Source organism: Pseudorasbora parva, chromosome 18 (assembly GCF_024679245.1).
Source record: "Pseudorasbora parva isolate DD20220531a chromosome 18, ASM2467924v1, whole genome shotgun sequence".
Lineage (NCBI taxonomy): Eukaryota > Metazoa > Chordata > Actinopteri > Cypriniformes > Gobionidae > Pseudorasbora > Pseudorasbora parva.
This window is the reverse complement of record NC_090189.1, coordinates 5,852,514-6,057,513: the sequence shown is the minus strand read 5'-3', so window position 1 is coordinate 6,057,513 and position 205,000 is coordinate 5,852,514. Positions and strand designations below refer to the sequence as shown.

Genomic DNA, 205,000 nt, shown 5'->3' with positions numbered 1-205,000 from the left:
TGAAGTAAATCGGGTGAAAATAAGATGGGGATTTAAAGCAGTTTTGAAAGTGACACACTTCCTGCTGCCAGTTGGTGGCGCTATAACTTTGACTCACAAAAGTCATATCCATGTGATCGTCCTCTTACAACGAACACACAGCTGAAGTTTCATCAAAATGAATTAATGTATGCAGAAGTTATAATACACTTCCTGTTTGCCTTTTCTCGCCATAAATTTGTCTCTTCGCCACGGCCAAACCGTTTGAGATATCAAAAATTCGCTTGCAATTTAGCATCCTCAGTGTCTTGACTTCATGCTGACCGAGTTTGGTGCTGATCGGGTGAATCGTCTAGGAGGAGTATCGCAAATTCCACAGCATGCGTTCCACAACATGCGTTCAACAACCCCTAATAGCTCACTTCCTGTTGGGCTGACGCATAACTTAGAGCACGAAAGTTGTTCGGCCCGATGAGCTCTATATGTGTACCGAGTTTCATATATGTACGTGCAAGTCGGTTTGATTTATAGACCCCGTTTTCAGAGCCCACTTTAGGGGGCGCTGTCGAGCCCCCCTGCCACGCCCGGGTCCCAGCCTCAGCCCGGCCCTGATGGCCGCACATTCTGATGCGTGTGCAAAGTTTCAAGAGTTTTCGAGCACGGGAAGGGCCCCAAAAATGCCCAAATAGTCGCGTAAAAAAATAATAATAAATAATAATAATAACAAATAATCCTTAGAAGAACAATAGGGCTCTTCGCCCTTTCAGGGCTTGGGCCCTAATAATCCTTAGAAGAACAATAGGGCTCTGCGCCCTTTCAGGGCTTGGGCCCTAATAATCCTTAGAAGAACAATAGGGCTCTGCGCCCTTTCAGGGCTTGGGCCCTAATAATCCTTAGAAGAACAATAGGGCTCTTCGCCCTTTCAGGGCTTGGGCCCTAATAATAATCCTTAGAAGAACAATAGGGCTCTTCGCCCTTTCAGGGCTTGGGCCCTAATAAATAATAATAATAACAAATAATCCTTAGAAGAACAATAGGGCTCTGCGCCCTTTCAGGGCTTGGGCCCTAATAAAGCGACCAAAACTGCCAACTGACAGACGAACTGACAATGGCTTTCTTATTTAGGTTTAAAAAGCCTAAAAGGTAATGTGGTGGATAAACATTAATAAACCGTTTTCTCATAACATTTTAAAGCCGCGATCGAAATACAGAACATCACACAAATATATAAAAGAACATTTTGATAAATAAACCTAAAAATATACCTGCCTAGAGAGGAAAAGAACACTTTGAGTGCGTTTACATGCACGTTCTGAAGCCGATTGTGCCTAAAGCGGGTGAAGACGTACGCAAAGCTCAGCCCCGCGCGCCTCAGGATCTCACTCACACCGCCACCTGACGCGCACATTATATACATGCGAGCTCAATTTTGAATTGACTAACAGATGAGCTGCACGAAAGCGCTCTGTGGTGCAGCAGGATTTTAAACAACTTCCTGAGTGGCCGTGGACAGGCGCTAAATGATGCCGCCGGTGTGTGTACACTCATTGAACGTGTTCTAATTTTAAAGGCGCGGTGCGAAGCTCAGCGCCCTTAAAGGGGTCGCACACCGATGCTCAGCGCCGCGACACGTCTTTAAAATATTGAGCACCCCCATATTGCCAAAATGGTATGATCCTCGTTTCATAACACCCGCGAAGATTCGACCGTGAGATCGGTGGTCGAATCAGGCTCCGCATATCGATGCATCAAATCTTCGACTATTCGGGGGCACCCCTAATTATTATTATTACATAGAGATGCTAAATCTACTGTACAACAGTAGCCTAATGTATTCTGTCAATTTCTTCACTTTACACCAAACTTTTATTTTGACGGGTTGCCGTGAAGACCTCTAGTGTCTGTTCATATGAGTATTGTACATCATACTAGTGTCTCCTGTAGCTCAACCAGGAGAGTGTGGCGTTAGCAACGCCAAGGTCATGGGTTCGATTCCCAGGGAAAGCAAGAACTGACAATGATGTAAAAATGTGTACATTGAATGCAATGTAAGTGGCTTTGGATAAAAGCGTCTGCCAAATGCATAAATGTAAATGTAAATGTCATATGACACGTAGTGACACACGGCAGTTGGAGACTAAAAAGACGTGTGCGTGCCCGTCACATTTTTTTAATTTCAGTACCGACTTGGTACCGAAGTACCAGTAGTTGTGACATACCTAATGAAATCTAAACCTGGTTCAGTTTAGCACATAACGGAAATCAGACCTGTCTTGAAGGGGTCCTATAATGCCCCTTTTTACAAGACTTTACAAAAGATTTTTACAAAATAAGTCTCTGATGTCCGCAGAGTGTGTATGTGGAGTTTTAACTCAAAACACCCTACAGATCTTTTTATAGCTTGTTAAAATCACTTTTTGAGGGTGACCAAAAATGCACCGTTTTTGTGTGTGTCCCTTTAAATGCAAATGAGCTGGCTTCAAGAGCTTTTGTTAGCAGCTCCGATTACCTCATGCAGACACACACTGAAAATATCAGAACCTGTTCAGCCTTTTTTGTGCAAACCGGAGTTGGCCAATGATGGAGAGACTCAAGAAGTGACAACATGTAGAATGAGACAGGAGGTTTCTGATTGGTTAGTTAACTATCAAGTCGTTGATAAGCATATTCTGCCATGATAATTATCTATAAATCGCTCGTGTGGGAACTGTTTTAAGATGGACAGAGCCAGAGAATATCTGCTGCATCTAGGGGTGTGTGATATTGACAAAAAATTATAGCTTGATATTTTCTGGGATTTGCTTGATAACTATAATTAGACAACATTTTGCTGAGTGTGTTATTGTGCTAGTGATCAGCTGACTCTTAAAGTTTTTGATATTCTTTATATTCTGTGTGGTGGTCAGCTCACAGCAGTGACATAAATTCATTATATATATATATATATATATATATATATATATATATATATATATATATATATATATATATATATATATATATAATGAGTCACTGAATCATTGATTCATCTGATTTGTTCAAAAAGCTGATTCAGTAAGGAAAAACCGTGTGTTGCTCAGAGATGCGATTACAGTGCCGCAATTGAAGATGTTTTTTTAAATGTTCTTCAGAAAAAATGCATCCATTCACTGAAAGGTTCTTTGAGGAACACAGGCACGCACACAGGCACACGCATCACAGTCTCTAGATGTATTAAAATCATACATCACTGAAATGTTGTGATATGATCATCTGGTCCTCGGCCTGCCTGACAATAACTGAAATGCAATATTATACGGCAGAACTGCAGCATTCATCATGAATATTGCATGCAGCTCTGTAGGTTTTTGTGGGCTGTTTGATTGCAGCTGACTGATTAAAACAATAAAAACAGCAGCTTCGGCGGTGTCAGAGATCCTAGACACATCTCAGACGCACCACCACAGTCTCAGACGTGTGTGTGTGTGTGTGCAGGGAATGCGTAAAACCTGCAGAAAGCAGCTAGCTTTAGTGTGTTGAACGTGAAGTAGCCCCTGCTGTACGTCTGTTTGGACTCTTGATCACATTACCGTGTTCTGTTGCTCTTGATGAATATTAATCTGCAGAGATGAGCTGTGGTTATCTGATGCAGTGTGTGTGATGGTCGACCATCTGCGGCTCTGTTGGGATTGTTGGGGGCTGCTAATGAATCTACATGTTGTGGGGGTTTCCTATTGCACAACAATAAAGGTCTGTCACTCGAGCTAAAGGAAAGATTGATGTGGGGGTGTGTGTGTGTCTGCTGCAGTCAGTTCAAAGGTAAATGTATCACTCAATGAATGAAAATTTTCACTTTTGCTGCGATTTTTGTCTGACAGAAACGACCCAAACGTTCAGATGATTTGCTCTTGATAGCAGAGGATCTCTGGATCATCTCATGCTCTGACAGGCTCAACGTTATTGTGCTCTATTCAGAAGAGCATGTGTTTAAACCTGACTGGATCTCCTGAAACTCACGTCTGCACCTCTGAACAATAAGACCAAGGGTGTGTGTGTGTCAAACATACTGAAGCCTGTAGTTTCCCCCACATGTCTTTGATCGTTTGTTGCTACCATGCAGCGTTAATACAGGCTTGACATTTTCCCCAGGTCAATTAGAGATAATTAGTCTGAGAACTCATGAACGAACACACATACACATACACACACACACTGTCTGAGCTGATGTCGTTAGTTTTTTGTGTGTTTGAGGACAGGGAAGATTAGCTGGAGACTAACAACATTTAACATCTGATTGGTCGACGCTAGGGAGGCTCGAGTGGTTTAACGTCCACTGAGTGTGTAACATTAAGATGCATGACAGACGCTACGTCAGCTAATCAAGCATCGTGTAAAACGAATGTGGTACAAAAATGGTCAGACAGACTGTCTGAGCCCTCATTAACTAATTCCTAGGAATTATTACGGTTTCCCTCCGTTTATAATCAAACACACACTTCTCATTATTTAAAATAACACTGAAACGCTATTTAAATTTATCAAATGATGACTGAAACAAGATCGACTTACATTGACAAAGTTCAAATGAGCACTATGTTAGACATATGTTAACAACATGCTAAATCACGCTAGAAATGTTTTTGCTGGGGGGTATACAGGTTCATACTGAATACCGAAATTAATTTAGATGATACCGCAATACCGGTATATGTCACTAAACAACGTTTGCAACGTGGTGCAGTGCAACACTTTATAGAGGGGTTCCTTTGCAATGTTTAGTTGACACTAGAGGTCGACCGATAGTGGATTTTACCGATAGCTAGGTTGGACCTCGCTTGCCGATAACCGATGAATCAACCGATCGTTTTTTTTAAAAGATACTAGATTAGAATATAATAATAATAATACATAAAATAACAGGTAAAAAAGCAGTGCTTAACTTTATTACAAGAAATTTAAAAATGTACTGAACCATGAAAATTTGTTAAATTTTATATGTAAATATGAAAATATTAAAATGAGTTCTAACAGAAAAAAAATTCTACAGAAAATAAAACATTAAAATATTACAAATAAATGTTTCTTTAGCTATAACCTAGAAACATGTATGTAAATGTCAGGTAGCAGACTGCAAATCCCATTTGTTAACAATGTATTTATTTAGCTAGCTTACATGAACTAAATGCATTATGTAATGCACATTTTACAGCATGTATTAATATTCGATCAATACAATTCTACCTTAATCATTCATGTTAGTTCATAGTGCATAAAAAAAGGTTAACAGATAAAACTAACAATGAATAACACTTCTACAGCATTTATTAACCTTACTTAATGTTACAAATAGAATATTATTGTATTATATGTAAGGGATAATGTACACCCAGCCGGTTGTTATCGCAGAATAAACCCAGACAGAGTGATCAGGACCCCGACGCGAAGTGGAGGGGTCTTGCATCACTCTGAAGGGGTCTATTCTGCGATAACAACCGGCTGGGTGTACATTATCCCGCTTATTACACGGTTACTAGTCTCAAATAATTATTAGACACAAAATATTGTCTCGAGATTAAATATTTTATTAGCTCTTCCGCGAAGGAAAACAGTTCCAAACTGCTTTAAGCCTTTATCTATTGCTGAAGATTTGCCATATGCCCTTGCTAAATGTTAAAATGAATGCTGAAAGGGTTAGTTCACCCAAAAATGAAACCAAGCCTATGATTTACTCACCCTCAAGTTATCGTAGGTGTATATGACATTCTTCTTTCAGACAAATACAATCTGAGTTATGTTTAAAAAGTCCAGGCTAACGTTAATCCAAGCAGTTGTTGTAGTGGTGTTTGAAGTCCATAAAAAATGCAGCTGTCCATCAAATAACGTGCTCCACACGACTCCGATGGGTTAATAGAGCCTTCTGATTCGAATCGATGCGTTTGTGTAAGAAAAAGATCTATATTAAAAACGTTATAAAGGAAACCTGCCTTGAAGTCTTCCATTGTAACCCACGGCTGCTTAAGCCACAAGATGGCGCCAGCGTTAAGCATAGAAGTAGTACCGGTCAAGATAATTCGTAGTACCCGTAGGAGCGGGTGTTATCTGGAAATAACGTACCGCTGGAATGCGCGATTGACCAATCAGAATCAAGTATTTCACAGAGCCGTGTAATAATAAGTGTTATCATTTCATATAAATCCAAACAGTTCGCTTTTTTAGAACACAACGGTGTTCTTTTCAAAATAACAACATATGTATTGACGTCTAATGCGTTTTTATTTCTGTTGGATGCATGATACAGTTTCTCACATCAAAAAAAGTTTCTCAGTTACATCGTTTTAATTCCTGAGGTAACTGTTGCTGCTAACATTAGCGTCCTGTCAGCCTCGACGACAAAGTACATATACTGCTGTTCTTCCCCTGCTAAAGCATCTAGTCAACAAATCAATTACTTTATAGTGATTTGGCAACATGTACTGAAGTGTTCTGTATTCATACCGTTTCTCTGTTGGTGTTTTAAACGCATCAGATTAGTCAGTGCGCTCTGTGCAGCGTGTGCTGTGAAGCGCGCAGCCTCACGTGTCCTCTCCTCACGTGTTAATGTAAACAATCAGTGATAGTTTTTCATTTGCTCTCGCGCTATATAATGCCAGCAGACCCTTCTCAGAGGTCTCGTAGGCTACTGTGTAATGACAGCAGCCTTCTCAGCCGCTCCCTCAACGGACGCAAACCGGAAAAACTATTGGTATTGATTTTTCCCTATAACCGATTGTTCCACCAATCAGCTATCGGTGCCGATTAATCGGCAAATCCGATGAATCGGTCGACCTCTAGATGGCACAGCTGAGACCGCATCGCAAGGCTGAATCTGAAATCACCCACTGAAGCATTAACTGTCCCCTACGTTATCCACTTATATTGTTCACTTGAAGCAGTGAATGAAAAATGAGTGTGTGAAGTCGGACAGCCATTGTGTGTACATCAGCTGTACTCTTGTTATTGCGGTGCAATGTGAGATTGAATGAGTGCACTCAGTAACGTCCACTATGGTTTCGGACACCACTACAAATGGCTGTCCCCTCAAATAATGGGCAATTTCGGATCCAGCCCTTGATTACAATGGAGAATTCGAATTTCGCACGGCGTGCACATGAGATTATATGAGAGCGGTTTCAGCGCGGAGAGCCGTGATGAGATTAGCCACGTCAGTAACGCTTCTGGTGTACAAAGGCATAAAAACACCACGCAGCCGCCCCACGGCTGACACGCAACAGAAACGCTGCTGTCTCCAGCCTCTACAACATTCACTAATGACAGTAAAATAGGGCATTCTAGTCAATCTACTGCAGTGTATGGTTAGTGTGGTCAACACCTGGTCATGCATAGGGAAAAAAATGATGTCATAAACAGTGAAACCGATATAATTTAGAAAAATACTGTGATATAAATGTTTGGTCATGCACCCAGCATTAATGGAAACCCATTCCATGAAGTGCTCTACACATTGTTATTGAGCTCATATGAAGGCCACACAAAGTTTGGAGGTAGAAAGCAAGTAGTTGGCGACTTCAGAAAGTTGCAGAAAGTTGGCGACTTTTGCTCACTGTGCACCTCTGCATGTGCTGACCCCACTTTACGATTATGTGACCTATAACTTTGTGGCTGAGTTGCTGTTGTTCCGAATTGCTTCCACTTTGTTATAATCAGAGGTGTCAAGTAACGAAGTACAAATACTTCGTTACCTTACTTAAGTAGAAATTTTGGGTATCTATACTTTACTGGAGTAATTATCTGCCGACTTTTTACTTCTACTCCTTACATTTTCACGCAATTATCTGTACTTTCTACTCCTTACTTTTTAAAAATAGCCTCGTTACTCCTCTTTTATTTCATCTTGTTTAAAAAAAACTATGCAGATAAATCGCGTCATCCGGATAGTGTGAATTTGATTGTGGTTGGATGAGAAGTGTAAACATATACCATTCCAACACCCTATTGGTTACTATGCGATCCATCGAGCCTGCACATGACTCAAAGCACAAATCACACACAGTGTTGCCAGATTGGGCGGGTTCCAGCGGACGAGCACGCACTTTCAGCCAATCAGCGATCAGCAGGCAGACGCGGTCATTCATGACAGCCAGGTTTTTAGCGCGATAACTCGTCGTAGATTTATTCAAGTGATCGCTATGCTAAAGTGGCATACATACAGTATATATATAAAAGCCGTTTCTACAGAAAACGTGGATTACACCTGTGACTCGAAGACTCTTTATAAATATAATCATGATTCCTGTCCATCATAATATACACACTCAGGACATCTGCAACTAGCAACCCCAACAGCTGCTGAAAGAGGTTTGAATCAATGATGAATCAGTTTTGACTGGGCTAAGTGCATGTTCTATGAACTTCTCAAGGGTAGGCTACTGTAGTTTTGTCAGAGCAAAAGCCCATTGTTGTTATTTTTTTGTCGGCGGATTATTGTACAGTATCAATGAATTACGCATTTTGGCAGTGGCATGGGCGTAGATTACGGGGGGAACGTGTCCCCCTCACTTTTAATAAAATGTATTTTCGTCCCCCGCACTTTTATTGGGTCTCACCGATTCAAGTCGACCCGCTCCGAGCGGGATTCGAACCAGCGTTACCCTGCGCGGCGACGGCCAAATTAACAGGGACGCTAAAGACAGCCTTCTCTAATCTCGGTTGATAGAGCGCTTTTTGAGGTCAGGGGCAAGTGTATTTACATAGAAACCAATGTGAATACATTAAGATTTAAAATCAGAGACAAAAAATAATCTATGCATGACCTGCTGTCATTTTATTCGCATCTAAATATGAGGAGGGCGCTCTCACAAAGTCCAAATTCCAAAAGTGGATTCGTAGAGGTAATACCCCGTCACGCTGCAGCTGAAGGAAAACAATCATTATGAGTGATGAAACGTGACGAAGACAATCAGACGAGTGTGACAATATATGCTTTATGTGTGTTTTTCAAGCCATCTCAATGTAGCCTATTTATTGACAATAAAATAGCCTATCATATGAATAATGGAGTTTTTTAATGTTTAGTATCTTCTGCTCACCAAGGCTGCATTTATTTAATCAAAAATAGTTAAAACAGTAATATTGTGAAATATTATTATAAATTAAAACAGCTTTTTTCCTATGTGAATATATAGTAATTTATTCCTGTGATCAAAGCTGAATTATCATTACTCCAGTCTTCAGTGTCACATGATCCTTCACTAATCACTCATATGATGATTTTATAATCAACAAACATGTATGATTATTATCAGTGTTGAAAACACTGGTTTCTTTGAATAGAAAGTTCAATGGACAGCATTTATTTGCATTTATTAAATAAATTATTATCTTTTGTAATATTAACAATATCACTTGTGATCAATTAAATGCATGTCTGATCAATAAAAGTATTAATTTCTCTCTTTTTTTTAATTTTACCACAAATGTTTTGATGGTTTCCACAAAATTTAAGCATCACCATGAGCAGCACAACTGATAGGCTAATAATCATAAATGTGTGTTGATAATCAGATCCTCATATGAGAATGATTAGTGAAGGATCATAGGACACTGAAGACTGGAGTAATGATGATAAATTCAGCTTTGATCACAGGAATAAATTGCATTTTACTATATATTCACAGAGGAGGAAAGTGGGCTGGTTTTGTTGAGCTTTGAGCCCTGCACAATCCTATGACACACTCCTGCAGTCATTAAAATAGTTCAGCTTTGTTTGTAATGTCCAAGTAGTTATATTTCGTTTAGTTTCTTTATTAAAGTTAATTTAGAAAAATGTTTGGATAATTTGTTTGTTTGTTAATTTTTTTAAAGTGACAACCAAGCAGTCGGCGGCCGACAGTGGGTATGAGGTTAGGGGTGTAAAAGTCAGGGCCCATAGGGCTCTAAAGCGTCGACTCAATCTGGCAACACTGATCACACATGTAGCCTACATTTACATTCTGATAAAGGTTATTGATAACATTACTTATAGGCAACTAGTCATCATATCCTCCGCTTCAGGAAACACATGTTAATGCTCAGCAGTACACATATGGTATATGTCCATTGTACTAAAATGCATTCATTTTCAATGGGTATATATGTGGCTGAAACAGGTAGCCAGTGCCTCCCAAATTTTTCAACATTAACATTTTAATATCACATTATAGTCATTATGGCCTTTAGAAAAATGTTTCTTGAGGAGGTGTGGTAGTGCTCTATATGCCCCTGTGGTGTGGCCTAAGCTTTTGTCTTTAATGGCATTTTTTTCCTTACATTACTTTTACTTTTATACTTTAAGTAGTTTTGAAACAAGTACTTTTACTTAAGTAAAAAGCTTGAGTTGATACTTCTACTTCTACAGAAGTATTTTTAAACCCTAGTATCTATACTTCCACTTGAGTAATGAATGCGAGTACTTTTGACACCTCTGGTTATAATCCCACTAACAGTTGAGGGTGGAACATTTTGTATTGAGGAAATTTCACGAATGGACTTAATGCATTGGTGTTCTATCACGGTACCACGCTTGAGTTCACTGAACCCCTGAGAGCGACCTATTATTTCTTTCACACTTTTGTAGAATCGTCTGCATGACTAGTGCTTGATTTGATACACTTGTGACCATGGAAGTGATTGGAACAACTGAATTAAATGATTTGGAGGGGTGCCCCAATACTTTTGTCAATATAATGTATTTTAGCAACATGTTAAATCATGTTAGAAAACATGATAATGTGTTAAATCATGCTAACATGTTAAAACACGTTAAACGAGCAAATAAATACTATATCCGTTATATACAGTTATGAATAACACTAAAATAAGACTGCAGAGAATTTTACTGAGCAAGTAAAATGTGTTTTAATAAAACTCTACCACCACAAATACTGAGATTGTTAGAAATAAAATTACGTATTCACCCTTCACTGGGAGTTTGATTGACAGGCAATCTGACCAATCATAATCCGCCATCTGCCATTTTGTCCATAGATTAACGTCGGTGGACTTGGAACTTGAAAAACGGTGAAACAACATTCCTTCAAGTTCATTCATGTTTATTTAAAACTATAAATGAACTAGAAGTAAGAGATGATTGGTTCACGAGACGGCGATCTGTCCCCACACATTAAAGAGCCACAAATAGGTATTTATTGTTTACATTTCTAAAGTTGAGACTTTCATATTAAAAGAAACCTGTCCTGTCGGTCAGCGCATTGTCAGTGTCCTCTTTGCTCTGCGAAGTTTTTCACTGCGTGAGAACATGAACGTGTGGTGTGAGCGCACCATGGTTTCTAGGACGTAGCAACAGTAAAAGGACCCGCCCCGGGTCTTTGCGAACGATCAATTACATCGGGAGGCGTGTGCTTTTATACAGGTCTGAGTGCTGATGGGGGACGGGAGGCATGCTGGGAAATGTAGTTTCTGACTAAGATAACTGGACTGTTGGGCGCATTCGTAAAAGCAATGTGTTGATGAATCATTTGCATGTTTTGTGTACTGGTGTAGCGCATATTTCTGCACCGCTTTCTGACACTTTTTGCCATTTTATTTATTTTAATTAAGAGAACTGGTTACAAATTTGTATTACATTTATTACTATTGTTCAGAAATTGGCTTTATTATATGTAATGTGGCCCTCACAGATATAGCAAAACAACCACTAAGGTTACTTAAAGGGACAGTTCTCCGCAAAATTTAGATTTGGTCATTTTTTTACTCACCTTCCTGTTTTTCCAAACCTATATGATGTTTAAAGACATTTTGAAGAACTGTTTATGTCTATATAATGAAAGTCAATGGGGTCCAAAAACATTTTTGGGTAAACTTTGTTGGACCATTTTCACATTTTTACATCAGCCAGGTAATTTTAAATGTAGTTAATTTTTGTAATTTAGTTTTGTTTTTGTAGTTTTTCTTTAATAATTAGTTTTTTAGTTATTCCAGTACTTAAACATACTAAAGATGAGAACTAGTTGCAATCAAATAAGTTTACTTTCATTTCAGTGAATGTTTATATTTTATAAAAATCTTTTAATTATAATTAATGACATTTTAATGGGTTTAGTTTTAGTTAATGATAATTACACTGTTTCACAGAATAAAGAAGGTTACACAGGTTTGGAACAACATGATGATTGAGTAAATTGACAAAACATAAATCTTTTGGGTGAACTATCTCTTTAAATATGCCCATGATGTCAGTGAAGCTCTTGGTTCATTCAATACATAATCCATCTACAGTCATACACTAAAACCCTTTAATATTGCGTGTAAACGTGACTGCGCATATCGGTTTAATTACCTTTAATTATAACTTTAAAACAGCATTACAGGCATTTACATGATGCTTTATACGATTACAGTCATGCAAGCATCCAGGACAGTGACTCTGAATAGGTGAATGAATGTGGGTGTGTGTCAGATGGTACCTTTGGACGTGTGTGTGCCTGTACTGTCCTCAAACGAAGGGCATTTCCCACAGATTGTGTGTGTGTTTGTTTATGTGTGTGTGGCCACAGAGGTTGACTAAAAAGTTGGAATCTCCTGTGGTCAAAGCTGTCAAACATACACACACACACGTGACAGGACGAGACTCAAGTGGACGCATGGAGACAATAAGATTTGATGTTACACTCTAGAAAAAAGTGGTTCTTTGCAGTAACAGTACAATGTAAAAAATTATTTAGAAAAAGGTACCTGGTTGTCTTAAAATTGAGTTCATTGAAATTAAAATTGAGTTTATACAATGAACATTTTTTTGAGATTCGACAACCTTTGTTAAAATATTATTAAAAGATTTTCTACACTGTAAAAATTTTTGGTTGGTTTTTGTTGGTTTAACTTAAAAAAGTAAGTAACCTGGTTGCCTTAAAATTGTGAGTTTATTGAAATAAGATTTTTTAGTTGATACAATGAAGAAAATTTGTTTAATAAATAGAAACTAAAAATATTATTGTATCTGAACCACATAAAAAATGAGATAAATCATGAAAATAGCACTATTTGGCATGTTTCACTGCGTCATCAGAAATAAAACACACACAATTACCCAATATGCTTACAGAATCTTTGAATAATATTTTAATAAAGGTTGTCGAATCTCAAAAAAAAATTCATTGTATTAACTCAAGTTTAATTTCAATGAACTCAAAATTATAAGGCAACCAGGTCACTTTTTTTTCTAAATAATTTTTTACAGTGTAAGCATATTGGGTAATTGTGTGTGTTTTATTTCTGATGACGCAGTGAAACATGCCAAATAGTGCTATTTTCATGATTTATTAATTTTTTATGTGGTTCAGATACAGTAATATTTTGAGTTTCTATTTATTAAACAAATGTCCTGCATTGTATCAACTCAAATTCAATAAAATCAAAATTAAGGCAACCAGGTTACTTACTTTTTTAAGTTAAACCAACAAAAAAAATTTTTTTTTTTACAGTGCACTATTTAGGATTACACCCATACCATCATGATGTGCTAATCTGTAACTGTCAAAAATCCCATCAAAGCACCTTATTGAGGTTCTGGTGCTCACATATCAAACCACACAGGGTATCAACACAGGTGGTTTACCTCCAATATTTTTTTCTTCTTTTTACAAAAGGAAAACCCTAACAAGGTCAAAACATTTTGTAGGCATAAAAAGACCTTTTAGGGGTAAAAAGCACAGTATTAATAAATATTATATATATAAAAAAATAAAATTCATACAAATAAATGATTATTAAATAGGTTCTTGGGTTATACACAGCATTTTCACAGCATTGCTCTTTATGGAACCTTATAAAATGGGTTCTATTTAGAACTTTAGCTCTTTTTCTTCTGCTACACTTTTAAAGATAAATGTTCCAAAAAGTGATTGCACAGAACTCTAAAAATGGCGGCTTTAAAAGCAACCCATTTGACAACCCTGCAAGTTGGATTACACATTTTACCCTAAATTCTGCTCATATTGACTAAATGTTGGGCTAATTTTAACTCCTTAATGGTTATTTCCATTTCCTTGCAGCAAATGCGATTTATATATTTAATTTAGGCTATATGAATAATTTAATTATATACACTAATCAGGCATATTATTATGACCTAATATCCTAATATTGTGTTGGTGCCGCTTTTACTGTCAAAACAGCCCTGACCCATCGAGCCATGACTCTACTATTAGACCCCTAAAGCCTAGTTCAGACTGCCCCATTTTTGCCCCGATTGAGTCGCAGTCTGAACTAGGCTTAAAGGGTGTGCAGTGGTATCTGGCACCAAGATTAGCATAAGATCCTTTATGATCTCTTAGTTGCAAGGTGGGGCCTCCATGCATTTCTGTCCTAGAGTTCTCACACTGTAAGTACAGCAGCGGTAGCTGATTTTATTATTTGAATTATTTCATACACAAGTTTATACAAATTTTAAAGTTATTCAGGACAGTCACCTCAGGAGGACAGAAGACAAAAGGACCGTTACCGAATATTCCAGTTTGGCAAACCAACAGTTGGTTACTATAACCCAGCAGGCTCGGTTGATTATGAGGGGTGCATCTTTACTACTGTCAGTGAAATTGAACCCAGCAGTGGGTTTTACACACAAAATAACCCAACAAAAAGACCCAACAAGCAGAACCAAGCCGTCTGGGTAAAAAAAAAAAATAACCCAGCTAAAGTCATATGAAGGACTTTTCATTGACCAGTTCTTAAAAGAAGAATTTGTATTCTAAGTGTGAAGTACATTTGAATAATCTGAATAACCTTTTCCATTATGAAGAACATTTTGTGGAATACAAAAATGTTAAAGTTTCTTATCATTACAAGCCAAGTTTTGAACCATTTTCCCTAAGAGTGTAGTGTATAGCAGACATTTTGAGTTTGAGTTCAGAGGGCTCTGTTGATTATGGTGTCATGTTGTTTTATGTTCACGCTTGCAGTGTAGACAGACAATATCACTGATTACAATGGGAGTGTTTTAATTTTTTTGTCACGCTTGTTACAGTGTAGACGTAGTATACACACAGTCTGAATGTGCTTGTGTGTGTGTTCAGCTGAAGGTTTGCTATGTTGCTAAACTGCTGGCAATAATTTGACATGCCAGACGGCATTTAGCAGAAAGAAACGCAAGGCAAATGCGGAGTGTGTGAAAGGGGAATGGATGGAGAACAGGATGAAGAGAGGGAGAGAGAGATCAGGAAAGGAAAGGAATGGATGGATGAAAAGAAATGCCAGAGAGATGAAAAGAGCAGAGAAATGAGTGAGGCGGGTCAGACGAATAATGAAGCTCTAATCAAAGCTCTCTCTGGTCTAGAGTAATTGTTTATATACTGTCATTTCTCAGTGGTTTTCTTTACCCTTTATGGGGCCGCTAATGTTATGCAGTACTCCAAGTGTTTCTTAACTGTTTTCTAATATTGTAATATAAATATATAATCTAGAAATATAACATTTATAATATAATTGCTAGCAGCAGTTAACGGTGTTCAAGTGCTTTTAAGATCTTTAAGCACATGCATAAAAAGGTATCATTAGGTTTATTTAGCAAGCCTGTAACCATTTAGATGAACATTTTTATTTAAAGCCAATACAGGTAATTTTAACGGAAAATAAATATAATAGAAAAATATAACATAAAATGTATATATTTTAAAGCTGTATAACCGTGATAGTGCAACCTGTCCTTCTTTATAGTCATATGCGGCTTGTATGTTACATAATGTTGCAAAGTTCTGAGTTTTTGTTTAGGAATGATTAGGGCTGGGCGATATGGCCAAAAAAAAATCCCCCTTTTTTTTTTTTTTTTTTTTGGCAAAAAAAAATCGATTTACGATTTTAATCGTTTTTTTTTTTTTCTCTTTTTCTTTTTTTCCTCCTACTTAAAATCAATCTGCATGACAATGAAATTGTTCAAAACAAGTTTTAACTTTATTTTGTTTAGGTAAAATATTTGCGCCTTGGTAGAGCGCCTACGTCCTCTTGGTAGAGCGAACGTCCGTCCTTCGGATGAGACGTTAAACCGAGGTCCTGACTCTCTGTGGTCATTAAAAATCCCATGGCACTTCTCGTAAAAGAGTAGGGGTGTAACCCCGGTGTCCTGGCCAGATTCCCTTGATTGGCCCTTACCAATCATGGCCTCCTAATAATCCCCATCCACTGAATTGGCTCTATCACCCTCTCTCCTCTCCACCTTTCGCTGGTGTGTGGTGAGCGCACTGGCGCCGTTGTACTGTGGCTGCCGTCGCATCATCCAAGTGGATGCTGCACACTGGTGGTGGTTGAGGAGAGACCCCTGACATGAGTGTGAAGCGCTTTGGGTGTACAGTTGTACATTTGGAAGCGCTATATAAATGCCTCATTCATTCATTTATTCATTCATACCTGGGGTGCAAAACTTTCAGCATGTGAATAACCCCGACTATTCCGCAGTATAAATGGGCACCATATCTTTTGAATAAATACAGTATACATATCAAAGGTTTATTAATTGATATGCAGATCAAATTAACTTTTATTAACAACAGTAATGTGGGAAAAAAGTATAGGGAAAATTTAAATGTTATGCTATTTAATAATATGCTAATGATATTACTAAATATAGATTACCATGGTAGGGCCCTATAATTTCCGCGATCACGGAATCGCGGAATCTGCATATAAACGCGGAATCTGGTGTTAACTCAGATTTCCCCGGAATTTTACATATTTGTAATGAAATTCTGTGTCGTGTGGGTTAAGAACGTATGTCTGAGGAAAGTGCAGACCAGGGGAAGCAAATCTTCACGACACAACCCCTCCCGTCATTTCAGCTCGCCCTTCAAAACAATGAAAGTACGGCGAAGTTGGTCTCCACGGCTCTGCTTTCGGCAGCGAAAAGTTAAGAAACTCGACGCTAACGGCGGTTTCACACTGCACGCGCAGGCAGCGCAGAAGCTTTGCGTATGGAGAGCGGGAGCCGCGCGCTTGTTGTGCGCAGGCGGCATTGGTCGCGCGCGCAGCTGAACCGCGGCTCGTGTATTGCACAGACAGACAAATATTGTCCATTCTGTCAGATTTTCCGGTGTTCTACTCGACCCCTGTCATCTCGTGCTTTGATTTATAATGGGCACATTAGGCAGCAATGCATATCTGCTGCAAATGCGACCGTTTTCTCCTCTGTTCCAAACATGCATTTAACATGCTGTAGCCTATGGGTAGTTTACATGATAAGTAACCTTAAAGTTAAAATTAAGCATCTAGTTTTAATAATTTAAAGGGGCCTTTGAAGTTGGGGGAAAAAACTTCAGGCAGTGTTGTGTTTTCGTGTATTTTTATTTTTCACAGCTCTGGATATCATAATGCGATTGTTAAACACACAGAACAATTCACTACATGATTTCATGGTGAAATGTGTTATTTTTTCATGTTAATTTTCAGATTTAAATGTTTTACTTAATAGTACTGTATGTAAAAGATGATTTTTATGATTTTTTTTTTTAGTTCTTTTAAAAAAAAGCTAATGGAGCACTTTCATTTTAACTTATATAAACTACCATAATTTATTTTACCGGAAAGTTTAAAGCTAATAACCATTAATATTTGAAGTACTTGAAGTGCAGTGTTATGCCAAATATTGTGTTATGTCATATTTGTCCTAAAAAGTAAATGTGATTGTTACCTCAATACATTTAAGGTCATTCCTATTTTTTGTTTTATGTTCTATTATATTAACATTAAAAGCACACTCTTTTTTCACCAAAATAACAGTAAAGGGTAAAAAAAACTGAATTGCCAAACATTTTTACGGAAAAAAAGGAATTTGCAAAAATTAAAACGGAAAAAACGGAATTTGCAAAAATTTAAACGGAAAAAACGGAATTTGGGAAAAATTAAAACTAATTTTATAGGGCCCTACCATTGTTCTTCGAATATTCTCATACTGAACTGACCGACAGCTTCAGTTATTATAAAATTAGCTCTTTACTTGCTTTCTGTGTAATTTGGTTTTTCATGAGACTTGGTGACTTCGTACTTTTCTCCATATATTAGGGAGCGGAAATGGCTAATAAATCAATACGTGCTCTTCTGCTGGTTATAGTGGTGGGCACTGCATATCTTTTTTTAAATAAAAAATGCTTGTTTGCCACAAAATGGATTAAACATTTAAAAAAATGAACTAAAAGACTATTTCTTTCACAAGACCCCTTTAAACTTTTAGTTTTACAAACCATCACATTAAAAATAGCATATTTTGGATATTTAGAGCTTTGAAGTGCTGGAAATAAGTGCAGTAAGTGTACAAATAAGTGTACGAAGCCATTGGAAAGCGCTTGAATTTCAATCTCAAAAGGTTGTACGAATCCTGAGATAAATAATGACAACAAAATTGAATCCACGTGGTTTTACTACAGTAAATCATGGTGAATGTTGGTGATTTGTGACTGAAACCCCTGACCTTCGCTCATGTTGTCTCCACGTCAGCTCTGTTTGATCCGATATCTGTGGTTCATAACCGAATTCTGCGCCGAATGCCTTCACTAGATCACAGTAGCGATGTTATTAATTCTGTGGTGAATTTAAACTCTCTCTCACTGGATCTCCAGCGCTGTGTGTCGTGTCTGTCACGAGATCGGCCCGTGTATGAGCTCGCGGTGCATTCGTTGCCCGCGCAGCTCCCTTCATACTTCAAACACTTTGCAGCGGGGTATTGCAAATTGTTCTGTGAAAAACTGAACCAATGACACTGCATGTTGTTAGACGCTATCCTTGTTGTTTGTGTATCTCTGGGACTGGCAAACGCACGGGGGAGGGCTGAGCCATTAAGGGAGGAGCCCAGAGGGAGCGTCGGCGGATTTTAAAGAGAAAACCGATTTTCATTCACAAAAATCGGCATGAAACTACAAACTCGAATTAATCGACAAAATCGATTTATCGGTCAGCCCTAGGAATGAAAGGCTTGTTGTAGGCTTGACCCTGTTATAGCTATCCAAATGCCAAAGTTTAACATTTAAAATGATATATTATTGACCTAGAAAGTCTAGAGAATTGTGCTGCATTGATTTTATCGAGGTTGAGCGAAAACCTGAGACTAGTTTACTTTACGAAAGTACTTTTTTCATATAATCAAATATTGGCACAAAAAAATCAATGCATCACTCAATCCTGAGATTTTATAAATGCATCGCGATTCTCTCTCAAATCGATTCTGAGATTAGTTTTTATCTAAGTAAAAGTTTCTTTGCTACTTTGCTCCAAGAGTAAGACGTCTTATTAAAAGGGGTCATGCCCACTTTTTATTACTGACAGTCATGCTCCAGAGAACTTTGCTGAGCTGGGTTGGTTCTGCTTGGACGATTAACCTAGGGCTAGTTTGCAAAAGTAGGTTTAAAAAAAAAAAAAAAAAAAACTAATTATCTGTGAATTTCACCAGGGCGACAATTGAATCTGAGATGTGTATTTTGTTAGTACTGAGCCAAGGATGACAATGGCTCTGCAACAAAAGTAGCCCAAAAATAGCCCAATGCGATTTTCTCCATCGGATGTCCGAATTATCCACTGAAATTGTATCTATAGGTGTGTTTTGGGGAGTGACTAAATCATACTTATGGGGATGGAAATCAACCTGCAGAATATTTTTTTTCCCGCGTAGAAACCAGTGTAAAATTAGCCTAATTCCGCTAGAGAACCAGACTTGGCAACACTGCTCTGGGACTTATGGTTTGGTCTGCACGATCACGTTTAGTGCAGAATGTTGATCTTTAGTGCTATGAGCTTGAACCCCGAATATAACCAAATGCTTTAGTGAAATAACTTCTTGTTGGGGTAAGATTATTCACCATCCACCAGGAAATTACATTGTTTTGGAGGAAAAATGGCAGCAAAAACATCAGTAAGCATTAGGTAATTGCGTTTTTTGTGTTTTTTTACATTATAATAAGTGAAACTTTCTGTTATAAAGTACAGTTATATTCATATATTTATAAGTGTGATTGAAGTTTTTCGGCGCGCTGCAGCTCACTGGCGCTCCTGGTTTGATGAATATCATGCTGTCATGGTGACAGCCAACATAACATTAGCTACTGATGCTTCACAGTTAGAAACACTCCACGGCTGCGGTGTTGTGTGTGTGTGTGTGTGTGTGTGAGAAATTGGAACAGAAGGAAATGAGGAATGAGACCACAGACCCCCTCAAACCAGGCAGTGGGGTGGTCTGTCTGGAATCTCTCTCTCACTCTCACACACATACACACACCTCTGACTGCACTCTTAGACAAACTGGGTAATTTAAGTCTTTTACTAATGAAATCTTAAATCAGAGTGGAAGACAGAGGGAAACCACACACACACACACCTTTTGGGGGGGGGGGGGGGGGGGGGGGGGGGTTGAAATGCTGTTTCATGCATACTGAGCTTTTTACACTGTTAAAGACTTGGATCCCCAACATAGACAAAGTTTCAAACACCAATGTTGGACGTTTGATGGGGTATTTCTGTGTCAAAAATACTCCTTCCGGTTTCTCACAAGTTTCGGAGAGTTTTTTTCGAGTATGGGTCGGCTCGACGTCAACCAGGCGGAAGGTCCTTGTATGGGCCGTACGGGCTCTTCTCCCGGAAGGGTGCGCGCGCGTGACTAGAGCGAGAGAGGAAATGCACGTCCCATAAACACTGCTCTCACTGCTGTTACAGGACTTCACCAAATCAAAACAATGTTACCAAAGAAGTGTGTTTTTGACGGAGCGGTCCCAACGAATAAAGGTTCACAGTCCTGCTTTGGAAGCAGGCGGTGAGTAAAACTGCTTCAAATGTCTGTTGTTGGCTATCTTGGCGTGAGTAAACATCAGTAAACAACACAATCGTGGATAGTTAATTTATCAATGGAGCATGCGATCTATGGTGTGTGTTTTGCAATATTTGTTTAGCTGAGCAATATAGGTGTCAGTTTGTTTATTGTAAAACCACCCAAACATAAACCTAGGGGACGTTCACACGAAGCGTGCTTCGTCATTCAAATTCTGCACCAGTCTGACATGCAAAACTGTTTTGCTTGCTACTGCTAAGGTTTAGCCGCATACAATAGTCCATAAACCGAATCATGTCCTCATAAACTGCGAGTAAACACACACAAATGTTGACAGGCCACTAAATACAGTCCATACCACAGAGACGGATGTCCTGCTGTTGCTGTTTCTCCTGTTCAATTTATTTCAGCCTCCGGATCTGATTCTGGATCATTTATGTATTAGTTGAATCTGATTGATAGCTATTTATTAGGGTAACGTTTTCTTCTCCATGCTTGAGGATGTCACAGCTTTTAGACGCTCTGAATGCTCTATTTAGAAGCTCTGCGCGCTCGTGATTCTTAAGCTCCGCCCACTCTATGCCTCCAGCTGCTCGTTTTTTTCCTAGAAAGACTCTGTACAGCCCATATTTCTTTTATAAATATAATAAAACTAAATACTTTTCGGAGATATGAAGGATGCAATACTACTCTATAGGCAGTGTTTCACTGATGTGTAGAGTGTTTCACCCCCCCTTTAATGTGTTTGCTGTAAAGTTGAAGTGTCTAAACTTTTGCATCACTTGTCACCATTTACGTTTTTTCAAAATGAAAATGTTCCATTCGTTGAGTCGGTGTTGCTTTGGCGGCTCATTGGGATTCTGAAGCAAACAGATCAGTGACAGGGTGTTATGTTTTTCTGCATATTAAGCTTGAAATAATTTAAACATCTAAAACAGGGATCTCCAATCGGTCCTGGAGGGCCGCTGTCCTGCAGAGTTTAGCTCCAGCCCCAAATAAACACACCTAAAACAGCTAATTAGTGTTACAACAAGGCCCTAGTAAGACACTGATTAGCGTGTTTAGGTGTGTTTAATTGGGGTTGGAGCTAAACTCTGCAGGACAGTGGCCCTCCAGGACTGAGATTGGAGAGCCCTGATCTAAAAGATCCCACACTTAAAGCTAACTAAAGCCCTATTTGGACGGGATTAGTTTAACATGGGGACGTAGGGGTAGTCATTTTACCTCAGGACGTCTGTAATATTAATGGCCAATTCGCACGGGGTAAGACATCTCAGTAAAACTAGCAGAAGTGGGAAGAGTAACTCGCTTTACGCACAATGGTATCCTCCGTGTCGTCATGTGTGTATGACGCTGCTGTTATCACGTGAGCAAACACAACATGAGCGCCAGTCTGAACTCCGTCTCAGGCTATATATGTGTGTTTTAATAAACAGTTAGGTCCAGTCTAACGATTCTGATTGGACTGTGTTGGTAATAGACACTTTCCTAGAGCTAAAATAAGTGTTGTGCCTCTGCTTTTGATCTTCTTTTTGCTTTAAATGATATGTGGAAAATACTGGACGTTTGACACAGAGTTGTCCCAACACCTATAACGCAACCGAATGCTTCAAGCGCCGTTTTAAAAAAACTTTTAAACCGGAAATGACGGAATTTTACCTCACATTTTTACAGCAGGTCTATTCGAACAGGATTAGTATTACCCAAGGTAATTTTTCCGGACCTTTTTACAGAAGGTAAAAGTCTTGGTAATCTTCACTGACATTGTCCGTAATGATTACCGAGATGGCACATTCGGACGGGACTAAAATCACAGAGAACCTCTGGTAATAATGACTTTACCCCCACGTCCCCATGTTAATCTAATCCAGTCCGAATAGGGCTTAAGAATGTTCTCAGAACTTTAGTTAAAAGTTTAGTTGTGGCAACTGGCAAGGTTCTCGCAAAGTTAACAGTAACGTTAATAATACCTTTGTTCAGAATGTTCTGGTATTAAATAATGATCTCAAAACATTAGCAATAAAGGGATTCCAGTAGTTTTTTGCTATTTTTTTGCATCATTCACAGAATGTTTTATTCCTTAAATGTTTTAGTTGGACAGTTATCTTACATTTCTTTAAATTTTACTATATCAGAGAACATTCAAAAAAGAAGTGTTCCCATATTTGTTGCAAAATAATAAAATAGAATTTTCCCTTAACATTCACACTGGGAAAGTTTAGAATGTTCAGAGAACATTCTGAGAATTATTTTTTTTATTTTTTATAACTTAATGGGAACATTAGAAAAAAATTTCTTAGAGCATATTTTTGTTAGCTGGGATGTTTATAAATGGTCACACTCATTATTAAAAATAAACATTCAATTTAGAATCAAAAAGCCTTTTAAAGTTAAATGTCACAAGAACCTTTCAAGTTCCACAAAGAACATTCTATCCTGTAGTTCTTTAGAAAACCATCTATGTACTGGTTAAATGGGTCATATCTCACACATTTTATAATATAATTTTTTCTTTGAGGTTGTTTTTCAGGACCTCTTTGATCTTTAGAACAATATTTTTGCTGCTGTGCCTTTAAGAGCTCTATCTAAACAGCTTTACAGCGAGACCTTTTGACCCTAGTGTGCTACTTCTGTATTTGGGTCAGTATTTAGTGGTTATTTCAGGTCATTTCAATGCAAACTTGCACTTGAGTGTATGTGTGCTTCAGACATCAGTTCTAATACTGCTACACTGTGTATTCAAGATTTCACACCTTCTTATTTAGTTTGGCCTTCACAAGCCATTCAACAGGCGAGAAGCAAATAAATTCAATCTGGTGAACTGCACAGCGGTTCATATATGCACTGCGCAAGGTGAGAAAATCAAAAACTCCTTTTGTGAATCTCTGATGTGAGGTGTGATTTAAAAAAAAAAATTGTATAGGACCTGACTTATGCAAACATTCAAATGAGTTTAGTAAGAATATAACAGACTAGAAACCACATTTCACACATTAATTTAAAGCATTTATGTCACTCTAAAGAGATGAAAATGCAGTCATTTACTCACCCTCATGCCACTCCAAACCCATTTTCTTTGTTCTCTGGAACACAAAAGGTGTTTATCAAAATGTTCATGCTCCACTTTTTAATAAAGGGACAGTGAATGAGGACAGATTTGGTCTCAAGCAACACAAAGCAGAAGTCTGGCAGTGCACATCCTATATTAACCGTCATGAACTATATTAGTATACATATATTTTTTTTTGTGGATAAACGCTGCTACAAATTTAAGATAGGGTTTAAAAGACAATTAATATTGCTTTTTAAATATAATATTAAGAAACATTTATTGTTTTAAATAAAAAGCAGAAGTCCTATATTTATAGTGTGTGTATATATATATATATATATATATATATATATATATATATATATATATATATATATATATATATATATATATATATATATATATATATATATATTTATATATATAAAAGAATAAAATATTATATTTTTAATTTAATATTAAAGTGTACATAACTCACACCATTTCTGCCAGTCTAATGTTAATCTTGAGTACCTTTAGAGCAGTATTGCATTATATCTCTGAAGAGTCTTTAGGTTTATCCTATTTATAAAAGACAGATACGCTATACCCATTCTTTCCTGAAAACAGCCAAACTCGTGGAGGAGTGCAGTGGGTGGAGCTAAAGACAGACAGACACACACACACACACACACACACACACACACACACACACACACACACACACACACACACACACACACACACACACACACAAACACACAAACACACAAACCATGGCATTAACCCTGAAAAACTTTCGATTCACTAAACTTTCGTGTTCACATTATATGGACTTGCGTGCAGATTTTCTGCAAAACACAGCTCGCGTTGATGTGTGTGTGCATGCGCTCCTCCAGGAGAAGTGCCAATACAAGCAATTCTGCCCTTTATGATGTCATACAGGGCCATTCTCTGAAAAAAAAAAACGTTCAGAGACTTGTTTGAATCCTGAAGTAGTGTATTTGGCACAGAAATACTCAAACATCCAACTCCTTTTTTTTTTTTTTTTGGCCATGTTTAGCATGAGAATCAACTCTTAAACAGTGTAAACAAGTCCTATTGTCCGATGAAATAGCATTAGACCCCCCTTAAGAAATATAATTGTTTTGACTACACTGACACTTGGTTGTGAACAAAACTTGAACTGAATTGAGCGGAATAATGTCAATATTGCCTTCTTTGGAGCTGCTTTATAGCTGAAGTTGCTCCAACATTAACACTGTTATTTTCCTGCTTATTACTATAAAACCTGTATTATATAAAGCGCTATATATACAGAAAATTATTGGACAAATTCAATCATTTTGGGCCACAATAATCAGAATACATTGTTCAAGTTTATACTGGCAGAGGCTACTGAAAACATTCAACCAATCTAAGGAATTTGTGGGAATTTTAGGAACACACACACACACACTCACTGTAGGGGACTGAATAGATTGTTCTGCCAGAGATGAGAGTGGAAGACTTCGCCCCTGCCAACAATGTCAGCCAGAATATCAGAGAGAGAGAGAGCGAGCGAGCAGGATCTAAAGACTGTATAAACGAGAATGAGGATGTGCATGTCAAAAGAGGAGAGCGAGAGATTAGGTGGGTGTGTGCGTGTCAGGGTGTTGTGATGAATGCGTCTTTGTCTGGCTCCCGTGGTGGGGCAGATTCGCTCGACCCGGGTGACCCCCGACCCACAGCAGTGAAGAAGAGAACACTTGACCGCAGGATACAATGCAGATGAGCTGCGTTTAGCAGATGGAGATGGAGAGAAAGTGAGAGGGAGATTAATTAAAATATAAATTACACCTAACATTATATCAATGACACACCACTGTCAGTCAAACACAGTCTAATAAGTTTCAGAATTGTGCAAAACGCATCAGTTAATCAACACTGTCATAATCATCTAATCCATTAGCCTGACATGATACTCAATTCTAGTCAGAAGCCCCTTTTCCACCAAAATTACCCAGAACAATTTGTACCAGGAACTTTTTTACAGGAACTTTTCTCCCCCCAGACCTGCATCTGTCTGCGTTTCCACAGCGATCTAAAGCTCCGTGAAGATTAGGCAAATTAGTCAGATGATGTAGGACTGCGCGCGACTGCTCCTCCAAGTCACTGACGGACAGTAATCATTTTTGTGTGTACCGATTGAAAGATTTAGTGGACTGTTTGCATGAGACGTTATCTAAACCGATCGTGTTTACATGTGATGACTTTCAATCGCAATCATTTTGTGACATGCAGTTTGTCTGCCACATTGTCTGCCGTTTTCTCCAGCAGCTGGAATGTTTACTGTAGCCATAGCAACTCTTAACGGCCACCAGGACTAATACAGTATTATATCCACAACTTTCCTGCAACTCTTAGTGGGCGTCGCCATGACACTCGATACTTCCGGTTGACGGTATCTCAGTTCCGGTTTAGCACACAGAACAGTTATGCTGCGTTCACACCAGACGCGAGTGACGCGAATAAATAGCGCTATTTGCGCGAATATGGACGTGTGAACATTTTGACTCCATTCGCTTCATTCACTACACAACAGACGCAAATTTGCGTCATGGGAGGCGCTTCTGCCAGGCAGCGGCAGTCGTTAGAAGGACAAGCCGAGTTAAGGCTGCTCTCGCTGGGGTTAATGACCGCTGAGCGCCTGGGTCTCTCACCTTAGAAACCTACTTGCTTCCATAAACCATGCAACATAAACGGACCCGTTTCGTTGACGGGTTGCTAGCACCCTTCGCACTCCATTCAATGCCCAACGAGCTTAAAATAAACTCAAGAATTGTGATGTAGAAGTAATATTTATATTTTAATATTTGTAATTGTTGAAATCATGTCAGACATTGTCAGTAGACTATTTTTTTAATCGACATGAAAATAGATGCATGCACTTCAATTAATTTAAGTGCATTGTAAAAAAAATTAACATTTCATTGCTGTAAATTTAATTATTGAGTTTATATAATATATTAGTTTAACCTAGCCTGTTTAAAATACTGCAGTACAACTGTATAATTTTTTGCAAAGGGTATGTTTATTGTTTTCAATAATTTACAGATGTATTGTGTAGCAAGACCGCTCTAACAACTGACCCAGCACAACCGAGTGCGGCGCGGGATCATATTTGATGTGGATGCGGGTGGCAAGATATTATTGTGTACGTGTCGCGGGAAAATAAAATTATTTTGCGGGACTCCCGTTAAGTGGAAATATCTAACAGAATAAATAACTAGAAATAAATAAACCTTTATTTATAATAAAATAAAATCGATTTAGAGGCGCATGGACGGAATGGTAAATCTTGCATGGTTCATAGGAACAGCCCCACAGTGGCAAAATGTGTACACCGCATAACTCGGGTGAATCGCTTAGTGCTACAGATATTAGTAAGTTCTTGTAAGATAGTCAGATCCATGCGACCATCTGGGACATGTGATCATTTTGCCTGAAGCGTTGTTGTAAAAGTCTACTCCTGAATCCTCATAATACAACCAAGCGTTTAGCTGATAACAGTACAGACTGACGTAAACCGGAAGTTTGTTACCAGCGTGTTCTATGTTGCCATAGCGATCATGGGAAAGGTCAGAGTTCGGGAAAGTTGTGGATAATAAGCTATTTATTTGTTGTAAAGTGTAATAATCATCTCAGAAAATTATTCTGTCAGGCGCAGTTAAAGTAAAAACTGCCTGGGGCAATATATGCTGTGTCATTACTCCAACATTATCTTCATAACTTACGATATAAAAGTTTACCCCTCCGAAAAATTAACTTTCCTCTCTTGTCAACATGAGCGTGGCGCTGTCACGTCATGTAAGGACACACACTTAAAAGTAATCGGTCAGGTCGTTTACATGCTGAAAAAAAAAGAATAACGAGTATGGAAGAGATTCAAGCTGTGCAGCTTTTGCTGGTTATGTATAGGTTTACTAAGGTAATTAACAACAACAGAAAAGAGCACTATATGCAGATTCAGCAGCATATTCAGAAAGCTTGTAAAACTAGATTTAAAATGACAATGTATATTATTATCAGCTATTACGGACATTGCACGTGAGATGGCTGAGACGACCGAGCGCCACCAGACAGAGAGCAAGACTGATATTTACTGAACGTAGACCGAACCTCGCAAGACTTTTAAAAATGCCGGTTGAAATAAAATGCTGCGTGAGCTAAACCAATCAGCATGTTCAGTGCCCAAGTCCCGCCCTCGAAAGTTCCTGAACTTTGAAAAAGTACTACCTCGCGAGCCGGGCCGATTGGAGGGGGAAATATTTACCCGGAACTTCATTTAGACCCTGGTTCCTGCGGTCTAAACACACCGAGTACCATCCCAAAGTTCCTGGTTCCTGGGTAAAGTTCCTGTGGTGGAAACGCTGCTTAAATCGAACAAATTATATTATGATTATTATTTAACCCTTTTGGCATTATTTTGTTCACTATCTGAATGTCAAGGTTTGTTGCTTGTTTGGAAATGTTTGAACACAGTGCTTCTTGTTGCAGAATGCAGTGAAATGTCATCTATATATATGTCATCATACTTCTAAAGTAAAGTCACAAACCCCTTTTGTCCTCCTGTCATACTCTGTACTCCACTAGTAGCCACTGATACCATGTGGGTAGTGTTTATTTCTTTTGCTTTTAAGCTATTCACCACAGCCTCGCCGATGTCCTGTGTTTGGCCTTTTAACGGTACCAGCTCAATGATTCCTTCCTGCGGCCCAGCAGAGTTCCCATATCTGCAGAACAATGCAATTTGCTCAATATCGTTCACATCTTTTGACGCACCACAGGCGATTGAGTACGCTGGAGCTGAATTAATGTCCCTGATTTGCTGACTGGTGATGTTTACTGCCATCTTTATGGTTCTGTCCTTGACAGTTTTTGCTGAGAAAGGCATATCTTTAATTTCTGAACAATTTAATGTTTGTTTTCGAAGTCAGTGAATAGATGTTGTGATACTTTAATCAAGCCACCTTTATTTATATAGCACTTTTTACAATGCCAATTGTTTCAAAGCAGCTTCACAGTGTTAACAGGAAATTAATGCAAAAGAACTTTGATTCGGCTCTACAGCTGCTCTGGAAAAACAGGTGATGTTATCCAGCTCATTTCAATTATCATTGTGTCAATGTGGGCAGATCAGTAATATAGATGAAATTTCAGTGTCCCCAACTGAGCAAGCCAAAGGCAACGGTGGCAAGGAACTAAAGCTCCTTCAGGGCCAGAATGGAGAAAAAAAACCTTGGGAGAAACCAGGCTCAGTCGGGGTGCCAGTTCTCTTCTGGCCGATGAACAAACTTTGTATGATTATGATTCTGGCAACATAACACTTTAATGAATGATTCTTTGAAATATTCTCCGTTTGTAAATGGCTTTCCATGCCTGACTATCTCCTGAGCAGCCACAAAACTAGCAGCAGTAGTTGAGTTTTTAACTTGATCCACTTCTTGAAAGTATGTTTGCTCTGCTCAGCAGTTCCAAACTTGCCCTTTTTCTTGTCCATGAAGCGGTAAAAGCTCTTCAGTAATAAGGGTGATCAATAATAGGGGTGAAGCCTTGACCCCTATTATTGATGCTGCTGTAGGTTATTTATTGATGCTGCTGTAGGTTATTGATGCTGCTGCTGTTATTGATGCTGCTGTAGGTTATTGATGCTGCTGTAGGTTATTGATGCTGCTGTAGGTTATTGATGCTGCTGTAGGGTTATTGATGCTGCTGTAGGTTATTGATGCTGCTGTAGGTTATTGATGCTGCTGTAGGTTATTGATGCTGCTGTAGGTTATTGATGCTGCTGTAGGGTTATTGATGCTGCTGTAGGTTATTGATGCTGCTGTAGGTTATTGATGCTGCTGTAGGTTATTGATGCTGCTGCTGTTATTGATGCTGCTGTAGGGTTATTGATGCTGCTGTAGGTTATTGATGCTGCTGTAGGGTTATTGATGCTGCTGTAGGTTATTGATGCTGCTGCTGTTATTGATGCTGCTGTAGGTTATTGATGCTGCTGTAGGTTATTGATGCTGCTGTAGGGTTATTGATGCTGCTGTAGGTTATTGATGCTGCTGCTGTTATTGATGCTGTTGTAGGTTATTGATGCTGCTGTAGGTTATTGATGCTGCTGCTGTTATTGATGCTGTTGTAGGTTATTGATGCTGCTGTAGGGTTATTGATGCTGCTGTAGGTTATTGATGCTGCTGCTGTTATTGATGCTGCTGTAGGTTATTGATGCTGCTGTAGGTTATTGATGCTGCTGTTGGTTATTTATTGATGCTGTAGGTTATTGATGCTGCTGTAGGTTATTGATGCTGCTGTAGGTTATTGATGCTGCTGCTGTTATTGATGCTGCTGTAGGTTATTGATGCTGCTGCTGTTATTGATGCTGCTGTTGGTTATTGATGCTGCTGCTGTTATTGATGCTGCTGTAGGTTATTGATGCTGCTGTAGGGTTATTGATGCTGCTGTAGGTTATTGATGCTGCTGTAGGGTTATTGATGCTGCTGTAGGGTTATTGATGCTGCTGTAGGTTATTGATGCTGCTGTAGGTTATTGATGCTGCTGTAGGTTATTGATGCTGCTGCTGTTATTGATGCTGCTGTAGGGTTATTGATGCTGCTGTAGGTTATTGATGCTGCTGTAGGGTTATTGATGCTGCTGTAGGTTATTGATGCTGCTGCTGTTATTGATGCTGCTGTAGGTTATTGATGCTGCTGTAGGTTATTGATGCTGCTGTAGGGTTATTGATGCTGCTGTAGGTTATTGATGCTGCTGCTGTTATTGATGCTGTTGTAGGTTATTGATGCTGCTGTAGGTTATTGATGCTGCTGCTGTTATTGATGCTGTTGTAGGTTATTGATGCTGCTGTAGGGTTATTGATGCTGCTGTAGGTTATTGATGCTGCTGCTGTTATTGATGCTGCTGTAGGTTATTGATGCTGCTGTAGGTTATTGATGCTGCTGTTGGTTATTTATTGATGCTGTAGGTTATTGATGCTGCTGTAGGTTATTGATGCTGCTGTAGGTTATTGATGCTGCTGCTGTTATTGATGCTGCTGTAGGTTATTGATGCTGCTGCTGTTATTGATGCTGCTGTTGGTTATTGATGCTGCTGCTGTTATTGATGCTGCTGTAGGTTATTGATGCTGCTGTTGGTTATTGATGCTGCTGTAGGTTATTGATGCTGCTGCAGGTTATTGATGCTGCTGCTGTTATTGATGCTGCTGTAGGTTATTGATGCTGCTGTTGGTTATTGATGCTGCTATTGGTTATTGCTCCTGCTGTAGGTTATTGATGCTGCTGCTAGTTATTTATTGATGCTGCTGCTGGTTATTTATTGATGCTGCTGCTGGTTATTTATTGATGCTGCTGTAGGGTTATTGATGCTGCTGTAGGTTATTGATGCTGCTGTAGGTTATTGATGCTGCTGTAGGTTATTGATGCTGCTGCTGTTATTGATGCTGCTGTAGGGTTATTGATGCTGCTGTAGGTTATTGATGCTGCTGTAGGGTTATTGATGCTGCTGTAGGTTATTGATGCTGCTGCTGTTATTGATGCTGCTGTAGGTTATTGATGCTGCTGTAGGTTATTGATGCTGCTGTAGGGTTATTGATGCTGCTGTAGGTTATTGATGCTGCTGCTGTTATTGATGCTGTTGTAGGTTATTGATGCTGCTGTAGGTTATTGATGCTGCTGTAGGTTATTGATGCTGCTGTAGGTTATTGATGCTGCTGCTGTTATTGATGCTGCTGTTGGTTATTTATTGATGCTGTAGGTTATTGATGCTGCTGTAGGTTATTGATGCTGCTGTAGGTTATTGATGCTGCTGTTATTGATGCTGCTGTAGGTTATTGATGCTGCTGCTGTTATTGATGCTGCTGTTGGTTATTGATGCTGCTGCTGTTATTGATGCTGCTGTAGGTTATTGATGCTGCTGTTGGTTATTGATGCTGCTGTAGGTTATTGATGCTGCTGCAGGTTATTGATGCTGCTGCTGTTATTGATGCTACTGTAGGTTATTGATGCTGCTGTTGGTTATTGATGCTGCTATTGGTTATTGCTCCTGCTGTAGGTTATTGATGCTGCTGTTGGTTATTGATGCTGCTGCTAGTTATTTATTGATGCTGCTGCTGGTTATTTATTGATGCTGCTGCTGGTTATTTATTGATGCTGCTGCTGGTTATTTATTGATGCTGCTGCTGTTATTGATGCTGCTGCTGGTTATTGATGCTGCTGTTTGTTATTGATGCTGCTGTTTGTTATTGATGCTGCTGTAGGTTATTTATTGATGCTGCTGTAGGTTATTTATTGATGCTGCTGTAGGTTATTTATTGATGCTGCTGTAGGTTATTTATTGATGCTGCTGTAGGTTATTGATGCTGCTGTAGGTTATTGATGCTGCTGTTGGTTATTTATTGATGCTGCTGTTGGTTATTTATTGATGCTGCTGGTGGTTATTTAGTGATGCTGCTGCTGGTTATTTATTGATGCTGCTGTTGGTTATTTATGGATGCTGCTGTTGGTTATTGATGCTGCTGTTGGTTATTTATTGATGCTGCTGCTGTTATTGATGCTGCTGTTGGTTATTTATTGATGCTGCTGTAGGTTATTGATGCTGCTGCTGGTTATTTATTGCATATACTGTCAATTAGACATTTTTTATATAATAATTTTTTTTGTCTGTCTTTTGAAAGTCTAGGCAATCAAAGTTTTTAAGCTTTTTCTCATATATAAACATTGATCAATTACTATTAAAATTCTCTCACAAATATTTGTTCACTCAATGTATTTTTTACAACGGGGTAATTGTGTTGCAATAGCTTACACACAGCACAAGTAAGCTTGATTTCGAATGGTAAATTGAATTTAAAGGGGGGGTGAAACACTCAGTTTCAGTCAGTGTCATGTCAATCTTGAGTACCTATAGAGTAGCATTGCATCCTGCATATCTCCGAAAAGTCTTTATTTTTTTTATAATTATATAAGAAAGATGCGCTGTTCCGAGTCTTTCCGAAAAAAGCCGAGCGGATGGGGGCGTATCGTGTGAGCGGAGCTAAATAATGACGTGTGCTCGCTGCTGCTATTGTGTTTGAGTCGAGTGCGTCGTAAAGCTGTGTCTTCCCTAACAGCGGGAAAAAAACTTTATTCAAAATAAAAATATGGCTTTTAATCAGATACAGCCATACATCTATGATCCGGAATCAGACCCAGAGGCTGCAGTTGAACAGGAGCAGCAGCAAAAACGACTAGAGCAGGACGTCTGTATGTGGTACAAGTTATACACTAACTATATAATATGCTTAGCGGCTTGTGTTATTTACATATTTATACTTGAATTATATCGTCGTATTTTTGTCTTTGAAGGTGTACATGTGGGAAGTGCAGTTGTGCACGTGTGTGTGTGTGTTTACGCGTGGTTTGTGTAGACAGTAAGCGGACTGGTTTTGCACCAGGCTAGTTAGTGTTTACATAGAAAGACACGGAATAGTAGCGCATTTGAATGAAGAAGCGCGCTTATTTAGTTCAACATATTTCCCCCCTCTTTGTGTATTGTTGTTTGGAGTGCTTTTACAATACACAAACATAAAGTTACACATATAGTGGCCAGCTAAACAAATGTACACGCACTACACATCGCATGCTCCATTGATCAATTAACTATACGTGATCATGTTTGGGCTACTTGATGAGCATAGACACAGACATTTGAAGCAGTCTCACTCACCGCCTGCGGTTCTAACGTTGGGACTGCTCCATCCTTCAGCATTAGGCGATCGGGAAAATCCTGTGTCGAGCTGGGCCTTGTTTATGAAACAGTCGGCACCGAAATGCAGCGAACAGATATAAACATTCGCGCAACTCAGTTGCTGATCCGGAAAAGCAAATTACATCCACTGTTGCCTTACCGCGGGGTTTTGGGGGAATCTGTGCAGGACTGTCTTGGTCTGGCAACCAAAAACGCACTTTTTTGGTGACATTATGTGCACATCACCTGTCCAGCATCCTACAAGCCAGCGCTTTAATGGGGGTAGGCTGTTGCTTTCGCTCTCTCCCTCTCTCTCTCTCACGCGCTTCCGGTAGAATTGTCCGTAAGGCCCATACAAGGAAATTCCGCCCCCACTAACGTCAATGGGGACGCATGATCGCAAAAAAACTTGCCGAAACTTATGACTAACTGGAAGTAGTATTTTTGACAAAGAAATACTCCCATCAAACGTCCACCTTAACTTTTGAAACTTTGTCTATGTTTAGTATGGGATTCCAAGTCTTTAACAGTGTAAAAAGATCAGTATGCATGAAACAGCATTTCACCCCCCCTTTAAAAAGACGACTAAACAGTAATTAAGAACAAATAAATATATTACAAAAAATATCACAAATACATAAATTAGAATAAAATATATAAATAAAATAGACTGCTTTATTGTTTCCGGTAGGTCTAACATTCAGGTAAGAAACTGAATTAAAAAATGCAAAGTGGCTAATTAAATTTAAAATAACATTGGATAATGTTTTTTGCAAAAAAAATTAATAGTTACATATAAAACCATTAAAGTTACACAAGTTGATCAGTCAAGAGCAGTGTGATTTTTTTTGTTTTTTTTTTGTAGTTTGACTTTGAATAACAAATGACTGCTGTCCCTTTAAGAACTGCCGCACTCATGGATCCTGAACACTGTTCCTGTTACTCATTCTTCATTTCTTCCTGAATTGTTTACGACTGTGATTTACATTAATACTCTTCAAAATGTGCACTGAGAATTTGGCTGAGTGTATTTGACCAATAATAAGCTGGAAAAAGAAGCAAATATTTGCACTTGTATGTCAGAGGGGGCTTTATTACGGTATGTGTGTGTGCGCTTCAGATGTGAGTTTGAAATCTGAGGGATTCGTAGAATTATGTGCAATCCCGCGCGAAATTCAGACCGATCACTAACACTAACACTAACACGCTGTCGTAAGGAAAAGTCCAGCAGAACGCGCGTTCGCCGTGTTCAGAGGGTTAACCGGGCTGAGTGAGAATATGCGGCTGCGTGTCAACTCGCTGTCGGTCAGAGAAGGAGAGGAGAGGACAGCGGGGCTGGGATTGATTCTGTAGAAACTGAGCAGGCTATCATCTTTTCAGATATTTCAGTATCGATATTTTTGACAACACTAGTTGCACTGCTCCGACCCAGCCTTTTTAAAAGTGAAATAAATCCACACTTCAGAGCGCCGTTTACCGGGCGCAAGCACCGGAAATCAGGTGGCCATGGTAACCAAAACTTGCGCGTTTGGAACCGATGATCGGAACCGAAAACAAATTTTCTAAATGGTACCAAGTTGGAACCGGTTCTCGATGCCCAACATACATACACCACATGTTGTGATTAACCAATCATATTCCAGACAGGCAGTTAATTAAAATAATTCAGAAGGTTATTTCTGTCTGTCAGAGGATTGACATTTTACACATTCACACCATCAGACACAAAAGTACAGAAATAGAGGGTTGATATGACCAGAAGGGATCTTGAAGAAATAAAACAATGTCTGAGAGAGGGAGATGATGATAGTGACAAAACAAAGGAATGCTGTGGGTGAGCGGACAGAGAAATGAAATATCTGCTCATGTAAACGGTTGTTTTCTATGTCTGACTGTCTGTCTGTTCCAGTGAGGACGGCGTCAGTCCTGAGCCTGTTTGTGTCTGTCATTCTCAATAGTGTATTGTGGTGAGAGAGAGACAGACGCTCGTCCTTGGTGCCCAGGCTCCGGCACTGGTGGGTGGGAGAGACAGAGAGGAGGTTCTGGCTCCAGCCAGCCTTCATTCACAATTAAACACACACACACACACACACACACACACACACACACACGCACACACGCACACACGCGCACACACACACCCAACAATCTGCTGTGGCCCAGAAACATACTTCACAAAATATGTAGACGGATCCAAATTCCTCTTATCCAATCAGATTTCAGGGCAGGAAATGTTTGTTTTATGAGGAATGTTTTGAAACACAGGCTGTGTCCCACAATGAGATCAAATCAACCTCTCATTTCCGCTTGATGCAAGAGCTAGTATTTCTGATTGAACTTCAGACATTTTACTCACAATTTTATTTAAAAAATATCATGTAATAAGGAACATTTCATAGAGATTAATTTAATTTAAAAAAAAAACGAATAAACACACTGCATAATTAATCATTTGTTTTAATATAAAATAAAATAGCAATACATATTGAAGTATATTATTATTATTAAATACAATATTTTTATTTTATTTTCATTTTTAGTTATTTTAATCTAAAAAAATAAAAATTATTTTTATTTAATAATACAAAATATAAAATTTAAATCATTATTAACTTAAACTCATAGTATAAACACACAGCCTAATTAAAATTTATTTTAATATGAAATAAAATTATACATGTGTATTAAAAATACCTTTAATCAAAAATAATTTTAAAATCATTTATTGAATTATAAAATAAACAATAATAAAACTTTAAATATTTTAATATTTTAATCTGAGTAAATAACTTGAAGCTACTTGCTGATTTGAACATGAATCGTGATGAGGTCCTTTGTCAACTTTACAGCAAACTATGGTATGAAAACCTTAAGGAAATATTTGTAAGAAAAAAGTAGTTGGTAGTGTATACTATATGTATATATAGTATATACTGTATATAGTGTGTGTGTGTATATATATATATATATATATATATATATATATATATATATATATATATATATATATATATATATATATATATATATATATATATATATATATATATATATATGTGTATATATGTATGTATGTTATATACTATATAACACTATATTGTGACGTACACTATTCCAAACACTGGCTGTAAATAGGTGATTAGCAGCGTTTTGAAAGGATAAAAAAAACTTTGAGACAGTTTAAGTTTGTGATGTTGAAGGCTGATGCCGTTTCCTCATCTTAGTCTGTCAGACAGAACACACACACACACACACACACACACACACACACACACACACAGGGAAATGTTAACAGCGGTATGCTGACAGCGCTCACCGCCACGCTGTTTCTAGGAGACAGGAAGCTGTTATTCACAGCATGTCAATTCATGCGGTCGCGCTCCTGCCCGCATCGCATTCACACGGCGTGAGTGTGTGTGTGAAGGAGCCAGACAGAAGTGATGAAATGATTATTTCTACCATAGATTTTTTTCTACCAATTATCATATCATCTATAACTGACAGTTTAATTAAAAAAGTTAAGTTGAGAAGAAACTATTATTAATTGTCATCATTTACTCACCCTCACTTCTTTCTAGAACAAAAACAGATGTTTAGCAGGATTGTCACAGCTCACAATGAAAGCATGTATTGACAATAGTCTGCCAAATTCCCCTAAAAAAAGCAACACCTTAAACTTCAGAAACAGAATCTAATGTAGGCTATTATTTGTTGAAAATCTCAAAGGAAAAGCAGCAAAACAACATATATGTATTAAATATGTATTTCTCTATGCATAAAAATAACATTAAATTAAGATGATTATGAATAATTTTTAGTTTTTTGTTACTAGGTTCATTGAGATGAACAATTCGATTCATAAAAAATTACACACACTTCTTTTTTGAGTAGCTATTTTTTTAACACCTGGATTGCATCGGTCCATTTCTCTTTTCAATACCATCTCTAAGTTATTGTTAAGTGAAACTAAAACTATATAAAAAAAATCATTTTTTAAATAATGTTGAGGAAAAAAAAATCTTTCTACAGGAAGTAGGGCTGTCAAAATTGCTCAAAAAAGACGTTTGAATATTCCCTCTAAAACAAACACGAATATTCGAACTATTTGAACATCTGGGCGCGCCTTTTTGTCAACGACGTGTGGTCATTGCCACGTTGGAAGCGAGTTTGTTGGAGGCGTTCCCAGCTGCTTTCAATAACGATACTCAAGTGAGTATAAATAGCGTGATAGTCCGCGGCAGCGGAAGCGGCAGTGTGAAGCCCTCCTTGTGTGAAGACCGACGAGTGTAAAGACTTCAACTCCTCCCGAGCAAGGACCCCGGCAAGGCACTTGAGTATCATCTTCCTTTTCATTATTTGTGTTCGGCTCTAATTCCTATCTGGCCTTTTCACCATGTGCTTTCAAATCTCAACTATAACTACTAGCACTCGTAAATCACGCTCCGTACGCACGAGACGCCGTAATCCTAATAATTTGCGCTATATCCTAACATCCTCTGCTACTTTACTCTTTATTCCAATTGGTCTCTGGAATTGCCAGTCGGCTGTAAACAAAGCAGACTTTATTTCATCTATTGGGACTCATTCTCAGCTTAGCCTCATGGCCCTAACTGAGACCTGGATCAAACCAGAGGACACTGCCACTCCTGCAGCACTCTCAAGCAATTATACTTTTTCACACACTCCTCGGCCTATTGGGAGGGGTGGGGGTACTGGTTTGCTTATCTCAAATGATTGGAAATTTGATCCATTACCGTCTCTACCGGCCAATTCATTTGAATCGCACTCAATCACTATTACTCAACCTGTTAAAATCCATGTGGTAGTGGTCTATCGTCCTCCAGGTCACCTCGGTAACTTTGTGGAGGAGTTGGATGTGTTACTTTCTAGCTTCCCTGAGGATGGCACTCCCCTGATTCTGCTTGGCGACTTCAACATCCATCTTGATAAACACCTAGCTGCACACTTCAGCACTCTACTGACTTCATTTGACCTTAAGTTAGTATCTACTACGGCTACTCACAGATCAGGTAACCAATTAGACCTGGTCTACACACGCAACTGCTCCACAGACAACACTTTAGTTACTCCATTACACACCTCAGACCACTTTCTCATCACTCTAAACCTCATACTGACTCCTGATACAAAACGTACTCCTACACAGATTACCTTTCGGCGTAATCTACGCTCACTCTCTCCCTCTCGCCTATCCACTATGGTTTCATCTTCACTCCCTCCACCTGCTCAGTTCTCAGCACTGGACACTAACAGTGCTACTGACACTCTTTGCTCCACTCTAACATCCTCCTTAGACAGTTTTTGCCCCCTTTCATCCAGACCAGCCCGCCCCACCCCATCTGCCCCCTGGCTGTCTGAAGTTCTCCGTGAACATCGCTCTGGACTCAGGGCGGCAGAGAGGAAATGGCATAAATCTAAAAACAATACTGACCTTGCCTTTTATCAGTCTCTTCTCTCTTCTTTCTCTACAAATGTCTCCACTGCTAAAACAACATACTACCACAACAAAATCAACAATTGCTCTGACTCTCGCCAACTCTTTAAAACATTCTCCTCTCTCCTTTGTCCACCTCCTCCCCCTCCTTCATCAACTCTTACAGCTGATGATTTGCATCATTTTTCACCAACAAAACAGCTCTCATTAGCAAACAGTTCTCCTCATCACTAACTGACACGCACATCTCAACAACTAACACGAACACGCTTCCATCCTTCTCTCCACTCTCCGAGGCAGATATTTCTAAACTCATCCTTTCCAATCACCCTACTACCTGTCCACTTGATCCTATTCCCACTCACCTCCTTCAGGCTATTTCTTCTTCAATCACTCCTGCACTCACTCACATTGTCAACACTTCTCTTCACACGGGAACCTTTCCCACAGCATTTAAGCAGGCTCGGGTAACCCCACTGCTTAAGAAACCCTAACCCTAACCCTAACCCTAACCCTAACCCTAACCCTAACCTCGCATCAAATTCAAGGCACTAGTTATCGCCTACAAAACAACCTCTGGCTCGGCACCAATATACCTAAATTCACTTGCTCAGACTTACACACCCTCCAGAAGCTTGCGTTCTGCGAACGAGCGGCGCCTCGTGGTTCCATCCCAAAGAGGCATGAAATCGCTCTCACGGACATTTTCCTGGACCGTTCCTACCTGGTGGAATGACCTGCCGATCTCAATTCGTGCTGCCGAGTCTGTAGCCATTCTTAAAAAACATCTTAAGACACATCTTTTCCAATTGCACCTGACCAATACAGAATAGCACTTACTGATCACCACAGCAACGACCAAAAGCGTACACTCCGGGATCATATCTACGTCTCTCATCCGGATTTGTGCCTTCAGGCGGGTGTGTTACATAGTAATCATAACTATCAGAATCCAGTGTTCTGTATATTGCGTACGTGAGTTTTTGTTGTAGATGGCTATTGCTGCGCGTTTAGCTAGAATACAAAACCAACCCATTGGGCCACTGAATCTGCATTAACGACAACAGCTGGGGCAACAGCCTTAGTCCTAATGGGTTGTAGCTATCTTAGCTATCAAAATCCAGTGTTCGGCACTGTGCGGACGTGAGTTTTTGTTGTAGATGTCTGTCTTTTAAAAAAAAAAAAAAAAAAAAAAATTGTGTATTGTGCTAATTAATTGAGATTTCTTACAGCTCTTACAGGTTTTTGGCCTTGTCTGTTCCGTTGCTTCTATTACTCTCCCCTTCTTTGTAAGTCGCTTTGGATAAAAGCGTCTGCTAAATGATTAAATGTAAATGTAAATGTAAATGTGTGCATTACGTCAACAACAGGACAAATCAATTATTATTAAGAGACATAACTACTTAATGTTATAGTTTGTCTATTTAAGTTTACACATATTTGACAACGTATTACTTACACAAAAACAAGTAGATTGTTATTATGAATTATATAATTATTATATATAAATTAACTAATGGCCAAGACCGCAGAGCGCAGACCTCTCTCTCTGTCTCGCCCTCACTGTGGATAACGGTTTAAATGAACACACTTTGAGTGCTGATCAAGAGTTTTGTGACAGCAAGAGTAAGGCCAGGCCAGGACTCTTATCAAACATGAAGTTTGGGGCAGATCGGACATGTGTATGCTTGAGTTACAATAACTTCCTGTGTCATGGCGAAACATCAAATTTTGTCAGACCGCCTCAGATGGTCTGACTTCAGTGGAAACTCAAGATCTTCACAATTTAATGTCGGAAAGTTTGATATAGGAGTTTGTTAAAGTAAAACAGAAATGTCAAAAACTTTCCTGTTGGGTTTTCAGATTTTGCTCCCAGGGACTTTTAATAAAAAGTTATTGTAATTTTTTGTAGGTGGAGCTATCGGACCATTTTGCCATGCCTAATTCTGAAACCCATATCAAATGTAAATTTTCACTACTTTTGACACGTGTGCAAAGTTTCATGAGTTTTCGAGCATGTTTAGGCCCTCAAAATGCTCATTATTTCGGATAAGTGGTAATATATATAGACCAAGCAATTCCAATAGGGTCCTCAGACCACCGGTGCCTAACAACTAGGGATGGGACGATACACTTAAACTCACGATACGATGCACCTCGATATGCCAGGGATACGATACGATACGTCACGATACGATATCAAAAAAAAAAAGTCTTTCCAAATCTGTGTTTTTTTTTTTTTTTTTTTTTTTTTTTTTTACCACCAAAGTAATGTACTAAAACGAAAGGTAGGATTTTTCTCTTTTTTTGCATTTTGGTTCTATGTTGTTTAAAAAAAAAGGAGAATTTTTAGAAGTCCGCGACCACATCTTAAACAGGGGTGCCAATAATTGTGGAGGGCACTGTAGGGCTGTCAATCGATTAAAATATTGAATAGCGATTAACTGCATGATTGTCATGAGTTAACTCACGATTAATCACACCTTTTTAGCAATTGTAAATGTATCTTAAATTAAGTTTAAATTAAGTTTTTAATATTCTAATCAACATAGGTATGGACAAATATGCATGCTTTATGCAAATGTACATTTATTATTAGTGAAACCATACTTATTCAATAATAATCAATATAGCATGAAGACTAGACATATCAAAGGTCATAGATATGTTTATCTAAGAAATTGTTCATGTCTCTTAAGCCTAAATTTAAAAATAATGAGTAAGTAGTGATTTCTTTCATTTTAACAATATAAAGGGAGTTTTTACACTGGCAGTTTAATTCAGAACAGGGAAAAGTTTGTATGAAAAATTGTTAATGTGTACCAGTGAGCAAACCAGAACCACACCATGCCTGGAGGAGGTCCATATTACACGAGGAGGAATATAGTGCGAATATAGTGCGGCCCCTTTAAGAGATCCGCATTCCCTATTGAACTGCCGGTATTTTGCGTGTGCGTGCCGAACTGGGCCGTGATTAACGTGGACAGTGTGAAGAACACGGACGACTCGGAAGCGCGCTTCAGAGTCCTGCACGGGTCCATTTTTGGAGACCCGCCCCCGCCCGTACCCGCAAGGTTTAGCACCAGATCCGACCCGTGACCCGTGAAAATTTCAAAATTAAATCCGTACCCGCCCAGACCCGTTAATATTTGGCCCGTTACCCGACCCGTGCCCGCGATAAATCACACACGCTAAAACATTCAAATTAAAATGCTTTATTTTTTTATCCTACACCTCTCTCAACATCAACAGCGTCATGAATGGGCTAATGAAACAGGCAAAAGTGCCTTTAAAGACTCATTGTCAACAATTTCATATAGCTACTCCACTCACCAGCTTTACTTTTACTTCATCCATTGCTACTCCTGCAACGCTCGCTCCTTCTGCGCTACGAGAGGCATCAACTAAAGTTTCAATGTCGCAGTGGTGGTGACGTGATGGGTCAAATGGTATATCATTGTTGCGTGTATGTGTAATGGTAATTTGGACATAGAAATTGTATTAGCCTACAATATGTTGGATGGGGGAAGAAGGAGGCGGGAACCAGCGAACATTTAAAAGACTTTAACCAAACAAAACGAAAGTAACGTGAGTAGCCCTTCATGGACATCTCCCATGCGCACACGCATAATAAAACATAAACACAACTCAATGTCAAATCCAGGTCTGGTGATCTCTCGTCCTTATATGCTTCCGAGCTCCCTCAGAGGACTCGAGACCGGTGTGGCTCGCAGGTGACGCTCATTCACAATCACGCCCTGGTCTCTCTCTCTCTCTCGCTCTCGCGTTCACTTTGTCACAGAAATATTGCACATATTTTTCATCCGCCCATCCGCGCTACTACCCGCCCGCACAGAGTTAATTATCCGCCCGCATCCCCGCCCGTGAATTTTATAAATGTCATAATCCACCCGTTTTAGCCACTTTTATGCGGGTACCCGCGGATACCCGCGGGTACCCGACCCGTTGCAGGACTCTGGCGCGCTTGTTCAGGAAAGTAACCTGTGCATTAGTTTTAGCCGATTGTAATGTATTTAGCTCAATAAAACACGTGTTCTGAAAGGGGTTATGGTGTTAATGATTTACCTCAGACATGAGCGAGAGTGAGCTGCAGTGCATCGCGCTCAGACTGCAGAGAATGTGCTCAGTGAAAAAACACACTTTTCTTTCTGAAGTCTAATAAAAGTTAAACAGAAAATATGGTAGCTTATGTAGGCAATAACTGCATTTTTTGTTTAGAATATTAATGCTAATGTCAACCCTTTTCTTTCCCTATTAATGTTTGCTGTTGCATCCTTTGTGTCTGACTGCTCTCACTTTTTCTATGTCTCAGATCAAACAGAAAATGCGCGCTGCGTTTTGTTATGCCTGCCCCATACACACACACACACACACACACACACACACACACACACACACACACACACACACACACACACATAATACACTAAATTATTTATATACTACGCAAATCATGCAGCAGTGCCATCTATCTTTATTTCGCGATCGATTTTTTTCGACCTCGATGCGTTTCGTCACGTTTTGTATCGCGAAATTTTGTCAAACGATATTTCGTCCCATCCCTACTAACAACGCTGTGAAAGCAAACTAGCTAGTTGATGAGTCATGTCATTCAGTGTGATTATGTTTAACCCTTTTTTCTGCCATTGAAGGAATTTTCCAGCTTTTGTGTTTTCGCTGTTATACGGTAGAAGGGGCGCTATCAAACATCTAAAAGAGCACAGTCTCTCCGTATCAAAACACAGGAAACAAAGAAGCAGAAACAACCATTAAAAGCTTTGCTTATGCAGGCTGTGGTCTTTGTAAAAGACAAAATATATATATTTTTTAAATGAAACCCCCATTCAAGTGTTGATTAAAAAAAAGAAAGCATGAAGATAAAATACGTTTTTTTTTTTTTTTTGCTCTGTTCTTTTTTCATGTTGTATGTTCAGATGTTCACACAACAAAATATTCTAGGGCCAATGAAAGTTTTGTAAAATAGATCAAAAATGCTGGCTGTGGCTGGCAACCACTGGCGGGGAAAGAGTTAATGTCTGCTGTAGTCCCATTTAGCCACTTGTTTGCAACCGCCTTTTTAAAGACGCGTACAAGCTTTAAATAATCATGAGTGAGTGAGGCATTACTGTTGTAGGGAAGAAAAACTTGAAAATATATTGAGTTTGTGTTCACCACAGACTTTATTTCAGGCTTTGGACCAAAACCCATTTTTAAAAACCACTGACTTTGGAACAGTGGAACCAAAAGTGTAAATGCAAACTCAATTTCGAGTTTTGGCCTACAAAACTATGCGATCCCTACATCTATCTATACACTAGACAAGATAAATGTAGAGTATTTTGTAATATTCACAGTCTCTCTGCGGGTGTCGGTCTCTTTTTCTCTCCTGACGAATGTGCGAGACAGAAAAAAAACATATTTTAACAGTCTGTTAGTGAGAGACACCAGAGGTGTGAAAAACTCTGATGAAGCAGTGTGTGAAACCTGAAATAAAAGGGGAAGAAAAACTTGCACTTTATTATCAGCAGCACCATCTGAGTTAGATCCATCCTGATAACAATCGAATATTTCCCTACTAATGTGTGAAAAAACAGCACACAAACAGAGTAGCATGTCTGGATATATAGTTTTGAAAAACATTAGGTGAAAAGTCCCCAGATTACCTACATCTTCCGCTGAGATTCCCATGAGGCCATGGGAGATAATTAATGAACATTAAAATGATGCGACAACTGATGCAATGTCTGAATTTCATTTATACTACCCATATTCAAAATATATTTTAACCAAGTCAAAATTAAAATGTAGTACCTACTCTATGGTTCTGTGTATTGCAATGCAGTTGCTAGTATTTCAACGTCTGGATTTCTGTTTTTAAATTTCTAGGTGGCTCAGGTCAATCCTTCATTGTGCGCACTGGAAAAAATAGTTTTCCATTACAAATATCTAAATATTCACAAGTCAAGATGCATTTGAGATAAGTCTTGTTTTTGAAAAGTGTAAAATTAAAGGAGACCTACCTGTACTATGCCACGTTTTACAATATATAATCTAAGTCTCTGGCATACCCAGAATGTGTCTCAGCTCAAAGTTTCAGCTCAAATAACCCCCCAGATAATTTTATACTAGGGCTGTCAAAATTGCTCTCAAATGACGTTCGATATTCCCTCTAAAACAAACACGAATATTCGAACTATTCGAACATCTGGGTGCGCATTTTGTCAATGAAGCGCATTACGTCAATAACAGGACAATTCTCTCTCTCTCTCTCTCTCTCTCTCTCTCTCTCTCTCTCTCACTCACTCACTCACTCACTCACTCACTCACTCACTCACTGCGGATAACGGTTTAAATTAACAAACTTTCAGTGCTGATCAAGAGTTTTTTTGCAAGTAATTTAAGGTTGCGAGACTCGCGACTCTTGTCCCAAATATAGCAGGCTTCATTCAGTTATTGAAACAAATATTATTAATATTAATTGAAGTTTTACAGCATATTGAGCGCTCCGAGCTGTGCTGTGCTAAACATGGAGCTTTTCCTTGACATGGTAAATAATCACACCAGTGAAAGCATCAGAGGCACGAGCTGTAAAGGCTCCGCCCTCTTCTGGAAAGGGGGCGGGAGCAGCAGCTCATTTGCATTTAAATATACATGCACAAAAACAGCATGTTTTTCCTTAAACTCAAAAATGGGGATTTACAACATGGTATAAAAATGCAAACTAGTACTAAAAATAAATAAATACATTTTGTCATTTTAAATTGAAAACATCACATTCAGTTATTAAATGACATCTTTTAAATAATTGCATGAGACAAAAAGTTTTTTAAGTTTTTGACATAAACATACTTTTGCTATTACAAACGGTACGATATGGACATTTATTAAGTGAATGTGTGCATAATTTTAAATAAAATATTATTTGCCAAGAGTTTAAATGGATTACAATAGGGCTGGTCGATATGGCCCATAACAATTATCACAATATCCTTTTCCATATCGGTCGATATCGATAAATATCACAATAAATGTACATTTTTTATTTCTTTAAAGTTTAAAGGCATAATTTTGCTCCTGAGTGAGAGATGTAGAAAAAAGACAGTTAACTGTGGTTTTAAACTATCCTTTACTGTCAAAACATGACAAACACTTCCCAAACAGGTGAACAATTTATTAAAACTAAGGTAGATTTATTTATTACTAATAAAAGCAATATTAATGGAGTAGAATATTAATATAAATAGAATATATAAAATAAATATCCATAGTAATAATCTAAATAAAACTGGAATTATATAACATTTGACTGCAAAGTCAAAGTGTTTTAAAGATAATGTTTGTCAATAAACAAAAATATAATAAAATCTTTCTGGTCAGCATGCCAAAACATAAATAACTGACATATTGATATATAAATAAAAGAAATAAATAAAAGGAAAATGTACTTAATTGTGGTCAGCATTTTTTTACTCTACACTCTATATCAATAATATCCTTATATATACTTAATTGTGTAAGTAGTAGGGATGCCACAATTCTCAATATAATATTGAACCATTTGGTACGATATAAAACAACCAGAAAATCACTCGCTGCTCTTGACTGAATAACTTTAGTTACTTTAATAAGAACACATTTCTTTCTTGAATGCTGCGGTTAAACGCTCTGGCGAGGAGATAAACATGGCGGACTGCGTACAGCTCACTGAGGGGGCGGAGTCTTTGCTAATAGGGCAGTCTGTCAGCAGTCGTGGGCGGGGCCTAAGCATTTGTGTTGTCTCATTGCATAGAGACTGCATAGAAATGGCAGCGAGACACTGCTTATGATTTATGTTTTTTTTTTTTTAAATGTGTGGGGGGATTTGTACTATTATAGGGTGGTTGTGTACACACACTACTAACACATTTGTTCAAACACCATGTAAAAGTGAATTTTGCATAATGGGCGCCCTTTAAGAAAAAATATCTGCCACTGGGGTCAGAAAAACTAACTTTAGATTATTTTTTTTTAACCTGTTTATGGTCCAGATGGTAAAAATCGTGCATCTGATCAGTCAGTAAAGTAACAGCACAAAAGGACGCACACACTGAACGTTAGAAATATGAGGAATAGTGGTTCTCAAACATCTTTAATTACTGTCATGGCGGCAGATCTCCACTTATGATTTGTAAGCTAATAATGTCACTTATTTTGTACAAAATCCTGATAAAATCCACCATCAAAGACTCAGAACTCCGACAGAAACCACAGTGATGGCGAAGGCAAATAATTCTGCCGTTCACACAAACACACACCTGTGTGTGTGATAACTGACAGCCGGCCAAATCAAACCTGCTCTCGAACAAGGGGGTTCGTTGTAGAACTGATCATGTGACCGCGGTGTTAGGTTCAAACTTTCATGTGGAGCTGCTTTAAACATGCGCGCGCACACACACGCAAACACACGCTCACTCATCGAGACGTATGCCACCTCGCAAATCAATGACCTGTGTGTGTGTGTAGCTGGAGATGTTTTGAGAACCTCCTGACCGGGCATGAAAACCTGCATGCTCGGCCGAAGGGACGCGGCTGCCATTTCATCAGCGAGCATGTGCAAATGAGAGCTCGGGTCAGCCAACAGAGGACTTAAAGAAATATTCTGGGTTACTTTCAGTCTAATTTCTGTGCACTGCTTCTGTGGCATACTGTCAATTACCAAAAATCGTATTTTACATACATTTATGTATGTGGCAGATGCTTTTATTTGCAGTGCATTCAGTTTAAATTTTATCAGTTCATGCATTCCCTGAGAATTTAACCCATAACCTTCTGCTCAGAGCCGTGTTTCCAGAAAATAACGACATGCTGCTTCTGTCAAAGCAGGGGTCAAACCCTTAGCCTGTCAACAGAGTTCATGTTGCTTAGCAACAGGGGCACACTCCCAGGATAGTTTCCGCGGTGACAGTTGCTAGACAGGAGCATGAGCTTAGCAACAAAGACATCAGGTGCTACTGCCTGCTGCTCATGAGCTGACACCTAAACCACATGCTGAGGCTCTCTGTTGAGTGGGAGTGTGTGTAACTAACACAACACTGAAGAGAAAAACTAATTCTATTGCAGAGAAATGGGCCGCTCTCAGGAGCTCTGTGATACCGTGATAGGTTGCCACCTGTGCACCTGGTCAACTGTTAGTGGTATTATAACAAAGCGGAAGCATTTGGGAACAACAGCAACTAAGTCATGAAGTAGTAGGCCACGCAAAATCACAGAGTGGGGTCAGCACATGCTGAGGTGCACAGTGTGTAGAAGTCAGCAACTTTCTGCAGAGTCCATAGCTACAGACGTCCAAACTTCATGTGGCCTTCAGATTAGCTGAAGAACAGTGCGTCGAGAGCTTCATGGAATTGTTTTCCATGGCCGACCAGCTGAAACAAGCCTTACATCACCAAGTGCAATGCAAAGCGTCACATGCAGTGGAGTAAAACATGCTGCCGCTGGACTCTAGCGCAGTGGAGACGTGTTCTCTGGACTGACCAATCACGCTTCTTTGTCTGGCTATCCGATGGATGAGTCTGGGTTTGGTGGTTGCCAGGAGAACGGTTCTTGCCTGACTGCATTGTGCCAAGTTTGATGGAGGGGGGATTATGGTGCAGGGTTGTTTTTCAGTAGATGGGCTTGGCCTCTTATTTCCAGTGAAAGGAACTCTTAATGCTTCAGCATACCAAGACATTTTTGACAATTTCATGCTCCCAACTTGGAAGGGCCCCTTCCTGCTCCAACATGACTGCACACCAGTGCACAAAGCAACGTCGGTTGGGGAGTTTGACATGGATGAGGGAGTTTGGTGTGAGGAACTTGACTGGTTTTAGAAGAATGTTCAAAAATTCCCATAAACACACTCCTAAACCTTGTGGAAAGCCTTCCCAGAAGAGTTGAAGCTGTTAGAGCTGCAAAGGGTGAGCCAACTCCATATTAAACCCTACGGATTAAGAACGGGATGTCATTAAAGTTCATGTGCAGGTAAAGGCAGGCGTCCCAAAACTTTTGGCAATATAGTGTATAAAGATAGACAGACAAATAGATGATGTAATTTATATTGCAAGTTTGTATATGCACAACTCGGAAGACAGTAAAGCACACAAGTCCATACAGAAGGTGTTTTTATTTCTTTCTGAAGCTTTACAGATCACTACATGCTTTAATTTAGTGGAAAAGAGCAGTGTGAACATATTTTGTATTCTACAAAAAACAGTGTCAAATTTGGAACAACATGCGTGTGTGTGAGTAAATTATTTTTTGGGAGAACTACAAACATTTTCTCACTCTATCCAGATATCCGAGCGCTCGGATTAACCTATATAGCAATCGCTCTTATGCGAGTCTTCCCTCTGCAGGCTAGAGAAAAACCCCTTTGAGTTAGTTCTTCCCTGGTGAAAATCGTTCCACCGCCTCCTTTAGGCTCCGAGCGGCCGAGCTGTTGCTGTTGGCAGGCAGGCCAGGGAGGATTTGGAAGCGGATCAGGCTTGGCTGGAAATGAAGAGAGGTTTGGGTTTTCAACAAGAAGCCATAGCGAAGACGAGGGGCGGGGGGGCTCAAAAGACAAGATGAAAGCGGGAAAAACGGAGCAGAAGAGAGAGAGAGGGATTGAATAAGAGAGAATTCCAGGCTCCAACAGCAATATGCTATGTGGCAGAAAAACAGAACCATTAAAGAGTTCATTCAGGAAGTGAACAGGTCATGACATCATTTCCTCGCTGGCAGGGGCAGGATGTGGGCCGATGGTTGTACAGTTCCTCCAGAGAGAGAGAGAAAGAAAGAAATATTATCCACAAACAGAACATATTTGAGTTGCATATTTGAACATTAAGTATTAAAGCGGAGTTTGTGCAGGCATGAATGATTTCTCAAATCACGCGTTGAGCTGAGGTGTGCTGGTACTTAGTGATCAGATGCTGCTTTTAAACTGCTGGACCACAAAGAAATCCCACAGTCGCGGGTGCAATGAAGGATTCATGTCTAAAGATATGAGATTTTATTCACACCACACAGGACGAAAACACCTAAAAACCACATAGTGATGCATCCAAAACAATTTAGCAATAGCAACACAATGTAAACACCCAGAACACCTTTGCAACTGCATCGCAACACCCAGCCATCACCACTCAAAAAGCTAGCAGTGTGGTGGCTTAACTTTAAACTGATTAAATATCACACTTCATGTGTGCAAAAAAAACAAGATAAATATAACAGTAATAAGCATTTATTTATTTATTATTATTTTTAATTATTCTTGTCTTCAAAATGATGTATGGTTTGTTCGGATTAAAAATGGCTGAGCTACTACACCTGTTTGAAGTCGATCAAGTCAGTTGAGAAAAATCGAGTTTTCTGAAGGTTACAAAACAAAATCACCTAGCAACCATAACTTACATTTCCTCAAATTTGGCACACACCAAGTCAAAACCAAATATCTATAGGAAAAAAATATATATATTTTCCTCCATGATACCATAGTTGTTTTAATTAACATTAATGTAACAGACAGCCTGTATATTATGACCTTCTGTACCGCACAGATCTAAATTAATGTTACATCAGTTTTTTTCACAACAGTTGACCAAACGTTCACATAAGACCACAGATAATGTTTGTGTTAATACTCAGATATTTTGATTTTCTGTAGGGCTGTCATTTTTTATTCGATATTCGATATGCACTCGAACGTGACGTGAAATATCCGTAATCGAACTATAAATAAACTATCCGGTTTTTAAAGTGCCATGTAGACTCTCGTAAATAACTAATTAAATGCAAAACTGAAAATTCTCAAGCGTGTATTAAACTGTGAATGCCGTACCGAACGGTTCAATATTATATCGAGTATTGTGGCATCCCTAACCTAAAAACTTTGCAGGGATTACTCTGTAAATGAAACTGATACTATAACTAATGCTTATATGCCATTTTAGTCTTTGCCAGAGCCGAGACGTATTACGGCCCTTTCACACTGGACGCGATTTTGACGTGCGAATAATTCGTGCAATGTTTTTTTTCTTTGATCAGCTGTTTGTGTAATGAGCGCTTCCACACTGAACGCGAATGTGCTGAGGCGAAAAAACGACATTTATTTTTTTTCGTTTCGATGTCGATTTTTTTTTTACACTAGCGGCGACAAAAACGGCTTCAACCAATCACATAAAAGGAAACAAAGGTGACGAAATGTCCAGTTGATGTCACAAGCTATTCAATCAACTTTAACCTTTGCCAGGCATGGCATTTCTCATGAGATTACAACTGTAAGATGTACAGCTGCAGCTGTGTTTGCCCACTGTATGATACAGACAGCAATAACTTAACTTATAAGTTAGTATAATAACTTATAAGTTATTACCTTTTATAAATAGTTGATTTTTTTCTAAACATTGTGTCCGCGATTATGGAAAGTGAACGTGTTGCCATCAGTAGGCTACGTCTGTGGTACTGAAATGTTTACATTGTGACTCGACTGGACACATCTGCTCGGATCGATTGGTCCCTGAAGTGCGCGGTTGGTCTCGTCATATGCGCTGCCGTCTCTGGAGGAGATCCTCAAATTGTCCCACAGACTTTAGAAAGTAAATGCTGAACCGGCCATGATAAAGTTTTACCTCTTGTTCAAGATTAGCATCCTCCCCTTCAGACTCTCTGTTCTTTAAGACTGGCTGCACCCAAAACCTTCCTCTCGGTCCTTTAAATAAAATGAAAAGCTCGTCTTCACTGAATGATGAAGTGCCCGTTTTCTCAGCTGTCACTGCGAATGTTTTGGAATGTTGGAGCTCTGAAGCGTTGCAAATTCGTGTCGCGGCTGATGTGAATGGTTTTGACGCAAAATATTCGCATGCGAAATATTCGCTTATTCGTTACGCTTTTTCGTTACGCGTCCGGTGTGAAAGGACCTTAAGTCTGTGAAAATACAGTTTTAGTCAGGCTACACAAATCTTGATCTTGACATTGCTAGCCTCTTGTTTTTTTTTACGTCTTACATGTAATATTTTAAGTTAAATGTAAAATTTTGTACAAGAAAACAGCATAAACTAAAAAAATTAATTATTAAAATATTGTAAAGTGGTAATGTGAATTACATGAATGTACGTTTGAAAAACAATATGCAAAATCACAATTTAACAGCTCCATAACGGATGGTGAAATGTGCTCGCAACCTATTGGAGAGCGCGGATGAGTATTAGTTGGGTTAGAAAAATAATCAAAATTATAGTTAAGTATAAAAAAAAAATCAGAGTTATTAGTTCAGTTAGTGAAATAACAAAATTATAGTTTAGTAGAAAATATTTATGTAAAGATAAGAAGTGCTTAAAAGTTCACCACTCTTCTAAAGTGGAAGAAAGTTACTCGTTTCCCCTTACGTACAACCTATATAGAAATTATTGTTTTTAAAGGGTTAGTTCACCCCAAAAATGAAAATGATTTCATTAATTACCGACCCTCATATCGTTCGACACCCGTAAGACCTTCGTTCATCTTCGAAACACACATGAAGAAAGCTGATGGCTGAGAGAGGCTTCAGAGAGGCCTCCATTAACATTCAGTACATTTACATTCTCAAGACCCATAAAGGCACTAAAGACGACATTACAAAGTCCATCTCACTACAGTGGCTCTACAGTAATTTTACGAAGTGATGAGAATAGTTTTTGTGTGCAAAAAAATCTAAATAATGACTTTACCTTCCAAGTTATTGTCTTCCGTGTAGGTCTCTGATGTGAACTCGCGTGATAGCAGCTCCTCTTCCGGGTCATGTATTGAACGGTGGATCTGCGTCATATTCTCACGCATGCATCAAGTTCACGTTAATAACTTGGTGGATAAAGTCGTTATTTAGATTTTTGTGCGCACAATAACTATTTTCGTCGCATTGTAAAATTACTATAGAGCCACTGTAGTGAGATGGACTTTGTAACGACGTCTTTAGTGCCTTTATGGGTCTTGCGAATGTAAATTTATGAATGTCAATGCTCTCTGAAGCCTTTCTCAGCCATCAGCTTTCAACTAAAATATCTTCATTTGTGTTCTAAAGATGAACAAAGGTCTTACGGGTGTCCAACGACATGAGGGTGAGTAATTAATGAAATAATTTTCCTTTTTGGGCGATAATATTCATGTAAAGAGTTGTAGTAAAACACCGCTCCCCACCAACAATATCATCGTCCATTGCAATGTTTAACTGCCAATTTAGGGGACATCGCCCAACACTACTAGCTATGAAATCAGCCTTGTGAGATGTGGGAAATGACACTTGTTGGTGTTGGAAGAGAGTGTAGCTTGGTTTTCCAAATCGGAGGTGAACTGTCCCTTTAAGAGTCTGAAGTCATACACTGGCAGGCAGCTCCACATCATGCAAACAATGAGTTTGACTGTCAGTCACACACACTTTCTCTCTGCAGGTAGCTGATGTCTGCCGTCCTGCACAGCTGTCAGATTGCAGCGTTTGAATCCATGTGGCAGCTGCAGCAAGCGCCCAGCTGTGTGTGTGTGGAGCCAAATGCTCCTTTGTCATCTCTAAACAATAGAAACAATCGGGCAACACACTCACCCCGGACATGGCAATTAATCACACAAACAGAGCAGGGGGTGTAATGGAGATGATGATGATGAAGGGGGTGTAGAAGAAAACAAAAGCGCTGGCAGGACGTTAATAAAGACAGCATGTTACAGTCAGGATCTGTTTTTTGATAATATTTATTAATGTTTTAAATTAGCTTTTATTTTTCAGGTTTTAGTTTAGTCATGTTCACAGTCAGCTGCTCTATACATGTTGACACGCATGTGAAGGAGGTGTTGGCTTCCTCCTTCCTTATATCCATACTAAATGATGTGCGATGCAAATAGTGCGCAAGAGGTGTCTGGATGGTGCACCAATTCTAGCCGATTTTCTACACTATAAACTGCATACTGAACTGGCCATTCAACATCAGAGTCTGAGCCCCTCCCCTTCACTATGTAATTAAAGTGGCGACTGTTGATTGATTTAAAGTGTCTGGCATTCCACACAATGGCTGTGTCCAAAATAATCTCTAGAGTAGGTGCTTACTAGTAGCCTAGAAATCTAGACGCACCCTAGCGGCAGAAAATCTAATCTGCTGCGAGTGTTATCTAGCAACTCTCAATACCCTTCTGAGCTGTAAAAACCTAACTCTTTTTGGGCCAATCACATCGTGTATAGAGTCGGTGGGCGAGGCTTAAAGGGGGGGTGAAACACTCAGTTTCAGTCAGTGTCATGTCAATCTTGAGTACCTATAGAGTAGCATTGCATCCTGCATATCTCCGAAAAGTCTTTATTTTTTTAATAATTATATAAGAAAGATGCGCTGTTCCGAGTCTTTCCGAAAAAAGCAGAGCGTGTGGGGGCGTGTCGTGTGAGCGGAGCTAAATAATGACGTGTGCTCGCTGCTGCTATTGTGTTGAGTCGAGTGCGTCGTAAAGCTGTGTCATCCCTGACAGCGGGAAAAAAACTTTATTCAAAATAAAAATATGGCTTTTAATCAGATACAGCCATACATCTATGATCCGGAATCAGACCCAGAGGCTGCAGTTGAACAGGAGCAGCAGCAAACACGACTAGAGCAGGACGTCTCTATGTGGTACAAGTTATACACTAACTATATAATATGCTTAGCGGCTTGTGTTATTTACATATTTATACTTGAATTATATCGTCGTATTTTTGTCTTTGAAGGTGTGCATGTGGGAAGTGCAGTTGTGCACGTGTGTTTGTGTGTTTACGCGTGGTTTGTGTAGACAGTAAGCGGACTGGTTTTGCACGGCAGGTTAAGTTAGTGTTTACATAGAAAGACACGGAATAGTAGCGCATTTGAATGAAGAAGCGCGCTTATTTAGTTCAACATATTTCCCCCCTCTTTGTGTATTGTTGTTTGGAGTGCTTTTACAATACACAAACATAAAGTTACACATATAGTGGCCAGCTAAACAAATGTACACGCACTACACATCGCATGCTCCATTGATCAATTAACTATACGTGATCATGTTTGGGCTACTTGATGAGCATTGGCAAAAACACAGACATTTGAAGCAGTCTAACTCACCGCCCGCGGTACTAACGTTGGGACTGCTCCATCATTCAGCATAAGGCGATCGGGAAAATCCGGCGTCAAGCTGGACCTTGTTTATGAAACAGTCGGCACCGAAATGCAGCGAACAGATATAAACATTCGCGCAACTCAGTTGCTGATCCGGAAAAGCAAATTCCATCCACTGTTGCCTTAACGCAGGGTTTTTGGGGAATCTGTGCAGGACTGTCTTGGTCTGGCAACCAAAAACGCACTTTTTTGGTGACATTGTTATGTGCACATCACCTGTCCAGCATCCTACAAGCCAGCGCTTTGATGGGCGTAGCCTGTTGCTTTCGCTCTCTCCCTCTCTCTCTCTCACGGGCTTCCGGTAGAATTGTCCGTAACGCCCATACAAGGAAATTCCGCCCCCATTAACGTCAAAGGGGACGCATGATCTCAAAAAACTTGCCGAAACTTATGACTAACCGGAAGTAGTATTTTTGACAAAGAAATACTCCCATCAAACGTCCACCTTAACTTTTGAAACTTTGTCTATGTTTAGTATGGGATTCCAAGTCTTTAACAGTGTAAAAAGATCAGTATGCATGAAACAGCATTTTACCCCCCCTTTAACAAAGTGACGGCAGAGCTGTGCTTGCGTGCTTCTAGTAAACACAGAAGCTTGCGAACGGCGGTCTTTTGAATCCGCTTTGAACGCGACTCTGGAAGACTTGGAGTTAAAGGGTTAGTTCACCCAAATTTCTTTCATTAATGACTCCCCCTAATGTCGTTCCACACCTGTAAGACCTCCGTTCATCTTCAGAACAGTTTAAGATATTTTAGATTTAGTCCGAGAGCTTTCTGTCCTTTGAATGTAAGTGTATGCCCACTGCTGTCCACGTCCAGAAGGTGATGAAAACATCATCAGAGTAGTCCATATGTGACATCAGTTGGTCAGTTAGACTTTTTTCAAGCGTCGACAATAAATTTTGGTCCAAAAATAAAAATACGAATTTATTCAGCATTGTCTTCTCTTCTGCGTTCCTCAAATAAAGAATCAAACGGTCATGATTCAAGATTCGGATCACTTGTCAAACTGGCAAACTGCTGAAATCTCGTGAAATTGGTGATCTGAATCACGAATCAATCTGCTGATTCACGACCGTTTGAATCTTTGAGGTTTGAAAACAAGCACGGAAGATTAGACAATGCTGAATAAAGTCATAGTTTTTGTTATTTTTAGACCAAAATGTATCGTGTGTATATATGTGTGTGTATATATATATATATATATATATATACAGTCTTGTTCAAAATAATAGCAGTACAATGTGACTAAGCAGATTAATCAAGGTTTTTAGTATATTTTTTATTGCTACGTGGCAAACAAGTTACCAGTAGGTTCAGTAGATTCTCAGAAAATAAATGAGACCCAGCATTCATGATATGCACGCTCTTAAGGCTGTGCAATTGGGCAATTAGTTGAAAGGGGTGTGTTCAAAAAAATAGCAGTGTCTACCTTTGACTGTACAAACTCAAAACTATTTTGTACAAACTTTTTTTCTTCTTCTGGGATTTAGCAATCCTGTGAATCACTAAACTAATATTTAGTTGTATGACCACAGTTTTTTAAAACTGCTTGACATCTGTGTGGCATGGAGTCAACCAACTTGTGGCACCTCTCAGCTGTTATTCCACTCCATGATTCTTTAACAACATTCCACAATTCATTCACATTTCTTGGTTTTGCTTCAGAAACAGCATTTTTGATATCACCCCACAAGTTCTCAATTGGATTAAGGTCTGGAGATTGGGCTGGCCACTCCATAACATTAATTTTGTTGGTTTGGAACCAAGACTTTGCCCGTTTACTAGTGTGTTTTGGGTCATTGTCTTGTTGAAACAACCGTTTCAAGGGCATGTCCTCTTCAGCATAGGGCAACATGACCTCTTCAAGTATTTTAACATATGCAAACTGATCCATGATCCCTGGTATGCGATAAATAGGCCCAACACCATAGTAGGAGAAACATGCCCATATCATGATGCTTGCACCTCCATGCTTCACTGTCTTCACTGTGTACTGTGGCTTGAATTCAGAGTTTGGGGGTCGTCTCACAAACTGCCTGTGGCCCTTGGACCCAAAAAGAACAATTTTACTCTCATCAGTCCACAAAATGTTCCTCCATTTCTCTTTAGGCCAGTTGGTGTGTTCTTTGGCAAATTGTAACCTCTTCTGCACATGCCTTTTTTTTAACAGAGGGACTTTGCGGGGGATTCTTGAAAATAGATTAGCTTCACACAGACGTCTTCTAACTGTCACAGTACTTACAGGTAACTCCAGACTGTCTTTGATCATCCTGGAGGTGATCATTGGCTGAGCCTTTGCCATTCTGGTTATTCTTCTATCCATTTTGATGGTTGTCTTCCGTTTTCTTCCACGTCTCTCTGGTTTTGCTCTCCATTTTAAGGCATTGGAGATCATTTTAGCTGAACAGCCTATCATTTTTTGCACCTCTTTATAGGTTTTCCCCTCTCTAATCAACTTTTTAATCAAAGTACGCTGTTCTTCTGAACAATGTCTTGAACGACCCATTTTCCTCAGCTTTCAAATGCATGTTCAACAAGTGTTGGCTTCATCCTTAAATAGGGGCCACCTGATTCACACCTGTTTCTTCACAAAATTGATGACCTCAGTGATTGAATGCCACACTGCTATTTTTTGAACACACCCCTTTCAACTAATTCAACTAATTGCCCAATTGCACAGCCTTAAGAGCGTGCATATCATGAATGCTGGGTCTCATTTGTTTTCTGAGAATCTACTGAACCTACTGGTAACTTGTTTTAGTATATAAAAAATATACTAAAAACCTTGATTATTCTGGTTAGTCACATTGTACTGCTATTATTTTGAACAAGACTGTATATATATATTTATACTGTATATATATATATATATATATATATATATATATATATATATATTTTTTTTTTTTTTTTTACTATAATAAAACGCTTTTGGCAGTTGACCGGGGTCAGCATGGGTACCCTGACTAGTCTGCGTCTATGACACCGCTCCATCAGAACCAGCTTTAAAGGGATAGTTCACCCAAAAATGAAATTGATGTAATTAACTCCTCCCCCTAATGTCGTTCCACACCCGTAAGACCTCCGTTCATCTTCAGAACACAGTTTAAGATATTTTATATTTAGTCCGAGAGCGTATCTAAGTGTATGCACACTATACTGTCCATGTCCAGAAAGGGAATAAAAACATCATCACAGTAGTCCATATGTGACATCAGTTAGTTAATCAGAATCTCTTGAAGCGTCGAAAATACATTTTGGTCCAAAAATATGACTTTATTCAGCATTGTCTTCTCTTCCGCGTTTGTTTTTAATCCTCAAATAAAGATTCAAACGGTCATGCATCTGCAGATTGATTCATGATTCGGATCACCAATGTCACGTGATTGCAGCAGTTTGACACGCGATCCAAATCATCAACTTAATCTTAGTTTAACAGTTATTAACATAAAAGTGAGTGCAACTTTGCACAGTAGGTGGCCCTTTAGGGTTATACTTGCATGAAGAAGCCTAGGCATTTCAATGCTCCCAAAAACAATATGAAAAAAAACAACAATAACATTAGTACATTTGTTATTTGGACAAGACATTACATGTACAAAGCAGTTTTATTATTCTAAATCAAAACAAAGATGGTGCATTCATATCATTATGAATGTGAGAAATACAATAAGCAATATGGCAGAATAAGCCCTGCCTTCACCTTAAAACGGCCAATCGGTGAAGTCACTGCAGCTGCCGTTAGAAGCTCCGGTTGCAATAGAAAGTTTTCGAATTTAAAATATAAATACATTTAGTACAAAATTAAAAGGATAAGTAAAATGGGCCGTGTGCATAATGACCATAAAAAAGGACAAACACTCCATTTTACACCCCTTCTCAGTTTATTTTCAGTTGCATAAAAAAAAAACACAATCGATGACATCTTTGAGTGAACCCAGATCTACAGTTCGGTCAGGTGACAAGGTTGCCACATCTGCTTTGCATGTCAATAAGATGCAAATGAAGATGATCTGCATTCAATAGTCTGGTGGGTTGCAACACTGAAGAAGTCAAAGGTCACCTGCTGCTTGAATGGGGCGGAGCCTAATGCAAAACCCTGACAATGCACGACTGCAGAGAGCTGCAACTAGGAGCAAATCAAATGAAACTCTAAATACAAAAACAATTAAAATCATGTTAGAAAGACAAGCACACACTCGCAGAGATGGTTTCATGAGCATCACATGCTTGTGTGTGTGCATAAAATCACTCTGAGGGGGGAATCTCACAAAATCTGACATGCCACCGAAAGAAACTAAATCAGAAGAAAAAATAACGAGTCATATTTTGCATGAAGAAAACTTTCCCTTTTTTTCGTGCAAAATATTTCTATATAGTTTACCTGTAAAATCTACGATATGAGCCAGACATATCTTCATGAGATTCAACCCTCACGTGTGCGCTTGTCTTTTCATTTGAATTCTTGATGCAAGACAGAAAATACACAAACCCCAAACCTGCCGGCAAACCATGAGGTTCTGCGCGTTTCCTCCCAAAAAAAAAGCGAGAGGCCACCGACTATTCACGAGAAATAGTTCAAAAACACTTCCTATGCTCCCTCTCGTCCACTAAAATTCATAATCATATGCCGTTCACAAGATTACATGTAGCTTATTCATAACTAGATGACTGGCTTGCGTTAAATCAATATCAATGCACACAGTCGTCAAAGCCAGAGAAATTGACATGTAATAGCTAGATATACCATTAAAAGATTTGACCGCCATCTTCGGCAAACAAATTTGTTAAAAGTAAATAGTGTTAAATAGAACGACTTGCAAAAAACGACCACGGCAAAACGGCCTATATACTTGATAGCCATTGTTGCGTAATTTCATTTTGACTCATGCTTGATTTTTTTTTTTTGTGTTACTTTTCAACATCTCACATTGTCTAGTTAGGAAGCTGAACGTTGAAGGCAATATTAAAAGTCCTCTTCGCTGCACAGGCCTTTCTATCAGCAGCTCACCAACTAAAGATTAGTCGTAAAACTCGCAGGGGTTTCGAAGGCCACTATTTTCTCCCAAAACCTGATACTACGTTTCATTTCTAGTAAAAAGTGTTCGGCTAACATTCGAAATCCTCCACAACCCACTTTTTACATACATGTTAATCTTTTTCTTTTCTTATCTTTTATTTTGAAAGCAATCGCCTTAAAACAGTGCAAAACGAAAGTAATCCTGTGCAACAGATCTACTTCTAAAAAACAAAACCGCATTCATGAATCATTCACAAAACATCCTTACGTTAATACAGAATCGAACGCAAGATTAGTTTTGTAGCACTTTACTTAAAGCCTTTATATATTATAATTAATGAATTGTGTGATATTATGTAATATAGTTATAATACATTATAATACAAATGTATATCTGCAAATATAATGCATTTTAACTTTGGTTACAATGATCTATAATGCATCATAGATGAAGGCTATAAGTGAAGTGTTACTGTTTGTTTCTGAATGATTTGCATTCTGCTTGCGTTTCACAAACAAAGCCTATTACACGTACATTTATTTGTTGTAAAAAAAAAAAAAAAAGAAACGCGACTTCAAGAAAAATAATAATAATAACAATGCATAATATTAAGGACACTATAACACATTATAAACAGGGACACGGCCCGAGACGGAACAGAAAGGGGAAACTCAAGAAATCCGACTTGTGTTCATGAAGAACCTGACCACTTTATGTTGACTGTGTCCTCACACACACACACACACACGAGGTGTGTGTCCGTGTGTCTGAACCCAGCCGCAGCCATCTGCTGTGTGTGTGTATGACAAAAGAAAGCCTTGCTCCTTTGGAGTCAGCGTGACCCCAGCTGGACGCCCCTGTCGGTCGACGGCGCGTTCCTGACGCCCGGGGGGCCGAAGCGGGACGGATGGATGAAGCACAGGCTCCGTGCCAAAGAAAACACACTCTGGGGTTCACAAGTCATCTCGTGAACACGTCCAGGGAATATTTGATGACAAAATCAAAAGAAAGAAATAAGGATTTTGCTTTAGAGAAAATGAAGCCTATTTTTAGCACCATTACGTCTGTGCACTTTGGCATCATTTTCATGAATACTAAGCACATTTATACTTACATTACCCCCAACCATACCCCAAATTAAAATTCTTTAAAAAAACAATAATCCATTAGTTAAATTCATGACAGTTAATTTTTAATGCATGTGACATTTTCAGTGATTAACTATCTTGAAAACAATTTTAGAACTTGTTTTAAGAAATATTTGATTATTAGGAACAATAAGATTTTTCTGAACTGTGATATCATTGCATTTGTAATTCGCTTCTTAAGAGAAAATTAAATATCTCTATATTATCATCACACTAATGCAAAAACTAACGATGCAAAATATTTTTTTGGGGGGGGGGGTGCGCTTAACTGTGACAAATAATGACAATCCAAATAAAAAATAAATGAATTAAAAACAATTTACAGAAATGATCTAATTCTCTAAATTATCATCGCTTTAATGCAAAAAAATAAATCATTAAATAAATTATAAAGTATTTCAGAAAAGGCTTAAAAATAGGCTTCATTTCTTTATGCAAAATATATATATTTTTTTAGATGTCTCCCTGTTGACATTTTGTCTAGAAAGAATGACAGCGCGTGTGCGTCTAATGACTGTCTGGTTTTGTGTCTACGTCTGGGTCAGCTCATGAATATGCAGATGTGAAGTGCGAATACATACATATTCATTTCAATCTGCATATTTTACACTCTGACCTCTGACCCTCATCCCACGATGGTCTCCTCCATCCACGCCGATTCTACTTTCCTAGTACAGAATGCTTGAGTGTGTGTAGTGTGTCCGTGGCCTCTAGTGGTTAGTTTGACGAGTTTCTGGATGTTTGTGTGTCGTGCTCAGTGGTCAGGCCTCCGGGGATCCGTCACGCGGTGAGTTTCTGGATGGTTCTGTTGTAGTAGGCGGTAGTCAGCGCCTCCAGCGGGCTCCAGTGGTGAGCGTGGAGCTCGATGACCTCCATCAGGAGCGAGCGGGTCAGCTGGGACTCAGACGGACACAACATTTTATCCCGCACGGCGGCCAGGAGCTCAGTCATCATTTCGGGAAGCTGCTCCTCCAACAACCGGCCAGTGCTCTGGAGCTGCAAGAAGAACCAGAGGAAAATCGGCAATGAGACAAACAGACAGATACATTTTTCTCTCAACTTTCCACGTTTTCTTATGAAATGATCATCTCGGAAAAAGTGTGAAACTGTGACTCTGTGGCACCAAAGATCAACATTTACTTGAATTTTTTTTCCCCCTGTGATATTCCTTTAAAGAGGGATGGAGAAAGAGAAACAAAGAGGGGGCAGGAATCACAGAGCGGTTTTTAAGAGGAAATAAGATGTTCAAAGGGAGCCGGACACACTCAGGCTCAAGGAAGGGTCAGAGGTCAGCTCCACAGGGGGTACTGAGAAACAGATGCTCGTCTGAACGAGAGAGAGAAAGACTGGACAGAAGCAGGCGGATGTCCAGACAAACTGTCTCCTGATGATCCGGTTTGTGGGCATCATCTATCCTCTGGACAGAGCCACACTGAACATCCAATTATATATATATATATATTGAGGGCTGCGCAATATATCGAAATGATCAGAATATCGCAAATGTACATATCACAACATGCATATCGCAACAACAAGCAATATCTGAATGACTTTAATAGGCTACTTCAATATTGGATAAGTGTACATTTTAGGTTGATGCATATAGCAGAGAATAGACTGGGCTCACGACTGTTACTTATGGGACTTGCTTGACGTTAAAAACAGTTATTAAATGAAAAAACACTGCTGGTCACTTTCAGAAGTTGTAGCGACGCTTTCTTTTCCCAAAAAAAATGAAACAAATGATGTCATTCTCACTTTTTTTATATATATATATAAAAAAGAAGTAATTCATTTTTTAATTTAAATAGATTTTACACACTAATAGCAATATCGTATCGAATATCGCATTATTAAAGAAGATATTGCATATCGCATTTTTGTTCAATATCGCACAGCCCTATATATATATATATATATATATATATACATACATACACACACACACACACACACACACACACACACACACACACACACACACACACATACACGTGTGTATATGTGCATGTATGCCTTTGTTTTTGAAATACCTAATTATTCTATAAGGACGCACACTCCAAAGTTATCCGGTTTAGGTCGTTCACACAGGTTTATCCCACCCCTCTCAAACCGATTACAATTTCTTTCGGTTTGGGCATTTTTTTTCCGATTAAGGTGTTAATATGGAGCATTTTGATTTTGATTGGACTTTTAAACAGATTACAGGTCTCCATGTAAACGCACCTATAGACTGAAAAAAAAGCACTACATGGCACTTTAAACCGGATAGTGTATTTAGAATTCGATTACGGATATTTCATGTCATATTCGAATATAGAAGTGACAGCCCTAGTCTAAAGAGATTTTTTTTATACGAGCTGTCAAATCGATACAATTTTTTTTAAATAATTGCACCCAACGTTATTACAATATAAAAATATATAAAATATCAATTTCACATTTTATCTCCAAACTAATGTAGAAACAATGACATTAAATATTTGAGCTTACAGCTAGGACATGTTCAAAAATGTATCTTGAAGTTATCAAACACTTCAGTCTTCATTTAGATATGTGGGCAAATGCATTTTTTTTCTCAGTTTATGCATTTTTTTTTAGTTTGGCTGAGTCGCCGCTAGCTTAGCATAATGAATGGAATCCTATGTTGCCAGCTAGCATGTCCCGAGTAAAAGTGAAAAAATAAAAATAAACCCACCTAATTACTTCTTGTGGTCTGCGTATTCACAACGAGTACAAATAGCCATACAGAATCAGAATAGGCGATTTCCTAGGCAGATATTGATTATATCTGTGTCCAAGTAGCAGTGCTTCGCCTGTGCTTCCCCATAATATAGTCCCAAGTCAATATCTGCCTAGGAAATCTTAATCTGCATCACTATTTGTATTTATTGTGAATATGCAGGCCTCAAAAAGGGTTTTTTGGATCGCACTTGATCGGGACACGCTAGCTGGCAACACAGGATTCCATTCATTATGCTAAGCTAAGCTAGCGGCGACCCAGCCAAACTAAAACAATGCATGCACTGAGACAAAAATGCATTTGCCCACATATCGAAATGTAGGAAAGAAGTTGAATAAGCCCTATTTCTAAAAACGATGTAGTGTTCCATATATATATATAATGTATCACTGAGAGAAGCCAGCATGTGTATCCATCGACAGAAACATACATAAAGCATTATTTTCTAGTTACAACCCATATTAAATATGCGTCATCAGATGTAAGACGAACCGCGGAGCAAGCGCACCTTTTACCCGGCCCCCCTGCTCACGTTAGACAGCACCGCGGTTGGGAAACGCTGGTATAGACTAGGGCTGAGCGATTAATCGAAATCGAACCGCAATCGCGATTTGGCTTGTGTGCGATTATGAAAGCTCAAAGGCTGCGATTTTAATTAAATAAATAAATGCCCAGTGTGTCACGAAGAGCGGCACTGTGATAAACGCTGCTCCGTCTGAAAGACTGCGAGTTTGAGTCGCTTATAACGTGCGTTTGTCTTCACAAACTAATGAAGCGTTCATAAACCTGTTCAACAAAAGACAACGTTTAATAACATGTTTTACCTCACTTCATATCGTCAGTCGAGTGTGTGTGAGCTGATGTGGCTTCTCATCAGAGTGAGGCAGACGATGCGTTATTTTATAGCATTCTATGTCAATCAGCACTGCATTATAATACACTTTATTATTATGAAAATACCCTTGAGGGCTTGAAGAACTCAAATACACCATATTTTGCTGCAGTCGTGTTTTAGAGTGCCGAAGTCATGACGTCACTTTGTAGACCAAAACGCGGAAGTGAGTTAGCATTTTAGCACTTCCGGTTCCCTCGCTCAAAAGCCTATGGGCTTTTTCAATGGGTTTTTGATAAATCGCCAGAAATAAGGTCTGTGGTTAACAAAGCCTCTAAATATTTTCACGTTTTGATCTATGACATAAAACACACTAGTTCTAACCTGCTTGTGGTTCTTTTAAACTTTGTGTCTTAAAAATGGCGGTTGCTAACAAGTTGCTAAAAGGGACTACATCCTTTGGCCGGGACTTTAGACGTCATCGTGACAAACGGGAAATATCACCAGCCCGCGTTTCATTCACTTTTGAATTCTGTTAAGTAAATGTTTAATAAAAATAAAAAACTAGCCTGCGTTTCAGCCTCATGTTCTTAGAAGTTTACCTTTCAGTTAATATACAAAGCTATATATTTAGTCCTTTCAAATAGTAGTGTTTCCAAATATTGTTGTACACAGAAATCTGTGATATTAAGGTCACCGGTTACCAGTTTCTGTGGAGAGACTGTAGTGTTTTGTTTTGTTTTGTCCCGAGATGGAACCACAAGTCGTCGAATGAAAGCTGCGCTTTTCTAACTTTACATGTCCAGATTTATAGTGGTTCTCTCCTCGATATATGATCAATCGTCTAAGGACAATTACATACGATTGTAAATTGATACGACTATAGCTTACGTCGTGAGTGCTTCTGAGGTCGTAAAAACACGTTTTTTTTTTTCTGGCGAATTAGCAAATGGTAGACAAACATACAATCAAACATATAACAGTGAAAGATAATCTTTAAAGTCTATTTGGGTCACGATGATCAGGCATAATAGCCTGTTCTTAATCACAAAGAAAATAATATTAAGGTTTATATAAACTTACAAAATAATAAACAAATAAATAAAACATTAACAAACGAGAAAACAAATCTCAGAGAGGCACGCATAAACCCAATTAGTTTCTAACATTTTTGGAAAAAACGATTGGGCAATATTTCTCATGAAAAAGTGGATATGTGTTCATACAGAGCGCAGATCATAATGAGCGAACATGTTTTTTAAATAAAGTTTGAGGAAGCTTGATGATGATGTAGATCCGCGACTGTGTGCTGTAGTCCGTTTATAGCCTACCGTTAACATTTTATATCTGACGGCTTTATTTAGGCTTCAATCGGTATACATTTTGGATTCACTTGTAAAGATTATCTTGATAGACAAAACGTGCAAGGGTCATAACTAGGGCTGCACGATTTGGTGAAAATATATAATTGCGATTATTCTGGGTAAAATTGCGATTTAAAATGCGATTATTGTTATTATAATTTTTTACACATGAAAAGTGTGTGTATATAACATTTTGTATTTTTATATTAATGTGACTAATAATAATAATTATGATTATTATTACTGCTAAAAATATTTTTTTAAAATAAGAAATATTACCATTACAATAACATTTTCATAATTACAAATAAAGAGTACGTCAGAATAAATATAACAATATAATACTAATAATTATTATTATTTTTGTAATATTTTACAGAAAACTTATTTTACAAAAGAAAAAAAACCTGCTGGGTTGCCTATTAATATGCAGACAGCCTATGACTAAAAAACATTAGAAAGGTCTAAGCCTAAGGAGTTATTCTTAAAGTCTGTCTTTAAAATGAAATATGAACCTCTTGTGCATCCACTGTGGAGGAAAAAACTCCTTTACATTGAAGAAAAACATGGATTGTCCAATAAATTTATAATTTTTTAAGTTTATTAAGTTTTAAAATGTATTAAGCATTATTTTCTTATTATTGATTACCCAAAAGTTTTTAATTCATACTGAAAGCCAGAGGGCGCCCTCGAGCGGAAAACGCCACATTTGCCTCAGAGAAGTAATTGACGTTAGTTTTCAGGAAACCCTTTATGTGACGCTAACGCGGTGTAAACAGAAGATAGAGACGCTTTGATTAAACATGACGACAATAAACACGACTGCAGCAAAATATGGTGTATTTGAGTTCTTCAAGCCGTCAAGGGTATTTTCATTATAATAAAGTGTATTATAATGCAGTGCTGATTGACATAGAATGCTATAAAATAACGCATCGTCTGCCTCACTCTGATGAGAAGCCACATCAGCTCACACACACTCGACTGACGATATAAAGTGAGGTAGAACATGTTATTAAACGTTGTCTTTTGTTGAACAGGTTTATGAACGCTTCATTAGTTTGTGAAGACAAACGCACGTTAAAGCGACTCAAACTCGCAGTCTTTCAGACGGAGCAGCGTTTATCACAGAGCCGCTCTTCATAACACACTGGGCATTTATTTATTTAATTAAAATCGCAGCCTTTGAGCTTTCATAATCGCACACAAGCCAAATCGCGATTGCGGTTCGATTTCGATTAATCGCTCAGCCCTAGTCTATACCAGCGTTTCCCAACCGCGGTGCTGTCTAACGTGAGCAGGGGGGCCGGGTAAAAGGTGCACTTGCTCCGCGGTTCATCTTACATCTGATGACGCATATTTAATATGGGTTGTAACTAGAAAATAATGCTTTATGTATGTTTCTGTCGATGGATACACGTGCTGGCTTCTCTCAGTGATACATTATATATATATATGGAACACTACATCGTTTTTAGAAATAGGGCTTATTCAACCTCTTTCCTACATTTCGATATGTGGGCAAATGCATTTTTGTCTCAGTGCATGCATTGTTTTAGTTTGGCTGAGTCGCCGCTAGCTTAGCTTAGCATAATGAATGGAATCCTGTGTTGCCAGCTAGTGTGTCCCGATCAAAAGTGATCCAAAAAACCCTTTTTGAGGCCTGCATATTCACAATAAATACAAATAGTGATGCAGATTAAGATTTCCTAGGCAGATATTGACTTGGGACTATATTATGGGGAAGCACAGGCGAAGCACTGCTACTTGGACACAGATATAATCGATATCTGCCTAGGAAATCGCCTATTACGCCTATTTCATACGGTTTGACTCGTGTTGCTTTTCCAAACACGCGTTATAAGCGACTCAAACTCGCAGTCTTTCAGACGGAGCAGCGTTTATCACAGAGCCGCTCTTCATAACACACTGGACATTTATTTATTTTATTAAAATCGCAGCCTTTGAGCTTTCATAATCGCACAAGCCAAATCGCGATTGCGGTTCGATTTCGATTAATCGCTCAGCCCTAGTCATAACTCTTTGTTGAACACAGATCTTATTTTTTGCGATTGTCCAAAAGTCTATGGGGAAAATGCATATGCTTTTGATCGAGGGAACCCATGCGCCGCTAACTTCCGGGTTGGCCTACAAAGTGACGTCATGACTTCGGCCCTCTATTGTCGTCATGTTTAATCAAAGCGTCTCTATCTTCTGTTTACACCGCGTTAGCTTCACATAAAGGGTTTCCTGAAAACTAACGTCAATTACTTCTCTGAGGCAAATGTGGCGTTTTCCGCTCGAGGGCGCCCGTTGGCTTTCAGTATGAATTAAAAACTTTTGGGTAATCAATAATAAGAAAATAATGCTTAATACATTTTAAAACTTAATAAACTTAAAAAATTATAAATTTGTTGGACAATCCATGTTTTTCTTCAATGTAAAGGAATTTTTTCCCCCACAGTGGATGCACAAGAGGTTCATATTTCATTTTAAAGACAGACTTTAAGAATAACTCCTTAGGCTTAGACCTTTCTAATGTGTTTTAGTCATAGGCTGTCTGCATATTAATAGGTAACCCAGCAGGTTTTTTTTTTGTAAAATAAGTTTTCTGTAAAATATTACAAAAATAATAATAATAATTAGTATTATATTGTTATATTCATTCTGACGTACTCTTTTTTATTTGTAATTATGGAAATGTTATTGTAATGGTAATATTTCTTATTTTTAAAAATATTTTTTGCAGTAATAATCATAATTATTGATAGTCACATTAATACAAAAACACAATGTTATTTACACAAACTTTTCATTTGTAAAAAAATATAATAACAATAATCGCATTTTACATCGCAATTTTACTCAGAATAATCGCAATTATTTATTTCCCCCAAATCGTGCAGCCCTAGTATAGACCCACCTCCCAACCCAACTTTGAGAATAGGTTAACGGCGTTATTTTTTTTAACGCCTGATAAGAGTCTCACGTTAAAGCCGATAACAGCCAACCACTAATGTGTGTGTGTGTGTGTGGTGTGAACACCCTCTTGCAGCTGTAAAAAAATTGTGCAAACAAACAAAACAGAAGGAAAAGAAACAGATAAACCCATTTCTAAATGAGCACAACACGCTCCAGATCTGCTGTTGTGCAGAAACTATCTTCCTCAGATGAAATGGCTAATTAGACATGCAGTCAAATGACGGTTTGGGCCAATCTAATGAGCAGTTTGCTGTCTGTGTGTGTCTGATCGCAGACGGTGGCGCGCTACAGAGATCTGATTATGAACACACATTTCAAACCTTTTGAAAGCAGCACAAAGTCACAGTCTCAACTTTTCAAGGGGAATTTTCAAGGGAACTTATGAATGATTTACAATAGGACCAGTGCAATTTCTCTAAACTAGAAGCCTTTCTGAAATGTATATAAGCAATATGATTTTTTTTTTATCATATTGAAAGAAAAGGAAATGAAGGAAAATGCAAACCATGAAAAAGAAGAATAAAGGAGATTCAATAAATGATGAATGATTTAATGCCATTGCATATCACATCTCCAGCACTTGATTCGCCCTGGTTAACTACTTCACTAAAACGCTCCCACACACTATCATTTCCTTCCTGATGTTTTTAAATCTTCTTTGTGAATTTTCTCTCAGATCTGTTTTTCCTCCATTGCTGCTTAAACAAGTGTATCCCGCAACTAGCTAGCAAATTAGTGTCTGGCGAAAAATTATATTCACATTTTAGAGAATAATGTATTTTTATCACTAATGATTTCTCTCATCCACCCAAAATGAATCAGAATGTTATTTTTTTTATTTCTTGGCCTGCCTGATTATCTGCCGTGTCTGTAATCAGCGCATCACTAAAACACATTCATTTTGTGAGAAGAAAGGCATGCAAACAGATTTAATCTGAATCAGATTGAGAAGTCATATTCAAATGCTTTTTTCCCCTATTCCTATTGAATTCCTGCTGAAAGTATTGCAGTAAGCTTGAATATATATATATTTTAATATATTGTAAAAACTGAAAAAAAAATATGCAAAATGATCAGAACTGCAAATATCGTAACGGATCAAATTATAATAAGGTGTAATCCAAGAATTCGAAACGCATTGAAAATAACAAGCATAAATCAAACCTTTAAACACATTATCTTGCACAAATCTTAAACTCATGTTTAAGTGTTCTTAAAAGTTGCCGTCCTGATTTACATTAAACATTTGGAAAAGCAAAGAGAAAAAATACATGAGTCAAATATGAGCAGAAAATGCAGAGTAATAAAAACAAGAACACTTAAGAACACAAACATACGTTTAAGATTTGGGAAATATAATTTTTAATGCATGTAAAGTTGATTCATAATTGTCATCTACTACTGTCATCTATTAAAATGCACTTTTAATTTACGCTTACAATAATTTGATCCTTGACCACATTGCACATATATTCTGCTCAGTTTGTGCAATATATTTTTTGTGCTATATACACACACATACATATTTATATATATATACAGTATTGTTCAAAATAATAGCAGTACAATGTGACTAACCAGAATAATCAAGGTTTTTCGTATATTTTTTTATTGCTACGTGGCAAACAAGTTACCAGTAGGTTCAGTAGATTCTCAGAAAACAAATGAGACCCAGCATTCATGATATGCACGCTCTTAAGGCTGTGCAATTGGGCAATTAGTTGAAAGGGGTGTGTTCAAAAAAATAGCAGTGTGGCATTCAATCACTGAGGTCATCAATTTTGTGAAGAAACAGGTGTGAATCAGGTGGCCCCTATTTAAGGATGAAGCCAACACTTGTTGAACATGCATTTGAAAGCTGAGGAAAATGGGTCGTTCAAGACATTGTTCAGAAGAACAGCGTACTTTGATTAAAAAGTTGATTAGAGAGGGGAAAACCTATAAAGAGGTGCAAAAAATGATAGGCTGTTCAGCTAAAATGATCTCCAATGCCTTAAAATGGAGAGCAAAACCAGAGAGACGTGGAAGAAAACGGAAGACAACCATCAAAATGGATAGAAGAATAACCAGAATGGCAAATGCTCAGCCAATGATCACCTCCAGGATGATCAAAGACAGTCTGGAGTTACCTGTAAGTACTGTGACAGTTAGAAGACGTCTGTGTGAAGCTAATCTATTTTCAAGAATCTAGGGATGGGACGATACACTTAAACTCACGATACGATGCACCTCGATATGCCAGGGATACGATACGATACGTCACGATACGATATCAAAAAAAAAAAATCTTTCCAAATCTGTGATTTTTTTTTTTTGTTTTTTTTGTTTGTTTTTTTTTACCACCAAAGTAATGTACTAAAACGAAAGGTAGGATTTTTCTCTTTTTTTGCATTTTGGTTCTATGTTGTTTAAAAAAAAAGGAGAATTTTTAGAAGTCCGCGACCACATCTTAAACAGGGGTGCCAATAATTGTGGAAGGCACTGTGGGCTGTCAATCGATTAAAATATTGAATAGCGATTAACTGCATGATTGTCATGAGTTAACGCACGATTAATCGCACCTTTTTAGCAATTGTAAATGTATCTTAAATTAAGTTTTTAATATTCTAATCAACATAGGTATGGACAAATATGCATGCTTTATGCAAATGTACATTTATTATTAGTGAAACCATACTTATTCAATAATAATCAATATAGCATGAAGACTAGACATATCAAAGGTCATAGATATGTTTATCTAAGAAATTGTTCATGTCTCTTAAGCCTAAACTTAAAAATAATGAGTAAGTAGTGATTTCTCTCATTTTAACAATATAAAGGGAGTTTTTACACTGGCAGTTTAATTCAGAACAGGGCACAGTTCGTATGAAAAATTGTTAATGTGTACCAGTGAGCGCACCAGAACCACACCATACCTGGAGGAGGTCCATATTACACGATTAGGAATATAGTGCGGCCCCTTTAAGAGATCCGCATTCCCTATTGAACTGCCGGTATTTTGCGTGTGCGCGCCGAACTGGGCCGTGATTAACGTGGACAGTGTGAAGAACATGGACGACTCGGGAGTGCGCTTGTTCAGGAAAGTAACCTGTGAATTAGTTTTAGCCGATTGTAATGTATTTAGCTCAATAAAACACGTGTTCTGAAAGGGGCTATGGTGTTAATGATTTACCTCAGACATGAGCGAGAGTGAGCTGCAGTGCATCGCGCTCAGACTGCAGAGAATGTGCTCAGTGAAAAAACACACTTTTCTTTCTGAAGTCTAATAAAAGTTAAACAGAAAATATGGTAGCTTATGTAGGCAATAACTGCATTTTTGGTTTAGAATATTAATGCTAATGTCAACCCTTTTCTTTCCCTATTAATGTTTGCTGTTGCATCCTTTGTGTCTGACTGCTCTCACTTTTTCCAACTATGGGCTACGCCTCAGATCAAACAGAAAATGCGCGCTGCGTTTTATGTCTGCCCCACACACACACACACACACACACACACACACACATACAATACACTAAATTATTTATATACTACGCAAATCATGCAGCAGTACCATCTATCTTTATTTCGCGATCCATTTTATTCGACCTCGATGCGTTTCGTCACGTTTTGTATCGCGGAATTTTGTCAAACGATATTTCGTCCCATCCCTACAAGAATCCCCCGCAAAGTCCCTCTGTTAAAAAAAAGGCATGTGCAGAAAAGGGTTCCAATTTGCCAAAGAACACATCAACTGGCCTAAAGAGAAATGGAGGAACATTTTGTGGACTGATGAGAGTAAAATTGTTCTTTTTGGGTCCAAGGGCCACAGGCAGTTTGTGAGACGACCCCCAAACTCTGAATTCAAGCCACAGTACACAGTGAAGACAGTGAAGCATGGAGGTGCAAGCATCATGATATGGGCATGTTTCTCCTACTATGGTGTTGGGCCTATTTATCGCATACCAGGGATCATGGATCAGTTTGCATATGTTAAAATACTTGAAGAGGTCATGTTGCCCTATGCTGAAGAGGACATGCCCTTGAAACGGTTGTTTCAACAAGACAATGACCCAAAACACACTAGTAAACGGGCAAAGTCTTGGTTCCAAACCAACAAAATTAATGTTATGGAGTGGCCAGCCCAATCTCCAGACCTTAATCCAATTGAGAACTTGTGGGGTGATATCAAAAATGCTGTTTCTGAAGCAAAACCAAGAAATGTGAATGAATTGTGGAATGTTGTTAAAGAATCATGGAGTGGAATAACAGCTGAGAGGTGCCACAAGTTGGTTGACTCCATGCCACACAGATGTCAAGCAGTTTTAAAAAACTGTGGTCATACAACTAAATATTAGTTTAGTGATTCACAGGATTGCTAAATCCCAGAAAAAAAAAAGTTTGTACAAAATAGTTTTGAGTTTGTACAGTCAAAGGTAGACACTGCTATTTTTTTGAACACACCCCTTTCAACTAATTGCCCAATTGCACAGCCTTAAGAGCGTGCATATCATGAATGCTGGGTCTAGTTTGTTTTCTGACAATCTACTGAACCTACTGGTAACTTGTTTGCCACGTAGCAATAAAAAATATACTAAAAACCTTGATTATTCTGGTTAGTCACATTGTACTGCTATTATTTTGAACAAGACTGTACATATATATATATATATATATATATATATATATATATATATATATATATATATATATATATATATATATATATATATATATAAACACACACACACTAGGGGTGTAACGTTAGACAAATCTAACGTTTGGTATGTACCTTGGTTTTTAAGTCACAGTTCGGTAAAGAAGTTTTACAAAATTGCTTTTTTAATTTTTATTTTAGTGTTTTACTTAAAGGCAGTATACACAGCTGTCAAATCATGACAGATTTATTTAAACAATCCAGACATCACTAACTGGTTTATTAGAATAAAATGAATATATAGGTCATATATTCAGGGAAAGAGTTGATTCGTCTAGTGAACTCACAGCTGTGGACTCTGAATGACTGCCTGAGGTAAATGAGACGCTACTGGATATTGTTCTCAAGCTGTTTAGTCTTTCCGCAGTTGAAACACTGCGCGATTACACAACATCTCTTCCTAAAGAATGAACATTAATTAATATCTCTTAAGGTATGTTGAGGATACATCACAACTTATTGATCGCGTTCACTCGCGTGCTGCTGTTATATATTGATCTGTGACTACAATACTTTTGGCGGGAATTTAAACCCATACTACCTCCTACTCTCACCACCTCTTTCTATCTGTGACTGAAATTTCATACGGTTCATTTGAGGGATTTACATGAAGGCTTTTCAATCCAAACGAGTCATCAATCTGATTACTAACAGATTATTGGGTGCACGTAAGTGTAGCTAGTGCCTATTAATCAAAGGCAGAAGGAAGAAAGTTTGCACACTAACATTATCCAACAGAAAACATCAACTGTGTTTGGTCACTTTACATGTCATCCAGACATGCCATCTATATTGTCTTTCTCGCTTTTAAGCCTGGGACACACCAAACTGATGGCCAAGAACTAGCAGCAACGAAAGCTGACTGTGTTGTTGGCTTCGTCTCAGGGGAAAAGCTGTGCTTGAACGCACCAAAAGGACTAAAGATGACTGTCAACAAGCATGGGTGCTTGTGGTGGTATCCATAGGTTGTGAACCTGATTTCACCCAGTACATGTTCCTGGATCAACATCTTTATTAATCCTGGAACAGCATTCCAATCAACCAATCAGACTTGAGGGCCAAGTTTAGGCTTACAACCAGGGTTAGGTAGCCTGACAAGCCAGCCCCACATCAAGATGTTTGGTCTGGAAACTCACCATTGACAGCTCAATCCGAGGGGCGGATAAACGGTTGTCTTTCAAACTCCCTCTGCATGCGATAGGATAGCGCTACAACCAACCAGAGCAACGAAGGTGAAGCAGAGCTTGTTGACAGATTAAACATTCGCCGTATCCGGTCGGCTAAACTCAGAACACATCTTCCCTTTTTAAGAATGACTTCAGTGCCGTTCTTTTCTCAGAGAAAAGCTTAACTCCAAGTCTTCCAGAGTCGCGGTCAAAGCTGATTCGAAAGACCGCCGTTCGCCAGTTTCTGTGTTTACTAGAAGCACGCAAACGCAACTCGGCCGTCGTCATTATGGCCCCACCCACCGACTCTATACACGATGTGATTGGCCCGGCAAGAGTTAGGGGAATACAGCTCAGAAGAGTATTGAGAGTTGCTAGACGACACTTGTGGGCAGATTAGATTTGCTGCCGCTAGGGTGCGTCTAGATTTCTAGGGTTAGGTGCTTCTACATCAGCGTTATCCACCTTTCAGTTCCCTCTGATTTTAGAGACAATTTATGGGTAGGGTTAGCTTTAGAGGCAGGGATATGAACTTTCATACAGACATGTTGAGAAACATGTCTTGGCAAAATCATGGTGACCATCAGCAGGTATCAATAGCCGATTTTCTTCATTCAAAAAGGAAAATTAGGATTTCAGATATACAAACCGTAAACAAAGTAGCGCTTACTTGTTCAATATGCTGAATCAGCCTTAAAAAAAAACAACAACGGCGCCTGACTAGAGCCAACGGTGGTAACACACCCGGAAAAACTAAGTCGACTGCCGCTCAAAATCAGCCCGACATTGCCTGACCGTCAGCTTGGTGTCCTGGGCTTTATCCATCCATCCGTCTCATTCTCTCCCTGATCTTGATAATTATGGATGTGTTACAGAAGATGATTTTAAAGTCAACTCACCTCCATTGAACAGCAGAGTACAGCGTCCTCCTTCACCTCAGGAGACTCCAGGAGCTGAAACACACAGAAAACACGCCTTAGTTCAGTGTGAGGTGCAGCGGTTGACCAATCATAGTCAACTATCAGTCACCTTTATTTATATAGTGTTTTATACAATATAAAGTGTTTTAAATGTTGTTTAAATATGCAAATGGTGCATAATCTAACTTTGTTTTGTTTGTTTCAAATGTAATGATGTGTATAATATGTATTTATATGTAAACTAATGATTATGTACCCTCTCTTATTTTGTTATATTATTTGTTTTTTTTTATTTTACGTTGAGGCATGTGAAATGTACTTTGTTATACAATGAGATAGGACTTTGTACATGCTTTTTGTTGACTGTAAAGCATAAAAAAGATGCTTTGTAATGTTTTCCTTTAGTGTGTAATGTGTCTGTTTGTGCATGTATACAATCTGCAAAGTTACAAAGCTCAGTGTCAAACAATGGATTTATTCTATCTAACAGAGATCACAGATCCAGACCTGTCTTAAACCTCCATCCATCCAAATCCACATAATACTTTTGCGAACGTCTACATCACAATTTGAAATATTAGCATAATTCTCAACAAAAGGCAAACGTCAAGAGAGCAGACGAAAGTTATCATCATGTCGTGGAGACGCTGTGTGTTTGGTTGCGAAAGCAAAACCACTTTGTTTGGCCTTCTACAAACAGGTTAAATTAGGAATCAGTGGTGATACGGTAAAACTGATGACTCTTAACTGTTTGCAATTGCTTAAAGTCCAGCTGAAGTGCGATTTTAATTATTATTTAATGTAGTGACAATTTCCAATGAAGCAGGACAGGGCGGGACATATCAGTCAGCTCCTCCCTTTAAAAAAAAAAGCCAATAGCATATCTTTATATCATGAGCTGTTGAGCTCAGTAAAGCCGCAGTTTCCTCCTAATCTTTAACCGTTTCTCCCCCATATGACTTTAAAATACAGCATTCTGCGCAGAATTCAAATGTGTCCTGATACGTTTTGTAGTTATCCCCTATATAGTGCGCTATGTGCCCTTCACCAAGTAGAAAACAGTAAATGAGTGAACTCATGATTTTAGACACAGCTTCAGCTTCTATTTATAATGAAGAGGGCGGAGCTTCAGATTCTAACGAGCATTTGATTGGACAGAAAATCTAAGTGCAGTAATGTCATCAAAATCATTGATCCATATTGGTGGAAGTGAGAAACTAAGTTATGAATGTTTATATCTTCTAAATGTGAATTTTTACCATTGTTTAGGAGCACATGAGCTTACAGATAACAGTAATGTTAACACATTCATACTAAAAGCCATTTTGATTTCATAGGGCTCAGGATTATGGTAAAGGGGTGTTACATTTCCGACACACATTTGATGTGTTTGGCCAATCACAATACACTGGGTCAGCTGGCCAATCAGAGCGTTTCAGACAGACAGGGACCAGAGCAGCTGCAATAATGTACAGTGTGTGAAACGTGTGTTTTTTGAACATTAAAGCATGTTAACCGGTTCTATTACACTTAAAAACAAACTAATGCACTTTATCATATGACCCCTTCAAAGGTTTTTACAGAGGGGATTTTGGACATTTCTTTTTATAAATCTATAAATGCTTTATGACCAAATTGCTCAATAAAAATAGTTGAAATGGAGATTTCGTACTCGCAGCCTTTAAATTTACACAACGGAAATCTACAGACGCAAATAGATAGTAATAGAAGTGTATATTTTGGATGTTTTCTCATCACTAGATTGAAAGATGACGAGTTATGGAAGAAAAATAACCCAAAATCTCAAATTTGACTTGCCTGTAGTGTAGTGCTTTAATAAAGTTCATGCATTCCCTGGGAAATAATCACTGCTAGTGCCATACTCCACTGTTTGAGCTAATATTATGTGCATCTTTAATTTGCATCTTTGAACAGACTTTAGCTTTCAGGAGGTCACTGCTGGTAATCCATCCGTATATATAGACCACACATCAACACACGAATCATCTTTCACTTCCTCTTGCGCTGTTCCTCTAAAACCACCAGCCGACAGACGCCAGGCAGAGCAATATCAACCGAGCCCGAGTCTCAACCCCAGACAACTGTTGTGACAGACAGAAATGTGCTCCGTCTGACCACAAAAACAGAAGTGCAACTCACTAAACAAGACAAATACACATAATTATTCAGCAACCGAGTCTGATGCAAGATGCATTTCTCCGTTTCAAAGGGAATTTTAAACAGAACAGTAAAAAATAAATTAAAAAAAAGAGGTGAAGGGCATTTGGAGCGCTTTGACCGATGCAATGAGAAAGAACGAAAGAAATCCCAAAAAGCAAACAAATGTAGGCCTAAGCATTTATGAATGTTCTCAGTGTTATGCTTTTCACAATAATCATAGCTATTCTAGTCCTGTGGTCTGATTTTCCATATGTCTTTTCCCGTAACAGACGCGATTATGTCATTCGACATTATGCAAGAATGTTCTTCTCGTCTTGGCCAACATGTTTGTGTAATGCAAAATTGCTAATATGACCCAGACACGTGAACTGTGTTCAAATCACTCATTAATGATAATGATTCATTCATAAATTGTGCTGAAAGTTCTTTTTCCATTTTTATTTCTATAGCGCTCTTATTTGAATGACACAGCACTGAACACAAATTAAAATTAGTCGTGGATTTGGATTCATTCAGACTGGATCCTCAGTCTAGAGTCGACTATTAATGACACTTGAAAGGAAATAAAAGTTTGGTTTAACTTGACCAAATTATGACAGAAATTGTGATTGTATAGTAAACTCAAACATGGCACATGTACTTGATAACGTATCAAAGTGATACTACTACTAAAATCTATTAAAAATATATATTAAAATATACTGGTTGTAAGATATTGCTTAATAATAATAATAACAATCAGTTAATATTATTGGAAATATTGGTTGTGTGATTACTGTTAATAATAAAAATAATAAAATACATACAATATGTATTAACTATTTCTACTATTATTATAATTATTAAAATGATATTGGTAATATAATATTCCTTATAATGCTACTAATAAATACACTAATCAGGCATAACATTATGACAGGTGAAGTGACTAACACTGATGATCTCTTCATCACGGCACCTGTTAGTGGGTGGGATATATTAGGCAGCAAGTGAACATTTTGTCCTCAAAGTTGATGTGTTAGAAGCAGGAAAAATGGGCAAGCGTAAGGATTTGAGCGAGTTTGACAAGGGCCAGATTGTGATGCTAGACGACTGGGTCAGAGCATCTCCAAAACTGGAGCTCTTGTGGGCTGTTCCCGGTCTGCAGTGGTCAGTATCTATCAAAAGTGCATTTCATTGCATTACATCCATTGCTGATATAACATGAATATTGTCATAAATATTGGTATATAATGATATGTCCAGCTATTAGTGGTGTAAAGTAAAGCATCACTATTACTATACCTCAAACTTTACAACTTTAAAGGGGTACTTCAGCGCTAGGAAGATGAATCTGTATTTAAACTGGGTCATCAATGTAGTAGAAATGTGAAATTATTTTTGAATTTGGTGTCTTCTAGACTGAGAAAAGACAGAAAATGTATTTTTGTCTCATGGGGATGAAAGACTACAATTCCCAGAATGCTTCGCTGCCCTGTGAGGCCACTCCCAAAGCCACCGCTACTGGATTACTGTGACTGAGTTGGAGAACAGACACTACAATTAAATACTGAACGTGTCTGTTCAATATAATGAGTCGACGCGCGAGTGACGCTGCAGGAGTCAGATTAATTTACCGTCATGATGAATGAGCTGATGGGCTCTCGTGATGAGAGCTGCGGTAATCGCGACCGCGGCATACATTCACAGCGCGAGTTCAGTCTGGCGCGCTTTCAGTTAATGCTTTTGGAAGCTTAACTTTTATAGAAATTAATTTGAGAAGTTAAAACACTTACATTGCTCAGCATAGCTCCGTTTAAATGAGTGCCTGTAGCTGCGAGCTGAGCTGTGAGTGTGATCTCCATCCCTCATGCGCGGGTTCAAAACATGCGGAAATAGCTCCCTCTACTGGCTGTAGTCTTCAGCCTTTGGCCAACAATTCCTCCGATGACTCAAATATCGTCAATGTGTGTCATCGGAGGAATTTTTCCAGAAATGAAATGCATAAATCTCTTGTCTCAGGGGGATATGAGGGGGGAAGCACGATCATTTGAATATACTCCAGGGTTTCTACTGATACAAAGCCATCTGCTAATCACTGAAGTAACCCTATAACTCTCAGTGTGGGGTTTGAGTCTTGTTTTTTAAAACTTGTACAGCCTTCATATGATGTTTGGACTACCGTAATGATATTCATGGGGATTTTGGAGGCCGTTCTGAAATGACTGCTCTTGTAACTGGAGGTGGATCTCTGTATGTGTGTGTGTGTGTGTGTGTGTCTGAAGAGATCTACTGAGACGACTAGCAGAACGCTGGGCGGGAAAAGCACTCAGGCAGTGACACAGGCAGCCCTTTGTGAGGCAGGGGGCCTGCGGGGGCCGGGCGTCCACGCTGATCAAAGCAGACATGAGCTGGTCTGGATACCGTCTCACAAAACAGCTGACAACCTCCCGAACAAACCCACAAAAACCAGGAATTTCATTCAAACGGACTCGCTCTCAAAATATACCTCACTTCACTTCAGGGGTTACCACAACAACTAAATCCAAAACATTACAGCACACATTTATACAGATCATCTACTTTAAGGGACTTTTTTTGTGCCTGAAGTACACTTATAATGTAACTGTATCTTTAAGACTTTATATGTAATTGACCTATTATGACCGGTTAATCTAGATCACATCTGTCCGCGGCCTACAGTACCGAATAAGAGCTGCAAGGTTATGTTGTGAATATTACAGTATTTCTACTATACTGGATCACTCTCTGGTTTCAAAAGATAGTACGACCTCTTTACTCTTGGTCCTGGCTCTCTATAAAATTAAAGAAACATTGATATGTAGTGATTCTTCAGAATAGATGATAAAAGGAAGAAGGGCCTTTGCTAACATGAACAAACATCAATTAGCTGGATGTTAAGCAGACGGCAGCGCCTGCACAGTACATTCTGCTGTTTAAAACGTTTGATCTAGATTAATGAAAAAACAAATGCACAAAAAAAACTACTTTGATTTTCTCAACAAGCACAGTCAGTGTCAAAATTATAGTACAGCCTGCAGGAAAGGTTAAAGAGTCTTACAGGGTTCACAAATTCCCAGTCGTTTCTCTTTACTGAACATACTTCTGGAACAGATCGTATTCATACATGTTATATTGTATTATATTTTTAACAAGTAATTGTAACTAAAGTTAAAATGCATTATAATATTCACAGATTCCTTGTTGCATCTGAAATTGGTTGTTTGCTGTGTTTTAATGCATTATACTTTCTAAAAGGTGCGTTATACTCTACACTATATGGCCAAAAGTTTTGGGACGCCTGCCTTTACATGCACATGGAGGACAAGGGAGTTGGCTCACCCTTCAACTCTTCTGGGAAGGCCTTCCACGGAGGTTTAGGAGTGTGTTTATGGGAATTGTTGACCATTCCTCTAGAAGCGCATTTGTGAGGTCAGGCACTGATGTTGGACGAGAAGGCCTGGCCTGGGTTCATCCCAAAGGTTGACCCATTCATGAAGCACTCTACACACTGTTCTTGAGCTCATCTGAAGGCCACACAGAGTTTGGAGGCCTGTAGCTGTTGACTTCTGTGCGTGATTGAACACCTGAATTCAATGATTTGGAGACGTGTTCCAATACTTTTGTCAATCTAGTTTATTATAACTGTGGTTAAAATTATTCATGAGACTGATGCATTATTATAAGGCATTAACATGTTTAATACATTATACATAAAGGCTTTAAGTAAAAACTAATTATTCAGCAAGGATGCATTCATTTGATCAAAAGTAACTGTAAAGAAAGTAAATACTTAGTTTTTTTTCCACTCTCGATGTTTCTTTGGTTTATAGTTGCTGTTCTTGTGTATATTGTATATATCTCTTTCCCTTTATTTGTAGTTCATGTGGAATACCTTTTGAATGCAATTTGCATCATAATCCAAATTATATATCTCCCTGTAAAAAACTATTCTTGTTATCGTCTCCGGCGTGATGACTCCGATCTTTCGAATATTCCTATTGAATAATTGTTTTCTTGACACGTCATCCTCAATAAACCCGTCTCTGGCGTGATAGCTCGAACTCTCGAATATTTCGATCTAATATGATTTCTGACCTGTAAGGTGGCCAGTATAAAATCATACACTGTGTGCTAATAGGCCAGAGTAGAACTGGCACCTGGACTGAGTCTGGTTTCTCCCAGGGTTTATTGTTCTCCATCATGCACTGGTGGAGTTTTGGTTCCTTGCCTCTGTCGTCTTTGGCTTGGCTTGCTCAGTTGGGGACACTAAAATTTCGATCTAAGTTTTCAACTAAATATCCAAATAAAAGAAATTACCAAATTAACTATATTACTGATCTGCCCAACGATTGACCGATTAACCGTTAAAAATTGCGTAACCGAGTGAAACATTTTGCTCGGTTAAGTGGCGTCAATGACGTGCTTTGAATTTAGTTGTAATATATGTTTGCACCCCTAGAGACCGCCAGAGCGCTCCCAGACATTTGTAATATCCACAAGAAGAAGTCATGACCAGCTTTCTAAGCGGGCAAAGAAAGCGTGGGAGCACTTTAAAAATGAGAGTGACGGGGCGAAATGCAAGTATTGCAATGCAGCGCTTACCGGATTTTTCAGGCTATAAGTCGCTCCGGAGTATGAGTCGCATCAGTCAAAATATGCGTCATGAAGAGGAAAATAACATAAGTCGCACTGGACTATAAGTCGCATTAGGGCAGAAGCAGAGCGGGAGCCGCGCGCGCTGTGCATAACGGAGCAGAAGAAAGAAAGTTTGAAGTGAGAAACTTGTGAATGACTAGAGAAAAGCAGACGTTACTTTAACTGTAATGAAGAAAAAAAAAAGCTAATCTCGGACTGAAAGCAAGAGGGCCAGAGCTGAAGGGACGAGTCCACAGATGCTTGAACTCTCTGCCGGGAGAGGCTCAGCCGCGCGAGTCAAACGCTGTGTGAATCGTTCTCGGCTGCATATTTTACTACATGCCCTGATCATGCAGGCGCCCTCGCGGCCACTCGCATTGCTCGTGAACTGGAGCGCATCTCATCCTAATTTAACGAAACTCAGCGTAGGCCTCACAGACATGAAATATATCTTAAGAAAGCTTGAAATGTCTTTTAACAATGTAAAACGAAAAGAAATAGGCTACTCTCTGATTGTGTAATCCATGATGTGCATTTCTCTCTAAAGGCGCGTTCACTACGGAGATGGCGGTCGTCAAATTAATAAGCTAAAAATAACCCTGACGCACACTATGGTTAACTGAGTATTAATCGCTAAGGGCCTCGGTTAACGGTTAATGAAAAACTTGAAAACGTGCAGCCCTAGCCCACATTGTCGCTATATGATAAATTGAAATAAGCTGATAACATCACTGTTTTCTCCAGAACGACTGTACAGCCAAATTAAATTTTGTTGCAATATTGTCCTGTTTAACACTGTGAAGCTGCTTTAAAACAATCGTCATTGTAAAAGCGCTATAGAAATAAAGGGGACTTGACCTGGTGTCTTAGTTTGCTGCATGGTCCTTTTTTTATTAACAAGAGAGACAGACTATAATACATGAGATATTTCAATGGCATCTGTAATGGTGTGATGATTTCAGTTTCTGAAGGAACATGTGAAACTGAAGACTGGAGTAATGACCACAGGAATACATTACATATTATTAGAGATTTAAAATAACTTTTCTATGTAAAAAAATTATAAAATGTAGTTTCATTTAAAAAATTTAATTCATTAAATAAATGCAGCCTTGTGAGCATAAGGTATGTACTATCAAAACTTTCATGACTTTTCAGAGAACAGTAAGATTTCTTTCAATCCATGACATTTTGACACAGCCTTCAATGTCCCTTACATCTTCAGTTTCTCCACAGCTGTCTTTTCACTCTTTAATGAGATTTCACCTGAACAATAACTGCACGGACTGAATGACCCTCACACTGCAGCATACTAAAACAGAAAACCAAGTCAGAAAGTACCCAAAATATCCTTTCCAGAAAGAATGTGTCTCTGAATCCATGATACGATATACAGCAGAGCTGAATCCATGGCCCGCGGCGTTTGAAGAAGTGAACATATATATTGGTGTCTAGAGGTTTCTAGTCCTGGTGGTCTCGGGTAATTACTGATGGGGTCTCCTTATGCTGGTCTCCAGGGTAACCGCTGCTTTAAGTCTAGAGTTATATAGTCCATAATGATGTCCCCAGAGAGCAGGAGCGGAGCTCGTGTTACAGAAACCACCTCAAACTAACCTCGTACACGAATACAACTCCACATCAGGATCAACATAATAAAGAACATAAAGACAAGACTGTAATTATCTCCCTAAAGACCTCAAAAATTAACATGATCTAACATGGTCAAACTCTCCACTAGCACAAACATATTTTAAAGAGGCCATATTATGCCCTCTAATGGAACAGGTTTTTATATTTACAGGTTTTTTTGCCCTCGAGTCCGAATCATTTGATTTTGAGTATCTGCCAATACCGAGTCCCGATCCGATACTTCTATAATACATTAAAAAAAGAATTATTTTTTACTTAATTCACCTTATTTTAACATTCAACAACTCTAACAAACAGAGCACTTCTGTGAGGTAGCCTGAACAATCAAGTAATAAATAAACATAAATTCTTCTCTTTTGGATTTTAGTGCAACAGTAAATATAAAAAAAGTCCCGGGACCAGAGTTGCGCAGTAGAGAGCAGGAAGTACAGTCGCGATATCAAAAGCCTGTCCATACTCTCACAGATGCAGAACAATGAATTATGTTGGTGTGAAATAAACTGTTATGGAAATGTAGAAATTTTATTTAATTCAAGAAAACAATCTGATCCCAAAAATCCCGAAACAAGTCTGTTAGCGCCTCAGTGACAACTTCACTCAGAGAAGACGTCGATCTCAGCTGTCAATCATGACGTCACACCCCCCGTTTTATAGCATCAGATAACTAACTAAAACTTAACTTATTTTAAAAACGAACACTTGAAATGAAATCATCGTGATGATAACTGCCTACAATGACAAACTAACTTTGGGGAAAAAATATTTGAAGTGTAGTTTTATTGTTTAGTTTGCTTCGCGTCCATTAGAAAACACAGAGGGGCGGCTATACTGGGACCGGCCACCGGGGGGCGATCGAGGCGCGGAGGCTTCAGTATCTGAGAGGGGTGCTGCCGGCTTGATTTAAACAACAAAAAGTGACGCGTTGCTGTTTCTGTGTTGGGTTAAAAGGGTCTAACTGAGCCACTGCATAACTATTGATGTGTTACATTTTTTTATGAGAATATACATGAATATCCGAGTCCTTATCGGGAGGTAAAGTCCGATTCTGATCGAGTGTGAAATCACGTGATCGGATCGGGACATCCCTAGTTTTATGCTTGAATGTTCATTATTTTTCTCATATTTTGTCATTGTTGCAGCTCCTCTCTACCCAGTCTGTCAATAACTCTGTTTATAGATCCGGTCTATATGAAGCCCCTCCGTCTGTAAAGCTTAATGTGCTCTGATTGGTCGGCTGGAGCAGTGTGTTGTGATTGGTTAACCGCTCAAGCATGCTTGGAAAATATGCCGCCCCTTACCATAACATAACCGCAAGATTCAACACACTACAAACTAACTTAACCATGAGCGGCCCATTTATTCTGCGGATTAATTATTTAAATTAGGAATATTGTGATGCGTTGAAAACCAATATCAGCCATGATCATTTGTTTGCAGTGTATGTCTGTCTGCCTACGTACACACACACACACACACACACAATCTGTCTGCTGCAATAACTGTTCTCCTGTGTCGACTAAGGTCCCTACCCAAAATGCATTGCTTTCCATTTATTAGACATCAGCAATAAACACTGCAGGATCTCTGCAGCAGATCTGAGATGCAAACAACACGCACCAAATAATACAGCATGCATGCAATATAACATTAATAATATAACATGTATACACATGACAATTATGCACACATACAAAAATATGATGATTTCAGTATGTATGAAATATTTAATGCTGCTTTCCTGGACTCTTTTTTGGAAAAAAGCCACTATTATGTTTTTTTAAGATTTGACTGTCATTTAAGTGTGTAATAAAGCGGTTTGTGACTGTTTCAAGCAATCTGTTAGAGCTGTGACAGATAGAGTTTGGTTCATATTGTTTATGTCACGAATATGCTGTTTTCAGTGCTTTTCTTTTGCTGCAGTTGATAGAATAGTTTATCCAGTGCTGAGGAAGATCCAGAGATACAATTCAGACTAGGGCTGCACGATTTGTGGAAAATATATAATTGCGATTATTCTGGGTAAAATTGCGATTGCGATTTAAAATGCGATTATTATTGTTATTATTATTTTTTTACAAATGAAAAGTGTGTGTATATAACATTGTGTTTTTATATTAATGTGACTAATAATAATTATTATGATTAATATTACTGCTAAAAATATTTTTAAAAATAAGAAATATTACCATTACAATAACATTTTCATAATTACAAATAAAAAAAGAGTACGTAAGAATAAATATAACAATATAATACTAATAATTATTATTATTTTTGTAATATTTTACAGAAAACTTATTTTACAAAAAAAAAACTGCTGGGTTACCTATTAATATGCAGACAGCCTATGACTAAAAACACATTAGAAAGGTCTAAGCCTAAGGAGTTATTGTAAAAAAATAAAAATAATGTTGTTTATCTGTGATATCAATTTCTTAAAGTCTGTCTTTAATATGAAATATGAACCTCTTGTGCATCCACTATGGAAAAAAAAAAACTCCTGTACCTTGAAGAAAAACATGGATTCTCCAATAAATTAATAATTTTTTAGGTTAATTAAGTTTCTTATTATTGATTACCCAAAAGTTTTTAATTCATACTGAAAGCCAGAGGGCGCCCTCGAGCGGAAAACGCCACATTTGCCTCAGAGAAGTAATTGACGTTAGTTTTCAGGAAACCCTTTATGTGAAGCTAACGCGGTGTAAACAGAAGATAGAGACGCTTTGATTAAATATGACGACAATAAACACGACTGCAGCAAAATATGGTGTATTTGAGTTCTTCAAGCCGTCAGGGATATTTTCATAATAATAAAGTGTATTATAATGCAGTGCTGATTGACATAGAATGCTATAAAATAACGCCTTGTCTGCCTCACTGTGATGAGAAGCCACATCAGCTCACACACACTCGACTGACGATATGAAGTGAGGTAAAACATGTTATTAAACGTTGTCTTTTGTTGAACAGGTTTATGAACGCTTCATTAGTTTGTGAAGACAAACGCACGTTATAAGCGACTCAAACTCGCAGTCTTTCAGACGGAGCAGCGTTTATCACAGAGCCGCTCTTCGTAACACACTGGGCATTTATTTATTTAATTAAAATCGCAGCCTTTGAGCTTTCATAATCGCACACAAGCCAAATCGCGATTGCGGTTCGATTTCGATTAATCGCTCAGCCCTAATTCAGACTGAGCCATCTGACCAATCAGAGCAGAGTAGGCATGTGCCGATATCAATTTTTCATGTTGCGATTAATTGATTAAGTTTTATCACGATATACGATATTATCACGATATTGAAATAAGTTGCAAAAAAAAAAAAGTGTTGCCATAGCATAACAGCTTTAAGAACTATTTTTGTAATAACAAAAATAACTGAATGTTTAAATACAATAATGCACCAAAAATATATACAGCTCTGGGGGAAAAAATTAAGAGACCCCTCATTGAGAAATCAATGTTATGTGGTCTCTTGATTTTCAGAGCTGTAAAAGTAAAATTTTCAAACAGATTAAAGCGCAAAAGAATTAGGCTATAAAGAACAACAGGTAGGCTTACAAATTACAATAAGGTCTCGTTATTTAATGCATTCACTAAGATTGAGCAATAGCTACATTTGGTACAGAAAGTATAATGTTTTTGGTAATGTTAGTTAAGAAATACTGATCATTGTTAGTTTTATCTCAGGTCCATTAAAAGTTATTTTGATTTTAATGTTATTAAAAAGTAACTAAGAAATTAACTTAGAATGATTAATTCTTTATAAGTATTTTTCATTATCAGTTTGGTAATAATGAATTAACATGTTAACTAATGAAGTCGTATCTCAAAGTTATACTGAACAATAACAAATAATTAGAACAGTTCTAATCATTAGGGCATGTTGTAGTCCAGATTAAAAGATAACAATGTTTAAATTTGAAAATAAATAGCCTATTAAGTCTTTAAGTGTTAAGTATTTGGTGCTGTGATGAACAACATTGAGATCACAAAAACTAATGGCTGTTTTAAAAACTACACGCGGTCTTTGTTTGTTTGCGGGGTTCCCGGGGTAACCGGCTGCATTCTGCAGTTCATCAGCGCCCTCTGCTGTCACTGAGAGGCACTTCAGCAGCGTCTCCTTCACCGGTTCAGTCATGTGCAAACGCACGTTGGGCTTGTTTATATCTGAGCGCGTGTCCCTTTGACGCAGAATACAGCGGTGTTGAGCATTTATACGGCTGATGGGCAAAGTATTCTTGAGTGCATTATAAAAAAATTATAAATTGTTAATAAATTATTATTTACGATATTTTAAAGTGCCCACGATAACAATATCGTGCATATTCATTATCGTGATAAATCGCATTATCGAAAATCGGCACATGTCTAGAGCAGAGTAAACCAATCACAGCAGACTGAGCCATCTGACCAATCAGAGCAGAGTAAACCAATCACAGCAGACTGAGCCATCTGACCAATCAGAGCAGAGTAAACCAATCACAGCAGATTGAGCCATCTGACCAATCAGAGCAGAGTAAACCAATCACAGCAGATTGAGCCATCTGACCAATCAGAGCAGAGTAAACCAATCACAGCAGATTGAGCCATCTGACCAATCAGAGCAGAGTAAACCAATCACAGCAGATTGAGCCATCTGACCAATCAGAGCAGAGTAAACCAATCACAGCAGACTGAGCCATCTGACCAATCAGAGCAGAGTAAACCAATCACAGCAGACTGAGCCATCTGACCAATCAGAGCAGAGTAAACCAATCACAGCAGACTGAGCCATCTGACCAATCAGAGCAGAGTAGACCAATCACAGCAGACTGAGCCGTCTGACCAACAGATTTAAAATTAATAAATATTTCAAACCACAAACAAAAGCTTTGCTACTGCCTTTTTTTTGTACAGAGGTAATTCTAAAAAAAATTCTAGAAAAGGTTGAACACTAGATAGAATTCAAAAGCTTTCCAAATCTATTAGCGAATAGTTCTACTCAAGCGAAGTGTAGAATGTGATTATAGGTTTTCAAATGAGAATAAAGTGCATACAGCGTCCTTCTACCGGTTATTTTTTTGTATATTTGAGTTCCAACTGTATGCAACTATGCAAAAGTGATGAAAATGCACAAAAGAAAACCAACAAAAGGGTTTGAGAAGATCAGAGATGCGTCCAACCCTTCAGCTCAAGCAGCTTTCAGATGAACAACAGACAGTCTCTTTTCTCCCTCCCTCCATTCATCCTGTCTTTTATTTTCTTCCACACCCTCAGCGCTCCAAATACACCTGTCAGCTCCAAACTGCAGCTGGATCACCTGTAATTAACCAACCTGCTCTGCCGGTCCACAGGCGCACACAACACACACTTCACACCTGGCTGAGACGTAATCGCTGTCACACACAGACACAAAGTGCCTGTTCAGACTCCCAGACGATCGTGTCGGGACGTGCCGATATGAGAGCCGAACGGGATGTTAATCCGGCTGCCATCTTGAATAGCGGCATTCATACACACAAACACACACTGAACTCTCCCCCACATCACGTCTCTTTGATGTCGAGCTGCTGAAGAATCAAACTTTGGCTTTTGATGGATCACGTCTGTCATCACCTGAACAACTGACAGGATTCAGCCCAGACAGGGAAGCCCTATTCACGAGCGACCGCGGCATTTCACTAGACAAAGATAATCTTTAGGTCTATAAGGGCTCTGATGTGCATGTGTGTATAGTTTGATATATTGTCAAAAAAACGCAGCAACTTTCACAACTCAAAACTCCCTAGCGAGTAGAGCTGCACAAGTAGACGTGCTGATTTTCGGTAATGGGATATATCACGATAATGAATATGCACGATATTGTTATTGTGGGCACTTCAAAATATCGTAAATAATAATTTATTAATCAATCAATCAATCAACTTTATTTATATAGCGCTTTTACAATCGCCATTGTGTCAAAGCAGCTTCACAGTGTCAAACAGGATAATATTGCGCCAAATTTAGATTTGGCTGTACAGTCGTACTGGAGAAAACAGTGATGTTATCAGCTTATTTTAATTTATCATAGAGCGACAATGTGGGCAGATCAGAATTACAGTTTATAGAATTAAATAAAACCTAATTCATACATTTTATTTGTATATTTAGTTGAATAACTTTGATCATAATTTTAGTGTCCCCAACTGAGCAAGCCAAGCCAAAGGCGACAGTGGCAAGCAACCAAAACTCCATCAGGGCATGATGGAGAACAATAAACCCTGGGAGAAACCAGACTCAGTCCAGGTGCCAGTTCTCCTCTGGCCTAATAACACACTGTGTGTGATTATTATTCTGGCAACCTTACAGGTCAGAAATCATATTAGATCGAAATATTCAAAATTTCAGGGTATCACGCCAGAGACGGGTTTATTTATATTTATTAACAATTATTAATATTTTAATAATGCACTCAAGAATACTTTGCTCATCAACCATATAAATGCTCAACACCGCTGTATTCTGCGTCAAAGGGAAGCGCTCAGGCATGGGCGTCGGAACCATTGTGTGTGTGTTGGACAAGACCCCCCCACTTTTTAAGACCAGTGATATTGGACCCACTCACTTTTATCATCTCTAATTCAGCACGTCTGCTTACCTTGACTATCCCTTAACCGAGAAACGTATTGAGAAACTTATTATTAAACACATGTTAAACGCTTTATTTCCCCTTTTCTAATATTATCTATTTTTTTATTGAAAATAAATACCTGTCCGATCTGATATGTGATGGGGAAAGCGAGTGTGGCAAAAGGCGGATTCGAACCTATGCTCGCGATTTGCGTCAAAACTTGATGCCATGCGTCTTACCCCTACTCTATAGCCCCGGTTAATAACTCAGTGATTTCTGTAATTTTGTCTGTCCCAATCAATCGTTTAGTAAACGGCACTTTTTCTGTCTGGACACGGAGCATAAAAAAACATGCAACTTATTCATTATCATTATCTGTGAAACTGATGTCTATGACAGTTAAATGAATATAGCCTTTTTATTAGACTATTGGTATTGACTGGTTTGAGGTATTTTTTGGTATAGGGGGATATGGCCTAAAACGCACCATAATGCAGGAAATCACATCTATAAAATCATTTTTTTTCTGGGGGAGAACACCCAGACCCCCCGCAAAACTATTTACCCACCTATAATTTTTTGCCTTACTGACCAGCCCACTTTTATTTTGCTTCTGACGCCCATGCGCTCAGGTGTAAATGAGAAGCACATGAACGAGTGAAGGAGACGCGCTGCTGAAGTGCCGCTCACTGACAGCAGAGGGCGCTGATGAACTGCAGAATGCAGCGATTACCACGGAAACACCGCAAACAAAAGCAACCGCGCTAGTGAAGTTTTTCAAACAGCCATTCATTTTTTGTAATCTCAATGTTGTTCATCACAGCACCAAATACTTAATACTTAAAGACTTAATAGGCTATTTATTTTCAAACTTAAACATTTTTTATGTTTTAATCTGGAATACAACATGCCCTAATGATTAGAATTTCTTTTGGTTATTTGTTATTGTTCAGTATAACTTTGAGATACGACTTCATTAGTTAACATGTTAATTCATTATTACCAAACTGACAATGAAAAATACTTATAAAGAATTAATCATTCTAAGTAATGTTAATTTCTTAGTTACTGTTTAATAACATTAAAATCAAAATTAAAATAACTTTTTTAAGAGAGAGAGAGAGAGAGAGAGAGAGAGAGGGGGGGGGCTAGGGATGAGTGATATGGCCTAAAATCCATATTGCAATATACATTGCAGCCTCTTGCGATAACAATATATATAGTGATATATAAATTATAATAGAACCTGTTGAAAAATTCTGCTTGAATGTCCTTGGTTTTTAAATGCCACCCAAGATGCAGAGAACAGGAAATACTGGTGTCTTCTTAGTTAAAGGGGGGGTGAAACACTCAGTTTCAGTCAGTGTCATGTCAATCTTGAGTACCTATAGAGTAGCATTGCATCCTGCATATCTCCGAAAAGTCTTTATTTTTTTTATAATTATATAAGAAAGATGCGCTGTTCCGAGTCTTTCCGAAAAAAGCCGAGCGGGTGGGGGCGTGTCGTGTGAGCGGAGCTAAATAATGACGTGTGCTCGCTGCTGCTATTGTGTTGAGTGCGTCGAGTGCGTCGTAAAGCTGTCATCCCTAACAGCGGGGAAAAAACTTTATTCAAAATAAAAATATGGCTTTTAATCAGATACAGCCATACATCTATGATCCGGAATCAGACCCAGAGGCTGCAGTTGAACAGGAGCAGCAGCAAAAACGACTAGAGCAGGACGTCTCTATGTGGTACGATATACACTAACTATATAATATGCTTAGCGGCTTGTGTTATTTACATATTTATACTTGAATTATATCGTCGTATTTTTGTCTTTGAAGGTGTACATGTGGGAAGTGCAGTTGTGCACGTGTGTTTGTGTGTTTACGCGTGGTTTGTGTAGACAGGTTAAGTTAGTGTTTACATAGATAGACACGGAATAGTAGCGCATTTGAATGAAGAAGCGTGCTTATTTAGTTCAACATATTTCCCCCCTCTTTGTGTATTGTTGAGTGCTTTTACAATACACAAACATAAAGTTACACATATAGTGGCCAGCTAAACAAATGTACACGCACTACACATCGCATGCTCCATTGATCAATTTCTATATATAGTAATATATATAGTAACTATACGTGATCATGTTTGGGCTACTTGATGAGCATAGACACAGACATTTGAAGCAGTCTAACTCACCGCCCGCGGTTCTAACGTTGGGACTGCTCCATCCTTCAGCATTAGGCTATTGGAAAATCCGGCGTCATGCTGGGCCATGTTTATGAAACAGTCGGCACCGAAATGCAGCGAACAGATATAAACATTCGCGCAACTCAGTTGCTGATCCGGAAAAGCAAATTACATCCACTGTTGCCTTACCGCGGGTTTTGGGGGAATCTGTGCAGGACTGTCTTGGTCTGGCAACCAAAAACGCACTTTTTGATGTCATTGTTAATTGTGCACATTACCTGTGCAGCGCAGCCTACGAGCGCTTTGATGGGCATAGCCTGTTGCTTTCGCTCTCTCCCTCTCTCTCTCTCCCTCTCTCTCTCTCACACGCTTCCGGTAGAATTGTCCGTAAGGCCCATACAAGGAAATTCCGCCCCCATTAACGTCAAAGGGGACGCATGATCTCAAAAAACTTGCCGAAACTTATGACTAACCGGAAGTAGTATTTTTGACAAAGAAATACTCCCATCAAACCTCCACCTTAACTTTTGAAACTTTGTCCATGTTTAGTATGGGATTCCAAGTCTTTAACAGTGTAAAAAGATCAGTATGCATGAAACAGCATTTCACCCCCCCTTTAAGGAACAGACACTGTACTGACAATAGTTTCAGTATTAGGCAAAGACAATCCTTTTGTGTAATGCACAGATAACCTACTTAAATAAAAACATATTTCAAACAAAGTTTCTTACCTCAGCCTAATGTAAGGCATTTGGTTTAAAACATTTTGTTCTCTTAATGAAATGAAAACTGGTGTCTTGTTAATAAAGTAATGAAAACTGTGATTTAGGAAATAGGGATGTTGTCACGATTCCAAGTATCCAGTAGTCGCCCGTACCAATACCATACAAATTTTACGGTACTCCGTACCAATTTCAGTACCACAAAATATTTTATTTATTTAAAAAAATGTTTTTAATTCAATACGTTTATTAATCATTATAAGTAAAAATAGATTAACATTGAAAGGCTGTATTCTGTTTAAAAGTAAACATTTCAACAAAAAAAAAGATCTAGTAAAAAATATTAAACCACCTAGGCATAATTATTATTAGCAGTAGAGACAAATTATTATTACCGTTACATAGAGATTAAGTTAAAATCTACTGTACATCAGTAGCCTAATATATTCTGAAAATTTTTCAACCGAACTTTTATTATGACGAGTTGCCGTGAAGACCTTTCAGTGTGGTCATTTCTCAATATCACAGTTTTATCAAAAGAAACGGTAAATTCTCATAAGTTGATGGTTTATGTGTTTGTGTCCTCATATAGAGACACAGCAGAGACTACAAAGACAACGAGCAAGTGTTTGTGTGCGTGTGTGAGGTATGTGTGCGCGTCGGACGCCTTAAATCCTTAAATGGATGTTGCGCTGGTCTTTTTCACAGATCCTCTGCTTCGGTTTCAGCTATGTTTACTCAAGATAACGAATACGATGATGCGTTGCACTCAGTTACAGCCCATGGCTCTAAATTTTGCGGTTAGATTCCATCAACATGCATTATCGCGATATAATTAAAATCTCTATTGTAGGCCAATTTTGTACCGTTTATATCGCATATCGTTTATATCGCCCATTACTAGAGGACGCACAGTACTCCCGTTTGGCCGGTAGTTTATGACGTGTGTTTGTGTGTACCTCTCTTAAGCAGGAGTAGATGGGGCACACCAGCACTCTGAACGGTTCTCCAGCGCTGCTCCTCATGGTGCCGAACACTTCACACAGAAACGTGATGAAGCCCAGCCAGCACTCCACATCCGTCTGCTGCAGCTCCTCACGCCGCTTGAAGTCCCTCTGGAGAAACACAGACCGGTCAGGACATGCACAAAACATTTATAATGTTTATTTACCATTTTATTATGTTTTTGAAAATACCATACATTAAAAAAGTAATAAGGTGAAATATTATTAAAAATAATCAAAAATAAAATTGGAATTACATTAGAATGATTTCTGAAGGATCATGTGACACTGAAGACTGGAGTAATGATGCTCAACATTTAGCTTTGATCAAAGGAATAAATTACATTTTATAACATTTAATGTAATGACTCTCACTGACTGACTGACACTCACTGACTGACTGACTCTCACTGACTGACTGACTCTCACTGACTGACTGACTCTCACTGACTGACACTCACTGACTGACTGACACTCACTGACTCTCACTGACTGACTGACTCTCACTGACTGACTGACTGACACTCACTGACTGACTGACTCTCACTGACTGACTGACACTCACTGACTGACTGACACTCACTGACTCACTGACACTCACTGACTCTCACTGACTGACTGACTCTCACTGACTGACTGACTGACTGACACTCATGACTGACTGACACTCACTGACTCTCACTGACTGACTGACACTCACTGACTGACTGACACTCACTGACTGACTGACTGACACTCACTGACTGACTGATTGACTGACACTCACTGACTCTGACTGACTGACACTCACTGACTCTCACTGACTGACTGACACTCATGGACTTTCACTGACTGACTGACACTCACTGACTGACTGATTGACTGACACTCACTGACTCTCACTGACTGACTGACACTCACTGACTCTCACTGACTGACTGACACTCACTGACTGATTGACTGACACTCATGACTGACTGATTGACTGACACTCACTGACTGACTGACACTCACTGACTGACTGATTGACTGACACTCATGACTGACTGACACTCACTGACTGACACTCATGACTGACTGACACTCACTGACTGACTGATTGACTGACACTCATGACTGACTGACACTCACTGACTCTCACTGACTGACTGACACTCACTGACTGACTGACACTCACTGACTGACACTCATGACTGACTGACACTCACTGACTCTCACTCACTGACTGACACTCATGACTGACTGACACTCACTGACACTCACTGACTGACTGACACTCACTGACTGACTGATTGACTGACACTTATGACTGACTGACTGACACTCACTGACTGACTGATTGACTGACACTCATGACTGACAGACACTCACTGACACTCACTGACTGACTGACACTCACTGACTGACTGATTGACTGACTGACACTCACTGACACTCACTGACTGACTGACACTCACTGACTGACTGATTGACTGACATTCATCACTCACTCACTCACTCACTCACTCACTCACTCACTCACTCACTCACTCACTCACTCACTCACTCACTCACTCACTCAATCTTTTGTAACATTATTGATCAATCAATCAATCAACTTTATTTATATAGCGCTTTTACAATCACGATTGTGTCAAAGCAGCTTCACAGTGTCAAACAGGATAATATTGCAACAAAATTAGATTTGGCTGTACAGTCGTTCTGGAGAAAACAGTCACTGTTCTGCACTGCAGTGACTGCAGTGATGTCTTTACTGTTGCTTTTGATCAATTGAATGCGTCCCTGCTGAATAAAGCTGATCCCATAAATTTAAACAGTAGTGTAATTGTTTAAACGGATAAAGTCATGATACTAAAATAAACTTTTTTTTTGCCTTTTAGCATGTAGTAGACCCTTTAACTGTTTTTCAGGCATCAGTCTGGAGTCTGTATTGAGGTAGATGAATCATCCGGTTTGTCCTCACATAAACCGGTGCTCTTCACTCGTATGACGCTCGAGCAGACGCTTTCGTTCTGACGGGATTATGTAACAGATACACACAGATGCAAGCGTCTCTGACCCTAGCGAAAGGACATTTCTGCTCAGACTCGTTTAGCAATCTGCCACACACAGACGGCTTATCGCAGAACAGAGACGAGCTGTGTGTGCACGTGCCTGTGTGAGTTTGTTAGTGTACGAGTATGTGTGTGTGTGCATGTGTGTTTGTGATTGAGTGTGTGTGAGTTTGTGTATATCTATGTGTGTGTGAGAGTTTGAGTATATGAGGGTAATTGAGAGTTTGTGTGTGTATCTGTGAGAGAGAGAGAGAGAGAGAGAGAGAGAGAGAGAGAGAGAGAGAGAGAGAGAGAGAGAGAGAGAGAGTTTTTGAGTATGTGTGTGTGCGTGAGAGTTACTGAGTGTGTGCATGTGTGTATGAGTAGAGCAGGATGTGTGTTTTGGCGGCACCATCAGCAGGTCAGAGTTCTGGTGTCACATCAATGTGAGAAATGAGTCTAACAGTTAGTTCCCAAAAACAATGACAAAATACTTAGAGCTTCACCAGAAAAACCACTGTACAGACAGACTGACCCGAACAACAGAGACACGCCATAAACACACATCTACAGCGCCAGCCACAAGTACATTAAAAGGGTCATATTTTATACTATGAGCATTTTGAGTTTTTTCACCCAGAATTTTTTTTCTCATCATTTTGAAGTTGATTTTAAGGATTTTCCTTCCACGGAAATGAGTGATGACAATTTAATGTTAAACGATTTCTTCACAGAATATTCATTAGGTTTCAGAAAGATCTATCAAACTCCTAACTTTTAAAATAAGGTGAAAGTGTTTGGGGCTGAAAACTTCCCATTTGTCCAATGAGGAAACTCTACAGGGTCACTCAACTGGATCGCGTGGATGAGTCACATCCTGAAGCCCTCGAGAAAAAGAGGAAGAAGAGAAACAGAGAGAACGCAGACACGAAAGAGGAACGAAAGAGTTGAGAGCAGCAGGTGGGATGACATTTGCAGAAAGTCCTTCTGAGCGATAACTGGCCACTGTAACGTGCAATCTGATTGGTCCTCAGAGACAGCACTGACCAATAGGAGATAACCTGCAGAACATGAACATGATGAAATGGGTTCTGGACATTCAGTTCTTACCTGTAACATGTTGAGTAGGAGCGAGCGGAATTTGGTGCCTTCCACCATGAACAGAGCCATCTTGTCACAGAGTTTGGCAGCCGTGGCTGCAAAACTTCGGTCGCTGACCGCCTTGCGGTAAATCGTGTGCACGATCTGGTTCAGCGTCTCCTCGGAGTCAGCGGAGTTCTGCACCTCCTCCATGAATGTGGTCAGCTGACCCTCCACGCCGCTGCTGTTGTTTTTCATACTGTTTAGTATCTCTAATAATCTGTCCATTCGGTTCTGCTGAGGTCCGGCCGTTGCCACGGGAACTTCCTCCTGCCAATCAGAGAACAGCAAGACTGGTCATGTGACTTGAAACACTGAGGAATAGTATGGTTCAAACGTATGGAGTCACTAAGATTTTTGAATCTATCTATCTATCTATCTATCTATCTATCTATCTATCTATCTATCTATCTATCTATCTATCTATCTATCTATCTATCTATCCATCCATCCATCCATCCATCCATCCATCCATCCATCCATCCATCCATCCATCCATCCATCCATCCATCCATCCATCCATCCATCCATCCATCCATCCCAATTCGAACTCAACTCAGTTTCATGAACTAAACTGGAATTTAAAAGCACCTTCTCTTTTAATCTCCTCCTCAGTCTCTCTTTCGACGACTGCAGTAAGCAGATCTTCCCGCTCTCCGTCTTCTCCTCCTGGTCTTCTTTTTTCCCCTCATCTTTCGCAGGTTCATCCTTCACTCCTCTCTCTGTTTGGGGCTCTGGCTCCTCATTTTTTACATTCTCTGTCTCTTTGGTATTGCGTGTGAGGCCCCTGTCGGCCCCTGGGGGCCCATGATTGAAACTGTTCGTCTGGTGTTTGGGATGCTGATTCCAGCGCCGGTTCTGGCTGTAGCCGTGATGCGGCCCGCCCTGCCGCCCGCCCTGGCTCTGCTGCCCCGGGTAACCCCGCCCTCCATGCTTAATGCTGGCACCTGATTGGTGCTCTGTGTTGGGCTGTTGCATCTGATTGGGCTGCGGTCCCTGCTGCTGCTGAGGATTCTGGGATTTCCCACCAACCCCTCCTCCTCCAGGCAGGCGTTGCGGCTTCCTGGAACAACAACAAAAACTGTCATTTGTGGTCTCCAGGGTGTTGTTAGGCAGTTGCTAAGGTGTTCTGGAAGGTTTTTTTTGTAGTTACAAGTGAGTTGTTAGGGCAGTGTTAGGTGATTGCCAGTGTTTATTTGCTAAATAACTGATTAGGTGTCAAAGCAGTAGTCATACATTGTTATGCAGTTGCTAAGGTGTTCTGGGTAGCTGCCAGGATGTTGCCAAGCAGTAGCAAGGATGTTCTGGTTGGTTAAATATATAAATAATACACAATAAAAATACTTACAAATAAATGAAAAAATACACATAAATAATAATAAAATATAAAAATACTTACAAATAAATAAATGAACAATACACAATAAACAAAACAAAAACACACAAATAAATAAATAAACAATACACAATAAACAAAACAAAAATACACAAATAAATAAATAAACGCATAAATAATAATACAAATACTTACAAATTACAAAAAAAAAAATATGGCATTCAGGTCAACAAACACTTCATTTTAAAGGAACACACCGACTTTTTGCGACTTTTTCGTATCCCCCAGAGTTAGATAAGTCCACACACACCATTCTCATCTCATCGTGCGTGCCGTTACTCTATCTGACGCACACACTGCTAGCCTAACTTAGCACAAAGACTGGAGGTAAACGGCTCCATCTAGCACACTGCTCAATAAGTGACAAAATAACGCCAACATTTTCCTATTTACATCTTGTGATGTGTAAAGTCACATCGTATACTAACAGAAAATTAAAAGTTGCGATTTTCTAGACTGATATAGCTAGGACCTAGCCTAGAAATCTAGACGCACCCTAGCGGCAGCAAATCTAATCTGCCCGCGAGTGTCGTCTAGCAACTCTCAATACCCTTCTGAGCTGTAAAAACCAAACTCTTGCCGGGCCAATCACGTCGTGTATAGAGTCGGTGGGTGGGGCCATAATGACGATGGCCGAGTTGCGTTTGCGTGCTTCTAGTAAACACAGAAACTGGCGAACGGCGGCGGTCTTTCCAATCAACTTTGACCGCGACTCTGGAAGACTTGGAGTTGAGCTTTTCTCTGAGAAAAGAACAAAAAACGGCATTGAAGTCATTCTTAAGAAGGGAAGATGTGTTCGGAGTTTCGCCGGCGAATGTTTAATCTATCAACAAGCTCTGCTTCACCTTCGTTGCTCTGGTTGGTTGTAGCGCTATCCTATCACGTGCAGAGGGAGTTTGAAAGACAACCGTTTATCCCGCCCCTCGGATTGAGCTGTCAATGGTGAGTTTCCAGACCAAACATCTTGATGTGGGTCTGGCTTGTCAGGCTAACTAGGAACTACACTCTCATTCCTGCGTAGTAAAGCTCCTGGAGCTTTGCTGCAGTACCATGGCTGCAGCGGTGCAATGATATCACGCAGCGCCTGAAAATAGGCTAACTTCTGTCAACAACCAACCTGACACCCTGCTCTCACAGAAAGTATGCTGGGGACTATTTTAAAACTATCTTTATTTTGTCACTTATTGAGCAGTAGGCTAGATGGAGCCGTTTACCTCCAGTCTTTGTGCTAAGTTAGGCTAGCAGTGGGTGCGTCAGATAGAGTAACGGCACGCACGGAGATGAGAGTGGTGTGTGTGGACTTATCTAACTCTGGGGGATACGGTGAATAAGTTCAAGTCCCAAAAAGTCAACATATTGCTTTAAGAGCATTCTGGGTGTTTAAGACAAAATAACTAAATAAGCAAAGAAATAAATACAAAAAATAAATACATAATTACACAAATAAGTGTAAATAAAACCTATTAACTACTAGTTTTAATAACTGTTCTACTACTATGAGAATAGAGACATCCACGCCACAAATATAACAATATCGACAGAGAAAAACAATATTTTTGGAATCATTTTCAGTAAAATTTCCAGCTGATGAACAATGAAAACATTGGCAGTCAACAGAAAGTTATCTTGTGTTGGTGTGGACATCAGTAGTTATCTTTACAGTTATCGTTCTAGGTGTGAACGGGCCTTAAGCCAAAATATGAGCATTAGTAATAGTGATGATCGTCTTAAATACTACTACTAATAACTGCGTTCACACACACACAGTGTATTTGTGAATGTGTATAATGATTTAAAGCAAAAGTGAGTCAATATGTAATCTCCAGATCTCCGTGTTTGCACCGGGCTGACGGGATGATCTATCTTCACCAGCAGAACTCCAGTCATGCAGACCAACACTGGATTATGGCTTTACAAATCACACAAGCCTGTGTGTACATTACATGTGTTTGCACACATACAGACCCGCTGATATGTGCTGTCTGCATCCGCATGCACTGACAGCATTCAATGCGTTAGTACATGTGTGTCATTAGTTACTGTGTCTGTGTGAACAAATGTTAACATCACTGACTGCAATAATCTGAAGAAAATACCATATTTAGAATCAAACCATATACAGATTTTCACATAACAAAATGAATAAACTTCATCCAAGTTAAGTGCAAATTGGGTTTCAATCGCATTTTTTCAGGCTGGCATCACTAAGTAAAATGCTGCATAAAGCAACAAAAAAAAAATCCAAGCCAATCCAAACATATTCAGGATTTTTGGACCAATGAGATTTAACTATGACTAAACTTGTACAGCAACATATTTTATTATAGAATTCAATAAATGTATTTAGGCCTAAATCTAAGATTATACTGGTCCTTGATTCTGATTGGTTGAGCAGTGTTTGAAGACGTTGTAAATTACTCTACAATCTGTGTGACCTCATCACATCAGTATAACTGCACTTAAATATTAAAATAAAAAAATGTGTTATGGACAAATCATTATATTAAAACAATCCCTGTGGAGCCGGGGTTTACAGTGAATTATTATTGCTTTATGTACGTATTTCAATTGTATATTCAAATCTCACTTTATTTGTCTTGTACAGTTTTAACATAAACTAACAAAACAATGTGATGCATATTTCAGTTACATAAATAAAACGGGTAAGAAAGATTTCTGCACTCATAAATTAACCGTTTACATTTTATTTAAATAATCATTATCATTATAATCATAACATTTATTTTACGCTTAGAATCAGCACAGATCTGTTAATTTATGAAAATTAAAAGAAAGTATGAGCATGGTTAAAATACTGTATCAGTTGAACAAGCAATATTTCATTAGTTCAAATGTATGAGATCGGATGAGATTGGTGTTTAATGATGACAAATATGAACCTGATTACTGTGTATTTGTGTGTAGGACTATTTCAGAAATCATACAGATGTATCGGAAAAATATTCATCACATTAAGATTATTAGTTTATGTTAAAACTAATGCAAATGGATGGACATTTTCTATGCATTTCAAAAACATAAATCTTAAATTTATACCTGCGAAGGAATGAGTGTTTTGCAGGCGTTTCGTACCACTGTTGTGACCGTCTTCCAGTGTCAGTAACGTAGGAAGAAAGAACAAGGTCAATAATACAGCTTCTCTGAAGAGTAAACAAGCGTACAGAGGCCTGAAGAGAACACACACTGCTCATATCAAATCTACAACATCAGCTGACACTTCAAAGCCTAAAGTCTTTATTAGTGACCGTTAACACACGTTACCTCTGAGCGCCTGAGAAACGCAGTACCCTGTGCCCTTTAAAACACACACGCACACACGATGCCACACACACGGGAATCTCCTCGCTGCGAGGACAGGCTTTACGTTTGATTGACAGCTTTAGAGCGAGACGTCCAGGTTAAGGTCATGTTTGACCGTGGTGTTCAGGTTTTACGAGGGGTTTATTTTAGGGGAGACACACAGTGTGCTGAATGACAGGTTGAAAATAAGACATCAAGGTGCTGACCGTGACATTATTTAGACTATGTGGGTTAACCCTTGACATCGCTCCACGGGAACATGTTTCACACAGATACTTTTGAACACCAATCAGGCATAACATTATGACCTAATATTGTGTTGGTTCCTCTTTTGATGCCAAAACAGGCCTGGCCCATCGAGACATGGACTCCACTAGACCCCTGAAGGTGTGCTGTGGTATTTAGCACCAAGATGTTAGCAGCAGATCCTTTAAGTCCTGTACATTGCAAGGTGGGGCCTCCATGGATCAGACTTGTTTGCACATCCCACAGATGCTCGATTGGATTGAGATCTGGGGAATTTGGAGGCCAAGTCAACACCTCAAACTCGTTGTTCTCCTCAAATCATTCCTGAACCATTTGTGTCAGGAGCATTATCTGCTGAAAGAGCCACAGCCACCAGATAATACCGTTTCCATGAAAGGGTGTTCATGGTCTGACACAATGCTTAGGTAGGTGGAGCGTGTCAAAGTAACATCCACATGGATGGAGGACCCAAGGTTTCCCAGCAGAACATTGGCCAAAGCATCACACTGCCTCCGCCGGCTCGCCTTCTTCCCATAGTGCATCCTGGGGCCATGTGTTCCCCAGGTAAACGCCGCACCCGGCCGTCCACGTGATATAAAGGACAACGTGATTCCTCAGACCAGGCCACCTTCTTCCATTCCATGGTCCAGTTCTGATGCTCACGTGCCACTGTTGGTGCTTTCGGTGGTGGACAGGGGTCAGTATGAGCACCCTGGCTGGTCTGCGCAACAAACTGCGATGCTCTGTGTATTCTGACACTTTTCTATCAGAACCAGCATTAACTTCTTGAGCAATATGAGCTCCAGTAGCTCGTCTGTTTGATCGGACCACACGGGCCAGCCTCAGCGTCCCACGTGCATCAATGAGCCTTGGCCGCCCATGACCCTGTTCTCCACTGTTCCTTCCTTGGAGCACTTTTGATAGATGCTGACCTATCGGAGATGCTCTAACCCAGTCCTAAAGAGACTTAAATCATGGAAATGCCGCCCGTATATTCCGTCTTTGATCATGGGCAATGTACAGTCGATCGGGAACAAAATGGATGAACTGAGAGCAAATGTTATATTTTTGCATGAATTCAGATCCATAAGTTTGATGGCATTTACTGAAACATGGCTTGCGGGACATCATACTGATGAACTAGTTGAGATCGATGGATTTAAAGTTTTTCGGGAAGACAGAACAGCGGATTTGGGAAAGCAAGGAGGGGGAGGACTTATGGTTTACGTTAATGAGTATTATTGCCACCAAAACAATACGTCTATCAAATCACATACATGCTCTCCAAATGCCGAAATACTGACTGTCAACATACGCCCAAATTACATCCCTCGTGAATTTTCACACGTGATCCTGGTGGCGGTGTATGTGCCGCATAAGAATGCTTCTAAGGAAGCGGCCGAGGAAATACAGGAGGCCGTGCACAGGACCGAATCAGCATGATGAGAACTGGGGACTTCAATCATTGCGCAGTAAAGACCAGTGGGTCATATTATCAACACATTAAATGCAACACCAGGGGGGATACAATCCTCGAGAGTCAAGGATGCGTACGTGTCCTGAAAGTTGCCAAGTTTAGGCAAAGCGAACCATAACCGGGTGCTGCTGTGCCCCAAATACATCCCGCTGGTACAGAGCAGAAAACGAGAAAGATCACAGTGAATAAGATTAGATGACTGATGCGATCGAGAGATTGCAGGATGTTTTTGAAAGAACGGACTGGGCGTTTTTTGAGAACGCTGCAAGGGACTGTTTGCAGATACTTACATTTTTACACTGATGTGGTTGTCCCACAGAAAAGGGTCAAGCTGTATGCAAATTGTAAACCCTGGATGAATGATGAGATTAAGGTTAATAAGGGAAAAGAGAAAAGCCTTTGCTAGGGGGGACAAATAGTCATCAAAATTGGCCCATAAAGAACTTAGAAAGGAAATAAATAAGGAGAAATATAGGTACAAATTGGAAGTAGAAAACCATTTTAAAGAGAATGACATGAAGTAGGTGTGGGAAGGTATGAAGCTAATGAGTGGATATGTAGGCAAAGGGAAGCCTGAGAGGTATCAACTAAACGGGTCTATGGAATATGCAAATGAGTTAAATAGCTTTTATAATAGATTTAATAAAATTGACTTTTCTAATGAAAGAACTAGTCTTAGAGAGCAGTTAATCAACATGCCAGAAAGAGAGTATACTCTTCAAACTGATGAGCATGAGGTTTATAATATATTTAGAAAGTTGAAGGCCACCAAAGCGGCAGGTCCTGATGGGCTTACACCTAGAGTATTGAAAAGCTGTGCTTGTATCTTCTCTACGTTGTTTAATTATTGTTTTTCTGCTAATGTTTTGCCTGATTTATGGAAGGAATCCAGTATCATACTGGTACCCAAAAAGAAAGCAGTGGAGTGTATGAATGACCCTCACCACGGTCGCCATGAAAGTGTGTGAAATTTTTTTTTTAAATAACTTAAAGCCATATGTGGAGAAATATTTTGATCCTTGCCAGTTGGCATACCAGAAAGGAAGGGGGGCAGAAGATGCTATTGTTTTTAAACTGGACTGTATTATACACACCTGGACACTTGTGGGTGTTGCATTAAAATTTTATATTATGATTTTAGTTCAGCTTTTAACACTATACAACCACATATAATGGTTGAAAAGCTCATAAATATGAAGGTTCTAGGGGTTTTCAGTTTATTTATTTTACATTTTTTAGAGAACAGAACCCAATCTGTCAAGTTGAACTCGAGCATACAGTCAGGAAAAATCACCACAAATACAGGTTCGCCCCAAGGAACAGTTCTTATTTACTATTTACACGGCAGATTATCGCCCACAGCATCCAAGTTGCCAAGTAGTGAAATTTGCTGACGACACAGCTCTGCTAGGTCTAATTGAACAGGATAAAGACAGCCACTATAGAAAAGAGATAAAGGCTTTTGTTGAGTATTGTGACAGTCACTTTCTGGAGCTCAATGTCAAGAAAACAAAAGAGTTAGTGATTAACTTTAGAAGAAAAAAGAGAGAATCTGAGGCAGTGGAAATTAAAGGGGCAACTGTAGAAAGAGTGAATACATACAAATACTTAGGGGTTATTTTTAATGATAAGTTGACATGGACTGATCATATTTCATCACTGCTGGACAAATTAAGTCCACGCTTGTATTTTATGAGGAAGTTGCAGTCTTTTAATGTTAATTCTGATGTAATGAAAATGTTTATTTTGTCTGTCATATGTAGTGTGTGGAGCTACTGTGTTGTGGGATGGGGTGGGAATGCAGGGGTTAATGAGAAGGATAGGATTGATAAACTGAACAAAAAGGCATGAAAAATGGCTGGGCTGACAATTACAACTGATAGCGTATACTAGGAACGCCTAGATGAAATGGCAACTAAGATTATGCAGGACTCTTGTCATCCTCTCCATGCTTGTTTTGACACCATGGTTATGAAGCGCAGTGGAGACCACCAGCAACACACACTAAACCATGTGCTCTCTCTTTCATACCACAAGCAGTTAGGCTGCACAATGAGCACTATAAATGTACATTTGTAGAACTTTTTTAGCTGTATGTGTGTGTATTTAATGTTAACTTATTATTTTGTAGTGTGTATGTGAGTATGACGGTGGGCGTAAGCACTGTAATTTCTATTTTTATGGATGAAATAAATTTGACTTTAAGCCATCTAGCCATCACAATTTGGCCTTTGTCAACCTTGTTCAAATCCTTACGCTTGCCCATTTTTCCTGCTTCTAACACATCAACTCTGAGGACAAAATGTTCACTTGCTGCCTAATATATCCCACCCACTAACAGGAGCCGGGATGAAGAGATAATCTTCACCACAAGATAATCTGTTATTCACTTCACCTGTCATAATGTTATGCCTGATCGTTGTAACTATCTCTTTATCACTCTCTGTCTGCCTATCTCTCTATATCTCGTTTATATATAAACTGTAATTATTCTGCAATAAAAAGATAGTTTAACATTTTAACTAATTTCATCAAGTGTTCTCAAGGCAAATGGGGCTTTAGCTACTTTAAAAACCATGCAAAAGTGCAAATCTCAACAGAACATGAAAAAAAATCTAGATGAAAAGAATCTTTGAAAAAAGTTGAATTTGGAGTCGATTATAATGAAGTCCTTGAAATGTGCTTTGGAGAGGAGTCAAAGCACTTCCATTCAATCAAACATCTGAACAGAATCGCATGAGAGACTTCAGATATTTAGAGTAAATTAAGAGCTCAGTTAGATGAATAAATTCAACTTTGACTTTGGGTTGATTTTCCAACATTTGATTCATAACTTTCAGTGTTAGTTGTTAACCAAATAAACCCAACAGAACATCTTAACCAGGCATGACACGACAAAATGACACATTTCTTCCATATTACGGATTTGTTTCAGACCTGCAAGGACCATTACCGCACTGAACGCTCACTGGTCCAAAACCTTTTATATTTATTTAATAATATTAAATATTGCTTTTCATGGCAGTTCATGCATTTGGCAGACAGTTTCATCCAAAGCAACTTACATTACATTCAAGGAACACATTTTTATCAGTTCACCTTTGTGTTGCTAGTGTCACGATCTACTGTTTGAGATACAGGTAAGCAGATATATTCGGATAATATCAGACATAATCTGTTCATTTGTCAAGAACTATTAAAAAGCTATGCAAAGTTCCAATGTCCCTCCAGCTGGAGTTCTTCTCTATATCAGTGTTTCTGAACTCCCTGAAACGCCTCTATTGTAGTCTTGAGTTTTCTGCCAGGAACCAACACGTCACAATATTCATCATTTAAATAATTAATACGCAGAATAAAGGGGCGGGGCCTGGTTGAGTTAGTTAGTAGTGTGCTGAAACTGATGGTTATGCTAAGGGGCGGGACATTTCCCAAACACGCTCGAGCAGTTGACCAATCACAACGCACTGCTCCAGCTGACCAATCAGAGCACATTTCTTTTCAGAAGGAGGGGCTTCATAGAGAAATGAAAACCTGTGTGTGTGTGTGTGTGTGTGTGTGTGTGTGTGTGTGTGCGTGTGTGCGCATGTGCCAGTAAGAGAGAGACACATACCGAGAGACACTTCAGTGTTTTAAGCAGAGCAAGAGCCAGATTCAATGGTGTCCACACCCAACCGTTCCCTCATTCACACAGAACACACACCACAATACAACAAAAAGATATGAGAAATCCTCTTACGTAACAGAAACATAATGTGTTTGCTTTACACAAGATAAACCCTTACTGACAGGTCTGTCACTGATGGGAATCACGCCTGCTGCTCTTAAGTTCAAGACTTCACTCTCAGCAGATTCCTGATTTGAATTATTACAAATGAAAATAAGACAGAGGAAGTGAAGTACAGTGCAAATCTGCTGATCAAAAATCAGCACCAAAAAAAAAAAAAAATTCTTGCAAAATGTTCAAGGGGACAAATATCTTACTATCCAAATGAAACATGCGGTTTACTCTGATTAAGGCTAAAGGAAGCCAAACTTTTCCATCAGAGCACACACTAAATCTCCATGTACAACTGATCATCTCCAGAAGATCCTAAAAGCAGCGGCCTCCATTGCTGTGTTTCCGGCAATGTCTAGTAGTGGTTGACAGATATATCAGCCAATATTTGTTTTTTAAATTAATTAATAAAATCATTTAATATGCATTAATCTAATTAATATAAATTTAAATATGCTTTATTTCAGCATTGGCCATCAAACAATCGGTTAACCACTAATGTCTAGCACTCCTTTCCCTCCACCAGATCTTCCCATAATAACTCTCATTAACATTCCCTCATACCCATCACCTTAATGCCTGTTCCCATTACTGGATGTATGGAGATACTCTATGTAGGTTAATGATGACTCAATGGAAGTGAGAACATGAGAACATACTGTACAGTGATCAGGATTTGTTGTGCAAGCAGAAAAAAGAGAACAGGATCTCAAGAACATAATTCCAGGCTAGTCAGAAGAAGATGGTTAGTTTGAATCCCAAGAGGGGGGTTGGATCCCACAAGCAGTTCAGGAGACCGGTTTTCAGGAGCCAAGTTTGAAAGTGGAAGGACAAGAGAGAGAGGACAGGATTCAGGAGAGCTGCTTGGAGCTGGACCCGTTTGAGACACTGACCTGGACACTTGCCGCTTCCCCTCGGCCGGCAGCAGAACCGTCAGATTGTCCTGGGGCAGATCGGATCGGCTACGGGTACGACAGGGAGATGACGTGTGAATGTGGATCAGAGGGTAGAAACAAGGAGGAAGTGGAGGAAACAAGACACAAGAGAACTAAAACTGGAAGAACAAAAGGAAAAGAAGGAGATGGAACAGTACAATCTAAGACAAAAATGCAACAATATATGATTGGGACAATTATGAAGAGAAAAAAAAATTAATGTAATTAATTAATAAAAAATAAAATGGCTATAAAATGTTACAGGAGCTACGAGGGTTTAAGAGCAACCACTGAATGACATGACATCTACATAATGCCACAAAAGCCAAAGAACCGTTGCAGTAAATAAGAAAAGACAGGACGGGACGGTTTCCTCGATGGAAGTTTCTTTAAAATAGGCAAGAAACAAGTACAAGAAACCCCCCAAATACAGTCTTTCTTGATGGCTTTTGTGTCCGTGTCCTCCCTCTCTTTTCCATTGTGAAGGTCCACCACCACTCCTCATCCAGAGGGGGAACAGGTCGGAGGTTATTCACGTCTTTGATGAATTTAACATTTAATACAACATAATTCATTTCAATTATCATTCTTTGTCTTTACTGTCACTTTTGACCAAGTAATACAAATTAGTTATTCAAATAATGCTGAATAAAAGTATTAATTTCTTTCACAAATATAGTACATATACATAAATAACACAAGGCTGTATATTTTGGAACAGACACCAGATGAATCTGCCGATCGCAAACTCAAACTGTCTTTTAGGGTGCGTTCACACTTGTCATGTTTGGTTCGATTAAAACGAACCCTGGTGTGATTGCTTGGTTAGAATGGTTCATTTGAACATATGTGAACGCTGCCATCCGAACCCTGGTGCGCACCAAACAAGCGGACCGAGACCGCTAAAAAGACGGGTCGCGGTTCGATTGATATATGAACGCAACACGGACCAAAAACCGGACGTAATGTCACAAGATGCGACGCATAATGCAGCTGATTTGACGACGTGGAAAGATCGGTGTATCCAAAATGAATAACTTTAACGTTAGAGGGCAAACGTGGAGCAACGAGGAAGTGCCTAATCAATATTTGGTCAGACGAGCATGTTTCGAAAATGCTAGAAAAAACACACAAAAAGCATCCCTGGCTCTTCTCATCAAAGTTCCTGTGTTGCCCATTATTAGCAGGTACAGACGACAGCGGCCGTCTCTGTTCTGCACAACGGAGGAAATCCTGCTGCTGTTTTGAATGTTTTGAACATTTTATGAGCTCTTCATGAGTTCTCAGCGGGTAAAAATAATGCCACATGTACACGCATAAAATGATCGCGTTTAATCCAGCACACAGCGTTGTTTTGAACATTTCATGAGCTCTTCTTGAGTTCTCTGGTAAAAAATAATACCATGTACACGCATAAAATGATCGCGTGTAATCCGCACACAGCATTGTTTTGAATGTTCGGTAAACGAGCTCCTACGTCATATAAGCCGACCAATCAGGTTGTGAGCGTCTCCCTGTGCCTTTGGTTCGGTAACTTTAGGTTCGCTGTTAAAAATGCCCGTGTGAACGCTAAGCGGACCAGGACTATTATGTTTGTTTTTGTTTTTTGGTCCGGACCAAACGAACCAAACGAACCGAACTACAAGTGTGAACGCACCCTTATACTAAAAGTATGTAAAAACTAATTTGAGTATGTGTGAGTTTACATGGATAAACACACACACACACACACACACACACACACACACACACACACACACACACACACACACACACACACACACACACACTCTAGTTGACTAGCTTTTAATAAATCTTAACTACTTTCCTCCAAGATTCTGTCCAAAAAATATGCTGCATTTTATAAAGATGTTTTTCGATTCAGCAAACTAATCTAGAGAAAGAGAGAAAAAGAAAAAGGCAAGAACTGATGCCAACAAAAAACATGACCGCAGGGTCCTCTCTGGCAGCAGCAAAGCATTGTGGGTGGCCAACACCAGCAATAACAGGCTGAAAAGCCTTGTGTTAGAGGAGTGGGAGAGAGAGAGAGAGAGGGATGTGGGAAGAGAATCGTCTTGTGTTGTGAGGTGAATACTGACTCGCGCACACACTCTCGCTCTCTAAAGATTTATTCTCTAGATTGTTTTTACTCCTACTTCTAACTTTTGTAGTCAAAATCCAAGTAAAACATGCAAAAATGTGCCCGTGCAAAACTTGCAAACACGATGCAAAGCTGCTGTGGGTGGTTTTATTAAGTGCTGCAGGGCTGATGTATTTTCATAGGCACTTTTTTAGCACTTCCGGTTCCATCGTCCCAAAGTCGATGGGTTTTTGGTTAAAAGCCTGAAATAAGGCCGTTAAATACACCAGTAATACCCCCTTGTGTGTTTTTAAAGCTTTTACTTGCAAACAAGTGTCCGAATGGGACTGCAGAGGTTGTCGGGACATTAAACATCATTGCGCAAACAGGTAAACTTATTTAATCAGTAGGGTTGGGTATTGCTTGAATTTTAAAGATTATATTATTTATTCTAAAGCTTACAGGGAAAATATTTTTTCATTAAAAACTGAAAGTCATGTGACCATGATGTATTCGTTTACAGCCTACTTTCAGCTTTATACTTCTGTCGATTGTATTTAGGCTTCAAAACCAACGGTAAAGGCCACTGACGGCCAGGCCGCAGGGAATCTGGGAGCCTTTATTCAGACATTAACCACCTATTCTGTTGCACACACCCTGTCAAAGCAAAAAGCTCAGTACTGTATAAGCGTCCTTGAATACGGCGGCACCACAAAGCAAACATGAGAAACATCCACTGAACACATCCAGTCGGACTGGGTTCCACACACAAGGGCATCGGACCGATGACAACCAGAGCTTTTCTGTGCATTAACAAAGCCATGAATAATAGAAGGGTTTTGCTTTCTTTCACCCTCTGCTTTCTCCTTCACACAAGTTTAGCCCAAAATATTTACTTTTTCGCAGTTTCTTAGCAACTGCAAATCACAACAGAGAAATGTTCCGATGAGGTCAAAGTCAAAACGTGAAAGCAGTAAGGTGGAAGTGGTTTTATGCATCAACGGTGAAGATTATGAGCAAAGAGCATGCAGATACAGAGCGTTGAGTTTTACTCCAAACACAACACGAACACACCGGCTGATGCGCTCATTACACTCGACTCGGACACGTGTGGAAAGTGTGAGCTGGTGTGTTTTCTGCTTTAAGAGTCTAACGTCAGCGCAGTGCTCAATGCTTTCACTAAACAACTGGAAGCGAGTCGGACAGTAACGCAGCGCTCTGAGCTCTGAGCATAAGGAGAAGGTCATGACGTGTTGTGAGAGTGACTCACCGGCGGTCATTTCTCCGGCGCCGAAACAGTTTTTTAGCGTGTGCGATCTCAGCTTCATTAGGCAGAGGAGGAAAAACCTGCAGACAGAGAGAGAACAAACCAGAACAGACATGAGGAATACAACAACAAAATATATATTTACAGCTTATATACAAGTCAACATTAAAGATATATTTTTTTTGGTTTATTTTAGAATAAATCATATTTTTGCAATATCGTCACCTTCCTAAAATAATTGCCCAAGTCTTTTTTTTTGTTGTTGACAAAAATGACATCTCATGAGGCTGGCCATTTTCTGAGGAACCTGAATAAATGATTTTTAGGAATTATTTTAGTAAAGTCATGGTATTATTGTCGTGGTAACTATGCTATGTTTCCCCAGAAACTCAATTAGACATTTGATTTCTTTTTTTATTCCAATAATTCACAATGGTGCCTTTTATAACTGTTGTGTAAAACAACTCATTTTATTCTTATTTACCGGTACTCAATAAATTAATTTTGTACAATAAATGCAACCATGATGGAATTTTTTTTGTATTTCTAAATATTTGTATTTAAATTATATATATATATATATATATATATATATATATATATATATATACACACACATACACATGCACCCTAGTCCTCTACTGAGTAAGTTAATGACATCAAATTGTCACATGACCCATTACTTGACATCCGAGCAATTCAATTCAGTCAAACACAGATGTTTAAAATCAAGTCCCACCCTTCATTATTCATAATATTGTTTCACACGAAAATACGTCATGAATCATTTTGTGCATGTGACTTCAGAGGTCAGTCTGTGGTGTGTTCTGCTATATGAACATTATCTACAAACACAAGAGAGCCACAGGATCTACAGTATACACTGAAGAGAAGATAAAGTTTTAAAAGATCTCTCTTGGGTACTGCAGAAGGCTAAAACCTTTATCGGCCAGATCTGGGAAACAAGTACTGGTGCATGATGGGTAATAAAACCCTAAACTCTGACAACCTTCCATTTCACAGCATAATGGAACATTCTTGAGCTCTGAGGTGCAGTAGCAGCACGCACACACACACACACACACACACACACACACACACACACACACACACACACACACACACACACACACACACACACACACACACACACACACACACACACACACACACACACACACACACCTCAGGGTTTCTGTTTCTAACCCTTCTGAGTCTATGAAGCCAAAACCACTGTATGCTGATTGGCTGTCTCTGATTGGACACAGATGTGGCAGGAGATTAGTGTAATTGGCTGCTTTTCCTTGTCGGCTCAGTAATAAGGGCTTCTAACCCTTAACTCCGCCCCCACACAAAAACACAGCCAAAGTCGGACACAGAAAGTCGTCAGCCATCACGTTTATTACAAAAATCAACTGAAACTTAAGAAAAACACCTCCGGATGCATTCATAATGTAAAATATATCGCGTCAAAGATCTGGCTGGACCTTGACTGACCTGCACTGAAGTAAGAACTTCATTCAGAAATGAAAACGTCTTCACTGACTCACTCTTGTGTGGTTTTAAACCTGTATGACTGACTTTCTTCAGCAGAAACACGAACAGTGAATGTCTGGAGAATATCCTGGCCTCTCTTTTACATATAAAGACCAGGCTATATGATTATGAGGAATAAACAACTCGACACACAAATGAAAATGAACATTTCGAAATTCTCATACATTCAAAAACTTTACACAAGACGAAATTTAGAATTATTTCTATTTCAATTACGCACAGTTTGCCTGAAACTTTCTGTACTGTAATGCATCTCGACAATAATTTTTTATATTATTTTCAATATTGTTTTAAAAACGATATTTGTAATTAAGTCTTTTTATAAATAATCAATTAAAAATAATAATACGACCAGTCAAAAGTAGAAATACTTCATATTTTTTATGTCTCTTCTGCTCACCAAGGCTGTGTTTATTTGATTAATAATATTATGAAATTTATTACAGTTGAAAAATTACTGTTTTATATGTGAATATATAGTAAAGTGTAATTTATTCCTGTGATCAGACTGAATTTTCAGCATCATTACTCCAGATTTCAGTGTCACATGATCCTTCAGAAGTCATTTAAAAAGCATTTGAACGGCAGTGTATATGTTTTGTCTCACATTTTATATTTGAAAGTTGAGCAATGATAACAATCCAATCGAATAAAAATGGCTGAAGCCAAGTTCCACATTACATTATTCATAACATTTTCCCAAAACATGCCAAAAAAAAAGGTCCTGAATTCAGAGAATTGGATATGATGAGTGTTTAGATGTGGCTCAGATGACACCAAAAAGTCTCATCTAATAAGAATTTTTCTGTTCACATGCAAGCAACAAGATCTGATCTGTGCCAGATGTGTGTGGAAAACAACAGAAAGAGAAATGTCAACGCAGCCATAGAGACAACGGAAAGACTGGTGAGGTTACGACTGCCACTTTGGGTTTCGCCCCATCAGAATCCATCAAATCTGAGTCTCTAAATTCATGAGGAACTTCCTCCGTGGCTGAGAGGCGGCTCCTCAAACCTCCATTCATCTTCTGTGTGTGTGTGTGTGTGTGTGGAGCTACTGTTGCAATCCTGCAGGATGTCACAAGTTGGACGTCTCCGCTGTAATGCTCTCCAGATGATAATCTCAACCACACGAAACACATTCAGACTTCAAAGCGCCTAAATATGTCAATATTTACACAAGCGTGAAGCGAAGGAAAGCGAGGCACGAGTTTTCGTTTGCCATGATTAAAGTCCTCAATTATTATTTTTGTGCAAAAAAAAAAAAAAAAGCATAGCACTGAGACATATTTTAAAATACATACAGCCAAAACAACGCAAGCATCCGAAGAGGTATGTGATGAATAATTACTCCAGAATAAAGGATCGCAGTCGAGCCGCAGGGAGGAGACCTTTGGTTTATTTGAAATAGGGGTTTGTTGTTTTTTTTAAATGTGAAACAATACGAATGATTGTGTATGTCCTGTGCACGATGGCTGACAGATCAAAGCCAGTGACACACACACGGCTGGGCACGTCCCCGCTGAGTGTGACCTTTGACCTCCGGGCTGTAGGATTGTTGGTCAGCGTGCAGACGAGACAGCGGGGGATTCGCCCGCGGCAGGAAACGTATGCATTCCGCCACATTCCAGAGGTCAAAGGTCACAGCAGAATCCATGTTCACAGAGTGAATGAGGACTCCTCCCACTATGACCTGATCAGTCTGCACAGAGATACAGTGATGAGGTCATGATGATGTAACAGTGAGAACTCGGCGTCGTGGTTACGTTGTCAATCAAATGTCTACTCCACATATCGTGTAAAACTAACCCTTTAAGATATTATTTGACCATAACATGAAACATGCACAATTACAAATTTGGGATACCTAAATGTACAAATATTACACACACACACACACACACACATATTACATATATATATATACACACACACACACACACACACACACACACACACACACACACACACACGCACAGGTCCTTCCAAAAAAATTAGCATATTGTGATAAAGTTCATTATTTTCCATAATGTAATGATAAAAATTAAACTTTCATATATTTTAGATTCATTGCACACCACCTGAAATATTTCAGGTCTTTTATTGTTTTAATACTGATGATTTTGGCATACAGCTCATGAAAACCCAAAATTACTATCTCAAAAAATTAGCATATTTCATCCGACCAATAAAAGAAAAGTGTTTTTAATACGAAAAAAATTCAACCTTCAAATAATTACTTGGTTGGGAATCCTTTTGCAGAAATGACTGCTTCAATGCGGCGTGGCATGAAAGGTCTGGAATCGGTTCTTCTCCACAATCTTCCTCAGGGTCCGGTCACCTCTTCTCGTTGTGCAGCGTTTTTTGCCACACTTTTTCCTTCCCACAGACTTTCCCACTGAGGTGCCTTGATACAGCACTCTGGGAACAGCCTATTCGTTCAGAAATGTCTTTCTGTGTCTTACCCTCTCGCTTGAGGGTGTCAATGATGGCCTTCTGGACAGCAGTCAGGTCGGCAGTCTTACCCATGATTGCGGTTTTGAGTAATGAACCAGGCTGGGACTTTTTAAAAGCCTCAGGAATCTTTTGCAGGTGTTTAGAGTTAATTAGTTGATTCAGATGATTAGGGTAATAGCTCGTTTAGAGAACCTTTTCATCATATGCTAATTTTTGAGACTGGAATTTTGGGTTTTTACGAGCTGTATGCCAAAATCATCAGTATTAAACTGTCTGCACTGCATAAATAATACATTTATTTTAGTCGCTGCTGCCGAACATGACGTGGATCTGACTCGCTGTCACACGCATCTCATTTTCTTTTTTAAGCTCATTTAAGATTGCTCTTATGAGAATACTCGGATACCCGGTTTTTTTTGGCATCATTCTGTGTGTTACTGTTCCTTCAGGTGCAAAGAGAACTCGATTATGGTGCGCAAGGGGTCTCAATCAGCTCCTGGTTCAGCTGTCAGGGCACTGCTCAGGGAGTCGCCACATTCATGTACACAATATACTGATTCACCACATAGGAAACTAGGGAGCTGTTTGGGACGCACCCAGGACATTCACAGACAGTGAATACACACAGAGAGAGAGAGAGAGAGAGAGAGAGAGAGAGAGAGAGAGAGAGAGAGAGAGAGAGAGAGAGAGAGAGAGAGAGAGAGAGAGAGAGAGAGAGAGAGAGAGAGAGAGAGAGAGAGAGAGAGAGCGAGAGCGAGAGAGAGAGAGAGAGAGAGAGAGAGACAGAGAGAGAGAGAAACACAGAGAGAGAGAGAGAGAAACACAGAGAGAGAGAGAGAGAGAGAGAGAGAGAGAGCGAGAGAAACACAGAGAGAGAGAGAAACACAGAGAGAGAGAGAGAGAAACACAGAGAGAGAGAGAGAGAGAGAGAGAGAGAGAGAGAGAGAGAGAGAGAGAGAGAGAGAGAATGAATACAATTAAATAAATTAATTCCTGAAAAAAAAATGTCACTTTGATCTTCAGTTCCAGTATGTGATACGAGACAATTCAAAAGACATAGCATGAATTTCATTTGACTTTTTGGCATGCTACACTTTTATTATTTCCATTAACCACCACACTGTAAAAAAATGTGTTGGTTTTTGTTGGTTTAACTTAAAAAAGTAAGTAACCTGGTTGCCTTAAAATTTTGAGTTAATTGAAATAAAAAATTTGAGTTGATACAATGAAGGAAATTGTTTAATAAATAGAAGCTCAAAATAGTATTGTATCTGAACCACATAAAATGTGATAAATCATCAAAATAGCACTATTTGGCATGTTTCACTGCATCATCAGAAATAAAACACACACAGTTACCCAATATGCTTACAAAATCTTTTAATAATATTTTAATAAAGGTTGTCGAATCTCAAAAAATGTTCATTGTATTAACTCAAAATTGAGGCAACCAGGTAACTTTTTTCTAAATAATTTTTTACCGTGCAAGTATAACACACAAAAAGACTTTTACTTTGAGTCAGTGGAATGGTTCAGGTTGGACAGGATGGAGCTCGACACCAGCCCTAGAATCATCACAGCTAACCAGATCGACCCGCAGAACGACAGCTCAACATTCACTCATGCCAAGAAAATGACACCAAATCTTCCCTCGCAGAGCGAACGCGAACACGAACTCGCCCTGCCACACATGATATTAGCGGGTTATGGAATTGAAAACGCCGTGGATTAAGACATTAACCTGAAGTGGGTGCAGACGCTTCCCGTCAGAGGATGCTGATGAACCGTGACAGAGAGAATATCACATCCTCTGATTTAAACAGTCCGAGCGGAACTAATTTCAGAAAGATTAGCCAGAGAGGCTCAACAGGTCTTTAATATTACACTCCAGCAGCTTTAAACCCTGAAATTGAATGTGGAATTGGAAACCGTGAACATACCGCTAGAAACATCTGCAAATAATTCAAACAGCTGATTTCAAATTATTCCTAGGAAAGTGCTTTAACCTGAACCCACTTAGCATGTAAAGGGATAGTTCACTTTAAAATGAAAATTCTGTCATCCTTTACTCACCCTCAAGTTGTTTCAAATTTCTTTCTTCAGCTGAACACAAGGGAAGATATTTTTTGAAAATGTCAGTAACCAAACCGTTAACTGGAGCCATTGACTTCCATAGTAGGGAAAAAAATAGTCAATGGCTCCAGTTAACGGTTTGGTTACTGACATTCTTCAAAATATCTTCCCTTGTGTTCAGCTGAAGAAAGAAATTCATACAGGTTTGAAACAACTTGAGGGTGAGTAAAGGATGACAGAATTATCATTTTAAAGTGAACTATCCCTTTAAACTAGTCCATAAATTGTCTAGACACCAACCAGGAACCATGTGTACAGTATCTAGCTGATTTCCTGTACTGAGATTGGCTGTTTGGCGAGATTGAGATTGGATATTGGTTCTGGAAGTGTTTTTTCCCCCCATTAATTTGATCCCCATAGGGATTTTAACAGAGTTATAAGCCCTGAACCACGAGCTGAATCACAGCACTACAAACTTTGATTTGAAGCAAAAACATTTTTTTAATCTGACAAAAAGATATAGGGTTTAAAACTGTAAACTTAACGGCTTTAGAGAGGAAAAGAACTACAATCCCATGAAGCATTGCAAACAGCATAATCAATTGAAAACGAACGAGAAATATAAAACTAATCATTTACAAATGTTAACTATAATGTATAAAAACAACATTTTAAGTTCATTGCAAAACATGCATTTATATACAAACATTTCAGTATTTTAAGTTTGTAGGGATACTAGATTACATCTTTCACAGTGCTTCATGGGAGTGGGCGGAGCTAAAGAGATATTGTGGAGCATGTTTGACTGATTGGTAGAATCTTCAGTACAGCATCATGGGTAATGTAGTTTTTCACCTGGAATTCTGTTCATTATTTTAAATCTTAAGCTGTAATAATCCAGGCTGACGGCTTCAACAGAAGCAAATGCCTTTGATTAACAGCCTCGTAGCTTTAAAGGTTTATGAGCTCTATTTCCCTCTGGAGAAAATGAATGGAGTTTTTCCTTCCCAAACCCGACTGTTGAACTCTATACTGAGGGTTTGTTCATACTGCACACATATCTAATTTGAAGTGTTATTTTAGCTTTTATTTTAGTTTTATTCATATTTTGATTTTTTTTTTTATATATATATTGTCAGTTTGTCATTTCATTTTTTTTTCTTTTTTAAATTATGTATAAATAATGCTATTTAGGTTACATTAGTTTTACTTTGAGTTTTTATTCATTTCCAGTTAATATTAAAAAAAAATATATTAAAAATGTTAGTGCTTCAACAAACATATTACAGCTAATTGCCAAAGCAACCTTTTAAATTTTAAATTAGTTTAAGTTTTTCTACTAATATATATATATTAGGTATGCCACAATACTCGGAACACATTCGGTACGGCATTCACGGTTCAATACGCGCTGGTGAATTGAGTTTTTTCCGGTTTCGCATTTAATTCATTATTTCCATTTCTCTCCGTTTGAAATATTTCTCTCAGTTTATTTCGGCTCTGTTTGAGTGTGCCTGTGAGTCTACGCGCTGATATGAGCAAATATCCAATCATATGCACTACAGTTAAGGGGTGTATACCCGTGTTTTAAAGCCTTGCAGATTAAACATTTGCTAAAGAGTTTTGCATTGAGTGCGCGCACTAAACGTCTGTCAAACACGTGATTACTGGACAGTCTTACTGCGCTAATACTGTCGAATACACACAAGGTTAACATATAAACACAGTCGGTTATGTCTAAAGTGAAAGTAAAATCGTGTGCGTCTGTATATGAGATATGAGCAGGTCTTTAATTGACAGCAGCAGCCTAATGAACGCTTGTCCTTAAAGGGACAGTTCACCTCTAAAATTTTGTTAACACAAAAACACCTTTAATACAGCAGCTTTTAATAAATGTTGTATATTGAAGACTATGTAGTTTTAATTTTAGCCTACATTTATTCATTCGATTTCATACTTAAATGCTACTGTACATCTCTGAGCTGCCACTGTAAATCTTTATATATATTTATTTTATATTATACAATACACTGGGAATGTGTGCAAGGTTTTTTAGGTAAAGTTTTAAGTAAGGGTTTTCAAGACTTTTAAGTAAAATCAAGAAAAAGTATTGCAATAAAAACATTTTCTCCTTAACCTAAGAATAGAATAGCACAAAAACCGAGCTGAACCGAAAAACCGTGGTTAAAAACCGAGGTATGTATTGAACCGTGGACTAACTGTATTGTTGAATCCCAAATACACACACACACACACACATATATATATACACACACCAGCTTTATTTCAATTAACTAAAACTATTAAAACATTTCTGTTGATGATAATAATCCTCATTTAGCAACAGAGACTTAATTTCATGCATTTTCCTTTACTATTCAGACAACTAAAATAAACGGATATAATACACGGATGCACCAAAAATATCTGATATTTGCAGAATGCCTGAACAAAGCCAGAGCGTCCCGTGTGAGTTTTGCTCATATGATCCTGTGATTCTAAACTTAGCGCTCACTGGACAGACACAGTTCTTTGTTAGCATCACTATTGCAGGATGACTGAAACCGTCACCTCTGGTATTAACGTGACCCTTTTCCTGTTCGCGAGTCAGTGTCACCACATTCCGGATAATGATGCGGAATTCCAAGAGGGAAAGTGACACAGGAATTCCTGCACCGCTAGCGGGGTGGAATGAGGAAGACAATGAACCATCAGTCAAAGTGCCGAACACTTGGCGTGTGACCACGACCAGAAAGAGAGAGAGAGAGAGAAAATGGACACCTTCCAATCGAAGCACATTAACTGTACACACACATACGAAAAGTTTTCCAAAGAAAGAGAAACAGAGGGAATGAGAAACTGGATTCCCACACCTTTTGACCAATGAATTTCCATGGCTTTTCCCAGTCTTTAATGATTACTGGACAGTGTTGTTAACCAAAATTTTAAATATAACTGAAATAAAATAAATATAATATTTTTTAAATTATTTTAATCAGTTGCAAAGGCAAAATGTCAAATTTTTTAAAGTAACATTAAGACTTAAAATGAACTAAAAAGAAACTAGAAAAATAGAATAATAATAATAAATAGAAAATAGAATAAAAAAATAGTCAAAAGTACATAAAATTGCTAAATATTAAAAGGTGGGGTAAGTGTTATTTCAAAACTGTTTTAGAAAAAGGACTCGGGCTGAGTGGAATAACAAACTTGTAGCCAATCAGCAGGTAAGGGGCGTGTCTAAGGTGAGAAGAGAGGCTCAGTGCGCGTCATTATTCAAAACACACGAGTCACACAGGACGGACATTAGCCAAGAAAGAACTAATATATGCTGCTTTTGCTTGAATATGCTCGTGTCATGTTCGCTTGTTTGTCCATTTGCGATCGTATTGTGTCTCACTTCAGCGATGATAAAGACCCGTTCATTTCCACACCGTATGGAGCGACTAAATCCCCTCAGTGTCTGTTTTAAGATCAGCTCACCAAATGTGTTCGACAGGTAAGATACTATACTCCTAATATACCGGTGTGTTTGTTTCCTCTTTACATCTATATTACCCATCCGGTCATTATTGTAATATATGTCGTTAGCTGGACTATCGAGCTTGTAGAGCCTACTAACTTTATCGAGTTGTTCATGAAAACGGTTTGTGTTTTGTGATCGCTATAACTCTAATCTGGTCATAATTGTAATATGTCGTTAGCTGGACTGTCGTGCTCGTGTTCTATAGAGTTGTTCATGAGAACGGTTTGTGTTTTTGTGATGGAAGGGGTGACTTTTTCATTGAATATTCGACCTGGATTAGTAATGCAGATTCTGCCATAGTCGTTGCCTGGGTTACGTATGTGTGGGGCGGAGCTATCAATTTAGGACCGAGTCCCTTTTTGGGGGTAGGGGTGTGTTTGTTTTGGTGATATGAAATATCAACAACGGTTACCAGAAAGCACTTACCCCACCTTTAAATTAAAATCCATGTTCACAGAGTGGTTAACGAGGACTCCTCCCACTCAATCCTGATTGGTCTGCACAGAGATACAGTGATGAGGTAATGATGGTGTAACAGCGAAAAATCATTTTTTGGTTGCGGTGTCAATCAAATGTCTACTCCTCAACATATCATGTAGCCCCATAATGTATGACACATAATTAATAAAGACTTGGCATATCAGTGAGTTGCCATGCGATTGCTAGTCAGTTTTGGGTGATCACCAGGGAGTTGCTATGAGGTTGCCAGGCTGTTCTGGTTGGTCACTAGGCAGTTGCTATGCAGTTGCTAGGATTTTCTGGTCACAAAGGTGTTGCTATGAGGTTGCCACGCTGTTCTGCTTTGTCACCAGGGAGTTGCTATGAGGTTGCCAAGTTGTTCTGCTTGACGGTCCTGGTTGGTCACCAGTGTGTTGCTAGGCTGTTCTGCTATGCAGTTGCTTAGCTGTTCTGCTTTGTCACCAGGGAGTTGCTTGGCTATTCTGGTTAATCACAAACACTATGCAAGTGTTAAATTCTTCTACAGTTACTAGGCTGTTTTGCTTGGTCACAGGGAGTTGCTATGCAACTGCAAGGCTGTTCTGCTTGGTCACCAGGGAGTTACTATGCAGTTGCTAGGCAGTTTTAGTTTGTCACAAGGGAGTTGCTATGCAGTTGCCAGACTGTCCTGGTTGGTCACCAGTGAGTTGCTATGAGGTTGCTAGGCAGTTTTAGTTTGTCGCAAGGGAGTTGCTATGCAGTTGCCAGACTGTCCTGGTTGGTCACCAGTGAGTTGCTCTGAGGTTGCTAGGCTGTTCTGCTATGCAGTTGCCAAACTGTTCTGCTTGGTCACCAGGGAGTTGCTATGTAGTTGCTTAGCTGTTCTGTTTGGTTACCAGGGAGTTGCTATATGAGGTTACTTGGGTGTTCTGTTTGGTCACCAGGCAGTTGCTATGCAGTTGTAGGTGTTTACTAGGGAGATGCAGTTGCTAGGGAACAGTTGCTTAGTAACAGCACAAACACTGCAGGGTGACACAAACTGAACTTAAATACTGGAATAACAGTACTAGTGATGAACTAAGAAGACACTGTAAATATGTCTCTCTTTTTTATCAGTTTAAAATAGCTGTATTTATATTTAAGCACCATGGTTTTGTAACATGACGCGTCACAGTCGCTTGAATTGGCCAACTAGCAAACGCCCACAAATTCCACAACTCCCAAAAGATGATTCTGCATCCAAGCTTCCCTCATTGACCCAGCGTTAGCGAGAGCGAGCAGGTAAGAGCTGTATGTGTCGTCTGGTTGACAATCACAGGAAAGGGAGGGGGTGTCTGACCTCCTTATTGTTCTCTGTCAGAGCTGCCGGGGTCTCGCTCTCTCTCTCTGCTCCTGTCGGGCTGCACGTAGCTCAGGGGAGCGAGCGCTCTGTGTCTGGCCCGCCGGAGGCCTTTTGTTCTGCAGGAACTAGACACGTCTACAATATATGACCCATCACAGACGGACCTCTGATCACACATACACCGCATACGAGTCAAAACATATGATGCAAAACCCAGATAAACTTGAGTAATAAATGTTCATCATTAGTTTATGTTTACTAATGCATTAACTAACAACTGAGACCTTATTAGTCTTCCTGATTTAACTACATAGTTGAAGTACAGTTAACACACAGACACTCACACAGACTAAGGCTGTCAACGAATATTCTAAATTCGAATATATATTCGAATAGTTTTTAAAAAAACGAATTTCGATGTTGAAAATTAATATTCAAATAAAAAAAAAAATTTAAGCAAAAAAAAAACAAAAAAAACGCTGCGGTAGTAGAGGCGTGGCTGTCTGCTTTGCGAGTGAGAGCGCGCCTGAGGGTTCAGGGACAGGTCACAGGAGTCGCTGCTGAAAGTTGACAGTGAAGACGGCAGAAAGTGCAGAGCTCAACTCGACCGCAGCAGAGAAAGAGATTTTAACTCCAAAATCTAAAAAGCCATGTCTGGAATTGTTGAGCCGCGAGATAAAGTTATATGCAAGCTATGTAAGATACAGTTAGCATACCATGCCTCATTTTATTTAACGTTAAACAGAAACACTAAAGTGTAGGCTACTGTACTGACTGAAGAGATATTGCATGAATAAAGGATAAATGCACTGCTTTCACTGGTGTGATTATTTACCATGTCAAGGAAAAGCTCCATGTTTAGCACAGCACAGCTCGCTCGGAGCGCTCAATATGCTCTAAAACTTCAATTAATATTATTAATATTTGTTTCAATAACTGAATGAAGCCTGTTATATTTGGGACAAGAGTCGCGAGTCTCGCGACCCTTAAATTGCTGTCACAAAACTCTTGATCAGCACTCAAAGAGTGTTCATTTAAACCGTTATCCGCAGTGAGCGAGAGCAAGACGCAGGGCCGGCCCAAGGCATACGCAAACTAAGCAGCCCTGGCCACCAGGCGGCCCCCAAGAGCACATGAAATGTCTTGTTGCTAGCAATAGACCGATATATCGGTTTCCCGATATTTTTCCCTATATTTAAGCATTTTCCCATAATCGGGTATCAGTTTTGTAATATCGGAGTCAGTCAGGTAATCCGTCATGTCCCAATAAATATGTAACTTGACATGATTTAAATAAAACAGTCATGAATAAAAGCATGTTGGAAACGTATTTCTCTCTCTATGTTTATGCTCATCTCTTGAAGTTGCGTTCAGTTGTTCACTCACCGGATTGTTGCTCCAGCATTGGCTAGTCATCGTATGTAACTGACTCATTTAAAGGGGTACTTCAGCGCTGGGAAGAGGAATCTGTATTTAAACTGGGTCATCAATGCAGTAGAAATGTGAAATTATTTTTGAATTTGGTGTCTTCTAGACTGAGAAAAGACAGAAAATGTATTTTTGTCTCATGGGGAGGAAAGACTACAATTCCCAGAATGCTTTGCTGCCCTGTGAGGCCATTCCCAAAGCCACCGCTACTGGATTAATTTACAGTGACTGAGTTCAGAAAGTACAATTAAATACTGAACGTCTGTGTTCAATATAACGAATGGAGTTGCCGCGTGAGTCTCACGGCAGACTCAGATTAGGAGTCAGATTACATTTAACGTCATAAATGAGCTGATGAGCTCTCGTGATGAGAGATGAGGTAATCGCGACCACATTCGCGGCATACATTCACAACGCGTTTTCAGTTCATGCCTTTGGAAGCTTAACTTTCATAGAAATTAATTTGAGAAGTTAAAACACTTACAGTCTTGTTCAAAATAATAGCAGTACAATGTGACTAACCAGAATAATCAAGGTTTTTCGTATTTTTTTTTTATTGCTACGTGGCAAACAAGTTACCAGTAGGTTCAGTAGATTCTCAGAAAACAAACAAGACCCAGCATTCATGATAGTCACGCTCTTAAGGCTGTGCAATTGGGCAATTAGTTGAAAGGGGTGTGTTCAAAAAAATAGCAGTGTGGCATTCAATCACTGAGGTCATCAATTTTGTGAAGAAACAGGTGTGAATCAGGTGGCCCCTATTTAAGGATGAAGCCAACACTTGTTGAACATGCATTTGAAAGCTGAGGAAAATGGGTCGTTCAAGACATTGTTCAGAAGAACAGCGTACTTTGATTAAAAAGTTGATTAGAGAGGGGAAAACCTATAAAGAGGTGCAAAAAATGATAGGCTGTTCAGCTAAAATGATCTCCAATGCCTTAAAATGGAGAGCAAAACCAGAGAGAGACGTGGAAGAAAACGGAAGACAACCATCAAAATGGATAGAAGAATAACCAGAATGGCAAAGGCTCAGCCAATGATCACCTCCAGGATGATCAAAGACAGTCTGGAGTTACCTGTAAGTACTGTGACAGTTAGAAGACGTCTGTGTGAAGCTAATCTATTTTCAAGAATCCCCCGCAAAGTCCCTCTGTTAAAAAAAAGGCATGTGCAGAAGAGGTTACAATTTGCCCAAGAACACATCAACTGGCCTAAAGAGAAATGGAGGAACATTTTGTGGACTGATGAGAGTAAAATTGTTATTTTTGGGTCCAAGGGCCACAGGCAGTTTGTGAGACGACCCCCAAACTCTGAATTCAAGCCACAGTACACAGTGAAGACAGTGAAGCATGGAGGTGCAAGCATCATGATATGGGCATGTTTCTCCTACTATGGTGTTGGGCCTATTTATCGCATACCAGGGATCATGGATCAGTTTGCATATGTTAAAATACTTGAAGAGGTCATGTTGCCCTATGCTGAAGAGGACATGCCCTTGAAACGGTTGTTTCAACAAGACAATGACCCAAAACACACTAGTAAACGGGCAAAGTCTTGGTTCCAAACCAACAAAATTAATGTTATGGAGTGGCCAGCCCAATCTCCAGACCTTAATCCAATTGAGAACTTGTGGGGTGATATCAAAAATGCTGTTTCTGAAGCAAAACCAAGAAATGTGAATGAATTGTGGAATGTTGTTAAAGAATCATGGAGTGGAATAACAGCTGAGAGGTGCCACAAGTTGGTTGACTCCATGCCACACAGATGTCAAGCAGTTTTAAAAAACTGCGGTCATACAACTAAATATTAGTTTAGTGATTCACAGGATTGCTAAATCCCAGAAGAAAAAAAATGTTTGTACAAAATAGTTTTGAGTTTGTACAGTCAAAGGTAGACACTGCTATTTTTTTGAACACACCCCTTTCAACTAATTGCCCAATTGCACAGCCTTAAGAGCGTGCATATCATGAATGCTGGGTCTCATTTGTTTTCTGACAATCTACTGAACCTACTGGTAACTTGTTTGCCACGTAGCAATAAAAAATATACTAAAAACCTTGATTATTCTGGTTAGTCACATTGTACTGCTATTATTTTGAACAATACTGTACATCTCTCAGCATAGCTCCATTTAAATGAGTGCCTGCAGCTGAGCTGAGCTGTGAGTGTGATCTTCATCCCCCATGCGCCGGTTCAAAACATGTGGAAATGGCTCCCTCTGCTGGCTGTAGTCTTTAGCCTTTGGGCAAACATTCCTCTTGTGACGCAAATATCATCAATTTGCGTCACGAGAGGAATTTTTCCAGGAATAAAATGCATAAATCTCTTGTCTCAGGGAGATATGAGGGGGGAAAGCACAATCATTTGAATATACTCCAGGGTTTCTACTGATACAAAGCTATCTGCTAATCACTGAAGTAACCCTTTAAAACTGCTTAAGTTATATTAACGTCTGCTATATAACATTTATATAATAAACATCAAAATATCTACAGCTCTGTGAAAAAGAATTAGTATGCCCATCTCCGCGAGACGTGTAAACGCAGAGATGAAAACAGCGCTCTGTCATCAGCATATCATAATCTAGACCAACAAAAACATTATTAATAATTTTGATAACGTACCAGATGAGATGGACTCTGGAATAGCTATGATGTATTTGTGTTTTTTTCTGACAATGTTCGCATATTCCAGAGAATATTCACTTTTTTATTCAGTCTATTAAACACACAAACCTTTTAAAACTATATTTAAAATGAATGTTTATATAGTTATGGGGAGTTGATAGACTCAACTCTCATTTATTTATGTTCTCCATTTTAAAACATTAGACTTTGTAAATGTATTTTGCCTGTTGTTAATATGCTGCATGTATTTATAAATAAAAATATGAAACAACATTAATGTTAAAAAGACTTTGCACTGGATTTAAAAAAAAGTGCAATTGAGGAGTGAAATTGCAAAAATTACAGTGTTTAAAAAGTTGGTGCTGTTGCTATAATTGTAAAAATAAAAAAAATACAGAAATACCACAAATATTTAAATATTGGTTCCATATATCAGTTATCGGTACATAAACATGCAAATAATCGGTATCGGTTATAAAAAATCTATATCGGTCGATCACACTACTTGTTGCTGGATGTTACTTTATATTTGAAATCGCGAAATGGCCGAAAACAATTACTAAATAAACGGCAAAATGTTACGTTTTCTAATATATGCACAGATCGATTCTGGCAGCGCTGCACAAGCTCGCGGTGCCAAAGCTTGCTCGTCAGGGTTCAAAGTTCATAGTGTGAGAAGAAAAAAAAAATCGGCGCTGAAATGGTGCTACTCGTCAGTTGCCCCATAACCTTTTTATAAATGATGTATTTGAGAATGTGATTTGGATTAGTGCAAATATCTTATTTGATATGCTGCATGTTTTGGACGGAGTACAGACAGCAAAGCTTCCAGTTTCTGTTCACAGTAAATGCTCCTCTGCAAGTGATATATGTTTGAGTCGCTCAAAAGTATCTTTTTTTTGGTATATGCAAATTAGTTCTTCCCAAAAAGCTTCTCAAATTCGTAATAAGAACCATTTATAAATATGTTGTTTTCAACAAACAGAAGTATTATTGTCTTCCTGCGTGTTTCCACCAAAATAAAAGTTCTGTTTAATGTTTGAAAGAAATCCACCATACACAGATTAATAAATGCTATAAAATATCCATTGCTCATTCTCAGTTTATGTAAACAAATGCATTAACTCATGTTAACAATCAAGACTTTACTGTAAAGTGCTATCAGATTTAACTAATTTCTGGGTTAAAGTACACACACACACACACACACACACACACACACACACACACACACACACACCTCATCTATACGGAAACAGACAGACTGACTCTGACCTTATTGGAAACAGAGCTAATTTTGTGGGAATAATGGGAAGAGTGAACGTGATAAATCACACACACACACCGTGTATCACTTCCTTCAGCTCTGTATTAAAGACAATAAAAGTTTACAATGCACAGAAACATCCGCTCACATGACACACACATCCACAAATCCACAACAACACAATATAAACACACCAGCCAAACACTCAGATAAAATGTGTATGTGTGTGAGTGAGAGAGAGAGCGAGCGTGTGTGTGTGCGAGTATGTGTGAGAGTGTGTACGTGTGTGTATGTGTGCGAGAGAGAGAGAGAGAGAGAGAGAGAGAGAGAGAGAGAGAGAGAGAGAGAGAGAGAGTGTGTGTGTGTGTGTGAGCCTGTTTATGTGGTTTATGAGGACACAAATTTGTATAACTACATGGGTATTACACTGGTATTACACTATAAATGTGGTTTATGAGGACATATCAAATGTCCTCATAATTCAAATGGCCTTAAAAACATACTAAATGATGTTTTTTTGAGAAAGTAAAAATGCAGAATGTTTCCTGTGATGGGTAGGTTTAGGGGCAGTGTGTGTGTGTGTGTGTGATGGGTAGGTTTAGGGGCAGGGGCAGTGTAAGGGGATAGAAAATACGGTTTGTACAGTATAAAAACCATTACGCCTATGGAGAGTCCCTGTAAACCACATAGACCAACATGTGTGTGTGTGTGTGTGTGTGTGTGTGTGTGTGTGTGTGTGTCAAGGTATTTGTATCTGGCAGATATTGTTGATCAGGTGACATACAATACAGCTACATATCAACACCACTAACCTAACACACACACACACACACACACACACACACGAGATGTCAGTGAGGTCACGGATTAGAGGTACATGATGTGTGTCACAGAACGCTTTTAACACCCAATAATGTTCATCCAGTAAATGAACAGTAAATCACAGACAACAAGCAGAAAGACGAAAGATCACTTGAGTAAGAACAATGGCTGGTATCAGACACACTCCACCCTGTCTGCCACCGCTGTGAACACACACACACACACACACGTGTGCCCGCAGATGACCTTTGACCTGCTACTGGCTGGACGGATAGAAAACTCACCGGCAGCCAGACAGGAGAGAGAGCGAGAGCGAGAGAGAGCGATGGAGAGAGAAAGAGAGAGAGAGAGAGAGAGCGAGAGAGAGCGATGGAGAGAGAGAGAGCGATGGAGAGAGAGAGAGAGAGAGAGAGAGAGAGAGAGAGAGAGTTTATTGGTGATGTCATCATGAAAGCACTAGATGGCGTGAGCGAGCAGCAGAAGAGAAACTACTACAGCCTTATTTCACTATTATATTTTTTTATTAGTTTTTATTTTTATGTTCTGTTCTCATGTTAATATTAAAGCTGTAGTCATTTTGCTGTTTGTTTGTCATTCTATTCATTTTTTGTAAATACATCTATATTTATTTTAGTACAACAAAGAAAAAAATGTCTGTTAAAGGATTTACTCTAAAACCTTCTCACTCAGAAATTGCAACCAAAAAAATAAAAACCACATTGAATTAAACATAACATTTTTAATTAGAAATACTGAAATCGTATTTATTAGAAAGCCCAAGCCTCGCCTTAATTTATAATCAATGCACTTTCATGTTCATACATTTATAAACTGCTGTAGCAACTTCATTATCTCACACACTATTAAAACACTTCATTCTGTGTCTCATTCTGTCTTGAATTACAGTCGCCAACTACACCCATCTCAGTGAAAATAAACTCATTACAGAAAATTCAGTACAGAAAAAAAACTAATGAACACACACACACACACACACACACACAGTCATAGTGTGACATCACCACTAGATGTCGCTGTTGGATCAGTTTAAATAAAACCGCTTTCAGTGTCTGGACACCAGAGGGAACCCTCCTCCCACACACACACACACACACACACACACACACACACACACACACACACACACACACACACACACACACACACACACACACACACACACACACACACACACACACACACACACACACACACACACACACACACACACACATCTGAGCTCATAAAGTGAACAGCAGCAGTGACCGTTTAACACTCATCCTTCAGTTCATCTGTTATCAGGAAAAGGGTTTTTAAGAAGAGATTTATTTGAGTAAGAGCTTCTTACCGGCAGGCTGGGCAGGAATTTCTCCATGTTGTCCAGATCAATACCATCATCATCATCATCAGCAGCATCATCGAATTTGCCCTTTATCATCCTGTGAACAGACAGACATCGAGACATGACAAAACGACTCTGAGCTTATTTATTCCAATATCTTATTTGCTTATATGAAAAACTGTTTCTGATGCTATAAGACTTTTACGTTTCAAATTTCATACCAACTTAATAAATAAAGCAGCCCATAACATCTTAACTCTGTAAAGTTGATATGCCAAATAATAGCCAGAAATAGTCTTTTTTCCTTTTTTTTTTTTACAGAACAGTACAGTTTATTAGACCTTTAGACAAAATAAAACAAAAGTCTGTTTTTGTTGAGCATCATATTTTAGCTTTTGTGACTCGTATAGTATGATAGTGAGAATATGGAGCTCATAACACTAGAACTAGTGCTGTAAAATTCATTAATGTGCCAATGTTAAGCAGTCTCTTATTTTTTTCCAGAGCACACACACACACACACACACACAGGTGTATATTTATACGCAGACGCACACACATATAGATAATATATTAAAATATAACAAAATTACATTAGATGCGATTAATCGTGACAGGCACACAAACGTGTGTGTGTGTGTGTGTGTGTGTCTGTATATATACACACACCTGTGTATATGTGTGTATATACAGTATATATACACACATATGTATAACAATATAATACACACACACACGCGCGCGCACACACACGCGTAACTTTACTGGGTTAAGTCCCTCAGTGCATTTATATCCCACTGGCAGCATTCATCCAGCAGAGGTCAGCAGGGAGCAGAGCACACACACACACACACATGGCCACACCCCATTACAGCACAACAATACTGGAGCTCCTTCAAGCCACATTAACTCCCTCACATGCAGATTTACATGCAAATTTGCCTTAAATGAAACCAATATAAGTGTGAGTATAAGTGCTGTGGCTCCGCCGGCTGCCCTGCGTTAATGTGAAGTGATTCAGACTATGTGTGTCTGATCTCAGGTCAGTGTTCTGGAGAGGAACGTCTCTCTCACCCTTCTCGGTCGATGTGCGGGAGGTGTTTTGGTGTCCCTCTGTACGCCCGCCTGTGAAACTGTGAGAAATCCAGTTTCTCCGGCTGCATGTCCCACGTTGCACCTCTGTGAACACAAACAAACCACAAACATTAAAGGGGGGGTGAAATGCTGTTTCATGCATACTGAGCTTTTCACACTGTTAAAGACTTGGATTCCCATCCTAAATATAGACAAAGTTTCAAAAACTAATGTTGGACGTTTGATGAAGTATTTCTGTGTCAAAAATACTCCTTCCGGTTTCTCACAAGTTTCGGAGAGTTTTTTTCGAGTATGGGTCTACTTGACGTTAAAAAGAGCGGAAGGTCCTTGTATGGGCCGTACGGGCTCTTCTCCCGGAAGGGTGCGCGCGCGTGTGACTAGAGCACGCTGTAAACAGTCTCTCAGATGCAGTCGTCCGTGAACACTTATGTGGCGCGCCGCGCCGCGCTCCACTTTATTCCTATGGGTGACGTCGAGCGACTTCAGCGCTTCAGCACAGCATTCTGGGAAGGCAGCGCTGCATTTGAACCGATTTGAACGCAGAAATGACGGGAAGCTTCACAACATCGTTTCAGTTCCGTCTCAAAATGGATTTACACGCCACTGCTGTCACAGAACTTCACCAAATCAGACCAAAGAAGTGTGTTTTTGACAGAGCAGTCCCAGCGATAAAGGTCCTGCTTTGGAAGCAGCCGGTGAGTTAACTTAAACTGCTTCAAATGTCTGTGCTGTCGGCTACGGACGCATGAGTAAACATCAGTAAACGACACGATCGCGTGCTTCGTCATTCTAATGTGCTAACGGACTCCATTGCTGTTCTCTGTAACGTTACACTAGTCTGACGTGCAAAACCGTTTTGCTTGCTACTTCTAAGGTTTAGTCGCATACAATAGTCCATAAACCGAATCATGTCCTCATAAACTGCGAGTAAACACACACAAATGTGGAGAGGCCACTAAATACAGTAACTTACATACCACAGAGACGGACGTCCTGATGTTGCCGTTTCTCCTGTTAAATTTATTTCTCCCTCAGATTTGATTCTGGATCATTATCTGTATTAGCTGACATAGCGATGGGTTCCTCCACGCTTGAGGACGTCACCGCTTTGCGCGCTTGTCATTCTTTAGCTCCGCCCACACGATACGCCTCCAGGCGCTCGGTTTTTTCCGGAAAGACTCGGTACAGCCTATATTTCTTTTATAAATATGATAAAACTAAAGTCTTTTCGGAGATATGAAGGATGCAATACTACTCTATAGGTACTCAAGATTGACATGAGATTGACTGAAACTGGGTGTTTCACCCCCCCTTTAATACAAAACCAAACAACCAGCAGGAATCCGCGACTATATGAACTATAGACTTACACTTCAACTAGGTCATAATCTACCTGAAAATCACAAAAGTTTACTTTGCTTACAGAATAAGCACCATGACTATTTTGATGACAAGCTCATTCAATCTAGACACACTGATTTGCTAACGTCTCTGTGGAGATGCTAATTAGCTCAGGCACATTTTCTTTTACTTCATTAAATCCGCTGAATAAATTAAGACCGACTCGAGCTTGTTTTGAAAGGCCATATGGAGCTCTGAATGGATTATAGTGGCATAACTCTGAATTCAAGTTTAGCGCTGAACGCATTAAACTGAGCAAAAGTGTCAGCAAGGCATTTATAATGCTACAAAAGAGTCCTATTTGAAATAAATGCAATTCTTTTAAATGTTCAATTCATCAAAAAATCTGGAGGAAAAAAATGTATCACGTTTCCACAAAAATATGAAGCAGCACAACTGTTTTTAAATGGTAAATGGACTGCATTTATATAGCGCTTTTAACAGACCCTATGGCCATCCAAAGAGCTTTACATGTTGCCTCACCTTCACCCATTCATACACTCATTCACACACCGACGGCGGTGTCTGCCATGCAAGGCGCCATCCAGCTCGTCGGGAGCAGTTTGGGGTTCGGTGTCTTGCTCATGGACACCTGGACACTTGGTCAGGTGGAACCAGGGATCGAACCACCAACCTTCCGGTTTGTTTTTAACACTGATAATTATAATAATAAGTGCATCTTGAGCAGTAAAAGCTTTCTTAAGGATCATAACACTGAAGACTGGAGTAATGATGCTGATCACAGGAATAAATTACATTTAAACATGAATTCAAATAGAAAACAAGTTCTTTTAAATTACAATATTTCACAATCTATCCATTTTTTTCCCTGTATTTTCAATAAACTAATGGCAGCCTTGACCATGAAGCCTTAAAAAAATCATACAATGTATATTGAGGTCATGTAAGAATCTATCACAAGAAGACATTACATAACTCTGTGTGAAAGAGGATATTTATTGAGAAAGGTTTTGATTTTGGTTTGTATCAGCAGAAAAGAGGTTTTAGAGGTGGAAAAACTTATTACATTTTGATGAAAGATTGTTCATCCTCTACTGGTGAATTGTGCCCAATTAGAAAATAAATAGGGCGAGTTTTTATTTGATGGTGACCTCAACACATGTTTACACACGGCTCAAGTCTAATACAGAGAGAGAGAGAGAGAGAGAGAGAGAGAGAGAGAGAGAGAGAGAGAGAGAGAGAGAGAGAGAGAGAGAGAGAGAGAGGCCTGAAGGTGGAGGTGACGGCCTCATTAATTAAATTTAGCCATGACGAGTTTTAAATTAGACTGCGAGTCAGCACTGCAAAGCACACGCAGAAAAACCAGAGCTGATGAAAATACTGACTGACCGCTGAAAATATGGACACATATCTACAGTCTTTATTCACTAAATGAACCACTTCTAGTGTGTTTCTCTAGTCATACTGTAGTTTGTATTATAGTAAAACTACACTGGGGGAGAAGGAAATTAAAAAGATTGTTTTAAGGACTGCACAATTATATCAATATTGCTATATAACACTAATACTACTAATCATGTTTATTATTATGATATAAATAAAAATATGAAAATGACTAAAAACGAAATACGAAATATTACTATTCTAATATTTCACTGTAAAATAAAAATTATTTAATTTTATTAGTTATTTAATTAAATTAGTTAAATTTACATTACAACAGTAAAAAAAATGTGTAAATGAACACAGTGGCGCGCTTCACTCTGGAACACACCAGGCATATATTTTTCAAATAAAATCGCAGCATACATCGCGATTATGGTTTTATTTACATTGATCGCACAGCCCTACTATATGTCATTATTTGTACGGCTAGATGCATGTGTGTGACTCTCACCCATGACAGTCCAGGTTTGCAGCCCAAATGTCCGTCCCCAGGATGTCCAAAGAACAGTCCTTGTTTCCATTCTAAAACACACGCAGTCAAAATTCAGAAACATTGTGCCAATTTCCTGATGACATCAAGGCATATACTCAATATTAATTAATGTCACCTTTGCCGGAGCTCTGAACTGGTTGTTTCGTCCTCTACTGTCTGATCTAGAACCAGATCCGGGTCGAGAACCTGAACTGGGTCTAGAGCCGGTGCTGCCATTACTGCTGTGCTCCCAATCATCCTGAAAGAGAAAGAGATAGAGATAGAGAGATAGAGAGAGAGATAGAGAGAGAGACAGACAGAGACAGAGAGAGAGACAGACAGAGACAGACACAGAGAGAGAGAGAGAGAGAGAGAGAGAGAGAGAGAGAGAGACAGACAGAGACAGAGAGAGAGACAGACAGAGACAGACACAGAGAGAGAGAGAGAGAGAGAGAGAGAGAGAGAGAGAGAGAGAGAGAGAGAGAGAGAGAGAGAGAGAGAGAGAGAGAGAGAGAGAGAGAGAGAGAGAGAGAGAGAGAGAGAGAGAGAGAGAGATTCATTCAGACACATATGTTAACCGGGATACATTTACTAAATCACACATCAACAGGATACATCATTATTGCTATAATAATAATTATTATTAAATACTATAACAATCACTAAAAGTACAAAATAAATTGCCAGTTAACAAAAAAAAAAAAAAAAAAAAACATTAGAAAATTACTCAAATAAATGTTCCCAAGATTTAATTAAAGAAATTTACATTTAAAAAAAAAAACTAATTTGTGCTTAATTTAATTAAAGTACAAATGAGCAACATGAGCTAAATGTTCCCACACTTTGAGAAATGCCTTTGAGCTTCTCACATTAACTCTGGAAACTCGAAAAGGCTGAAACTAAATGTAAATATATAGAAAAACTAAAACTACATTGAATCTTGAAAGCACTACAAAAAAATATCAGAAACCCTAACTTACACTGAAGTTAGAACACTGAAACTTACAATTTAGGAAACCAACTTTATCCACAACTTTCCCGAACTCTGACCTTTCCCTTGATCGCTATGGCAACGTAGAACACGCCGGTAACGAACTTCCGGTTTACGTTAGTCTGTACCATGGTCTGTACTGTTATCAGCTTAACGCTTGGTTGTATTATGAGGATTCAGGAGTAGACTTTTACAACAACGCTTCAGGCAAAATTATCACATGTCCCAGATGGTCGCATGGATTTGACTATCTTACAAGAACTTACTAATATCTGTAGCACTAAGCGATTCACCCGAGTTATGTGGTGCACACATTTTGCCACTGTGTGGTAGGCCGGCTTGGCTGTTCCTATGAACCACGCGCCTGTAAATCGATTTTATTTTATTATAAATAAAAGTTTATTTGTTTCTAGTTATTTATTTTGTTAGATATTTCCACTTAACGGGAGTCCCGCAAAATCATTTTATTTTCCCGCGACACGTACACAATAATATCTTGCCGCCCGCATCCACATCAAATATGATCCCGCGCCGCACTCTGTTGTGCTGGGTCCCGCGGGAGTGCAGGTCTCTATTTAACGTTAGTTGTTAGAGCGGTCTTGCTACACATTAAATCTGTAAATTATTGAAAACAATAAACATACTCCTTGCAAAAAATTATACAGTTGTACTGTTTTAAATTTTTAACTAATATATTATATAAACTCAATAATTGAATTTACAGCAATGAATTGTTAATTTTTATTACAATGCACTTAAATTATTAGAAGTTCATTCATCTATTTTCATGTTGATTAAAAAAAAGCCTACTGACAATGTCTGACATGGCAACAATTACAAATATTAAAATATAAATATTACTTCTACATCACAATTCTTGAGTTTATTTGAAGCTCGTTGGGCATTGAATGGAGTGCGTAGTGTGCTAGACAACATGCAAACGGGTCCTGTAACAGATTCAACCCGGCGCTCTGGTGGAGTTTAAATAGTCTGTAATCGGTGCTCTTGGGAAAGGGAAAAGACGAATGGCAAAAAAGGCAGGTCCAAGGCACTCAGTTAAGTGAAGGATGAGGAAATAATTAAAAAGCCTTTATTTGGTATGGCTTAAATCATTTTAAAATACAAGAGCCAACATGTTTCGACCCAAATTGGTCTTCATCAGGGCAGAGCAACACAATGAATGAGAATGTTAACAATTTATATGTTACACCCCACCCATAACCTAACAAACATCCAATTAGCCTAACAAGGACTAATACAATCAATTAATCCAATGAGGCAATCAGGTGTACAGGATTGGGGATACCAACGTAATAGAAAAAAAAATAAAAAATAAAAAAATAACAAAGACAAACTCCCCTTTAACGTAGGCTACCTGGAGAGAAAAACAAAAACAAAGCAAGTGTACAATATTAGAAACAAAACCCAAAGACCAGAAAAGCAAAAGTAAGAAAGACTAAAGTAAGAAAGACAAAGCAAAATCATCATAAAGATATAGACAATACATCATAAAAAACACTTGAACTCTATGTCCTCGTTCAGACCTGGATAACGAAGCGCGTCCAGCGGATGCAAACGGGTCCGTTTATGTTGCATGGTTTATGGAAGCAAGTAGGTTTCTGAGGTGAGAGACCCGCTCATCAACCCGAGCGAGAGCAGCCTTAAAGGACAACTCTGGTGAGAAATGAACCTAGGTGTAATTAACAGATGGTTACCGAGTAATCGTTCTCTGGGATGCGTTTTCATTAAAATCAAATGTAAAGAGTTTTATCTCTAAAAACAGATTAGCTTATAACACTAGTCTATGGGGCACAGAGTAGTGAAATTAAATCGCTAGTTAATACGACTAACACGGCTCAAAATAGCCTCACACTAACACGGCAGCATAATGAGGGTCCCTACATGCAAACCGAAGCATTGAGAACTTTGTAAGAGTACAAACAGTTTAATAAGAAGATACTTTATAAAGACAGTGCCTTACGCGTTCACGGACAGCAGCCATCTTGGAAAACAGTCTCGACGAATCGAGCCACGAGCGCTCTGCTAAGTGATGAACTGTGACTTGGAATCTCATATGGTCCGTTGTTTCCGGAAGAAAACACTCAACACAACAGAGAAAATAAATAAAAATAAAAATGTTCATGTTATTACATTTCACAAACTTAATTCCTATCGACCAGCTCACAAGAACAGCGCTCGTGGATCGATTCGTCGAGACTGTTTTCCAAGATGGCACCTGTCCGTGAACTCGTAAGGCACTGTCTTTATATGTCTTCTTATTAGACGGGGCCGTGTTAGTCGTATTAACTAGTGATTTAATTTCACTACCCTGTGCCCCATAGACTAGTGTTATAAGCTAATCTGTTTTTAGAGATAAAACTCTTTACATTCGATTTTCATGAAAACGCATCCCAGAGACTGATCTACTCGGTAACCATCTGTCAATTACCCCTAGGATCATTTCTCACCAGAGTTGTACTTTAACTCGGCTGGTCCTTCTGACGACTGCCGCTGCCTGGCAGAAGCCCCTCCCGTGAAGCAAATTCGTGTCTGTTGTGTAGTGAATGAAGCGAATAGAGTCAGAATGTTCACGCGATAAGCATAACCAAATTCGCGCGAATAGCGCTATTTATTGCAGCATAACTGTTACGTGTGCTAGACCGGAATGAGATACCGTCAACTGGAAGTATCGAGTGTCATGGCGACGCCCACTAAGACTTGCAGGAAAGTTGTGGATAGGAAATATCAAAAGAAATCAGGCCACTAGATCAAGTGCATCACAAACACACATAAATGCTGACAGAGATGTAAAAATGTTATGATACAAAAAAACAAGTTAAATGATATTTCAGTTCAGTCAAAACAGGCGATGGCTCCCAGGCGCTACTGAGCATGTGCAGAACACTTGAAAGCCGCACCAGCATCACTATAGTGAATGTTCAGAGAGACTGAGGGCTCACACAGGTTCAGTGACCTCATCACAGTGACCTCAGAGCACAATACTGGCACTGTGTCATTCACAATGCTCTCTCACACACACACACACACACACACACACAGTAAACGAACAGATACAGTATACACAACATACATGCTTGCATCTAACCTTCTCATGTGTGTCGTGTATCGTCTTTAATATTTAATACACACACAAATTAAACATATGGCTGACAGCTTTAGTCTGCTCCAGTGTCACTAATGAGGGAACATTCGTAACTGCCCAGAAACCGGTTAAAAGAATGAAAGAACTGCAGAAGATCAGCTCTTCAAGGGGTCCCATTATGCTTTTTTACACTTACAGCTTTCTTTAGTGCTGTTTGAGCATGAAAAAGTTCAGCAAAGTTAGAAAAGGAGTTTATAAAAGGAACTCCCTGAAACGCATCCGTTGTAGTTTTGAGTTTTCTTCCGGGAACCAATATTGGGAACATTTCCCAAACACATTCAAAGCGCACTGCCCTCACCGACCAATCAGAGGACACTGAGCTTTTCAGAAGGAGGGGCTTCATAGAGACAGGAACTAAACAGAGCGTTAGAACAGACTGGGAAGAAAGGAGATGCAACAATGACACATGGAACATTCAAGCATGAAAACATATCTTAGTTGACCCTAAAAACCAAATCAAGACTTTGAAAAAGGGCATAATAGATCACTTTAAGGCTCATTCACACCAAGGATGATAACGATGAAGATATGCTTATAATAAAAAGTGCAATATAGTACGTCTGTGTGGACGCTAATATAGTAATCGTTAGGCCCTGTCCAAAATGACACTTCATATGCACTTACAATCCAACTCACGAGGGTTTAAGTTCATGTACTTACAGTAATGAACGCAACTTTAGCTGTTGTCAACTCACTTCTGCACTTCACGGCGACCACTGTGTGTGTGTGTGTGGTCAGTAGCAACAGAGAGAGCAGAGGCTCAGTGTTGCCAGATTGGGTCGACGATTTCAAGCCCAAAAGCTCACAAAAAAGTCTATGGCCATGATATACTACGTGATTTTTCATGGAATCTGTCGGCTCAAATCTGCAGACTGGCTCTGACTTTTGTCAACTAGCGTCAACTTGTTCAGACTGTAAATCGGGGGAAATCGGGGCAAAAATCGTGTAGTGTATTCCAGCCTTTAACACACTGGCCCAGCGTAGAGTCAGCTGGCGTGAACACGCACTTTCAATTAGTAACTAGGAATACCACAATCCTCAATATAATATTGAACCGTTCGGTACGGCATTCACAGTTCAATATGCGCCTGTGAATTGCGTTTTTTTCCGGTTTTGCATTTAAGAAATTATTTATATTTAAAATATTTCTATATTCTATATTCGGCTCTGTTTGCCTGTGAGTCTACGCGCTGATATGAGCAAATATTCAATCATATGCACTAAAGTTAGGGGGTGTTTAGCCGTGTTTTAAAGCCTTGCCGGTTAAACATTTAATTTGCGTTTTACATGCGCTGAGCACGCGTTAGGGATGTAAGAAAAAAATCAATACACGTGAGTATCGCGATATGTTTGGCGATACTGTATCGATTCTCAAAAACACTGTATCGATATTTATATATTTATTTATTTAAATCCAAGATTCGTGGCTTTGTGTTCGAATTAAACCACAGACTGTATACAAGCCATCCGCTAAATGGCAGTGTTATCTCAGAACGTAACTGACACGGAGACGGAGAAGCGAAAACCGTGGTTAAAAACCGAGGTATGTATTGAACCGTGGACTAACTGTATTGTTGCGTCCCTAATAGTAACGTCATGATGTGTGCTTTAATGGAGTACATGCACACTTGAGTTTGTTATTAACCGATTAGACTATAAAATTTAGATGTTTGAAAACCGCTAAACTGACCCCAAATCAGCCCAAATCGTGTCCACCTGCCCAAGCCCGGTTTTTTAACCCACACAGTCAAATTCAAATCCACCCAAACTGGCAACACTGGAGAGGGTGTTGGTGTTGCGCCAAATTTCAAACCCCGCCAAATTATTACCCCACTTGTCTTGGTAGGTGTAGGATTACTAGATTAAGATTTCAAGAACTACACCACTTACACACACACAAACGCAAAACTCACTGGTTTGGAAGAGCCCCTGTCCCGTGAGGACGTCCAGCTGCCATCAATCTTATCACTGCAGTCTTCTGTCCACTGAGAGACAGAGAAAGTCAGAGAGATAATGATTGTTTATATTGTCACAAAGTAAACTGTATTATCACACAGCTCTATACATAAAGTTGGATATATATTATATTCCATCACCCTACAATACACTCATGTAAAACAATATATACATACACTATACAGCGAATCTCAACAGCTTAACTGTTTATACGTCACAAAATTAAACAATATTATCGGCCAGGTCTAATCTGCTAAACGTGACTAAGGCATAAAGATATATAAGAAGACGGGGCCTGCTGTACCCGTGAGGTGTGGGACGGGGTCTGCTGTACCCATGGGGTGTGGGACAGGGCCTGTTGTACCCATGGGGTGTGGGACGGGGCCTGCTGTACCCGTGAGGTGTGGGACGGGGCCTGCTGTACCCATGGGGTGTGGGACGGGGCCTGCTATACCCATGAGACGTGGGACGGGGCCTGCTGTACCCATGGGGTGTGGGACGGGGCCTGCTGTACCCGTGAGGAGGGGGACGGGGCCTGCTGTACCCGTGGGGTGTGGGACGGGGCCTGCTGTACCCGTGAGGAGGGGGACGGGGCCTGCTGTACCCGTGAGGAGGGGGACGGGGCCTGCTGTACCCGTGGGGTGTGGGACGGGGCCTGCTGTACCCATGGGGTGTGGGACGGGGCCTGCTGTACCTGTGAGGTGTGGGACGGGGCCTGTTGTACCCGTGAGGTGTGGGACGGGGCCTGCTGTACCCGTGAGGTGTGGGACGGGGCCTGCTGTACCCGTGAGGTGTGGGACGGGGTCTGCTGTACCCGTGAGGTGTGGGACGGGGCCTGCTGTACCCATGGGGTGTGGGACGGGGCCTGCTGTACCCATGGGGTGTGGGACGGGGCCTGCTGTACCCGTGAGGTGTGGGACGGGGCCTGCTGTACCCGTGAGGTGTGGGACGGGGCCTGCTGTACCCGTGAGGTGTGGGACGGGGCCTGCTGTACCCGTGAGGTGTGGGACGGGGCCTGCTGTACCCGTGAGGAGTGGGATGGGACCTGCTGTACCTGTGAGGCGTGAGATGGGGTCTTGTCCACATCCTGTTCGGTTTCGTTTTTGTCACTCAGGAGGCCCTGAACCTGGTACTCAAGCACGTAGCTGTCGATGAAGCGCTCCAGCTCCTCGATCTCCTGCGAGCGCGTGCTTCCCGCCTCTGACGACGCTGATGCTACCGATGAGCTCTCCATGGCAACCAGCCCTCAGTGGGGGGAGGGGAGCTGTGTGCGGGGCAAAGAGATAAAGGAAATTGTTATTTTTATTGATTTTTAGAAAAAAACAAATTAAATGAATTGACATGTCAATTGGACAATATACATTGTTATAAAATGCTTCTTTACAATTACTTTTATTATATAAAATATGCCAACGATTATTTTTTTCAAAATGAAAATCATTCTGAAGCAAGGGCATAGGAACCACTGTGTGGGTGGGACAAGACTCACCCACTTTTTAAGACCAATAATATTGGACCCACTGACTTTTACAATCTCTAATTCAGCACATGTCTGTTTACCTACCCCTAACCAAGAAAACACTTATAATCAAACACGTTAGACGCTTTATTTTTAATTTCCTAAATATTTTCTTCATTTTTATAGAAAATAAATGTCTTTCCGTTTTATGTGAATAGAAAAGGGAGCAGGGTGAGTTCTGCACAAGGTGGATTCGAACCTCTGGTCGATTTCCATCCAAACTTGATGCGCATGGCCTTACCCCTACACTATTGCCATTGTAAATAATCTTGTGTTTTCCATAACTCTGTCTGGTCCAATCAGACGTTTAGTAAACATGGCGAATGCCGATATATTTGTGCTTAATGTAAATGGTCCAGTAAAATGTTTCTGGGAGAGGACCCAAAAACATTTTTTCTGCTTCCCACACCCATGTTCTGAAGTGATCAAAACTTCTGAACACAAGATAATCACAACATGTCCAGCATCAGCAGAGAAGTAAATTGCTTGATGACAGGCGGGACTGAGAGATCTCATTGGCTGCAGAGCCGTGATCTAGTGTGCAGATCAGTGACTTCGCCCCCCGACTGAGACTGACACCGCAGTTCACCCGCATCACCAGCGGAGGCAGCAGAGGCACAGAGGACCACAGACACACAATCCAGCTCATCAATCCTGTCTGCTTCTGCTGTACCAGTCCATCTGTCTCTCCTCTCATCTTTCACCTCAGTCTGCTTCTGTTCTCACGTCCTTTACTAATATGCTATTATACTATTATTATATAGTACTACATAGTGTTCGAAAGATTGAGGTCAGTACGATTTTTTTTACTTTTTGAAAGAAAAATGTATACTTCCATTATGCATTAAATTAATCAACAAAAATAAGAAATATGGGTGGAACGATCTTCCGACCTCCATGTGCATAGCTGAATCACTCGCTTCATTCAAAAGGCAGGTAAAAGCTCATCTCTTCCATGAGCACAATCTTATAATAAAAAAAATATATAACTCTTCCTCCTCTATTTTTCTCTTTTCCCTCTCTACTCTAGCTTTTGCTACTCTGAGTAATATCCATAACTTCGTATTAAAGGCACTTTTTGCGTTTCTTTGCCTCTTCATGACAGATCGCTTCGCTTTCTGTGCTCCTCAGTTGTAAGTCGCTTTGGATAAAAGTGTCTGCTAAATGCATAAATGCATATACTGTTATTTTGACATTTATATAATGAAAAAAAGTATTAGTTTCTTCTATCTGAAGAAAAAAGTATTTGTTTCCACTAAATTAAGCACAATCAGAAATATCTGAGTTTATGGAGCAGCAAATCCTCATATCAGAATGATTTCTGAAGGATCATGTGACTGATTATGATGAAAATTCAGCTTTGATCACAGGAATACATTATATTCTGCATCTATTTATCTATCCATCCATAAAAGTTAAAGTATTTAGCAAAAAACATAAGCAAAAATAAATAATATTTCCACATCTAATTGTTCTTGCATAATTCAAATTAAAAAGTAACATTTCTCTTATACAGCTTTAGAAATAAAATGATAAAAGTGAAATATAATTTTTCCTTTGATAAGTAATTAAGCAAAAGCATTCAGATTTCTGTATTACAAATTCCCCAAAAAAAGGGCTCAATTACAGCAACAAGCAACAAAAGTACAATAACTCAAGTGCTCCACAATCCTGCTTTTATTTGTATGTCTCCAGCACTGGGCTTTTCTTGACCTAACCATCATTCTCTGTCCATGAGATGACGTGCCACGCTTACAGCCAGGTGAAAGAGAGAGAGGAAGAGAGAAAGGGAGAGTTTAATCTGGTATTAAGTCACTGCCTGAATCTTGGCCAAGCAAAGAGGCTTTACAACTGGATCAGCACCATCTTACCAGCACACGTCCAGAAGAACACACACTCAAGAGCTACTCATATTTAAGATCATTTTCTCGGTTTAAGCAACTGCTCTTTGTACCAGTGTTCAGTGAATTCATCCATTGTGTTCAAATTCATCATGATCCCAAACATGCAGCAACCAGATCAAATAAATCTTCAGCCTTATTACATCAGCCAATATCTGCAATATTCAATCTATATATTTTTTTCTGATGGTCAGAATAATTACCAAACAGTAGCAAGCTAGATTAGAAATGTTTAAAGCAAAAATATAGTTAAAATAATGAGGCACTCTCATTGCATGTATATCAATCAGCAATATATTGGTCTTGGCAGCAGCTAATAAAACAACTTCTCTGCTGAAGACCAGAAATCACAAAGAAAACTGCAGAAAATCTGATTGATTATATAAAATATAGGTGCTGGTCACATAATATGAATGTCATTAAAAAGTTGATTTATTTAACTAATTCCATTCAAAAAGTGAAACTTGTATATTATATTCATTCATTACACACATACTGATATATTTCAAATGTTTATTTCTTTTAATTTTGAGGATTATTGACAACTAAGGAAAATCCCAAATTCAGTTTTTCATTATTGTGAAATAATATTGTGAATATTGTGAAAAGGTTCAATATTGAAGACACCTGGTGCCACACTCTAACCAGCTAACTAACTCAATACACCTGCAAAGGCCTTTAAATGGTTTCTCAATCTAGTTCTTTAGACTACACTATCATGGGAAGACTGCTGACTTGACAGTTGTCCAAAAGACCATTGACACCTTTCACAAGGAGGACAAGACACCAAAATTCATTGCAAAGATCCTGGCTGCTCACAGAGCTCCAAGCATATTAATACAGGGTATCTGCAGGTTTAACCAAGTCAAATTTAAGACTTTTTAAGACCTTTTTAAGACCATTATGAATAAAATTTAAGACCTATATTGCGCAATAAAAAAACATGCATAAGAAATCCAGAATCACTCAATTACTTAAACTTATATTATTTAATTTATTTTAAATTGAACAAAGTATTAGTGAACTTATTATTCATAGCTCAATCCCACCAGGATTAGCATATATATATATTAGGGCTGGGCAAAAAAAAAATCGATTTTTCGATTAATCGGTTTTTAAAATCTGGTCGATTCAGAATCAATTCTCAAATGCCATGAATCGATTTTTTAAAATATTTATTTCCGCTAACATTGAAATCTAATTACTAGTCTTCTCCACTAGATGTCACCCATTTGCCTTGAGTGATCTTACAAAGGAGCGAGAGGCGCACATCATTTATACATTCAGTGTTTAAATGGCAGCTTCCGGTGCGTTGTCGACTTTTATAAAGCTGAGGTAAAATGCTGTAGTAATACTAAAAATCTGCGGAACCATTTTATGTGACAACACTCACACAGCCGAGCACACACACACACACACACACACACACACACACACACACACACACACACACACACACACAGCCAATCACACAACTGCTAAAAATAATTACATACACGCGAATACTTGCCTTGCATTAGGATCAAACTTGAGCAGTCACTTAAGCACGTACGTTAGCCATTATAGACATATTCAAATTATAGTCCATATACAGCGCAGGATCAATAATTCAAACCCTATTAGCTTATATTATAAACAGATTTCCTCTAATAATAGTTAGTCCACAGGTATTGTTGTCCGTTACCACGACAACTACTCACCCATAGACTAAAAAAATAATGAACGCATTTCTCATGTATGAAAAGTAAATTTATAATAATAATAATAATAGATTTTATTTATAATGCACTTTTCATTCCGAAGAATCTCAAAGTGCAACAAAGGGGGGGGGGGGTATTCAACAAAAAAAAAATGAATAACAAGTAAAAATATAGAATACTACAAACAATCAACCAACACAGAAAACAGAACAGAAACAGAGCTGATGGTGAACAGAAACAGAGCTGATGGTGAACAGAAAACAGCTGATGGTGGAAGTCTCCGCTAGCTCCGCAGCACACTGTGGACCACTCCATGTTTCAGATTTCTCCCAGCGGCAGTGTCCCGATGACATCGCTGAGGCACGACAGCTGAAGACCAGATGATGGGTCTTCTTCATGATGATTCAAACGATGGGGATCGCTGCAGCACCATGCAGGAGGCAGAACATTCCTCCGGGCACTTCTGTGGACACACCGGGGCCGGCGCAGATGTCGCTCCACGGTCGCAATGCAGGACGGAACAGCGGCGCAGCCGAGAAGCAGAACATCCCAACATCATGCCGGACACCGACGACGAGAGCCCGGATGACGCTAGCCCGGTGCAAACTTCAGCCACCATGCAGCTTAAGCCCAAATTTAAGCTCAAATTTGCACACATGAGCAGCAAAATTGCAAGAAAAGCTTGTCGTGTACTGAAAATTTCTAAAAAAAAATCATCCAATATCCTAGCTTTTTATGTTTTAGAATAAATATATCAAAACATCCGTAAAATACTTCTCAGATACATTTTTTAAATAAAGTTGCATCAAAATTGTATTTAACAATTGTATGGATTTGAAATATAGAGATGTGTTCTGTTTTAATGTACTCAGGTGTACCTAAAATAAAAAGTTTTACATACATGATTGTGGCTCTTCATTTCTTTTTAATTACACATTTATGTTCACTGTTCTTTTTTATAAATACCTTTAGTATTTATTAAATCTATATTCATTTGAGTTGAATCGAAAATCGAATTGAGAATCGAAATTGAATCGATTTGAGGACTTGTGAATCAAAATCGAATTGAATCTGAACATCTGAATCGATACCCAGCCCTAATATATATATATATATATATATATATATATATATATATATATATATATATATATATATATATATATAAATATATATAAATATATATATATATATATATATATATATAAATATATATATATATATATATATATATATATATATATATATATATATATATATATATATATATATATATATATATATATATATATATATGTATATAATTTTTTTGTGGTGGTCACTTTCATACATTTTTATTTTTTCATAATTAGGATGCAACATTAACCATATTATTATGTTAGATGCACAATGATCACACATGGCAATAAAACTAACAAAATGCATGAATCTTGTTTGGTAGGCATATTACAAAAACAAAAAAGGCTGTTCCAGTAGTGCACTATCTATCTTTAATACCTCGATCGCTTGGGGTGGGAAATATGACCAACATCTTAAAAGTAAACCACAGCAATAAGCAATTGCTTAATATAAGTAAAACGTTGTAATAACGTAATCAAGTAATCGGTCAGTAATAAAATATATACTTATAAACAAATGACAATAGGACAAATAAATACAACATAAAGATGCATACAAAGAGGAACACTCCACTGTTTTTAGAAATAGGGCTTATTCAACTTCTTTTGGATAAACCCCATTTAGATATTTTGGCAAATGCATTTGTCTCAGTGCATGCATTGTTTTAGTTTGGCAGGGTCGCCGCTAGCTTAGCTTAAAATGCATTTCCCCACATATCTAAATGTAGCAAAGTAGAATAAGCCCGATTTCTAAAAAAGTTGGAGTGTTCCTTTAAGTGTAAGTACTGTTTTCCCCGTTTGTGTTGTTGTTAAGCTATATTAGTTTGCTTTCACTTTGTGAGCTTAATGCCCAGATCCAGTACTTACTGACAGTTCCCAAACGTTTTAACTCAATTCAGGATATAGACATATGTGCATAATGTGTATATTTGATCGTTCAAGAGTAACGTTAGGCTAATGAGCCTAAAAATAACACATTCAATTCACTCGCGCGAGCGCTGACAGGCAGCAAACACACACAGCCTGACATCGGAGTTCGGCGTTTACATCCCTGTTATTAACTCTATTTAGTGCAATCGAGTATTTTATACTTTTATGTTGTCATTATGCAAGATGGTGAGAAAGATTCGCCTTCGCGTTCATGATCGCGGAAGTGCAAGAACCGTCAGATTCAGCTGAAGAATAAAATCTGTTTTATGCGTCTGTGGGATACGATCAGAAAGAGGCTCGTGCCAATAACACGAAAGGTGATTGGCTGCAATACACGTGGCATGCTTGCCTAATTTGTAGTTGTAATAGAGCGAACAATAGTTGGTCTAGCGAAAGAAAGAACTACAAACACCACGGAACAAACACACACACACACACACACACACACGTGCGCGCGTGCTGCGGGAGGTGAGAGCGTTTCAATGAGGTTGCGTTACATGGACGTAGGAAAATTAAGACTATTTAAGACCTAGAACGCAATGCTTCCGCGAATTTAAGACTTTTTAAGGCCTTATATTTTGATTCTGAAATTTAATACTTTTTAAGACTTTTTAAGACTCCGCGGGGACCCTGTTAATAGAGAGGCGACAGAAAGGAAAAGATGTGGTAGAAAGAAAGTGTAAGCAACAGGGATAACCGCACCCTGCAGAGGATTGTGGGAAAAAACCCATTCGAAAGTGTGTGTGTTGGGGGGTTCCACAGGGTGAACTGCAGCTGGAGTCAGTGCTTCAAAAACCACTACGCACAGACATATGCAAGACATGGGTTTCAGCTGTCGCATTCCTTTTGTCAAGCCACTCTTGAACAACAGACAGCGACAGAAGCGTCTCACCTGGGCTAAAGACAAAAAGGACTGCTGAGTCAGTGGTCCAAAGTTGTTCTCTATACATAGTCCTGGATTAAGGACTATGGTCTCCGTGTTCTTAATTGGCCAGCCTGACCATATTGTGAAGAGGAAGATGCGATATGCCAGACCCAAAAATACAGAAGAGCTGAAGGCCACTATCAGAGCAACCTGGGCTCTCATAACACCTGAGCAGAGCCACAGACTGATCGACTCCATGCCACGCCGCATCGCTGCAGTAATTCAGGCTAAAGGAGCCACAACTAAGCATGTACATGCTCATACTTTTCAGTTGGCCAAGATTTCTAAAAATCCTTTCCTTGTATTGGTCTTATGCAATATTCTACTTTTCTGGTGAAACTGAATTTGGGATTTTCCTTAGTTATCAGTTATAATAATCAAAATATATTCAAATAAACATTTGAAATATATCCGTCTGTGTGTAATGAATGAATACAATATACAAGTTTCACTTTTTGAATGGAATTAGTGAAATAAATCAACTTTTTTGATGATATTCTAAATATATGACCAGCACCTGTAAATTGTACAAACTATTTAATAACACACAACACTCACACTGAAACATACGGCTACATTTCTCCAATTAACATTGAATATTCATTGTAGGACTGATGCAGTAAATAATGATCTGATGTCATTTTACACTCCTACTAGAGAAATCACTACAAACTGCAAAGAAAATACCCCAATGGAAGCAACTACTTCCAGATTATAGAAAATCTGTTCCATCCATGTGCACTGCATAATGATAGTGATATCAAAAGAGATGAGGTTTCATCTTTATTCTCGTATTATAGACTGCGGTTGATATATTTGCATTTGGCTATCAGATTTCAGAGTGCCAAATCAGCAGGTCAGATAATCGCTTTCTCTGTAAAACACACACACACACACACACACACACACACACACACACACACACACACACACACACACACACACACGTTCAAATGTTTAGGGTCTGTCAGATTTTTTCTTTTTTCCTTTTATTTAACAAGGATGCATTCAAATTTCCATATCAAATGTATGTTGTCCTTTTGAGCTTTCATCAAAGAACCTTGAAAATTATCAGTTTCCACAAAAATGAAGCGGCTCAACTGTTTTCAACTTTGAAAATAATTATAAATGTTCCTTGCTCTGAAGGATCATGTGACAGTGAAGGCCTTGATAATGATGCTGAAAATTCAGCTTTGATCACAGGAATAAGTTATATCTTAACATTTAATCACATAGAAAACAGTTCTTTACATTTGTAATATTTCACAATATTACGGTTTTTACTGTAATTATGATCAAATAATTGCAGCCTTGATGAGCATTAGAGGCTTCTTTCAAAAGTGCCATTCTTTATTTGTTACTTTTAGTGTTATACTCCACATCAGCCACTTTAGAGAATGTAAACAAAAAGTGCGGGTGGGAGTGTGTGTAAATGTGTGTGAGTGAATGAGTGTGTGTCAGTGTGTGTGTGTAAGTGTGACTACATGAGTGTCTGAGCGTTTGTGAGTGAGGTCATGGGTGTGCGCGTGTGACTGCTTGCGTTTGAGTGTGTAAGTGTGTGGGAGTGTGTGTGTGTGGCCGCCTGCTTTAATATCAGGTGCTGTCCAGTCTAATGACAGTAATACTCAATACACCCACATACACTTGTCTTGAGATAAAAACAACAGCTGATGAGGAAAACACAGAAAGAAGGAGAGGAGAGATCACCACATTAGATCGACAGGATTAGAAGCGTGAGAACGTTCATTGTCAGAAGATTCAGGAGGACCGCTTTAATGAGGCGAGTTAGGATTTGAGATCTCTGACCTCTACAGACTCCAACATGATCGTCTGTCAACGTCCTTCTTGAGCACCATCTCTCTCACACACACACACACACACACACACACACACACACACACACACACACACACACACACACACACACACACACACACACACACGTTGGTCTATGTGGTTTACAGGGACTCTCCATAGGCGTAATGGTTTTTATACTGTACAAACCGTATTGTCTATCCCCTTACACTGCCCCTGCCTCTAAACCTACCCATCACAGGAAACATTCTGCATTTTTACTTTCTCAAAAAAACATCATTTAGTATGTTTTTAAGGCCATTTGAATTATGAGGACATTTGATATGTCCTCATAAACCACCTTTATAGTGTAATACCAGTGTAATACCCATGTAGTTATACAAATTTGTGTCCTCATAAACCACATAAACAGGCTCACACACACACACGCTTTATGGTGACATTCCATAACAAACTGTACAAACTGTGTATTCTATGCTTACTTCTAAACCTACCCATCACAGAAAACTTCAGTTAAACATTTTCAAAAATCATAATTTTGTATGATTTATAACCCGTTTTCCTCATGGTGACCAAAAAATAATCTGAAATGTCAATAAAATAAATGAATACAAAATATTGCACATGATTTTGAACTTAATGTTGCATGCATGTCAAAGCTCTCATAGATTCACTTCATTTATTTTTATTTCCTGTGTTGACATATTACCTATTGAAACAGGAAGTGCCCCATCGCCCTTTTTATAAATAGCCAACAGTTTGTATTTACATTACAGTCATGAACCATGATTTGCTACTTGCTAATCTGTGGACTGTCTCATTCTACAGAGCATTTGATTGGTCATAAATCTGTAGAGTGCAGGAGTCATCATCAATATTTTGAAAATCTGCACACAAAAAAGCAGCTCATCAGATTACATTCCCAGGGAATGCATGAACAGATCAATTGTGTGATGCAATGAAGGTTGCTCTGAGTTTGGATAAAGCCAAATGTATAAATGCAGATGTAAATTATAGATGACCTGAAACTTCACAGTTAGCTTAAGTCCACTTAAGTCCAGTTCTGATTTCATGGGGTCTGTAGACATCAGCTGTTAGCCCTTACTCTGATCCTTAAACAGGTGCCAATCTGTTTACATGGTGCAAACTACAACCACAGGGATTATTTCAAGTAGTTCCACCTCAAATGGAAGATTTACACACTTTACAACTCAAACCAATACATTTTTAGTCTGAATGTGCCTTTTTTAAAGGCCACCATAAAATCAAAACACAGAATATTGGTGTATTTATTACAGGCTAAATTATTTATCTGTGCACGGCATTTAGGGGTGTGCGATATTGACAAAAAATGATATCTCGATTATTTTATGGGATTTTCCTGATAACGATAATTAGACGATATTTTGATATATATATAATCTTAATTTTTTTTTCTTAATTATATACATGCATCATCTTTGTGTTAATTTCATGAATTTAATCAAATTAAAATATAATAATAAGACACAATCGGGCTGTTACCAATCAAATTAAATACGTATCAACAAAATTCATCTTCGCATTGGAGAGGAAACAGAAGCTGCATTTGAAGCGCCATATCCACAGACTGTTTAATGAGCTTAGAGGTGACAAAGAACCTGCAGTTATGCATAAATAATGTTTTGATCTTTTAAACACATGACGTTAAATACTGATATTTGAAATTATTTAAAATATGAAAAGATTCTTTAAATGTGAAATTAAAACCGTCACTATAGACGGCAGCAAGTCACTGTTAATAAGTGAGTCATTGAGATTCAACCGATTCATTCAAACGACTGATTAATTCAGAAACTAATCATTTGACTACCCTAATCTATATTAGTCACCGAATCATTGATTCAAATGATTCGTTCAAAAAGCTGATTCGTTCATTAAAGGTCCTGTTCTTCGTGATTCCATCTTTCAAACTTTAGTTAGTGTGTAATGTTGCTGTTAGAGCATAAATAATACCTGTAAAATTATAAAGCTCAAAGTTCAATGCCAAGCGAGATATTTTATTTAACAGAAGTTCTCTTTCAAAGCCTACAGCGAACGGCCGGTTTGGACTACAGCAGGAAGTGCAGGGATGTAATGACGTCACTAGAACCGTTTGTTGACTAACCCTCCGCCCACAAGAACACGCAGAATAGGGGGCGTGGTCTCGTTGCTCTCCCACGTGGAGAAGAGCGCGCATTCAGCGCTGGCATCTCCCCGTTATGGTAAGAGGCGGGACCTTTCCGGGCAAAGTGCGCTAAGCTGCTGTCCAATCACAACAGGGGAAGCACTGGCCCAATCAGAACTCGTTACGTGTTTCTGAAGGAGGGACTTCATAGAACAAGGAAATCATCGCCTGATTTTTAGGACAGAGGAAACGGCGCTGTACAGATCAGTAAATTGTGTGAAAAATACTGTTTTTTTACACGCGAAACATGAACTCATGTTATATTGCACACTGTAAACATAATCAAAGCTTCGAAAACACACGAAGAACGAGACCTTTAAAGAAAAACCACTGCTGCATCCCAATTCGCCTTCTTATACTACGTCCTAAAAGTATGTACTCTTTTTGTGAAGAAAAAGTATATACTTTTGAGTGTGTAGCAGAAAAGTATGCAAGCTTCGGGACATACTACTTCGCCATCTTTAACGGACTCTGTCGCTTAGTTACGTGCATCCCGTCACCGTTTATCTGCCCTGTCAATCATCGTCAGATTCGTCACAGTTCAAATCCTTCACATTCAGTTTAATCTCCTACCGTATCTGAGAGAAATGTTGCCGCTCGTTGATCTGCCATGTGTGGGTCTTTAATGCAGAGACTATCCTCGTGTGTTTGCAGTTTAAATATAATGATACATTTAAAAGTTAATGGCCAAACGTGTCATTTCAAAAGTTCTCAATGCTGCTGCAGGTCAAATATAATGTGGACAACACTGAATAAATATATTTTTGTCAGGTTAAATATTGATAGGGTCACTCAAACCCCTTTATCTAAACTTCTCTACTTAACCGTCGAACTCGCAGATCCGTCATGTTTGTAGTTTTTTAAGGAGTAGGGTTTTTTCAAGGAGTTTTTAGGGGTTTGTAGTTCTTATCAAATCCTCGTCCAACTTGCAATGGGTTGTGGGCAATATCAGCCGTTAGAGTGCCCAACGATCCGTACTTCGAATTCGGACCGGAAATAGTAAACCATCCGGGTATCTTTGGTCTCTTTTCAACATACTACGATCTGGGACATACTAATTCTATTTTCGAATACTATTTAGGACGGACAGTATGCGAATTGGGACGCAGGGCACGTGTTGCTCAGAGACGCGATTACAGTGCTGTGACTTTGTTTTGAACTATCTCGTTGGCGAAATGGAGTAAAAATGGGCAATGTTGTGTCTAAAATCAAGTCACTTAATATTATATTCTTGTTTAGTAAAATTTTATAAAATCAATATAATTTGTTATGCTAGATATCTGAATTCTTCCTGTAATATTTATTAAAAATATTAAATGATATAAATATCTAGATTCACATGCAGTGAAAGCATGCACCCACAGTAGTCTGAATAATCCTCAAGACAAGACTACATCCCGTAGTGTATGCGCACACACTCTCAAATCGCCAGATCGCACATCGTTAAAGGACAACTCCGGTGAGAAATGAACCTAGGGGTAATTAACAGATGGTTACAGAGTAGATCGTTCTCTGGGATGCGTTTTCATGGAAATCGAATGTAAAGAGTTTTATCTCTAAAAACAGATTAGCTTATAACACTAGTCTATGGGGCACAGGGTAGTGAAATTAAATCGCTAGTTAATACGACTAACACGCCTCAAAATAGCCTCACACTAACACGGCAGCATAATGAGGGTCCCTACATGCAAACCGAAGCATTGAGAACTTTGTAAGAGTACAAACAGTTTAATAAGAAGATACTTTATAAAGGCAGTACATTACGAGTTCACGGACAGCAGCCATCTTGGAAAACAGTCTCTACTTGTCGAGCCACGAGCGCTCTGCTAAGTGATGAACTGTGACTTGGAATCTCATATGGTGCGTTGTTTCCGCAAGAAAACACTGAACACAACAGAGAAAATAAATAAATAAAAATAAAAATGTCCATGTTATTACATTTCACAAACTTAATTCATATCAACCAGCTCACTAGAACAGCGCTCGTGGATCGATTCGTCGAGACTGTTTTCCAAGATGGCTGCTGTCCGTGAACGCGTAAGGCACTGTCTTTATAAAGTATCTTCTTATTAAACTGTTTGTACACTTACAAAGTTCTCAATGCTTCGGTTTGCATGTAGGGACCCTCATTATGCTGCCGTGTTAGTGTGAGGCTATTTTGAGCCGTGTTAGTCGTATTAACTAGCGATTTAATTTCACTACCCTGTGCCCCATAGACTAGTGTTATAAGCTAATCTGTGTTTAGAGATAAAACTCTTTACATTCGATTTTCATGAAAACGCATCCCAGAGAACGATTACTCGGTAACCATCTGTTAATTACCCCTAGGTTCCTTTCTCACCGGAGTTGTCCTTTAAAACAACAATTACGATATCACAGACGACATATATCGCACACCCCTAATGTCATTATTTCTTTAAATTCACATGCCACGTGATCTAGAATCATAATAAACCCCACTGCCTCTTTTCTCTGATGACATGCTTATGGTGCAAGGGCGGCGCAATCTATCAATTACACGAGATCCACCAATATGAAACTGCCAATCATCCAATCAATTCCCGATGGACAAAATCAAGCCCCGCTCCTACATTTGTTGTTGTTTGATGAGCCATTTCACTCTGATGAATGTCACCATACGGAAGAAAACACTATTGCACCTTCTGTTTCATGCTGACTTTAAACCCTTCACAGTTTTCAAATGCTTTCAAATGCAAGAGTACTAGTATAAATACTAAAATCAGTATAAGTATAAATACCTAACCCATGCAAAATGCGATGAAATAAAAATATCATTAGGCTGGAACTCAGAAAATGTTCTCCATATTGTGGAAAAAACACAAGATCATGCTTTTATTATGCGTTTACAGAGGCTTTAATCTAATGAGCAGGATTGAACACACTGCCTGGAAAAAAGTCAAAAAATTGGGAAAAATCTGTTCAGCCAGAAACAAGATTAATTGTGCTCTCATTAGCCGGTCGCATAATGGTGCTCGTCACAATAAATACATCTCATTTCACACAGAATTCCATCCCTCTGGATATCATCATGTCAAGTATAAATGAGCAAACGTCTCTGACAGGACAGTCACAGCCTCAGGCGCTCCGACACTCTCTCTGCTAATGGACGACAGAAATCTGAGCGGAACTGCAACCATTAAACCTGCTGCTTCACTTCAGCTGGATCTGCTGTTTACTGAGGAAGATTCTAGAACCCACGGAGTAATAATAGAGGAGAATTCTGGAACACTGCGGAACTAAACTGATAAAATCCAAAATACACCTAAAGCTATCATCAAGTAGAATTTACAACATGCAATGCATTTCTAAATTCAACAACTCTTCATGAGACATGTAGGACGAGATTTGATTGGATTGTGGATCCAATTTAAAAGAGATATCATTAGTTAAGTGGCTGCTTTACCTGTGAGGTGTGTGAAAGAGGACTGTTGTACCCGTGAGGTGTGGGACGGGGGGCTGTTGTACCCGTGAGGTGTGTGACAGAGGACTGTTGTACCTGTGAGGTGTGGGACAGAGGCTGTTGTACCCATGAGGTGTGGGACAGAGGCTGTTGTACCCGTGAGGTGTGGGACGGGGGGCTGTTGTACCCGTGAGGTGTGTGACAGAGGACTGTTGTACCTGTGAGGTGTGGGACAGAGGCTGTTGTACCCATGAGGTGTGGGACAGAGGCTGTTGTACCCATGAGGTGTGGGACAGAGGCTGTTGTACCCGTGAGGTGTGGGACAGAGGCTGTTGTACCCGTGAGGTGTGGGACAGAGGCTGTTGTACCCGTGAGGTGTGGGACGGGGGGCTGCTTTACCTGTGAGGTGTGTGACAGAGGACTGTTGTACCCGTGAGGTGTGTGACAGAGGACTGTTGTACCCGTGAGGTGTGGGACAGAGGCTGTTGTACCCGTGAGGTGTGGGACAGAGGCTGTTGTACCCGTGAGGTGTGGGACAGAGGCTGTTGTACCCGTGAGGTGTGGGACAGAGGCTGTTGTACCCGTGAGGTGTGGGACGGGGGCTGTTGTACCCGTGAGGTGTGGGACGGGGTGCTGTTGTACCCGTGAGGTGTGGGACGGGGGGCTGTTGTACCCGTGAGGTGTGGGACGGGGGGCTGTTGTACCCGTGAGGTGTGGGACGGGGTGCTGTTGTACCCGTGAGGTGTGGGACGGGGGGCTGTTGTACCCGTGAGGTGTGGGACGGGGGGCTGTTGTACCCGTGAGGTGTGGGACAGAGGCTGTTGTACCCGTGAGGTGTGGGACGGGGTGCTGTTGTACCCGTGAGGTGTGGGACGGGGGGCTGTTGTACCCGTGAGGTGTGGGACGGGGTGCTGTTGTACCCGTGAGGTGTGAGACGGGGGGCTGTTGTACCCGTGAGGTGTGGGACGGGGGGCTGTTTTACCTGTGAGGTGTGGGACGGGGGGCTGTTGTACCCGTGAGGTGTGGGGCGGGGGGCTGTTGTACCCGTGAGGTGTGGGACGGGGGGGCTGTTGTACCCGTGAGGTGTGGGACGGGGGGCTGTTTTACCTGTGAAGTGTGGGATGGGGGGGCTGTTGTACCCGTGGGATGTGGGACAGGGGGGCTGTTTTACCTGTGAGGTGTGGGATGGGGGGGGGCATTTGTACCCGTGAGGTGTGGGATGGGGGGGATTTTGTACCCGTGAGGTGTGGGATGGGGGGCTGTTGAACCCGTGAGGTGTGGGACAGGGGGCTGTTGTACCCGTGAGGTGTGGGACAGGGGGCTGTTGTACCCGTGAGGTGTGGGACAGGGGGCTGTTGTACCCGTGAGGTGTGGGATGGGGCTTGTTCGCCAATATTCAACATTATATTATATGCTTTAGATGCATTTTTGTGGTGATTCATATTAATTAATATAAACAAATGCAACCTTTCATACAGTTTCAGTTTTTCTACTTCAAAACTTAATTTAAATTAATGTTACTTGGTATTTCTTTGCAATTACAGTGAGGAAAATAAGTATTTGAACACCCTTCTATTTTGCAAGTTCTCCCACTTAGAAATCATGGAGGGGTCTGAAATTGTCAAGAATTTGAACACCTGAGAAAATCAATGTTAATATTTGGTACAGTAGCCTTTGTTTGCACTTACAGAGGTCAAACGTTTCCTGTAGTTTTTCACCAGGTTTGCACACACTGCAGGAGGGATTCTGGCCCACTCCTCCACACAGATCTTCTCTAGATCAGTCAGGTTTCTGGCTTGTCGTTGAGAAACATAGAGTTTGAGCTCCCTCCAAAGATTCTCTATTGGGTTTAGGTCTGGAGACTGGCTAGGCCACACCAGAACCTTGATATGCTTCTTACAGAGCCACTCCTTGGTTATCTTGGCTGTGTGCTTCGGGTCATTGTCATGTTGGAAGACCCAGCCTCGACCCATCTTCAATGCTCTAACTGAGGGAAGGAGGTTGTTCCCCAAATTCTCGCAATACATGGCCCCGGTCGTCCTCTCCTTAATACAGTGCAGTCGCCCTGTCCCATGTGCAGAATAACACCCCCAAAGCATGATGCTACCACCCCCATGCTTCACAGAAGGGATGGTGTTCTTAGGATGGTACTCATCATTCTTCTTCCTCCAAACACGTTTAGTGGAATTATGACCAAAAACTTCTATGTTGGTCTCATCTGACCACATGACTTTCTCCCACGACTCCTGGATTATCCATATGGTCATTGGCAAACTTGGACATGTGCTGGTTTAAGCAGGGGAACCATCCTGTGTTAAGTTACTTCCATTTTCTAATGATTGCTCCAACAGTGGACCTTTTCTCACCAAGCTGCTTGGCAATTTCCCCGTAGCCCTTTCCAGCCTTGTGGAGGTGTACAATTTTGTCTCTAGTGTCTTTGGACAGCTCTTTGGTCTTGGCCATGTTAGTAGTTGGATTCTTACTGATTATATGAGGTAGACAGGTGTCTTTATGCAAAGGTGAACTCAAACAGGTGCATCTAATTTAGGATAATAAATGGAGAGGAGGTGGACATATTAAAGGCAGACTAACAGGTCTTTGAGGGTCAGAATTCTAGCTGATAGACAGGTGCTCAAATACTTATTTGCAGCTGTATCATACAAATAAATAGTAAATAAATCATATATTGTGAACTTTTTATTTTTATTTTTTTAGATTATGTCTCTCACAGTGGACATTCACCTACGATGACAATTTCAGACACTTCCATGATTTCTAAGTGGGAGAACTTGCAAAATAGCAGGGTGTTCAAATACTTATTTTTCTCGCTGAAGTTGTCAAATGTACTAGCAATTTCTGAGTAAAAACTATTTCAAACTAAAACTACTTTTTCCCCCCAGGGCAACCAGGAATGCTTACTAGTGATAAACCACTATACTAACTAGTAATATGCAGCATTAAAGTTGCTGGCAATGTGAACGGGGGTTAAAAATCACATCCCTGAAATTATTTTATAAACTTAATGTCATGTTTTATAACATATTACATCTACATACATCACACATGAAGCACAAGCAATGACAACATCACATCTACACAAACAGAAAAAGGAAGAGAAAGAAAACCACAAAGCATGCGCGCGTGTGTGGGCATGTTTTTGTGACATATGAGGACACAAATGCGTATAACGACATGGGTATGACACAGGTATTACAGTAGAGGGTGAAATATGAGGACATTACCCAGGTCCCCACTTTTCAAAATGCTTATAAATCATACAGGATGAATTTTTTTAGAAAGAAAAAATGCAGAATGTTTACTGTGATGGGTAGGTTCAGGGGCAGTGTGTGTGTGTGTGTGTGTGTGTGTGTGTGTGTGTGTGTGTGTGTGTGCGCATGCGTGTGAGAGATGGGTAGGTTTAGGGGCAGTGTGTGTGTGTGTGTGTGTGTGTGTGTGTGTGTGTGTGAGAGAGAGAGATGGGTAGGTTTAGGGGCAGGGGCAGTGTAAGGGGATAGAAAATACGGTTTGTACAGTATAAAAACCATTACGCCTATGGAATGTCCCCATATGTCACAAAAACAAACGTGTGTGTGTGTGTGTGTGTGCGTGTGTGTGTTCAGCTGTGTCTATTTCCCACTAAAATAGTTCCTTCTTCCAGCAATGCAGTAAAATCTGACTGATGGTGTCTGTCTCACAGCGTCAGGATGACAAAACAATCAAGAGGAAGAGGAGAAACCAGAGAAAGCACAAGAAGAGAGACTTCACATTTTAATGTCTAATTACTATTTCATTTGAATACTATGTACTTATTTCTTCCAAAAAACGAAAAAAACTGTCACAGACTAGCTTGACTTGATAAATCCAGATGCCTGACAAGGATTAACGATGAAATCACATTCAATACACCTGGAAAAATACAGATAAGTGCCAGTCCAGCACACAAAGATAACTGAGGGTTTACAAATACACAGCTGACATGATGATGAACAAGAGGACCAGCAATATTACAATGAAGACAAGGGAACCAGGAACTAAACCACATGAACTGAACGCAGACACATCAACACAAAAGGACATCAAAATAAGAGTCCTTGAAAACAAAGACATAGGGAATCCTGACAGTAATAGTAGTCAGAAATATTACACTTTTAAAAGTGTTTTCTAATTTATTTTATGTTAAAAATAAATGTATTCCTGAATTAAGCTGAATTTTCAGCATCATTACTCCAGTCTTCAGTGATCCTTCAGAAATCATTCTGATATGAGGATTTGCTGCTCAATAAACACTTAATGAAAAATGTTCAAAGTTTATATTTTTGTGGAAACCACTACTACATTTTACCCACAACTTCTGCAATACAAATGTACAGTTTCTGTCATGTCAGTGAACACACATTAAAATGACCAAATCACTGAAACTGAATGGAGCGAGTGTGTGGATGGATGGAACGAAAATCAGAAGCATTAGCTGAACCTGGAACAAAATAAGAGAAGGGTGGCAGAAAAGCAGAGAGCGACGGTGATGGTGATGGTGTAGCGGGTGTGTGTCTGCTCTTTGTTGTCTGGTGCAGTAGAGTGTGTCAAATTCTCCACGTGTGTTACACACACTCAGAACAGCTGTTCGAACAAAGAGCTCAGAGACACGCCCCACACACGGCCATCATCACAGTGGTGACATCACCATGATGGATCACTGACTACTGCCTTTCCTAACATGCTCCATCTGTGCAAAAATCTCTCTGGAATGACTTTTCTGATATAACAAACATCATCATTTATTATTTTTCACAATGAATTTAAAAGCCCAACTAATAACAATAATATTCCCGTTCACCTCAAGCACGCTGCAGTTTACAGTTTCATGTTGAGAATACACACATCCAGGCCTTCTTCAATTTAACTGCGGTTTATGATTAAAAGGTCGTAGACACAAACACACACAGTCACGTGAGCAAACGTGTGGATGTGTCTACACAAACACACACACACAGATGGGAAGTTCAAAGTCTCCAGTACACTTTGGCCTGCTATAGTAAAGAAATATTCAGCATTTTACTATCAGACTTTAATAACCGAGCGGACACTTTCAAACATCACCACAGTCCCTGATAGGCACAGACATGCAAATGAGCTCAAGAGACATAAAGAGTATCACTTTAAACATAAACTAATGTCTAATTATACACAGATAACGGCCTAACCTCAAACTGAAGCCATTAACATTCCCAGCATTTCAGCTGTCTGTCTGTCTGTGATACGATTTGGCAAAAATTAGCAATCTCACTATAAACCCTAAAACTTAAAATGATGAGTTGGTTTGAGTAGGTTAAACTTAAATTAAACAAATTAGTTCACACTGAATAACTTAGGATTATTTAGAACTTTTTTCCTTTTGAATTAAAAAAAAAAAACCTGACACATTTTAAGTAAATCCGAATCGTTTCATTGGTTTGAGTTTTACAAACTGGTTTCTTATAATTTAACTTAAATTTAACTGAAACTGGGCTGTGTTTTTTTATTTCCCAACATACTTTGCCATGACACTCGAGAGGGCGGGGTTCTTTATGTAATTGTCTGCAAGATGAATGTGAATTGGGAGATTTAGTCGTGTTTAGTTTTTAGCTGAGCTAATTAAGAAGAGTTTCTGTTATGTTGGGTTTTTGTAGAGTTACCATCATGTGACGAGTGGAGCATGAGCTGTTAAGAGAACAGATATAATGTTAAATATACCATATTGCTGATTACCACCATTTTTTGAGTTCTGCCAACTTATTCGGGTTATAAACATACATATACATCAATCAAAATTTGGGCTCAATGGCCCTCATTTATCAAAAGTGCGTACACCAAATTTCCAGCGTACACCTTGCGTACACCCAAACCCACGGTGACTTTGAGATTTATCAATATGGACGTTGGCGTACGGCACGCTCAAATCCTACGCCAGCTCAGGAGGTGGTGTACGCACGTTTGAGTTAGTGTGAAAATGCGCAGAAAAACAATTCCTAACACCACAAAACGCACTGACAAGATATGCTATATGACCCACTGTTAAAAACCACAACGACAACATTCAGTGTTTATTTTTGTGCAACATGAACGTCAATGTTTAATTTGTGTGACTTTACCAAAGCGTTTGATTTGTAGGCATATGTATTCCTCCAGTCGCGAGCCTGTGCGCTTTATCTGACGGTTCAGGCCCGCCTGGCTCAGCAGCTGCGCACGGACTGGGACTAAAATAATTCAGACTGACAAAATAATAAAAATGACCTTCTTCTTTTAAATAATAATAGTAATAAAATCAATAAAAACGACACTCTTCTTCTAAATAACAAGCGTCATTAAGAATAATAATCATAATAATAAGAAGAAGAATCTTACAAATTGTCATGTAATTATTAATGTGAATGAATCCTACTCCACATCATCATCACTATTGCACACCCCAATACATGTGCCGTGATACGAAATTAAATGCTATTTTTTTCAAAACGTGCTGTAAAATAATGCAGTGATGGTAATTTATCATCCAAACAGCTAACTGCTGGAGTGCGCTTCTCAACCCCCACACTAACAGTAGCTACTCGTAATTTGTGTCCATATTTTGTTTTTGTGGGTGCCTTTAATCCCACTCTTTAAACTCCCAAATAAAACAATTTCGGGTTTTTTTCCACTTCCCTGGTGATGGTCTCGATGGGCGCGTCTCAATCATCTCACTAGTTCAGTAGTCAGGGCACTGATCAGGGAGTCAGCCCGTTGACTTATGTCCTAATCAGTGCCCTGACTAGTGGACTAGTGAGATGATTGAGCGCGCCCGATCTCCACGTCGGAGAAGTTTCGCTTCTTTGCCGTCTTCCGTGTGTCCATGGTGTAAAATGAGGGCGTGGGAGAGGCGGAGACTTGAATATATAGGGGCGTGTTATTCTAATGACGATCGTTTTCAGCCGCGGGATTTATCAAGGGCAAGTATTGCGTACACCTGGTCTGCAGAGGTGCGCACAGTTTCATAAATCAGGCGGTGAGAGGAGTGTAAGCATAATCTTACGCCAACATATACGCCCGTTTCTACGCAAGATTGATAAATGAGGGCCAATATGTTTTTCTTCTGACTATTTCTATTACTATTCAGAAATACTTGCAACTTCGACTTGCAATAATATGTCACAATATTCGTTTTTTACTGTATTTTTTATTTCTGTTACTATTCAGAAACGCATTAAATGACTTAGGACACATTAAATTATCAAAAGTGACAGAAATTACATTTTAACATATGTTCACATAAAAAAACAGTTATTTCGACTTGCAATAATATGTCACAATATTAGTTTTTACTGTATTTTTCTTACGGTATGGTAAGCAGAAGAGACTTTTTTTTCAAATACATTACAAAATACAAAAAATCTCACCAAATACCAACCTCAATCTTTTGAAAAGTGTAAGTGCTAAAGGTAATCGGAATAGAAAATGCCATATTTCAGATAATGTTGATTGTATTAGTTACAGCTAGTAAGGAGAGCTCAATAGTCACACTGAATATGCATTGTTCACTCTGGCTTTAATGTCAGTCTGACATCATATCAGTTTTTGTGCTACATGATTAACTGCTCACTAACTGAGTTCAGCCGCCTCCTCCTCATGGTGACACAGGGATTATGACACCGAGGTGCTGTTGTTTGCTTAATATCTTCATATTCTTCTTAACCGTGATGGATATCAGGATCTGCTGCAGACAACATGAAACCTGAAGCATTTCAACCCAAACAATCAATCTCATCAGCAAAGTCAACACAATCTTATCCTGTTTGCCATGTAACTCTCACAAACACTTGAGGAATGCGTGTGAAATGTGATTTTCTCTGGATCTGAGTTGACAATATTTAACAGAAGGACAAAGCATTCTGATTTCAGAGGATTTTGTAACGAAGATACTAGCCATAGTTATTTTTTTACAAGTAAAATGATTATCAAAAAATGATTAAATAACTGATATCCATCTAGGGACAGGTGTTGCGAATTAGCCCTGGCTCCAAACACTGTGACACATGCATCGGATTGTTCTTTATGTAATAATTGATGTCAATTTTGTAATAATAATAATAATAATATTATATGAAAAAAAATTAAGCAGTTACACTGAGATTGTTTTTATTGGCGACAGGCAGCATTAAACCATCAAACTTAAGTCTTTGTTTATTTCTTATGATTTTCCAATATTTTCTATATCAGTTTTTTTGTTGACAGCCTATAATATAATATAATATAATATAATATAATATAATATAATATAATTAATATAATATAAAAACTAACTGAATGCATTGTATTCAAATGATTAATTAAAATGTTAGTACATGTAGTTAAGGCCACCTAATATAAAGTGGGTCCCAAAACAGAATAAACTGATGATTTTTTCCAGACAGGTTTATTTCTTAATGGAATATGAGGAAGCATTTTAACATCACACAATTCACTTTAATCTAAAGATTTAACCCAAACTCATCAACTAGCAACCGATCAGCATTTTCACAAAAGACTATTTAAACTGCTTGTCTTGCAAGTTTGGGGTCGTTTTGAGTCCGAGTGTGTGTTCTAGAAAGCCTGACAACACAAAGGATAGACGTGTGATTGACAGCCATGATGATGTCAGCTGGATGTCAAGACGACACCTTTCAGTCACATCAGTGTAACGCTGACAACAGGATGTCAGTCGGCAGGCCCTCTGTGTGTGTGTGGGCATGTTTTTTTGCGACATATGAGGACACAATGCGTATAACGACATGGGTATGACACAGGTATTACAGGAGAGGGTGAAATATGAGGACATTACCCATGTCCCCACTTTTCAAAATGCTTATAAATCATACAGGAGGAGGTTTTTTGAGAACGTAAAAATGCAGAATGTTTCCTGTGATGGGTAGGTTTAGGGACAATGTGTGTGTGTGTGTGTGTGTGTGTGTGTGTGTGTGTGTGTGTGTGTGTGTTTGTGTGTGTGTGATGGGGAGGTTTAGGGACAATGTGTGTGTGTATGTGTGTGTTTGTGTGTGTGTGATGGGTAGGTTTAGAGGTTTAGAGGCAGGGGCAGTGTAAGGGGATAGAAAAACCATTACGCCTATATGGAATGTCCCCATATGTCACAAAAACAAACATACAAACATATATGTGTGTGTGTGTGTGTGTGTGTGTGTGTGTGTGTGTGTGTGTGTGTGTGTGCGTGTGTGAGTGAGTGTGTGTGTGAGTGAGTATTAGTGTGTGAGAGAATGTTAGTGGTTTGTGCAAGTATGTATGTGTGTGTGAGAGAGTATGTGTGTTTGTGTCTGTGTGAGTGTGTGTGTGTGTGTGTGTGTGTGTGTGTGTGTGTGTGTGCATGTCTGTGAGAGTATGTGTGTGGCTACATACTGTTATCAAGTTATCATCACACACATACAGATCAATTATGTCTGATCAATGACCTGATTTGTTCAAAAGCTGTTGGAAAACACACACACACACACACACACACACACACACACACACACACACACACACACACACACACACACACACACACACTTTGTCTGCCCTTCTGGCCTACATAACCAACCACATGACCTGTAGTGCAATGGTAATTTCGGTAGTAGGCAGGGATGCACAATTAATCAAAATAAAACTGAAATTGCCATTAAAACGCTAAGACTGCGATAGAAATAAATATACGCACTGTGTGATTCAGAGTAGAACAGTGTTCAGTGGTCATCTCATGATCCAGTGTTTTTAGTGGTTCGGTTCATAGTAAATGCTGATCCACATGAACTTCATCTCTGCATCTGCACATGCGTTTGAGACGCTAATAACATGCATTTAGGATCGAAACACAAACCATCTTTCCATACTTGTAATCAGAGAAGTGCTTATAAACTGGCTGTTTGTCAAATGTCAACAAGATGTGGAATGTAACTAATAACAAATACATTTGTTACAGTGCTGCTCAAATACTTTACAGTAACACTTAATTTTAAGGTGACGTGGTTCCACATTACTACAGGTTTACTACACATTACAGGTACATGTAATGAAAGCAGAAACTGCGCTACTCATTTGTGCTTCGCGGACCGTTTATCAGTTCGGCCCAATAATACAGCAACTCGCAAGTCGTGGGCCGTTCTCGATCGTGCTACAGGATTACTTCACAGCACTGGGAGATCCAGTGAATAAATCGCTGCTGGCGAGAAGTCTAGTGAGAAGCATTCAGATTGGTTCTCTGTGCTGAACAATAGATATCAGATCACACAGCGCTGATGTGGAAACCACAACATTCACCACTGCTTTAATGTAGTAGCACTAACTGTAACCACGGTATTGTGGCAGAACCAGTCAAACGCTAACAAGTAACTACTGCACATCTTTTTCCAGCACTTTAAAACACTACAATTATCATATAATGTGATAACCAAAACATTATTTGTTTATGCTTCAAAGATTGTCCCCATTCATAAAACTGAAAAGTTTCAAGATGTAAAAAAACTCAAAATAAATTTCCATTGTACAGTAACTAGTAGGTGGCATGGCATTTATTGGCCATTTCCACTTCATTTCACTTGTTTTGCTTTTGAATAAATATGAAGACATGAATGATGATTAAAGTTAATTTTATCAACACAAATAAAGTTCAATGCTATATTGTCAGCCTGCCCTCAAATGTTAGTCTGGACTCTGGCGCACTGTGAACTCAGAATAAAACTGCACATTGTAGTTTCTGTGTGTTAAGTCTATTTATTACCACAGCATTTATCAGTAATGCAGTCAAAATGGGGGATATCTGTTGCAGGTTGATTTAAAGTGTGCCCCTAAATTTTGTGCTTGTGCTCCTACAAATTCTCAGTAAGAGACTGCAGTGCTCCTAGTAAAAAAAACTGTTAGTCTGAAGCTCTGGTAATTGAGAATGAGGAGATGTCGTCACGACACGGCGCCCCGCCCCCTTCCGCCATTCTGGGAGGATGGTCCACCAGCTATTGGATTCGGACAGAGACTGGAGAAGAGATATTCTGATGATTACCATGTACATAATTTTCCGAACTCAATGGAACATGAAGTCTTAATCCACCCCAGCCGATCTGAGAAAGCAGCTGCTGGTAAACATACGCCCTTATTTCACCACAGGGTGTCAGTCATCTGACTAGTGACCGCGATGCTGGAGTGTGTTGACATGAAGAGCATGATCCTTTATTTATTTGTATTAAATAAATCATATTTAAAACAATTATATCTTATATTTATCCTGAACTAATGTTGACAAACTATATATCATTCGAAAGCTTAAGAACTCAAGATTCATCCTGTGAAAACCGTTTTTTAAATCGAAACTTGCGTTACCATGGAAACCGTGCTCTAAATTATTCCAGCGGGCTCCTCCCCAAGTGGCGTCATCATGTTTCATATTTATTTAACTACTTTATAATAAAAACCTTTTCAAATCTTGACAAAACGCATATCGTCTGGAAAGGTCTGAGACTCACTGTTCTATATCTGCAAACTGTTTTGTGATATTTACACAAAAATATATACATTTGACACAGGAAATTGCATTAAAAAATATCAATGGAATTTCAATGACACCCGGTGGCTATTTGTGGTACAACGCCTAAACAAAACCTCATGGGAACTTCAATTTTTGTGATATCAACTTCAAATTTGGAACACAAATTGATTAGACATATGGCTTTGATTTGATAGTCATTTTAGAGTACACATTATTTTGTAGCATATATATTTATATTAAATATCTAGTACAGTATATTTGATTTACAGTACATTTAAACTTCCATAACTTTTTTATACTTTAATTTTTTTGAAAAAAAGTGTTGATTTCACTTGAGCAATACTCTGCTGACTCTCTTCTTTAAAATGAGACCAAACTTCTGTCTATATTCCAAAGTATTCTTGAATTGCAACCATTTAAGTTTGGATAGTGAATTTTCATGTATATTTTCAAAAGGGGGGGGTGACACTTAAGGGGTTAAGACTGGACTAAAAGCACCAGCGCACACAAGCGTTCCTTTTTATTAGTTAAATTCATTTAGAAATGTAAACTTTATCAGGTATAAAATATGATCAGTATGAGAAAAACACTGTTAATGAGAGCACTAGACTGTTGCAGGATAGTGGGGAGATTAGTGTTGTCAAAAATATCGATATTTCGACATATATCGATACTGGAATATCTGAAATTATACGATTCTCAGTTTTTACAGTATCGATATCAGCTGCGCTCTCCTCTCCGACCGAAAGCGAGTTGACACACACCGGCATACTCTCACTCAGCCCGGTTAACCTCTGAGCACGGCGAACGCGCGTACGTTCTGCTGGACTTTTTCCTCATGACAGTGTGTTAGTGTTAGTGTGTGATCGGTCTGAATTTCGCGCGGGATTGCACATAAATTAATTCTACTAATCCCCGCAGATTTCGTGCTCACATCTGAAGCGCACACATACATAGCGTACCGTAATAAAGCCGCCTCTGACATGATACAAGTGCAAACATTAGCTTTTTTCCAGCTTATTATCGGTCAAATACACTCAAAGAATTATCAGTGCACATCTGGAAGAGTATTAACGTAAACACAGTCGCAAACAGTTCAGGAAGAACGAGTAACGTTAACAGGAACAGTGTTCAGGATCCATGCGTCCGTTAGTCTTAAAGGGACCGCAGTCATTTGTTATTCAAACTACAAAAAGACAAACGATCAACTGCTCTTGTCTTGACTGATCAACTTGTGTAACTTTAATAGTTGATTTTTTTTACAAAGAACATTATTCAATGTTGTTTTAAATGTAATAACTATGCATTTTTTTTATTCAGTTAGTTATCTGAATGTTAGACCTACCTGAAAAAATAAAGCAGTCTATTTAATTTGTATCTTCTACTCTATTGCATTTATTTGTGCTATTGTTTGTAATCTGTTTATTTGTTCTTATTTTATTACTGTTTAGTCGTCTTTTTAAATTCAATTTACCATTCGAAATCAAGCTTTCTTGTGCTGTGTGTAAGCTATTGCAACACAATTACCCCATTGTAAAAAATACATTGAGATGGCAAAAAATTGTGAGATAATTTTAATAGTAATTGATCAATTGATCAATAATTGTTCAAATCAAAATAATGCCCAACCCTAAGGAACATGTTGGCCACATTAATTTTTAGTAAAAAATAACATGAATAATAATAAGTTCTGTTGTCATATTAAGCATCGTATCATATCGTATATATATATATATATATATATATATATATATATTTTTTTTTATTTTTTTTTTTACTGTGGTATCGATTTAGTATCTAGATTAGTAGTATTTAGATATTTTAGTCTGGTATCGTATCGAAGTCATAATTTTGGTATTGTGACAACACTAGGGGAGATATATTTATTTATTATTCAGAATGCACAAAAATATATAGAAACATTTCAGGAACGTGCAAGGTAGTAAGTTAAAGTGTCTAACGTTAGGTCTCTGTTCCATTCTGCTGCAGGCAGCTCGTATGGACTGAAGTTTTTGATATCATCCAGCTCCTCTAAATACCTCTGCCTGGCGCTGGTAGCAATTTCTCCCTGTAGTCCATTTCTTTTTATTTTCCATTTTAAAATTTCTCCGTTTAAACGACGTGATACTTCCTCGAGCCATCTTTCCTGCTCCGATCTCTGTATCGCTGTTACAGTGTTGCCCCTGGCAACCGATAGCGTCGGATCCCAAAATGGTGGACGGGCCCAAACACCGCCAATTTGTCACGTGACAGCAAGCTACCATGAAGTATGTCCTCATTCTCAATAACAGTAAATTATGCATAATTGCAAGTAACTAACCCTAAACCTAAGCGTAACTCTATAGTAAGTACATAGAGTTAATTAATATTGTACAAACAACGTCACCTTAAAATAAAGTGTAACTCTACTTTTTATATCGTTTTCCTACTTTTTTTGTTGTTGTTGAGTATAATTAAATTGTGGTATACTTTTAGGTTTCAGAAAGCTAAGAACAGAGGTTTAGGAATCCTCGGGAAAGGGATTTATTGGTGGAAACAATACTGGTGCAACTGAAGCTCACCAGAAAAACAATAGATCTATTGTTCTGTTCCTGAACAATACCAAACTTCCACTCACACTACAACATCTAGCCACTGTACAGTCTAATTCTACAACATGTGATGGCCTTTTAACTCAAAACATCCCAAGATGAAATCAACACACCAGCTTGATGTTTTACACACACAACCAATTATGATTTTGTTGAATGTCTATGCTCATATCTAGAGGTCAGAGTTTCTGAGGCCTATTGAATGCCACTGTATCTCACATCTTGATGATTAATTGGCCTAGCTGATATAATGATTAGGGCTGTGCAATATATCGAAATTATCGCAACGGCACGCAATATCTGAAAGATTTTAATAGGCTACTTCAACAGTGTGAATATACACACACAGTTATGTCACAACGGCTGTCTTGAGTGTTCATGTAAACACAGTCGATTACGCTTTAAGTGAACGATATCAACCAAATGCGTGTCAATAGGATCCGTACATTAGCTCTTAAAGTGACAGGCGACTAATATAGCAAACCTGCCACTGTCTGTCAAACAACTAGAGAAAAGTACTCAGTGCTCTTGGCTGAATAACCTTTGTAGCTTTATTTTGTATCAGTCTAAATCAATCTGAAGACTTCTGTTTTTAGTTCTTTTTTTTTTTTAAACAAAGATAAATAAAAATAAAAATAATCCATCCCTAGTTCAGGAGTCTTTGTTAACCTGGATGTTCTTAATGTTAAGTTTTAGGTCGATATTAAGGCTGAATGATATGGACAAAATTTAATATCTCAACGTGTTCAGTAAAAACCAAGCATTTCTCAGAAAATAAAAAGATTTTAGCCTACATTTCAAAAAATTTGTGTCAGAAAATGTATTGTTTTTAAGCCTTTCGCACGTGCGATCACACATTTGTAAATTCAAATGTTGAATTTAGCCAGAGACAGGAGCGCTCAGAGCTGTCATATATCACAACTTTTCAGTGTTTTCAACCACATACTGTTTATTTTAGGTTTCAAACATACAGTCTTGTTCAAAATAATAGCAGTACAATGTGACTCACCAGAATAATCAAGGTTTTTAGTATATTTTTTATTACTAAGTGGCAAACAAGTTACCAGTAGGTTCAGTAGATTCTCAGAAAACAAATGAGACCCAGCATTCATGATATGCACGCTCTTAAGGCTGTGCAATTGGGCAATTAGTTGAAAGGGGTGTGTTCAAAAAAATAGCAGTGTGGCATTCAATCACTGAGGTCATCAATTTTGTGAAGAAACAGGTGTGAATCAGGTGGCCCCTATTTAAGGATGAAGACAACACTTGTTGAACATGCATTTGAAAGCTGAGGAAAATGAGTCGTTCAAGACATTGTTCAGAAGAACAGCGTACTTTGATTAAAAAGTTGATTAGAGAGGGGAAAACCTATAAAGAGGTGCAAAAAATGATAGGCTGTTCAGCTAAAATGATCTCCAATGCCTTAAAATGGAGAGCAAAACCAGAGAGAGACGTGGAAGAAAACGGAAGACAACCATCAAAATGGATAGAAGAATAACCAGAATGGCAAAGGCTCAGCCAATGATCACCTCCAGGATGATCAAAGACAGTCTGGAGTTACCTGTAAGTACTGTGACAGTTAGAAGACGTCTGTGTGAAGCTAATCTATTTTCAAGAATCCCCCGCAAAGTCCCTCTGTTAAAAAAAAGGCATGTGCAGAAGAGGTTACAATTTGCCAAAGAACACATCAACTGGCCTAAAGAGAAATGGAGGAACATTTTGTGGACTGATGAGAGTAAAATTGTTCTTTTTGGGTCCAAGGGCCACAGGCACTTTGTGAGACGACCCCCAAACTCTGAATTCAAGCCACAGTACACAGTGAAGACAGTGAAGCATGGAGGTGCAAGCATCATGATATGGGCATGTTTCTCCTACTATGGTGTTGGGCCTATTTATTGCATACCAGGGATCATGGATCAGTTTGCATATGTTAAAATACTTGAAGAGGTCATGTTGCCCTATGCTGAAGAGGACATGCCCTTGAAACGGTTGTTTCAACAAGACAATGACCCAAAACACACTAGTAAACGGGCAAAGTCTTGGTTCCAAACCAACAAAATTAATGTTATGGAGTGGCCAGCCCAATCTCCAGACCTTAATCCAATTGAGAACTTGTGGGGTGATATCAAAAATGCTGTTTCTGAAGCAAAACCAAGAAATGTGAATGAATTGTGGAATGTTGTTAAAGAATCATGGAGGGGAATAACAGCTGAGAGGTGCCACAAGTTGGTTGACTCCATGCCACACAGATGTCAAGCAGTTTTAAAAAACTGTGGTCATACAACTAAATATTAGTTTAGTGATTCACAGGATTGCTAAATCCCAGAAAAAAAAATGTTTGTACAAAATAGTTTTGAGTTTGTACAGTCAAAGGTAGACACTGCTATTTTTTTGAACACACCCCTTTCAACTAATTGCCCAATTGCACAGCCTTAAGAGCGTGCATATCATGAATGCTGGGTCTCATTTGTTTTCTGACAATCTACTGAACCTACTGGTAACTTGTTTGCCACGCAGCAATAAAAAATATACTAAAAACCTTGATTATTCTGGTTAGTCACATTGTACTGCTATTATTTTGAACAAGACTGTAAATTCACATAAGTACTAAAAAAACAATACATTTAGAGTTTGTAAAATACTCACTGATGTCTATGGAAGAGGTAATAATAATCATTTCCATTATTATTCAACACGTTTTATTCATATCAGATACACATTGTGTAACTTCAATGTTTACTCTATTCTATTCCCAGTTCACCAGCCGCTTACTTTTAAGTATTTCGGAAAAAAATGGATGAATTCACGTGTTGTAATCATAGAGGTTGTAAATCCAGCAGATCCGATTCTCTGAACTGGGTCTGCGGCACAAACTAACAAGGCAGCGCCCATACAGCTCAACTAACGCGATCGCTATAGAGGGGTTTAAACAACAATATACTTCCACTCATGTATGCATGCATGCATGTGACAATCGGAATATCAGATGTTTCTGATAGCTAACACATTTGTGAATATTCTGAATAAAAAAGGTCCCCCACGTCCTGGTAGTGTGTGTGCACTGGCTTTAGCGGTGTATTCAAGGGCACTCGTAAAACTGATGTTTGTTGTGAATGCCAGAGTTGTATGCAGGGCGAGCGTGGAGAGGGGAAATCTATATCATTTACATTTATGCATTTAGCAGACGCTTTTATCCAAAGCGACTTACAACTCAGGAGAACAGGAAGCGATCCGTCAAGAAGGGGCAAAGAAACACAAAAAGTGCCCCAAATACCAAGATTTGTATACCGCTCAGAGTAGCAAAAAAACAGAAAAGGGAAGAAGAAAGGAGAAATAGAGGAGGAAAGAGGTTTTTTTACATTTACATTCATATCGTCTATATAGTTGCTTTTTTCGATAGTAATATCTTGAAAGTTCATATCTAGATACAGATACGATAACGATATATCGTTCAACCCTAGTTGACATTACTATATATTACCAAGTCAAGCAAAGAGTTTTTGATATTTAAATATTGCCATTAATTATTTTGTGTTTGTTTACATTGATGTTAAAATTATATTGTCAGATTTATGACATACATTTTTGCTAAAATGCTGCTGGTCACTTTCAGAAGTTGTAGCAATGCTTTCTTTTCCCAGAAAGAATGTGAAGCACATTCTCAGTTTTTAACATTTTAAAAAATGTATTTTTTAAATAGATTTTACACACTAATAGGAATATCATATTGCATATCGAATATCGCATTATTTAACAATTTAATCATCTAATAATGATCTGCCTATATAGTACCAAAATAACTTAAAACTTTTGTTTAACTAAACTCATCATTTTCTAAAGAAGTTGAACTACAACCAAACAGATCTTCAGATAAAATACACCCAACAGAACTCGACAGTCTTCAGACATCAGCTAAACTAATCTAGTCTTTAAACATTCAGAGTACAACCAAACAGACCTCAATGTACAATCAATCAACAACGCCAATGAAGCTCCAAACAAAAGCTTTTTAAACCAGATAATGCAAAGCTCTCCGTACTACATAACCTACAATGAACATCATCCTCCACGACAATGCAGCATCAAATGCATTCATTTCTCCTCTCAAGGTTACAGCGGTCAGTGAAGTCGTATGCATTTCAAATGACTCATGAACAATAAGCTAGATTGACGAACAGCAGTTTAACATTTATCAATCAGGTCGATAGGCAAAATCTTCCCATAAGGCAGGACATTCAGTATAATACCCATTTCTGCAGTTTAAAATGGCCTTTCTGTAAAACAAGCACTATAATATGACAATATGCTGAACATGCAAGACATAAAACGACCAGTCTTATAACTAACTACCACAAAACTCAATTTCAGGAATCAACACACAAACACACACACAGCAATGTCTCTACTGCTCTCTCACACTCGTGATCTGAATCCCAATGGAATGTGATGAGATCCGGCAGTTCTGATTGGCTGAAAAACCAGGAAGTGAACCCATTCCACACACATTCCATCTCACACAGCACCACAGATGGCCAGTGAAAAGAACAGACAGTGTCAGACTGAGCCAATCAGAATCTTAGTTCATGATGAGGGTAGCACTAGCAGGGATTGGTTAATCAGTGGTGGGCGGCTGAAAACAGCCCTATCAGCACAGTTCTGTGCAACAAACAAAGCCCTTTTTGTCAAGGAATAGGTTTTATACAACAAGGTGAATGTTGTCTATCATGATGATAGTGTATACTATACATCATCCCCCTTCATGACTTATTATTATCATCTATCAACATTTCTTAGGGTACAAACAATAGCAAACCTAAATACTGGAGAGCTTAAAAGATCTCTAAATGTCTGTTTTAATAAAGGTTAAGAGACAAATGCTTAGAAAGTTTGTTAACAATCCAGAGAAATGATTGACATTTCAGAGCATGAGGCATGAAACATGAGCCAGAGAAACAACCATAATCTGACAAATCTCTCTCTCTCTCTCTCTCTCTCTATATTACAACACTTACCACATTTTCTGCAAAAATAGCACGCGTTTCTTCCTGCGAGACAATAAATATACAGCTCACTTTATTTTATTCATATCAGATTCATTGTATTTGTGGATCATTCAAGATCCCTAATCAGATCTGTCAGTCCACACACACACACACACACACACACACACACACACACACACACACACACACACACACACACACACACACACACACACACACACACACACACACACACACACACACACACACACACACACACACACACACACACACACACACACACACACACACACACACACACACACATTCTGTGGACTCTCCAAAGACGTAATGGTTGTTATACCATACAAACTGTATAATCTCTCCCCTTACACTAATCTTGAGCTTCTCAGTTAATGCACTTGCACTCAAATACATTCAGCTGTCATTCTTATGCTAATCTAGAGTTTAACTTACTGACTTGTTTATCAGTTTTAATGATGTGTAAACCGCTCTACAGTATATGATGCTCTCAGACTGACATGTGCCTGTGTAGACCTGTCTTTCTCTCTCTGTCTCTGGACACACACATACCTCCATGTACTGAGAAACTCTGAGTGATTCGTAAGACTGCACATAACTCTTCAAATGTTTCCCCCGAAATATTTAACACTGACTGCATTTACAACACGTGCTTAAAGGGACAGTTCACCCAAAAATGAAAATTCTCCCACCACTTATTCACCCTCATGTTGTTCCAAACTTGTATGAATATTTGTATTCTGCCAAACACAAATTATATTTTGAAGAATGTCGGTCACCAAACAGTTTATGGACCCTATTGACTTCCATAGTCTGTTTAGTTCACCATCTTCTTCATTATATCTTCTTTTGTGTTCAGCAGAAGAAAGAAATTCATACAAAAACATGAGGGTGAGTAAATGTCAGAATGTTCATTTTTAGGTGAACTGTCCCTTTAAATCTATTTCTACATAACTATATTACAATGCACCAAATACCCACATGATTAAAGAGCATTTATTCAGAACAATAATCAAGACTAGACTTCATATGCTGAATCAGCCAGAATCCAGGATGTGACAAATCACTAGCCAGAGACTGAATGACTATAATATAATATATAATAATAACTTACTTTAGTTATATTATTTGCATGAAATATGCTTAATATTACATAACAGTCACTTATTTATACTCAAGCGAGAAACCCATAATATCTTTATAAAGCTTATGTTAGACAGTCCAAAACTGAAAATAAAACCGCAAAACAAATTAGTATACACTCTAAAAAAAGAAAGAAAAAAAGGTTTGGTTAAAAACAACCCAAGTCAGGTTAAAGATGGACAAACCCAGCGATTGGGTTAAACTATTTTTTTTTTTACTTAATATACAGCTTATTAAATTAACCCCAAAATAAGTTGGAAATAAAACAATAACTACTAGAGGCAACAATAATAATCAAAAGGTGAACATTTATTAATAAGCAACGTAATATGTTTATATTGTTTAATTATTATTCAATAATACATGTTCATTTCCAACATACATTTGGGTACATATTAAGCAGGTTGGGCAAACATTTAACCCACTCACTGAGTTAAAACAACCCAATTGCTGGGTTTGTCCATTTTCAAATTCATTATTTAGAGTGCAAATGCAATGGCAAATAATTATAAAATATGAATTAAGATAATGCATATATTATGGTAATGCATATTTGTTGCAGTCTAATCATTAACAAGGACATAACTAGCAGAGATAGATAGATAGATAGATAGATAGATAGATAGATAGATAGATAGATAGATAGATAGATAGATAGATAGATAGAGACAGATAGATAGATAGAGACAGACAGACAGCAGTCGCGAGTGTAAGTGCAGCCCAGCTGCGTGTCACTGATGAGGACGAGGCTGAAGCAGCAGCAGATCATCCATATGCGTGTTTGTGGCCCTGCCCGCATCTGATGCAACCACCGGAGATCGATACGATATCAAACCGGTAATACTGTGTCTAACCGGTCAGCAGGAACACAACAATCTCATGATCATGCTAAGATTTAAATAGACCGCCCCATAACACCAACAGATCAGCTAATCACGAACACGAACACGTCTGGCAGTTTATTCTCCAGCTAAAATTACATGTGTGCCTTTAGACTGGCTCCTATTATGACTTGAGACTTTCAAACGAGCCACAATAAACACACACACACACACACACACACACACACTGATCAAAAGAATGCGAGCCGTGAACAGCTTCAATCAGACGTGTGTCATCTGTGCGTGATCGCAGCACCGCAGCCGCCAGATCAAACCGACACAGCGTCAACAACAACACACTAAAGTTGCGGATCACAAAGAGTGTGAAGTGTTCCAATGTATCACAGACGGTCCATCCGGCCGCGCGCGGTTACTACAGTCTGCGCTGGATACGCCACAGTAAACACCCCAAACCGGCGAGACCTTCAGATCTGCGCCCAAACACACGCAAACACTCACCGCAGATCTGCGATCGGGCCTGCGGGGATCGCCGGATGTCCTCCGGGGTTAATTCCGCCCGGTCATGAGTGCTTCCCGTGGACAGAGAGGTGTCCTGAAGGAGAGATTAGCCTGCGTCCCTCTCTCTCTCTCACGCACACACACACTCTCGCAGGGATGAGAATGCAGGAATGTGACGTTTAGTCCGGTTTGCTGACATGACACGCGCACGTGGCAACCAGGCATTGTGGGAATTTGAGTTCCAAGAGAATAGTTATTTATTATGTATAGCTAGCCTATATCTTGTTGCGATATTATATTCCATCGTAGCCAACGTTTTTGTTTTATTTTATTTGTGGTTTGTTGACATGGCAGTTTCATTGTCACAAGATAAAAACAAAATGCATTTAAAATGTCTTAAATGGACCTGTTGTTATAAAAACTGCTTTGTCTTTACATTTTTGAGCCAAATCTAAAAAGTGTCCTATTCGACTGTCTTAAGTATGGTTCAATAAATTACAACTTTTATTAATTACGCATACAAATATTTAATAAATACCCCAGGCGTAATTTAAAGCTGCTGTCCGTAACTTTTTTTGTGTTCAAGATTTACAAAAATTATATAATGAGAATGTACAACATGAATCCATTTTCCAAACAGTGTTTTTGTCTTACCCTGAATCACTATGGTAGCCTACACTTATAATAAGCAGTAGCGTCGGACTGGGGGGGGTAAAGGGTACCGAGTACCCAGGGCCCAAGGCAGGGGGGGCCCCTTAGAAGTCAGTTTTCTATACATACATATACATTAATCAGAGTGTGGCTTATTGTTTACGTTTTAAGTGTTTTTTATGATAAAATGCAATACCCCACCCATTGTTATCACTATGGTATTTGGTACGGGGGCCCAGCAAGATGGTTTGTACCCAGGGCCCAAAATTTGGTGCTACGCCACTGATAATAAGTATTTATATTGGGACTATTTCAGGCCAGACTGGTAGGTGCCGTTGCGGAGGAGCACAGTCCCTGCGTGATCTGCCATAGACATAAACAGAGAGAAGTAGCTCCGGCTGCAATGTTCTTCCGCAAGACGCATGCAGTTCTGTTTATTAACCACTAGAGTGCAAAAAGTTACGGACTGCAGCTTTAACACGTGTCTATTTTAGTAAACGACGATCATTATTTTCCTCCATATATTTCTAAAAGCATGGGAACTTGATGCGTTTTGTCAATGAAAGCCATGTCCTCCGGTGTGACACCGTATCCTGATTTTAAATCGGGCGATTGCAGGTTTAATTGGTTGAAGGACCCCATTCAAGAAGATTTTCTCTCAGAATGGTTAAAATATTGAATCATTTTTTGGAACCACTATACAAATGTTAATCTCTGTTGTCCTTTGGTTCTTCATTCTTTCTATCACACCATAGGACACATTTCAGTAAAAACAGTGACAGAATGGACAAAGATAGTGACCCGTTAAAGGAGCACTCCACTTTTTTTTAGCTAATTGGCTAATTTTCCAACACCCCTAGAGTTAAACAGTTGTGTTTGACTGTTTTAAATCCATTCAGCCAATCTCGAGGTCTGGCGGTAGCACTTTTAGCATAGCTTAGCATACATCATTGATTCAGATTAGACCGTTAGCATCACACTCAAAAATGACAAAATACTTTTGATATTTTTCCAATTTAATACTTGATATACTCTTTTTTGTAGTTACATTGTGTACTAAGATCGACGAATGTTGTGATTTTCTAGGCCAATATGACTTGGAACTATACTCTCATTCCTGCATAATAATCAAGAAACTGCTGCCATACCATGGGTGCAGCGGCGCAATGATATTACGCAACACCTAAAAATAGGCTAACTTCTGCCAACCTAACCAATGTGACAATCTGATTGCACGGGGAGCGTGCTGGGGACTATTTTCAGATGCTGCGTAATATCATTGGGCTGCACCTGTGGTACGGCAGCAATTCCCTGATTATTACACAGGAATGAGAGTATATTTCCTAGCCATATCAGTCTAGAAAAGTCACAACTTTTCATTTTCCGTCTGTCTAAGTACACAATGTAACTACAGAAGTGTCAAGTATTAAATAGGAAAAATACCGAAAGTCTTTGGCCATTTTTGAGTGTGATGCTAACGGTCTAATCTGAATCAATGATGTATGCTAAGCTATGCTAAAAGTGCTACCGCCAGACCTCGAGATCGTCTGAATGGATTTAAAACAGTCAAACACAACTGTTTAACTCTAGGGGTGTTGGAAAATAAGGAGTGTTCCTTTAACATCAGACTTCACACTACATATGTATTTTTTTCTTCAAAAGTTTTTTTACTGCTTATTTGTATTATTTTATAAAGTAGGCCTAGTTCAAATAAATGTTGACCCTGACACAGCCCATTAGGGGAGGAGCCTAGTAAAATAATTTAAAGGACCGTTTCCATGGTAACACAACATCTAATTTCAAAATGATGAATTTTGAGATCGTAAGTTTTCAAATGACACCTAATTTATGATGATTACTAAAATGTGATATGAAAAAAGTGACATTTCAGAGAAAATGAAAAAATCAAGGCTGCATTTACGATAAAAACGCAGTAAAACAATACTATTGTGAAATATTATTACTCATCTCAGAATTGTTCAAATATATTACTTTTTTGGAACTACTATAAAAGTATTTTATTTCTGTTTTCCTTTGGTTTTCCAATTTAAAATAAATGTTTTCTGTGTGAATTAATATTAAAATGTAATTTATTCCTTATTACTGCTTATTTGTATTGAATCTTTGGAAATATTGTTTGTATGTCAATAAAATACATAATAAAATAAAGCAAATAAGATTTATCTATATATCTCCTGTAAATGATACCTAATATAAAAAGAAAATGATTTATGATATTGTCCATTAAGTATTAAAATGATATGAATGATCCAACAGGCAGTCTTAACCAAATGAAAAACTTGCAAAAGAATCACGGTACAATTTTTTTGTGGTTTCACGGTATTCTTTCCCTTACTAAAAAGTAATATATTGTTTTGATATATTACTGAAATGCATTTACATGATACTCTAAGGTATTTCCAAGAACACCAGTTTTACCACAGTCCATTATCAAAAAAGAGAGTACTATAGTCATGTTTTGTGTAATTTGTCAACACCTTCAGTGTAACGCCATCACTAAACCACTGTAGAAACACACAACTAAGGTATCTGTCAGACATACAGCACATTCAATGGTTTTAAATTGCATAAAAAGGTCACCAATTCAGACAATCATCAATGTTTTTCTGTTTTCTGATGCCCCCTAGTGGTCATAAAGCTCTTCTGTCGTATTCATCTCTCTCACTGTCGCCCTCTTGTGCATGATCAGTAAAATACACATGATTTTGTAACACTTAGTAGCTTTTTAACTGGGAAATATACTTCTTTAAATTGAAGAGAAGACATACCCTCATTAGGGACGTGGCAAAATCACCTCTGGAAATGTGTTGAACTCCAGGACATTGACAGGACCTGGGGAAAATGTGTATAATACAGTTGATCTTTGTTTTTGTTCTTTTTCACCACTGATGGCCCTGCCATTTGATGAACTATTATATATTCTGAGAAGATTTAAAAAGACAACTGCAAAGTCACCCTTGCCAAAAACACATGTTCACACGCACACACACAATTATCACTTTGTTTGTGAAGGTCACCGCATGTGATGTCCTTCTTCGACACCTTTCAGTTGCTTTGCCATTTTGGCGAGAACTGTTTTCATCAATACCAGCACTGCCAAGCTCAAGTCTTACACACACACACACACACACACACAAACACACACTAACACTCAGAAGTCTCCTGAAGTTCCTCACTCTCCAGATGGCAATAACACTTTAGCTGTCGCTGTCAGAGACTAATTAATCTTCCTGGTGTGATCCATCTTCCTGCAGACTGCAGACTCTTCCTCCATCCCCTCTATCACTCCATCTCTCGCCCGGCCTGGACAGCCTGTCACCAACGCAGCCCTCGACACACACACACCGTCCCCCGTTCTGTGAAAGCACCTCGAAATCTCCAATTCCTCCTGAGAGACTCGATTATGCCAAATACCAGACAGTTTTGCTAGTTTGAGTTTGTTACACTGCTAGCTTTTACAGTGGTAACAATAACTGTCCCTCCCAAAAAAAAAAAAAAAAGAACTGAGGAGATATCAGATGGTAGATTGTTGAATGCTATGCAATATCACAACATAAAGAAGTAAAAAAGAACCATGGGACTAGCATGCTTTTCTGCACATATGCCATGGTAAAGTTTATTCTTGAAAATACCATGTTGTACCGCGTGTCCTGATTTTGCCAAGTTAGACGCGTTCCTGCACACAGAAAAAAGGGTGTTAAAATTGTACCTTTAGGGGTACAAGAGCTTGTCGCTGTATGTTTGTACCTTTTTTACTCCTAAAAGATGCATATTTTAGTACCTTTGAGTATAAATGCGTATTATAAGGTACAACTATGAACCTTTCTGTGGTAAAAATGGTACAAAGTTGTCCTTTTAAAGGCACTGCCCCAGAGACAAGCTATGCAATATCACAACATAAAAAGTAGTAAAAAAAGAACCATGGGACTAGCATGCTTTTCTGCACATGCCATGGTATACACTCTAAATAATGCTGGGTTATTTTTTAACCCAAAATGCTGGGTTAAGACTGTTGGGTAATTTTTGTTGTTTGTTGTCCAGCGGTTGAGTTAAACCTGCTGGGTCGCAATGCTTGGTTGATTTGGGTTTTCTCAACAGCCCAGCCTGCTGGGTTAAAATGCCACTGGGTTAATCTAACCCAGCATGTGTTCTGTCCAATATTTACCCAGCGCTGGGTTGCCAATTGGGTTGTTTCTAACCCAGCCATTTTAGAGTGTAGTTTATTCTTGAAAATACCATGTTTGTACCGCGTGTCCTGATTTTGCCAAGTTAGACGCGTTCCTGCACACAGAAAAAAGGGTGGTAAAATTGTACCTTTAGGGGTACAAGAGCTCGTCTCTGGGGCAGTACCCTTAAAAGGACATCTTTGTACCTTTTTTACTCCTAAAAGGTGCATATTAGTACCTTTAAGTACAAATGCGTACCTTAAGGTACTACTATGAACCTTTCTGCGGTAAAAATGGGTACTGCCCCAGAGATGAGCTGTTGTACCCCTAAAGGTACAATTTTACCACCCTTTTTTCTGTGTGATGGGTCAACATCTTTTGTTTAACACTCCTGTCTGAAAATTCATATCCCTACCTCTTAAGCTAACCCTACACAAGTTATCTCTGAAAACAGAGGGAAAGAAAAGGTGGATAACGCTGATGTAGAAGCACCTAACCCTGGTTGTAAGCCTAAACTTCACATAAACTGTAAACTTGTTCTCCAAATCTCATTGGTGGATTGGAATGCTGTTCCAGGATCAATAAAGATTCCCATCCAGATGTTGATCTGTGTTCATATAAAACCATTGCACATGAATTTCAGTATCGTATATTTCAAAACACTGTAGTACTTTTGATAAGGAAAGTGCCATAAAATACACAAATAGTGGATAGAAAAGAGTTTCTTTTGTGATGTAAAACATTAGACAAAGATAAATCATATCCATAAAACTGTCAACCTTTTTGAGAATATTTGTGAAAATGCTCTTTCCCAACTTAAATGGTTGTAATTCAAGACAAGATTTGGTCTTGTTTTAAAGAAGACAATCAGCAGATTATTAATGAGGTGAAAGCACTTCAAAAAAAACAATGTATGAAAATTGACTAACTTTTTTTTATATAAAATTTATATTTTACAAAAAAATGTTACTCTAAAACTACTATAAAATCAAAGCCATATGTCTAACCAAGTTTTTGTTCAAAATTTGTTGCCAAAAATTGAAGTTCCCATGAGATTTTGTTGAGAAGCTGTACCAAAAATCGCCACCAGGTGTTATGCATTCCATTGAAGTGTTTTTATGCATTCTCCTGAAAGAAATTAACACATTTCTGTCCAAATATCAATTCTATCACAAAATACGGAACCTTGAGACTCCTAACTATATGTTTTGACAAGATAATAATCTCATAAAGTAGTACATTTTGAACCTGACACAGCCCATTCTGTTGTTCTTTGGTGCGATTCTTAATTCTTTCACACCATTTCAGTAAAAACGTAAAAACACTAACAAAGTTAGTGACCCCTTATATTTCCTCAAACATCAGACTTCACACTACTTGTAAGCTTTTGAATGATACCTAATTTATGATGATTACCAAAATGCGATATGAAAAAAGTGACATATTTCAGAGAAAATTAAAAACCAAGGCTGCATTTACAATAAAAGCGCAGTAAAATAATAATATTGTGAAATATAATTACTCATCTTAGAATCTCAAATATTAAATTTTCTTTGAACCACTATAAAAGTGTTCATTTCTGTTCAAACTGTTTTCTATGCGAATGAATGATAAAATGTCATTTATTCCTGCACTGTAAAAAATTATTGTTGGTTTTTGTTGGTTTAACTTAAAAAAGTAAGTAACCTGGTTGCCTTAAAATTTTGAGTTTATTGAAATAAAAAATTTGAGTTGATACAATGAAGGAAATTTGTTTAATAAATAGAAACTCAAAATATTATTGTATCTGAACCACATAAAAAATGTGATAAATCATGAAAATAGCACTATTTGGCATGTTTCACTGCATCATCAGAAATAACACACACACAATTACCCAATATGCTTACAAAATCTTTTAATAATATATAAATAAAGGTTGTCGAATCTAAAAAAATCATTGTTTTAACTCAATTTTAATTTTAATGAACTCAATTTTAAGGCAACCAGGTAACTTTTTTTCTAAATAATTTTTTACAGTGTGCTCAAAGCTGAGTTTTCAGCATCATTCCTCCAGTCTTCAGTGTCACATGATCCTTCAGAAATCATTCTGATATGCTGATAAGCTGAGATCTCATGTGGCTCTGAGCCCGAGTGTTTTATATCTGCCATCTGAACGCTGCGTTTGTTTCGATGATTCAACACACTTTATTGTAATAGTCTGTCATTAGATGGGTGAGTCACGCGGGCGTCGTGCCAGGCTGTGTGTGGGCAGTGGGCTCGGGCGGCACAATTTGTTGACTGTTTATTTGTAATGAACCTTTATGTGTGTCCTCGTTCAGCTGGCGACACACAAACACACACATTCCCACACAATGAGAGCAAATGTGTGATCTGGGTCAGTCCTAATTTGGCTTAAAATATGAAACAGATTTTTTTAAAAGATGAAAATCTTATTTTGTGAACAAAAGGTTGAATTTCACAAAATAATTCAGCTACTTGGTTGTAGTAGATGTTTTGTTTCCAGCATTATTTCTTTTCTGTAATCGAAAGATTGTTTTAATTTGAGTTGAGTTTAATTGTTTTTACCAGTGTTCCTAATATAACTTTCCATTAGTCTTTAGCAAAACAAAACTCTTTAACTAAACCAGTGGATTTGATTTGATTCTGTGACATTAGTTGGTTTGCAACAGAAATCAGTTGGATAATATCAAATAATAACGGTCCGAAAAACATTTCAACAAGAAAAGATAATTAACATTTCAAAACAAGTTGACAGCTCAGTGTAATTTCCTCTTTTTTCCCATCCTATTTCTTTTCTTGTCAGTCTAAATAACCAAATTATAATCAATAAATGTCTCTGCACTATCATAGAAACATATATATATATATATGGACCCAGTAATAGACTTTTGTCCACTGTAGTGGACATTATATTTGAGTTTCTGTGACATCACACACGTCACAGTTTTGAGTCAGGATGTCCTTTATAGAGCACATTCAGGGCTTTGCACTGATACCAAATGTTTGGAGGTTTCACCAGGACAACAACAACTTCTTGGTCTTTAAAAATGGCTGACAATAATGTTTAGCACTCTTATGGAAATATTATAATATTTTGTCATTATAATTTAAATCTGATTAATTTTTAAATTGTTTGTTATAAATCAACATCTCAGGAAAATGCTATGGGGTTTCTAATCAAAATACGTCTTTTTGTTACAAAACAGGGCATTGATTTCATAAATGTCCACTGTACAGGACACCGGGACATAAATCATGTTTATCAGGCATTTTGGAGACACAACAAGTAAAAGGGAAATAAATTACATATCAATATTCCTATGAAATATTACATATTATTATGAAAATGTTGCCAATTATTGCTCCCCTTATTACACTTCTTTTTTTCATTACATGTTGCACCAAGAACACAATAATATGCAAATTAGATGCAGTTTATCGATACATTGTATTGAATGGGAAAACCCAAGTATGGCAATTTTACTCACATATTGCATAAAGTAAGATGGTATATCAAAGCATTCAGTTATATATTTTATAACATAGCTCAGAATCATCTTTTAAAAAAAGTTTGTTTTAAAAAAAATCCTAAAACTTAATGTATTCGTAAATTAAAAATAAATCCCATTGTTTTTGCCTATACATGCAATTTAATTTCATTAAAAAAAATTAACAACTGAGTCCTGAGGTCAACTACAGAGGACATATCATAACATATGTATACAATATAATTTTTCAAAAAAATAATGTGTCCATTTGTTTCTTATGCTCTAAACAATCTGATGACGTGAAAAAAAAAAAAAATCGAAAAACCTCTATTTTCTGGGTCCCAGGAGGATATATATATATATATATTGAAGGTTGCAGAGTTCAAAAGGATCCACATAACGGAAATGACCCATCTATAATTCTATATGTCCGCATATCACCCAAAACGGCCCCACTTTCCAGACACAACACAAGTGGGTTCATGTAAAGACTGTTTTGCGTTTGTTTTTCTCTGTGAAGACTGCAGATCTGTCCAGAGCGAGCAAGCCGAGCCAGTGGAGGGTATTGAAGGCAGTAATTAGCGAGGGAGAGCCGGCGTGATGATATTTCTGTGAGGCTGTGGCCTGCGTTTAAAAACTGAAACGTGGAATTATGCAGGACGGCCACCTCCCTTCCTTCTGGTCCACGGCCCCATCCCAAACATAAACAACATCAGGCCCTGAGTTCAGCCACCTCGACACCTGCTCACGCGCCGGCCTATGGGGCTGAAGCAACTTTACATACAGCGCCACCTGTTTTTTACAGTTACCCTTAAAATAATGCACATGACTCATCAATGATTCTTCAAACCACGTGTCCTGTTGATGAAAGATGTGCCGTTACTTAGTCATCAGACTTAAAATAGGTGAAAGTCTTGACATTGACAGTAAGCAACCACCCAAAACACAGCACAGCAACATGCTAAAACACTTTAAAAAACTGCCACATAGAAACATACTAACAACCATTCCAAACACCATGGCAACTGCACAGAACTCCCTAGAAACCATACATCAATGTGATACAAACGTTTACTACACCTTAGCAACTGCATCACAATGCCCTAAAAAACTCCCTAGTAACTCCCTAGAAACCTCATAGGAATGCTCTAAAAAGCACAGCAACTACATAGCAATGCCATAGAAATCTCCTTAGTAACTCCATAGAAACCACATAGCAATGTGATAAAAAAAAACATAACACCTTAGTAACTGCATAGCAACACACTGGAACCCATCCATAATACTCAAGTAGCTCCCTAGAAACAACATAGTAATTTGGTAAAAACATTTAAAACACCTTAACAACTGCATCGCAATGCCCAAGAAAACTCCATAGCAAAAAAAACTACATAGAAATGTTATAAAAACCCACAAAACACCTAAGCAACTGCATAGCAACACCACAGAAGCCATCTGGAACACCCTAGACACAACATAGTAATGTGGTAAAAAAAAACAACCTTAGCAACTGCATTGCAATGCCCAATAAAACTCCCTAGTGACTGACAAGAAACCTCATAGCATTGTAATAAAACCCCTCAGAAATACATAGCAACACCATGGAAACCAGCCAAAATGCCTTAGTAACTCCTTAAAAACCACATAACAATGTAATACATTTAAAATAAAATAAAAACTCACACCTTAACGACAGCATAGCAACACTCTGACCCAGAACACCACGGGAGTGTGATAACACTCGGAGCACATCAGCAACGGCATAGCAATGCCATTGGGAACCACCGTAGCAACCACCCAGAAACAGCAGTACAACATCATAAAAACACTTTAAAAACATTTCCGGCCACATAGAAACACACCAACAAACACTCCAAACACATTAACAATGAAAACCACTCAAAGCCCCATGGTAACTCCCAAGAAACCAAACAGCAAGGTGACAGAAACACTCACAACACCTTCATAGCAACACCCTGGAAACCGACCCAGAACACCATAGTAACCACACCAGTGTGAAAACACTCAGAACACCTTAGCAACTGCATAGCAACGCCATAGGAACCACCCAAAACATCCTAGCAACTCCCCAAAAAACAAATAACAATATGATAAAAACACTCAAAACGCCATAGCAACACCCTGGAAACCACACACAATATTCTACAGCACACATCAAATATGCTGCAACACAGCTACAGACAGAGAGAAAGACAATGGTGACTGACAGACCGTGTTCAGCTTAAATGGCTGAACATTTAAACATAATTGAAGATTACCAGGTGTTACAAACACACAACTACTCACTCAGTGTGTGTTTGGCTCTTTAGCCAGCAGGTGGGGACAGAAAGCCAGCCAGTCAATTGGTGAGTGTGTGTGTGTGTGTGTGTGTGTGTGTGTCAGCAGTTCTCAGTCCATTTCTTTCTTCTTACTTACTGCTGTCCACCATATGTCATCAGTACTCACCAGCAGAGACCCTAATGAGTACAATCATTTGTTAGAAATGTGTGTGTGTTAAAGGGATAGTCCACCCAAAACGACACTTCCTATGACTTTCTTTATTCCGTGGAACACAAGAGAAGATACTTTGAGGAATTCAGGGTCCCATTGACTTTCCTGAATAATGGAACCAAAACTGGTTACCAAAATGTGTGTGCAATGACAATGTTTGGTTAACAAAATTCTTCAAAATATATTCTTTTGTGGTTTGGAACGACACAAGGGTGAGATGATGATGATTTTTTGCAATGCATTGCGGATCTCACGCTGCACATTTTGGCAAATGCAGCAGGTCGTTTGCATATTCAGTGCATTGAGAAAATGTGCACACTGTGAAACCGTATACATACAACATACTGGAGAAATATGTTAGTGCGCTCTGTATGCATGAAGACAGGTGCTGCTGACGCCCCCTGCTGGTGGCCGGCAGTACTGCGGGAGGAACCCTGCTGCGGACGCTGCCGTCGGGCACTGGGTGAGTGTGTGAGTGTGTGAGCACCCGTTGAGTAGGTGGGTGAGCTGGGAGAGTGTGGGAGAGGTGGTAAGGGGGCAGATGGGCCGAAGAGAGAAGTTCATGGAGGACGCAGAAAGTGTCAGGTACAGGAGAGGGAGGGTGAGAGAGAGAGAGAGAGAGAGAGAGAGAGAGAGAGAGAGAGAGAGAGAGAGAGAGAGAGAGAGAGAGAGAGAGAGAGAGAGAGAGATTATTACACTTATTACACAGTTTCCGATGTAGTTGCATCTTACCTCACAGATTCAATATTATCGGTGCAGAATATGTTTTCATTAATACACACTCGCAAAGGTTGTAATTGAACGCAAAAGACTGATATCACAAAAGAACATATTTTAAAGTTCTCAATAACTTTTTATTCTGTAGCTCTGTTTTATTCAGAATTGTTCATGTTATATATTATTAATATTTCATAAATCAAAGCACTTATTTGAAGAACCTATAAACCTTTATTAATTTCCAAAGAACATTTAAAAAAAAACTCTATATAGCAAAAGATGGTTCTTGATGAAAAAGCCTATCTTTATCATTTTTTCTCCTGATTTCTCTTTTTTGATATTATTAATATTTTATAAACCAAAGCACTTATCTGAAGAACCTATGAAATACCATAACCTTTTTTTATCTAAAAAAAAAAAACGTATTTTTTTTATACAGCATTAGATGGCTCTTGATAAGAAACCATTCTTTATTTTGTTTAGATTTTCTTCAATATTATTAATGTTTCATGTATATTTATTAATGCAATTATGTATTAGGCAGGCAGTTGGTTCAATAAAGACAAGCAAAAAAACTAATAAAAATATTGCAAAATAAATATCTGACTGTACATTATGCTTGCGCACACACACACACACACACACACACACACACACACACACACACGTAGTGTTTCCATGTTTTATGGGGACTTTCCATAGGCGTAATGGATACGTACAAACCGTATTTTCTATCCCCCTACACTGCCCCTGCCCCTAAACCTACCCATCTCTCACACACACACACACACACACACACACACACACACACACACACACACACACACACACACACACACACACACACACACACACTGTTTCCATGTTTTATGGGGACTTTCCATAGGCGTAATGGATACGTACAAACCGTATTTTCTATCCCCCTACACTGCCCCTGACCCTAAACCTACCCATCACACACACACACACACACACACACACACACACAGCCCCTAAACCTACCCATCACACACACACACACACACACACACACAGCCCCTAAACCTACCCATCACACACACACACACACACACACACACACACACAGTGCCCCTAAACCTACCCATCACAGGAAACATTCTGCATTTTTACTTTCTCAAAAAAAACCTCATCCTTTATGATTTATAAGATGTTTTCCTCATGGGGACCAAAAAATGTCCTTACAAGGACAAGGATTTTGGATATTTTTTCCATATTTTAAGTATGAGAAAAGAACAAAACACCAAACTGCTTAAGATAAAAAATAGCAAGATAAAAAAAAGGCAAACTACAGTTAGTCTTTTTTTTTTTACTATGCAAAAAGAAATGCACAGCAAAGCTCAGGGGAAAGGAAACACTGACTAGAACATAATGAGTTATTAAGCGGAGAGTCTCTAAAGACATTGTGTGTGTGTGACCGTCATGGACAGCATGTGTCAAAGATGTTAAATGAACTCTGCTTCTGTCCCACTCGTTGGTTAATTTCTCCTTTAATGAGCATTCCTGAGAGGCTGAGTGGCGCACAGTCATATTTTACGGCTGTTTTCTAGTCTGGACACCTTGTTATGCACAGATTGGCACATTTTCAGTGTGTGTGTGTGTGTGAGAGACAGTCTTTAAACCTCGACGTCTCTGCTGCTCTCAGCCAGCGGATCATGTCATGAACTTTATATGTTAAAATGACCAGATTTTCACCAACGGTCGCCCCATTTCAGCGACCCACGTGTCTATTTGCTAAACACATTCCCTCATTCTGTCTTTGTATTGTGAAAGCAGAGAATCCGGTGCTTCGTTTACCAGCATCTTTTAGGTTAGATCACCAGAAAACAACAAGAAAGTATGCAACATTTGTGTTTTATGTTAGCAAAGACCTATTCGTAAACAATACTTTGACAATTTTCTTGGGTTACTTTCTTTACTTTTTCAGTGTTTGAATAGTTTTTGTGTAACTCAGATCCTGGGTCAGACGTAACAACCCAGTGTTTGGGTAGTTTTTGTGTAACTCAGATCCTGGGTCAGATGTAACAACCCAGTGTTTGGGTAGTTTTTGTGTAACTCAGATCCTGGGTCAGATGTAACAACCCAGTGTTTGGGTAGTTTTTGTGTAACTCAGATCCTGGGTCAGATGTAACAACCCAGTGTTTGGGTAGTTTTTGTGTTACACAGATCCTGGGTCAGATGTAACAACCCAGTGTTTGGGTAGTTTTTGTGTTACACAGATCCTGGGTCAGATGTAACAACCCAGTGTTTGGGTAGTTTTTGTGTTACACAGATCCTGGGTCAGATGTAACAACCCAGTGTTTGGGTAGTTTTTGTGTTACACAGATCCTGGGTCAGATGTAACAACCCAGTGTTTGGGTAGTTTTTGTGTTACTCAGATTCTGGGTCAGATGTAACAACCCAGTGTTTGGGTAGTTTTTGTGTAACTCAGATCCTGGGTCAGATGTAACAACCCAGTGTTTGGGTAGTTTTTGTGTTACACAGATCCTGGGTCAGATGTAACAACCCAGTGTTTGGGTAGTTTTTGTGTTACACAGATCCTGGGTCAGATGTAACAACCCAGTGTTTGGGTAGTTTTTGTGTTACTCAGATTCTGGGTCAGATGTAACAACCCAGTGTTTGGGTAGTTTTTGTGTAACTCAGATCCTGGGTCAGATGTAACAACCCAGTGTTTGGGTAGTTTTTGTGTTACTCAGATTCTGGGTCAGATGTAACAACCCAATGTTTGGGTAGTTTTTGTGTAACTCAGATTCTGGGTCAGATGTAACAACCCAGTGTTTGGGTAGTTTTTGTGTAACTCAGATCCTGGGTCAGATGTAACAACCCAGTGTTTGGGTAGTTTTTGTGTAACCCAGATCCTGGGTCAGATGTATCAACCCAGTGTTTGAGTAGTTTTTGTGTAACTCAGATCCTGGGTCAGATGTAACAACCCAGTGTTTGAGTAGTTTTTGTGTTACACAGATTCTGGGTCAGATGTAACAACCCAGTGTTTGGGTAGTTTTTGTGTAACCCAGATCCTGGGTCAGATGTAACAACCCAGTGTTTGGGTAGTTTTTGTGTAACCCAGATCCTGGGTCAGATGTAACAACCCAGTGTTTGGGTAGTTTTTGTGTAACCCAGATCCTGGGTCAGATGTAACAACCCAGTGTTTGGGTAGTTTTTGTGTAACTCAGATCCTGGGTCAGATGTAACAACCCAGTGTTTGGGTAGTTTTTGTGTAACCCAGATCCTGGGTCAGATGTAACAACCCAGTGTTTGGGTAGTTTTTGTGTAACCCAGATCCTGGGTCAGATGTAATAACCCAGTGTTTGGGTAGTTTTTGTGTAACCCAGATCCTGGGTCAGATGTAACAACCCAGTGTTTGGGTAGTTTTTGTGTAACTCAGATCCTGGGTCAGATGTAACAACCCAGTGTTTGGGTAGTTTTTGTGTAACCCAGATCCTGGGTCAGATGTTACAACCCAGTGTTTGGGTAGTTTTTGTGTAACTCAGATCCTGGGTCAGATGTAACAACCCAGTGTTTGGGTAGTTTTTGTGTAACTCAGATCCTGGGTCAGATGTATCAACCCAGTGTTTGGGTGGTTTTTGTGTAACTCAGATCCTGGGTCAGATGTAACAACCCAGTGTTTGGGTGGTTTTTGTGTAACTCAGATCCTGGGTCAGATGTAACAACCCAGTGTTTGGGTAGTTTTTGTGTAACTCAGATCCTGGGTCAGATGTAACAACCCAGTGTTTGGGTGGTTTTTGTGTAACTCAGATCCTGGGTCAGATGTAACAACCCAGTGTTTGGGTAGTTTTTGTGTAACTCAGATCCTGGGTCAGATGTATCAACCCAGTGTTTGGGTAGTTTTTGTGTAACTCAGATCCTGGGTCAGATGTATCAACCCAGTGTTTGAGTAGTTTTTGTGTTACACAGATCCTGGGTCAGATGAAACAACCCAGTGTTTGGGTAGTTTTTGTGTAATCCAGATCCTGGGTCAGATGTAACAACCCAGTGTTTGGGTAGTTTTTGTGTAACTCAGATCCTGGGTCAGATGTAACAACCCAGTGTTTGAGTAGTTTTTGTGTTACACAGATTCTGGGTCAGATGTAACAACCCAGTGTTTGGGTAGTTTTTGTGTAACCCAGATCCTGGGTCAGATGTATCAACCCAGTGTTTGAGTAGTTTTTGTGTAACTCAGATCCTGGGTCAGATGTAACAACCCAGTGTTTGAGTAGTTTTTGTGTTACACAGATTCTAGGTCAGATGTAACAACCCAGCGTTTGGGTAGTTTTTGTGTAACCCAGATCCTGGGTCAGATGTAACAACCCAGTGTTTGGGTAGTTTTTGTGTAACCCAGATCCTGGGTCAGATGTAACAACCCAGTGTTTGGGTAGTTTTTGTGTAACTCAGATCCTGGGTCAGATGTAACAACCCAGTGTTTGGGTAGTTTTTGTGTAACCCAGATCCTGGGTCAGATGTTACAACCCAGTGTTTGGGTAGTTTTTGTGTAACTCAGATCCTGGGTCAGATGTATCAACCCAGTGTTTCGGTAGTTTTTGTGTAACTCAGATCCTGGGTCAGATGTAACAACCCAGTGTTTGGGTAGTTTTTGTGTAACTCAGATCCTGGGTCAGATGTATCAACCCAGTGTTTGGGTGGTTTTTGTGTAACTCAGATCCTGGGTCAGATGTAACAACCCAGTGTTTGGGTAGTTTTTGTGTAACTCAGATCCTGGGTCAGATGTATCAACCCAGTGTTTGGGTAGTTTTTGTGTAACTCAGATCCTGGGTCAGATGTAACAACCCAGTGTTTGGGTAGTTTTTGTGTAACTCAGATCCTGGGTCAGACGTATCAACCCAGTGTTTGGGTAGTTTTTGTGTAACCCAGATCCTGGGTCAGATGTTACAACCCAGTGTTTGGGTAGTTTTTGTGTAACCCAGATCCTGGGTCAGATGTATCAACCCAGTGTTTGGGTGGTTTTTGTGTAACTCAGATCCTGGGTCAGATATAACAACCCAGTGTTTGGGTAGTTTTTGTGTAACTCAGATCCTGGGTCAGATGTAACAACCCAGTGTTTGGGTGGTTTTTGTGTTACACAGATCCTGGGTCAGATGTAACAACCCAGTGTTTGGGTAGTTTTTGTGTAACTCAGATCCTGGGTCCGATGTAACAACCCAGTGTTTGGGTGGTTTTTGTGTAACTCAGATCCTGGGTCAGACGTATCAACCCAGTGTTTGGGTAGTTTTTGTGTAACCCAGATCCTGGGTCAGATGTTACAACCCAGTGTTTGGGTAGTTTTTGTGTAACCCAGATCCTGGGTCAGATGTATCAACCCAGTGTTTGGGTGGTTTTTGTGTAACTCAGATCCTGGGTCAGATATAACAACCCAGTGTTTGGGTAGTTTTTGTGTAACTCAGATCCTGGGTCAGATGTAACAACCCAGTGTTTGGGTGGTTTTTGTGTTACACAGATCCTGGGTCAGATGTAACAACCCAGTGTTTGGGTAGTTTTTGTGTAACTCAGATCCTGGGTCAGATGTAACAACCCAGTGTTTGGGTAGTTTTTGTGTAACCCAGATCCTGGGTCAGATGTAACAACCCAGTGTTAGGGTAGTTTTTGTGTAACTCAGATCCTGGGTCAGATGTAACAACCCAGTGTTTGGGTAGTTTTTGTGTAACTTAGATCCTGGGTCAGATGTAACAACCCAGTGTTTGGGTAGTTTTTGTGTAACCCAGATCCTGGGTCAGATGTAACAACCCAGTGTTAGGGTAGTTTTTGTGTAACTCAGATCCTGGGTCAGATGTAACAACCCAGTGTTTGGGTAGTTTTTGTGTAACTCTGATCCTGGGTCAGATGTAACAACCCAGTTTTTGGGTAGTTTTTGTGTAACCCAGATCCTGGGTCAGACGTAACAACCCAGTGTTTGGGTAGTTTTTGTGTAACCCAGATCCTGGGTCAGACGTAACAACCCAGTGTTTGGGTAGTTTTTGTGTAACTCAGATCCTGGGTCAGACGGTCTCTCTTTGTAAACTGTGTTCAATGCATGTGAGTGTTGCCGTATGACCAGTCATTTTGCCGTCATCACCCGGGTATATTCGCCAGAAGACGCGAATGAGAGCGCGCATATTGAGTTCTCCTTCAAGTCTTGCGCTTGAACAGGCAAACTCACACAAAAAGTATGTCAACATGTCCGTCTTGATGAGTATCCAAGCAGACATAGTCTAAATATGCCTTAAGTGAACTTTATACAGTCGAGAAAGACGACGCATATCCCTATATTAGGTCTTAAAGGGGCAGCAACCTTTACTCTGTTTAATGTCAAACAAAGGATAAGGACTCACTTAACTCACTGCTCTTGATTGAAAAGCTTTTGTAAGTTTAATAAGGATTAATGTTTAATTTAAAGAGTTAAATATGCAGTTATTTTACATTTGATTATTTATTCAATTTCTCTAGCTAAAAACGAATGTTAGACCCACCTGAAAAACATGAAAAGCATTGTTCATTTTATCAGTATCTTTGCTCAATAGTATTTATTTGTGCTGCTGCTTGTATTTGTTATTTGTTCTTATTTTCTTTATTTTTATTAGTCCTTTATTCTCTGAACATAGCAAATAACCGAACCGTACTGAAACCGTGAACCTAAAACGTTATACAAACTGACCCGTGAGCAATCTGTACCGTTACACCCCTAGCGTAACGTATGCGAGAGGGTGCCACAACATTTTGAAAATTTTCGAAGTGTGCCATGACTGAAAAAAGGTTGGGAAACACTGCTTTAGTGTATATAAAAATTCAAAGACACAGAGGCTTGAAGAAGAAACATCATATAAAATCTTTCTATGGCCACTGTATTCCGACTGTATGTGTAAACTCTCACAGGTTTTTCACAGGTAGCTTTTAACCAAAGCAATTTAACAGAAAGTGGCAATAATTAGAGCAGGTTTATAAGAACAGAGCGTCAAAAGTGGTCATCACACCCCGATGATTAATTATGATGCTATTGGAGTTTATAAAAGGTGACGACAGCTGAATTAAAGAAGAGAGCAGCAGCCAAACCCATGAAACACAATCAAAAAACTCGTCGGTTGACCTTAAAGATCTCGAGTAATCTGTCCTTAACAGTTTAATTTGCACACCCTGCACACATTAAACACTTCTGATGCGTCTCTAGTCACTCGACAGACGTTGATCAGTGGTGCTTTGATTTTAGGCGCTCACAAACTGTGAAAAGCAGTGGGTGTAGCTACAGTAGGTTTCAAACCATGAATTTCAATTTCATGTTTTTAGCATATTAATAAAATCAACCCACCAGATCAATATCAGGCTGAAGGTGGCAAGGCAAACACAAACCAAAAACGTTTTAAATGCACAATGAGGGTCAAACCGGAATCTAGCGCCACCACACACCCTGCACGTCTTAAAAACATGCCCAGTTGTGTCAGAGGGGCGTACAATTAAATCAAGTCTCACTGGATACACTGGCTCTCGCTAAAACTCGCCAAAACCGAACCCACATAAAGACTATAACGACTTAACCAGCTTAATGTTTAATGAGACCAAACCCCTGCCCTCCTTTCCTGCCCCGGACAGACAGGAATCCAGCACATAATCACCCCCAGCGACAGGCCGGGACAAAAACCGCATGTGTGACTGTAACGTCGGTTTCTGCGGGGGTTTTAGGGCAGAGCCAACGCTTTTGTGAATGCATTTTGTCGTCATGTCTGGGTTTGGACACACCGACGTGACCATCATCCAAACTATTTACTCTAATTGTATATTTATTGTTTGTAAATCACAGGACAGAACTGGATTTCTGAGGGGAGGGAGACAAATAATCGTTTTCGGTTGCACTTTATTTGAATGTGTCTTTGTTACACTGCAGCTATGCGTTTAAGTTCTGGGTAATATTAAGGAGCTATATGTACTTGCTATAGGGTTAGGATTAGGGTTTGGTTGAGAGTTAGTTGCATGCAAATATGCATAATTTATCGCCATTACTATAGATGTAACATAATGTAAGTGTGACTTAAGTTTTCAAATTTCATTTATTCAGTTCAATGCAACATTTTACAACATTTGATGTTGTATTTATTCTCAGTGATGATGCTCATTAATGTATAACAGTACATTTATACTTTAATATAGAACAAATACTGTAATGCAAAAAAGAAAAAAAATTAAAGGAGGGTGATTATTAACTACAATTACCACTAAAATCATACCAAAAAAACAAAAACATTTTTGTTACTAGAAGTAAAATGAACGTTAACTAAAATGATTACTCTAAAAATTATGGCTTGTTTATTACCTACACAAATATACCTTGGGTTGAATTTTTAAATTACATTTTTAACCCAATGGTTGGAGTTGTCCATATTTGACCCAAATTTGGGTTGAAACAAGACATCACTTTTAGTGTAGCTACAATGTACAATAACTAAAACTTGCTTTATTTCAGTAACATTTTACAATCTCGTGTGTTAACATTAGTTAATGTGTTAACTACCATGAACTAACAATGACCAACACATTCGTGACAGTATTTATTAAACGTTGTTAATATTAGTTACATACAAATACAGCCATTCAATGTTTGTTAAAGTTAGTTCACAACTCATGTTAACAAATACAACTTTTGATTTTAATAATGTATAGATGTTGAAAGTGATCAATGAATGCTGTTAGAAGGATTGTTCATGTTAACTAAAGTATGAATAGAGATATGATCTATAAACTATTGAATGAATAAATGAATGAATGAAAAACGTAATGGTTCTAAATGCTTTTTTACCTTTTTTGTATCTTTTGCAGTGTCCATACACAATTACATTATACATTCAAAGCATTTCATCATCATCTTCATCATCCTCAAATTTAAAGCATGACATCACACATGTGATAGATGTAAAGGGTGTGTTCACCTCACTGAACACCTGAAGGGTTTAACATACCTAAAATAAAAACCCCAGACCCTAAACCACAGCATGCCTCTCTGTCCTCTTTAGAAGTGTGTGTGTGTGTGTGTGTGTTTTAACATTCGGTCTGTTGAACAAAGAGGGTTTTCAAGTGTGTTTGAACTTGACTTTGTGGGCAGACACTCTTTTTGGGGAAGCGTTGAGGGTGGGTGCTGTGTGTTTTGAGTGTTTGGGTGGAGGGGGTTGTGATTATGTGTGTGTGTGTGTGTGTGTGTGTGTCAGCAGGCAGATGCTGAGGCCCGCAGTGTGGTGTGCCATGAAATGGGTGTGTGTGTGTTACTCGTGGTCTCTTGATGAGTGTGTCTACAGGCCCTGGCATGGAGTGTGCGTGCGTGTCTGTGTGTGTATGTGTGTGTATGTGTGTGTGTATGTGGGGGTGAGTGGGTGGGTTTTTAGGAAAGGTATAAAAAAAAACAAATGATCAAGATGCAATGACTCAGCTTTGTTTACTTGTTTTAGTTCAATATGTGTATGTGTGTGTGTGTGTGTGTGTGTGTCTCATTCTAGACTATACAGCTGAACAAATTATATGTACACTAATACTAGCATGCCTGAAAAAGAAATTAATTTAGCAAAGATGCATTAAATTGATAAACAGTGACAATATAGACATTTATAATGTTACAAAAACAATAAACACTATTCTTTTGAAATTTCTATTCATCTAAGTATCCGGAAAAATGTGTCAAGGCTACAAAAAGCAGCACAACTGTTTCAACACTTAATCATAAATATTGTTTGAGCAGCAAATCCTCATATCAGAATGATTTCTGAAGGATCATGTGACTCTGAAGACTGGAGTAATGATGCTGAAAACTCAGCTTTGATCACAGGAATACATGGCATTTTAACATACACTGCCTGGCCAAAATTAAATAAATAAGTCACTGTCTGGATTTAAACAGGCAAATGCTTGAGAGTCTATAATTGGATCATCAGTGATTAGGATGTTTCTAGCATGTTATATGTTCGGCAACAGTTCTTCTAACACTAACTTATGGAGTGTGTAGCTTTTCTTTACTTAAACAACAATGTAGACACATCATGGCCCTATTCCAGGAAGACAATGTTTCATCAGGCTCAGACTGTGAAGGAATGGTTGTGAGGGAGCATGAAGGATCATTTTCACACATGAATTAACACATTAGAGTCCAGATCTTTAATTCATTGAAAGTCTTTGGGATGTGCTGGAGGAGACTTTACAGAGTGCTGGACTCTGCATTGTCATTACAAGATCTGGACTAACATCACAGTAGGGCTGGGACAACGCGTCGACGTCATCGATGACGTCGACGCAAAAAATACGTCGACGCAAAATATGCGCGTCGATTCGTCAGATTCAAAATAAAGATGGCGGCGCCGGAGAGTAGTAGCAACCATAGATGTACATAATAAAGTATATTATGTAATTAAGTATATTATTTATTATGTATATCTATGGTAGCAACACGAGTGGCTCCTCAGACTTTCAGAAGTGCAGGCTTGCGGGTTGGCCAGTCTATGGGGTTGGCGCGCGGTGCGCACGGAGCATCACAGGCATGCGCGTCTGTGTTAAGAGCGCCTGCTCCAGGCGCGCACGCGTTTTGTTGTCACGGCTGCGTAAACAAATTTCTGCACACAGGAAGACAGATGTTTTGGTAATATTTGATGTATTTTAATCACAAAAACAAACGTTTGCATCAAGTGAAAGCATCGGACACATTGGCTACGTTACCTACATAATAAGCTGTTTTAAATTTAAAATGTTCAATGTCTAATCGCGCTGATGTGACCGAGGGTATCCATCCTCTAAGTGAGCAGTTTCATCCCAGGACTATTCCGGTTTTAAACGGAATATTGGCGCCCGTAATGCACTCCACATGTAACTTTTTTCACTGTCATGCCGCGGATGCGCGTGCGTTTCTGTTGCGGATCAGCCACGGGGCTGCGTGGCGTTTTCTCTGCCTTTGCACACTAGAAACGTGTCTGACGCGGCACTGCTGCTGCTATTGATGCGGAGGGAAGCCCTATTCCTAATGTTAAACATAAATAGCCTACTGATACAGCAAAGAAAACGTCGGGAGTAGCCACATATCTATGGTATTGACGGCAAATACTAGGCTACAGAATATTTCGTTCTGTATTGACAGTTGCAATATTTCAAAATCGATAATTGACGTTTTTTATTATTACAATTAGGCCTATATCTGCATTTATGTAAACCTACAGACTTTCAAACATGAAAATGTAATTTAATAATATGTATTCGTGTCAAAATTATATATAAACATCTTTTCCTATTCTATTTTGCCTGGAGACGCTCCCAACACACGTGAAAAATAGGCGCTCTTCTATTTCTAGCATGCACGCGTTTTCCGCGCGTCACAGTCAGTGTGCAAACTCCAACCTGTTAACATGTGAGCCGAAACAAAAACGGACACGCCACGCAGCCGAGACGCTCACGCTTGCAGTGTGTCCCCAGATTTGATTAACCAACTTGTTGATATTTAATCGATGGGCATAGCCTGTAGGCTGAGTTGCATACATAGAAAAATCGTATAATATGTTTCTTTGTTGTAGGTTAATACTTATTTATTTGTGTGTGTGTGTGTGTGTGTGTGTGTGTGTGTGTGTGTGTACTTTATGTTTTGAAGGTTTTATTGAATGCATTGTATAGTCTTACTTTGGAATTTTAAGAGCAATAAACATATATTGCAATGTTAAGGAATTCGTTTTTTCATTCAGATAATTAAATCAACATGTATAAATTGCTATTAGGCAATTAATGGGGAGATAATCGGTAATCGAATCGAATCGTAACCGAATCGGACAGGAAAAATTAATCGTTAGATTAATCGATGCATCGAAAAAATAATCGCTAGATTAATCGTTTAAATAATAATCGTTTATCCCAAGCCTTTAAATCCATCACAATTTATGGTCAAGATCATGGTTGTTTAAGAAATGAAAAGTTACACACTCCATCAATTAGGGTTGGAAGAATTGTTTCCAAACATATAGCATGCTAGAAACATAATCACAACTAAACATATACTCTTAAAGTACCTGTTTAAATCCAAACAGAGACTTTTTTGGGCCAGGCATTGTATATATTCACATAGAAAACACAAATAATGGCCTCACAAAGATGTAATAACTGAAATCCTTGAGGGAAATATTTAGGTCCCCATGAGGAAACTTTTTTTTTTTGTTGAAAATGTAAAAATGCAGAAAGTTGTGTGTGATGGGTAGGTTTTCCTCATGTATTGAAAGGATTCTCAGAGTCTGAATTCTGCCCAACCCTGATGAATGTGTGATTATTAGGCATGACCCCTGACCCGTGTCACTGCATGTCTGTGGTATTGCTGTCCACTTTGCACTAGTCACACACTGCCTCTGATTATTGCATGACCTGTTCTGTCATCATAAACTATCAGACACTCCCACCCAACAGAGCGCTCACATGTGCTCATGTGTTTCCTCACAGAATCCGCTCCGAATCCCAGAAAAAAAACCTTCTGTTATAGCTGTACAGATCACTCATCCGGCCCAAACTCTTTCTGCTCTGCTTTTTCCCCTTATATTTTCATTATGGGTTAAATTAGGCCGAAATAATCCCAAACTCAAAAATGACCATCAGATCACCTGGCAATCCACTTTCAATGCTCCAGTCCAGGTTTTGCTTGTTTCATTATACAGGGTATCTGCAGGTTTCATCAAGTAAAATTTAAGACTTTTTAAGACCATTATGAATTGAATTTAAGACCTATATCACGCAATAAAAAAAACATGCAAAGGAAATCCAGAATCACTAAATTACTACAATACATATCTATAACAGTATCTACAAACAGTGCTTTAAGTGTCGTGTTATTTTCCCCATTTGTGTTGTTATTAAGCTATATTAGTTTGCTTTTACTTTGAGAACTCATTAATGCGCAGATCCAGAACTTACTGACACGTCCCAAACTTTTTTACTCAAGTCAGGATATGGACATATGCATAATGTGTGTATTTGATCATTCAAGAGTAGGCTAATGAGCCTAGAATAACACATTCAATACACTCGCGCGAGCGCTGACAGGCAGCAAACACACGCTGAGTTCGGGGTTTACATCACTGTTATTAACTCTTTTTAGTGCAACTGGTTATATTATACTTTTATTTGGTCATTATGCAAGATGGTGAGAAAGATTCGCCTTTGCTTTCACGATTGCGGAACTGGAAGAACCATCAGCTGAAGAATAAAATCTGTTTTATGCGTCTGTGGGGTACGATCAGAAAGAGGCTCGTGCCAATAACACGAAAGCTGATTGGCTGCAATGTAAGATGCACACTGGTCTGATTTGTAGTTGTAATAGAGCGAACAATAGTTCGACTAGCGAAAGAAAAAACTACAACATCACGGAATAAACACGTGCGCCGCGGGAGGCGAGAGCATTTCAATGAGGTAGGGTTACATGGACGTAGGAAAATTAAGACCTGTTTAACATTATTTAAGACCTAGAACGCAATGCTTCAGCGAATTTAAGAATTTTTAAGGCCTTACATTTTGATGTTAAAATTTAAGACTTCGCAGGGACCCTGATCATACTGTACACAATCCAGATCCATTAAGTTCAGGCAGTGACTGAGTATTTACAGCTAGAGAAAATGACATAAAACATCAGGAGGACTCCTTTTTTCAATGTGTGACTATGTCAACAGGAATGCATTGTTGCACAGAAATGCAATTCAAACATTTTCCCTGTGTGAACCAACACACTCAGTTATTATGAGCAAACATATGGATCCTAAAACATATTTCATAATCATATACAAAATGTACACACCCACTTTACACACCCTTCAAAACATGGTAACCATAGTTTCCACTAAACACTATATTTAATGCAATAAAATTGTTGGAAAGAAATAAAACATAGGTTTAAAGTTGATATATTATATATAATATGCAAATATACATGTAAGAAATAGAGACAGAGCGACACGCGTCATAATGTGAAAGCCACGCCCACCGAGGGGGGGGGGGGGGGGGGGGACCAAACCAACCGTCTCTATTGACTTTCTATTGCGGGAAGCGGCCTCCTTGTCATTTCAGACTTATTACAAAAAAAACAAACAATGTCTAAAAGCTGATATGTGACAAGGTGTACAGAAAACAAGCTAAAAAACCCAGGAACAAAAACCCAGAAGTTTTTATAAGCTGCTGACCCAAAAAACGAGCATTTAAAGACATAAAAGTGCAAACAAGCAATAGACACAGAGCTCGTCATGTGACACTGAGAACTACGCCCACTGGAGGGGAAAGT

The 205,000-nt window shown here is 38.9% G+C and overlaps 1 protein-coding gene and 1 long non-coding RNA gene across 3 annotated transcripts; one reads left to right on the top strand and one right to left on the bottom strand.

The window, feature by feature from the left end:
- Positions 1 to 61,595: 61,595 nt before the first annotated feature.
- On the bottom strand, positions 61,596 to 179,343 carry ctif (CBP80/20-dependent translation initiation factor). Of its 2 annotated transcripts, XM_067423715.1 has the most exons (14): positions 179,175 to 179,343; positions 143,078 to 143,287; positions 141,981 to 142,052; positions 136,050 to 136,172; positions 135,893 to 135,963; positions 132,613 to 132,717; positions 131,545 to 131,635; positions 112,664 to 112,740; positions 109,272 to 109,340; positions 98,755 to 99,226; positions 98,134 to 98,433; positions 94,967 to 95,122; positions 76,024 to 76,077; positions 61,596 to 62,334 (listed from the first exon to the last, which is right to left on the bottom strand). In XM_067423715.1, exons 2-14 carry the CDS (start codon positions 143,255 to 143,257, stop codon positions 62,119 to 62,121), a joined length of 1,986 nt encoding a protein of 661 aa, XP_067279816.1. In that variant the 5' UTR covers positions 143,258 to 143,287; positions 179,175 to 179,343; the 3' UTR covers positions 61,596 to 62,118. The 2 variants fall into 2 exon arrangements, with proteins under 2 accessions (XP_067279816.1, XP_067279817.1); XM_067423716.1 differs by lacking the exon at positions 109,272 to 109,340.
- LOC137046524 (uncharacterized) lies at positions 95,020 to 115,592 on the top strand. The gene is made up of 2 exons (XR_010898989.1): positions 95,020 to 95,140; positions 115,038 to 115,592. It is a non-coding gene; the product is annotated as an uncharacterized lncRNA (long non-coding RNA).
- Positions 179,344 to 205,000: the final 25,657 nt, after the last annotated feature.

Coding starts and splice junctions, on each gene's coding strand:
- ctif (XM_067423715.1), bottom strand. CDS start 143,257: ATGGAGAGCTCATCGGTAGCATCAGCGTCGTCAGAGGCGGGAAGCACG. Junction 132,718..135,892: donor GCAAACCTGGACTGTCATGG/GTGAGAGTCACA, acceptor TTGTGTTCACAG/AGGTGCAACGTGGGACATGC. Junction 131,636..132,612: donor CCGCACATCGACCGAGAAGG/GTGAGAGAGACG, acceptor GTCTGTTCACAG/GATGATAAAGGGCAAATTCG.